At 50.9% G+C, this 282,359-nt stretch overlaps 5 protein-coding genes across 21 annotated transcripts; 4 read left to right on the top strand and 1 right to left on the bottom strand.

Annotated features, from left to right (window-relative positions):
* The first annotated feature begins 1,180 nt into the window (after positions 1-1,180).
* SF1 (splicing factor 1) lies at positions 1,181-15,403 on the top strand. 15 transcript variants are annotated; one of them, XM_043969922.1, is made up of 14 exons: positions 1,187-1,319; positions 2,661-2,789; positions 5,423-5,498; positions 8,567-8,719; positions 8,917-9,006; positions 9,341-9,524; positions 10,116-10,231; positions 10,329-10,436; positions 11,896-12,076; positions 12,323-12,600; positions 12,982-13,041; positions 13,165-13,341; positions 14,027-14,231; positions 14,685-15,403. In XM_043969922.1, the coding sequence occupies exons 1-14, from the start codon at positions 1,289-1,291 to the stop codon at positions 14,721-14,723; spliced, it is 1,827 nt and encodes a 608-aa protein (XP_043825857.1). In that variant the 5' UTR covers positions 1,187-1,288; the 3' UTR covers positions 14,724-15,403. The 15 variants fall into 15 exon arrangements, with proteins under 15 accessions (XP_043825859.1, XP_043825867.1, XP_043825866.1 ...); XM_043969918.1 differs by having other exon boundaries at positions 12,323-12,596; XM_043969921.1 differs by having other exon boundaries at positions 14,027-15,403.
* Positions 15,404-20,542: 5,139 nt separating this feature from the next.
* PYGM (glycogen phosphorylase, muscle associated) lies at positions 20,543-37,825 on the top strand. Its single transcript, XM_043972540.1, has 20 exons — positions 20,543-20,930; positions 21,820-21,921; positions 22,146-22,224; positions 22,355-22,458; positions 22,666-22,797; positions 27,526-27,637; positions 28,150-28,232; positions 28,514-28,657; positions 28,938-29,030; positions 29,266-29,412; positions 29,521-29,684; positions 29,919-30,033; positions 30,405-30,506; positions 30,852-30,999; positions 33,175-33,233; positions 33,460-33,601; positions 35,419-35,626; positions 36,656-36,790; positions 37,128-37,194; positions 37,391-37,825. The coding sequence occupies exons 1-20, from the start codon at positions 20,688-20,690 to the stop codon at positions 37,538-37,540; spliced, it is 2,529 nt and encodes an 842-aa protein (XP_043828475.1). The 5' UTR covers positions 20,543-20,687; the 3' UTR covers positions 37,541-37,825.
* A 1,459-nt stretch (positions 37,826-39,284) lies between these two features.
* On the top strand, positions 39,285-51,121 carry RASGRP2 (RAS guanyl releasing protein 2). 3 transcript variants are annotated; one of them, XM_043972605.1, is made up of 17 exons: positions 39,285-39,428; positions 42,178-42,314; positions 43,071-43,173; positions 44,116-44,178; positions 44,440-44,571; positions 44,670-44,820; positions 45,230-45,403; positions 46,343-46,459; positions 46,680-46,961; positions 47,115-47,192; positions 47,320-47,442; positions 48,265-48,380; positions 49,019-49,160; positions 49,482-49,518; positions 49,688-49,861; positions 50,359-50,426; positions 50,705-51,121. In XM_043972605.1, exons 2-16 carry the CDS (start codon positions 42,242-42,244, stop codon positions 50,421-50,423), a joined length of 1,830 nt encoding a protein of 609 aa, XP_043828540.1. In that variant the 5' UTR covers positions 39,285-39,428; positions 42,178-42,241; the 3' UTR covers positions 50,424-50,426; positions 50,705-51,121. The 3 variants fall into 3 exon arrangements, with proteins under 3 accessions (XP_043828540.1, XP_043828539.1, XP_043828538.1); XM_043972604.1 differs by lacking the exon at positions 39,285-39,428 and adding an exon at positions 39,534-39,636; XM_043972603.1 differs by lacking the exon at positions 39,285-39,428 and adding an exon at positions 39,536-39,899.
* Positions 51,122-71,024: 19,903 nt separating this feature from the next.
* Positions 71,025-234,183, top strand: NRXN2 (neurexin 2). The gene is given in 29 exon segments (XM_043969653.1): positions 71,025-71,832; positions 87,277-87,294; positions 93,632-93,661; positions 95,921-95,992; positions 103,045-103,346; positions 110,786-110,830; positions 123,283-123,332; positions 123,334-123,407; positions 123,410-123,441; positions 124,582-124,596; positions 124,598-124,630; positions 124,632-124,670; positions 124,672-124,699; positions 124,702-124,934; positions 124,936-125,020; positions 135,656-136,042; positions 136,617-136,820; positions 143,522-143,548; positions 145,290-145,409; positions 146,570-146,951; positions 149,315-149,505; positions 159,790-159,963; positions 160,515-160,634; positions 179,678-179,859; positions 187,254-187,425; positions 192,493-192,582; positions 196,825-197,150; positions 205,142-205,220; positions 233,147-234,183. Coding segments are annotated over 29 exon segments (5,205 nt in total). The 5' UTR covers positions 71,025-71,045; the 3' UTR covers positions 234,055-234,183.
* Positions 234,184-243,508: 9,325 nt separating this feature from the next.
* Positions 243,509-255,794, bottom strand: LOC122730513 (solute carrier family 22 member 12-like). The gene is made up of 12 exons (XM_043969654.1): positions 255,516-255,794; positions 255,132-255,385; positions 254,418-255,040; positions 253,903-254,006; positions 253,602-253,756; positions 250,940-251,108; positions 250,270-250,393; positions 247,976-248,091; positions 247,156-247,370; positions 245,734-245,842; positions 244,694-244,897; positions 243,509-243,623 (listed from the first exon to the last, which is right to left on the bottom strand). The coding sequence occupies exons 3-12, from the start codon at positions 254,817-254,819 to the stop codon at positions 243,563-243,565; spliced, it is 1,659 nt and encodes a 552-aa protein (XP_043825589.1). The 5' UTR covers positions 254,820-255,040; positions 255,132-255,385; positions 255,516-255,794; the 3' UTR covers positions 243,509-243,562.
* Between the last annotated feature and the right edge of the window lie 26,565 nt (positions 255,795-282,359).

Raw genomic sequence — 282,359 nt, forward strand, 5'->3', positions numbered from 1 at the left:
GTATCTGATTGCTTACCACACCAGGGAGAGGGGAGGGGAGGGGAGGGGAGGGGAGGGAGGGATGGAATTGGGAACTCAAAACTTGAAATAAAAATGTTTATTAAAAATTTAAAAAGGTTTGGCAGGTGGGGGTGTGTGGGGGCAAATGACACCATCGCCCCCTGACCCCGAGGCAGTGAACCCGGAACCCCCGGAGGGAGACGCCAGGGCCGGGCGCTGACCTGCTGACCACAGGGGTTCCCACAGATACTGAGGGGCCAAGAGGGACAACACTGCGGAAAAGGAACAATTAAGCGCCTGTGCTGCCCAGGCATTGGCCCGGGATGTCGTGGTCGGGCTGAGCAGCTGGCCTCCTCCGGGCCTCAGTTTTCCCGTCTGGACAAGGTCGGGCTCCTAGGTCCCTGGCGTTTAGACCAGAGGGGGTTGGGGAGTGTGGATGGAGCGGGGGAGGGGCTAAGATCACGTGGCAAAGCAGTACGTCAAGGTCGGTGAGCATCCTTACCCTCGGCCAGAAAGGGGGGGTCACCATCGCAACCCGAACCAACCCAGCTCCCAGCCACGGGCCTTCGTGCGCACGCGCGTCCACACGCCGGCCGCCCAGGTCTCGCGCCGACTCCGAGGCCATGACCTCTTCTCCAATCAGGGGGAAACTGCTCCCCTGGGCGAAGGCGGGAGCGAGAGGCGAGAACTCGGCGCGGCCAATCCCGACCCATTTCTGAGCTTGATAGACTGTACTCGGCTCGGCCAATGAGCGGACCGCTACTCCTTGACGTCATAGAGTTCGCCTCCATCCCCCACACGCACCCAGATAGCCTAGAACTGTTCGCGCAGTAACAAATGGAGAGCGCACCGCGCCCCCTCCCAACCCCGCCGCCATTTCCTCTCGCCTCCTAACGGCCCGGGCCAATCCCGGCTCACCCAGCGCCCGGCCGCAGCTCCGCCAATCGCAGCGCTCCCATCCCCGGCCCTCCGCCAATCGGCGGCGGGCGCCCCGCCTCCCGGCCCGCCCCCCCCGGCCGCGGTGCCCCCCTCCTCCCTCTTTGTGCGTCTCGCGCCGCCCGCCTGCCGTCGTCGTCGCCGCCGCGCCCGCCGCGTGAGAGGAAGGAGCTCGCGCTCGTTCCGCGGTGCGGTGCGGTCCGGTCTGGTCCGATCTGGTCCGATCCGCTCGGAGAAGGCTCGCCGCCCGCGCCGCGGCCCCGCGAAGGTTCACGAAGCCCAAGCCCGAGTCGCCGCCGCGGAGCCGCCTTCGCCGCCCCAGCCACCGCCGGCGCCGGTCCCCGGGGGCGCCATGGCGACCGGAGCGAACGCCACGCCGCTGGGTAAGCTGCACCCGCCGGCCGCGGCCCCGCCCGGCCTCCCCCCGGGGCCCGGGCTCCCCGCGGGGCCCGGCCTCCCCCCGGGGCCCGGGCCCAAGCGGGCTTTCGAGCCGCCGCCGCCGCCGCCGCCGCCGGGGGGGAGCGGGCCGGGGCCCGGGGCGGGGCTGCCGCTGGGGCCCGTGGGCCCGGGGTTGATGGCGGCGCCGCTGGCCGCGGCCTTCCCCTTCGCGGCGCTGCCGCCGCCGCCGCCCCCCCCGCCGCCCCCCGCCGCCGGCGCCCCCGGCCCGGCCGCCGGGCCCCCGCCGCCGCCCCCGCCGGGCCCCGCGTACCCGCAGCCGCAGTCCCAGCCGCCCCCTCCGCCGCCGCCTCCTCCGCCGCAGCCGCCCCAGCCGCCGCCGCCGCCGCTCTTCCAGCACGTGTCTCCGCCGCAGCCGCCGCCGCAGCCGCTCCAGGACCCGCAGCCGGGCCCGGCCGGCGGGGGAGGAGGTGAGTCGGACGCTGAGAGCGAGCGAGAGAGAGGCCGGCGGCGCGCGGACGGGCCGGCCGCCCGAGGGGCGCGCGACACCACGGCGGCGGCACGCGGCGGCAGGGGGCGCGCGCGGCGGGGGGCGGCGGGGGGGGGTGCCCGGGCTGACCCGGGCCGGCCCGGCGGGTGGGGGGGGAGACGCTGCTGCCGCCGCCGCCGCCGCCGCCTGCGCGCGCAGCTCGAGCCGGGGGAGCGGCTGGCGCGCACGCGCCGTCCTCTGCGGATCGGGAGGGGGCAGGGCAGGGGCGGAAGCGCTACGCGCACGCGCGGGCCGCTTGGCTGGCCGCGCCGTGGCTTTTTGGTGCGCCTGCGCGCTTTTGAAAGCAAATCGAAGGGGGGCAGGGGGGCCCGAGCGAGGGCAGGTTAAACTGCGGGCGCCTCCTGGCGGACGGGTGGAGAGGGAGGGGGCCGGGGTGCCCCCGCCTCGTATGGGGCGAGCCAGGCTTGTGAGCAAGGAGGGTTGGCCGCCCAAGGAGGAGCGGGGCCATGCTGGGCCGCCCGGGCGGTGAGAGCGAGGCTCCGGGGGGGGGGGCGCTGTATGGGGTCCCCCTCCCCGCACCAGCTCGGTTTGGGGGCGGGGCTCGGGGTGAGCGGGAACCCAGCTGAACCTGTGGCCCCGAGTCTGCTCCCTGGCCAGGTCCCGCGGTCACTCCGAGGGCTGGGACTGTGTGGTGACCCTGTGGTTAAAGTAGCGGGTCCCCCCCTTCCTCGAAGGTCCGTCCGGCCTGGCCTCGGTGTCCGGGCCGGGATCGGGCCTTCCTTGGCTCTAGTGTCAGACCCTTGCAGGCCTGGGTCTAATGGCCAGTGTTTGCCCCCAGATTTTCCCAATAAGAAGCGGAAGAGGAGCCGATGGAACCAGGATACCATGGAACAGAAGACGGTGATCCCGGGAATGCCGACTGTCATCCCTCCTGGACTTACAAGGGAACAAGAAAGAGCTTACATAGGTAAATACACGTTCTGTACACAGATTTACAGGGTCGTGTATGTCACTGACTGCCGGTTGAGATGTTAAAAATTCTAAAAATTTACATTTTCAAAGTTTTTAAAACTTGGGCTACTGTCAGGTTTGACTGCTTAACATTTTAATTTACCAGTTTTTACCTGAGTACTGCATCTGCTCTGTTCATGACAGCAATGTTCTTCCTGGGGGCCAGGGAGGTGTGTGTGTGTGTATGTGTGTGTTGGGGGGTGGGGACAGAGAATGAGATTAGTCCTGCCTGCATTTTCCCTCAAAACAGCTGATTATTCACCCTAGTGATGTGGGGTCGAGGAGGGGAACCAGGCCTCGTTAAGTCAGAGTTTGGAGGGAACCTGATGAGCAGGCACATGTGGAAGCAGTGGCCTTCCTTTCCCCAAGAAGTATGGCTTCTTCCACAGTGGTACGGTGATGTGGCCTGAGAGGGGCGGAAAAAGCTGGAACAGCTGAATTTTAATGTCAAAAGTGTCTGAGAGAAAACTTGGTGATGGTTTATCTTTGCTCGCACATTTGGTTCCAGAAATTTAACCTTCCCTTCAGCATCTGTTCTGGCTCTTGTATTCGATCACAAAGAACTTTGCTGGGAAGGGGATACTGCTTGGGAATAGAGCCAGGGGAGGGGAGCTGAAAAAACCTAATGCTGCATGGCCAGACAGGACATTTCAAGTGTTAAAGGTTTTTAACCTCTGTATTGGGAGTAACTACCACTTTGCAGTTGAGTTAACCTCAAAGTGACCTGTCTTTTTTCAATATAAGGCTTTTATGCAGGAATTTACCTTTATTTGCAAACTTGTGCAGGTGTCTAAAAAAGTCAATTTAAACAATTCATTTTCCGTTAAGGAGGCTGTGTAAATTCCTCCTCCAGCTCCTGAGGCTGTGGCCTTAAACAAATCCAGAGGCCTCTTCGAGACAGACAGCAAAGGTGTTTTCCTGGGTCTGGGCCATGGATTTCTTTTTCTGCCTTTGTGAACCTGAGAGCTTTGGCCTCTTTTTCTGGGCTGCTGTGAGGTGCAGGCAGGCCTCCTGATTGGCCTTCCTTACCCTGGAAAGCCTGCCCTCTAGTGGAGGGTTGCTCTGGGAAACTAACAAACTTAGCAAAGGAGAGAGACCCTTATCCCTTGGAAAGCAGCCCAGCGCTATCGACTGCTCCGTACCCAGGTCTCTGTGTTAATGGACAAAGCCCCAGGGTTATTTACAGCAGCAATCAGTGTTGAGTCAAAGGGCAACCCGGAGTATAATTTAGCTAACCTCAAACCACAGAACTTCAGACACAACCAACCACTGGGAGAGGGAAGTGCATTAAAGTCATTAGTGTGTTGGGCTTTATCCAGAAGACCAAGGGAAACTGTGTCTCTTAAGTCTCCCATCCCCACGTTTTAGTAAGTAAATGGTTTTCATGAAGGTGAATCTCACCTTGGGCTGCTGAACCGGGGCTGTTTTGACATCAAGATTTTTTTATATGGCATAAAGAAGAAATAGACACCTTTAGCTGAAAGTACATTCATTCCCATTCAGTTAAAAGCTTGGTAGGCCATTGCCCTTGGTTGTAGCTTTGCCGAACAATCAGAACTCTCGGTTGGTATAAAGGTAAGAAGGAGGTTATTATTCAGACACCTTTGGGGAAAATGGTCGTGTCCCTGGGTGCCACCGGTCTCATTATTTCTGAAATCAAGTAATGTTGCTCAGGGACACTGGTAGATTATCATCATTATCATTATTACGATTGTGAAACCCTCACCTTCCTTTCTTCTATACAGCCTCAAATGTCGAGAACCAAGGTGGGGGGTCACATGTTACTCCCTTTTGCCCTTTGTGCCTGTCCCCCTAAAACCTATGTGGTCCAAACCAAACCACACCAAAAACAATTCTTGCATCTGTGACTACTGGTTTATTTATGTATATTGCTTGTAATCTAACACTTGAATAGCAGGTATATTGGCAGCTATACCTGGTAATGTGAAATAGGATGTCTGTGAATTTCTGTACTGTAAGGTGTTGAAGTGATAAACCAGATTATCTTAAGGGGATTTGGAAGGAGAGTCAGTATTCCCAGTAGCGGGATCCACAGATCCACATTGGAAAGGAAATTATCTTTGCTCAACTGGTAGCACTTCCATATTATTGATCCTCAGCACAGACCGCATTAACTTGCTTGTTTTAATGGGGGGGGGGGAAAGAAAAAGACTTTTGCCCTAAAGAGATTAATTTGGTGGGGCCAGGGGTATTGCTGACATCCATGATTTATTTGTTACCAGTTGTAGCAAGCTTTTATCACTGGGCCAGGTAGAGCAGAAACATCTCACGTCCCCCTGAATTGTTGTGTTGTCAGCCATAGTAGTTTGGCAGCCTTTATTGCTAACCCCTCTTCCAACAAGCCGTCTGCTTCCCAATTGATAACCTCCTCTGAAGAGAGAAATAGCTAGAGATATAAATGGCCTCCTGCTGAAGTATGTGAGTGGTAGGTGGTTGGGGGTTTTCCTCAGTTTGTTCCCTTTCAAAGTCTCCAAGTTCTTCATGCTTTGATGTTGAGATTTGAGATGTTTTTTGGTAACATTGTCTTTTTTCCATCCTTTTTTTCTTTCCTAACCTGGTTTCTTCCAGTGCAACTGCAGATAGAAGACCTGACTCGTAAACTGCGCACAGGAGACCTGGGCATCCCCCCTAACCCTGAGGACAGGTTGGGAAACAGTTTTAACCAGCTGACAGTAACGCTTTTACCTTTTTCTCAATACGTTTTTGGTGGCAACATAATGTGTCAGTTCAATGAAATCCTGATAAGATCTTGCCTTTGGTACTTTGACTCTTTGGGGAACTAAGATTGAAACACAATTCTATATCAATATATTTGAACAGTTAACAGTTAGAAATTTGGAATGAAACTTAATTTTTAGCAAACCCAAAAGTCACAGGAAATGGACAACTGGTTTCCAATTGGTAAGCGTGTAGTTTTGAACCTGGTACTGGTGCAGGGCAAGTCAGGTGGCCAGTTAACTGACCTTTTAGAGCCTGCTTTGGCCATGAGCCCATGTAGCATCTTCCTCACAGGTACACACGGTGCAGGATTAAGAACACATTTTTTTGTGCATCGTTGAGGTTGAAGCAGCCCAGAAATTCAGTCTGGGTAGCTGATCCTGCCAGTTTTCTGCTCATGGTTTTCAAGTCAGATGAGATTTCTAACCAACTTCCTTCACTGCCAGCTAATAATATTGCAGCTTTGGCCAATGCCTGGGGGTGTTGGGAGGAGGGCCTAGGGTCTCTCATCTGTTTGGGGTTGAAATGCAGCCCTAAAACGTTTTTTGAAGGGGGTGATGGGGCCCTCCCAAACCAGCTGTGGTCACATTGGTCTTTCAGTTCACAGTCTCGGACCGTTGCTCTGAGGGGACTTCACTTTTTTAACCAGTTGTTTTATTGGCTTGTTGATCTTGGAATAGCTGCGATCTGGTTGTCTAAGAGGAGGGCAAGAATCCCTCCCGTTTATTTACATTCGATTTTCGGTTAGAGCATGCAGCACAATTGAACTCATTTTGCTTTAAAACTCAAGTTTTGTGTCTAATTTGTTTTTGGCTTTCATTACCCAATTAATGGTGCATTAAATCAGGAAGATGACGTAATGGGCCGCAGGCCACTCACTCATGCATCTTTCTGCTGCCCCTTGTTTGCCAGGAAACAAATTAACTTCCTTCCTTTTCCACATTGACCCCTTAGTTTTACTTATCCCATTACATTTCATTAATTTTTCACTTGCAGTGTTTTGTCGTGGGTTGGGCTCTTTTTTCCTTTTTTCCTTTTTTATTTGTTTCTTTATTTTTTGGAGGGTTACGTATTCTAGGTTACAGACCACAACTGTAGAGTGCCCTTTTGGCTTTTTTCCCTTTAACTATGTGTTTACAGGTTACTAAACCAGTCTCTAAAAGGTGAATTTTTAACAAACCCTTTGCTCCCTGGAGGAATTGGGATTAGAGTTTAGTTTGATCTAATTTGCTATTATGGAGGTGAATAAGTTAAAATTAATCTAACCACTAGAAAACTAGCTTTTTTTCCATGCTCATGGGAAGGGAGGGGGGAAATTGTTGTGAGGCACCGAAATAGCCAGTATGGTGAAAGGACTGGAAACCCAGACTTTGTCCACAAATGAGTCAGCCAGAAATACCCATTCCCTGATAACAGCACAGGTCCAGGTGGGAGCAGAGTTGTTCCTTCCCCTCCTATTCATTTGGAGAGTCCTTAGGGCCAAGGTTGGAGGCAAATGCCTGAATCTGTTTCCTAGCTTACTAAATGATTGCTTAAGAAGGTATGACCTTGAAATTAAGCCACATAATGCAATTTCATTGCTGCTTAACTTGCACAGTTTAAACTGTTAATGAACCTCATGTAGCTTAAATGTGTAAGATGGGGGAGTAGAATGACAATGGGAGAGTCTTGTTTCCGACTGTTGACTTCCTGGATTGTGCCAACAGTTTATCCAGATGCTAGAAACGGAGGTGTCCTTAGTCGTCATTAGTAATGAACAAACCTGACCTTTTATTCTACCGTGTGTCTAACAAACATGTGGCGTGACATGGTTCCTTTAGGCTGAGAAGACAGTGGGAGCAGCCGCTCTCAGTCCTTGCTCTCCAGCTAGGCAAGGCAAGGGCCTCTCAACTCAAATCCAAGGCTACTTCCAGGATGGTTTTTGATAACCTGATCCATATGCTCTCTCCCTTCTTGCAGCTGCTACTAAATTGTCATTCACAATGTCAAGCTCTGGTCCTTTTTATAACCATACTCAAAATTCTAGGAGTGTAACCTCTTTTTTATCACCGCAAAAACAGCTGTGGTAAACTGACCTTTTTATAATTGGTATTTTTTTTACTTGTAGCAACAGCATTTTACTCTTTAAAAAAGAGCACGAATCTGCTTTGCTTTCTGGGCTTGTAAACCTTAGGGGAGAATGAGACGGGCTTTCCCCAACCTTGCTGTTTGCAGGCTCAGACCCTAGGCAGGTGTTTGACCAAATCTGCATTGGCAGCCTCTTCTAGAAGCTGCGTTACCCTTTTAACGATTTTCTCTACTCAGACTCCCCAACCTCTAACCCTTAAACAGCCAGAAAACAGGTTGACTCGTGGGCCTTTGGTGCAGCCTGCCAGGACATTGATGGAAAAGCAGACGCGAAGCCTTGAACCATCTCTCTCCATTGTGGCAGCCACGTAGCTGCGGTAGCCTTGAGTCCCAGTTAGACTGGATCAAAGATTTAATAATAATAATGATAGCTGACATTATTGAATAATAAATAGTTGTGCTGTTTGGGGGGTACAGGCATTCTCCCTAGTAGAGCACAGGGTCTCTAAGAATATTTAAATTTTGGCTTCATGGCTTACTGCGTTGTATGGAACATTCATGCCAATTTAAGTTTTTTCTCAATTAAACAACACAATTTATATCCCCTGCCCTGCCCCCAGGGTGAGAGTGTGGTTGTGACCCACAATTATTATTGCCCCCAGCATCCACACCAAGGATAGAACCATTTTTTCCTCTTGTCCCCTTTCCTCTTCTCTCATTCACCCCCCCCCCTCCTCCCCCTCAGTGTTGTAAGCCAGCTTACGCCTCCCCATCAAACACTATTGAATAGCACACGTTATGGTCGGTTCCTCCGAAGAGAGTGGCATTTAGGGTCTGAGAGGTAGGGGGGTCCAGGGAAAGACTTATTGTAGTCCTGATGGGACGGGCAGAGGGGTGGAGAGTTTGACGCTATGTTGTTTCCCACAGGTCCCCTTCCCCTGAGCCCATTTACAATAGCGAGGGGAAGCGACTCAACACGAGGGAATTTCGGACCCGGAAGAAGCTGGAGGAAGAAAGACACAACCTCATCACTGAGATGGTGGCGCTCAACCCTGACTTCAAACCACCTGCAGATTACAAGTGAGGGGGGCTGCTTAGAACCTCTGAAATGGAATAGCTTGGGACTGAAGCTAATTGGTCCCGTTGCCTTTGGGTTTCCTGTCTATCTAAAACGAGAGGATTGTAGGCAGGCTTATATTTGGTGGTATCTTAGGGCAGCTGATTGAGGGCATCGGGGGAGAGGTGTTGGGGTCCTGAGAATGTGTTGTCTTGTGTAGACCTCCAGCAACCCGGGTAAGCGACAAGGTGATGATACCACAAGATGAGTATCCAGAAATCAACTTTGTGGGACTTCTCATTGGGCCCAGGTGAGTACTGCCTCGGGGAGAGAAGCTGTGCCAGCACTTTGGGGGCTCTTCAGATGCTACCTTTCCTTCTAGGGTTTTTTTGTTTGTTTTTTGATGTAGAGAAACGCTCTTGAGCTGGTCTGTAGCTTCCCCATTTTACCACAGAAACCGAATCCTCCAGAACTGGCTGCGTGACCAGAGGTCACGTGGGGGGAGGGGAGCTGTTCTGGATTTTCAGTTGCTCGTTAGCACTGCCTGAACCCATTCTTTGGTACCCACCCTGTTTCAGGGGCTTTGTTTGCTGGCATTAGTCTTATAATGACTAATCCTTTCTCGCTTTGCATGTACTTCATAGGGGCAACACCTTGAAAAATATTGAGAAGGAATGCAATGCCAAGATTATGATCCGGGGGAAGGGGTCTGTGAAGGAAGGCAAGGTTGGGCGCAAGGATGGTCAGATGCTGCCAGGGGAGGATGAACCCCTCCATGCCTTAGTTACTGCCAATACCATGGAAAATGTCAAAAAGGCAGTAGAGCAGGTAAGTGAGTATTAGCAAGGTTTTACTGGCTTGTTTCTGGCTTGTTTTCACAACTGCCTTCATTTTCTGGTACTTCTGCCCAGAGAATCATCTCTTCTAACAAGCAAGTTGGGGTGGGCAGTGAGAAACTTGTTTAGCAAACTTGGCCAATAGTACATAGAGCAGAGAGGGGAGGAGGGAGTAAGCAATTTTCATATCTTCGGGGCAGGGTCAGGTTGCCCATCTTGGTTGGGTGTGCTTGTCCATGCCCCCCCCCCACCCCAAAAAACAAACAAAAAAACTATACATTTATGGTATAGTCATGTTTCCTTTGCCTGAGTTCACAGAAGTCACTTTTCCTGCTTCTCTGTATTACTCTCTTCTTAAAGCTTAATAATATTCCCAGACGTTGGTATTAAAACTGCAGTTTATTTGGCTGGTCTCCACTTAATGAGTATCTTTTCCCCATTCTTAGTATAAAAAGTGATGGTATAGATAAGTTTGGCATATACGGCCCTTCATTTGGCCATATGTGGGGATCTAGGAGTTCACATGAAATTCATTCTTCATTCTGACCTATCCCATTTACCCTTTGACCCCTGTAACTTCTAGATCCGAAACATCCTGAAGCAGGGCATTGAAACCCCAGAGGATCAGAATGACTTACGGAAGATGCAGCTTCGAGAGTTAGCCCGATTGAACGGCACTCTCCGGGAGGACGACAACAGGTATTTGGGGACCTTCTTTTCAGAGGTATCCTGGAGGAGGAGAACCAGGGTGGCAGAGGTGGGGAGGCTCTTGTGTTGACGCTTACTTTCTTGGCAGGATTTTAAGACCATGGCAGAGTTCTGAGACCCGCAGCATCACCAACACCACCGTCTGCACCAAATGTGGAGGGGCTGGCCACATTGCTTCAGATTGCAAATTCCAAAGGTAGGGTCTTGCTGAGGGTGCATTGGTTAACTGGACTAGGATAGTAATGAGAGTGATTACCTAGCCACCTGCTCAGTGCCAGGTACTGTTCTAAGCACCGGACAAATACAGTCTCACCTGATCCTCCCAACAGCCTGGGAGGCAGGTGCTTCGGTGTCACCGCCATTTTACAGACTGGACAAACAGGTTGAATGACTTGCCTAGGGTCACATGGCTAGTAAGGCTGCACTGGAATGCAGGTCTTCCTGTGATTGCCTTGCGTTGTGCCCCCAGGTGTACTTGATCAGCTGAGCAAAGCAGGCCTTCATATATTAGTCTGCTGGGTCCTGGTTTGAAAGTTCTTGAGCAATGGGAATGCCCAGAGATGGGGGAAAGTCACATGCCTTTTATTCTAGTCACTTCTGTGGACCCAAGACTTGGGCCTTTCTGTAGATTGGGTATTTGCTGCTAGAGACAGGTGTGTGATGACCAGATGTATTATATCAATGGGAAATGCACCAAATGCAAAATACTCTTGAATTTGGGAGTTCTTCTCAAGACTAGAAATATTTACTTTCTAAGTTTTCTCTTCTGGCAATTCTGAATTCTGGGGGGCCCCTTTCCCAAAATACCCTAGCCTGTATGCTTTTTCTTTTTTTTTTTTTTTAGTGAGGCAATTGGGGTTAAGTGACTTGCCCAGGGTCACATAGCTAGTAAGTGTGAAGTGCCTGAGGCTGGATTTGAACTCAGGTCCTCCTGACTCCAGGGCCAGTGCTCTATCCACTACGCCACCTAGCTGCCCAGCCCATGTGCTCTTGCAATCCCACCCCCACCCCATTGGGCAATGAGGGTTAAGTGACGTGCCCAGAGTCATACAGCTAGTAAGCGTCAAGTGTCTGAGGGCAGATTTGAACTTGGGTCCTCTTGAATCCAGGGCCTGCTGTTTTATCCACTGTACTACCTAGCTGCCCCTAGTCCTTGTACTCTTAGCGCCCTCTGTTGGTAAGGGATGTCAGAGTTTGCATAACTTTTGTAAATAGACAAACATGCAAAGTCTGTGGGATGTGGGATGTGGAGTTTGGTAACAAGGCAGGTTTGGACTGTGGCAATCCTTTTTTATATTGTTAATCGAGAGACAAAGGTGACTGGATTTCAAGTCAGGATCTTGGTTTGCACACTGGCTCTTAGCATCTGTGAGACTTGGGATGAGTCACCTTTCTTACAGGAGCCTCTTTTGTAAAAACGAGAGGTTATGATCTCCTGTGAATTTTTGAAGCGGTCGATGGGCTCATTTGCCTTACAGTAGGATTGTCCCACCAGTGAAAAGGACATGGAGCCCATCGCCTCAACCCACGGGCTGGGCCTGGGTGCCGTTTGAGCCCCTCACCCTTCTCTGATGGCCTTGGTATATCTGTCCTGACTTGTGGGCTCCAAAGCCCTCAGTCTTTGGCGTGTTGAAGAAGGTTCTGTTTGCCTCTAGGCCTGGTGACCCACAGTCAGCCCAGGACAAAGCGCGGATGGATAAAGAATACCTGTCCCTCATGGCAGAGTTGGGTGAAGCTCCTGTCCCAGCTTCGGCTGGCTCTGCCTCTGGGCCTGCCGCCACACCCTTGGCCAGTGCGCCTCGACCTGCTGCCCCTGCCAACAACCCGCCACCGCCGGTGAGTACCAGTGCCAAGCTCATTTTACTGCCTGGGTTTGGCGGCAAGAAAAGCCAGGCTTCCAGGTCGACAGGGAATACGGTTGCTTGGGCAACATTGTTCTCCCAGGTTGTCAGGTCATTCATTGTAAAGCATCTTGGGAGGTTCCCTCACCCTTCATTTTGGGTCCGGCTACACAGCCTGAGAGAACAATGTTGCCGTCAGCAAGTGCAGACTAGAGTGCTGACGGGAAATGCTCTCACATAGTCTCTCATGTCCACTACTCAGAGCCGCCCACCGTGGATGAACTCAGGACCTTCAGAGAATCGTCCATACCATGGAATGCATGGTGGAGGACCCGGGGGCCCTGGAGGTGGACCTCACAACTTTCCCCATCCACTGCCCAGCCTGACGGGTGGGCATGGTGGTCATCCTATGCAGCACAACCCTAATGGGCCCCCACCCCCTTGGATGCAGCCGCCACCGCCACCGATGAACCAGGGGCCCCACCCACCTGGGCATCACGGCCCTCCTCCAATGGGTAAGTAAGTGTCAGACCAGAAACCTTGGGGATTTGGGGTAGGCTGGGGGGGGTCGTGCCAGGCCACTGTGAGGGTCGAGAGCAGCTCTCGAAGTGACTGGACTAGTAGACAGCTGGGGCGTGCCCTTGGCATTCCATGGGCCTGGCTCTGGGCAGGAGGAGCACGGCTCCCATTTGGTCATGGAGAGCTGATCCCTGGGTCGGGAGGGGAAGGGATCAGCTCTTCTAGCAGGCCAGACATGGGGGTTTCTCTTGGGTCTCTGGGACCCTCTTCCCTGGAATCACTGAAATCCTGGGCTTCAGCTGTGGCGGTAGAAGTGGGGGTGGGAGGCTTCTCTGGCCAGTTCAAATGTCCTGCTAAGTCCCTGCTCTTCCTTCCATCAAGATCAGTACCTGGGAAGTACGCCTGTGGGCTCTGGGGTCTATCGCCTACATCAAGGAAAAGGTAATGGAGCTGGGTGTCCGGCATGGGGGGATACCCCCCTCATGTGGCACTCGCCTCCCCTGCCTCGGGAAGTTTGAACGATGACTGTGCCCTGGGGTCTCATCCTCTCTTCTTGCCTTGCAGGTATGATGCCGCCTCCGCCTATGGGCATGATGCCACCGCCGCCGCCTCCCAGTGGGCAGCCCCCACCCCCTCCCTCTGGCCCTCTTCCCCCATGGCAGCAGCAGCAGCAGCAGCCTCCGCCTCCCCCGCCGCCCAGCAGCAGTATGGCTTCCAGTACCCCCTTGCCATGGCAGCAAAGTGAGTAGAAGATTCCTGGATGTGGGGCCATGGGGGAGGAGGGAAGGGGCGACATTAGCCATGGAGATGATCTCATCTGGGTGGGTACAGCTGAGGGGTGGGTGTGGCAGCCGGGTGGGCTTAGCAGTAAGGCTCTGTGATGTCTGGTGCGGTGTGATTCTGGCATGGCAGGTGTGGAGGTCTCATCGGGGCCTCTTGGGGTGGCAGGCCTCATTTTCCTTCCTGCTGGCCCTCCAGCGGGGTCTCTGGGGGTGGCTAGGATGGCTCTGGTTGCACGGACTGTGGAAAGGGAAGTGATTGGGGGCTGAGAGACTGAAGGCACTGGTGGTGGGGGTCGGGGGGGGGGGCATCAGATTGACTGGTCTCAAGGTAGAAGGTGCCATTGGTGCTGGCGATGGGCTGGAAAGGGTGTCAGGGCTGGTTCTCGTGTGTTCCCCTCAGCCCGTACTGGGGCCTTGGTGACAAGGGGCTTTTTCTGTGAAGCCCCAGAGACCTGTAGGCTGACCCCAGGGTACATCCTGCCCACCCCCACCACTCCCCTTCCCCAGGACAGCCTCCACCCCCATTTAACGCATGCCGAGCAAGGAGCAGGCGCCCCCTGGCCCCCAAATCCCAAGCCAGCAGCCGCAGAGAGCCGCGGTGTGCCCCCCCGCGCGTGTGACCTTGGGCTTCTTTACCACCCCAGATACGACGACTACCACCACGAGCGCTGGCACAGGGTCCATCCCGCCATGGCAACAGCAGCAGGCGGCTGCCGCAGCTTCTCCAGGAGCCCCTCAGATGCAAGGCAACCCCACTATGGTGCCCCTGCCCCCCGGGGTCCAGCCGCCTCTGCCGCCCGGGGCCCCCCCCCCTCCGCCGCCTCCGCCACCTGGTTCCGCCGGCATGATGTACGCCCCGCCCCCTCCTCCTCCGCCTCCCATGGACCCTTCTAACTTTGTCACCATGATGGGCATGGGGGTGGCGGGCATGCCACCCTTCGGGATGCCTCCAGCTCCCCCACCACCTCCACCACAGAACTAGACTTGATTTTTTTTTTTTTAAGAAAATATATATATATTATATATATATTATATATATAATTGGTCTCGTTAAAACACACGCCGAACCTCACCATATGGAGCCAGACATTGGGACGCACGCATGTTGTGTGTGTGTGCACGCACAGGGCTGGGCTGTGCCAGGGGGCCTGTCCCGGGCGACTGAGGACTCGCTTGGGAGCAGGCAGGCGTTAGTAGGGGCGCCAGCTTGGGCTCTCCTGGCGCCCCGTAGCATCGAGTCTCTTCTTTGTCTTCTCTCTCCTCACCCAACTCCCCTTGCCCCTCCCCAAATGGGGCCGCCAGGATCCGTCCCCGAGGCGGTGGCCCGCGCCATGCGAGTGAGGACTTTCCGCGCCCATTGGTGACCCTTCCGGGGAGACAGCCTCAGCAGCGCCCCTGGTGGACGGGATGGTTCGGCAAAGCAGCCTGACTTATTTTTGTGGACGGAATCGGAACACGCTGGCTCCATATCGTGAATTTTTTATTAATTTGTTTTTCTTTTCCTTTGTATTTCCTTTTCTCTTCCTTTCCTCAGACTCCGTCCAAGGAGATGCTGTCCCCGTCTTCCGCTGCAATTAGCCCCCTTTTCCTTCTTCCCAGGCCTAGATTGTTGGCTTTCTGTAGCGGAGGGAGCAAATGGAGATTCCCCATCGTGGGCTGGTAGCGAGGGCATCAGGGGCCCAGTGCCAGGCTCCTCGCTGCTTGGCTCGTGGGGGTTTTAGAGAGCGCCTGAAGAAGTTGTGTCCAGCCCCTCACGGCCCCCGCCCTTTGACCCCATTTGCTCCTCCTGCTCACAGAACGTCTTTCTTCATTTTATTTTAGTCCCAAATGTCTGAATGTTTTGTGGTGGCGGGGGGGTCCCTGCTCTGCTCCCTCCCCCTCCCCTCTTCATGGAGTGATTATGTGGACAATGATGTGTCAAGCGCTCTCGCTCTTCTCACCGCTTTCTCTGCAGAGATTTCTTTTGGCCTTTTATTTGGTGTACAATAAAACACTGCATTAAAAGGGGGATGTTCCATGGAGTCCGGGAGCAGCGTGCCTTTCTGGGTCTGGTCTTTTTGACTCACCTTTGCCTTTGCATATTGCTCTGCCCCCAGGTAGAGGGGCTTTCTCCCTTAGACCTCTGTCCCTTTAAAGGCCCTCCCCTGGGAGTGGCACCATGGCTTTGGGCTTCATGTCTGCAGGCAGGCAGCCACCCACCTCACCAGCCCCGGGACTGGGGAGACATGAGCCGAAAGGTCAGGCTGGCTGACGCACAGAGCAGCTAAAATTAACACCGCCGAGTGGCTTTTTGCTTCTCCAGAGCCTGGGTGGAATGGGGAGGCAGCTGAGCTCCGCTTACCTGGCCCTGCCACCTGGGGAGCATCTTCCAGCTCCTAGAAGCCACCTACTCAAGTCCTGTACCCACAGGGAACAGCCCTGAAAACCATGGGCCTGGGGTCCCACTGCACACCCACCCTCCCTCTGGGACACGGTCCTTGGATGTTCTGCTGATACTCCATGGATACACTGCTACTGTTGTCCTCCCCTTGGGGCAGGTTGTGTCCCCAGGGGCCCCAGGCACTGGGAGAGTGCTATGCAGGGGGCACGGCTTAGGGCTGGGTCACTGCCTCTTCTGGGAGCTTGTTCCCCCCTAGCTTTCCATTGGAAGGGGAGGGACAATATCCAGAATCCCAAATGGTCCCTTAGACTTGGATCAGGCCTGGGAATACTGTCCCCATAGAATTTAACCTTTAAAGGAAAGAGGTGGAGGGGGGAGTGATCCCAAAGCTTCCTGCCTTGGTTTCCCTGGTGAACTCATCGGGTGGTTAATTAGCCCTTTGAATCTCTCTAAGAGGCTGAGCAGTGCTCCTGTGGGTTTTGGAAACAATCGATCCGATGACTTCACCACAGCCCAGCTCTGTGCTGTTTTTTTCCCCTGGGGACAGCTACCCTCCTGGGTTCACTCCCTCTGCTTCCAGCTTTCAGCCTTCCATGAAGGATTTGGTGAATAAGTAGCCAATCAATGGGGAAATTGAGGCAGCAGGGAGATGCTGACCCTCCCAGAGTTACCCAGTCTGTTCTCAAGTAAAGGCAGTGCCAGGAATAGATTGAGGCTTATTCTCCCAGACCAGTCCTTCCTGAAATAGCAAAAGCAGGCGATAAAAGAGGGGTGCCCCCCCCCCCAACTAGTTAGAGGTAGAGGAGGAGCTTTGAAGTCTGGTCTGGAAAGGGAGCAGTGAACTGATAGCACTTGGGAAAGGTCACAACACATCTGATAGTCTGCTAGAGCTCCTTTTCCCGAGTTGGCCAAGGCTTGGGAAGAAGCCAAAGATGTTACAGGGAGGTGCCTTGTTTCCTGGGTACAGACATTTGCCTCCCTCAGAAGATGGCTAACCTGAGTGCCTGAGGGCAGCTCCATGCCTGGAAGGGGACCTGGGTGCCCGCGGGGTCAGCTTAGGGGGAGAACCTAGGGAAGGTGCAAGGGTGTGTATAGGAACGGGGAAAACCATTTCAGGAGCTGAGCGAGCTAAAGCAAGTGCACCAGTGATAGAATGGGGCAGCTGGGAGAGGGCACTTGAGCTGGAATCTGCCCAGTGCCAAAACCAGGTTTTCTTGGAAAAGGGAGCAGAGCATGGGCAAGATTAAATGTGCCCCATAACTCATTGAGAATACTAGGTGGCGAGGTGGATAAAGCACTGGCCTTGGATTCAGGAGGACCTGAGTTCAAATTCGGCCTCAGACACTTGACACTTGCCAGCTGGGTGACCTTGGGCAAGTCACTTAACCCTCATTGCCCCACAAAAAAAAAAAAAAAAAGATAGGCCTTAGACTACCTTGCCTAGCCTGGGGGTGTTATGTATGGAAAGCAATATGTAAAAGAATATTGGGGGGCAAGTTGGGCATTTGGGGCAGGGAATGCCCTGTAGACTATCCTTCATGGAGGATGTGGGGAGGCCAACAGGGCTCTCTTACCTTTAATGGAAAGGACTTCCTTAATCCATGGTACTTGGGAGAGATGGAATGGTCCTGTCAACTCCCTGCACCTCAGTTTCCTCATCAGGAAAAAGACCTGGAACCTCTGGTATCCAAGAGTCCTTCCTCAACTGAGCCCTTGGATCCATGGGGGAGGCTGGGTTTTGGTTGGCCGCAAAGCCACAAGTTCAGGTGTTTAAACTTTGGTCCATGTACACTAGCTGATAATTAATTTTTGTCAGAAAGCTCAGATAAGGCTGCATTGCTTTCTGCATGTCCTGCATTTAGTCCAGTGTTCTCATTTTAGAGATGGAAAAGCTGAGACCCGGCTAGGGGGAAGAGAACTGCATGAGAAATACATGTTAACTGAAGGCTTCCCTCCGGGTCTCTTCCATATGTCCTCCAAAAAATCTAAGTGTCCTTGGCCTGCTTCAAAAGTAAGGGGTGCTTACTGCCTGCTAGATAAGCTGCGGCCCCCACCCACCCAGCCTCTTCCGGTGTGCTCTACGTGGAAGCAGATTAGACAGCTAGCTAGACGTGTCATTTCCTGCCATGTCTTGGTCAGCACACAAGCCGTCCTCTGTGTGCCCAGAAGGAGCTCTGCTTATCGTCACCCCAACCGTGCTGCTTGGGTGTCCCACCCTACGTGAGGTCCCTGCTGGATAGACCCGCAGATTTAGAACTAACAGGTGATAGCATGCACCTCTCTCCCTCCCCCAGGGATCCCAGCCCCATAGCCCTTTAAGGTTTATAAGTGAGCCTCAGAGCATTCCTATGAAGCCGAAGTACCCAGGTCTTGTCCTGATTTTTATTGTTTATTTAACATAACAAAGCCAGGGTCACACATCTTAGGAATGCCAGAGGCGGCAGCAGGTATCCCATTCACCTGTGCCCTTCCCCCTCCAGAAGACCACAAGCCCCTCAGTGCCCAGGGTTGTTTGTTGACTTTCTGTTGTCTCTGTACCCCTGGGGCCCTAGCCTGTGCTCACTACCTTTGCTGAATCAGGGAGTTCAGGTACCGGGTCTGCCACTAAGTAATGCCACGTGACAAGCAGTCACTTCTGGAACACCGTTTCTTTGTCTCGAAAATGGAAAGTGGGGTCCTGCCAACTCCAAAGTTACATGATTCTGCAGTTGCTTTGGGAAGATGGTGCTGGCAGAGGGGCTCGAGTCAGCAGTGAAAGGTTTCTTGGGTGCCCAGTTGGGGAGGCAGGAGAGATGGTCAGAGGGGATGTGGAACAGGAGCATCAGGCTGGATGCCCCCCGAGGAGGGCCTTGAATGGGAGACCCAGAGTGGCTTCCATCCCATCTCTGCTACTAGGACTTAAAAGTGCAAACGGCCTGAGGGATTGGTAAAGGTAAAGGTTTCTTCAGTCTGCCCATTTTGCAGATGAGAAAACTGAGGCCAAGTCTTCCGGCCTTTACCTGCTCAGAACTGCAGAACTTTACTGCAGAAGAATCCTCGGAGGCCCAGAGCAGAAGGAACTTAGCCAAGGCCACACCTGCCCATCCCATCCTCCAGTTTTAAATTCCCCACCATAAAGACCAAATGTCCTCCCAAAATAACAGCAAAAGGCCTATGGCCTTTTGTCACAGAGAGGAGGCCGTGACAGCTGCTTCAAAGTAGCCCTTGCCTGCCTGGCCCTAACGGGACGTGGAGGCATGGGAGGCCCACTTGCTAGAAAGGTCACAGGCTTCAGGACCTGACATTTGGGGAGAGGAACAGCCAGGTGGGCCCAGGGCACAGGACAGGCTGGCACAGAACGTGTGGGACTGGGGACCTGCCCTGGCTTGGGGTAGCACTGGGCCAGCAGGAAGGATGCTCCGTGCTGTCCCCGCTTGGGGAGGGCAGGACTACGTTTCCCAGAGATCACTGCTTTTGGATGCCTGGAGGGGAGGCTTGCTGGGGACAGCTGGCTGTGGCCCGGGAACTGTAATCTGGTCTCTCCTCTCTGAAGGTCACTGTATTTAAGGCCTTGAGGGACAGCGACAGGGGCTGGTGGAAGGGATCGGGTTCGGGGTTGGGGGGAAGGGGCTAAGGGGTGGGGGTGCTCTCTTTTCAAAACATGTTTTCCGGCAGGCAGAGCGATGGACTCTCGCCCTAAGACTCCTGCCCCACCCTCTCCCGCCATGGCCCAGAACACACCACCTTTCAGAGATTCTGCTTCCCACATACACCCTGAAAAACAGCCACCTTTTTTTCCCTGGAACCCTCTGGCACCCTGGGCTCCAAATTTTATGACTCGTTTAGCCCCCTCCTCATTTGAAGCCTCAGTTTGCTGGAAAATGGGAATGATAATTCCCAAACCACCTGCTTCAGGGGTGTTGGGGAAAATGAGCTAAGTGGAGTCTTCTCATGGCATCAGTGGTTTAATTCCCTTTCTAGGCAAGATGGGCTGAGGAGTAAGGAGGGAACTCAGTTTCAAACTGACTCTAACAAGCGCTGGGGTGGGTGACCCTGGGCAAGTCACAACTCTGAGCCTCAGTTTCTTCATCTATGAAATGGGGATAAAGTCCCAGTAGGAATTCCTCAGGGTGTCTGGGTCTCAATCCCACAACTCCACTGTTTCCCTGACCATTCTGGACCATAATTAACCCAGGCAGCTTGTCCCCTCCCCCGTTCCCTCTCCACCTCTGTCAGGCTAGTGCAAAATGGAGAGAAGTAAGTGGAGCATCTGGGGTCTGTGGCCCATGCTTTTCCCTTGGCAGGAGGAGAGCTCCAGGACACACCGGTTTAGGCAGCTGGCCCCTTGGTGGCCAGGAAACTGGTCAGAGCCCCACAAACTCAAATGGGAAGATCATCTGTTTCCTTCTCCAGAAGGAATCGCACGCATTCCTCCTCCCTTCAATGGCTCTTTGTTCACCACCGCTCCACTTCCCTGGGAAGGAGATGGGGAACAGAGACCCTGGCCCTCCCAGCACCTTCCCCAACTTTGGGGGTAGGACAGGAGAGGGACCCACCGGGCATGGTGTTCAAGGCCTGGAAGAAGTGGGTCACTGCGGCTAAGGAACGGTACTGGGCCCCGACAGCTAGGCCCTGCTTGGGTGGAGTCAACAGCCAGCAATCCTTGCTCATCCCCAAAATAACACTTGGGAGGAGGGCCCAACACCCACACATTATGCATTCATAAGGGGTGGGGAAGCTTCCTGAGCCGGTTATGCATAATGCATCAGGCCAGGCCTTAAAACCTGGCCCTGGTGGGGGCCACTGTCCACTCTCTGGCTTGGAGGCCTCAGGCAGATTCCACCTGTTCCTGCCTGTAAGGCTTGCCAGCCCCTGAGCCTAGCTGCGTCAGCTCTCTGCCTGCCCCGGCCCCTTTTTGGCCTCTGCCAAGCCCACCAAGGTCCACCATGTCTCGGCCCCTGTCAGACCATGACAAGCGCAAACAGATCAGCGTGAGAGGCCTCGCTGGTGTGGAGAACGTATCTGACCTGAAGAAGAACTTCAACCGGCACCTGCACTTCACCCTGGTCAAGGACCGCAATGTGGCCACCCCCCGAGACTACTACTTCGCCTTGGCGCACACGGTGCGGGACCACCTGGTGGGCCGCTGGATCCGCACCCAGCAACATTACTATGAGAAGGACCCCAAGGTGACCGGGGACCCCAGGGGCCAGACTGGGAGGATGGAGGGATGGGGGGCCCCCTGGGCTCCCAAATGGGTGAGAGCAGAGGCTTGGGGGAGCCCTAGCCTGTCAGAGAGATTCCAAGGGGGTCTTGGGGAGCCTCAGGGCCAGTGGAAGTGCAGAAAGCAGAGAGACTTGCCCTAGCTCACACAACGGGGGCTTTTCTCTGAGCCTCAGTTTCCTCCTATGTGGAAATGAGTGAGCTGTCCCAGATGGTGTCCAGGGTCTTTCTCAGCTGTGACCCACACCAGCCCCTCCAAGAGCCTCAGTTTCCCTTCTATGGAATGAGGGGGTCGGACTCTGAGGCCGCTCCAGCTCCAGCATTCCACAGTTCTCTCAGCCTATGGGGGCTATGGGTGGCCCAGGGCACTGAGCTGGGGCAGGAGGCGGGGAGCCTCGGACCATGAGGGACCCGGGCTCTCATTGGGACAGCACTAAAGCAGCAGAGACTGGGGGGGGTGGCAGACGAGTTTGCAGAGAGAGGGACCCCGGGAGGCTGGCCTCCCGTCAGGCCGGGCCAGCTGCCCCTGCTTTGGTCCTGAGCCGAAGGGACACATGGGCGGAGTCCCTGTCTCGGGAAGCAGCTGCTTCACCCCCGGGGATGCCGGGATCAGGTAGCAGGGGTCACTGGCAAAGGTCAGAGACACAACCCTCCTCAGGAGGAGGAGGGATGAGGGAGTCAGAGGAGGAGCGTCCTCTGGGCGGGCCCTGGGAGGGGCAGGGGCAGGACGGGATGGGCACCTGCACAGGAACAAGAGCTGGGCCAGATGTGGGCAGGGACAGTTAGGCCCAGGCCGTGCTGACCTGGGGGGCAGGGAAAGGCTGGGGGAGACCAAGCTTCCTTCCTTGCCCCCAGCGGATCTACTATCTCTCCTTGGAGTTCTACATGGGCCGAACCCTGCAGAACACAATGGTGAACCTGGGCCTGGAGAATGCTTGCGACGAGGCCACGTACCAGGTATCCTGGGAGGACGGGGAAGCTGGGATAGGGGTGGCGGGCAGCTGAGGAGGCACCTCAGGGGGCCTGAGGGAAGCCCTGGGGGCACGCCAAGGGGACCGGCCCCGGGGTGAGGGAATGCTCCCAGGGCCCAGGGGGACCGAGGTGGGCTAAGGAGGTTACCTTTGACCCTCACCACCCTAATTTCCTCCTCCACCTCCATTCCCCACTTCTGTCTCCCCCAGCTGGGCTTGGACATGGAAGAACTGGAGGAGATTGAAGAAGATGCAGGCCTGGGGAATGGAGGCCTGGGGCGTCTGGCTGGTGAGCAGCCACAGGGGCTGGGCCCGAGGGCCACGTTGGGGGAGTGAGCCTGGAGTTGGAGGTGGGGGTGGTTCTGGTGGTCCGGGCAGCAGCCCGCTGGGCTCACCCCGAGGCCGTGGCTCTCTTGTAGCTTGCTTCCTAGACTCCATGGCCACCCTGGGCCTGGCTGCCTATGGCTATGGCATTCGGTACGAGTTTGGAATTTTCAACCAGAAGATCAGTGGGGGCTGGCAGGTGAGGGCCCCTCCCTGTGTGGACTCTTGGCCTGGGCACCCCTCACCCGGTCTGAGCCTCCCTCCCACACTTGCTTGCCCGGCCCTTTAGCTTTGGCAGGAATGGCTGGCACTGGGTGTGTGTGTGGGGGGTGTGTGTGTGGGGGCAGCATCCCATTCCCCTCCTCTGACCTCATTCCTTGGGGGCTCTGCCCCATTTCTGGCTCAGATGGAGGAGGCAGACGACTGGCTGCGTTACGGCAACCCTTGGGAGAAAGCCCGGCCCGAGTTCACGCTGCCCGTCCACTTCTATGGTCGTGTGGAGCACACCAACCAGGGGGCCAAGTGGGTGGACACCCAGGTAAGGCCCAGGGGATAGAAATCAGGGCGAGAACAGAATGGAGACCACCCACCCACCAGCCTGGGCATTTTGTTTTAATGAGGAGGTACCCGATTTATGAGAAATGATTGAACTAATAATCATCATTTTAATAATCACTTTTTAAACTTTAATTTTTTTCCCTGTTGACCAAATTCTATTTCAGGTTCCTCCTCCCCCTCCCCACCCCCACTCTCCACCACCTGGAAAAAAGAAAAAGGAAAGCCTAGTAAGAAATATGCCTAATCCAGCAAAACAAATTCTCGTTTTGGCCCCCACCAAAACATAGCAAGCTTTCTCCTCTGGACTTGGGTTTGTCCTTGGGTCCACCTGAGTTTTTGAGCCTTTCAAGCTATCCTGTGTTTGACCAAGGAGGCCTTCTGCAGCTTGAAGACCTCTAGTGGCAGGGCTCTCACTACCTCCCAAGGTAACCCATTCCCCCTGGGGAAACAACAATAATCAACACAACTTTTCTTTTTTTTTTTTAAACACAGTCTTTTGTTTTCATGTCACCTTTTACTTCCCAAAATATCCCTCTGCTCTTTCCCTTCCAGAGAATTGGGATTGGTCTAATTTATGCTGGACTTGGAGTCAAGAAGACCTGAGTTCAGATCCCTCCTCTGAATGTAGCCATGTGACAAGTTACTTCCCCCTTTTGGTGCCTCAGTTTCCCCCTCTGTAAAACAAAAGGGTTGGACTTGGTCTCTCAGGTCCCTTCCAGCTGCAAATCTATGAGGCTTTGATAAGTTTTTCCTTCTTCTTCTTTTTTTTTTGGGCGGGGCAAGGGGGTTAAGTGACTTGCCCAGGGTCCCACAGCTAGCAAGTGTCAAGCCTCTGAGGCTGGATTTGAACTCAGGTCCTCCTGAATCCAGGGCCGGTGCTTTAACCACTGCGCCATCTAACTGCCCCCCATTCCCTTCTTTAGCTCATTTGACAGATGAGGAAACTGAGGCAAACAGAGCTAAGTGACTTGCCCAGGGTCCCACAGCTAGCAAGTGTCAAGCGTCTGAGGCTGGATTTGAACTCAGGTCCTCCTGAATCCAGGGCTGGTGTTTTATCCACTGCGCCATCTAGCTGCCCCCTAATAAGTTTTTCCCTCTATCACATGGAAATCCTCTCCCACATGTCTGTGCCTTCATTGTCCCTCATCGTGCAATGGGTAGGACTAGGCTCCGGCTGTCCTGGAGTGGTGAGAACGAGGAGTTCCTTGTACTGACTGGTCAGTCCTTCTGAAAAGGCTTGGCCTCACTGGCCAGCTGGCAAACAGCGGCTCTTAACACCCGAGCATTCGGACTTGCTTCTCAGAGAAGGCTGCTGTTGTGCAGCCAGGGATGAGGCCTGGCTTTCAGTTGGTGCGAATGGCTCATGGTCTTTTAGGTATTAATGGATCATTAGGGATCTCTGTTGGCCCACGGTGAGGCCTGGGCACCCTAAACAGGCTGCCTATTAGGTATTGATGCTTCCATCCTTTCTGATTAACTGCTGGGTGTAACTCCCGTTCTCCAGCTGTCTGCCACCCATTCATCACGAGCCTGGGAGAATTGATCACTACTAGCTGTGGTCAGTCACTGAAGGCTTCAACCAGCCCCCTGTGGGTGCTAATCCCAGCAGGGAGACATCTGGGAGCAAGAGAAAGGACATGGATATGGGGTCAGAGAACCTCGTCCCCTGGGTCAGTCCCTTCCCTGCCCAGGGCCTCAGGAGGGAGGAGAGGACTTCTGTCCCGGATCTGGCAACCCCAAACCGACAGTCACCATCACAGCTGAAGGATGTGGAGGGTGTTGGTGTAGGAGGGCACCCTGGCGGTCTTGCCAGGGGGTTCTTAACCTGCGAAGTCTATGAACTTCTTTTTCTTTTTTTCTTTTCTTTTCTTTTTTTTTTTGTGAGGCAATTGGGGTTAAGTGACTTGCCCAGGGTCACACAGCTAGTAAGTATTACCTAGCTGCCCCTGTGAACTTCCTAAAAGGGACTTTGAGCCCTGCACAATGGGTAGGATTGATTTCTTTTGTAATCCTGTATCTTATTCTCTGCCTATTTTTTTTTTTTTTTGCAGGGCAATGAGGGTTAAGTGATTTGCCCAGGGTCACACAGCTAAGTGTTAAGTGTCTGAGGCCACATTTTGAACTCAGGTCCTCCTGAATCCAGGGCCAGTGCTCTATCCACTGTACCACCTAGCTGCCCCGTTCTCTGCCTTTTAAAACAATCCAAGGAAAGGGGTCAGTCGGCCTCACTGGCCCCAGGGGCCCTGGACATGGCCACCCACAAGGCAGCTTGCCCTGCCCTGTCTGAATATTAATGGGGGTGCTTCTGGGCCCGCTAGACCCTTGTTAGTTGGCAGTACTTCCAGGGCGGAAAGACCTCACGATAATCCTAGGAGGGAGGGGTTATTCTTGCCCCCCCTTTTGAAGATGAGGTCCAAAGATTTGTCCAGGGTCACTCAGTCAAGCATTTATTAATTGCCTACTGTGTGCCAGGCACTGAGGTAAGCACCAGGGAGGCCAAGAAAGGCAAAAGACAGCCCTTGTCCTCAAGGAGTGCCCAGTTTGATTGGGGAGACAACATGACAACAAATAAGAGTTTTATGGGGTGGCCCCCACACTGTTTGTTGTTGTTGTTGTTTTTTTAGTGAGGCGACTGGGGTTAAGTGACTGGCCCAGGGTCACACAGCTAGTAAGTGTTAAGTGTCTGAGGCCGGATTTGAACTCAGGTACTCCTGACTCCAAGGCCGGTACTCTGTCCACTGTGCCACCTAGCTGCCCCTGCCCCCACACTGTTAAAGTGAAAAATGTGCTGACTTTGGAGATGCCCCCTACATCATTTAAATGGGAGGTGCCCTTAGAGGGAAGGAAGCAGCCCACTTGGGGGAGGGCGCGTCTTGGGAAAGGATGATTGCACAAGGTAGCGTTAGCCAAGAAGTGTATAAAGCAGGATCGGGGGGCCAGCTTCAGCTGACCCCAAGCCCAGAGCTCTAGTCACCTCCTCTCTAACCGGAGAAGTCCAGGGAGGGGCTATGACTTAGAGTCATGGAATGTCAGAGCTGGGAAGGGCTGCAGATGATCTAACTGTCCCCATTGTACAGAGGGGAAAACAGTCTCAGAGATTTTATTTTTTTTTTAAGCTTGACCCATGATTCTGTTGCTGAAGAAGTCACTATGAGTGAGGTCAGCCCCTGCTCTTAGAGACTGATAGACTTAGAAACTCACTGGGGGGCCCTGAAAGGTTAAGTGACTGGCCCATGATCACTTAGGATGGGTAGGAGTGAGACTCAAACCTAGAACTTGCTGGCTCTCGGGTCCCTTTGTAGCCACTCTGCCTGTCTAGGGAGAAAGAGCCTTGGCTTTGGAGTTAGGGGCCTACCTTCTACCTGTGGGACCCTGGACCAGTTACTCCCCCAAGGGGGGCCTCGGCTTCCTTGGATGCTCCCAGGATGTGGAGATGGGGCTGGGCTAGGCTGCTCAGCCCGAGAACCCAGGTGTCCTATTCAGCAGGTATTTATTTCACACCTGCTGGATGCCTCCTTTCCTTGATGTGACTGTGTCCTGTGGTCACCTCACATGGACCAGGGAGTGAGCACTCTCCCGGCCCCAGAGCAGCTGTCTCAGCCTTCAGCCCTGGGGCATTCTGGGAGGGCACGCCTGCACCTGGCTGTTGAGGGGCCATCTTCATGTGCTTCCAGGATCTATGATAGACTAATTAGCAGCCCACACTGAAGCTCAGTTCACAGCCTCTCTCAGCCTCCAGAGCTGCTCACGACCGACCAGCATAATTGGCTATTGATTGCCCACAAGTGGGAATGGATTGTTAATGGCTTCTGTGTTAGGAGAGAGAGGTTCTGAACCTGTGACTTCTTAGTCTAGGGAACTCCCGGGCAAGGAAACTCTCTCCACCGATTCAGGTCTGTATCCTCACACCCTCTACCAATGTACAGGCTTTGTGAGTTGGCTGGGGCTCTCAGCAGAGGTTCAGTGACCTGTCCAGGGTACCTAGTCAGGGGGGATTAGAACCCAGCTCCTCCTGGATCTAAGGCCAGCTACCTGCTTTGGATTACTGACTGAGCAAAATCACAGCCTCTGATCTCAGTGTGTTCAAGGTGCTTTGTGGGGGAGTGAGCTGCGGAGCCTGGGGTCTCTAACCCAGTTTACCAGAAGTCCTCCAGTGAGGGAGGCACTTAAAGCACCAGGCATCCTTATCAGTATTTTATAGGTGGGCCAGCTGAGGCCCTGAGATGGGAAGTGACTCAGAACCTAGAATGTCAAAGCTGGGGCAGGGGGGTCTTAGAACTTAGAACATAGGAAGTACAAGTTGGGAGGAGGCTTAGAGGCTAGAACATGAAATGTCAGGGGTGGGAGGGACTGAAGAACATAGAACATGGAATGCCAGAGGTGGGAGGGACCTCAGAACATTAGAACATTGGATGTCAGAGCTAGAAGGGGCCTAAGAACATGAAATGTGGAACATGGAATGTCGGGGGAAGGAAGGACCTTCAAGATTGTTTAAAGTAATACCTTCATTTTTTGAGTGAAGAGAATGAGGCCCAGTAGTAGGAGATGTGTTCTATCTTATGCACAGTGAGATAGTGGCAGAGTCAGGCCAGGACTCATGAGTCTCTTCCATGTCTGGGTGGAGTTTTGCTCGGGGCCCTGGGCACTCTGTGCTCCCAGGGGCTCCCTTAGTCCTTGCTAGGCCCCTGACATGCTCTCCCGCCTCCAGGTGGTGCTGGCCATGCCCTATGACACCCCCGTGCCTGGCTATCGCAACAACACTGTGAACACCATGCGCTTGTGGTCTGCCAAAGCCCCTAACGACTTCAACCTCAAAGACTGTGAGTTCCCCGAGGTCCCCCTTCTCCCTGTCCTCTTCCTCTGGAGTCTAGGTCCTCCTGGGAGGAAGCTGGGCAGCCCCACCCAATGCCCTCCTTTGCTGGTCCCCACCCACCCTGTTTCCTAGTGGTGCCCCACAGAGCTGGAGACCTGGGCACGGGAGAGAGGAATTAGCCCTCTCTACCGGCTGTTGTTTGGCCTGTCTCCCGCCTTTCTGTTTTTTTGTTTTTTGGTGAGGCAGTTGGGGTTAAGTGACTTGCCCAGGGTCACACAGCTAGTAAGTGTCAAGTGTCTGAGGCCAGATTTGAACTCAGGTACTCCTGAATCCAGGGCTGGTGTTCTATCCACTGCGCCACCTAGCTGCCCCCATTTCCTGCCTTTCTGATATGTACACTAACAAGCCAGTTGCAAAAGCATAAAAGCAGCTGCAGGAAGTTGGGGAGGGTGCGGTTGGTGTGTGTGTGGGGGGTGCTGTCTTCAGCAGGACATCTCTATTCTCTCATGCTTCCTGTAGTCAATGTTGGGGGGTACATCCAGGCTGTGTTGGACAGGAATCTGGCAGAGAACATCTCCCGGGTCCTGTACCCCAATGACAACGTGAGTACTGGTACCACCATGGCCAACAGCTTGTTCCGTAGAGGGAGATGGTGGTGATGGGCAGTAGGTAGAAAGAAAAGAGGAGGAGGACCAAGGGCCTGAGGCTCTGGGGGCTAAGCAGGGAGTGGGCACTGGGACCCTGGGTCACTGAGGGAAGGGAGGACTGAGAAAGGCTTAGCTTGAGAAGGTGAGAGTGGCCCCAGCCTGTGTGGGGTGTGCTCCGGGTGCCTGCGCCGGCCCCACCCCTGGCTCCGTCCGGACTCCACTGACTCCTCTCCTAGTTCTTCGAAGGCAAGGAGCTGCGGCTAAAGCAGGAATACTTTGTGGTGGCGGCCACGCTTCAGGACATCATCCGCCGCTTCAAATCCTCCAAGTTTGGCTCCCGGGACCCCGTGCGCACCAGCTTTGACGCGTTCCCAGACAAGGTAGAGCCCCCCGCTCCAGCTGCACCCCTTCTCCCAACTCTGTGATCCTCCAGGTCCCCAGTCTCCTTCAGGGCACACTCAGCCTCCTACATGGGGGCTCTTCTGACCCCCCTCACGGGCACGCACACACTTGTGTGCCTGCTACACCCCTGCCTAGTAGAAGGGAATCTCCCTGAGCACAGGGATCGCTTAATTTCTGTACCAGCTCAGCACGTGCACGGGCTAAGTGGGTGTAGAGGGAGCTCCGGACTGACTGCCTGCTCCTTGGCATTTGCTCCAGGTGGCCATCCAGCTCAATGACACCCACCCGTCCTTGGCCATCCCTGAGCTGATGCGTATTCTGGTCGACCTGGAGAAACTGGACTGGGACAAGGTAACGTTGGTGCCCTGCCCCTTTTCCCATTGCCTTTTGCCTGTTTCCCCAGGGGTGGGCGCACTCAGGGTCATGGGCACGCTCCATTTTTAGTGGGAGGACTCCAATGTCATGGAGCCCTGCAGCCAAGTGAGGGCGTCACACAGGGGTCCCCGCTATCCCCTTCCCTCTGGATCCCACCCTGCACCTGAGGGGTGTGGCGCAGGGGGTGACGCTCTCTCCGGCTTTGCCCCAGGCCTGGGATGTGACCGTGAGGACCTGCGCCTATACCAACCACACTGTGCTGCCCGAGGCCCTGGAGCGCTGGCCCGTCCACCTCATGGAGACCCTGCTGCCCCGGCACCTGCAGATCATCTATGAGATCAACCAGAGGTTTCTCAATGTGAGGGCCACAGCTGGGGAGCTGGGGGGGGGGGCCTCGGCTGGGGGGCCAGGCCAGGGGGGGTCTAGGCTGGGGGTCTCATGGCTGAGTCCCTGTGTCCCTTGGCAGCGGGTGGCAGCAGCATATCCGGGGGACATGGACAGACTGAGGCGCATGTCACTTGTGGAGGAGGGTGGTGTAAAGAGGATCAACATGGCCCATCTGTGCATTGCCGGCTCCCACGCTGTCAACGGGGTAGCCCGGATCCACTCCGAGATCCTCAAGAAAACCATGTAAGCCCCCCCCTTCCCCCCAGCTCCCAACCCCCCAGGGGCCTGGACCCTGACTGGTGATGGGGCGGGCCAGGCTCTGACCACTGGGCCACCCCATCTTCCAGGGCACGCCTAGCAGGGCCTCTGGGCGGGTGCCCGGGCCTGGCAGGCAGCTTCCAGCCCCATGATCTCTGAGGAGCCCTTTCTTCTGGGCCCAGCCCATCCTCTTCTTTCTTTCCTTCCTGGTCTCTGCAGCTTTAAGGATTTCTATGAATTGGAACCCCACAAGTTCCAGAACAAAACCAATGGGATCACACCGAGGCGTTGGCTGGTGCTTTGTAACCCAGGCCTGGCGGAGGTCATTGCAGAGGTGAGGGGGGCAACCAGCAGGGTGGTGGTGTGGAGGAGCTGGGGAGCCAGGCCTGTGCACAGAGCAGGGCTTCCTGACCCAAGGGAACAGGTAGCTGGCAGGGGACACAGTCACCCACAGCCACAGGCCAGGCAGAGCGGGGGGGCCCCTTAGAATAGGGGATGTTAGGGCTGGGGGGGGCCTTAGAACAGGGGATGTCAGGGCTGGGCGGGTGGGGCTTAGATAAATGGGAAGCTCTTTGAGGGCAGATGCTGCTTCTGTCTTTGTCTTTGCATCCTCATGCCCAGCCCAGTTCCCAGCACACAGTAGGTGCTTCCTAATAGTTTGTTGATTGACAATGGGGTGCACTTTCCTCCTCTGCTCCCACACAGAGGATTGGGGAGGACTACATCTCCGACCTGGACCAGCTCCGAAAGCTGCTGTCCTTTGTGGACGACGAGGCCTTCATCCGAGACGTGGCCAAGGTCAAGCAGGTGAGCTGGTCGAGGGACACTAGGAGGAGGGGCCTCCTGGGGCCCGTGGACCTGGGCAGGGGTGGGGTAGGAAAGAAGGGGACTTTCCAGTTCCTTTTCTAAGGCCCTGATGTCCAAATGGCCAACAGCAGAGGCCCTGCCCTCAAGAGCTTACATTCTAATCGAGTGTCGTCCAAAGCAGAAGCTGATGGGCCACAGGAGGGATCCCCATCCCATGGGGGTGCAGGGCCAGATGAGGAAGAGAAAACCCTGGAAGACTTCCCTGGGGAGGGGGCTCTCTCCTGGCGAGTATGGCAGGCCAAGGGGCCTGAGCTGAGCGCCTGAGCCCTCTGATCTTCCGGACAGGAGAACAAGCTGAAGTTTGCTGCCTATCTGGAGCGAGAGTACCGTGTACACATCAACCCCAACTCGCTGTTTGACGTCCAGGTGAAACGGATCCACGAATACAAGCGGCAGCTTCTCAACTGTCTTCACATCATCACCCTGTACAACCGTGAGCGCCCCCCCTCTCCCCCCCCCCAGGGCTGCCCTCCCTCCCCCTCCTTCCTGCCTCCTCTCCACCCCAGCCTTCCCTGGCTCTGGGAGGAGGGAGGTGCTATGGGTCAATTAGTCATTCAACAAGCATCTGAGCTAGGTGCCAGCCAGAGATGCCAAAGTAGAAATGAGTGCCTACTGCCCTCAGACAGGAGGCAATATATAGGGACGCTGCTATCTAAAAAACTACATATGAAGACATTTTTGAGGGGAGACATGAGGAGCTGGGGGTGGGAAGAGGATGAGGTAAGGGCAGCTAGGTGGTGCAGTGGATAGAGCACCAGCCCTGGATTCAGGAGGACCTGAATTCAAATCCAGCCTCAGACACTTGACACTTATTAGCTGTGACTCTGGGCAAGTCACTTAACCCTCATTGCCCTGCCCCGCCCCCCCCAAAAAGATATAGCATAAAATCAGGAAAGATAGATTGGAACCAGACTGTGAAGGATTTTTAAACTGGAGTGTTTTGTATGAGAGCCACTATTACCCCATTTTACAGAGGAGGAAACTGAGGTTTCAGAGAAGTCCATGATCACACGGCGATTGAGTGTCAAGGGGCAGGCCTCAGGTCCCATCCTCCTTCTGACTCCCCATTCAACCCTCCCTCCGCTAGACCATAAAACCTTCGCAAATGGTAATAATGGCTGACATTTACATAGTTTCAAGTGCTGGCCTTTTTGGAGTAAGGAAGAGTAAGTTCCAATCCTACCTCTGACCCATTTGCTTAGATTTTATTTATTTATTTATTCATTCATTCATTTGTTTGTTTATTTATTTATTTTACGGGGCAATGGGGTTAAGTGACTTGCCCAGGGTCACACAGCTAGTAAGTGTCAAGTGTCTGAGGCCGGATTTGAACTCAGGAACTCCTGAATTCAGGGCTGGTGCTTTATCCACTGCACCACCCAGCCACGCCCCCCCCCCCATTTGCTAACTGTGATATAAGCAGGAGATTTTTACTTCTTCAAGACTCAGTTTCCTTCTCTGGAAAAAATGAGGCTAACAATCCCGGTATCCAGACTCCCTCTCAGGGCTGGTGTGAAAAATCCCTGATGGATCTAGAAAGAGCTGGCTGGCATTACTGGTCATTGATAAGGATAGGGATGAAGTTCTCCTTGGGGATGACACGGGTCGGGGGTGGAATTGGGACTAGCCAGGCATGGCTGTATGGCCCCATTTGCACTGAGTCTGGGGCCTGAAGAGAGAGCTTGGGTCGGGAGAAGACAATGGTACTTGGAGTCTGAAGCCCTGGGTTCGAGGGCTGCTGATGTTTCTCTGAGCCCCAGTTTATCTTCTATAAAATGGGTATGGGGTGGCCTTGGCATGGCCAACCTCACTGAAGTGTTGTTGAGCTGGGGCTCGGTGGGGAAAGGCTGGATGAGGCAGAGTGTGGGTGGGGCCGGAGCTGGGGACACACAGCCCCCAGCAGCAGGGCCTTGGGCCATTGGGAAGGAAAGGGTGGGCAGCCTCCTGAGGGCTTCACTGGCCTCTAGCTGGGCCTCAGAAGCCGTGGGAGCCACAGAAGGGAGGGCGCAGCAGGGGCAGGCAGACACCTAGAGCTCCCACTGTGGGCAGCATCATTAGTGGGGAGATGACTCATGATCCACTGGGGGCAAGTCCCAGGGACTCCCTCTAGCCATGACTCTCCAGGGACGTGCTCTACCCGCATCTCCTGGGAGGGTCCCCGGAGAGAGGGAGGCCAAGAAGGCCAGAAGGCAGATATTGTGAGTGGTCCTGGGCAGAAGAACAGAGGTGAAGGGAGGGACCCAGGCTGCACCTATTGGAGCAGACGACTCCATCTCCCCTTCAGCCTCAGGGCTGGGAAACCAACAGAGCCTGAGCTGTCACTGGGTAATTGTCATTAAGGGTCCTCTCCTCGGACCTTATGACAAATAGGGAAACCGAGGCACTGCATGGTGCCCACACTAGGCAGCAGAATCAGTTCTGATGGACATTTTTGACTCTAAGACTTGGTGTCTTTCCACTGTGTCTCTGAGCCCTTTGATAGGCCTGACTAGAGGAGGGGTGAGCTTCAGGGGGTGACCCCCTTCCTCGCTTGGGGCTGTTCAGGACCTGAAGTAAGGGCCGGCTGGGAGAATCTGATCCCTGGCTGTCTCCTGTTCTTTCTCCCTAGGTATTAAGAAGGAGCCCAACAAATACTTCGTCCCCCGGACAGTGATGATTGGGGGGAAGGTGAGCCCCTCACTCTGGAGGGAAGGAGCGGCTCTGAAAGTGGGGGGTGCAGTTCCTTTGAGCCTGCCATGTAGGACAACTTTGGAGCCCATGGGGGGCTGGGGCCTTGGAAGGGGGTGAGAAAAGCTGACAGGAGCCTCTGGGAATGCTGTTCTGGGGGCTGGGAAGGGGGTAAAGAGGGGGCAGGACACAAGAGACTCTGACGCCAAGGTCTCCCCACCCACAGGCAGCCCCTGGCTATCACATGGCTAAAATGATCATTAAACTCATCACGTCCATTGGTGATGTGGTCAACAATGACCCCGTGGTTGGGGACCGCCTCAAAGTCATCTTCCTGGAGAATTACCGGGTTTCCTTGGCTGAGAAAGGTCTGTGCCAGGGAAGGGGCGAGGGGGTGCTTTCCATCCGGGTCTAGATGGGGAGAGAGCTCAGGAGGCCCGCCTCAGACACCTGGCACAGGGCACCGACATCGCCCAAGATTTAGAATGAATCAGCACCATGCTCCCCATCGCCCAGGCTGGCAAACTTGGTGCCCACCTCACCTCCTGGGTCTCCCTCACCCCATAGATCTCACCCCTTGTCGTTTCTACTTTCTTTTAAAAAATTTAAAAATTTTTTTCGTTTCTACTTTCAAAGCAACTTTTGTCTGTAAATGTACCCTTCCCTACACACACAGCCCCCACCCTGGTGCAGGTCCCGCCCCCTCTTGCCTGTATTTCTACAATAAGCTGCTGGTGGGTCTTGCTGCCTCTAGTCTCCCCCCTTCCCCACCCCCCACTAGCCCATCCTCCACCAAAGTGACTTACTTAAAGGGAGGGTATGACCATGTCACCCTCTCACTCCTTAAACTCCAGTGGCTCCCCACTACCCCCAGGATCAAATTCAAACTCCTCTGGCTTTTAAAGTCCTTCACAGCCTGGCTCCCTCCCTCCCTCCCTCTCACACATTATACTCTTGCCCCCTCCCCCCACCATTATGCTCTCCAGTCCAGCTTCACTGGCTGTGTGAACTCCCCAGGCCAGGGGTGCTCAGGGCTTAGCTCTGAGCCCATCTTTTCTGAGAGGCCTTTCTCCAGCCTCCCTCAAGCCTATGCCCTCCTCAGATCTGCCTTCCATCTGCCCCGGACACAGCCTGGATGTGTGCGTACATGTGTGCACATGTGTGTACGTGCAAATATTCGCATATGCTTGGCCCCATTAGACTGGGAGCTTCTTGAGGGCATCGACTGGTTTTTGCTTTTCTTTGTCTCCTTAGCACTTAGCACAGCCACACACAGACACAGACAGACAGACACGGAGACAGAGACAGACAAACACAGACACACAAAAACACTAAAGACACATACACAAACACAGATAGACACCGACACACACATAGACACAGGCATACAGACACAAACACATGCAGTCACAGACACACACACAGACAAGGACAGACAGACACACAGACACACACAAAAACACTACAGACACACACAAACACACATAGACACAGACACATACATAGACACAAACATACACAGTCACAGACAAACACACATAGACACAGACATACAGACACAAACACATGCAGTCACAGACACACACACAGACAAGGACAGACATAGACACACAGACACATACATACAGACACACACAAAAACACTACAGATACACACAAACACACATAGACACAGACACACACATAGACAGAAACATAGACACAAACACATGCAGTCACTGACACACAGACATACACAGAGACACCAATACACAGACAAGGACAGACATAGACACACAGACAGACAGAAAGACAAAGACAGACAGACAGACAGACAGACACACACACACACACACACACACACACACACACAGAGGTCCAGCCCTCGCTGGCAGACCTTAGAGGGTCTTAAAGCCGGAAGGGACCTGAGAGATCATTGGGTCCAATCCCCTCATTTCACAGATGAGGAAATGAAGCCCAGAGACTTCCCATGACTTGGCCAAGGTCACAGACTATCACCCAGTGAGTTAGCGACCCTTCCCAGCTTTGTGTCATTGGTCACTCAAGTCACTGATAGGCCACATGAGGAAAATCTCCCTAGCAGTGCAGGTCATCAGCTCTTCTGCAGAGCTGCAGGTCTGAGGGCAGACCCTGGGCAGGAGCTGACATCCTGTGACTGGTCCCCCCCTCCTTCCCCCTTCCCCAGTGATCCCCGCATCAGACCTTTCTGAGCAGATCTCCACGGCGGGCACCGAGGCATCGGGCACGGGCAACATGAAGTTCATGCTTAATGGGGCACTGACCATTGGCACTATGGATGGAGCTAATGTGGAGATGGCTGAGGAGGCCGGCGAGGAGAACTTCTTCATTTTTGGAATGAGGGTTGAGGATGTGGACCGGCTCGACCAGAGAGGGTATGGGCCTCTGGAGGGGCCAGAGATCTGGCACCAAATAGAGATCTGGCAGGCCTTGGATGGCAGCATTAGGCGTTGGGGCTCCAATCAGGGTCGGGGAGTCATTGTTGGAGCACATGGATGAGTGGGGCCTGGGCGTCGGCAAGATTCCATCAGCACTCCGTATGGGATGAATGGGAGGCAGGAAGGCCAGACAAGAGGGGACCAGGGCTGGCAGAGGGGCAGGGAGGGATACGTGGAAGTGAAGTGGCCAGACTTGGCTCTGATTGCACATGGGGGTGGGGGAGTGAAGGAGAGGGAAGAAACAAAGATAACCCCGAGGTTTGCCGGGGACGAGGTTGGTGCCCTTGACAGAAATGAGGAAATTGGGAGGAGGGGCAGGATTGGGGGAAGGGGGAGGGGAAATCCCATCTTGGGATGCAAGTTTGAGAGGCCAGTAGGCTTCTCAGGTGCAGACATGGCCCTAGAACTCTGGAGAGAGATGTGCCAGGCCTGGGAAGGCACAGGCTGGCCAAGGAAGAGAGTGTGGAGAGAGAAGCTCCACTGGGGAGGGGCACAGGGGCCCCGGTTGGAAGGGGGAGAGACTCAGACTAACGGAGGAAGTTGAGGTGGAGAAGCCGGGAAGAGACTCAGGCTTTGGAAATGAAATGGGCTCAGGGGCAGCTAGGGGGCGCAGTGGTCAGAGCACCGGCCCTGGAGTCAGGAGGACCTGAGTTCAAAATGTTTGTTGAAATGAAATGGGCTCATAACCCTCTATCTGTACTGTCTCCCTGAACTTGCTGCTGGTATGCCTAGAAATACAGGACCCAGGTCCTGCCCTCGGAGAGCTCCCACTCTGCACACTAGAAAAAGGAGGAAAGGAAGAGCCACTGAAGTCAGCTGGGCAGGCTTCCTGGAAGAAGGGCGACAGTGTCTCTTGGGCCTGACTTGGAGGGCCCCGGGGGATCGGGGAGGGGAGGCTTTGGGTTACTGGAGTGGGTAGTCAAGGAGGCCCCAGTCGCCCCTGAGCAGATGGACCCTCCCCAATAGGTACAACGCCCAGGAATACTATGACCGTATCCCCGAGCTCCGGCAGATCATCGAGCAGCTTAGCGGTGGCTTCTTCTCTCCCAAACAGCCTGACCTGTTCAAGGATATTGTCAACATGCTCATGCACCATGACCGGTTAGCAGGCCCTGCACATGGACATAGATGGGGGGGGTGGGGGGAGTGTGCATGTGTGGGTGAGATCACCAGGGTCCTGGGCTACACCTGGGAACTCAATTGGGGCTGGGAAAAGGTGGGGTTGGACTTCAGACTCCTAGATGGGGTTTGTGTACGTGGTGTGGGGCCCAGATTTGAGTCTCGGACAAATCATTGACCTGCTGTTTGTTACTGGAGATATGCTCCCCTTAGTGCCTCAGTTTTTCCAAACAGATCTGAAAAATTGTCTCTCTCTTCTTCTCTCCTTCACCCAACACCCTATTTCCTGTCCCAATCCCGGCTTCCTCTCCCTCCCCAGTTTTAAGGTCTTTGCTGACTACGAAGCCTATATCCAGTGCCAGGAGAAAGTCAGCGACTTGTACAAGGTGAGGCAAGGCCTGGGCTCCTGAGTGCCCCGCCAGGAGTGTGGGGTGGGTGTGGAGGGAGAGTCCCCTGAGGCTCCTGCCTCAGGCTCCCGAGGTTCTGCAATTGAATTGAGAGGCCGGAATGCCTGGGTTCTCCCCCCCCACTTCAGTGGCCTGGATGTTGGGGTTCCAGAGCTGTGCTCTTTGTCTTTCCTAGAACCCTCGGGAATGGACTCGAATGGTGATCAAGAACATTGCCACATCGGGGAAGTTCTCCAGCGACCGAACGATTGCACAGTACGCCAGGGAAATCTGGGGGGTGGAGCCCACCCGTCAGCGCCTGGCTGCCCCCGATGAAGTGATCTGAGCAGTGGGCCCCGGGACCCACGCTCACCAAGATTCCTGGCTCTGCCTCCCGACTCTCCGCACCCTGATCTGGTGGCATCTTTCTGGGCCCCCAAGTCCCCACTTCACTTGATTGCTCCCCAAGGTTCTCCTCCCTAGCGCCCTCCCCGCTGTTATTTATGGTGTGTGTGTTGGGGGCGGGGGGCTGTGCCTGGGCCCTCCAGCCCTAGGGAGGTTCTCGGCCCACAGCTCTTCCCCACCTTCTTGGGCAAAACCTTAACCCATTAAAAGTGTCACCAAACCGCGACCTGGCCTGAATCCTTTTGTTCCTACGCCAGTGTCTGAGCGTGTGTGGGGGCTGGGCCTGGGGCTGGGTGGGAGGGAAGCAGGCCCTGGGGGAGGGGGTATTTTTAGCTCCTGGGTGGGGGGAGAGCAGCTGCAGGGGCGCGCCCCACCTCTAGCCCCACCTCCGAAGCTAACAGGTGCTCCCCAGTTGAGCTCAGTTGGGAGGCCCCAGGGCCCGCCCTCCCCGATCTGGCTTTCAGTCTCACGGCCCTGCTCCCCATCTCTCGGCCTCTAGTTGCCTGGGTCCCAGCACTGTGCCCATACTAGGTCCTGATCCAGGATCTTGGGCTTGGGGAAGGAGGGGGGGGACTGGCCTTGCCTCCGCCCCCTCCCCTGGGACTGGCTCGCCCTCCCGGCCTATTTCCTCTCGGCTTGGGGCGGGGCTGCACAGGGTCTGGGGTGGGAGGGGTCATGACGGGGTGAGGAATCGCCCCCCGCCCAGCCTTAGGTCTCTCAGTCCAAACCTCCGCAACCCTGGGGGCTGGGGCTGAGGGGCAAGTCCAGCCCAGGCGCCGCCTCCTGGAGGGCCAATAGGAGGAAGCCCGGCCCCCCCTTAGCCCACTCGTGGGGAGGGGCGGGTCCTGGGCCAGGGGAGCCCCGGGAGCGGTTCTGAGCTCCCGCAGCCGGAGCAGGCGGCCGAGCTGGGCGCGCCCTCAGGGGCCGGGGAAGAAGGAGGAGACGCGGTGGGGAAAGGGAGGTTTGGGGCAGGTGGTTTCGTTGTGAGTACGTTGGAACCCCAAACGGCCGGAAGCCATTTAACGGTTTCCCCAGCCCCCAACCTCCCAACCTCCCAACCTGCAGCCCTTCTCCTCCAGGCGCCCCCCTCCCCCATGGCCACCCGCTTTCCCCCGGACCCAGGCGTCCGGGGCTTCCTTATCGATGCCCTCTTCCTCTTACTGCTGGTCTTCCCCAGAGGGGACCCAGTCTTCCCTCATCACCATCCCATGGATGACTCCCCCGGGGGTGTCAGCCAGTCTGGGTCTCCAATTCTCTCATCAGTGTCCACACCATCTCCAAGCTTTCCTCTCATTGATGGGCTCGGATCGGAGCCCCCAGTGCCCCCACCAGTGCCCTACAATCACCTCCAGTCGAGCATCCCTTCGTGGACCAAGAAGCCCAGGTCCCCACTCCCCCGTCAACCAACAGTCCCCTTCTCTCCAGGGATCCAGGCATCAGGGTCCCCAGGCCACCCTCAATAGCCCCCCTCCCTGCAGGAAGCCAGAGCCAGGGCGCGGTGAGGGGGAGCCCCGTGGGAACTGTGTTTGTTTCGAGAACAGGAACCGGGGCCGGTCCGGGGTGTGGTGCCCCCCCTCACCGCAGCCTCTTCCTGTCCCTCCCCCAGTTTCCTCCCGCTCAACCCCCAGGCCGGTGGGGGGAAATGGGGGGGCTTCTCCAGCCTCAGCAAGGGTACAGACCCCTGTTCCCACCCCAAGGGTGCAACCTTGGAGCTTGGCAGTCCCAGGCTGCCTCTGTGACCCCACCCCCCACCGCCCCCTGTGGGGGTCCCAAGCCTCTCGGCAGGGGATGGGTTAAGTATCCTGCAGCGCCCCGCGTGTGCCAGGCGGGTGAGTGGCATCGGGCACAGGCGGCAAGGCCGGGGGAGGACGGGGGGGGGGGAGCCAGAGGGGGAGGGATTGAGGGGAGGAGGCGGCAAAGGGAGGGGGCGGGGAGGAGGAGATGCCGGGGAGAGGGAGCGCATTGGGGAAGGATCCAGGGACGTCGGTGGTCCAGAGGCTGAGGCACAGGCCGGGAGAGACTGGGAAATCTACGGTGGTGCGTGGGAAGGGGACAGAAGGAGGGGAACCCCCGAACCGCTGGAGAAGGGGAGGTGGGGCAGGAGGGCTAGAGAAGGTGCAGCAGAGCAGAGGAGAGGAGAGGCCGAGGACGCAAGCAAGAGCGAGAGGAGGAGGAGGAGGAGGAGTGGGACTGGGGGGGAGAGGAGAAGAGGAGGAAGAGGAGGAAGGCTCCGCCGTTCTAGCCCCCCCTGGGAGCAGAAGCCTGCAGGGGGCAGTCACTGGACCCCAGCAGAGCCCAGGGTAAGTGGTCGATCTTCCACCAGGGGGCACTGGAGGTGGGGGTGGGGGGGGTTGCAGGTGGGCTGCTGTAGGATTCCCCTTCCCACCTGGGAACCGTTGGGCCAGCCCGTGGGCGGGCAGAAGACAAGGAGCATTAAAGGAGAAAGCTTAGGGAGGAGGGGCCGTGGTTTCTTGGGGTGGGTCAGGGGGCAGGAAGGGATCTTAAGCGCTTGTCTAGTTCCCCTGCTGCCATTCACCTTAGGGACACAGAGCTGAAATCCCAGGGAAAGGTACTGGGAGGGAATATCCCAAGGAGAGAGAAGAGCACATGGAGGAGCTGCGTCTTGGGAGGGGGAAGAAGGGGCAAGGTTTTCAAGGGCAGGCAGGGGCACCGCCGGAGTGCCGCCTCACCTGAAAAGCAGTGGGCAGGGGTCTGGGTCCTTGGCCGGGTCGGTTGGGAGGGTTCTTTGAAGCTAAGGAGATGAGTCCGCGGAGCGGGGCCCACAGCCCATGCTCCTGTAGGTGTGAGAATGTGACAGTGGATGTGGAGTGGCCAGTCGTGTGTCCGTGAGGACCTACGTGGTGTTCACATAGTGCCCTGGCCTAGTGTCTGTGGGCCTGTCCAGGCCAAGGCGTGTGCACAGGTGTCCTGAAACATGCCAGAGTGACTGTGGGCCTCCGGCACTTGCTCCCTGCTGAGGCCATGGGGCTGGGACAGCTACTAGGGCAGTTCTTCTGCGGGGGGGGGGGGGGGGGGGGGGGCAGGCCTGCTCCTTAACAGCTGCCAGGGCCTGGAGAAAGAGAGATCATAAGATCCTAGATGGAGATCTGGGAAGGAGCTAGGAGGCCACTTAGATCCACACCCCTTGTTTAACAGCAAACGGAGGTAGAGATAGAAGAGAGTCTGACCCAAGGTCACAAAGACAGTAAGGAGTTGGGATGAGATTCGAACCCAGGACCTCGGGCTCCAAGTTCATTGTACTTGCCTCCTCAGGTGAAGGCAAGAGGGGCTGGCCCAGTCTGAGGGCCTGGTCTCACTCTAGAACCCTCATCCAGAACATCTACCCACTTCCCCTCCCCTCCTTTGGCTTCGTTCTGGGCTCTGCCTTAGCTCTGAGGTCTCCTGCAGCTCAGGACATTGGTCTTTGCTCTCCTGGGGCCTCAGTTTCTTTTCTCCATAAAATAAGGAGGTGGGCTTAGGTGGTATCAAGTTGCTTGCATCTTCTCATCCTAGGACTGGATGCCTGAATTTTGAGGGGAGGTGGAATGCTGGGGCTTGGGAGAGCCAGCTGAGGACTGGAGGGGAAGGGGGAGAATTGGGGAGCCCCGGGCTCTGGCTCATTTTCACCTGATCACCCTTTTCCTCTGCTTGTGTGCTGGACCAGGGGGAGCAGGGATCCCTCAGAGCCTGGCTACTCCAGGGTTCTTGAGTGTATATGGCTGGGATGGGAGGCAGCAACACTTCTACTCCTCTGGGATACATGGGGATGGGAGGGGGGCTCCAGAGAGCTTCGTGGCACAAGCCCTTAAGGGTACAGTGGGCTTGGGATCAGACTCCCAGGCTCTGGGCCTTCCTCCCACTGACTCATCTGTCCCAGGCCCAGGAATGTGTCTCTCTCCACTCCCTCAGCAGGGCAGGCCCCTGGGGGGCTCTCTCCAATCCAGAGGCTCCAGGCTTCAGGCCTGGGGAGGCCTGGGTTCCTTTTCTCCCTCTTTCTCTACCCCCCCTCCCCTCCGCCTCTGGCTCTGTCCTCCCACCCACTGGGGAGAAATTCCTCTAAGGTTCCTTCAGGCTCCCAGTTCCCAAAATAACCCTGCGGGGGCAGGGAGACTGAGGAGCTTCAGAAGCCTGGGGGGGAGGGGGAGGGGCTGTGCTGGGGCTGGGGGAGGCTGCAGGTGCCTTCTGGGGATAGGAGACCCTGACCCTTCCCCCTGATGCCCAGGGCTCTACTCAGACCCAAAGATCGGAGAGTATTAGTCCTGCTTTCTGGGGCCTCTGTGGTCAGCTCCTCCATCCCCATTCCCAGTCCCAGCCTCTTGGGCCCATGGCCCCCCATCCCCCTGCTCCTGGCCCGGAAGCCTCAGTAGGGAACATTTCTCCAGCAGAGGGTTACACAATCCCTGGGTTACAGACCGTTCAGCAGAATTGCCCAAAGGAGGGGGGATCCTGGTCCCCTCAGCTGGGGAGGGTGAGATAGCAGGGGGCGGGTCCTCTCTTCCCACCCGTTCCTGCGTGCAGGGAAGCTCTTCCCTAGAGGGGCCTGCCTGCTCAGAGTTTTTCTGTCTTCTGGAGGTGCAGGGGCACTGGGTCTGAGCCAAAGTGTGCAAGTGTCCCTGGGGACGCAGCCGCCCGGGGATTCGACATGTCGGGGACACTGGACCTCGAGAAGGGCTGCACTGTGGAGGAGTTGCTGCAGGGTTGTATCGAGGCCTTCGGTGAGTTGGCAGACACGGGCACCCCGGGCCTCCATCCTTCCCCGTTCCCCTCTTTCTTGTAGCTACCCCTGCTACTCTCCAGAGCCAACAGATTCCGAAAAGTGACACTGGCCCAGAGCCCTTGGGATGGGGACAGATGAGTGACGAGGGGAATAGGCAGGACTTGGAGCCTCGGGGCCTGCGCTCAAAACCGGTCCTGCCACTGGCTCGCTATGTGGCCCTTTTAGGATTGTTCAATTTCCCTGGGCCTCAGTTTCTCCATCTTGTCAAGTGAGGGTGTTAGCTGCAATGATCTCCCAAACCCCTCATAGCCCCGGCAGTCTATGAGCCTAAATTTTCTGGGGGATCCCCTCTCCCCAGCGGGGTTGCTTGGAGGACAGTATCTGTGCTCTCGGGGCTCCAGGAAGTCTCTGTCTCCGCTCCCGGGGGCTGTTTCCGGCTGATGGGGACCGCTTATCTGGGGGGAGTAAAAGGGGGGTAGCCTCCCTCGTCCCTCCTCCTTCTTCGCCCTCAGGAAATGGCCTCTGGATTCCTGACCCCGCTGGAACCCAGGCTCCTTCCGCTCCAGCTGGGGCTCTACCTTCCCGCCTCGGATCCCAAACCCTGGAGGTCCTGGGTGGAGGCTGGGCCCGGCCAGCCCAAAGATGGGGCGTGGCCATTGAGCCACACCCACGGGGCGGGGCCAGACTGGATCCCCGAGGGGCTCCGAGTGAGGTGGCACTGAGCCAAATCACCACCACTACACCCCCTCCCTAGATGACTCCGGGAAGGTTCGCGATCCCCAGCTGGTGCGAATGTTTCTTATGATGCATCCGTGGTACATTCCGTCCTCTCAACTGGCTGCTAAGCTGCTCCACATATATCCTTCCCTCGGACCCTGGTCCCCCAAGTTCCCTCCCACCCCTGGAGGCCCTTAGCGTCTGCCCCGAAGCCCGTCTCTCGCTCTTTCTCCAGATTTCCGGGCCGGTCTCTGGCCTTGCGAGAGGCAGCTGAACAGCCGACTGGGAGACCGAGGGCTTGGGTTCCATTTCTGGCTCTGTTGAGAGCAGCCCTGGGAAAGCCCCTTCCCTTCGGCTTGACTGTTTCCTCTTCTGTCCAATGAGTGTAGGAGGAGGTTCTCCTCCTCCCCTTTCTCTGACGTTCCAAGGTCCTTCCCAGCCCTGACATTCCCCGTTCTCTGCTCTAAGGTCCCGAACAGCTCTAAATCCTAGGATCCCACAATCGCCCTAGATCCCAGGAGTCTGGTCCCCATCCTCCCCCTCCATTTAGAACCCAGCTCTCTTGTCCCGAGCCTCCTAGGATCCTGGAGCTCTGTCGTTCATTGTCAGCCAGCACTTTTATTTTTTTTGGCGGGGCAATGAGAGTTAAGTGACTTGCCCAGGGTCACACAGAACGAGTAAGTGTTAAGTGTCTGTGGCTGCATTTGAGCTCAGGTCCTCCTGAATCCAGGGCCGGCGCTTTATCCACTGCGCCACCTAGCTGCCCTATTACCTATTACCTATTACCAAGCGTCTACCATACTGTACCAGGAACATGGCTGGGAGCCAGAGATACAGAAACAAACGGGAAGACTGCCCCTCACAGAGCTTGCACTCTCTTGGACCTTCTCAGCTCGAAATCCTCTGAGCCTTCGATTTCTCACAGAAACTCATTTCACCTCTGCCGGCCTCCGTTTCCTCATTTGTAAAATAAGGGCCTCTGAAATCCCTTCCTATCCTAGAGCTTTGATTCCGGGAACTCAGGCGTCCTGTCCCCAGCCTTCCCCTCCAGTCCCTCGGTTTTCCTTGACCTCTCCTTTTACCTACCAACAATCCCGGAAGGACAATTCCAACTCCCTGCAGGTGAAGACCTGCCACCTCGTCCGGTGAGTGCATCCCCCGGGGCCTCTCTTCCTAGAGCCTCCTTTCTTTTTCAACCCATACCTCTCGATAGCCTGGCAAGCGCCACGACACTGCAGACTACAACTCCCATCAACCCCCGACACAACCGCCACCCAGAGTAAGGGCCCCTTTGTCTTGAGGATGACGGGAATTGTAGTTCTCTGAGGTCTTGCTGGCGGGAGCGCATCAGACGGACCTACCTGGGAGGGGAAGGGACAGTTAAGGCGGCCCTTGCTCTGTCCCAGGTACTGGATCTCGGCCTTCCCCGCCGAGTTTGACTTGAACCCAGAGCTGGCGGAGCAGATCAAGGAACTGAAGTCCCTGCTGGACCGCGAGGGGAACCGACGGCACAGCAGCCTCATTGACATCGAGAGCGTGTAGGAGAGCTAGGATGTGGGGGGTGTGTGTGGGGAGTGTCTCACGCCTGCGAGCCGGGGTCTGTGCTTATAACCCGCCTCTGCTCACTGCCCCTCAGTCCCACGTACAAATGGAAACGCCAGGTGACCCAGCGGAACCCAGTGGGTCAGAAGAAACGGAAGATGTCCCTGCTATTTGACCACTTGGAGCCCCTGGAACTGGCGGAGCACCTCACGTACTTGGAGTATCGCTCCTTCCGCAAGATCCTGGTGCGGCCTAGGGAGGGGCCTGGATCTGGATCTGGGATGGAGGGGGGGGGCGCAGCAGAGGTGGGGAACTGGGCCGAGGACGGTCAGCAATAAGGAGGCTCTGGGTCAGAGGTTAGGGCCGAGCGAGGGGGCAGGTAACAGGGGCAGAAGTCACACCAGACAGGGTGTGGGTGAGCCACTACTAGGGCCGTAGGGCTGGGAGGTCCTGCGGCTGGACCATGTGAGAGGGCACGGGTGGCACCTGGTCTAAGCTGAGTGGCCCCAGCACCAGGCACCAGCTTGATGACCTTCATGTGGACAGCTGCCATTGGGGCAGGGAGTTCTGACCAGGCCAAGGAAGGAAGGAGAAATGGAGTGAGACCAGGCCTGATGGGAGAAGTCTCAGCCAGGCCCCTTCCTCATTCCCCAGTTCCAGGACTACCACAGCTTTGTGACCCATGGTTGCACGGTGGACAATCCTGTCCTGGAGCGATTCATCTCTCTCTTCAATAGCGTCTCCCAGTGGGTGCAGCTCATGGTGCTGAGCAAGCCCACAGCCCCGCAGCGGGCCCAGGTCATCACCCACTTCATCCACGTGGCCGAGGTGCAGACCTACATCCTCCTATTCACTATTTCCCTTCCTTTGATTTCCTTTTCTCCCAACCCCTCCACCCCCAGCCCCTTGGGCTGACACATAAGCTTCTGGGAAGTGCATCAGGGTTGGGGGGGGGACCAGCAGCTCTACACCACCCCTGTCTCCTTCCAATCCCTTCCCTTCCCTCTCCTGAGTGAGTTTGGAGGGTCCTCTGGATCATGCGCAAGGCTCACTCTACACTTTCTTCTGTGTACTCTATTTTTTCCATTCTTCTTTCTATCTGCCTTCTTGTCTTTCTGCCCCATTTTCTCCTTCTGTCTATGTCCATGCATCCTTCTAATCTGTCCATGTATCTTTCTATTTATCCTGCCATCCCTTTGTCTTTCTGTTTATGCATCCTTCTGTCCATCTGTCTATCCCTTCTTCTGTTTGTCCATTCATTGATATTATTTGCTTGTCTGCTCTTTTTGTCTCATCTGTCTGCCTATTTATCTACATGTTCTGCCCATCTCTGTCCATCCATCTGTCTCTCCATCCATCCAAACATCCATCCATCTCTCCATTTGTCCATCTGTCCATCCGTCTCTCCACCCACCCATTGGTCCAAATGTCCATCCACCCATCTGTTTCTCCATCTGTCTATCTGTCCATCCATCAATCTGTCTCTCCATCGGTCCATCCTCCCATCCATTCACCCATCCATCCATCCATCTATCCATCCATCCATCCATCCATCCATCCATCCATCCATCCATCCATCCATCCATCCATCCATCCATCCATCCATCCATCCATCCATCCATCCATCCGTCTGTCTTTTTGACTGTCTGTCTTTCTGGCCATTTGTCCATCCATCCTTTTGTCTTTCTATCCCAACCTTCCCTTTTGCCTTCCTGCCTCCTGGTCCTCTCTCTCACCTGCTCACCTGTCCTGGCCTGTGGCCCACAGAAGCTGCTCCAGCTGCAGAACTTCAACACACTCATGGCTGTGGTTGGGGGCCTGAGCCACAGCTCCATCTCCCGGCTCAAGGAGACCCACAGCCACGTCAGCCCAGACACTGTCAAGGTATGGGGGGGGGCAGACTCTTATCGGACTCATCCCTCTGTCCTCTCTGCCTGGGGACCCCGGGGGGTTTAGCCCTCCTTGCAGGCCACCTTTAGGGGCTGTTGGAGGCAGACAGAGGGTGCGGTGAGGCTCTAAACAGACTGGCTCTGCTGGTGATGAGCTGCTGTCTAGGGCTTGAGTCTTCTGGTGCTGTGACTTCTGGCCCTTGACCCTTCCCCAGCTCTGGGAAGGCCTGACTGAGCTGGTAACAGCCACTGGCAACTACAGCAACTATCGCCGGCGGCTGGCAGCCTGTGTGGGCTTCCGATTCCCCATCCTGGGTGTGCACCTCAAGGACTTGGTGGCCATACAGCTGGCCCTTCCCGACTGGCTGGATGCTGCTCACACTCGGCTCAACGGGGCCAAGATGCGCCAACTCTTTACCATCCTGGAGGAGCTGGCCATGGTGACCAGCCTTCGACCGCCCATACAAGCCAACCCAGACCTGTTGAGCTTGCTCACGGTGAGTGCCTGCTGGGACTTGGGGAGCACTCAGGACTTCACTCTGGGCTGGTCTCTGAGCCAGACCGACCACTGGATTCAGCTGGACCCTGTTCTGGATCGGGCTGAGGGCCCCAGCTGGTCCCAGGAATGTGACCAGTCTAATGCCTTCCAGGTGTCTCTGGATCAGTACCAGACTGAGGATGAGCTCTACCAGCTGTCCCTGCAGCGGGAGCCACGCTCAAAGTCCTCGGTGAGCCAGGCCCTGATCCTGCAGCAGTGACCCCCTGCCATCCCTGCTCCCCCATCCCAGCCCTGTGCTTTCTGACCCCTTGGCTCTCTAGAGGCAGCCCTCAAGCCCTTTAAAACTGTTCCTGCAGCCGACTAGCCCGACAACCTGCACTCCGCCCCCACGGCCCCCTGTCCTGGAGGAATGGACTGCAGCTGCCAAGCCCAAACTGGACCAGGCCCTGGTGGTGGAGCACATTGAAAAGATGGTGGAGGTGAGGCCCCTTCCCTGCCTGTATCCCTCGTGTCCAGTGGAGAGGCTGGGGAAGCCGTCCATAACAAGAATCTGAAAGATTCTTCCTGAGACTGAGACGGGGAGGGGTTAGATGTAGTGGGCTTGGCCCCAAGGGCAGATCTTGGAGCAGTGGGAGACGATGCAGAAAGGCACATTTCTTTCCTTCTTTTATTTTTTCCAATGAACAAAAATCTATTTTCTCTTCCTCCCACCTCCCCCACTGCCCCACCCCCGCCTGGGGGAAAAGAGAAAAACAAAACCCTTGTAAGAAATGTGCATAATCCAGAAAAACAAATTCCTGACTTGGCCTCAGCCAAGAAAGATTCATCCGCATCCCCATCGGGTGCATCACCTGGAAAGTCAAACTGAGACCCTATAAGGAAGCACTTCCGGATAATTAGGACTGCCCAAAAGAGGAGCAGGCTGCCGAGGGAGGTAGTGAGTCCCCCTTCCCTAGAAGTCTGCAAACAGGAACTGGATGACTACTTGTTGGGGATATTTTATGGGAGATATTGACCTCAGTCCTTTCCAACTCTGGGCTTCCCTGTCCTTGAGTGTGGACCCTTGGAGGACAGGGGCATGGCGCAGACCCAGCATCCTCTGCCACATTGATCTATCTGGGCTCTGCCCTGGCTTGAAAGTCCTGCCATCAGGGTCACAGGGGTTGTGGGGGACTGGGGGAGGACGTTGGGCCCTCTCACACTAGCATAGATGGCTGAGTCCTCCAGGCGCTAGAGGGTCTGGTTGGAAAGAGGAGGCTGACTCTGACCCTATCCTCTATGTCTCCCTGGGCACCCATCAGTCTGTGTTCCGGAACTTTGATGTGGACGGTGATGGCCACATCTCCCAGGAGGAATTCCAGATCATTCGAGGGAATTTCCCTTATCTCATCGCCTTCGGGGACCTCGACCAGAACCAGTGAGGTTGGGGCAGGGGCTGGGGAGGGGGCTGGGAGCCTTCGGTCTCCAGCCTCACATTGCCTCCCCTCTCTTCATCTGTGAAATGGGCAGAACTCTGCTTACTCACAGGGTTGGGGCGACGACGGAAGGTTCCAGAAGTGTGAGCAATAGTTATCACATAGTGATGTGGTGATCATTTCCAGGGGGCCAGGGAGCCCCTGCTTTGTTGGGAACAGAAGAGGCTGATCCTTCCTAATTTGGACTGGTGCGGGAGGTGGAGGAAGCAGCTGAGTTAGCTGTGGAATATCATTAGACATCTCCTTGTTCCTGGAGCTCACAGCCAACAAAGTGTTGGCAAATGGCCTTCTTGTAGGCCTTGCCTTGGGATAAGAATGGCCTGTAATTAGCAGCATTCCTCTGCCTACTGAAACCCTTGAGAACCAGTCGGTCCTCTTAAGTAGGTTAAACATCCCCCTTGTATTAGCGTTCATAGGATCCGACTGTGAAGCAGAGCCTTTTGTCCGAGGGGAGCAAAGGGAAGCCCAGCTTTCCCAAGTTCTGAGCTGGGCACTGGGGGAGCAGAATAGGAACAGAGATGTTTGCCCGTGGGGCGGAGGGCTTCCCAGGGCTCTGACTCCGCCTGGTCCTGTGCTGCAGGGATGGTTGTATCAGCCGGGAGGAGATGGTCTCCTATTTTCTGCGATCCAGTTCTGTGCTGGGGGGCCGTATGGGTTTCGTCCACAATTTCCAGGAGAGTAGCTCCCTGAGGCCAGTTGCCTGCAGGCACTGCAAGGCCCTGGTGAGCCCCCTCTTCTTCCCCTGCCTCCCTCCCACTGGTAGCTCCCTCCTCAATCCCAAGCTCAGCCCACCTGACCCTGTCCTTGGAAATTTGGCCCCGGAGGGCAGACTCCGGAGCAGGGGTGGGTGGGGCAGATGGAGGTCGGATGTCCGGAAGACTGCTCCGAAGCGGACCAGCTGCCTGAGGGAGCCGGTTCCCTTTCACTGGCGACCCTCAAATGTCGGGGTGCAGGGTGCTTTCTGGGGACACAGTCAGCCCGAGTTTGGAAGCAGAGAGAATCCGGGCTGGTGCTGGACTAATGACTTGGACCTTCCCTTTCAGATCCTGGGCATCTACAAACAGGGGCTGAAGTGTCGAGGTGAGGAGAGGCCTGGGGGGTGTCGGGTTGGGAGGAGGTGAGGCCTTCTGTGGTTGGAGGAGAGGACCCGCATTTTGGGGGGTGCGACCAGGAGCAGGGTGGAGGGCAGACTTGACATCTGAGGGCATTGAACCTGTCCTGTGCACCCTCTCCCCACCCCGACTTCCAGCTTGTGGAGTGAGCTGCCACAAACAGTGTCGAGATCGGCTATCGGTGGAGTGCCGGCGCAGGGCCCAGAGCATGAGCTTGGAGGGCCCTCCTGCGCCCTCACCCACACATACTCACCTTCGAGCCTTTAGCTTTTCTTTGCCTCGCCCCGGCAGGCGAGGATCCCGGCCGCCAGGTAGGAGGGGGCTCTGCTTTTGTCTGGATCTTGGGTGTCAAAGGAAGCCATAGGGGGCATTGATTCAGGACTCGTATTTTGTTTGGGAGGTGTTTCAGTAGAGCAGGGTCTCTTATTTTGGTGGGGAAATGCATGATGAAAAGACCTGCTTCCAAACCACCTTTTGGGGTTGGAGGGAGGGAGCAATGGAAGACACAGGTTTCAGGGTGAGTGTGGAGGGGGATGGGGGAGCTCTTAATTTGTAAGGGTACATGGGAGTAGGAGCTGGTTGGCACTGCCACTAGCCTGCAGATCCCTAAGCTCTCAGGGGAAGTCCCTGTCCCTGTCTGATAAGACTCCTGGCCTCAGCCCACTGCCCTAGCCTGGGCCCCATCCTGTTTGCCTCAGTGCTGGGAAGGATCTGGAAGGCCTCTCGGTGGGCAGGGGGAGGTACCTCAGTGTCAGCCAGACTCGGGCATCCCTGACCCTCTTCTCTCCTCTCTGGGCACTGCCCTCAGCGCCAGAGATCCAAGAAGAGGGGGTCCAGGCTGTGGAAGATGGGGTGTTTGATATTCACTTGTAACAGGTATGCCCTAGGCCCCTACAAGTAGGCCCTTGGAGGCAGGGGGAGGCCATCGTTGGGACCGAGGGCAGCAGGGAGTGGAGACTGTGACTCCCTTGGGAGGGGTCAGGGCTTCCCAGAATCACAGACTCTCAGCGGTTCCCACCTGAGCTCTGCCAACACCCTCTCCTCCCAAGAAGGGGCCATCTGGCCTTTGCTTGAGAGTCTCAGGTGGGAGGGGGCAGTGTCCCCCTTCCCAGGCAGCCCCTCCTGTTCTGAAGCCTCCGCTTGCACTTTTGCAGGTCTCCCCTCGATTCTCCTTTCTGCAGCAGCTGTCTCTGGAGCATGGACCCACCCCTGCTACTGGAGGGGCCTGACCACAGTCATGGCCCTGGGAGAGCTGGGGCTGCCTCAGGGGCTGCTGGAGTGGGGCTGAAGGGGTGTCAGGAGAGGGGCACAGGGCCGCGGGGAGCAGGGTGTACAAACTCTTGTGAATATTTGTATTTTCCAGATGGAATTAAAAAAAAGGCTGATGGGATCAGGTGTTTTACAGCTTAAGGTCTTGGACTCTTTGAAGTAGAAACCTGTAGCATCTTAGGACCGGACTCTTAGAACCTGCTTCCTATGGACCCATAGCATCTCAGAACCTTCCAGTCAGGGAGCCCTTTGTAACGTTTCAGAGATCACAAAAAGGAAAGCTTAGGAGCTATGTAGACCAACCTCCCACTCATAGCGGGAATTCCCTGTACAGTGTCCCAGACTGGGGCCACCCAGCCACATGGGAGGAGGGGGGGAGAGAGAGAGAGAAGAAGAAGAAGAAAGAAGAAGGAGGAGGAGGAGGAGGAGGAGGAAAGGGGAGAGAGAGATGAGAGAGAAGAAGAAGGAGAAGAAGAAGGAGAAGAAGAAGAAGAAGAAGAAGAAGAAAGAAGGAGGAGGAGGAGGAGGAGGAAAGGGGAGAGAGAGATGAGAGAGAAGAAGAAGGAGAAGAAGAAGGAGAAGAAGAAGAAGAAGAAGAAGAAGAAGAAGAAGAAGAAGAAAGAAGGAGGAGGAGGAGGAGGAGGAAAGGGGAGAGAGAGATGAGAGAGAAGAAGGAGAAGAAGAAGGAGGAGGGGGGGGAAGGGGAGAGAGAGATGAGAGAGAAGAAGGAGGAGGAGGGGGGGGGAAGGGGAGAGAGAGATGAGAGAGGAGAAGAAGAAGGAGAAGAAGAAGAAGAATAAGGAGGAGGAGGGGGGGGGAAGGGGAGAGAGAGATGAGAGAGGGAGCTCCCTAGGGTGGGAGGGGGAGGATAAGCAGGCTCATACCCTTGTATACTCCAATACTCCACCAGGTGCTGGTGCTACCTGAGGGAAACAGACTGCTCACGGTCTCCAATCCCCTGGTTCTCCCTACCCTGTTTACTCACACACACACACCCCCTCCCTGGCCTTCATCTCCCAGTGAGACCCAAGTGTCCTGTCCCCTGCCCTACAAGCCAGAATGATTTCTACAGGAAATGTGCATCGATCCAGGCCTCCGGCTGGCCCCTGCCTCCCCCTGGCTGCCCTGGGCAAAGATTCCAAAGGTTCAAGGGCTGGGATGTGAGGGTGCCTGGTGGAACCCTCGGGGATGGGGAGCTCACAGTAGACGGGGTGAAGGGTGCTTCCGAACCTAGGCTGCCTCTCAGCAGAAGAGAGGGGGATACCCTCTTCTGTACATTAGGATCCCCCATTGCCCAGCCCCTGGATGGGCAGTTGGGGGCAGGGCTCCTCTCCTGGGCTGCACCTGCACACATGTCAGGCTTCTTCCCGAGTCAGGGGGTGATGGGGAAGGACCCCAAACACCGCCTCCCCAACCAGGATTCTCCAAGATGGGGGCAGAGGAAGTTCCTCCTCCGAATGAGCTGTGTCCTTGGCTTTCTCCCCAGGCTCCCCATCCCTGGCTCTGCCCCCACCCTGGGGCCCTGTCTCCTCTGCATCCCGCCCCCCAGCTCTCCCCTCCCCCCTCGAGGCTGTAATATCCGTTTCACGATTTGGGGGCCCGAGTTGCTATAACAACAGACGGTGATTGTGTTGTGAAGCCGTTCCCACTCCTGCTCCCCCTGCCTGGCAGTTCTCCCTCTCTGCCTCCTTTCCCCCGCCTGAGCTAGCTGCTTCTCTTTCCCACTGGGACCCTTATCGTCCCTTCTTTCAGACCCCTCAACACCCCTGCCCCAGGCTCTCCACCTACCTGTGTATATGTGTCGGGGGCCTGGGCTTTGGGAAGTGTCTGGAGCGTTGGGTTATTTTAAGGGAAGGGGCCAGTGTGACCCTCCCCCTACATAACCTTGGGTGGTGCCTGGCCTGGGACCTTTGGGGCTAGGGGCAGGGGCAGGGGCAGGCCAGCTTCTGGGCCTGTGGGGACAGGCAGAAGGGATGAGGGAGGGGCTGCAGCTCCGACCTTTCTTGCCCTTGATGGTTAAGATCAGCTCCTGGAGATGGGGAGTGGGGGGTGGGGGAGGCCAAAGGAGGAAGACATGAATGGCCACAGAGACAAGGAGAGGAGAGACAAATGAGAGGGGGCGGGGGAGGCTGAGGTTGAGAGGAAGGAGAGAGCAGCAGTGAGCCTGGCCTCAGCCTGTCTTCCCACATCTCTCAGGGCTCAGCCCTGGCCTAGCTAGGCATCGGATCCTTGACCAGGGCCAGGGGTCTTGTGTGTGTGTATGTGTGTGTGCATGTGCATGTGTGTTCATGTGCGTGTGCATGTGTGTGTGTGCGTGTGTGCATGTGTGTGTGTATTTGTTAGGAGGAGGAGACTGGGGGACACTGAGAGGCTTCAGGGTTCCTTCAGAACCTTCCAAAGGGATTGCCATATAGCAGGGGATAAGGAAGCTTGGGGTGCAGGGCCCAGGGCCTATGGCCACTGGAAGGGGGACTCTTACAAGGCCCAAGACTCAGGCTTGCTCTCTCAGCCCCCCTGACTCAGCACCCTTACTGCTGCACTCCCCTCAGGCTGCTCCGTGGGAAGGGGAGGGCTCTCCCCAAGGTCATGGGCTGCTCAAAGCCCAGGGACGGGCCTAGAGAAATACTCCCTGACTTGTTACTCCAGGACCTGCAGGGGAATGAAGCAAGTAGAGACCGAGGGGGAGATGGGGCTGGGTTCTTGGAAACCCACTAAGTGTCAGGCCAGGCATTGCACTGGGCTCTAGGCTCCTTTTTTAGAGGTCAGGGGCCTGGGTAAACCCTTTGCCCTTTGCCCACTATGGAGAATGAACGACCAACCAGTTGAAGCTTAAAGGAGTCCCGGGACCCTGAGGGAAAATCAGTGCAAATCCTCTCCCTGCCCCTAGATTGCTATGGTCAGAGTATCATACCCCCTTAGCATGAAACTGAGCCCCATCACTGCAGCTACTCAAACACACACACACAGTGTAGACAGACATACACCAATGCAGACACATACTCCAATGCAGATACACACATGCAGATTCCTACCCTCTCCCCATGCTCACTCCCCCACCCCATCCAGCAGGACCCAGAGCAGACACACTCACTCATACACACTCACTCATACACTCATTCACTCACATGCTCACACACACACTCACGAGATCTCTCTCTCTCTCTCTCTCTCTCTCTCTCACACACACACACACACACACACACACACACACACACCTGCTGTCCATTCTGGCCCCTGACTGCTGGGGCTGGGGGAGAAGGAGGCAGAAGGAAGATGCTCCCCTTTCCCCTCCCGGCCCTTTTTGGGGAATCCCTGCTCCTGAACAGAGAGCATTTCCTGGCCAGAGGCAAGGAGAGGGAACCCCCAGATACACACTCCTTCCCTCCCAGAACATCTCCTCCTATTCTGAGTCGGGGCCTCAGGGCCTCAAAGCCCTTTCTGCCAGGATCCCCACCCCAGGGGCCGCTCCACCGCACCTCTGCCTTGGCCCCTAGGCAGGAGGAGACAGAGAGAGGCCCTTCAGGTCGGCTCCAGGAAGGCCTTCCTGGCTGTGTTTGGGAGAGGCAGGGGTGCAGGTGGGACAGTGCGGCCCACTCAGGGGCTCCCATGCTCTGTGTCCTCAGCACATGCAGCCCTGACTAGGCTCTTCAGCCCAGAGGCTGGGATGTGGGGGCCGTCCAGGGTGGGGAGAGCTCCCTGCCCTAGCCCCCTCTCTCCATCCTTCGTCCTGGTCGGGGGTCCGGAGCCTCGGGCTTTCCCCGGAGAGGCGGGGTGGGGGGCAGTATCTGCCACGCCACCTCCGCGTACGCCACTTTTCCGGGCTCAGGGTCGCTGGAGGGGTCGCGGGCCCCAAGGGGCACGGGGGCAAGGAGGGGGTGGGGGCCAAGACATCGGGGTTCCAGCACTAGGCAGGGGGGCCCAATGCCTCCCGCTTCCCGGTTTACGAAGGGGAGACAGCAGGGAGTGCCTCTCCAACACAGGAGCGCGGGGAGCTGGGTGCCCAGGACGCCTGGCTTCGGTGAGCACGCAAGTGGCTGAGGGGTTAGAGGAGTGAATAAGGGGTGGGGGGAGCGAACGTCGCTGCTTGCAGCCGCCCATTGGCCCCGCGCCGCGTCCGTCCGCGCCGCGTGGCCCAATGAGCCGGCGCGGGGGGCGGGGGCGCGGGCGCTGGTACTGATGCTGCCGTCAGTCGCTGTTGCAGGGATGCGGCGGCGGGAGCAGCCGCCCTGACTCCCTCCCTGACGGAGCATCCTCTGAGCAGCACCGCGGCGGGACCGGAGAGGGAGAGAGGGAGGAAGCACGCGCCAGTTCCCGGCTCCAGGCTCTCCCTACCCCCCCCCCCCGCCAGCTAGCCAGCCCGCCCGGGACGGGGCGGCCCCAGGGCCTCAGGCACCCCCAGAGCCAGGTATGGGGGGGGCTGCGGCGGAGAGGGGCGGGGGCCCGAGAGGGGGAGGGGGAGGGGAGGCGCGAGAGCACGGAGGGCGGGAGGGGTGGTGGTGGTGGTGGTGGGAGAGACCAGGGTCTGGCAGTGGGGGGCGGGGGAGCATCGGCGGAGGGGGGGAGGTTTGTGAGAGGGGGTGGGGCTGAGAGGGTCAGGAAGGTTGGAGATGGGGAGAAGGCTGGGAGGGGGAATGCCTGGATGGGAGGGGCTGGGTTTGAGGTGGATGGGGGGGGGGTCCGTGTGCTGGGGCGGGTGGATTGGGTGCGTTGAGAGAGGCTGCTTTATTGAGAGTCGGTGGATGGGGAGCCGGATGGGGGTGCCGGATGTTTGAGCCATAGAGGACTCCCCCAATCTTCGCCCCCTCCCAGATTGTGGCAGTGCCTGGAGGGGGAGGGGAGGAGGGGGCTGTTGTCTTCTGAAGGGTCTGCAGAGGAGAAGCTGGAGAGGACTGGGATTAGTAACAAGGAAGGAAAGACTGTAATGGAGGGGAGGGGAAAGATTCAGGGGAGAAGGGAGATGGGGTAATCAGTGCCTTCAGACCAGTGTGGACGGGGAATAACTGGGGAGGAGAGCAAAGGGGTGGGGGAGGAGAAGGATATATGGAGTCAGGGAGAGGGGGGCTTATCAGGGAGTTGGGGGGGTCTCCCAGGCAGGGATGGGGGATGGACCGAGGTTGAGACCAGGCAAGACTGGGGTGACTGAGAGAAAGGAAGGAAGCCTGTGGTCTGGGGAAGGATGCAAGGGGGGGAGGAGGAGGAGGAGGAGGAGGAGGAGGAGGAAGATTGGGAGCAGGGTGACTGGGAGGGACAGGACCATGAGGGTTGGGGGAAGTGGGGAGCTCTGGATGAGCTGGTATAGAGGAGAAAGGCTGGGGGTGGCAGGGAGGAGAAGGTTATGGTCAGAGGAGGCTGCAGGGGGAGAGGAGGAAACAGCACCTCACTGTGCTCCCTCCTTGGGGAGAGGAGAAGGAGGAAGGGTCCTTGGGAGCCAGGGAGAGCAGATCTGGGTGTTTGATCAGGGATAAGACTGGGCAGGGACATATTAAGAGAGGGTAGGAGAAGGTCTCCTTCCTGGGGGTGGGCTGGGCTAGGGTAGGAACAGAGGCCAAGACCCTGAGAGGGCATTGTGGGCCGGGGCTGCCTGGGCCTGATGGGACCTTGAGTCACAGCATCCTAATGTATCATGAGTTTTGAGGACCTGTCCACCCGAAATCTTCCCAGGGTGTGAGGGCCACCCACTGAATGGCCCTGGGAAGGGGAGAAGTCCAGGGCCTGTGCCTCGTTCCCCCCAGCTCAGCTTATCCTGCCCGTGCCTCTTCCCCCTCCGTGTGCCTCTCCTCCATGCCCCTTGCCCTTGCCTTCCCCACATTATTGCCTAGAGGGATTGCTTTGCTTTTTTGTTGTTGGGAGGGGGACTGGCTTCCTGTTTCATTCACCCCCATTTTCTACAGATCAGGAGCTGTGTGTGTGTGTGTTTATTATGTGAGAGAGAGACAGAGACAGCAAGACAGAGACAGCAAGAGAGAGAGAGAGAGAGAGAGAAGGAAGAGGGAGACAGGAGAGCAAAAGAGAAAGAGGTGTCAGTGGTGATTTGCCCAATTCCCAGCCCCCTCCTGCCTCTTCTAGGGGAAGGGGTTCTTTCCAGGAGCCCTGGAGTCTGAGCTTAGATGGGGTGTGGAACACGGAATTGGAAGGGCTGAGGGTTAAGGCTAGCCCAGCTTCTATGCCTGGGAAAGGGGGAAGGGGAGGCAATCAGAGTTGGGGGGGGTTGCTCACTTTCTGGCTGAAGGTATTCCTGAGTAAGACATAGACAGACAGACAGACAGACAGACAGACAGACAGACAGACAGACAGACAGACAGGGGATTAGGGCTGAGAGCTGACTCCTGGCTTTCCTGGAGGCTTGTTCTTGGGGGCTGAAGCCACTGAGAAATTTACTCCTGTCTGAATGCAAGCACTGCCCCCCCCCTTCCTGCCCCCAGCGGTAGTCTGGCCCTAGGGTCCAACAAGGAACTCAGCCGACCCCTTCCGCCATCTTTCCCTTTGGGCTGTGTGGGATCTCCGGGGCCTGGAGCTGTTTTTCAGGGCTGGAAGCCCCTTCCTCCCCAGCTGCTTGAATCCCCACATCCAGTGACACAGACACTGTGACACTGATCCAGCCTCACACCCAGACACACACCTACATGATCCCTTTCTTCTCTTGTTCTCTCTCTCACACACCTGTGTATACAATCTTCATCATGCGCACCACCCACACTCACCCAGACACACACCTCACTCTGCCTGCCACGCACACAGACCTCCCACGGGTGCTTGGCTCCCCAACACACACACACACACACACACACACACACACACACACACACACACACCCCTAGGTGCACTTTTGATTGAACACCTGTGTGCTGGTCTCTGTCCCCTAGACATTCATGCCCACATTCACCAGCCCCCCCCAAACCCCTTCATAGTCCTAGGCTTCTCCTCTTCCCCTCATACTCACTTGTTGGGGGAGGGGAAGCTGGGGGCACAGTGGCTAAAGAGTTGGGACCAGAGTCATTGAGACCTGAGTTCAAATGTGGCTTCAAACACTTACTAGCTGTGTGACCCTTGGCAAGGACTTAACCTCTGACTGCCTCAGTTTCCATAACTATAAAATGGTGATAATTATAGCATCTGTCTCCCAGAGTTGTAAGGATCAAATAAGATATTTGTACAGTGTTTACTACCGTTCCTGGCACATAGGTGTTTAATAAGTGCTTGTTCCTTTCTTTTTCCTTTCCCCTGTCCCACCCTCCCCAATACCCCCATACCTCTGCACACCTATATGGACCCCAGGAAATGAAAATCCACTGTTTACATCTCAGGTGCTTCTGTCAGGCTACTGCCAATTCACAACTAGCTAACTCCGCCCCCCCCTCCTGTCCTGTCTTGTCCCTTCCCCTCCCCCCCCTCCTGTCCTGTCTTGTCCCCTCCCCTCCCCCCTCCCCTCCCTTCCTCTTTATTCTCTTCTCTGTTTCTTCATTTTGTAAAACAAGCTCATGGGATCATAGATTTAGAGCTGTAAGATATCTCAGCAGTTATCGAGTCCACCCTTCTTATTTTACTAAGTGGGGAAACTGAGTCTCAGAGAGGTCAAATGACCTATCCAGGGTCACACAGCTAGTGTCTGAAGGATGCTTGGACCCTTGTAGCATTGACATTCTATGTTGTTGCTTTCCAGGTACCCCACATACATGCCTTACACATTCACAGACACATATCCTTGGTGTACACACATGCTCACACTCCCTGAGTCAGCTGCACACATGCCAGCAACACTTTACTCCAGTCAAATGCATGCAGTTACGGGGTACATTCACAAACAGCCTGTGTTTCTCAACACGTCTTTCCTGAGAACCTAGCCCCAACACGGACAGGCTGATTCCTTCCTCCCCCTCCAGTTCTCTCTTTCTCTGGTTCTCTCTCTCTCCCTTTTTCTCCCTTTCTCATTCCCTCTCTCTCAATCTCTCTCTCCCTTTTTCATTCTCCCTCTCTCCCATTCTCTTTTTCTCTCTCTTGTTCTCCCCATTTCTGTTCTTTCTCTCCCATTCTTTCTTCTATTTTCTCTCTCTGTCTCTCTCCCTTTCTCATTCTCCCTCTTGTTCTCCCTTATTCTCACTCTCTTATTCACTCTCTCCCATTCTTTCTTTCTCTCTTGCTCTTTCATTCTCTCCCTCCTTTCTTGTTCTTTCTCTTGCTCTCTTTTTCTTGTTCTCTCTCTCTCCCTTTCTCCTTTGCTCTCTCTCTTTGTCATTCTCTCTTGTTCTCATTCTCTCCTATTCTCTCTCTTGATCTCTCCCTTTCTCATTTTTCCTTTCTCTCTCTCCCTCTCTCCCTCTCTCTCTCATACACACACACAGACACAGACACACACACACACCCATGTCCACTTGCCCAATCATAGGTTCCACTGACCTAGAAATGGAAGGGACCTTAGAGACAATCTGGTCCATTCCACCCCACTTCATTTTATGAGTGGGGAAACTAAGGCCCACAGAAGTCCAACATGTTTCTTGCTCAAGTTCCTCCTGGCAGTAGGAGGCAGGCAGATAGAGCCCTGGCCTTGGAATGACAAAGACCTGCCTCAGACACTTATTAGCTGAGTGACCCTGGGCAAGTCTCCCTGAGCCTCAGTTTTCTTTTCTGTAAAATGGGGTTCATCCCATCCTTCACAGAGTTGAGGCCAAGTAGGTAAAGGGCTTTGCAGACTCTAAGATGATGGAGAAGTCATCCTTGCCAGACGATGTTGACGTCTCTTTCCTGCTCTCCCCACCCCCTCACATTTCTCTCCATTCACTCTCCATGTCCGTTTCATAATTCCCCCCTAGTTCAGATCTCATACCGCCCCACACACTTCTGAGCCCCTCACACAGTCACAGGGGAACGCCCCCAGGCCCTCTCATTGGTCACTCACAATCTCCACACCTTCGAACACCCAGGTGGTGCCCATGAACAGCTAGCCACTCTTTGGAGGTGCTCGGAGACCCCTGTGCTCAGCCTCCCTCCTGGGCCTTGTCATTCACACCTCCCCACATTCTCCTGCCTCTCTAGACCTACCGGTGAAGCACACAGACCTGTCATCCTGTGTGTGGACCAACTTCTTCCCCACTCCCACTCCCACTCCACCCTTAATCCTTCTACTTTCCATATGCAACACACCACCATCGCTTATTCATTCAACAAACCTCTATGAAGTGCCTCATTAAGTACAGGGCACATACCCAATGACTAAGCCCTGGCCCTACCCTCAGAGAACTTGTAGTCTACCAGGGGGCACAGGGCAGAGACTCCACCCCGAGGCAGAAGGAGGTATTCCAGAAGAGTCCTCTGAGTTAAATCGAGGAGGGCTGTTAGGATGTGACAGATTGTAGGGTCCCAGGTCCAGAGCTGGCAGGGAGGCCCCCTCTTTGTATAGAAGAGAAAATGGATTTGCCCAAGATCACATGGGCAGGAATCAGAACTGGAGTATTTGTGGAGCACACACCCTGTGCCAAGCACTGTGCTAGGTGCTTCTACAAATATGATTTCACCCAATCTTCATCAGGGAGGGGGGGGTGCTGTCATTATCCCCCCTTTATGGCTCAAGAAACTGAAGCAAACATACTTCAAGTGACTTCCCCAGGTTCACACAACTATTAAGTGTCAGAGGCTGGATTTGAACTCAGGTTTTCCTGACTCTAGGCTTTGAGTTCAACTGAATATGCCACCATAAAATTCCAGAAAGAGAAAAGATCTCAGCCTGTATGGCTGAACCCTTTTGTTCTACAGAGGAAGCAAGGCTCAAGGATGGGATTTGCCCACAGTTGGACAGGTGGCAAATAGTGAAGTCAAGACTTCAACTCAAACCCTTTGACTCCAGCCTTGGTGGAGTCTGGGCCTGGGTCTCTCCTCACTGTGGTTGTTTCTAGACTTGAGATTGGAAGGCTCCCTCCTTCCCCCTCCTCTGCTAGTGCTCCCTGGTGGGTCCAGCTATTGCCAGGGGTTCCTCTCTTTGGGGGAGCAGGGTCGATGGAGACAAGTGAGGGGAGCCAGGGATGCTGCTCATTCGGCTGGACTGACCTGAGGGTTCTGGAAGGCATGACAGAAAACCCAGCTTTCTCCTGGGCTCCCAACTGGAGTTAATGAGAGGTCTCCTTGCTCCCATCTGGGCTGGAAGGTCCTCTGGGGAAGCCTGGTATTGCCAGGTAAAGGGGATGGGCTGCTGGCTGTCAGGAGTGAGCTTGGGAACTGAGCCCCGTCTGGGACAGCAGCAGGAGCTCTGGGAATGCCCAGGGGGCATCGCCCTGCCGACTGGGGGGGTGGATTGGAGCCCTGCAGAGTGTGTGGCCCAAGGGTAGAGCAGAGAGATCAGGGTGGGGGGGCAGGGAGATGGGAGGGCAAGGAGATCAGGGTTGGGGGGGCAGGGAAATCAGGGTCAGGGGGCAGGGAGATGGGAGGGCAAGGGGATCAGGGTTGGGGGGCAGGGAGATCAGGGTGAGGGGGCAGGGAAATGGGGGGAGGAGACCAGGGTTGGGGGGCAGGACATGTGAGAGGATTTGGGCCCTCTTCCCCACTCTGTCTAGGTGACCTCAGGCTAGTCAGTTCTCTGGACAATAATGAAGTTGGATTGTGTGACCTCTCATTAGGGTCCCTCTCAGTCAGGACACTCTGGTTGTGGGGTTACTGGATTTTCAGGAGAGGTGGGTGAGAGAGAGAAATGAAACCCCAGGTCCTCAGAACCATTTGGAACCATTTGGCCCTGGTCACTGGACCCAGGATGGCCACAGGCCAGAGGTGTAGCCTCAGTCTAGCATCTGCTTTGACTTGGCAGCCTCTGCTCTGGGCACGGTGGGACCTGTAAATAAGGGGGTAACTGAATTTGATCATTCCAGACGGGGTCATAGACTCTTCCTGTTCTCTAGAGTGCCCCCCCAGCAGAGCTTACCTGGAGAATATACCAAGTCAGGAGGAGGATGTAGACGGTTCTAGAGGCTAGTGTGAAAGGGGGTGCGTCCTTGAAGTCTTTGGCCTCAGAAGGGGACATGCCATGGGCCTGGCCCTGCCTTTGGGGCAGCCTCTGGCAGCCTGCTGCACTTGGGCTAGAGAGCCATCCTGGGCTTCTGTGTTCCTCGGTCCGTACTGTGGCCTCAGGACATGAAGGCTATCTGGGGCACTGGAAAGAGAGTGGGGCTTTCAGGTAGAGGTCCTGGGTTCCAATTCCACTCTATCACTGAGATAACCTTAGGAAAGTTATCGCCTTGGGGCAGCTAGGGGGCGCAGTGGATAAAGCACCGGCCCTGGAGTCAGGAGGATCTGAGTTCAAAGACAGCCTCAGACACTTCATACTAGCTGTGTGACCCTGGGCAAGTCACTTAACCCCAATTGCCCAGCAAAAAAATAAGAATAAATAAATAAATAAAAGAAAGTTATTGCCTCTCTGGGCCTCCATTTCCTTCTCTGAACAAGCAGCAGGTTGGTCTAGCTTCTCTGAGACTCCCTCCAGAACCACCTGCCTGAGGAGACTGGACCCTCTTTCTGGGGCAGAACGGGGAGCCTTCTGACGGGCTCCCTGCTAAGTCAGGTGGTGTGCAGAGCTGGCTGTCCCAGGATGGCAGAGTGCCCCCACTGCATTTCCCTTGGAAGGCACCACAGGGCCTGAGCCCAAGCCCAGATCACAACGGGCTGGGCTAGCCAGTGGCAAGGCAGGAACCTGGAGTGCATGGCTTCAGCCATCTGGCACTAGGAACTCATGCCCCAGTTTGGCCGGGGATGTGCAGTGGGGACCGTCTCTGCTTCAGCCGCAGGTTCCTGGACCCTGCAGGAGAGTCAGGTGGAAGCCCAGGGGAGCAGCCAGGCCCCAAGAGTCAGCCCCCAGGGCCCTGGCAGTGCCCAAGGTGGGGCTGAGCCACTGAGCCTGGGCAGGCTCCCAGTGTTGGGAGGGCAGGACATGTGGGCAGGATCTCTAGCTTGGGGGGAGCCGGGGTCTACCCTCTAGAGGAAGGGCTCCCTCTGGGAGGGTGATGGGCCACTCACTGCCCCCCACTTTGGGGCCCTACCTGTCTTTCCTTTTGTCTTCGGACATCCTTCTCAGTCTCCTGTGGGGGGCTTCATCCGCGCCCTCTTCTTGCCTCCATGCTTCTGGTGGTGATGTCATCCACTCTCAGGAGATCAGTTATCTCAAGAAGGTCCCCAGATTTCTATATCCAGCTTCATCTCTCTACTGAGCTCCAGCCTTGTGCCTCCAGCTGCCTCTGGACACTCCTCCTGAGTGGCCTCCAGGCACCTCATGCTTAACAAATCTAAAACAGAGTTCATCTGGTTTTTCTCTAAGCTCACTCCTCTTTCTAACCTGTCTAGTTCTGACCAAGGCATTGACAAACTTCAAACCACCCAGGTTCACAACCTTGGTGTTACTCTTGGGGTCTTCTCCTTTACCCTCCCCACCCCCACCCCACCCCACCCCAATCTAATCACTTGATAAAGATTTCTTTTCTTTCTTTTCTTTCTTTCTTTTTTTCCAGGGCAATTGGGGTTAAGTGACTTGCTCAGGGTCACACAGCTAGTAAGTGTCAAGTGTCTGAGCCCGGATCTGAACTCAGGTCCTCCTGAATCCAGGGCCGGTGCTCTATCCACTGCACCACCTAGCTGCCCCTAAAGCTTTCTTTTAAAAAGAGATTTTCACTAATATCTTTTACATTGCCCAGATTCACCAGCCCTCCCCGCTCCATTCCTGAGAGCTATTTCTTAAAAAGAAGTTTTTTTTTTTAAAGAAAAGAAAAAAGTGGAAGAAGAGAAAACAGGTTCAACAAACGATTGCCACATCCTCCAAATCTGACACTGCATGCAATGCTCCATACCCATAGACCCCCACTTCTGAAAATGAGTAGTCAGGGGAGGCGTCTTCTTTTATCTCTTCTTTGGGGCCAAGCCTGTTCTTTGGAACTTTGCCACAGACAATTCATGTTCCTCTCATTTAGGTTGCTGTAGTGATTGCATCTCTTTTTTTCTCTCCCTCGGCCTCAGTTCCTGCATTTCCAGGCTTCTCTGTAGTCACCATCTTTGTCATTCCTTACAGACCAATCCCATTCTCTCATTACCTCTGGCCTGGACCATTCCAGTGGCCACCTGATGGTCTTGTAGCTTCCAGCCTCTTCTCTCTCCAACTTCGTTTCCCAAACCAGCAGCCGCCCAAGTGTGTGTGTGTGTGTGTGTGTGTGTGTGTGTGTGTGTGTGTGTGTGTGTGTGTTTTGTTGTTGTTTGTTTGTTTTTGTGGGGCAGTGAGGGTTAAGTGACTTGCACAGGGTCACACAGCTAAGTAAGTGTCAAGTGTCTGTGGCTGGATTTGAACTCAGGTCCTCCTGAACCCAAGGCCAGTGCTTTATCCACTGCACCACCTAGCTGCCCCCCCAAGTGGTTTTCTTAAAGCATAAGTTTAACCCCATGTTTCTCCTGCCTTTTAGCAGCTGCCTGTTGGCCCTAGGAAGAAGGACCAACTCCTCTGTTTGGTTCTTACTTGTCTTTGTAGGAGGACTTCACATTACTCTTCATCACTCATTCTGTGTGTTCCATTCAAACTGGTGTCCTTGACTTCATCTCTTGAAATCCCGCCCCCCCCCCCCATTCAAGGCTCAGCTGAAGGGCTACCTCCTGGGAAAGGTCTCTGTCTCCCACCTCCCTCCAAGTTGTTAATGCTTCCCCCCAGGAAATTCTCTTCCAAGTGCTTTGTATATTGTCCATCCTTCTCTGTGTACACATTGTATTCTTCCAGTGGAGTGTGAGTTCCTTGAGGGCAGGTTTGTCTAGTTCTTGTCTTTCACAATCCCTGGCACCAGGCAGACACTTATGACTCAAATTGATTCCCTTCCACCTCCTGCTTCCAGTTCTGCTCTGGGGTCAAGCAGCCCCGTAAGGAGTTGAAGTTGCTCAGCATTCTCTCGTTCAGGTTAAACACCCCAGTTCCTTCAGTGGAACATCATAAGACACGGTACACAGTCATTGCCATCTTGACTGCCTCCTCTGAACACCCTCTGCCTTGTCAATGCCCTTCTCCAAATGTGGTGCCTGGAAGGGAGCATCTCTCTAACCAGCGTCAGGAGTAGCTGAAGTCACTGGGTCAGAGATGGGAGAATGGAGAGAGCCAGAGTCTGTCAAGAGTGGGACTTTCTAGTCTGGGAGGTAGACAGGCACCTTGGGTTGGTAAGGTGAGAAAGAAGAGGGGAGTGTCGGAAATAAAAATACTGGTGAATCTATGAAAGCTTTATTACATTCTTGCAAGAATGGGCACACACTCTAGAAGAGTGGTGCACTTTGCCACAGCAAACTACTCTTTTTAATCCCTGATCCTATTACAAAGGTCCCTCCCCTCTTTGCCTCATTGGTTGAGGACTAAGAGGTGTACAATCTTCCCATAACGCTTCTACATATTTCCCCTTAACATGGTCCCCCCTCCCATAACATACATCGCATGTTTGAAAATGGCAGCAGTCTCCGCCTTTGGGGTGTTGGCAGTTAATATGCATGAGCTAATTAAGCAAGCACAGTACAAACTAGCTTTAACCTTTGGCACACTTGGACTAGCTAGACTACTGGCCTCTTCTATATCTACTTTTAGGCGCCTGCAAGACTGTCTTTTAGCCTTGAGGTCCCCCTTTCTTACCCAGACTCCCTCCCTGTTTCCTTTTCTGAGATAACAGCATTTTTCTGGTGGGAGACTTTATTTCATTTCTTTCAAGAAGAACTAGGGACAGGGTGAAGCCTGAAGGAGACCCAGAGCCTGAGTAGGCAGGACCCCTGGGCCCACAGAAAGGAGCAGGTGCTGCTGGGAAGATGAACCACAAAGGAAGCACTGGGTACTGCTTCTGACTCCAGCATATTCTCCAGGGGGCAGGACAGAGGGAACCCAGGTGTTCAGGTACAGTTTGTCACTGGCTCCCTTCCCTCCTGGGGAAATATCTAGGCTTGGCTCATAGGCTTCTGGGTTGGGGACCCCAGGAATGACAAGGGCTCAGAGGTCTCACCTCCTTGCCCCTGTACCTCACTGGTGCAGGTTTTAGACTGTCCATCATGTGGACAAAGAACCCTGATGGGCTGGATGTAGTGAACAAGTCCTAGACTCTGTCTCATCTCTGGTGCTTCCTAATCAAACATGGAAAACAGCCATGTCTTTCAGTGTGCAGGCACGCCTGACCTGTGTGTGTGTGTGTGTGTGTGTGTGTGTGTGTGTGTGTGTGTATCCAGACCTGCTGAGTCATACCTTCTTCATTCAAGCTGGACTCCTTCCTACTTGGGAGGCACGCAGGTGCCCCCACCAGCTATCCCTTCTATCCCCCCTCCCATGCCCGTAAACCACATGCCTAGCACTGGAGGCTGGAGCCTGGAGTAGAGGATGAGGGGTCAGCTCCAGTCTTGCCTCAGAGCTCCTTCAAACCTCTACCCCTCGAGAGAATCCAAGGCCTCAACCCACTCTCACTGGAGATGGGAGCATTGCTCAGCCCGGGCATTCCTCCCTCTCAAATGGAATCAAGATTGTCTTTGCTCCAAGGGCCCTTGGACAATTGAATAGAGAATGTCCGAGCTGGGAGGGACCTTAGAATACAGAACATCAGAACTGGGAGGAAAACCAGAAAATATGAAGCATCCGAGCTGGGAGGGACTTGACTCCCCTCATCTCTCAGATGGAGAATAGAGCCCAAAGAAAGGGAATGGCTTACCCCAAGCATCTTGGCCTCCCAACTGCCTTGTCTCACATCTACTGCCCTAGAGGACCCTTAAAGGGTTATGACATTTCCAGAACCCAGGTGTCCTGGGGCCCAGCTCTCATCCTATATGCCAAATGCTTCAATATTTGGTGACTTCCCTTATATCCTGCACGGGTACCATAATTCTGCTTCCCTCCTCTTGTGCTCTGTTCTTGGTCCTGATTGTTGTGGTCTTTCTGTTTTAGGGCAACTCCCAGCTCTGCACAGGGGCTGTGAGCACAAGTGTTGGACTATGCCACAAGTGTGTGTGTGTGTGTGTGTGTGTGTGTGTGTGTGTGTGTGTGTGAAAGAGAGAGAGACAGAGACAGAGAGACAGAGACAGACAGAGAGACAGAGACAGAGAGAGAGACAGAGACAGACAGAGAGAAAGAGAGAGAGAGAGAAAGAGAAAGAGGGCTTCGTGGGTTTGGTGCTGACACTCTTGTTGAGTGGGTCCTCTTGTCCTGTCCAGCCCCCACCCCCCCCACCCCGCAACCCCTTACTGAGCTGGGGCGTGTGGACAGCAACACGAAATCCCATTCCCTCAGCCAGTGGAAATCAATAGCTAATTAATTCCCTCCCTAAAATAGAGTCCAGAGAAGGGGATGTCAGGTGTAGTGGGGGTGGAGGGAAGCAGACAGACAGAGACAGAGGGAAAGAGATAGAAACCCAGAAAGGCATCTGGTGGTGTTGTGATGAGCCTGGAGTCAGGAAGACCTGAGTTCAAATCTGGCCCCAGATGCTTAATAGCTGTGTGACCCTGGGCAAGTACTTAACCTTTGTCTGCCTCAGTTTCCTCAACTATAAAATGGGAATGATAATGTCACGTACCTCGAAGGGTTGTTGTGAGGGTCAAATGAGATACTATTTGTAAAGCACTTAGCAAGTGCCTGACACATAGTAGGTGCTATATAAATACTTATTTCCTCCTTTCACTCCCCAGAGATAGGAGAGCAGGGGAGCTAAATCGTTCTCTGAGGCCTCACTGACAAGCATCAGCTCCTTGCCAGGACAGGGAGGGGGACTTCTCTTCTTTCCTAGATCCCATCTTACACTCTTCTTCCGCCGTCCCTGGAGTGGGGGAGGGGGGAGGGAAGGGCATCAATCAGCTTGGGAGCAGGTGCTGCATTTAATTTGATTGGCTAATTAGACGGAGCATGTTAATTATCCCCCATTACCCAATGAGGAGGCGAAAAACGAAGTGGCTATATATAACCCCTTGCCAGCCGTCTGGGGGAGTGGGGGCTTGGAGGCCTAGGTCCTGGGTGGCCCCTTGGGGATGGAGGAGGAGGAAGATGATGAAGAGGGGGGGAGATGAGAGATTAAGGGGAGGAGGATGAAGAGAGAAGAGGATGAAGATGAGGAAGACAGGTAGAAGAAGGGAACAAGAGAGGGAGAAAGGAGTGGAGGATGAAGGAGAGAGGAAGAAGAGAAATGGAGGAGGATGAAGAAAAGAGGAAGAAGGAGAAGAAAGGGAGATGGTGTAAGGAGAGGAAAGCCAGCCAGAAAGGGGCTTGAGGGGGAAGGCATGCCTAGGTCAGGAGACCTGGGTCCCAGGGAACCCCAACAGTGAGGGTGGAGGGCTGAAGGGGGAGCCTGGCTGGGGTGTGAGCAGTAGAGGAGGAGGCCCTGGGCCTGAGGGGTTATGCTTCTGTCTACCCAAGGGTCATCTCCCTTCTCTATTTCACCTTCCTCTTGCCCTCTCCTCCCACCATCACTTCATTTCTTTCCTCTCTCCTACATCTCTTGGGGGCTTGGGGAGGGGCACAGGGGAGAGTAACACTGCATTTGGAGGTAGGAGACCTGGGTTTGAATCTTCCTCCCCAATTTAAACATTTTTTCCTCCACCCCAATGTTTAACCATCACGCTCCCTCCTCCTCTCCCAGGGTCTCCATTTCCTCCTGTGTAAAATGAAGGGAGTACACTCAATGTGTTCCCTTCCAGCTCTAAATTCCCTCTCCCTGTCCCCATCTTTCCATTTCCATCACTCTTCTCCCACGTCTGTTTTCTGCCTCTCCCATTTTCTCCCTTTCTCCATCTTCCTTTTCCCATGTCATCCCTTCTTTGTCCGTCTCTTCTTGGGTTCCTCATGCCACTGCTCTCTCCTGACATGGCCCATCCAGCATCCCATTCTCCTCACCACTACACCTCTCTCTTCTCTTTTACTTACCTCTCTCCCTTCCCCATTGGCTCCTTTCCTCTACCATCTCTTCTCCCATCAGCTCTCACCTATAGTTACTTCATTCTAGATTTGCTTTCCCTTTGTCTCCCCTCATGTTCCTCTTTTCTCTGTCCATCTCTCTCCCCTTTGCTCTTCCCTTCTCCCTCCTTCCAGCTTGCTTTCTCTAGCTTCCTCGCCTCTCCTCCCTCTCCCCTCCTCTCTCCCCAATCTCTGTCTCCTCCCTGAGTCTCTCCTTTTCCTTCCTTCCTCCCTCCCTCCCCAAAATAAAATCGATGCAATATTCAGGAGGGTTGTTGGATATAAATAATTACGACTCAGGAGTTTAACGAGATGCAAATTCCCCTCCCTGGCGGTGCGCGGGGTATAAATTGCTCTCTGACAGCCCGTTACAAGGGTAATCATTTCAGAAAGGCAATTTTATGCAAATGAACCTACTTGCCTAATGGTTGGTGGCTCCCCAGTGCTGAGGGGACTGGGAAAGTGGGTGGGGGAAAGCTTCTGCTACAGGGGTCAGCCCAGGCCCCAGAGTGCGAGGGTGCTGGAGGGAAGCCGAAGACTCCCTCCAAGTTGGGTTCTTGGAGGGGTGGGACTTTGGGACTAGGAAATGGGAGTGGGGGGGTGGATCACCTATCCAGGGCAGCTGAGTGTAGCTGGGGGGGGGGGGAAGGGATGGTGGGAGGGCTGGAACCATGGAGTTATAATGCTCCTAGCTCTTGGGAGGCTGGGGCAAGGGTGGGGGGAGAGGAGGAGAGACTGGAGGATGAGAGGCTGGGGAGCTGGATACCTGGGTTCTTATTTGCTTCCCTTCCCCCTTTTCCTGGCCCCAGGTTACCCGTTGAGCATTGACGAATCGGCATTTAATTAATCCCAATGAATTATTTAGCGGCTTCATTATCCAGCATCAGGGGTTGATGAGAGCTGGTGGTTGGGGAGTGGGGGTGGCTGGGAGTCTGAGATGTCAGGAAAAGTAGAGGAGGGGATACAACTCCACGGACTTTGAGTTGGCCGTCCCTCTGCTTGTCCCATCTCCCTCTCAGTTGTTCCCCAGGTTATTCAAAGGTTATCTTCCTCTATCTTGGCTCTACTTCTTGGGTCCTATGGGACGTTGGCTGGAGGGTCCACATCTGGAGAGCTGAGTTGGGTTCTCAGTGGCCTCTAAGGTGGGACTCATGCCCTCCTCTATCCTTGGGTTGGGCTTCTGTCTACTTTCGTCCTGCTTTCACACCCCTCACACCCCACAACTCCTTGTGTCTGCCCTCTGTTCACTGGGTCCTGCCGGAATACCATCTTGGGTGTTTCTTCTCTATCTTCCCAAGACTGTCCAGTTGGCTCCCATCTGCTTGTCCAGTTTTGGTTGTTCATGTCCCCACGTCTGTTTCCTCTGCTCAGCCTGTCTTCTCTCTGCGATTCTCGCCTTATTCAATCCTGGACCATCTGGGTATCTCTTGTCCCTTTTCCTTTCTGGGTTTCTTCAGGCTGTTTTCATATATCCTCTGCCTTTGTCACTCTCCTTGTTTTATCTCTGGTTCCCCCAGACTGCCTGTCCTTTCTCTTTTGTTCTTGGGAGGGTTCTCCCCAAGCTGTTGGGAGTGGTCAGCCTGTCTCTCCAGACTACCCAAGTGACTATCCAGTTCTCCTGCCTGGGTCTCTCACTAGACTGACTGTTAAGTGTATGCCTCCTTTCTCACTCCTTTACTGAGCTCACATCCCTATGGAGCTGTCTTCTTCAGACTGTGTGATTGATGCCCTGTCCCTAGAATCCACCCCTGGCTCCATGTCTTCTTCCTGAGTGTCAACTTTCCCGTGCATGCGCCTCCAAATACGTGTTCTTTCTATGATGGCCTGGTCTCTATCACCTCACCTGTCCCTATGGCCTGTCCACTCTCCTCAAACTGAGGCCCAGGATCATCCCAAATACCAAAGGATAAAGCTAGAGTGGGAACTGTCAGTCTCTCAGGTCCAGAGCTTAAGCATTGAGGTGTTCTAGCCTAGGTTACATGGTTAACACTCTCCTCCCGTCTGTTTTCTCGCAGGCCCAGGCACCGTCCCCGTCCCCCAAACAAGCCTGAGGACAAAGGCCCCTTCCCCTGGAGTCCGGCGGGGGAGGCCCCCCAGCAACCACCGATACCACCTAGTTCTCTTCTTCCCTGCCCCCCCTCCAGGGGGCTGGGGCTATGGCGCAGTGAGCCTTCGGGCAGGAGCCCGAGGGCGCTGGAGGACGCCCGGGGGAGGCCGCCCCCATCCTGGCCCCATGCACCTCCGACTGTGAAGCCTTAGGGCGGGGCGGGGCGGGGCGGGGCTGGGCCGCCAGGGCCTAGGCTGGGGGCGGGCCCAGAGCCAGAGCCTCCATGGTGAGCCGGGCGCCCGGGGCGCTGGCCCTGGTGCTGGCGCTCAGGCGTAGGCTGTTGAGGCGGGGGCCCCGCCTGGGGCCTCCCGGAGCGCTGGCGCTGGCCTTGGTGCTGACGCTTGCCCTGGCACAGGGCGCAGCGGGCCTGGAGTTTGGCGGTGGCCCTGGCCAGTGGGCGCGCTACGGGCGCTGGGCGGGTGCGGCGAGCAGCGGCGAGCTCAGCTTCAGCCTGCGCACCAACGCCACGCGAGCCCTGCTGCTCTACCTGGACGACGGCGGTAACTGCGACTTCCTGGAGCTGTTGCTGGTGGACGGGCGCCTGCGACTGCGCTTCGCCCTGTCGTGCGCTGAGCCCGCCACGCTGCATCTAGACACGCCAGTGGCCGACGACCGGTGGCACATGGTGCTGCTGACTCGCGACGCGCGGCGCACTGCTCTGGCGGTGGACGGCGAAGCTCGCGCTGCCGAGGTGCGCTCCAAGAGGCGCCACATGGAGGTGGCCAGCGACCTGTTCGTGGGTGGCATCCCGCCCGACGTGCGGCTATCGGCGCTCACGCTCAGCACCGTCAAGTACGAGCCGCCCTTCCGCGGGCTGCTGGCTAACCTGAAGCTGGGAGAGCGGCCACCTGCCCTGCTGAGCAGCCAGGGCCTCCGCGGGGGAGCCGCGGACCCACTCTGCGCGGCCCGCAACCCGTGCGCCAACGGCGGCCTGTGCACCGTGCTCGCCCCGGGCGAGGTGGGTTGCGACTGCAGCCACACGGGCTTCGGCGGCAAGTTCTGCAGCGAAGGTGAGGTGGGGCGACCCGGGACCTGGGCTGGGGTGGGGGGGGAACATTTCCCCCCCATTTTGTTTTGCCCTTTCCTTATCTCCTACTCTCTAGGCCTAGGCCCCAGTCCCCTTGTCTTTCAGGCCTCCCCTCGCCTATCACACCTGCCCCTGCCCCTCACCCCCAGCCTTTCCTCCCTTCACACCTGACCCAGCCATTCCCTATCTTTAAGTGATAGATCTTAGGGTACCCGCTCTACAGAACCCCAGACCCAGTCTTTCCCTGATCACATCTATCCTTTGCGCTCCCACCAGGAGTGCCCCTCTCCCCAAATACTCTTCTTCACCCACTGGCCTAGTCAACAGGACCCCCCTCTTCCCCTGACCCCCAACCCTGGCCGAAGCTTGTGTCACATCTTTGGATGGATAGGTGCCAGACAGGCCCCTTTCTTGCTTCTCACTCTCCCTCTTTTTGCTTCTCTTCCCCTCATTGCCACCTGAACCTCATGCCATTCCTCTAACCCCTGTACCGATGTTTCCTACCTCAAATGGGGGAGGGGAGAAGGAGGCCATTGGTGGTATGTTTTCTTCTGATGTCCAGGGCTTAGGCCCCCCCCCCCCGTTCCCCCTTTTGTTCCTTCCAGACCTTTCAGGCCAAGCTCCCTACTTGGAATCAGTGGGTGCCATAAGTGTCTCTTTTGCTGTTGCCCTCCATTGGCCAAGATCATTCCCTCCCCAATTTTTCTTCTTTCAGAACCCCCAATCTCTTATGACCTTCCCTTCCTCGAAGCCCTGGCCCAGACCTTCACCAGATCTTCCTGTGAGGAATGAGTCCACTGCCCCCTTTCTTTTTGTCTCCTGCTTGTCCAAATAACACATTCCCACTTCCATTTGCTCCTGTTTCTCTTCCTCCCCTCAGGCACTCACAAGTCTTTCTCCATTTGAGCTCTGGGTGAGGGGTGGGATTGGATGAGGATCTTCCTGGCCAATACCCCCTACAAAGTAGCTTTCAGGGCTGATGATTGAAAAATATATTTTTTATTTATTTATGTTTGTTTTGCGGGGTGATGATGGTTAAGTGACTTGCCCAGGGTCACACAGCTAGTAAGTGTCAAGTGTCTGAGGCTGGATTTGAACTCAGGTCCTCCTGAATCCAGGGCTGGTGCTCTATCCACTGCACCACCTAGCTGCCCCTCTGAAAAATATATTCTTGTAGTGGGAGATATGTACCAGTAAATGTGTGCATGTCTGTGTGAACCTGTGAGTGTACAAAGGAGAAACCATGAGTTAGGCAAGACTATTCCTCAATCTGGGCCTCGGTTTCCTGAGCTGGTTTGGTATATGGGGGTTCAGAATGGGTGAATGTGCAAGTCAGTCCATGTGATTGAGCTTCAGTGTTGACGTTCTAAGCTTGATGTTGTGGGATGGACAATGTTGGAGAGGGGTTGGAGTGTCTTGGAGATGGCAGGGAGCATTATAGTTTTGAAAAGGATGCACCCTTTTTGTGAAAGCTGGTAGATTTTTGAGGGGAATGTAAAGAAGTGGGGAGTCTGGTCCAGGGAGTGAATTTAGAGGCTGCAGATTGTATGTTAGTTAGAAGACCAAGGTGGTGTTGTCTGGTGGACAGGTGGATTCCTGGAGGGAGGGTGAGGGTGAGGATAAGAAAGGCAGCTACCCAGCTTGGTTTAGTCTCTTCTATAGTAAGTGTACTTTTAAAGGAATGGGGCTTTTGGGGGGAGGAGAAAGAGTGGTTTGAACTAATCTAGTCTCTGTCTACTGGGTACTGCCAAAGGTAGACTAGGTGGGGGGCCCTGAACCCCGCACTTCAGTGTATCCTCTAGAGGAGGGGGGGCAGAGAAGTGACCCTTTCCCACCTGTTTAGGAAGGGCCCTTAGTCAGCTTCCTCCTCCTTTGTTCTCAGTGGCAGCTGTTATATAGCAGGTGTGAGAGGAGAAGTGTGTGTGTGTGTGTGTGTGTGTGTGTGTGTGTGTGTGCCCTTCTGGGCATGCCCATCTGAGTGGAACCCACTCATGCCCCTGGTGGAACCCACAGTGCATCTGTGTGTGTGTGTATGTGACTGTGTAAGTGCCCCAAGAGGGCTCTTTTCTTGGGGAGGGGCCTCTGCCTTCATTGTTTGTTTCCGGAGATGTATAAGTGTGCACCTGCTTTGTTGAACAGAGATGAGTGTGTGGAGCTGGGCCACCTCAGAAGCTGTGTGCACACAGAGGGCTGTGGGCGGTAGTGTGTGTCTGCAAACATAGCCCTGGGTCTGTGTTGTGTGTGTAAGCTAAGGGCTCTGGATGATTGTGTGTAGCTGTGTGTAGTTGTGGAGGCGGGGTGTGTGTGTGTGTGTGTGTGTGGTGTCTGAAGAACTGGCAAGGCTGCTGTGTGTGTATTCAGTTGTGATGTAGGGGATACAAGGGCTGTGTGTATTAAGTTAATCTGACACCTTCACACCTTTCCTCCCAGGAGTTCAGGTGTTCTGTAAACTGTGAAATTGTGTGTGTGTGCACACCCAGGAGTCTGCCTCTGTGTGTGTGTGTGTGTGTGTGTGGTTGTATTGATTGAATAGGTGTGTGTTTATGTGTAAAAACCCCTAAGTGGATTACAAGGGGGGAGAATTACACAAATGTGTGTGGGGTGTGTGTGTGTGCACCCATGTTATCCCATAGCTGTAGATGCATATTGATGGGTATAATCAGTCTGTAGGAACACCTGGCAGCTACAAGAACTACCTCTTCCAAGGAGTTCAGCCTGCCCTTCCTATTGCTCAGAGCTGCCCTTCACCCTGGGGCTAGGGTCAATCCTGAACAAGGCTATCCATTTGTGTGATATGGCTACCCCCTAGAACCAGATGCCTCTGTGATGCTCTCAACGAAAGCCCTCTCTGGACCACAGGCTTCAGAACTAGAAGGGAGATCAGAAGCCGGTTAGTCCAAATACCTCCTCTTGTAGATGAAGAAACTGTAGTCCAGGGAGGGAAAGGGATCTCTGTTCAGGGTTCCAAAGCTGGTAAATATCAGAGCTGAAACTGAAACCCAAATGTCCTGATTCCCAGTTCAAGACTCTGTCTATTATCCATCCCTGTCTTCCTTGCTGGTGGAGTGGAAGAAGGGAAATGGAGACCCAGAGGAGAGCAAGATTCCTACATGGTCTTGGATAGGCCAGGCATTCTTAGGTCCTTCTCCGTAATGTAGGGAGGCCCACAGAAGTAGGTCCCTCTAAGAGAGGAAGAATTTGCCCCAAATGGGAGCTGTCCAGCACAGGCATCGCCTATTCTTGCAGGTGGTGAGCTGTCCCTTACTAGGGCTCACAGCTGCATATGGATTAGAGATGGCATGAACCACAGGGATCATCTCCTCCAACTCCTTCATTTTAGAGATGAGGAAGCTAAGACCTAGAGGGGGAAAGGATTTGCTGAAGGTCACAAGGGTAGTACATTGTTAGGCTGGGATTCAAACTCTCTCTCTGGGGCTGGTAACTCTCTGTGTGGGATGCTGTGTGTGTGTGTGTGCGCGCGCGCACACGCGCGCTCCATCATAGCCTGAGTGATTAGATCCAGTAAAGAGTAAGCCCCTTCTGCCTTGGAGGGTCTGGACTGTTGGGTTGTTGTGCCTCTGTGTGGGGAAACATCGATGGTTATATCACAGAGTGGTTCTGAGGGTTGTATTTATAAAACTTCAAGTGATTAAATAGAAATGGGGCCGAATTTCTGCTCTAATGGTCAGAGGGTCAAATATCTAGAATTGTAATAACCCACAGAGGCCCTCTGGTCCAGCTCCCTCATTATACAGGTGAGAAAACAGGTCCAGATTGGGGGAAAGGACTCAACCAATGTCACACAAGTAGTAAATGGTACGGGTGGGTTTTGAACCCAGCACCTTGGCCTCCAAAGCCAATGTTCATTTTACTATAATGCCACATATGATGGTGGTTGAAGATCAAAGGAGGACGGAAGTTGTGTTTGTGTCTGTAGTTCAGTGTGGGCCAGTGTGCATATCTGTTCCGGATTTCTCAGTCTCTATCTGTCTCTGCCTCTGCCTCTGCCTCTGTCTCTGTCTCTGCCTCTCTGTCTCCATCTGCGCGGTAGCTAATTTTTTTATACATTTTCTCCCTCAAGTAAAGTGTGAGCTCTTTAAGAGCAGGGACTGTAACATGTTTTTCTATTTATATCTCCATCACTTAGCACAGTGCTTGGCACATAGTAAGCACTTAATAAGTGCTTTTAAAAATTCATTCATCCATCCATCCATCCACTCATTCATTCCCAGGCTTCATCTTTGTTTCTTTCTCTTCATTTTCTCCCTTTCAGTCTGTGTTTCTAGCTTTCATTCTCTCTCTCTCTCTCTCTCTCTCTCTCTCTCTCTCTCTCTCTCTCTCTCTCCCTCTCCCTCTCTCTCCCTCCCTCCCTCCTTCCCTGCCTCTCTTTCTGTCTCTGTTTCTGTCTCTCTCCCTCTTCTTACCTCCTCGAGAGAAAAATAGAAGCTTGTCATAATGAGGCAGGGTGGGTCCTGTGTGTGTGGTTGGCATGGTCACGGTGAGGGTGACGTCCTTCAGTTCAGTTAGACAAAGGTCTATGTCCTTCTTTTGGTAGGGCTTTCAGTCTTCCAAAGGACAGGTCTCACTGTGCTTCTCCCTTGCCCAAGAAGCTTCACTAGCCCTCTTTGGCCTCCAGGAGCAAATCTAAACACCTCTGGTGTTTAAAACGCTTGGAAATCTGGCCGCAGCCTAGCCTTCCAGACTGAGCTCATGTTACTCCCCCTTAGGCATTCTGTGTTCCAGACGAACTGGCTTCCTTGCAGCTTCTTATCCACAGCACTCCATCTCTGGCCCCACCACTTATGCACAGGCAGCCTGCCCTCCCTAGCTGGAATCCTCTCCCTCTCCTCCTGTATCTTCTGGAAGCCTTAACTCCCAGCTCAAGGCCACTTCCTGCACGAGTCCTTTCCTGAGCCTGTCCCCTACCCCCACCCCGTTATCAGTGCTTCCTCTTGCAGTCATTTGTCTTTATTCTGGATATAATTTGTATTGGCTTATTAATGTCAACATTGTATCTCCCCAAGTAAAATGGTAGCTTTTTGAGGACAGCGGCTATTGGGTCTTTTGAGCTCCCAGCAAGGGCACCTGATTCATGCTTATGGAATTGAGTTGGTTTGAACTGAATATGTTTTCCTCGAAACCACTTTGGAAAGTGTATTAGGGCAGACGTTTTCATAGCATGTCTAGGGGGAAGTATGCTTGTCCCCATTTGAGAGATGAGCAAACTGAGGCTTAGGGAAATGAAATGACTTGCTCCAGGATGTGACCCTGGGTAGGATATATTCTAGGAAAGGAAGGAGATCAGCCTGGCTGGAACAGAAGGTTCATGGGCTGGAGTAGTGAGAAGCAAGTGGGTCTGACTTAGGGCATGGAAAGATTTGAATGCTATGAGGAGGCCACCCAGAAGGAGGAGAATGTCCCGAATGCCTGAGAATGAGAACCTCAGAAAGGAGCAGAAGCAAGTGATCAGAGGCAGGCTTTAGGAAGACATTTCTGGCAGCCTGTGCAGGAGGGATGGGGCCGGCCACTCGGAGCACGAGCCTCCCCTATTCTCACTGCCCTGCACTGGGTTTCTTGTATGAGAGCCCACAAGGGAGACAGAGAAGAAGAGAAGCCACTCCCTGCCCTCAAGGAGCTTATGAGATAGTCAGAGAGGGACCAGGTGCACACAGATTACTCTGATGCAGTGTTAGGGGAATAATAACAGTAATAGCTCACAAGCCTATATATAGCTCTTCAAGGTTTGCAGGCACCCATTATTTCAGCCTAGACTCACAATTACCACGTGAGGGAGGTATTATGATCACCCCCCATTTTAGAGATGAGGGAACCGAGACTCAGAGACATTGCCATTGCTCAGGGTCATACATCGAATGAACGTCAAAGACAGGATTCAAACACAGGTCTTCTTGACTCCAGGTCCAGGGCTCTCTCCACTAACCCTGCTGCTTCTTGCAGTCCAGAGGAGTGAGAGAGGTTATGAATTGGGGAGTCTGTCCAAGGGAGAAGGCTTCCAGTCAATCCTACATTCAGGCTTGTCTGCAGCCAATTTTCGTATTTCAATATTTAGAATTTTATTTTCCCAAATTACATGTAAAATAAACATTTTGACATCAAGTATTTTAAAACTTTGTGTTCCAAATTCTGTTCCTTCCTCCCCACCCCCTGCAAGAACTCAAATAATTCAATATAAGCTCTCCGTGAGCAGTCATGCAAAACATTTCCACATTAGCCAGGTTGTGAAAGCAAACAGACAAAAACAAAACTTCAGATAAAGGAACTAACAAAAAAATTGTGCTTCAATCCTGCAGCCAATTTTCATTCCAGGTTGGGTCACCTCTCTCCTGTCCCTCCTTCCTCCAGCTCTCTACAGAATATTCTCAGAGCTAAGCCCTGCCCATCCCCTCCTTCTCTTCTCTAGGCAGTTCGTGGTTAGGGAACTTACTCCTAAAGTCTTAGCTTGTAAAAGTTAACAAGGACCCTAGGCCAAGCCCTTAATTGTACAGATGGGAAACTGATGCCCAAAGAGGGGAAGCCTCTTGCCTTATTCATTCCTTCTGTAAATAAGTACTGAGGGGCAGCTAGGTGGTGCAGTGGATAAAACACTGGCCCTGGATTCAGGAGGACCTGAGTTAAAATCTGACCTCAGATACTTGACACTTACTAGCTGTGTGACCCTGGGCAAGTCACTTCACCCTCATGACCCCACCAAAAAAAATAATAAAATAAATAAAAAAAATAAGTACTGAGCTCTGCTTTGGGCCCATCCCTGGGCTGTGCTCTGTAGGGGAGGCAGAAGTATGATGAAACTCATTAATCCTTGCAGAATGAGCTGTTCCACAGAGGTGAAATTTCCAGACTACTGAGAGCTTACTCCATTAAGCACCAACCGTTAGTCAACAAGCATTTATTAAGCACCTACTATGTGCTAGGCACTGGGGTAAGTTCTGGGGATACAAAGAAAGGCAGAAGACAGTCCCTGCCTTCTAGTAGCTCCCAAGCTAATGGAAGAGATCACATGTACATATTCATGCATCTATAAGGCAGGTACAGGGTAAAGGGAAGGTCATCTTAGAGAGATGGCACTAGCAGCTGAGGGGACTAAACGCTGTTTGAAAATTGTTAACCATTTGGGAAGGAAATCTTTTGGAGAGTCCCGCACAATTCTCTGCCTTTTAAAAGTGAACTCTGAACTAATTGTGATTCAACTTCTCCTTGAAAAGGTGGTTCAGAGTAATTTCTCACTATAAATGCCAATGGCTACCTTAGGGTCTCACAGTGATGCCCTCAGAGACTAACTGAGAAGGAAGCATCAGTCTGTCCCAACACGGAAAGGTCCCACATTGCTGGGGATTCTTGGGTCTCCCTTTCATACTTTTCCTGTCTCCTCCTGCACTGACTCTGAGTTCCAACTTCTGTCTTTGTGCTTGTTTCTAGTAATCGCTTCCCATTTTTAATTTGCTCATCTTTTAGGAAATCAGACAAGTCTGGAAGGGGGCTAGAATTGTGTGTAAACGATGAGTTACTAGGAGACTGAGTAAGCAAGGGCCCCAGAGGCTGTTCTGAGGGTGAGAGCTGGTGAAGCTTGTCATGTCTGAGCCTTGTGACATCTAGTTGAGCCTCTCTTTGCTTCCTTCTTGGTTCTTGGCTGAGTTCAGGAGAGGTGAATTGTAACATGACTCCAGCCTCTGAGAAGTTTTATAAGCTGGTTGGGAAGATGACATATGCAGACAAAGCAGGTAAGTAACAGTATATGGCAGTCTGTGATTAAGTGCCCAAATGAGGGGCGCAGACAGCTAACTTCATTGGACTGCATAGAACAGAATAGTCATGTCTAGCTCACATGGTTGGTGTAGACATCTTGGAGGAAGTGAGGGCTGGGCCTTGAAAGATGAGTAAGCCTGGATAGGAAGGGATAGGCATGTCAGGCTGGGGGAAGTGTCAGGCAAAGTTGTGGAGGCGGGAATGGTACTTGGTTTTTTTTGGGGACAGTGAGGAAGCTGGCCTGGCTGGAGTAAAGGGTTCATATAATGGGGCATTGGGAAGAAGGTCATGAAGAGCCTCTGATGCCAAGGAGAGGGCATCCAGGAGGGGGATCGGCATGCAAGCACGGGTAATACTGATGCATGTATGTCACAAGAACTCTGACCCCAGGGCTCAGACCAGAGCTGTGGCAGCCTCTACAAGAGGGGCCAGAGATGAGATGCAGAAAGGCTGCTCAGCATCAGAGACGGAGAAAGGACAGAGCACCTCCAGAGTCCTGGGTTTGTGTCCCTGCTTGTTTCCCACCTCAGGCCCTCCGTTTTCCTGTCTATCCAATGGGGCTTTTGGACAAAATGGCCCCTCCAGATCCAACATTTTGGGATAATTGGAGGAGAATTATTCTGTTCTGGATAAGGCATCGAAGGTGTGGATTAGAGGGTGGACATGGGATTAGAAGGGAAGTAGTGATGGCAATAGAAAGGAATTTTAAAGCGAGACTCAGTAGTATTTTGTGACAACCCATATATGGGCCAGGAAAGAGAGATGGTGAGCTTCAGAGGGACACCTTTGTATTGCCCCCATTCCTGGTAGTGGGCCAGCACTCTGTATAGAGCGGATGTTTAATCAGTGCTGGCATTGTCTTTACTTAGGGGAGGGAAGGGTAGAGAGGACCTATGAAGAACTGTGAGGAGCCGTTTGAGCCCCCGAGGATGGAAAGGGGAAGAGGGGAGGCTGGCGCACTTAGAGACAGAGACACTGAACACGGAGCCAGTAACTCTGCCACTTACCAGCTTCGGGACTATAGGAAAGTCGCTTATGTACCCCGAGACTCAGTTTCGTTTCCTCGTCTGGAAAATGAGATGGGACTAGACAGTCTTTGGGAGTTAGGGTCTAGCCCTGGCGTTCTTAATCCATGGCCCATGAACTTGGATGGAAAATAATTGTTGATCGCTGTATTTCAGTGGAGTTACTTTCTTTTGTATTTCTGTGCATTTTATGTTATACATTTAAGGGCATGATTCTGGGACAAGGTTCTTGACTTCACCAGACTGACTGCCCAAGGAGTTCAGATCATCAGAAAGACCCCTGGACTTGGGGGTTAGGAAGACTTGGGTTCAAATCTCACCTCCCTCTGCCAAATCACTTACCCTCACCAGACCTCAGTTTTCTCATCTGAAGATTGGGGATAATAATACCTCTACAAGTCCCTTCCCAGGGTTTTTGAAAGCTTTCCATGAGAAAATGTCTTTAAGGCATTTGGCAAACTGTAATGCGTGACCTGAATGGGAGTCACTCATTATTATTCTCTCTGAAGTCCCCCTAGCTCCCAGTCCGCCTGTGACTGGAAGCCAGAAGCTGGCTGTTTGACCAGTATGGTTTGGGAGGACTTCTTGTTTGGGATTCTTGGGATGCCCTCTGCCCCTTGGGCAGTAGAAATGCTCATCACATCCCTGGGACTCACTTCAGGCAGACCTGATCGGGGAAAGCCCAGTTCCCTCCCAGAGAGGCCTCTCTCAACAAAGGAGGTCCTGGAGGATTTCCATGCGGGGGCTGGTTTCCCTGATGTGTTCAGGATGAGACTTCGTTTTAGAAAAATGTAAGTTACACAACACGAGTCCAGGACACGACTGTTGTGGGAGGCTAGGGTCCCTCTGTGTGTGCTAGGGCCTGTGTGTCACTGCGTGCAGTGTAGGCAGGGGAGAGAAGCAGGTGTGTCTGGCCAGGCATGGAGGCATCTCCAGCCAGTGTGGGGAAAGGGAGGAGGGTGTGTTTAGAGCTGAACAGAGGGAGCTGTGTCAGTGAGTGTCTGTCTCATGGGGGTGGATACGGTGGTGATGACGTGTCCCTGTGTGTTTTAGGGGGGAGCAGATGGAAACAGAGCAGGAAGAGGGTGTGTGTGTGTGTGTGTGTGTGAGTGATCAGAGTTGGGATTATGAACTACTTCTCCTCTTGTGACCTTTACCTGATGCCCTAGTCCCTGGCATAGCAACAGAGCAAGAAGCTCAAAGTAAGAAGCTGCTGAACTAGGGATGGGGGTGCAGGGGCAAGCCCCCAGGATCCCAGAGACCTCTAATGTTTAGGTCCCCTAAGGGCCTATCCCAGAGGTCAGGTTTGCCAGGTGTGATTCTTCACCTTCCTGAGCTTGGAGAAAGGCTCTCCCATTTCCCCACAACCATGCTTGAAAGTTCCTCCCTGACTTCTTCCCTCCCATGTATTTCATGCCCAGTCAGTCACCAGGTCTTATCCCTTCTGTCTTGTAATGTTTCGCACCTTCAGTGGTGTGCTGATCAATGTTTAACAACCAACTCTCTGGGGAGGGAAGTACCCATCTCATATTTTTTTTTGGTGAGGCAATTGGGGTTAAGTGACTTGCCCAGGGTCACACAGCTAGTAAGTCTTAAGTGTCTGAGGTTGGATTTGAACTCAGGTCTTCCTGAATCCAGGGCCGGTGCTCTATCCACTGCACCACCTAGATGCCCCATACCATTACTTTTTTAAATCTAGAAAACAACAAAACAATAATTTAAGCCCCAGTTTGTAGCATTGGCTGATTCCTGAGATACAAATGTTCACTCTGAAAATTTAACACCTGGCTCTCTCAAGACAGTAGGGGCTGGGGGCAGCTAGATGGCACAGTGGATAAAGCACTGGCCCTGGAGTCAGGAGCACCTGAGTTCAAGTCTGATCTGAGACACTTGACACTTACTAGCTGTGTGACTCTGGGCAAGTCACTTAACCCCCATTGCCCTGCAAAAAAAAAAAGACAGTAGGAGCTGGGTCCAGCCCACCCCCCAAGTCACCTACATCCCTTTTTTCCCATGTCCATGGTCACTGCTCAGACCCTCATCACCTCTTGCCTGGACCATTGCAATAGCCTTCTAACGGATCTCTTACCCCTGGTCTCTTCATTGTCTGCCCACTCTATTGCTAGAATAATCTTTGTTGCTCTCACCTCCTTGCCCAAGGACCATCAGTGACTCCCTATTGCCACTGAATAAATTCAGCATGCTGTAGTGGAACCACCACACATCCTGAAGTCAAGGGGACTTGGGCTTTGAGGCTCAGCTGTGGCACTAGTTGTGTGTCTCTGAGCAGGAATCCCTTCATCTCTCTGCACCTCCGTTTCCTCATTTGTAAAATGGGAAAATAATTACAGTGCCTACCCCATAGGGCCATTATGAGGGAGGAAGTTTGTACATCTTTGGATTTGTGTGTGTGTGTGTGTGTGTGTATGAGGCAATTGGGGTTAAGTGACTTGCCCAGGGTCACATAGCTAATAAGTGTTAAGTGTCTGAGGTTGGTTTTGAACTCAGGTCTTCCTGACTCCAGGGCCAGTGCTCTATCCACTGCACCATCTAGCTGCCCCAAAGTTTGTACATCTTAAAGTGTTTTTAACTCGACAAGGATTCTTTCAGTTGCTCTAGGTGCCAGGCCCTCTGCAGGAGAATGTCATCTTTTTGAAGGCAGGGACAGTTCCAATGTTGCCTTTGTTCCCACAGTACCTGGAGCAGTGCCTGACACGTAGTAGACACCTTTTTGATTGATCAATGGGGGGGGGGGAGGGATTCAAACAGAAAAATTAACTGTTCCTGCCCTCAAGAAGCTTATATTCTTCTTTGAAGCTGCTGATGGAAATCCTAGATTTCTTTTTAATTTTTTGGGGGGGAGGCGGGCAATGAGGGTTAAGTGACTTGCTCAGGGTCACACAGCTAGTAAGTGTCAAGTGTGTGAGGCTGGATTTGAACTCAGGTCCTCCTCAATCCAGGGCCGGTGCTCTATCCACTGCGCCACCTAGCTGCCCCTAATCCTAGATTTCTTGGTATTGGAAGGGACCTTAGAGACCATTTAGACCAACTCCCTGGCCAGGCAGGCATCCCTTCAATAGCTACCCTTGGTGATGGCTGTACTACCTCAGCTCAATTACTTCCAGTGAGGGGGCACTTACTGTGTAACAAGGGAGCATGGGCCAGTATTTGATAGCTCTTACTATTTTTTCTAACATTGAGAATAGATTTGAACTCCTGGGCTTTGACTCCAACATGTTTTCCAAACTTACCTCCCATAGTTCCCAGAATATACAACCAAATTGGGTTATCCACCAACCCCCTTAGGGGCTCTACTGCCTCTGAACATTTGCTCCCATGATTATTTCCATGTGGGACGCCTTCTCCCCATCTTTACCTGGTGAAAAGCCAAGCCTTGCACCTACTATAGGGCTTACTAATAGCTCAGGCCTCAGTTCTTAGTTCTGGAAGCAGGAGACATATGATGCAGGAGAAAAGGAGAAGGAGAGAAAGACAGAGACAGAGAAAGAGGAAGAGAGAGAGAAAGAGAGAGGAGAGAGAAACAGAGAGACAGAGGCAGAGAGAAACAGAGACAGAAATACAGACAGAGAAAGGGAGAGAGAGAAAGAGGGAGGGAAGGAAGGAGAGAGAGAGAGAGAGAGAGAGAGAGAGAGAGAGAGAGAGAGAGAGAGAGAGAGAGAGAGAGAGAGAGCGCGAGCTGATTTTACAAAAGGGAAAAGGACAGGGACTATAGGCCAGTGAGTTTGACGTCAGTTCCTGGCAAAATTTTAGAAAGGATCATCACAAAATGAATGAATGAATGAATGAAAAAATTAGTTATTAAGTGTTTACTATGTAAAGAGATAGTAAAGGAAATGATCACCAAAAGCCAATATGATTTTATTGAGGCCAGGTCAGGTCAGTTTGCAGGGAAAAAATGTTGTTAAATTTTGGACACATTGAGTTTTGATATTGACCAAATATATCCATTGGCATCTTGTGATATGGGACAGAAGTTCAGGAGAGACAAGAGCTGTCTTTTGCTTAAACACTTTGAAAAAAAACTGCAATGCTGAGAGGGCACCTGGGCTCTACTAGCCCATGAGCATGAACTAGTTTAGCTAGCCTATCGTGAAGTCAGATACTAACTTTGTCAAACTAAGTTTGCTTCTTTTCCTTTTAAAAATAAGTTTGTTGCTATTTTTTACATTACTTGGTTTTTCTTCTGCATCCCCTACCCCAGAAAGCCAAACCTTATAACAAAGGATTTTTTAAAAAGAGAAAGAAAAAGAAAAAGAAAAAAATGAGTAAAGCTGATGAAAACCTACAAAAGCAAACTGATATTATCCCCAGCATTCTGTCCTTGTGAGCCTCTGCAGAGGATGGAGGAGAAAGGGAAAGAGATCTTTGCTCTCTTCTTTGGGGTCAAGTTTGTCTTTGATAATTTTCCAACATTCGGTCTTAATTGTTTAATTCCACTGACATTGCTATAATCATTGTGTATATTGTTTTCTTGGCTCTGCTTACTCTGCATCAGAGCATGTAAATTTTTTCATGCTTCTCTGTGTTCATCACATTCATCATTTATTATGGTGCAGGGATATTCCTTAACATTGTTGGACCGAGACTTCTTTAGCCATTCACCAATCGATGAGCATCCACTCAGTTTCCAATTCTTTGCAACCACAAAAACAATATTGTTAGAAATAGTTTCTTGTATATGGAATCTTTCTTTTTATCACTGACCTCCTTGGAGGTATATGTCTAACCTGTGGAATCTTTGAGGCAAAGAGATTTTTAAAAGTTTAAAGGAATTTTAGTTACTTCATTTGCATAAATTCCAAATCACTTTCCAGAATGACTTTACCAAATCACAGCTCCACAAACATTTGTATGTTACAAACCCTCTAACATATGATAGATATAGTTCCGTGAGTTTTAGTCAAGTGTCTAATAAAGTATCTTGTGCTATTCCTGTGGAAGTGATGGGGGGATGTGAAAGATAATGGAGCAGCTAGATGGATTTGGAAACAGTTGAATGGATCCAAAGAACAGTTATTAATGGTCAGATGGCAACCAGGACACAGGTCTCCAGGGTAGTGCCCTGGGGATCTATGCATCTCCCTGCATTGTTTAATATTTTCACCAGACTCTTGTACAGACACATAAATTGTCTGATTATCAAGCTTGCAGATGACACCAAGGCAGGAGGGTTTGCTGACCCATTGAATCAGGATGCAAAAAGATTTTAACACATGAGGGCATGGGGCTAGATCTCAAAAGATGCAACTTACTGGGAATTAATGTAGAGTTTTACACTGGATTAAAATGTGAATGACTTCACAGGTACAACAGGTGAGTGTGAGTATAGCCCAGGCATCCTAGCACTGTTGATGTTGTTGTTTCAAAGTGTTTAAGCATGAAGCAGACTTTCTCCTGTTCTATATCCCCAGTTACCAATTGGATGTTTCAAATTGGATCTCAACTCAACATGTCCAAAATGGGACTTAATATTTTCCCTGCAAGCCCTCCCTTTCCTTATTACAGTTGAGGGCACCACCCAGTTCCTCAGGCTCACAACCTGACTCCACGCTCACTCTCAACACCTCCCCCCAACCCCCCTACCCCCGCTCACCATATCCAATCTGGTGTCAAACATTATTGTTCTGGGGTAGCTAGGTGGTGCTATAGTGGATAAAGTACTGGCTGTAGTCAGGAGGACCTGAATTCAAATCTGGCCTCACACATTTACTAGCCGTGTAACCCTAGGCAAGTCACTGATTACCTCAAGGGTCTCCCCCTTATTATGATTGTTTCTATCTCCACCACCCATTTCCTGCATATGTCACCTCTCCACTCAGGCAGCTACTACTCCATCCAGGCCCTCCCCACCTCTGGCCTTAATTATTTTGATGTCCTCTTCACCAGTCTCCCTGCCTCACGTCCCTACTGACTCTAATCTATCCTTCACTCAGCTTCCAAAGTGCTTACCCTAAAGCACAGTCTGAGCATGTCATCTCCCTATTGACAATACATTCCAGTGACTATTCCTTTCAGGATCAAATACAAATTCTATGTTTAAAACTCTTCGCAACCTGCCCCCTTTCCAACCTTACTGCAAATTGTTCCCCTTCATGCACCTGGTCAACATGGCTTCTTGTTCTTCATATACAGCACCATCTCCCATCTCCATGCCTTTGCACTGGCTCTCCTTTATACCTGTCTTGCCCTTCCTTGTCACCTTTATCCCTCAGAATCCTTCATTTCATTTAAGATTTAGGTCATAGATGACCATAGTAGGCACTTATTGTGGATTGAGTGACAGTCTCCCTTTACCCCATATCCACAGTGTCCCAGAACTGTCCTCACTTTCTACACCTTCTCCCCTTTCCACCAAACTCCAGGTTGGTTCCTAGTGGTAACAGCCAAGGGTGTGTGGGTTGTTTGTAAGGCAGGTGTTGGTAAAGTGGAGGTAGTACTTGGATGTGTGAATGCCACAGATGGTGTGTATTGAGCCCCCCTTTAGTCCCTTGTAACCCTTCTCTAGTTGCCCCCACCCCAACCCTGTCCCATCTCTCGGGGGACCCGTTTCTAGTTCTAACCTTTGTTTTTCTCTTTCTTATTTCTCCCACTCTTCTATGAACCTTGTCTTCCTGCAGAGGAGCAGCCCATGGAAGGTGAGTGAGGCTTCAAGACTTCCTGAAAACTTCTCCCTCAGGTTCTTGGTGTCTGTGACAGGATTTTGGGAGGGGGTAGGCATTGGCCATCCAGGCCCATCCTCCTGATCCATCTGGGAAGGAACCAAACCGGTGAAGGACTGAGGTTGGGGAAGCCGGATGCCTGGGTTCCCTGTTCCTGGCAAATGTGGCCCCAACCCTACCTTGTACTCTCAGGGGCCCTTTTCCTCATGGGTAGTGGAAAGGGGAAGAAGGAAAAGGCAGAATTGGGGACCAATGAATGGACTGGGAGCATCATTTGCCAGTCTCTTCCATCTATTCTTCTAGTCTGAATCACAAAAGAGAAGGAGATGGTAGTGGGGGATGAGAGGAGCTAAAGAGGGGGAATTGGGGAATGGGGAAGGAGAGATGGTGGGCAAGGAGGAAGATAGGAAAGGGTGAGCTGTCCAGTGCTGGAGAGGTGAGTCAGGGAGAGCAGTAGGAGCCCCAGCCCGCCCTGCCCTGCTCTTCTCAGGTAGGCTGTTTGGGGTCCCGAGCCTCTGGTTTTCAGTAGATGGGAGCTCTGGTGGCAGGTGGAGGACTCAGGGGAGTGTTGGGTCAGGGGGCTTCAGGGCTGGGGCAGGGCCTCTGAGTTCATGGTGGGCAGGATGAGAGGCTCAGCACTTACTTCCCTTCCCCTATGGGAAGCTTAGTTTTAGGGGCAGGAAAGGGGTCCTGGAGTCCTGGGGGTAGGTGTGGTCAGGAGCCTGAGGCTTGCCTTTTTCTGTTGGGGGGATCTCTTGTCAATCTCCTATCTCTGCTTTCTACTTTGCCTCTGTCTGTCTTCTGCTCTCTGTCTCTGGGTCTCTTTTTCTCTGTCATTCTCTATTCTCTCTCTTTCCCCTACAACTTTGTTTATGGACCTCTCCTGGCCTCTGCTATTCTGCCTCTCCCTCTTCCTGTTTCTGTTTCTGATTCTCTTCTTTCTCCTGGGGTAGAATAGGAAAGAAAGGGAGCTGGAGGGGGTATTGCCAAGAATCTTGGGGAGGGGGATGCAACTGATATCCCCTGCTGGACAGGGCCTGAGGGAAAGGGTTAGTAACAGGGTAGATGGCAGCGGGGGGGGGGGGGTTAGGGGGCCTTGGGTGGTGGTGGTGGTGTGTGGAATACATGGTTCAGCCGAGCCAACACCTCAAGGGTTGCTTCAGGGGGTGGATGCTTTGGGTTCCTGGGTGTCCTCAGGAGCAGGGTTTATGGAGGGAGCTAGGAGAAGAGGGGCAGAAGATTGGGCTGGACTAGCTGGGGTCTGTCCAGGAGGCTGCTGGCCCTGATATGTCCAGCTACCATCCACAGACACATGACAGGGCACGAGCTAAGTATCTGGTGACTGAGTGTGCAGTTTTGTACACTTCTGTGCACATGAATCTCTTGTGTAAGTGTGTCCATGTGTGTCTTGTAGTGGGCATGTTTGCACATATGTGTGTGTCTACACACTTACATTAATGTCTGTGCATCTGTGTACAAGTATGAGATTGTGAATGCTTGTGAGGTATGTATGAGTGTGTATCTGCATGTCTGCAGAATTGTGTGTGTGTTTATGACTGTACACATCTCTATTAAATGTTCAAATCTCTGGTGTTTGTGTTCATGTTTCTGGGGTTGTGTGTGAACATCTTTGTGTGAGTATCCCTGTGTGTCTCTGTGAATCTGGATTTATGCTGCAGTATGTGTCTGGGTGTGCACATCTGGCTGATTGTGTGGTTGCATTTGTGTGTGTGTGTGTGTGTGTGTGTGTGTGTGTGTGTGTGTGAGAGAGAGAGAGAGAGAAGAGGAAGAGAGGGAGGGGGTGAGAGAGGGAGAGAGACAGAGAGAGGAGAAAGAGAGAAGGTAAGAGAGAAGGAGAGAGAGAGACTGAGAAAGAGAGGGGGTGAGAGAGAGGACAATTTCTGTGTGCAGGTGTGTGTGTGTGTGTGTGTGTGTGTGTGTGCACTCGAGCATGCGTGCGTGTTCGGCATGCATCTCTATGTGTGAGTGTCTGGGTGGGTCTGGGTGGACAGAGCCTTCTGAGTCCTGGAGATAAGATTTAGTGTTGGTATGACTTTTACTTGCTCTTGGTGTCATGTCTCCTCCAGAACAAAGGAGAGATGGCAAAAGGAAGGGAGGGAGGGAGAGAGGAAGGGAAGGAGGGGGAGAGAGACCAGAGAGGAAAAGGGGACCAGGGCTATGGGGGGAGGAGATGAAAGGAGAAGGAGGAAAGGATTTGGAGAGAGGTGGAAGGAAAGTGGGCAGATGGGGAGGAGTGAGGAGGAGCTGCAAGAGTTTCTAGGGGGCCAGTGATGGATGAATGGGGGGAGAGACAGAGACAGACAGAAAAAGGCAGAGGGAGGCAGAGAAAAATAAAAAAGAGGGTGAGAGGGGAAAGAAGGGAAGGATAGAGGAGTAGAGAGGAAGAAACAGAAACAAAGAGAGAGACAGAGAGAAAGAGAGGAGGGATGGGGAGAGGAGAGAAAGACAGAGAGAAAGAGAGAGGGAGGGAGAAGAGAGGAAGAGAGAGGGGGGCGAGAGAGGGAGAGAGACAGAGGAGAAAGACAGAGATAGAAGGAAGAGGAAGAAGGAAGAAGAGGGAGAAGGGAGAGGAGAGAGAGAGAGAAGACAGATTGAGCCAGAGAGTGGAGAGGGGGATGGGAGGAGGCTGAAGGTTTTCTGAGTCATTTCAGTCCTTCTCACCTGGGGGAAGAGGAAAGGAGAAGATGGGCATGTCATGCTCTGAGAAGGACGAAGGATGTCCGGGTATTGGTGGCAGTTCTTGTATGTGCTCCCAGGGTGTGCATTTCCTGGTGCCTGTGCTTTTGTCCACAAGCACTGGCTCGTGCACTCCTCCCTAGGTCCCACAGTCTGCATTTATGGTGTTTCTCTGGGGTTGCTGCAATGTGGTAGCATACCTTTGGGGTGTCCATGTGCCGTGTGTGTGTGTGTGTGTGTGTGTGTGTGTGTGTGTGTGTGAGAGAGAGAGAGAGAGACACACACACACACACACACACAGAGACAGAAAGACAGAGAGAGAGAGAGAGAGAGAGAGAGAGAGAGAGAGAGAATATGTGTGTGTGCGTGCCTACACTCAGTGCTGGAAGGAGTTTGTATCTACACCTGTGTGTCTCTAGTGTGTCTCTCTAGCCCCCTAGCTGCCTGCTTCACCTCCTGATCCCTCTTTCTCTGCCCAGAGAACTATCTACACTCTGAAACCTTCTCGGATACCCAGTGGGTGTGACTAAGGGGAGCACCCCTTCTGTGCTCCATGCTCCAGGGTCTGAAGGGCTGAGGGGGGGTGTCCAATAAGAACAAACCATATTGAGGAACCCCTTTATTACAGCTGCTTTCTGCTCCCAGGCCAAGCTCGCTGCCCAGGAACCCCAAGAATTTTGTCACATATACCCTCTCCAACCCCCCAGTCCTGGCTGAGCTCTGATCTCTTCAGGGATATGGGCATGCTCTCCTCTCTCCCAGCTCCCTCCTCCATCTCCCCCTTTCCACACTGAGGGTGACAGAGACACAGCCAGTAGCACCTTATCTGCCTGCTTCAGGCAAGACCCCTGGTAATGCCATCCATCATTGCCAGCTGCCTGGGTGAGAGTAGTGAAGGCGGAGATGAGGAGAGGCAGAGTAACGGACTCCAGGAAGGGGAAGGAAAAAGGGGATGCTTGGGAATGGTGTGACGACATGTGTGTGTGGTGGGGGAAGGGTTGGAAGGGACTGGGGACTTCTGGGTAAAGGTCATAGGATCTGAAAAGGGAGCGGTGACCCCACTTTGGGGTTGCTTCTGGGGAGCAAGCCCTGGGTTAGGGCAGGACGGCATCTAGAGAAGGATGGAGGCTGGGGATGGGATTGGGTCGGTCAAAACTGAGGGGCTGGGGGAAGACGGGACTCGGTCCCCTCTTCACCAAGATGGCTGGTGCCGTCACGCCTGAGGGAGCTGAGCAGCCAGTTGCCTTGGCGACGGGAAGAGAGTACCGCATGCTAATGAGACTGTGGAGGAGCTGGGCAGCAGCGGGGTCCAGGGAGGGGGAAGGGGTGTTAGCTCTAGCCCAAACACCCTGCAGGTCCACTACCTGCCACTGCTGCTGCTGTCCGAGGGAAGAGGACCTGAGGCTCCCGACCTGGGAAACTGGACGCCTGGGTTCTGGGCAGATGGCTGGGAGGAGTGGATATCAGGACTTGGTAGCAGGGAACTGGAGGGGAGGGAGGCCAGCTAGATGTTGGGGTCAGAGCTGGGCCAGGACACCCCAGTCTCCTGCTTTGCAGGTCAAACTTCTGTCCTCTTTCTTCCCCATTCACCCTCACTGGATGGGGGCCCTGGGGGTGCTAGGCTTCTGGGAAGCCACGAAAAGTTCCCCTGCCCTTGTGGTGGGAATACCCAGAGGAGCCAGTAAATAAGACTGGGGGATGCCTGGCTCACCCAGCAGTCCTAAGGCCCAGGAAGGGCAAAGCCAGAGCTACCCCAGAGACAGGGGGAGGGGTGGGGTAGAGGACCCTCCTGAGCTAGCCTGCTGGCCTGGTGTCTAGCTCACCTCCTGGCTTCTCATCCCCAACCCTGCAGGAACCCAGGCATCTTGGTCCTCAGCTCCATCTTGGAAACCCTTGAGGCTCTGTAACCTTGACAAGCTCTGTCCTGGCCCTAGCTCCCTCCCCCCCCCCCTTCGGGCGGACGGCTCATTGCCACAGCAACCGGGATGGTTTCCAAGGGCAACACGGTGCTGCCGGCGAAGTCCCCTCCCACATCTCCCGCCCAGACGCCGGGGTGGCTGGGGGTGGGGCTGAATGGGGGGAGGAAGAGTGGGAAAGGGGGATGGGGCACCTGCTCAGGAAAGGTAGGAGCAAGTGAGGGGAGGGGGTCCATATTCCCATTTGGCAAGGCCTGGGGGTGCTGCTTGCCTTCCGGGAGCTTTGCTTTCCTGGCTAACCTTTGTCTCTTTGGGGTCTGTGTGTTCTGGGGTCAGTGGGCTGAGCTGTTCTCCCCCGGATTTGCTGATGCCCCACTTTAGAAGGATGTTGGAATGTCCTCCTTGCCCATCCCTAGGTTGGAAGCATCCATTTCCTCCTCCACAGCCAGGGTATCACTTTTGGGGTCTCCCCAGAGAGGATCTTGGCAGGAGGAAAGGGGCTAGAGGCTGGAGTCTGACCAGATCACACAGCCCTTTCCCCCTTTTGTCCCCACAGTTGGTTGTCTCCAAATCCTTGCAGAGGGGCCCAGGCCTTCTGCCTCCCTAGGCCTGAGCTCTCCTCGTGGCCAATGCCACCCCCTCTAGGTCACCCTGGCCAGCCTCCTCCCCGGTCTTCTTAGAACCCAGGCCTCCAGGCCCCTGGCATCTGGGGAGTCTCAGTGCCCACCACCATCAGCCCTGCGGGGCCTCCCCAGGGCTCCACACCCCAGGCCTCCACAGAAGCAGGGCCAAGCGAGGGGGGACCGCCTCAGCTGCCCGGCCTGCTCTGCGGAGGGGACGACGCACTCTCTCTCCAGGTGGCTTTTGATCTCTCTGTGTGTTTTATTTTCTCCTCCATTCGAATCGTTTTTTCTCGTTGACCATTTTTTTTTTTCTGTCCGACTCTCGGAAGAAAAAAAAAAAGAAAAAAAAGAAAAAGGAAAAAAGCATCTTCCCCGCCCATGCTTCTCCTCCTTTTCCTTTTTTTTTTCTCCCCTCGGCAAGAAGAAATAAAGAAACCAAACCCTCCTGTCTCCCCTCACTCCCGCAATAAGCCCGGCCCCATTGATCCTCTGGTCGCTCCTGGCCCCTTCTCAGCCCTCGGCTGCCTCTTTCTATGTTTCTCTCTCTGATTTTCTCCGTCTCCCTGGCTTTTTGTCTCTTCACCTCTCCATCTCTGTCTGTCTCTGACTCTCTGACCTGTGTCTGTGAATCTCCCTCTCCCTCTGAGTGTCTCTGACTCTCTCTCCGACCTTTGTAAATCTCTCTCCTTCTCTGACTTCCCCTCTCAGTCTCCTTGCCTTTCTGTCTCTGATTCCATCTGTGACTCTCTCTCCTTAATTCTCTTTCTCTCACTCCCTCTTCCTTGGCTTTGGGGCCTCTCTCTGCCTCTCTTTGTGTCTCTCCCATTCCTTTACCCTTGCCCTTGGCATCGGGCACCCCCTCCCCGGCTCCCGGGCTGGGGGCCTCTCCCCCGATGCCTGTCACAAGTTAAAAAGGGTTTTAAATTGTGGCAGCAAAAGCTTACCCCCTTCTCTCTGGCCGATTTTGATGACTTGTGTTTTCTGTTTCTTCTTCTCTCTTTTTTTCCCTTTTCTTTCTTATTTTTGTTTTTGTTTTTTTTTCTCCTCTTTCTTTCTCTCTCCTTCCCCTTTTCCAAGGTCCGGCTCACCTGACGTTAAACAGTGAAGGTATGAAGTTTTGGTTTGGTTTGGATCTGTCCCCCTCCCCCAAGCTCCCTGGATTTGGTTTTGCCCTCTCCTTCCCCTTCCCTCCCTTCTCCCTGTCTGTCCGTCCGACCGTCTGTCTGTCTGTCCCTTTCTTTGTTTTGGGGGGCTGGGCTGGGGGTGGGGGCTTGTCTCTGTCTGTGCTCCTCCTCCCTCCTTGCTGCCCACCCCCCAGCCCTGCCCTCACCTCATCCCACCTTGGTTTCTGACATCAGCAGATGTTCAAACTCCTGCCGCTGTCTCCAATCACCCCCTCCTCGAGTTTTCCTGGTGGCATTTCTTTGTTTCTCTTTTTGGGTTTTTTGGTGGTTTCTTCTCCCTGCCAATCCTTATCCCTTCCCTCCCCTGCCCCATCCTTTACCCTTTGTGATGGTGATTTATTTTCCTTTCCCACCTTTTCTGTTCATTCTTTTGTTTCTCAACCTGACTGAAGAGAGAAAGGCATGTATTGGAGAAGAAGAGGGCTGAAGTCCAGCCTGGCTCATGACCTTCCTCCTGCAGGCCCCGGGGGTGGGCCAGGGGGCCGAGCAGTCCATCCAGGGGCCTTCGATAGTGGGCTAAGCCCTTCCACCAAACAGTGATTTTGACCCTGCTCTAGATAACTGGGGGGAGATGGGGGCCGGACAAGATGGCCCCCAAAGTCCATGCCGGCTCTCAGCTTTGGGCTTTGTCCCCTGAAGCAGGGGGACAGGGTTGGTGATCCTTATCTGGCACATGAAGAAAGGGAGGGCCCGTCCCATCAGGGAAGCCACAAGACTCTGCCCTGGGTCCCAGAGCTCTGGAGGCTCCTACCCAGGACTCCTGAGTCCTTATCCCCTACTAGTCTCTAACTTCAGGGAAGACTGAACTGGGTACAGGTCAGAGGTCAGCTGGGTCCCTGGCCTTTTTGAGGATAGAGGAGGAGCAGGGAGAAGGAAACCCAGCCGTGATCCCTGGCCAACCTGTTCTCCTGGGAACCTCCACTATCCCAGAAAGCCTGGTATCCAAGTGGCTCCTCCCAGTCGGCGTCCCAGACCCTCAGCGCCACAGTGTCTGTGCCCCAGGGGGGCCGGGGGGGCCAATCCCCACCGGCCATGACTGTTCCCCAAAGGGGCTGGGGGCAAATCGATCCGGAGGTGAAAAGGGGGAGCGCTGGCCTCCAGCGATGACTGGAGCTGTGGCAGGAGCCTTTCCTTGAGGGTGGCTCTTTTTATTGACAAATGGGGCGACTCGTTAGCATTCGAGGGGTAGAGGAGCTTAAGCCCCTGGGGAGATTAGGAGTCCTCTGGGGGGCTGGGCAGGTGAGCACATGCCTGAAGGGGCAGCACAGGTGGCTTCCAGCCCTTACCTGGGATCTTTAGCTGTGCCGTTCACTATCAATCGACATTTATGAAGCACCTCCTATGTACCAGGTGCTGCTAAGCACTGAGAATTCTAGAAGAGGCAAAAGACGGTCCCTGCCCTCAGTGAGCTTCCGTGGAATAGGGGAGACGACATGGAGACAAATAGATAGGAAGCGAGCTACTCACAAGACAAAGAGGGAATAATTAAGATGCCAGAATTAAGAGGGGTGGGGGAGGCTTCCTTTGGGCTGTCCCCTTCCCCTCTTTCGGCCCCAGAGTCCCCCTTTGTACAATGAGGGATTTGGGCCAGGGCTCAGTCCGTGCCACGAGGGCCCACTAGGGAGGCCTCTGGGAGAAGCCAGAGGAGAGCCCATGATTTAACCACATCCGTGTGGATCACTACCAGCCACGAGCCAGCTTATGCCACAAGAGAGAAAATGTGGGCCTTGTTCTCATTGAGTGGTGAGGCAGGATGGCCCCAGATGAAAGGAATTGGGAACCCCCAGGTGAATGTAGGGGGAAGAAGTGTGGAGGGATGGAGATGGCAGGGATGATGGCTGGCTGAAGCCATCCAGGGTTCTGAAGGAGCTGGGGACAGAGGGTGTGGGAGGTGGGGGCCCCGAGCCTGCCACACAGTTAGTGGCGGTGCCCAGATCACCGCCCCCCACCCCGGCTTCTCTTGACACAGCCCCTTCCTCTCCCCATGGGCAGCTCCTTTCCGGCACTGAGGTCACATGGGCAAGGGGCATCTGCTCCCAGGTGCCCTTGAGCATATGAGGTTGCGCAGCCATCCTAAGGGCCAGCCCTTCCTGCCCTGTCCCCCCAAGGCTGGGGCTGCTCCCAAGGGAATAAGAACGGCCAGGGAGCCTCCAGTGCCTGACTACCCATTTTGCTTCTCCAGTAGGGTCCTTACTGTTCTCCGAGGGGGGGGCCGGTCGTGGAGGAGCCAGCGATGTGCACCAGCCGACGAAAGGTCAGTGACCCCTCCATCTCCGGGAACCACACAGGGCTCCTGGTCACCAAGGGGGCTCCTTCCCTCCTCTCAGGGCTGCTGATCCCAGCTCTCGGTGGGACCCATCCCATCCTTCTCTTCAAACCCCAAAGGCATGTCCCCTGTGCTAGAGAATTTGGGAGACCAAGTGGCAGCACCTGCTATGTGCCAGGTGTGGAAAGGGAGGTTGAGGAAAGGAGAGGAATGTTCCAGGAAGCTGGGGCTGCCTTACTGAGGGCACTTTTGGTCAGGGATAGGTTGGAGAGCCATTCCTTCCAGCTCTGGGATGCTGTGTGCAGAGTCTGGTGCTAGGCACAGGATACAGGGAAGAGGTAGGAATGGGGAGGCGGAGGCTTTAAGGAAGCCACAGGCGTTGTTCTCTTGGGCTGGGAGTGGGAAAGAAGGGCTGTGTGGAATAGAGAAGACCTGAGTTCAAATTCTGCCTTAGACATTTTCTGGCTTTGTGATCCTGGGCAAGTGAGAACGTCTCTCTGCCTCAGTCTACTAATCTTTATAACGGCCCCTTTCCACTCAAAATCTGTGACTAGAGGATCAGCTAGATGGCGCAGTGGATAGAGCACTGGCCCTGGATTCAGGAGGACCTGAGTTCAAATCCAGCCTCAGACACTTACTAGCTGTGTGACCCTGGGCAAGTCACTTAACCCCCATTGCCTGCAAAAAAAAAAAAAATCTGTGACCAACAGCGCAGAAAATGATACTGAGTGATGTGGTATTTTCCATCCCACATATATCATATAATGAGCACATCGGAAAGGTCCCAATACTTTTAGGGCCAAGGGCCAAGGGGAGGTGCAGGGCTCAGCTGTCCTGGAGGAAGTTGTGTTTCAAAGATGAACTGGTACCTAACAGGGAAAGAGGGGCAGGGAGGTCATCCCAGGCCTAGGGAACAGAGTGAGCAAAAGCCCCCGAGGTGGGATAGTAGAGGCTGTCTCTTCACTTAGGCTGGGCTATCAGGGCGTGGCTAGGGAAGGGGGCAGCAGATTCAATAGTACAGAATTAAAAAGAATCTGTCACAAGATGAAGGACCAAGCGCTGGGTTCAGGTCCTGCCTGGACCACACTCACCAGCCCTGGGCTCAGTGTTGGTGGAGGGAATTTCCACGATGCCAGGATGGAACCATAGCCCTCTGGGCAGACATTATCTCCCTGGAGACACACCCCTCCGTGAGCTGGGTGGGACAGGCGCAGAGCCAGGGTCGGGGAGCTCAGAGATCTGGACAGAGCTTGGAGATCTGCTGTGACTGTTAGGTCACCTTGGCTGAGTCCCTTAGTCATCAGCACCTGGTCAGCCTGAAATCTCTGTCATCGGTGGCAGTTGTAACCGTCCACACTTCCCCCTGGGGACTTGGAAGCTCCGAGAAGTTAAGTAGTATGATCATGGGCACACAGCCAGTTAATGACAGAACAGAGCTCTGGGCCCAGGCTCGAATGGAGAGAGCACTGCCTTTAGACTGGGGGCTCTTTGAGGTCAGGGACTGTCTTCTGCCTTTCTTTTTATTGCCAGAATTCAGACCTGGTGCACAGTACACTCTTTTTTTTTTAAATTTTTTTTTAGTGAGGCAATTGGGGTTAAGTGACTTGCCCAGGGTCACACAGCTAGTAAGTGTTAAGTGTCTGAGGTCGGATTTGAACTCAGGTCCTCCTGACTCCAGGGCCAGTGCTTTATCCACTGCACCATCTAGCTGCCCCTATAGTACACTCTTAATAAATGCTTATGGACTGTCTGGCTCTGGAGTTCTAGGTCTTGGGTTCGATTGCTGCCTCTGATGCTTGCTATCAGTGTGACCTCCTCCTCCAGCCTTGGTTTCCTTATCTGTAAAATGAACTGTTTGGCCTCTGAGGTCCTTCCATTTCTCCATCTACGATCCTGTGATCTGTGGTATAAAAGGTGATCTTAGTCTGATCCAATCAGCACGCACGAAACACCGACTGTGTTGGAGTTGGTGGGCATACTAAGACAGAATGAAAACCATTCAATCAATCAATCAACATTTGTTATTTTGTCACAGAAAAAGAAACTGAGGTCCAGAGACATTTAACAACTTACATAAAGTCCCACAACTGGTTAATGGGCAGAACTAGGATTTGAATCCAGGTCCCCTGACTCAAAATCTTGTGTTCTTTCTAATGTTCTCAGTTCGGGGATCTTTCCTTCATGCCTAGATAGCACTCCCAAGGTATGATCTCTGGGGGACCTTGGGGGTGGGGGAAGATGGTGTTCATGGTTCCTTAGTGAGTGATTTGGAGGATGACAACTCCCATCATCCCCTGGGACAAGGACTGGCTAGAGTTCCCTTGGTCTCCTGCTCTAGGCTCACTTTTTTGGGGGCAGCAAGTCCCCTCACTCCATGCCTCACTCAGAGAAGCCAATGGGAGCTGGAGTCTTGACCCTCCCTCCCCTGACCGCCCTAAGATCTAATGGCTGGCTACACAAGTGGGGGAAGGGGCAGCAGCCTCGGCCACCTCAGGCACCTCGTGCCACTGTCACATCAATGTGACACCCTCAATTCTCCTCTCTCTCTCGGTCACTGAATGAGGCCACCCCTCCCCCACCTCCCGGACCCAGCCCTCTTTCCTTGTCCACTTCCCTCCCTCCCCCATCTGCTGCCCATCACATTCACATCCTGTTTCTCTCTGGCCTTCATTCTTCCCCTCATAGCTCAGAGAGCTCAGTGCTTCCTTTTCCTGACTTCCCCCTTGGGGTTCCAGCGGTCAGCCCTTTCCCCCCAAGACCCGACTCAGAGTCCAGCTGTTGGTCTTTGCTTTTTTTAATGTGTTCCTAAGTGACTCTGGGGTCAGCCCGGTGTAGTGGGTTTAAAGTCAAAGGAGTCATTTCCCCTCTCTTGGCCTCAGTTTCCCTTAGGTGGTCCCTAAGTCTCTGCCAGTTCAGCCCCTTTTCCTGTCACATGCTCAGTCTTGTGTTCAGTCTGGATCTGCGGTGACAAACGAGAAGGGAGAGTGTGCAGATCTGGACCCCGGTACGGTAGCTGTATTTCAGCTTGGGGGTCCCTGGGCCGAGAAAGCAGATTCCCAGTTTGTGATCAGAATCGTTGGGCCAGCTTTCTGGGCACGGTGCCCTGGCCATCCTTCTTCTCCTGACCTCAGAGGCTCATCCTCTCTGTCTCCCTCGTCTGTCATCCTCATCTTCCTGTCCCATTTTCTCTTTCTTTCCTGCCCCCCCTTCCCTCCCCTGCTTCCCTTTCTAACTTGCCCCCCTCTGCAGGCAGAGGCTTGGGCTCCGGAAGGGCTCTGTGGGGCTTCCCTCAGGGCATTCCTATTTCATCCTCATACCCCTCAGCCCCCGCTAGGAGCAGGCACCCTGGTTGCTATGGAAACCGCGAGGCCTTGAGGGATGCTCAGACCTTCTTTCCCTGAGGGCCCTTGTCCCCCTTCCCGTCCAATCCTCTTTCCCCCCCTCCCTTTCTGGCCTCCTTTCTCCGCCTTCTCCTTCTCACACTTGCTGTCTTCCATTCTGCGTTCCTCTGTTTCTCTCCATGGGTCCCCTCCCTTCCTGTCTTCTCCTTTTCTTCTCATTACCGGCCTCCCTCCCCTGGGCCTGTCTCCTTTCCTCTTTGTCCTGGATCTCTACCATAGCCCTGGGCTTGCAGTGGAAAACCAGAGCCCCACCTGCCTCACCCCCAAGAGCCCTGGGGAACCAGGCCCTGCCAGCTGCAGTGGGTCTCCCTGCCAGCCCTTGGGGTGGCAGCTGGCGCCTTGGCATCCGGGAGGCAAGGAGGACAGAGGCCATGGGCAGCTTGCCCAGCAGCAGGGGGGGGGGGGAGGGGGGAGGGAGGATCGGGGAAAGAACAGCAAGGTCGGTCAGGTGGGTGGGTGGGGGAGGAAAACCAAAGGAACATAGAATCCTAGATATAGAGCCAGATGCCATCAACCCCCCCCCCCCACCGTTTTACAGTGGAGGAAACTGAGACCTGCCAACAGACTCACATTTACGACTAGAGCTGTCCACTTGGTGGCAACTCATACCCAGGCCAGGTAGCCTCACATGCAGCATGACTGCTGACCCCTGCCCAAAGCTCTCTGGGTCTGCCTCTTGGGATCCAGTGATTCTGTGCTCTTGGAAATTTGGGCGGGAGGAAGGTCGTTCTTTGTCAAGAAGCCTCCACACGAGGAATTCCCCATTGGTAACCTTTATACCTGTGACATGTGCTGTGCCCACGGTGCATACCTGACAATGACAGCTGTGACACCTTCCGTCTCTGAGTCTGGGGGCGTTCCCTCCCCAGCCTTGGAATTTGCCTGCTGTCTTTACAACTTAGCTCGGATGCCTTCTCTGATTCCCCCAGAGGCCAGTGCCTATTCTATTCTTTGTATGTGTGTGTGTGTGTGTGTGTGTGTGTGTGTGTGTGTGTGTGAGAGAGGCAATTAGGGTTAAGTGACTTGCCTAGGGTCACACAGCTAGTACATGTCAAGTGTCTGAGACAGGACTTGAACTCAGGTCTTCCTGACTCCAGGGCCGGTGCTTTATCCACTGCGCCACCTAGCTGCCCCGTGCCTATTCAGTTCTAACTCTTCTATTGACTTTGTATTTATTCTGCTAGGCGGTGCAGTGGGTAGGGTCTGCTTAGGACTTCCAGTCAGGAAGACCTGAGTTCAAGTCCTGTCTCAGACACTCCCTAGCTGTGTGACTCATAGAGAGCCACTCAAAGTCTCTGTGCTTGGCTTTCTCTTTGGTAAAATGGGGATAATGACAGCACCTACCTCCCAGGGGCTTGTGAGAATCAAATGAGTTAACATAGAGAAAATACTTTGCAAACCCTAACACCCTTTAAATGCTGTTGCTGTTGCTCAATCAGTCATTTTTGGTCGTCTGACTTTTCATGATTCCATATGTGTGTGTATGTGTATGTGTGTGTATAAAATATATATCTTGCCATTGCACTCTGGAAGAGTGGGGGCTCTGGAAGAGAGACTGAGGTTGTGACCTTGCACAGCCCTCCCTCACTTAAATCCAATTCACTGAAAATCATCAGGGTGATGTCATGGTCCTCTTTGAGAATGAAGGGCAAACAACAACAAATGAGGAAACTGAGGCAAAGAAGGTTAAGTGACTTGTCTAGGATCACACAGATAGGAATCCTCAGAGGCCAGATTTGAACTCAGGAAGATGAGTTTTCCTGACTCCCAGCCCAGTGCTCTAACCACTGTGCCTCCCAGCTACCTCTATGAATTAGCTATTATTTTTTTAGAGGGGCAATGAGGGTTAAGTAACTTGCTCAGGGTCACACAGCTAGTAAGTGTCAAGTGTCTGAGGTTAGATTTGAACTCAGGTCCTCCTGAATCCAGGGCCAGTGTTCTATCCACTGAACCACTTAGCTGCCCCCATTAGCTATTATTTTTATTGCTTATGTGTGTGCATGTTGTATCCCCAACGGATTGTAAGCTCTTTGAGGGCAGGGACTGATTGATTTTTGGGGTCTTTTTGCTGCCAGCACCTAGCACAGTGCTTGGTACATAGAGGGGGCTTAAACTCTTACTGATCGATGGTGTGGTGACTTAAGCTTTGCAAAGTGCCTTGTTCCATCTCTATCTCATTTAGATCATCCTTTCCACAACTCCCGAGGGGAGGTGGTCTGAGAATGCTGGTCTCATTCCACAGATGAGCAGACCGAAGCACAGAGAGGCTCAGCCACTCACCGAGGACCCCCCAGCTAAGAGCAGTCACTTGCTCCGGGTCCCATAGCTAGTCAGTGGCCAGACTCCTTGCCCAGGCTCTATCTACTGTGCCACACTGCCTCCTCATGGATGCTCCTTGCTCGTGCGCTCTTCCTCCCTATCTGTCCCTCCCCCAGGGAGCTACCTAGTGAAGGTCCTGCCAACTGTGTCCTCCTGAGCGTCCACAGGCCCTCTCCCTGTCCCTCCTCAGACGTGATGCTCCCCTTGTGCACACACCCTTGCTCATATGCTCTCGTCGTCCCCACTTTGCACCCAGACGTCTGCATCTGTGTCTGCATGACGAGGAGGGGAACGAAGGGCCCTTGGAGAGTCTGCCCTGGTAAAGGGTGCCCCAGGGCCCGGGAATTGGTCTCAGCCTTGCTTTGTCCACACGCCCTTCCTTGTGCCTCGACTTCTCTCTTGTGTCTGCCGCCTGGCTCTTGGCACCTCTCTCTGGACCTCTGCTCTTTTAAATGAGGGGACTGAACTAGGGGTCCTCCCAGCTCTGATATTCCACATTCCATGTTCTAGGGTCTCTCCCATGTCTATGTTCTAAGGCCTCTTCTAGCTCTGGCATTGGGAGAGTCTATGGTGCCCCAGTGCAGAATGCAGACGGGCATGGGGCAGGATGGCTCAGGGTTTTCCTGGGGCACTCTGTTGATGCGTAGGGGAGCCCAGCTGAGGGGAGAGGAGGTACAGGACAGTAGCAGTGCATGAGGGGCAGAGTCAGGCAGAGCCACTCACATGTTGGAAAGAAGGGAGGCAGCCACTGAGTGTGTGGGGGCAAGGCCTGGGGCTGGGGGCTGCTCTTCTCTTCTGGCCAGGGTGGGGCTCCCTCCCTCCCTCCTAGGGCTTCATCTCTTCTTCCTCTCAACGACTGCACTTAGCAACACCTGGGGGAGGGAAGGGGGAAGAGCGGGCAACTCTTGGCAGCCCTGAGCTCTGGGGATAGGCAGGAAGCTTGGAGGAGGGGGACGTCAGATGGCATGGATGCCTGGGTCCACAGGCCTGCTCCCGGAGTTGTAGGTAGAAGTCAGGACGCATGGGCCCCTGGAGGAAATGCTGAGGCCCAGACTTGGAGCAATGAAAGTTCCAGAGTGGATGAATATAGGGAAATACAAGGAAAAGCTTTGTAGCAACTAGAGTTGTCCAATAGTAGAATGGACTGGTAATGAGCTCCCCGTCATTAGCTAGGTCACTGCCTCCATCACTGGAAGTCTTCTCCAGGACACTTGTCAGGGATAGCGGAGGAGATTCTGGACCACACATCTTAATTGGCTTGAGGGTGGGCTCGGGGGAGCTTGGCCCCTCTAACTAAGCCATGGCCCCCACTCTCTGTAGGGAAGGAGGAGTTTGTGGCTACCTTCAAAGGGAACGAGTTCTTCTGCTACGACCTGTCTCACAACCCGATCCAGAGCAGCACGGATGAGATCACATTGGCCTTCCGGACCTTGCAACGGAACGGCCTCATGCTGCACACGGGCAAGTCGGCCGACTACGTCAACCTGTCCCTCAAGTCCGGCGCCGTCTGGCTCGTCATCAACCTCGGATCCGGCGCCTTTGAGGCCCTGGTGGAGCCTGTCAACGGCAAGTTCAACGACAACGCCTGGCATGACGTCCGGGTCACACGAAACCTGCGCCAGGTAGGGGGGCGCAGGGGAGGCGGCCTGGGGGTGGGAGAGGGTGGCCAGCAGGGGAGCAGGGGAGCAGGGGAAGGGCTTAGGGAGCCAGGGGAGCAGGGCAGAGGATAGGGCCAGGGAAGAGGGAGCCAATCGAGGCAGTGAACGGGAAGGAGTCTGGGGTCTCGGCTGTGCTAGGGAGCTAAGGACAGGTGAGCCCGAGATTTGGGTTGGGTGGGATGCCCAGAGGGGAAGGGGAGAGGGAGAGAAAGGAAGAGTGAAGAGCAGCACCAGTGGGAGGTGGGGGGGCAGTCAGGTAGGGCAGGGAGAGGGCCTGGCTGTCTGGGAAAGGAAAGGACTGGCAGCGGTCTGGTGGCGCCAGGCAGGGGGTGGGGGAGGGGATGGGGATGGAAGGGACGAGGCTGGCACTTGGGCCAGGGCTGGAGAGGCAGCACAGGGAAGACTCAGAATGGGGAGAAGGTCCCCTGGAAAGCACATCCCCTTATCAGCTCGGCTCCATCCTAGCCCCCTGCCCAGAAAGGTGGGCTTTCAGGAGGCTGACTCAGAGGCTTAGTTTTCTATGGCAGTATGGGGAGGAGATGGGCCTGCTGATCCATCCATTGTTATCACTGATTCCTCTTCCTCGGACAAAGCATCACTGACCCTTCTTGCTCTTCAGATGCCCCACAAGCTGCCCCCCACTCCCACACGTCTTCTCTATCTGAGGCTCAGGTTCTGTGTCTGTCTGCACTCAGGGACATTTAGCCCCGCACCTTTCCCAGCCTTGCTCATGCACAATACCATTCCTATGCCACCTGGTCTAACCCTGGGCAGAAGTCCTGGGGGCCTATCAACCCATAGGTTTGTTTGCTCCAGAGCCGAGGAGCACCACCTTCATGGATGCCTTCCATCCATCTCTGCCCCACTCCTCTCCCTCTTCCTCAGCATCCTCCCGGCCGACTCTGGAACTCTGTCCCTGGGCCTAGGCTGCTTGACCACCATTCACGAATGGGCTAACTCAGGGTGGGGAGGGGGATGCTCACTTAGTGCCTCTTGCATTGACTTGCAGCTAGAAGAGATGAATCGAACTTCTCTTTTCTGAGACTGTCAGCTACCTGTTGGATTCAGGGTATGGTAGCACCTCCTGCTCCAATATTCTCTGTTACTGGGGGAGGGTCATACCTGGGGGGACCATCATGTACTCAGCTTCTGTCCCTGCCCCATCCTGAGGACACCCACCTTTCTCTGACCCAATTAGCAGGCAGGGTAGGGCATTGCTGCTCCCTTTCACTACTTGTAAGTGGGGCTCCCTGTCTTACCTGGAGGCCCCCTTTGGGGTCTTGTTCTTCATGGGCTACTGCTTCCTGGCTTTCCCCTGAGCCTTGAGACCCCCATGATGTTCCTCTGCCACCTGGTACTTTGGCCCCACTGCAGAAAGAACTTGATCATTCTGTCTGCCAACGTCTGTTGAGTTTCAATGACTAGACAGCTCAATCAGATTTGGCGATGAAGGGGGCATTAGAGACAAACCAGGGTCTGCAACCTAGACTTGGAAGAGGTTCCTGAGGTCCTAGAAGGGACATGGGGGCCCTTCGAATTTTACAGATCAGGGAGCAGAGGCAGAGAGGCGAAGGTCACACAGGGAGTAAGAGGCAGAGTTGGATTCGAATACAGATCCCAGGCTGCTTGCCCCCAGTTTGACAAAGGAGGACAGGGAGGCCCATAGAGAGATGGGTCTGGCCCAGCCAAAATGGACACAGACCCCTTGACTTCACGTGCAGTGCTCTTTCCTCCATATTCCTGCCATTTCCTGTGGAATTGAGAGCTGGGAAGGCCTTCTTAGAGAGAGGAGCTGGTGTAAACCCGGATGATAGCCCAGGATTGGGGAAAGGGGAGAACCTGGGCGGGGGGAGAGGAGTCTCAAAATAGCAGAGGGAGGGGTTCAGCTCCGCGTCCCCAGCTCAGGGGTCATGGGACCAGGTTCCCTCTGGGGCCAGGCGAGAAGAGAGTGACGCAGTGTGATGAACGGCACCAGCTGCTGGCCTGGTTGAGTGGGTGGCTGGGGGCCAAGGACACTTTGTCGAGTGAATTCCAAGTTTTTTTCCCCCCAAGTGCTTGGCACAGCCAATGGGGTGAGAGCTGGCCCTGGCCTCAGCAGCATCAACAACAAGCCAGAGACACTCTCTCCTGCTCCTGGAGGAGGTGGCCAGGGAGCCGTGGAGAGGCCAGAAGGCCAGCCAGCAGGAGGGAGGAGAGGGGGAAACCACGACCTTGGGAGAACTGGGAGGGACAGGATGGTCAGCCCTGGAATCATAAAGAGGCTGTGAGAAAATAAGCCCTGAGCGCCAGGGGACGCTCCCCCTCCTCCCCACAGACTGGGGAGACTGAAGCCCCCTCCGTCTATCCGCGAGCTAATTATCGCCGGGGTGGATTCTTGGAGGCCTATTTTTATTCCTCTGCCGCCCAGTGGGCTCCTGCCATGGCCCAGCTCAGCGAGTGCGGGCTCTTTTGACGCTAGCCAGAGAGTTTGCTTTAACGTTCGCCAGAGAGCTAATTTTAACATTAGCCAGAGAGCTCATTTTAATGCTAGCCAGAGCCAAATTAGGAAGGCAATTCAACTACCGAAATATACCCCCATTCATTAGCATCACGTGACAGTTTCTGGGGCACAATTTGGGGGGGGGAGTGCAGAGAACTGAGGGTCCCTCCTTTCATCAGGATCTAGCCTCCATGATGAAGGCCAGGTCGAGGCTCCATCCTGTCCAATTCAGCAAAGTGGAGATTTGAGCCGGTCCCTGCCCTGGGGGAGCTAACAGTCCAATAGGGGGATAAGAGCTGGAGACAAATGGCTGTGGTTTAAAGTGGGTGAAGAGGGGGACAGAGAAGAGCCCGGTAGAGTGGAGAGCAGAACTGGCCTCGACCCAGGAAGACCTGGGCTCCAGCTCCCTTCTGATGCCTCCTGACTGCGCCACGCCTCTCATCCTCTGGCTCCCCTTCCACTCACACTCTACCCACCTTGTATCCACCTGGCTCTTTGCTTGTTGTCTCCCCCATCAGAGTATGGGCTTCTTGAGGGCAGGGACCCTGCGTTTGCCTCCGTAGCCTAGCACAGTGTCTAGCCCATAATAAGTGACTAGAATGTAACAGAGGGAGGTCAGGTATCTACTGCATTGGGCAGAGTGTTGGACGTGGAGCCAGGGAGGCCCGAGTTAAAATCCTGCCTCAGACACTTAACTTCTCCATTTTAGTCTCTTCATCTGAGACCTCTACGTGGCACAATGGGTAGTGAGCTGGACCTGGAGTCAGACCTGAGTTCGAATCAGGCCTCAGACCCTTACTAGCTGTGTTACCCTGGACAAGTCACTTAACTTCTGTCTGCTTTGGGCATAATAATAGCACCTACCTTAGAGGGTTGTGGGGGTTAAATGTGTAAAATGTGACCCCATTTGGGATTCTCTTGCCAGAGATCCTGGAGCCGTTTGCCATTTCCTTATTCAGTTGGTTTTACAGATGAGGAAACTGAGGCAAACAGGGTGAAGTGACTTGCCCAGGGTCACCCAGCTTGGAAGTGTCTGAGGCCAGATTTGAACTCAGGGAGAGGAGTCAGCCCGACTCTGTGCACTATGGCGCCCCCTAGCTGACCATACTAGCTATTATTATTCAAGGGAGAGGGCGTTCACACCTGCAAGAGTGCCCTAAACCGGTGAAATCACAGTCTCTAAGCCTCCTCCCTCACAAGAACCTTGTAAGCCTTAAGAGCCATAGAGAAACTCTTCCTTTGACCCCTCCTTTCTATAGTTCAGCCACCACATATAAATAATAAAGATTAAGTTTATCTGTGTTGGGCACAGGGCAAGGCAGAGACACCTTTCTGATAAGATCAGGCCCATTTCCTGCCCTCGAGGAACTTCCAGTCTAGCACAGAGATGGAAACCAACCAGAGTGTGTCCCCTTGGCCCCCAGGATGGGGGCTGCCTCATCGAGTCCCGAGATCAGAGGGTTGGAAAAAGGCAGGAAGGGTCTTTGGAAGTCCAGCTCCATTTCCAGATTTCATTTCTCCAGCAGAGGGTCTGGTGGGAAAATTAGCTCACTCTAAGGTCACAAGGCTTTCTCCTCTGTGCAAAGAGGGGGCTGAGCTAGATGATGCCTAAGATCTCTTTGAACTTCACATCTATAACATAATCCTAAAATCCTCATGTCCGGTGTTGGGGCCTTGAAGTCCTTCCCTAGAATGGGGCCAGTGACTGCCAAGTTATACCAATACGCCTTTGTAATCAGTCATTCAGTCAGTCAGCAAGCATTCAGGAAGCCAGGTGCAGGCACTCTGTAGGCCACTGGGTATATGGAGACTGCTCAAAGGCATGGGGCTGGATTGGTCCAGCCTGGTAAATCCTGGTCAGTGGAAATCCTAGGAGATGTGCCCTGCCTGGGAGGGGGACCATGCTTGCCCACCTGGACATTAGTCTGTAAGGTTAGGTCCAGCCCAGCTTTTTGGAGGGCTCTTTATCCCTTCGCCCATCACTCTTGTCCTGGCATGGTCAGCCTCTCAGGAATCAAGACCATTCAGATGCCTTATGGTGCCTCCCCCTGCCAGAGTGTGGAATCTGGGCTGGGAGGGGGTTGTTCACAGCCTTCCCAAAGGAATTTCAATCCTCAGAAGCCCTGAGAGGATATTGTGGAAACTCCTCAGTCTCACCTCCCACCTGGTGCTGCAGCTCAGACCACAAACACAGGCTTATCAATGATGCTCCCCTTGGCAACAGGGCCTTGTGCTAAGACAACTTCTCATCCCTCCTCCCTCGGTTAGGATTAGAGTCCGATGCCCAGAATGTCACAGCTATGAAGGTCCTTTAGAAGAGAGGATAGCAGCTGCTTGGGGCCTTAGAGATCCATGCCCTTTTTTACAGATGGGGAAACTGAGATTCAAAGACTGGAAGCAAGTCACTCACGATGAACTAGAAGCAAATTGGCAGCAGCATCAACCTCAGTCCCTAAATTTCTGGCTCTGGCACCATCTTTCTTCTTGTTCTCTTTCTTAGTCTTGGACCCTCCTTGGGCAAGCTGCTCAAACCTGTTCTCCACCCCCATGTTATTCCGATATTAACATAACTGGTCTTGGTCATTACCGCGGGCCAGATTTTTAGCCAGTGTCCATCGAGTGGGACTGGGATGACAGACCTCTGGCTCAACATTGTGTGGTCATCCTTAGGAGCAGCTCAAGGGTCTTCATGCTCTCTCTTCATGCCCCTTCACTTAGGGCCTTGCTTCCCCCATAGCTCCCCCATAGCACTCACTTCCTCTTGCCAGGTCCCATGTTGCCCTGAACACCGAGTTTCCCATCTCTTTGCCTGTAGAAGGTATTTGAATAATTACTTGTTGAATTGTATTGCCTGGAGTGGAGTCTTCTCCCTTATTTAGGGATGCTCAGAGCACTTATGTGCTTCTTGCTGATTAATATGGGTGATTTAGAACTCCTCCCTGCTGCTAAATATGGAATCATATTACTGGTCATTTCACGGGGGCCTAAGCCATTGTCTTCCTGAATTAGTGCTGCGTCTGTTAGTTTTGCCAACACCCTTCCTAATGGGCCTGCCCCATTAATGCCACCCCTCATTATCACTGCCTTACCAACGAAGGTTCCTCACATTGTTTAGTGTCTGGTCAGTCATCTCTGCTGCCCTGTTGCTGCCTCCTCCTTATGCCCTTGGCTCCCAAGTCCAGGGTCATCCTCTAAAGGGATCGTGGAGAGAAAAGGATTCATGACCTACCCGAAGCCAAGGGGTAGGAGGATGTGATTTGACTAATCCTTGTTGCTAAGGGATCCAGAGAGAGAAAGGCATATTTGTGGAAGGCAGCCAGGCCTACGGGGCGGGGGTGGGGGGTTATTAATAGGGTATGGGGGCTAGGGAGAATGAATTTCCCAAGTTGGCCGTGGGAAGAGGCATTTGGGGTCTGTAGGTGTAGATGGGAGCAGGGAGCTTGGACAATGGGGTAAATTAGGTGGTTTTCTCCCCCTGGGGATGGTGGGGAAGGGTCATTTTCAAGAAAGTCACTGTCCAGAAAGATGAGAGGGTGTAGGATTGGTGGAAAGAACCTTTGGGAAATTGTGGGGTTCTGAACAAGTGAATGAGGGCAGGGAATATGGTGGACCAGAGTGGGAGGGGAGGGCACAGAATGGGAGGGGGAGGGCTTGGGACAAGTGGGAATTATTGGGAGAATGGCCCGTTCCAACTGTACTTGGAGAACATGGCTTCCTTCTAATTCTCACAATGATTCACTCTTCCTCTTCCATTCTTGGTGAAGAGAAGGGACCAAAGTGAGAGGAGCTGGGGGTCCCTCGTGCCTCCTTGAGTTCTTAGCCCCAGGCCTTGCCCACAACACAAGCAGACACCCCTTTCCCCACTATGTTGCTTTGGAACATTCTCTAGGGCCCCAAATAAAGCAGTTTCTTGCCCCTACCAGCCGGTTGGTTTTCAATGAGCCATTGACTGCCAGCCCACAGCCAATCAGCTAGCTGGATGGTCACCAACCAGACAACTTATTGTCCAAGACCCCAGCAGGCCACTGGTCAACTAATTGGCCAACCTCAACCAGCTCTTTGAATCTGGAAGCCATCAGGCTGACCGCTGAGCCCATAAGCCCACCAATCAACTGCCCAACCCAACAGATCATCCCTCTCTCACATCCCTCTCCTCTCCCCTCCCTTCCCCCAACCCTTAACCCCAACCCCGTGACATTTCAGCTGATGGGATTTACTAATACTGCATAGTTAGGTTGCTTTTTAACCGCCCTGCCTCCCCCCTCACCCACCTCAACCCTCTCTGTTGGACAACCCCGTTACTGACTTGTGTGTGTTACTAACACGCTTACAACCTGGTATGGGGGGTGGGGGTGGGGGTGGGGCAGGGGCTGGGTGGCTGGGGTTGGAGGGGGTGGGGGGATGGGGGCGGAAAACCGAACTAACCTTTTCTGTCTCATCTATGGAATGTTGACCATTTTTTAGTCTTTGGTTTCTCAGTCCTGATTCTTTTCTTGTTTCTTTCTCTACTAACCAAGATCTCTACCTATTCCCCCTTCTCTGCAGACGGCTCTCCGGGGAAGGGGATTGAGGGCATGAAAAAGGGGAATCCATGGATGGGGAGGGGGGTGTGGAGGGAGGAAGAAAGGAAGAAACACACACGGGACACGAGGGGGTCAAGTTCCTCCTTGTTTTCTTTTTGCCCCCATCAGAACTTTGCTTTTTTCCTAAATCTTAAGAGTTTTCAGCTGAACCCCAGGGTGGGCGGGCCTGAGCGAACAATCAAATATATAGAGATATATATTTCTCCTCCTTTCTTGAGTTTCACAGTTGGTCATTTTATTTTTCTTTTCTTTCGTTTTTTTTTGTTGTTTTGTTTTGTTCTTTTTTTGTTTTGTTTTGTTTGTGACCCCTCCCTCCCCCCACTCCCATACCTCCGGTGCAGCACGCAGGGATTGGACACGCTATGGTAAACAAACTGCATTACCTGGTAGATATCACTCTAATTGTCTTATCGTTTGGTTTGCCGTGGGTTTTTTTTTAACTGTTCGATTCTCCTTTCCGTTCCTTTGGCCTCTTTGGTTTCTGTTCTGCTCTTCCAATTGGTTCTGGACGACCTTTGGATTTCGCTTTTCTCTCCTTTCTGTTGTCCCCTCTCCTTCTTTTTCCCTTTTCTTTTCCTTCTTGATCCAAAGTCAAATGGAAATTGAGAAATTTGGCCATTTCCTCCCCACCCTAAATTCAGGCCACCAGCCAGAGAGAACTGGGGGCAGGGCCTCTGCCAGCATCAGCTCTGGTGAGGCCAGTCCCAATGCCAACCCCTTATTTCTGTTGCTGTATTTCATTGGTTTCTTCCTTCTCTTTTATTTTTCCTTCTTTGATTTATTTATTTTTCCTTCTTTGATTTGGTTTCTTTCTTGGTCTCCGGAAAATCCATGGAAAACGCCATCCCATGACATGCTGTGCCTTCGCTCACTGTCAGCTCCCAAGGACGGGCCCCCTGGGGTTGGGATGGGGAGGGCACCATGGCAGCCAGCAGGGTGGGATTTCTAGAGGTGTGTGTGTGTAGGGGTGAAGCAGGGACATCAAGGAGATGACAGATCTCCCTGGGGACCAGTGAAGAAGTCTATTTTGTTTTCTACCTCCCCAGATATACCTCTGGGGGCTGGTCTCATGTTTCCAGGGGTTGAGGTTGGCTGCCAGGGGAAAGGTGGCCTCCTTGCTCTGCCTTAGGGGTGCCCGGCCCTTCCCCTCTACATACTGCATGGCATGAAGGGTCTTCCTCTGCCCCCCAACCAGGGACAGTGTCCTGTTCTCCCCCAGACCGCTCTGCAGCTCTGACTAACACTGTGTGTCACACTGTCTTCCCTTCTCCATCCATCCCTCCTTTCTCTCCTTCCGGTCCCTGTCCTGCATGACCCCTGGGGAAGAGGATGATTTCCTTCCTCTTTGAGGGGGGTAGTGAGAAAAAAGACTTGGGGGGGGCTGGGTGCTGTTGCTGAGCTCAGCGGTGGAAAGATTTGGTCTGTGTGTGGCTGTTGATGTGGGCAGACTTACAGTGGTGTCTGTTGATACACTTGTGCAGGTGGAGTGAGTTATACCAGGGATGGGAGTGTGATCACATGTGTGTAACCTGAGATGTTGTTGTGTGACCATGTATGGATGTGTGTTGAACACATGTGTTAGTGCACGTGCTGATGGGGTTCCTACCTGGATGTGAGGAGGTGGCCAGGGGCAGGTTAGCACCATGCCCATTTCAGCCTCTGTGGGCCAGTGGGCATCCCCCTCTACACCCTGACGTGTGAACCCTTGGGTTCTGTGGTGGGTGGAGTCACCCATCTAGAATTCTTTGATATACAGGTATCTAGCTCTCACCTGGCTGCATCTGCACCTAGTTGAGGGTTCAGAGAGCTGGGCCTCTGATGACCAGTGGGAGGGCAGTGGAGCACAGGATAGGCTCCTCTCCTTTTTTTTTTTTTCCCCATGGCCCAAGGATCTGCTCAGGCTGTTTCCAACTTTAGCCTTAACCCATTTTGTTGTTGTTCAGACATTTTTCAGTTATGTTGGATTCTCCATGACCTCATTTCGGGTTTTCTTGGCAGAGATACCAGAGCAGTTGGCCATTTCCTTCTCTCGCTTATTTTACAGATGAGGAAACTGAGGCAAACAGGGTGAAGTGACTTGCTCAGGGTCACACAGCTAGTAAATGTCTGAGGGCACATTTGAACTCAGGAAGAGAAGTCTCCCTGACTCCAGGCTGGGCACTTTATTCCTAGCTACCCCAAACCCATAGTCTGCTTCACTAAGTCTTTCCCCATGAGCCCTAGCTCCCCCAAGGGACATAGCCCCCATAGAATAACTTCTATCTAAGGTTTTCCCTTTACTGCCCCATTAAGAAACATCATTGCAATGTCATTATATTCATTTTAAAGATGGAAAAAATGAGACTAAGGGAAGCAGAGTCAGCAGTTGAACAAGAGATTCACAACCAAGTGCAGTTGTCTCACTGCCCCAGACTGCTCCTCCTGCCCCAAGCTTCCTCTCCTGGCCTATGACACAGTCTAAATGGGGGATACCCTCTGCACAGCGCTCCTTTGCTAGCTCAAGTTCCTCAGAGTCCCACAGAGAGGTGGGTGAGAATGTAGCAAGGAGGGTGCAGTGGATAGAGCACCAGCCCTGGAGTCAGGAGGACCCGAGTTCAAATCTGGTCTCAGACACTTAACATTTACTAGCTGTGTGACCCTAGGCGAGTCACTTAACCCTAATTGCCTCACAAAAACAAAACAAAAGAATGTAGCAAGGAGCCTCCTCTCTATCTATAACATAGTCCCTTTCCCCAGGGAGTTTCCACTCTAAAACAGCCTGGCCAATAGCCCCTTCCTCATCTACCCTGGTAATAATAGGAGGAGGCTGGGTGAATATTTACAATGGACTGGTTATATTTGGTATTTATTTGTAAGTCTCTCCTAATAGTGTCTAGGTCATAATTTAAGGGACCAGTTGGACCCAAGGTCAAGGGAAAGGTGACAGACTAAAGACAGGAGGAGCCATAGCACCATGTTGGTTAGGTGCTGGAAAGCACCAGCATTGATGGTTTGGAGTCTGGAGGACATCCATTCACATTTAGCTTGTGGTAATAGCTGAGAGACCCTGCAAGCCATCTCAGTTCACTCACCTGTAAAAAAGAACCTACTGAGAGCACCTACTTGATAGGGTTATTATGAGGGTCAAATGAAATAACTCCCACAGAATGTTTGTCAAGCCTTTAAGCACCCCAGCAATGGGAGCTGTTGGCATTATTGTGGCCATTAGTGCTGAGGCTTGTGTTCTGGTCCATCACCGATTGCTCTGTGTGATTTGGGGCAAGTGTCTCAGCTCTTCTGAGATTCATCTTTCTCACCTGCCCGATGGAGACACATGCCCTACCCTCATCACTGGGACATTGAGAAAAGCCATAGAATAATGTGAAAGTCCTTCATAACTAGTGTCATGCAATAGGGACTTGTCAGCTTCTCCAGGAGAGGGGGTTAGCAGCTCCCCTCCAGCTTTATCCTTTTGAAAAGCTGCTAGTCTCTCTAAAAGACTAGACCTTGAGAATAAGTTATCACATTGGAGAGCCCTGTGCTCTCCTTGGCTTCTCATGAACTGCTCTTCAACTAGAACAGCAGATCTGGAAAGGATCTTAGAACATAGAACAAGGAATGTTCAATCTGGGAGGGACCTTAGAACATAGAACAAGGAATATAAAATTTGGAAGGGACCTTAGAAATAGAGCAAGGAATGTCAGAGCTGGAAGGGACCTATTTAAAATAGAAAAGGGGCAGCTAGATGGCTCAGTGGATAAAGCACCCACCCTGGATTCAGGAGGACCTGAGTTCAAATCCGCCCTCAGATACTTGACACTCACTAGCTGTGTGACACTGGGCAAGTCACTTAATGCCCATTGCCCCATAAAAATAAAATAAAATAAAATAGAAAAGGAAACAGGTGCATAGAGGTGTGAAATGAATTATCCATGGTCACATTGTCAATAAGTGGCATAAATTGAAACTTAAACCAAAGTTTCTAGATTAAAATCAATTTCCCTTCTATTGTACTGTAGTGACAGGACAGAAGTGGTTAACAGGGAGTTGAAATTCTGTATAGAGAAATGGTGAGCACTTCTAGCTGCTTTTGATCAGCCACCAGATCCAGATGAATGACATTTCAGAATACTAAAGAAACGGCAGATGTTATGGAAAAGCATCTGTCAAAGATCTTTGAAGGATCCTTGAGGATGGGAGAGGCACCACGCATGGCACTGGAGAGACAAATGCCCTGCCTTCCAAAAATGGGAAGAGAGTAAGTTTGTAAACCAGAAACTGGCGATCTTTAACATCAGTTCCAGGAAAAAATATCAAAACATCAAATAAAGGGATGGTTAGTTATCTTTTAGAAAAGGCAGTGGTGATCAAAAGCAAGTTTTGGCAGACAAGCCTTGGTGTTTTTTTGTTTTTTTTTTGACAGGGTTTCAAGGTTGGGAAATCCAGGGAATATTTTAAACACAACTTATTTGGATTGTAGCAAAACATTTGGCAAAGCCTCTCCTGCTATTTTTGTTGACAAAATGGAGAGCTGTGGGATAGACAGTAGCACAGTCAGCTGATTCAGAACTGGGTTTTGCTCCAGATAGAGTGCCTAGCACACAGCAGGCACTTAATAAATGTTTGCCTGTTGGTTGATTGAGAGGTAGCAAAGTAGTGTAAAAAAGTGCTGCATTTGTAGTTAGAGGCCCTGCTGTTGCCACTAAGTACTTGTGGGGCATAGGCAAGTCTCAGCTTTAGGGCATTAGCATCAACCTCTTTGAGCCTCAGTTTTCTCATTTGTAAAATGAGAGAATTGAGGGGAAGTGACTTGTGCAAGGTCATATGCTTATTAAGTGGTATAAAAGGGATTTGAACCCAGGTCCTGTGAGATCCCTATAATAGGTACCTTCTAACTCTAAATCTGGGATCTGTCTCATCTGTGAATGACTGAACCCAAAGAATGATCATTAATGCTAGTTAGGAAGGTCTCTGATGGGATACTTTAGAGTTTTGTCCTTGGCTCTGAGCTATTCCAGACCTTTATTAATTACGTGGATGAAGGCATGGATAGCATGTTTATCATAATTGCAGCACCACAATCCTAGAGCATAGGATGTCAGAGTCAGGATCCTCAAAGCCCTCAACAGACTCTAATGTTGGGCTGCATGTAACGAGGGGGGTAGCTAGATGGTGTAGTTGAAAGATAAATGGACCTGGAGTCAATGCATCTGAGTTCAAATCTGGCCTCAGAGTGCACTAACTGTGGGATCCTGGGTAAATCACTTGATTCTGATTACCTGAGTTCCTTATCTGTAAAAATGAGCTGGAGAAAGAAATGACAAATCACTCCAGTATCTTTGCCAAGAAAACTCCAAATGGAGTCATGAAGAATCAGACATGACTGAACAACAACAAATAGTGTCCAGGAATAGGAGATGATGGTCCTGCTGTTCTCTCCTCTGGTCAGACAGCATTTGGAATATTGTGCTGGGTCCTGGACACTAGTTTTTAGGAAGGACATCCCCAAGTTTGTCAGGTGACCACGATGGGGAATGACCTTGAGATCACACCGTATGAGGGTTGGTAGAAGGAACTAAGGGTGTTAGCTTGTAGAAGAGAAGTCTTTGGGATATGGGAGGATTTCTCTGTTGAAGTTTTGAAGGGTCATCACATGGAAGAGAGATTTGACTTATTTTTCTTGGTCCCAGAGAACAGAAGGGGGAGCTGTGGAGGGAAATGGCAAAAAGGCTGATGTAGACTTGAAAAACTTCCCAACAACTAGGGTTGTTCCAGAACGATATGGATTGTCTTGGTGGTAAATTCGTCATCACATAAAGGCTTGTTGTGGATGTTGTAGAGGTTAGACCAGATGCCTCTGATGTTTCCTTTTCAGCTTTGAGATTCTGTGATGGCTAGTAGATCCCCAGACCACCCCAATGCAGGGCAGGGGGCTTTGGATGCAGTGAATTTCCTGGTTAATTGGGGATGAAGGAGGAGCAAATTCTTTTTAAAATTTCAGCCCATGGGGATTTTGGACCTCTGAGCTGGAAGGGACCTCAGAGGCATCAAGTACAGCCTGAATTTGAACGAGAATCTCCTTATGAGAGTCTCAACAAGTCAAATTCACAAGCATTTATTAAACTCCTACTATGTGCCAGGCACTGGGCCATGCACATGTACATGTGGCTACCTGGTCTCCTCTTAAAGAACTTCAGTGAAGGGGAACCCACCACTTCACACAGTAGTCCCTTTCCCTTTCAAATGGTCAGTATCATGTGGTAGATGGGGAACTAGATTGGAATCCGAGGACCTGGGTTTGAATTCCCTTTTTGATACATAGTAGGCATCTAACCTTGGTCTAATCACTTCCCCTATGGGCAGCAGATTCCCACTTTTTTGTTGTTGTTTTGTTTTGTTATTTTTTAGTGAGGCAATTGGGGTTAAGTGACTTGCCCAGGGTCACACAGCTAGTAAGTGTTAAGTGTCTGAGGCCGGATTTGAACTCAGGTACTCCTGACTCCAGGGCCGGTGCTCTATCCACTGCGCCATCTAGCTGCCCCCAGATTCCCACTTTTGATGATTTCTAACATTGGGCGAGACTGCATATTCTCAGTGCTTCGTGTCTGAGGCTGCCCCTCTACATCCAAGAAGGATGCTCGAGCAGGGCTTTCTTAAACTTTTTCCTCTTGCAATTCCTTTTTTGTTTTTGTTTTTTGGTGAGGCAATTGGGGTTAAGTGACTTGCCCAGGGTCACACAGCTAGTAAGTGTAAAGTGTCTGAGGCTGTATTTGAACTCAGGTCATCCTGAATCCAAGGCCAGTGCTCTATCCTCTGCGCCACCTAGCTGCCCCTGCAATCTCTTTTTCACCTGAGAATTTTTTACATGACCCCGGGTATATAGGCATATCAAATAGGTATACATAACTGTTTATTGTTGCCATTTTTTTGCAACCCCCACATTCAGTTATACAACCCCACAGTCTAAGAAGCTTTGGTCTAGAGAACTTCTTTGCTGTCCAAGGTCCTTTTGGGATTTTGAAAATCAGTTCTCCCTGGGCCAGGTTGAAGATGGAAATAAAGAAGGTATGGATGATTGAGACTGGGCAGGGAGGACCCTGTGATCTCCTTTGGGAGTCTGGGCTTTGGTGAGGATGCTCCAGTTGTTTGACCTTTTGTCTGAGTAGCGATAATAAATCTTTGACTTTGTAGAGTAGTTCTCTAAACTACTTCCATGTATTTTTTATTCCTATAAATCCCTCCCATTTTTTTTGTAGGTAAGCATTGAGGTTTACAAAGTGCTTTCCCTACAATAACTTTGAGAGGGGTGCCATAATGTATATATTCTTCCATAGGAGGTTAGAGATAAGCTATCCATTGATGATGATGGAAAACAGAAGTGGGGCAGATAAGGCTTAATGGATTTTCTCCCCTCTTCTAATTTTGTCGAAGGTATTCCTGAGCCCTGCACATTCATCGCTATTGTTCTCATACTAAAAACTGACTTGTAATTAGTACTATACACAACACATGTTGTTTCACTTGAGCCCCACAAGCATCCTTTAATGTAGATAGGTGCCACAGCTGTTATCATCTCTGAAGATGGGGAAACTGAGGCTCAGAGAGATTACACAGCCAGTAAGCATTTGAGGCTGGATTTGAACTGAGGTCTTCCTGAATCCAAGTCCAGTGCTCTATCCACAATGCTGCACTTCCTAGCCGACACAGCACAGATCTAAAATCACAAACCCAAGAGATGGAAGGCATCTTAGAACTCATTGAATCCAGCACTCTTATTTTGAAGTTGAGGGTGCTGAGGCCCAGAGAGGGAAGGGGCTTGCCAAGGTTATCCAGCTGACAAACAAAAGTTGGTTGTTGGTTTTTGACTCTTGTGCCAACATTTTTTCCTTTCAATTTTCCACACTGATTTTTTTTGGAGGGGTGGTGGTGAGGCAATTGGGGTTAAGTGACTTGCCCAGGGTCACATAGCTAGTAAGTGTCAAGTATCTGAGGCTGAATTTGAAATCAGGTCCTCCTGAATCCAGGGCTGGTGCTTTATCCACTGCACCACCTAGCTGTGATCCAAAGTGAAATGGAACCTGCAATGTCTGGCTGCAACCTGCTTGATTGTATGGGAAGAATAGAGAAAGAAATTTTCTAAGTGCTGGTGCTGTCCATGGTGCTAAGGGCTCCCCTGTGAGGGGAGAGAGACAGAGACAGAGAGAGAGAGAGAGAGAGAGAGAGAGAGAGAGAGAGAGAGAGAGACATAGAGACACAGAGACAGACAGACAGACAGAGACAGACAGAGACAGAGACAGACAGAGACATAGAAAAACAGAGACAGACAGAGACAGAGAGAGAGAGAGAGAGAGAGAGAGAGAGAGAGAGAGAGAGAGAGAGCTCCTGAGCCCACTGTGTTTTTGACTGGTTGTGTGCAATTGCCTTGTGGGTGGGATAGGTGATGAAGCTCAGGATCCTGAGACCGTTTCCTTTGAACACCCCAGTTTCTCAATGTCTCCTCTCCATCGCCCTCCGCTTTTTTGGAAGGAACCCTCTCTCCTCCCTCAACTCTTTTGGCTCCATCTCTTGGCTCTCTTCTACACCTTCCCCCCTGCATGCCCTGGGTCCATGGCTGCAGCCCTTGGCTTCCTTAGCGTGGCCTGGCTCCTTCATCCAGCCCCACTAACCTGCATTGTATCCTCCTGGCTCTGGCTGTTGCTGCTAATGGCATGCTGTCCCCCTACCCTCCCTCCTCTTTCCTCCCCCAGCCGGCCCCTGCCCCTCCAGAAGCCGGGCGGGGGGGTTAGGGGAGCTGGGGGTCATGGCCCAGGGGGTGGGGGGGGGTGAGGGGTTTGCACTCCTGTTTCCTGCTTCTACTAACGAGCCGCCATTTTTGTGTCTGGACTTTATGATTTTGTCTGAGGGAACAGTAGGGTTTTACTAATCCAATTCATCTACCCCTTCCCCCCAAAGACCTGTTCTCAACTCTTCCTACTGACCCTTTCCTCCTCTTCTCCACACTCTCCACCCCCAGTCTGTACCTTCTCTGACCCTCTCCCATTGTTCTGAACCCCCCACTCTGTTCCCTTCCATTCCTCTGCTTTGTAATCAGAGACCATGGGGACCTAAGAAGGTTAAAGTGAGGGTTAGGGCAGGATTGACCATCGGGAAGGAATTCCTTGCCTCCTCCCCCTGGAGATCAGACTTGAGGAGGAGCCAAAGACAGCCACAGAGAGGATGAGCCGGGGTGGTGACCCACCTAGACTGAGTGGAGGGTGGTTAGGAAAGACCAGAGGAGGAGGATGCCAAGTCGGCTAAGAGAGATCACTGCAGTAAAGAGCTTTAGGTTAGAGAGAAGAGAGAATGCTTGGAGTTACCAGAACAGATGACCTGGAGAAGTTGCTAGTTTCATTTTCTGGAGGTTTTGGAGATTAGGAGAGACCCTGTCCTCACCTTCATTCAGACACCTACAGTGTTATAACTTAGGAGCCATCCTACCTCGAGGCAGGGTTGATGACAAAAGGGGCCTTTTATGAAAGAGCCTGGACCTTGTGGGAAGATGGAGGAAGGGGTGGGGGTGGGGTGAGGAGCTATCAGTCACCAAGCACTGAATTTTGCTATGTTTTCAACCTTGGGTCTCTGTACCCTCCATGGGCTCACAGCCTGACTGGGTAAACAAGATTCGCACACAGGGGAGTGACACTAGACAGAAAAGCATTGTGTGTTATATTGGCAGTGGAGGAGAGGAGGCAGACTGTCTGTCAGTGACATCCTGGAGAGAAGTGGAAAGGTTTGGGAGCAAGAGGAAAGGAGCAGGCTGGGTTGGGATCAGTGAAAAGAGGCTGCCTCAGCTTCCCCCATTGACCTTTCTCCAGCCTCATTCCTTTACCCTAACCCCCAGCCTCTGTCCCCTACTGCTATAAAAACTCCTAAACCTCCAATTCTGGCCTCTACTTCTACTCCCACTTTCAACTCTTTACCCAAACCTTTGCCCCAGTGTCCCTTCCCCTGATTCTTCCTCATTTCTGCTCCCATTGACCTTCATTCTGGTTCCTACCTCAACCTCTGACCCTCTTGCCCTCCCCCAATCCCCAGCTTCCATGAACCCCATCCATCCCTGTTCCCTTCCTTGACTATTCTAACCTCATTTGCATGTGTTCGTGACTCATACTAATGAGCCCTTTCCTCCCCTTCCCCAATCCCCCCAACTCCTCAGGGGGGAAGAGGAAATAAACTCTCCAACACTACCTCCTCCCCAATTAAAAAAAAAACAAGAAACAAACAAACAAAAAAACTAACAATACAGACACCAAAAACCGAAAACAACCCCCGAATCCCTTTCAAACTGTCAGCTCAGCCTCCCTCCCATGGCAGCTGCACCCCCATGCCCTTTCTTGCCTCTAAATCCAGGCATCCCTCCTTCAGCACAAGGTTTGATGGTTCCCAGGTGGTAGCCCCTCAGCACTCCTGGCCCCTCAGCACTCCTGGTCCCTCAGCACTCCAGCTCACAGATCATTCTCTGGGTGAGCCTAGAGAGAGCTGAAGGCCCGGAGAGTTGAGAAGAGGGTCCTTTGCTCCCTTCCAATCTGCTTCAATACCTTGCCCTGAACCCACATCCCCTCGACCTCCACGGACAGTGGGGCCCAAGAGGCCAGGCGGATGGAAGATGGCTGATGGCATGTGCGTATGGAATGGAGGGGAGGGGTCTTGTAGGCCACCCTCCCCCAAACTCTACCTGCATCCTGGGCTGTTTCAAAGAGGGGAAACCAAAATAGGAACTGGGTGTATATATGGGTGGGGTGATCAGTGGGTGAGGGAGAGGAGTGGTCTGTCCAAACAGAGGCAGGACGGACTACGGAACCCAGGGATCCTGTGCCCTTACTTCAGTGCCATGAATTGCTGGCCCAGGCCCTTCCTCAACCTCCTCAAGTTATTTTGGACTAGATGCGAAATATCATTAACATGGAAAACTTCCAGAGAAGAGATTTCCTCCCTGAATGTATCTCAGAATCTGCTAGTATTAGAGACTAGTCAAGCATTGAGAGGCTATGTGATTTGCCCAGGGCCTCACAGCCACTAGGAGTCGGGTTTTAGTGACTCGGAAGCCCTTTTCTATCCATTGTGCCACAGGGTATCTTCCTTAAACATTCTCTTTCCCAAAGTCCAAGCCCCCTGCCCCCAGCTCTCTACCCATGAACCCTGCATACAGTCCGGCCCAATGCAGCAAGCATGTGGCAGCGCTGGGATTTGGCATTTAGGCCAGACACTCCCCCCCCCCAATCCTGGCATCATGGAGCTGAGGGCAGGACACCTGTACGGAGGCCGGGAGCCCCTAGATCCCGGCTTCAGCTGGCAAGTCTGCCTTGGGTGGAAGGTAGAGACTAGCCGCATGTCTGGGGTTACCCTCGTCATTCTGTCTTGAGGCCACGTTGCTGTTGTGCTCTCCAGTCCAGTCTGGGTGGTAGAGCAGGAGCTGTCCTACCCTTGGGGAGCCCCTGATGGAGCCTCAAGGTCCACAACTAGGGCCTCTCAAAGCTTGAAGGAATGTCCGAGGTCACCCAGTCCAACCCCCACCTAAAGCCTGGAGCTGGAGCTGGAAGGGACCCTTGAGATCATCCAGCCATCCTACCCCCATTATACAGATTGGCACAGTGAGGCCCAGAGAGAAGGGAACCCGCTGTGTGTGCCTCCAAGTCCGACTGAAATGTCACCTGAGCTAAGGGCTGCGGTGGAGTCTTGGGGTCAGGGGTGCTTAGATGGGGGGACCATAAGATTTAGAGCTAAATCACATAGGGTGACCCCTTATTTTAAAGAGGGGCTTCCGAGGCCAGGGAGGGAAAGGGATTTGCCTCCGGTCCCAGAGCTCATAGCTAACAAAACCCATATTTGAACCCAGGTTCTTCCTCTCCATCCTTCAAGGGGGGAGCCAGGAAGTCATTTCTGTGAAGTCAGCTCCTGGGAGCTCTGGGCCCTCAGAGAAGGAGAGGGAAGGGGGGAGCAGCCAAGAAGAGACCAGTGTGTCCTCTGTGGGCAATCCAAAGGAAGAACTTTGTCCCATTGAATTGAGAATCTGAGGCCTTGGACCTGAATCCTAGCTTTGCTGGGTTCTCTGTGACCTTGGCAAAGTCCCATCCCCTGGCTGGCCTCAGCTTCTCCCTCTTATTAATAAGGACGTGGGGTCTGAGGTCCCATCTTGCTCGCAGCTCTTGTGGTTTTGAGAGTCAGGGTGCCCGGGTTGTGCCCTGTCACATCTCCTTGCTAAGCTAGTCAAAGTGTCCCTCACTCAGCCTGGGAAGGGAAACTTTAAGAGGGGTCCAAAGGTTCAAAAAAGAGCAGTGATGCTCACCCACCTCCATTGCTTCCAAGAGAAGTCCTGAGCATGAAGTGTGGGCCCAGAAAATACTCCCCCAAGAAGAGACAAGGGATACCGTGTGTCTGTCTCAGCTCCATCAGAGGTGCTAGCTCGAAGGTCCCCTTCTTCCTCAGGTTCACTGGTCTGTATTGGGCTCTGCCCCTTCCCCTCTCCTGATTAGGGGGACTTTTGGGGTGTTCGGTTCAGCCTTCGCCTTGGAGAGTTGCTGTGTGTTTTTCTGGTACCTCTTTTAACCCTCCCCCTCCAACATGATGGCCATTGCCTAGTACTCAATCCCAACCTGAAACCATCAAATCTTGTGCCTCCCCCCCACCCTACCTTCCCTCCTTCCCTGTCCCTCCCCACTGTTCCCCCTCTGAGACAAGCAGACATAAAAAATGGGGCCCCCCTCCCCCAGCACCCCCACCGGCCCCTCTCCCCGGCCCAGCCCCGGCCTCCCCCTCAGGAGGTTGATGCCTGTTGTCTCCTTGTCTCTCCCCTTCCTCCATCCCGTCCCGGGCTGGACAGGTGACCATCTCAGTGGACGGGATCCTGACCACCCAGGCTACACCCAGGAAGATACACCATGTTGGGCTCTGATGACTTCTTCTACATCGGGGGCAGCCCCAACACGGCAGACTTGCCGGGTTCTCCGTCAGCAACAACTTTATGGGCTGCCTAAAAGATGTGAGTGGGGCCCAGTAGGGCCAGAATCTCCCGTGATCGGTCAGTCAGTGGACAGGAAAGCTTCCTATGTGCCAGGACAGTGTTTGCCTTCTGCTCTCCCCAGGTGCTCCACTCCCTTGGCCAACCCAACCCCTGTCTTCAGAATCATAGAATAACTGTCTCCCACCCCAACCCCCTTGAGGCAGCTGGTACAGTACAAGAGTTCTTGGGCCTGATTTACAGATAGGGAAAAAAGCGAGAGGAAATGCCTGGGTCTCTCCAGTCAGGGCGGTAGAGGTCCTGCTGACCCGTGCTGGGATCTCCCAAATCCCAGGCTCCGGGATGTTCACCAAGAATTAAACTATCTTCATGTTGGAAGAGGCCTCAGAGGCCATATGGGTATCCTTCATCTGTAAAGGGAGGAGTTGGCCCAGATTGGAGTTCTTCACCTTTTTTTGCATCCAGAAGAGGGTTTTAATTAAGAATAAAACAAAACATGGCAGGATTACAGAAGAAACCAATTATGTTAAAATACAGTGATCGAAATATTAAAAGGCATATCCATGCACTCCGGGTTTAAGATACGTGAAGAGGCGAACTTTAAGGACTTTTCCGGCTCTAAATTCCTGTGACCGGGATCTAATCCTCATGACTTCACTTGACAGATGGGGAAACTGAGGCCCATGAGAGCAGTTTGCCCAAGGCCACCCACATGGGAGCAGAACTAAGATTGGATTGTAAATCTCAAACCCTTTCTGTGATGACACACTGCAACCCTCCAGCAGACTGGGCAGGCACTTGGGATAGCAGGTCCCTGAGCCTCTTTCCAGTACCTGGCCCAGTGGAGCAATGGGCAGAGTAGAAGTCTGAGGGCCTGGGTTCAAATCCTGACTGCTTCTTATTGCCCATGTAACCAAGGACAAGTCGTTCCATCTCTCTAAGTCTCAGTTTGCTCAGCGGCACAATGACCAGTAAGGGCGGGGGGGGCGGCGGAATTAAACTGAAAGATCTCTGAAGGCCCTGCCAATTCAGAGCCCCTAAAGCGTGGGGAAGCCCGTTTTCAGGCCAGAGGGAAATTACCTCTTGGGGGAAGGTGGGTGGGGTGGTGAAAGGGAGGGTCCAGCTTGCCCCTTATATCTGACTCTATGGTGCCCCCTGCAGGTGGTCTATAAGAACAAACGACTTTAAGCTGGAGCTGTCCAGGCTGGCCACGGGAAGGGGACCCCAAGATGAAACTTCAGGGCGATCTGTTCTTTCCGCTGTGAGGATGTGGCCGCCCTGGACCTGTGACCTTTGAGAGCCCTGAGGCCTTTGTGGCTCTGCCCCGCTGGAGCGCCAAGCGCACGGGCTCTGTGTCCCTGGACTTCCGCACCACGGAGCCCAATGGACTTCTGCTCTTCAGCCAGGGCCGGAGGGCAGGTGGCGGGCAAGGAGGCCATGGAGCCGCCCGGGCCGACTACTTTGCCATGGAACTGTTGGATGGATACCTGTACCTGCTCCTGGACATGGGCTCCGGGGGGTATCAAGCTTCGGGCATCCAACCGGAAGGTCAATGATGGGGAATGGTGCCACGTGGACTTCCAGAGGGACGGGCGCAAAGGTCAGGGGGCCCTCAGGAGGGAGAACCCTGCGGCTATCTTTCCTTCCCATCCTCCCTCCCTTCTCTCCATCTATTTATTACCCTCTTGTTTCTCCCTTTGAAAACATCAAGCCCTCATCTCTCTTCCCTTCAAACATCCTGACCTTCCCCTCCCTATGCTTGCTTCCATCACACCAACCCAATGAACAAGCACTTATTAAGAACCTGCCTGTATACAAGGGACTGTGCAAAAGATGTCGAGGATCATGGGATCATAGATTTAGATCTAAAAGGGAACTTAGAGGTCTTCTAGTGAAGCCTCTTCATCTTCCAGATGAGGAACTACTGGTCAAGGGAACCTACGTGTCTTGCCAAAAGTCACACTGATAATAATGGAAAAGCAGAGATCCAAACTCAGGTCCTCTGACTCAAAATCTACCCTTTCCCTGAATTCAACCAGAACCATCCCCTGCCCGATAGCACCTTGTATTCCATTAGGAGGATGTTCTGTGTACACAGATGTGTAAATAGCAAGGACTCAAAGGGGATCGATGGAGGGGGTGACATGTCAACCAACCTGGAGTCATCACTGGCCTGGATCAAAGCTGGAGATTCTAAGAGGGAGAAGGGAGGAGGGGTATTCCTAGCATCTGGGATGGCCTGTGTGAAACAGCGGAGGCTGGAAATGAAAACGCCAAGATGAACAGCAAGTGGGAAAATGAAACAGTGCTAGACTCAGGCTGGAAAAGGACTTGGGGAGCCCTTCCCTCCCCCATTCCATTGCCTCTCTTTCATCTCTTCCCTCTAATTAGGGGGGGCATGCTGTGGAATGGAAAGAGCCTTGTACACACAATAGGAGATTTTATATTTATATAGTCAGTTAACAAGCATTTATTTATTAAGCACCCACGATGGGACAGGCAGTGGGGATACAAAGAAAAGTAAAAGAACCCCTGCTCTTAAGGAGCTTATATAGTGCATTAAGACATGCAGAACATCTTGTGAACCAGATATCATTTGATCCTCCCAACAACCCTTTGAGGTTTGTACTCCAAGGATTATTAGCTCAATTTTACAAATGAGGAAATGGAGGCAGATAGAAGTTAAGGGATCTATTCAGGGTCACACAGTTATCTAGGGTGGGGTTTGAGCCAAAGTTGCTCCTCACCTTTGCTTAAAGATCCAGGTTCCAGTCTTGATGCCTGCAGGGAAATCACTGTTTTTCTGAGCCTCAGTTTCCTAACTTGTCAAATGGAGCATTACATACCTTAACAATCTAGAGGCCATTCAGTCCAACCCCCTCATTTTACAGAGGGGGGAAACTGAGATCCGGCATAGTGAAGTGACTTTGCCCAGTGTCACACAGGTAGTAAGTGGAAGATGTGGGTTTGGAACTCAGGCCCCCTGATGCAAAATTCCATACTCCACACTGTTTCTCTTATAGGATTTCAGTGAAGAAAGTGCTTCACAAATATTTTTTGTTTGTTTGTTTGTTTGTTTGTTTGTTTGTTTTTCTTTTTGCGGGGCAATGGGGGTTAAGTGACTTGCCCAGGGTCACACAGCTAGTAAGTGTCAAGTGTCTGAGGCCAGATCTGAACTCAGGTCCTCCTGAATCCAGGGCCGGTGCTCTATCCACTGCGCCACCTAGCTGCCCCTTCACAAATCTTAAAACCCTCTGGGATATGGGAGCTGGGACTGTTCTTAGTCAGGGGCAGCTAGGTGTCGCAGGGGATAGAATACTGAACCTGGGGTTAGGAAGACCTGAGTTACAGTCCAGTCTCAGACCCTGACTGGCTCTGTGATCCTGGGCAAATCACTTTCCCCTCTTGGTCTTAGTCTGTTTATCTGAACAATGGGTGTAAACATAGCATCACCTACCTCCGAGGGCTGTGGTGAGGATCCGTTGAGATAATCTGTGTAAAGCACTTCGCAAACCTAATGTAATCTGTAGCTGTTAACAATGACCTCTCCTTTCTCATTCTTTTCTTCCCCCCCAAGGCTTCTTTTAAGGCTCAATCTGAGGCCTTGGGGCTTTTGCCTTTGACTCGATTAGAAATCACTCTTCTTTCCTTCCTTGATCCTTAACAAGAATAATCACTCTCACTGCTAGAGCTTGGGAAAATTCACAAAATGCATTTTTAGGATGGGTTTTAAAACACATAAAAACACATTTGTTTTTATGTCAATTTTATAGATGAGAATACTGAGGCTTAGGGAGGGTCCTATAGGTAGTGCCCAGGGTCCTATAGGTAGTGTAAAATATGGAACTGAGATCCAGGTCTCTTACCACCTTCTTCACAAAAGCCTATTTGATCCCCTAGCAGTTCCTGTCCTATCTTTCAAAGCGACTTTGTATTCACTTTGTCTGGGCAGCTAGAGGGTGCCACAGTGCACAGAGTGCTGGAACTGGAATCAGGAAGACTCATCTGAGTTCGAATCCAGCCTCAGACACTTACTAGCTGGGTGACTCTGCCCAAGTCACTTCACTCAGTTTGCCTCAGTTTCCTCATCTGTAAAATGAGCTGGAGAAGGAAATGGCAAACCAGTCCAGGAGCTTTGCCAAGAAAACCCCCAAATGGGGTCACGGAGAGTCAGATACGACTGAAATGACTGAACAACAAATTCACTTTGTATATGTGCTTATGTAATACCCCTTCTGGAGCTACACCCTCCCCCCCCCACACTCCCACTAACACTAGTGGTTGGATCTCTAGAAGATGACCCACTATTTCTGACCTCAGGGTTCTAGGGGTAACCCTGAGGGGTTGAGAGTTTTCTCCAGTAATGTTGCTCATAAAACCCATTGGCATGGTCCCCACTGATAATCAATTTACCAGCCAGAGATTTATTAAATTAATAATGTATATAATTATAACATAATTTATATAATAATTATCAATTTGCTGGCCTTTAGACATATAGGTATTGAGTCGGTGGTATGTCAAGAGCAATGATAAAAACACACCCCCAAACCAGGGACACAGTCTCCCACAAGCCCATTTAATGTGCTCAAACTTAGGGAGCACAGATGGCCAAAGGGTCATTTGAGGCTTTATTGGAAATCCTTCTCTCCACTTGTGGAGTCCTTATCCAATGGTGCTTTAGTGAGTGTAGTTCTTGTTGGGTTCTGAGACTTGGGGTCCTTGGAGAGTCCCAAAGCTTCAATTCCCAGCATCTAGAAGGGACAGACTTTTCTCCCATTTCTCAGTGTCCATCTGGATTCATTGCTTGTTATTTCTCTGGTTTCCCCAATGACATGGCCAGTGGAGAAGAGTAGAGGGTGTGAATCAGGTGCAAGGGGCTAGTTCCTCAAAGTACTCCCATAGCTTAATTCTGGAAGCAGTTGCTGGAACGTTCCTGTTGGAATCTCCTTCTCTGATACACTGAGGCCTAGAGATGTGTCTCCTTCTTTTGACCAGTCCCCAAACATTACATCACCTGATGTCATCCAATGCTAGACAGATTTCATTCTTCCCCAACTTGATTAACTAAATAGTTTGCACCCAGTTTGTTGTTTAAGCAGAGGTCTCACACCCAATTACCACATTTGATTAATTCTTTGACTCCATCAAGGAAGTGTTCTCACCTGATAAAGGTATTAGGACCTAGATCTTATTAATTACACTAACTGGTGCTGGGGGAGTGTGAAGTACTCCTCTTACACTTGTATATGTATATGTCGTCTCCCCTTTGTACCCCAAACTCTGAGAACACACTGGAGGTGCTTATTAATTCATGGATTGTTTCCCACGAGGCTCAAAGGATCACTCAGGGTTCCTCTAGCCCCACTGGAGAGTTCTAGGAACACTGGAGAGTAGTGATTAGGGAAGTCTTTTCGGGGAGGTAGTTTGTATCTGAGCTGTGTCCTGAAGGAAGAGAAGGATCCTTAAAGGCAAAGCTCAATCAATCAATAGTTATTTCTCCAACCCCTGCATTTTGCGGGCCCTTCACTAGGCTGATCAGTTGTCCTTCATGCTCGAAGAGGACCAAAATGACATCACTATGTTGGGATCACGGTGCAGTGTGTCTGACTGTCGCTGATCAGACCAACCGGAGCAGAGAAGGCTCTAGGGATACAAAGACAAAACGATTCCCGCTCTCAGGAAAGAAGCTTTCATTTCTATCCGGGGAGATAATGGGCATAAAACAAGAATATGCAAACGAGATCTGAAATGAATACGAAATCATCCGGGGGCAGGAAGAATAGGAGAGGTCTCTCCTAGGAAGGAGCTGGCCCATGGACTGAGCCTTGAAGAGGTCTAGGGATCCCAAGAGGCAGAAATGAGGAGGGATGGCATTCTGTGCTGGGCTCAGAGACAGCCAATACAAAGACAAAGGCAGGAGAAGGGGCTCTGCATATGAGGAGTGCTAATTTGGTCAGTTTGGCAAGAGTGTAGAACGTGCAAGAGTGAGGATGTGTTTGCAGGCCAGAAGGACTGGCTGAAGTCCATTTGTGAAGTTTTCAATGCCAAACAAAGGTATTTGCATTTGACATTTTTTTTTTTTTTGGTGAGGCAATTGGGGTTAAGTGATTTGCCCAGGGTCACACAGCTAGTAATTGTTAAGTGTCTGAGGTTGGATTTGAACTAAGGTCCTCCTGAATCCAGGGCTGGTGCTCTATCCACTGCGCCACCTAGCTGCCCCTGCATTTGACTTTAGAGGGAGGTGCTGAATTCTCTCGAGCAGGAGAGCGTCCCAGTCAGATCTATGCTCGAGGAATACCATCTTGGCATGGATGGATTGGAGAGAGGAGAGACAAAACAAAAGGGAGACCGATTAGGAAGTGATTGAATAGTCCAGGAGAAAGGCATTAGCCTGAAGTAGAACTGGGGCTGTGTGAGTGGAGGGAAGGGGGACGGATGGGAGGGGTGATGCTGTGGAGGTGAAATTGCCAATACTTGGCAATAGATTAGATGTGAAGGAGGAGGAAAAAAGGCAGAGTCAGGGCTGAGGAGGTGCCAAGCCTGGGCAATAAGGAGGATCGTGTTGCTCTAAAAAGATATTAGGAAGGGAAGAGAGGAGCAGGTTTAGAAGAGATGATGGCTTCTGTTGAGTCTGGGATGCTGGCAGCAGGTCTAGGTAGAGATGTCCAATAGGAAGTTAATGAGGAAGGATGGGAGTTAAAACTAAATAGAGAGATTTGGAAGGTGTCTCTAGATAGGATTATTGAATGCATGGAACAATTGATTGCTGAGGGATGTGAGATATAAAATGGAGAAGGGGGCTTAGGACAGAGCCCATAATGAGAATGGAGAATCTACTTAGGGGGAAGGAGGAAAACTATGTTCAGGAAAGGAGATCAAGAAGTTGTCAGATGAGGCAGAGAGAGACCCAGGAACATGAATGAAAATTTTTTAAGCATTTGTTTAGCACAGTGCTTGGCATACAGGAATAGAGAGAAGGACTGGACATTTTCATGTATAAAGATGAAGAAACTCCTGCCAATCAATCCAGGACAGCACCTTCCTTTCAATTCATAGCTTTAGAGAGTTACCTAGAGCACTTAAAGCAAGGGTTCTTAACTTGGGACTGATGAATTTGTTTAAAAAATATTTGATAAAGGGGCAGCTAGGTGGCGCAGTGGATAAAGCAGTGGATAAAGCATGACCCTAGGCAAGTCACTTAACCCCAACGGCTTCACCCAAAACATAAATAAACAAACAAACAAACAAACAAATAAATAAATAAACATTGATAGGGCAGCTAGGTGACACAGTGGACAAAGCACTGGCCCTGGATTCAGGAGGACCTGAGTTCAAATCCAGCCTCAGACACTTTAACACTTACTAGCCTTGTGACCTTGGGCAAGTCACTTAACCCTCATTGCCCTGCAAAAAAAGAAAAATGAAAGAAAAAAATCTTCGATAACTGTATTTCAGTATAATTAGTTTCCTCTGTGATACTATAAATTGTATATTGAAAAACATTATTCTGGGGCAGCTAGATGGCGCAGTGGTTAAAGCACCAGCCCTGGATTCAGGAGTACCTGAGTTCAAATCTGGCCTCAGACACTTAACACTTACTAGCTGTGTGACCCTGGGCAAGTCACTTAACCCCCATTGCCCCGCAAAAAAAAAAGAAAAAAAAGAAAAAAAAAAAGAAAAACATTATTCTGAGAAGGGGCTCATAAGCTTTACCAGATTGCAAGATGCATCCATGACACAAAGAAGGTTAAGAAATCCTGACTTGGAAGTTAAATGATTTGCCCAGGATCACACAGCCAGAATGTGTTTCGCAGAACTTGAATCCAGGTTTTCCTGGTCAAGCATTAACTAACTACTCACTCACCCATCCATTAGTTTCATTTGATTAGTTTCTACTCACTGCTCTCTAAGTTCCAGTCAGACTGTTCCCACCCACCCATCCATCCATCCATCCATCCATCCAGTTATCCATCCACCCATCCACCCATCCATCCACCCACCCACCCATTCATCTATGCATTCATCCATCCACACTATGTGCTAAGCTCTGAGGACAACTAAATGAAAAACAGACACAGTCCTTCCCATCAAGGATCTTCCTGGCAGAGACAATACATGTAGGGGAGTGGTGGTCAGGCCGGCCTGCTTTTGTCTTGGCAGTTACTGGGATGGTGAATGGAACCAGAGGGAAGTTGTTTGGTGTGCCCTTAGCAGAAGCAATGGTAGCTATTCCCAGAGAAGGAGGTACAAAGTGAGGCGTAGGTGGCAGGGTGGATACCCAGAAGATGGCTGAGGTGAAGTATGTTTGGGTTTGGAGACAACAAGACAGTGGACTCCCACTGAGCTGGACAGCTCAGCCTCAGGACTTGTGTTTCAAAGCCAAGTGTCAACTTTCCCAAGGCTGGTCAATCTTTGGAGGTATGATTGAGAGGGTATGGCAGGGTGAATGGTATCTGGCCAGGCCAGGGTGAAGGAGAGAGTTCTTTTGTGGAAGCCATTGGGAGAGTGTTCAGCAAGAGGGGTCATTGGCAGCGTCCCACAGAACCACAGAATGCCCAGTTCAAGAGGAATTACTAAAAAGCCATCGAGGGCATCTTGTATCTCAACAAGGATAAATGACCATGAGCCCTTTGCTTGGAGGTCTCTACTTTGAGGGGATACCACCATGACCTCCAAAGCAGCCCTGTCCTCTGTTGGAGTGCTCAATTTTCTTTTCAGAGAGCTGAAATCTCTGTATGAAACTTTCTCCCATTGCTTCAAGTTCTGCCCTTGGGTCCCAACAGAGTAGGTTAGCCCTTTAGATAATCACAGCAAGCTCCCTCCCCGAGTCCTCTCTTCTCCAGGTTAAGCATTCCCAATTCCTTCCAACAGTTTTCACTAGGTGAGGACTTCTGGCTATTTGCCACCTGCTTGTGTCTTCTGAATGCTCTTGGGCTTGTCATTGTTCCTCCTAAAATGGACTCCAGAGGGGGTTTGACCAGAGTAGAGGACTTTGGAATCGTCACCTCACTGGTCCTGGAAACTTCGCTCCTCTTAAGGCAGCTTACTATCACATCGAGTATTTCAGCCTGAAATGCATTAAGACCCCACGATCTTTTTTTTTTTTTTTTAGTGAGGCAATTGGGGTTAAGTGACTTGCCCAGGGTCACACAGTGTTAAGTGTCTGAGGCCGGATTTGACTCAGGTACTCCTGACTCCAGGGCCGGTGCTCTATCCACTGGGCCACCTAGCTGCCCCTCCCACGATCTTTTGTCAGACAGACTTCTCTGCTTCCCTGAGCTCAAATTTGGGAAATTGGGGTTTTTTTTTTAGCCTAGGTGTAAGATTTTCTACATTTATCCTTACTCAGTTTCATTTGATTAGCTTCTACTCACGCTAAGTTCCAGTCAGAATGTTCTCTGTACATGACATGCCATCTACCACCTCTGTGCTTTTGCCCAGACTGTTGCCTGTGCTTGGAATGCTTTCCTTCTTTACTATCCCCTTTGGAACCCCAGATCCTTTCAGTGCTTATAAGGCCCAAGGGCCACATTTTTCAAGGGACCTTTTCTGAGTCCCCTAGTTGTTAGCACCTCCTCCACCACTGTGCATTTCTTTTGTTTGTAGCCTGTTTTTACTTTATTTGGGAATATATTGTCCACTCCCAGTAGAATGTGAGCTTTCTGAGGGCAGGGACTGTCTCCTTTTCTCCTTTGTATTCCCATTGCCCAACACAATGTTTGGCACATAGTAGGTCCTTAATAAATGCTTGTTAAGTGATTGATTCGAGCTTGCTGAGGTCTTTTTGGACCTTGCCTGTGTTATCCAAAGTGTTGACTATTCCTCCCAGCTTTGTGTTATCCAAATAATGAATAAAAATGTTTAAAGTCATAGGACTGAAGATAGATCTCTGAGGCACTGCCCTAGAGACTTCTTCTCAAATGATTCATTAATGAAGACTCTTGGCTCTGGACTTTCAAACTGTTCTCACTCCACCAATCCGTATTATTGGGCTCCGCTATGTCTCCATTTTGTCCACAAGAATAGCCTGGAAAACTCTGCCAAAAGCAGCAGAGACCGCCTAGGATGAGGACTGGGTAAAGGCCATCAGATTTAGCATTTCAGAGGTCATTAGCGACCTTTGAAAGAGCAGCTTCAGGAGAGTGGTGGGGTCAGAAGTTAGATGCAAGGAGTTAAGGGAGCATGGGTGATACAGAAAGTGGGGGGAGAAGACAGAGACAGAAAAGAGAAGGGAGAGAAGGAGGGAGGGGGAGACAGAGGGAGAAGAGAGGAGTGAGGAAAAGAGGGGGAGAGAGGGGGGAGACAGAGAGAAGAGAGGAGTGAAGAAAAGAGGGGGGAGAGGGGGAAGGAAGGAAGGGGGTAGAAGGGAGAGAGGGAGGGAAGGAGAGACAGAGACAGACAGAGACAGAGAGAGATTATTGGAAAAGGGTCTCAAAGGAGATGGGAAAGGACAAGTGGTGAGATGATTAATCTGGATGAAAAAAGGGACCCCTCTTTCCAGGGTTCTGGAATTCAAGAAGATAATGTATGATGATTGAAAATGGCTTTGAGGTGTTGAAGGGCACTTCAGAAGAATTCAATTGGATTAGCCATCATTAAGACCCTGTCCTAGGTGCTGAGGATAAAACCAAAAACAAAACAGCCTGTCTCTTGTGACGTCAGGTGGGAGGTCATTTGCCTCTAAGAGAAAAGGGCCTGGGGTGGACTCTGGGGCTTGTGAGGAGAGGAGAATGTTGGGAGCGGCTGATGTGGTGAGTGTGATAAGAGTCAGTCATGGGAGTACGACAGAAGGACTGCAGGATTGAGGGCCCACTGGAGCTTGGATATGAATTTGTAGTGCACTCAGGGCACCCTCTTCGGTGACTTCTTCCAACAGAGTTGGAAAGGAGAAGGTGGATGATGGCGGTGACCCAGAGTCCGGGATTAAGCAGGCTGTGAGCAGTGCAGGGAGAAGGCAGCAAGGGATGCGCCTTGTTGAACCAGTTACCTTTTTTTTATGTTTTTATTTTATTTTATTTTTGAGGCAATTGGGGTTAAGTGACTTGCCCAGGGTCACACAGATAGTTAAGTGTTAAGTGTCTGAGGCTGGATTTGAACTCAGGTCCTCCTGAATCCAGGGCTGGTGTTTTATCCACTGCGCCACCTAGCTGCCCCGAACCGGTTACCTTTGGCGGTCGGATTTTGGAGGAAGGAAAGTGAGACTAGAGCAGGGTTGATGGACTGGAGAATGATGATCGCAGGTCTGGGAGTGGTGGGGAAGGGGAAGGGCCAGTTTAGCAGTATGGAGGCATTGGGAGAGGGGGTTGTGATCTGAGGGGAACGTTAAGATCTCAGAGGGGGCATGTTTGGGTAATGGTGAGGTCCTAGGTGTGGTCACCCCTGTGAGTGGCTGAGATTATCTGCCTCGTTATCCAAGTGAGGATAAAGGCCATAGGAATAGAGGATGTTGACAAACTGGGAGACTTGCCTGTGGAAGTCAGTAAGGATGAGGGCAAGGAGTGGGGTAGAGAGGAGGCCTGGGCCCCAGAGGCTGGACTCTCTGAGGAAGATGGGAGAGAGACCTAGAGGGAGATGGGTGGCAACACCCGGGGAGCTGGGTAGGGGGTGTAAAAACAGAACAAGCCTGAGAATGAGTGTCCCCACCATGTTGTACCCTGCTTAGATCACACCCGGATGACTGTGTTTGCTTCTGGGTGCAGTTTTAGCAAAGACATTGATGGGATGGAGGCAGACCAAGATGGTGACCAAGAAGGGTCTGCACTGTCTTCAAGTATCTGAAGGGTTGTCATTCAGAAGGAGGATTTGACTTGTTCTAAATCCTCGGTTTCCTCATCTGTAAAATGGACTTGGAGTCAGAAAGACCTGAGTTTGAGTCCAGCTTCAGACACTTCCTAGCTGTGAGACCCTGGGCAAGTCATTTAACCTTGTTTGTCAAATCCTATGCTCCCAAGGGACACCCCCCCCCCGCCCCTGTGCATTTTCTTGCATCCTTCCCATGGCATCATCTGTTCGCAGCTCTCTTCTGTCCTCCTGTCTCTCATCCTTTTCTCGCCCCTGTCCTCCATCCATCCTCCCCTCTAGCTTGCTTTTCCCTGTCTCTTTCTTATTGCTCCTTCCATGCCTCTCCATTTGCTCTGGCTCCATCTCTCTGTCTACTTTCCCCACCCCTCGCCACCTGCCCAAACCCCCACTTATGCCCCGCTTTCCTTCCCTCTTTCCCTTGGTCCTTCAGGCTCCATTTCAGTGAACAGCAGAAGCACACCCTTTTTGGCCAGTGGGGAGAGTGAGATCCTGGACTTGGAGAGTGAGCTGTATTTGGGGGGCCTCCCTGAAGGGGGGCGGGCAGACCTGCCCCTACCCCCTGAAGTGTGGACGGCAGCACTTCGGGCTGGATACGTGGGCTGTGTTCGGGACCTCTTCATCGACGGGCGCAGTCGAGACCTTCGGAGTTTGGCTGAAGCCCAAGGGGCTGTGGGGGTTGCCCCCTTCTGTTCACGAGAAACGCTGAAGCAGTGTGGGACAGCCCCCTGCAGAAATGGGGGAGTCTGCCGAGAAGGCTGGAACCGCTTTGTCTGTGACTGTGTTGGGACAGGCTTCTTGGGCCGGGTCTGTGAAAGAGGTGAGTACCTCTTTCCTGGCCCCCCTCATCCCATCTCACTCTCTGCTTCACAATGTCCCCTCTGCTCTGTCCCTAGTCTCTCCCACCTGAGAATCCTCAAACCTCCTCCCTAGTCTCTATTCCCTTAACATTGTTCCCCCAAACAGTCTAGTCTCTTTCCCACTAGTATGGCCACACTCTCCCTCTCAGGATCCACAATACCCTGATCTTCCTCCCCATCAGGGTCCCTCACCCCGGTCCTGTTATTTTCTATCTAAATGCCCCCACACCTCATTCCAGTTCTCTCTTTCCTTTGGTGTCCCCCACAACCTGGTTTCATTCTCTCACCTGTCTCTGTACGCTCCCCCCCCACACACACACACTTCATCCCTGTTCTCCCTCCCACCTTGGGGTTGCCCACATCACATTTCTCTAGTGGCCTCGTTCTCCCCCCTCCCACAATCTTGCCTGTTCTATCATTGCCCGAGTTACCTTGGACACCCTGCCTTGTCCTGGTCCCCTCTCCAGCCTCCCTCCTCCCCCAGGTTTATCCCCCTGTAATTGCTCTCTCTCTCTCCCTCCCTCTCTGGGGCAGAGGCCACAGTTCTGAGCTATGACGGCTCCATGTACATGAAGATCATGCTCCCCACGGCCATGCACACCGAAGCTGAGGACGTGTCCTTGCGGTTCATGTCCCAGCGTGCCTATGGTCTCATGATGGCCACCACCTCCAAGGAGTCTGCGGACACCCTGCGCCTTGAACTGGATGGGGGGCAGATGAAGCTCACCGTCAACCTTGGTAACCCCCCCTCCCACTCCAGTCATGATCCTGACCTTGACCTTGACTCCATTTCCCCCCCCCTTCCTCTGGAGAAGCCAGGAGGGTTGTCAAGGGTGGGGGAGGGTGGCACAAAGCCAACCATGGGAGGAGACCCACCCTGTGTGGACACAGCCAGAGAGAGAGAGAGAGAGAGGCAGACTCGGACACGGCCTGGGGGTGAGGCCTTCGAATGCGATGACACCCTCTGAGCATGCGGTGACACCATCTGCCTGCGTGTGTCTGGGGCGTGATAACGTTCCCTGCCCAGGACACACAGAGTCCCAGCAGCATCTGTCCCCAGTCTCCCCAGTGGGGGGATGTCGGGGAACTCCAGAGCCATCAGTCAGCCCTGCTAGACACTGATTCATCTGGTACTCCTCTGGGCAGGAGCCTGAGCTGGTCACTGAGGGTTCTGGGAGACGCAGAGGGGAGCCAGCCCTGGCTCCGGTGGGTAATTCGTGCGCCTGAGCTGTCACTCCAGGCCTAACAGTCTGATTGCCCCCGTGCCCTCCCCTACTCCGAGCCCCCACCCACAGACACGTGTGAGTACACATTAGGTAACAGACAATAGGAGGCATTCACAAGGTGGACAAGGATAGAGGAGTGAAGAAAACCCAGCCCAGCATGCCTGCATGGAAGCCTGTCTGCTCCCGTGGCTACCCCCACTGGCCTCAGTGGGCCAGGAAACAGGATGCCAATAGTGGCTCCCAGGTCTCTGAGACAGGTCAAGACTCATTAGCCCCATTTTACAGATGTGGAAATGAAGTCTCAGAGAACTGCAGGGGCTGGCCCAAGGTCACACAGCTGGACAGGGTCAGAGGTGGGATTCAAACCTGGGTCTTTGCTGACTTCAAGTCCTTAATCAGATTCCACAGTGACCTGGAACTGGGTGTGGGGGTGAGATGGGAAGAGATGGAGATGATGACAAAAGACTGGAGAAAGTACCTTCTTCTTTCTATGGGGTGGTATCAAAGAGGGATGGACTAGGGTTCACCTGCCTGGCTGCTTACAACCTGGGCAGGCCACTTTCCCTCTCTATGCCTCAGCTTACTTATCTATTAAAAAGAAAAGGGAGTTGGACTCACTGATCTCTCAGGTCCCTTCTGTCTCTTAGTTCTCAGCTCCACTTGAGACAGCTCGTGTCCAACAACCCCATTCTTCCTTCCCCCTCATTCAGTGGGCACCTACGAGGTTGGGTCACCCTTACTGGTAACAGGTCTCCCATTTGTGGAGCAGGAAGTAATGTGGGCCTCAGGTGGAATGAAGCTCAGTATGTCCTATCCTACACATGATGGAGAATAAGTCACATGCATATAGGCTCCTTTGGACTAATCGGGAGAAGTGTCGGTCTGCAGATCAATGAGCATTTATTAAATGCCTACTGTGTGCTAAGCACTGGCGATACAAAGAAGGGATAAACAGCCCTTGCTCTCAGGGAGCTCCAGGTCTAATGGGGGACACAATGTGCCAACAACTGGGTGAGATAGACTGGAAATAATCAGCAGAGGGAAGGTGCCTGAATGTGACAAGAGGCCTTCATTGGGAGGCAAGGACCCAGGTTTGAATTCTGGCTCACCCCCACTTCCTCTGTGACTTTGGACAAGTTCATTCCCTTCTCTGGGTCATAGTTTTCTCCTTTATAAAATGAGGTGGTTCAGGAGGCAGCTTGGTGGTGCAGTGGATAAAGCACTGGCCCTGGATTCAGGAGGACCCGAGTTCAAATCTGGCCTCAGACCCTTGACACTTACTAGCAGTGTGACCCTGGGCAAGTCACTTAACCCTCATTGCCCTGCAAAAAATAAAATAAAATGAGGGGGTTCGACTAGTTCATAACCAAGGTTCCTCCCCACCAAATCTTCCAGTTATGTAAGTAAGGAACTCTTCTTCCATTTCCTCCTCTTCTTCCTCTCCCCTATCTCCTCTTCTCCTTCCTCCTATTTTTCCTCCTTTTCCTTTCTCTTCCTCCTCCTTTTTCCTCCTCTTCCTCTTCTTTCTTTTCCTCCTTTTCTTCCTCTTCCTTCTCCTTTCCACCTGATCACTCCCTCTTCCTTGTCTTCCTCCTCCTCTTCCTCATTTTCTCCTCTTCCTCCTCCTTTCCTCCCCTTCCTTCTCTTCCCCTTCCTCCCCTTCTTCTTCCTCCTTTGGGGCATTTGGGGCATAGGGAGTGGAAGGGCAGCTGAGATGAGGCCACTGCTCTCCTCCAATGGGAGATCTCTGGGAAGGGTGTGAAGCCAAGGGCTTTGAGGCAGCTCAGCCTTCGCCTCCTCCCCAGCTCTGTTCCACTCCCACCGGGCTGACAGCCTGGAGCTAAGCCAGAACTTCACTTTCCCCATCAGTCACTCCCGACCTCTCTGGATACATTGTCAAGTGTGGCTAGAGATCAGATGGCATCCGGGGTCGTGGATCTAGGCATTGGTGGGGGAAGGTGACCGAGCACAGAACCATTGTTTGGGCATCTGTGAGGGAGGGGGAGCATTAGCACTGGTGGGAGGGGGAGGGGGGTGTCTGGAGCTGAGGTGGAGGGGTCCAAGGCCTTAAGGAAACTGGGCTTGTAAAAGGTGAGAGGAGAGGTAGAGACCCTGACCAGCAAAGTGTGTTTGGAAACCGCCTGGAGGTAGGTCCCCAACCAACCAACCAACGAATGAATCAATCAACAAGCATTTATTAATCGCCTGTCAGATGACAAGTATTTTGCCAGGCTCTGGGGACTTAAAACTTAAAGGAACCTTAGAGATCTCTACTTTAACCTCATTTTAGTAGACCAACCAGTCAAGCATTTATAAAATGCCTACTATGTGGTGGGCACTGTGTTAAGGTGCTAGGGATACAAAGGCAGAATGGGCTTGTCCCCAAAGAGCTTCCATTCTACCAGTCACACCCTCTCACCCTGCCCAGCCCCCCCCCCCACTTAAGGAAATCAGGCTAGAGAAGACTGACGGTGTTTGAAGTCTGCAGTGACCTCACAGCGTTGACCCTCAGACAGAATGGGGTGCTGCTAAGGCCCTAGGTCTTCTAGAAGTGATGAATTTAGAACTGGAGGACCTGAGACCTGGCGATCTGTGAGACCTTGGGCAAGTCACTCCCCAGCTCTGGGCCTCAGTTTCCCCCTGTGTAAAATAATAATAATAACAATGGAAAAGCTCATATTTCTGAATAAGGAGGAAGGCTTCTGCCTCAGGCAGGACCCCTTCACACCTAATTGTACCACACACAGGACCTAGTATGGGGCCGTGGGAGGTTCAGAGTCAGAGGAACCAGGGGCAACTGCCGAGGCTGTGGCAGGATGCTGGGTTTGGAGTCAGGGACCTGGGTTGGGATCCCATCTCTGCCACATTTTACCAACATGGCCTTAGGTGGAGCGCCCTCTCCTGTCTGTGCCTCAACTTCCTCATCTGTAAAATGGGTTGGTCCGGTTTGAATCTAAGGGCTCATTCAGCTCCTACATCTGGGATCTTAGGACAGACTCTAATAAGATCACTCACTCCTGCTTACTTACTTAATCCTTGGGGGAATCTCAGGAACACTCTTTTCCCTTTCTGAGCCTCAGTTTCCCCATCTGAAAAGCAAGTGGCCTCTCAACTCAGATGCTTGGTGATCCTAGGAAGATACATACACCAACACATTTGCTCACTGTGCAGCTGGCCCCGGGCTAGGCACACTGGGGGGAGACAGGGGAAGTCTCACCCCCACTCATGCTGTTAAATAGCAGATCCCAAGAGCAGAGAACCCAGTGCCTGTCAGGAGCTAAGTCCCCGTGGGTTGCTGTGGTCTGGAGGGATCTTCATGGAGGAGAAGGATTCTGATCTCAGCCTTGGAGGACAGATGGTCTTTGGCTCAGTGGGGAGGCTTTTGGTGAGGAAGGAGGCAGTGGCCCTTGACTCCCTGTCTCTTCCTTGGATGCTGAGGGTACTGGGGGAAAATGCCTCTGCGGAGCTTCCTGCCCTGCCCTCCCCCCCCCCCAACTAGCTGAGCCTGAGCTGGTTTACAGATGACCTGTCATGGGGGAGGGTGGCTCTGCCCTTTGAATCCCCTGGGCTAAGCGTCAGGGGATTCTGGGGAAGGGAATCCAGAGCTGGATTCCTCCTGTGAGGTAGACAATGTGTCGGCTGATATAGAGGGGGGATGCTAGGCTGGAGCCCAAGGGCCTGGGAACCCTGCCCTCTGAGGGTCATCCCAGGCTGGCTCTGCCCGCAAGGCCCACTAGGGGCCCCGCCCCTTTCCTTTAGTTCTCATCATGTGTCCAGACAGCCCCTCCCCCCCAGCCCACCGAGGGACACAAGGAAGGTCCGATGTGTCTGAGCCTTATGCCGGCCCCAGTATCTGATGACTCTCTGGCGGCCAGGCTTCCGGTCACTGGGGGGAAGCGGCGTCCTTGTCCGCTTTCCCGTATTTGGCCGATAGGGGGCTCTCCATTCGGCCTGTGACCCCTGTGTGTGTTGGGGCAGTATTAGAGGTAATGGGGCCCTTCTCTGTGGGGGCTTGGCTGTGCCTGTGATCTCCTTCCCATGGGCTCTCCCTCCAGCCCAGCACCTTTGAGCCTCCTCATCCTCCTTACGTTGTCCTTGTCCTCTGGCAGCGCTTCAAAGAGGACCCACTGGTCACCTAGCAAGCCCGCCTTTCTGGGGGTCTCTCCCGTGGCTCCCGTTGGCCTTCCTTGGGGGCCTTCGGCCGGGCATCTCCGTGCCCAGCCTGGCCAGGGTGCCCTGCAGGGATGGTGTCTTTTTGCTTTTGTTGTGTGGGTGTGGAGCTGTCCGCTCCTTCCCTCTCGGGCTGTGTGCGCTCTGTCTGCTTCCCGCAGGCTGGTCATCTTTGAGGGCCCGGCTGATCTCTCTGGCCCATCGATCAGTCCAGGAAGCCCACATTGCTTCCTTCTCCAGACGAAGAGGCTCCCTCCCCTCATCCTTGTCCTTGTTCCCCGTGTGGGAGAGGAAGGGGTCAAAGCTCCCATCCTGGGACCTCCTTTCCGCTCCCTGATGGGGGGCACACTGCCCTCACTCCCTTTTTCTTTTTTGGACCCTTCATTGGTGAAGACTCTGCTGGCCCCGAGAGAGCCCCCGGAGACCCCACCCCAGAGCCTGGCACCCTTTCCCGCCCTACTGTCGTCTTCCCTCCTGGTCTGTGCTGGCTGACCCCTGTCTCCTTCACTTCATGCCTCTTCTCTTTGATCCTCATCCAACTCTCCCCCTCCTTCTTAACTCACTTTATCCAGACCCTTCCCTTGCCCTGATCTCAACCTTTCCAGCTGCTCCCCCCTCCCACCCCTTCCTGCTTGTCTTTCTGGGTCCTAATCACCCTTCCCAATTTCCTGCTCGGTCCTTCCCTTGGACCTCTAATTGCCCTGCCTGACTCCTTCTGGCCCTCGGACCTGGCCACTGGCTCACCTTGGGCTCCCCTCTGCTTGGCCTCTCCCCGCTCCCCGCCCACCTGCGTCAGTGCCGGGCCGTGGGCTGGGGTCCCGGCTGCTCCCCCCACTCTTCTGCTGCGGTTGACCGAGTCGTGTGGAGCTCAGCTATACGGCCCGAGGGGTCTCGACCCCCCAGAGCCACAGGGCCATGATGGGAACCCCCCACCCCGGGAACCTTCTTGGGGCCAGGGGGGAACGCCAGCCACGCCCTCACCCAGTTTAGGCTTATACAGGAATTGGAGTCTGTTTGGCCTTGGCCTCAGAGGCTGGGCCCGAGGAGGAGTCACCTTTGAGCCTCCTCAAGGGCAGGAGCCTCGTTGTATTTACCTTTATATCACAGGGCCCTGCTCCGAGGAGCTGCTTAATAAATGTCTGAGGCATTGAGCGCCCTTTAACTTCTCTTACTCTGAATTGAGCAGACACTCCCGTGGGGGCCGCCTTCAGAACCTGATGGTCCATTAACATCTCCTTGGTCTGCACGGCCCTGGGCACCTTCAGGCAGAGAACTGGCTGGAGGCAAGGCCCTCGGGAGGCCTCAGTGCCCCTGTCTATAACACAGACTGGACCGTCCATACCCCTCCTCAGGGGAAAGAGGCAGGGCAGCCAGAGTGCCCCCCCCAAGGGAGAGTCATTTGGAATTCAAACTTTCCCCTAGTTCCCAGTGAAAGCCTGGTGTTCCCCAGGGTGGCAGGGGGAGAAAGAAGGTTGCCAGGGAGGGTGAGGGACCAGACCCCTGGGACTCTGGTGAGCCGTGGCCACGGGGTGGGCGCCTGGGATGGAGCCTTTGACTTAGCTTAGAGCCTGGGGTGGGGACAGGAAAAGTCACCCCAGGTCTCTAAGTGGGCATCGCCCATGGCTGGAGGCCCAGGAGCCCTGATTTCCTCCTGCTTTTCCTCCCATCGAAGTTGGGGAGACTGCAGAGGATGTCAGGATCCCTACCTCCTCATGCCCCCACTGTATGACTGGGATTCACAAGGTGCCCCTCTCCCCCAGATGTGGGAGCCTGGGCTTCTCTGAAGAAGGGAGGGCACTGGCCTTCCCTCTACAGAAGCCTGGTCACCCTATCACACCAACAACCCTGACCCCCAGCTCTGAGGGCCTAGAGCCCTTTGGGGGACAGGCGGGGAGAGGACGCCTGGGCACGCATGGTCCCCGGAAAGTGGCCCCGGGGGGACCCCCGCCCGCAGATCCCCCTCCCTGTGAAGGATGTAAAAAACATTTCTTTTGCCTTTTTGTCTCCCCTCCCCCTCCTCTGCCCGCCCCATGGGCCCCCCAGACTGCCTGCGCGTCGGCTGCGCACCCAGTAAGTGGTTTCCCTCTTCTTCTACTGAAAGCCAGGGTTGGGGAGCAAGATGTTGGGGTGCAGAGCCCCCAAGTGGGCTCTTAAGGGAGGGAGATGATGGAAGTGGGGGAAGAGAATAAGTCTAGGATGTGTGTGTGTGTGTTGTGGGGGGGGCAAGATTATGACCCCAAGAAGGAAATAGGAGCAGAGTGGTGCAGATCAAAGAAAAGAGGGAGCCAGAATGCTAAATGGCTGGGGTGGGAGGTGGGAAGCAGAACTCAAGAAAGAGTAACAGACGGTTACATTGGGAAGGTAGGGCAGGTCTCGGGGTGGGGCCTGAGGCTTCAGGTAGGAAGATGGAGAGTGGTGGTATGGAGAAAGCATCCTAGCCCCTACCCCCATCCTCCGACCTTCTGTGGGGAGCAGGCCAGGCTAGCCAGCTGCAGTTCCAGAAATGACCACAGAGGGGAAGGCAAGATGCGTGGAGAGAGCTCAGAGATAGGGCAGGGCTGGGACTGAGGACCAGACACTTAAGATCTAGAAATCTCTGACCTCCAGGGTCAGCGATGGTGGGCTCTGTGGGAAGCAGGCAATGGGGATTCCGGGAGAGGCGGGTCCAAGGGAGTAAGATGTTTGCTGATATCAGTGAATAGGATCAGCGTGTGTCTCTGTGTGTGTCTGCTCAGGTGTGCCCCCCATCCCGAAGTGGCTGCCTCCCGTGGTATGAGTGTCTTTACTGAGGCTGTGTGTGTGTGTGCGCATGCGCGCGCAGCTCTAGAACTGTGTGTGGCTCTAGAACTGTGTGTAGCTCTGTGACTGTCTGGAGAATCTATGCTGATACACATGTGAATGCCTCTGGGGTGCACCCCTTCCTCTTTGTGTAGTAAACGGTCCTGGATGTCCCCACCACAGGCTCCACAGTGAGAGCTGTGGTCTAAGGTATTGGCCAGAGACACCATAGCTCTGGAAGTGTCTTCTGACTCATCAAAGACCAATTCAATTAAACTTAGGGCTGTTTAACTGTAAAGCGTATTTGATTGTCTTTTAACCCTTCAAAAATTGGCCATCTGGGCCTGGTCTAGATGGCAGCCCTTGCTGACTGAACGGAACACACTGCTCCAGTCACATTGGAGAACGGTCGTGTGTGTGTGTGTGTGTGTGTGTGTGTGTGTGTGTGTGTGTGTGTGTGTGTGTGTGTGTCTCGGGGGTTTAGTTCCTGCAGGTCAGCCTAGGGGTGCTGGGATTTGTCAGAAGGATTTTGTATGCGTGTGATGACTTTATAAGGAAAAGCTGTGTTTGTGGAAACTGGGAAACAGGGTGGGATGAAGGGGCGTGTGTGTACGTGTGACTGTGTGCTGAGGTTGGGTGGATGGGATCAGGTTTTTGTGCGGGTGAAGGTAGTATGGTTGTACGAATGCTGGGTCCAGGAGGTGAAAGTCACACGTGGAGCATGGATCAGGAGTGTGTGGTGAAGTTGTACCTGGTGTATGAGTTACCAGTGTGTGATGAGGCTTTGTGTGCACTGGGGGGGGGGGCAGTAGAGCTGTGTGTTATGTGTGTTAGGTGGGCAATGGCGTTGTCCACATATACACGTGTTTTGTGTGTGAGTGTGCATGTTGGATGTCCATGGTGAGGCCGTGTCTACGCACACATTTCGTGTGTGTGTGTGTGTGTGTGTGTGTGTGCGTGTGCGCGCGCGAGCACGCGTGTGTTAGGGCTGTGCCTCACAGGTGCCCCGCTCACCCCCCCCTCGGTGCCGCAGGTAAAGGCCCCGAGACACTCTTTGCTGGACACAAACTCAATGACAACGAGTGGCACACGGTCCGAGTGGTACGACGTGGCAAGAGTCTGCAGCTGTCCGTGGACAATGTGACTGTGGAGGGTAGGTGGTCACTCGACCTTTTTTCATTAGCTTCCCCTGTGCTCCTTATCCCACTGATGCTCTAGCTCTGGGAAGTGTACTTCCCCAGGTGCCCCACCTGGCACTTCTGCCCCAACCCCAGTTTTCGTGATTCGTAAGCATCACTTCACCTCTTTCTCCCGTGGACACTCTCTTATCACCGGGTACTCTGGACCCCAGGGTCCCTTTTTTTTTTAACATATAAGGTATTTTATTTTTTCCGTTACATGTAAAGATAGTTCTCAACTTTTGTTTATACAAGCTTTACAATTTCAGATTTTTCTCCCTCCCTCCCCCCTCCCCTAGACAGCAGGTAATCTGATATAGGTTATATCTATATACATATACATATACATATAGATATATACACACACACATATATATACACATAATAACATTAATCCTATTTCTGCATTAGTCCTGTTATAAGAGAAAAAATCAGAGCAATGATGAAAAACCTCAAAATAGAAAAAAAAAAACAACAGCACCAGGGTCCCTTCTTAATGTCTGTGGGACTCATGGCCTCAGGAAAGGCAGTGTGGTGCAATGGGCAGAGTGCAGAGGACCTGCATTCAAATCCCAGCTCTGTTACTTATTGAGTCTCTCTGTGCCCAAATGTTCTCATTGGTAAACTGAGGTAAGATGACCTCAGAGTTGCTTCCAGCTCTAAATTTATAATCCTCTGAGTCTGCTTGCCTTCCACTCCACCTGCATCTTCCTATATTTGGGACATGGGTCACACGGGTGAACTGATGGGCACTGTGCCAAGAGTTAGTGTGACATGTGGAAAGGATGAGATTTGTAACCAGAGGACCTGTGTTGAAATCCAGACTGCTACCTACAACCTTTGTGGCCTTCAGCAAGGCAGCCCCATTCTCTGTGCCTCAGTTTCCCGCTCTGTAAGATGAGCATCGTTGGACTAGGTCAGGGGTTCTTAACCTGGAGTCCTTCAATTGGTTTATAAAATATATTAATCCCTGTATTTCAATATAGTTGGTTTCCTTTGTCATCTTCCATATTTTATTTTATGCATTTGAAAATATGACCCTGAGAAGGGGCCCAGAGTGGCCTTCCTTGCTTGCCCTTCCTTGGGCCTTCTCTTAACCAAGCCCTCCCTCCCTACACTCTGTGTTCCCGAGCAGGGCAGATGGCTGGCGCCCATACGAGGCTGGAGTTCCATAACATCGAGACGGGCATCATGACTGAGCGGCGCTTCATCTCTGTGGTGCCCTCGAACTTCATCGGGCACCTGAGTGGGCTGTTGTTCAATGGGCAGCCCTACATGGATCAATGCAAAGATGGCGACATCACCTACTGTGAGCTCAATGCCCGCTTCGGCCTGCGGGCCATAGTGGCCGATCCTGTCACCTTCAAGAGTCGAGCCAGTTACCTGGCACTCGCCACGCTCCAAGCCTATGCCTCCATGCATCTCTTTTTTCAATTCAAGACCACGGCTCCCGACGGGCTTCTCCTCTTCAACTCAGGCAATGGCAACGATTTCATCGTTATTGAGCTGGTCAAGGGGTGAGCCACTTGACTCTCCCACCCTGGGATATCCCCTCCAGGCCTCATGGCCTCCTTGCCTTGCATCCCCATGGGAGTGTCCCTCTGCCTTGGTTAGCTTCCCTTTTGGTGGCAAAAAGACATGACATGGATGCCAAACTAGGTGCTCACTGTCCCAGCTCCAGTTTATTGCTTATTGGTTTGCTCCATTTTTTTCCTTCAGTGAGTTTTCTGTATCCAAGATGTAGTGCAGGGTTTCCCCAACTATGGGCTTACATGGTGCAGGTCTAATCTGAGGACTGACCCCAAAAGGTCAGTTTCTTTGACTCATTATGCCACATTACTCCACCCACAAACTCCGAGGAAATCTCCAAAATAAATAATAAGTCTAGCTCATGTTCAGGATGCCCCAACTATAACAGGGTCCCCAACTCCTATACAAGCACTCAAGATAATAATGCATGTGGGGGGCAGCTAGATGGCGCAGTGGATAGGGCACTAGCCCTGGATTCAGGAGTACCTGAGTTCGGGTCCGGCCTCAGACACTTAATACTTACTGGCTGTGTGACCCTGGGCAAGTCACTTAACCCCAATTGCCTCACCAAAATAAATAAATAAATAAATAAAAAACAATGCATGTGGACAGGGACAGCCTTTCACCTCATAAAAATTCAGAAGATAAAAAGGACTCAATCAGATACAAAAACATGCACAAAACACTCACAATGGTTTGTAAGAGAAGGACTTGAAGCCAACCTATGAGCACAGATACACCACCACCGTTCACTCTAATTCAACTCTATTCACCTCAACATTTGTTAAATGCCTAATGTCTGTTAGGCACCATGCTAAGAACACTGAGGACACAAAAGTAAAAATGAGTTACCTTGCTCTCCTTTTTAGCTCACATTTCAATTTGACGCTCATTTATTGGGCACTAGCTCTGCCAGACCCTGTGCTGGGGACTGGGGTAAAATAAGATACAAGTATTTCCTTTAAGAAGTTTATAATCTAAAGACGTGTTCAAGTAAGTATGATGCAAGGGACTCTGGAATAGATGCAGAGGAGAGATCCTTTCCTTCTGGGAGAGTCAGGGAGGGCTTCCTGGGTGAAGCCTCTACTCTAAGGGATGGAGACAGCAGGGAAGGATGGAGATGAAGAGGAAAGGATGAGAACTGGGTTTCCTGGACCATGGAGAGTAGGATTAGATGTCAGGGCATAAAGAGAGGTTGGAACCAGGTATTTGCTTGGACTGATGTCCCTCGGAGTCTCCTGCAATGCTTTCAGATCCTCTTGGGAACCATCCTTCCTAACTGAAGTCTTCAGACTTTTCCAGGTTAAAGCACCTGGGGCTTGGGGAGTGATGTACCTCCTCTCCTCCCCAGCCAGCCCCATGCTAACAGCACAAGTTAAGTACTTGGTTAGTGCCCGCTTTCTGCTCTCATGCCCCCCACCTTGGTGCTAAGTGCTGCTGACAGCTCAGCAGGAAATCCCCAAAGTGTCCGTGTTCCTAGCTCCCCTGCCCACAGCTTCCTTCTGTGCTTACCCCACCATGGTAGACCTCTGCATCCAATGGTTGGGTCTCCAGAAGTGGAAGTGAGAGAAAGGAGTGGAAAGAACCAGCCAAGACCTGAGTCTGGTGTCAAGATTATCTTTGAAGCCTGGCTCTGTTCCCTGGGTGACCTTGGGGACTTCCTTCTCTGAACTGTGGCTCCCTTTTCTGTAAGAAGTGGGAAAGCTGGATGTCTTTGAGCACCTTCCTAGCTCCCAGTCTAGTGAATATCCTGGCCCCATGCCTTCCCCTGAGATGTCACTTGCTCCTACTCTGATGGAGGAGATATCGGATGCTGCAGCATCCTGGGTCCTGACCCTTGAGTACCTTTGCTGACTCCATCTCTCCAGCACACACTGCCCTGCTTTGCTGAATGTTTCACAGCTCTCTCTTTACTCGTAGCCCTGCCAGGGTTTTCAGCAGTTCCCTACCTTTATAGCCTCCTGTGACTTCCCTGAGTCGAAGGCCCTTCCCCTTCTAGGTCCCTCCTCTGGGGCTTAGGAGCCAGTCCTCTTGGGTCCACTCTCCCAGGAAAGATCCTTTTGCCCTGGGATGGGAGATCCACCCCAAACGCCTGTTTGCTGGGGTCCTTGTTCCCTTGGTCTGCAGTTTTCTTTCCACCAGTCACACTCCCCCAAGAGATCCTTCCATTATCTTTCATCCTTGCCTGCCTGTAGCTTCTGTCCCTTCTGTGCTGTTGGCCCTGACCCACCATCTTCCCCACATCCCTCTCAGGTCTCTGACCATGACTGCCCCAAGTTTCCCTTGTGTTCTTCCCTCTCCCCCTGTCTCCTTAATTTGAGCCCATGTCTTCTCTCCCCACCTTGATCAGGTACATCCACTATGTGTTTGATCTGGGGAATGGCCCATCTCTGATGAAGGGGAACTCAGACAAGCCTGTCAATGACAACCAATGGCATAATGTCGTGGTATCAAGGGACCCAGGCAATGTGCACACGCTCAAGATTGACTCACGCACAGTCACACAGCACTCCAATGGTGCCCGGAACCTGGACCTCAAAGGTAAGAGGGCTCTCCATCATCCATCCTTGTTATTCTCCCATCATTACCTTTGTGACCCCCATCACTCTCAAGACCTCTCAGAATTCCTTTTCTGACTCACACATAATCCCTCTCTCTGACTCCCAATGTCCCTTCTGTAGCCCCACCCCCATCACCCTTTCTGTGACCTACCCCAGACATCTTTCCTTGTCACCTTCTGGTTATCCCTCTGTGATTCTTCCATTGTCTCCTCCATGACCCACCATCATGCCCCTACCCTCATCTTATCCTCCCCTGTAACCCCCACTACCCCAATATCACCTTCCATTGGTACTTATTATGAAGCCCCAAATCCCTCCCTGTAATCTCTTCTATAATTACCCAATGGCTTTCCCTTGACCCCAGTTATCCCTTCCATGACTCCCCTTTTCTTTCTTTCTTGTAATATTAGCTCATCGTCTCCTCTTTGATGCTTTATTGCCCTCTCTGTAACTTACCATCATCTCCCCCATGACCCTTTCTACTATCCTTCCACTGACCCCTCATCAATGCTCTGTGATGCCCCATCACTCTCTTTGTGGGGATCTCCATCATCTTTCTCATTACCGTATCTGTCTCCTGTGACCTCCAATCACCCTAACCCATAAAATTCCTTTAGCCATCTTTGTGATGTTTTGTTATTTCCTCCTTATAACCCCCCATCATATTTCACAAAGACTCCCATATCATTTGTTCCTCCTATGATGCCTCCATTGTCCCTTTTTGTGATTTCCCTCATCTCTCCCTATGGCACCTTATGTTATCCTTCCCATAGACTCTTATTATTCCCTCTTTTGTTTTCTCTCCAAAATCTCCTCCCTGCATTCCCCAGGATTTCTTCCATGATCCCCTGTTGTTCTTCTTTTGTGGCTGAATGATGGGGACTTTAGGTGGAAGTGAACACTCTACTTTAGAACCTGGGATAGAGGAGGAGAAAGCTGGGCATAGTCCCTAAGATTTGAGAACAGATTTCAAAGGGTTCAGAGGAAGGATAGTTAGAATGCCACAGGAGAGGGGGGCAGCTAGGTGGCACAGTGGATAAAGTACCATCCCTGGAATCAGGAGGACCCGAGTTCAAATCCGGCCTCAGTTACTTGACCCTTACTAGCTGTGTGACCCTCGGCAAGTCACTTAACCCTTATTGCCCCACCAAAAAAAGAAAAAAAGAATGCCACAGGAGAAGTCAGATGTTCAGGGGGAATGGGAAGTTCCCAGGGATGGAATTCTGAGGACACAAAGGGAAATCATTCCAACAAGGAGGGAAAGAGGTCTTGGTCTAATAAAACATGTGGCTGCATAGTGAGCTCATCACCCAACTTAAAGTTTTAAAAAACAAATGTATAGGTAGGCATGGAAAAAAGGATAGCTAGCAAAGGGTTTACCCAAAAGTGACACAGTAAGAAGTTCTGGCTCTGAATGCACTGAGGCTGACTAGAAAAGCTGAGGACCACGGAAATGGACTTGGTTTGTTTCCTTTGCTCATTAATTTAATTGAGGAAAAGAGAAAGATCACAGAAGGATAAGAATGTTACTCAGGGTGGATGGGACAGTGATACTTGAGGACAGAGGGAAGACAAAGCTACCCAACACTTATCTTGTTTTCGTTTTCTCTGCCAAGAAGAATGCTCTTTGGACTGGAAAAGGCAGAACAAAAATGGCTGATAGGGGATTGATACCCAAGATAAGAAGGAAGATCACAAGGAAGCCCCTGGCTGCCCTTGATGAGTATAAGTCACCAGGCCCAAACTATAATTGTGGCATGGTCTTCAAAGACCTTGGGGAGGTGGTGTCTGAAGCCACTGTCGATGATTTTTGTGTGTGTGTGAGGCAATTGGGGTTAAGTGACTTGTCCAGGGTCACACAGCTAGTAAGTGTCAAGTGTCTGAGACTGGGATTGAACTCAGGTCCTCCTGACTCCAGGGCCAGTGCTCTATCCACTGCGCCACCTTGCTGCCCCCACTGTCAATGATTTTTGTATGACAATGCAGAACAAGAGAGGTGCTATAGGACTGGCAAAGAGAAAAAGAGAAGAGAATGAAATCTGTAGGATAGAGGCCAGTGAGATTCACATCAAATCCTGGCAAAATTCTAGAGTGTATCATTAAAGTTAACGTGTAGGGAGAGTCACAGAGACCAGTGCCTCTGACTCACCTGTGTGACCCTAGATAAATTACCTTACCTCTCAATGTTCCAGGCAACTCTCTAAGACTTTAAATTGTAGAACAATTTGTATGCATAGACAGGGTTTCTTCTTTGGGAATTTCCTCTTCGGGGGTTTCCTCTTTGAGAGGTTCTTACACCAATGATTGGGTCCAGTCAACAAGCAAGTAACATATACTGTATCCCAGGCATTGTGTTAAGTGCTAAGAATGAAAAACAAAAAGGCAAAAACAACCCCTCCTCTGGTCCAATTAAATGATTAAAATAGTAGTGAATACTTAGCCAAGAAATGATGATCACAAAAAGCCAGCATGGCTTCATCAAGGACAAGGCAAAGTGGATGAGACTCATCCTCTTTTGATAGCATTACTAACCAAGTAGATTGGGTAATGCTGGAGGTATTGTTTACCTAGATTAAAAGAGCATTTGGCAGTGTCTCTTATATTCTTCTTTTGGAAGAGATGGAGAGATGTGAGTTAGTACAGTTTGATGGGTTGATTGATAACTGATAGACCAGCCTGCCCTGGGGAATAGTCACTAATGGGTTTGATGGGAGGTCTCTGGTGGATGCTCCAGGAATCGATACTTGGTCTTATGCTTTCATAGGAAATGTAATAGGGATAAAAGTGAAGGTTACATATGGATTTTAAGTAAACCAGCTTCACAAGTACAAGCTGAGGGAGACTTGGCAAAGCACCAACTTGTCCAAAGAAGTTCTGGAGGCTTTAGTGAACAGCAAACTCAATGGAAGTCAGTTAGCAGTGTGATATGGCCACCAAAAGGGTGAGTTAGGCCACACTGAGAGAGACCTAATGTTTATGACCCCAGAGGTGAAAGTCTCCTCATCCTCTGCCCTGGTCAGATCACATGTCTCAAGTTTTGTGTTCAGTTTTGAGTGATACAGCCTAGGAAATACATTGCTAAACTGTATAGAGTCCACATGAGAGCAAACAGGATCACAAGAGACCTTGAGAATCATGCATATGGAGGCAGCTAGGTGGTGCAGTGGATAGAGAACCTGCCCTGGAGTCAGGAGGACCTGAGTTCAAATCCGACCTCAGACACTTGATAATTACTAGCTGTGTGACCCTGGGCAAGTAACTTAACCCCAATCACCTTACCAAAAAAAATTAAAAAAAAAAGAGAATAATGCATATGAAGAATAATTTTTTTGGAAGCATTTTTTTTAGTTTATTTTTCTTGAGTTTTTTTGAATGTTTTCTTTCAAAACCTAGTATGGAAATGCTTTCCATGACTACATACATATGTATAGCATATTGAATAGTTTTATTTCTTTTTTTTCTTATTTCACAATTGCTTTTGCCTTTAAAACACTTTTATTGGAGTCTTTTTAAAACATAACCTATATTTCTTTTTTTCCCTTGCAATTTTTTTTAATTTTAGTTTTCAACATTTGTTTAGATAAGATTTCCAGTTTCAAATTTTTCTCCCTCCCTCCCCTCCCTCCACCCTCCTCTATACAGCAGGTAATTTGATGTAGGTTATATATATATTAACATTAAACATATTTCTGCATTAGTCATGTTATATGAGAAGAATCAGAGCAAAAAGGAAAAACCTCAAAAAAGAAAAACAACAGCACCAAAAACAAAAGAAATAGTATGGTCCAATCAGCATCCATATTCCACAGTCCCTTTTTTCTTCTGGATTTGGTGAGCCTTTTCCATCATGAGTCCTTTGGAATTTTCTTGTACTGTTGGATTGGTGAGAAGAATCTAGTCGATCACAGTTGATCAACACACAATGTTGATGATGATACTGTGCACAATGTTCTCCTGGTTCTGCTCATCATCAGTCCATGCAAGTCCATCCAGGTTTCTATGAACTCCTCGTGCTCATCATTTCTTTCAGCACAATGGTATTCCATTACATTCATATACCACAATTTGTCCAGCCATTCCCCAATTGATGGGCAATATGAAGACTGATTGAAGAACCTTGGGATATTTACTATAGAGAAGGGAAGACTCAGGGGAAATATGGGAGGTGTCTTCGAGTATGTGAAGGTCTGTCACGTGGAAAAGGAGTTGTTCTGCATGGCCCTTGAGACAAAACTGGGATCAATAGGGAGACGCTGCAGAGAGGCAGGTTTGGGCTCGATATCAGGAAAATCTTCCCAGCAGTCAGTGCTACACTAAAGCTAAATGGGTTGCCTCCAGAGGTGATGAGCTCTTCCTCATAGGAAGTCTTTGAGCAAAGGTTGGACATTCACGTGTTGAGTCAGTTGTATGTGGATTCTTATTCAGTTAGGGGGTGGACTAGCTTCCTCTCATGTTCATTCTAGGTCTGAGATTCTGCTATTTTGTGTGAAGGGAGAGATGGACACAAAGGGTATGGAGGAGGGAGGATTTACAAGAATGAGCAACTGGTTGGATTTTGGAGGTTGAGGAAGAGTTGGAATAGTTCAGAATGATCTTGAGGTGGTTGGTGATTGATTTTGAGGGAGTGGAAAGATAGCAGTGCTCTTAGCAGATAAAGGAGAGTTGGGAGTAGTGGTGTCCTTAGATGGAAAGATAATGAGTTCTGATTTGGATATGCTGGATTTTATTTTTATTCATTTCTTCATTTATCTATTTATCTATTAATTCATTCACTTGTTCATTTATTTATTTATTTAGCGGGGCAATGGGGGTTAAGTGGCTTGCCCAGGGTCACACAGCTAGTAAGAGTCAAGTGTCTGAGGCCAGATTTGAACTCAGGTCCTCCTGAATCCAGGGCCAATGCTTTATCTACTGTGCCACCTAGCTGCCCGATATGTTGAATTTGAGAGCCAATGGGAGGGATATCCAGGTGGAGATATCTATCAGGTACTTAGTTTGTGATTTGGGCTAGAATTCAAGACCAGGCAGTTCATACATGATCACTGTACCCATGGGAGCTAATGGGATCACCTAAAGAGAAGGTACAGAAGATGACTCAGCACTGAACCTTGGGTGGGCACCTATACTTATGGGGCAGGAGATGGATGATGACCCAGCAGGAGCCTGAGTAGTCAGAGAAGTAGGGCGAGAACCAGGGAAGCAGATTCAGGAAATTCAATGAAGGAAAAAGTATCCAGGAGGACTGGTGACTGCCAGTGTCAGAAGTTATAGAAGGAGGATGAGAACTAAGAAGAGACCATTGGATTTGGTAGTTGAGACATCTGGTAACTTTTGAGAATGCTGTTTTAGTCAAGAGCTGGGGCCAGAAGCTACTTGGTAAGGGGTTGGAGATTTTGAGTCTGTGGCAGAGGAAGTGGGAGCAGTAAGTCTAGATATTTCAAGGAGTTTGGCATTGAAGGGGAGGAAGGGTGTAGGACCATAGCTCAAGGGTGTGTCAGAGTCAAAGGTTTGGCTTTTTTTTTTTGGTGAGGCAATTGGGGTTAAGTGACTTGCCCAGGGTCACACAGCTTGTAAGTGTTAAGTGTCTGAGGCCAGATTTGAACTCAGGTCCTTCTGAATCCAGGGCCAGGGCTCTATCCACTGCACCACCTACTTGCCCCAAGGTTTGGCTTTTTAAAGTATGGGAATGAGGTGGCCATGTTTGTAAGTATCAGAAAAGGAGCCAGGAGAAAGGGAGAGAGTCAAAATGAGACAAAATGAGCTGTAGGGCAAGCTTCTATTGTCTATTGTCTATTGGAGACAAAGGAATGGCACTGGATGTACAAATATAAAAGAATTAGAGAATCTCAGAGCTAGAAGAGAACAGAGTCCTATAGTCTAACCCCCACCTCCCCTTACAGCAGACCCAACAAGAGGCCCTTCAGCCTCTACTCAAAGTAACTTGAGAGAGAGAGAGAGAGAGAGAGAGAGAGAGAGAGAGAGAGAGAGAGAGAGAGAGAGAGAGAGAGAGACTCTACCTCCCAAGTCAGTCCATTCTGCTCTGGGACAATTCTCATTGCTCAGTTTTTCCTTATACAGAGGCAATGTAGGCACTCACTACCCATATAACCTTTTTTCTTTCTTTTTTTTTTTTTAAAGAATTTTATTATTTTCCAGTTACATATAAGGATAGTTTTCAACATTTGTTTTCACAGGATTTTTAGTTTCAATTTTTTTTTCTCCCACCTCCCTTTCCTCCCTCCTCCCCAAGACAAAAAGCAGTCTGATATAGGTTGTATATGTACAATCACATTAAACATATTTCTATATTAGTCATCTTGTGAAAGAATAATCAGAGCACAAGGGGAAAACCTCAAAAACAGTCCAAAAGTAGAAACAGACTATCCATATAATCTTGAGCAAGTCTCTTCTCTCTGTACCTCAGTTTCCTCAGCTGTAAAATGGACTTGATGACCTCCAGGTCCTTTCTGGCTCAGAATCCAAGATTTTTCCGATGCTCATGAAGTGGGAAAGAGCTTTGGATTTGGAATCTGAGGACATGGGTTCAAATCCCAGCTCTGGCACTGGTCAATGGGGTGATCTTGGGCAAAGACCTTGCCTGTTCTGGCCTTCATTTTTTCATCCATAAATTGAGGCAGTTGCAGGAGGTGACTTCAAAGGTCTTCTCTTCCACCATTGCATTATATGAACCTAAACCTAGTCTCTTTGCAGATTTTAGCCCAGGAGTTGGACAAATAGAAAAGCTTTCTCTTTCAGGGTCCAGAGCAGAGGAGAAGAGGATGGGTGGAGATGTGGGGGTGAAATGGATTCGAGAAGGGGAGATCAGGGAACTCATGATCAGTGTCTCTAATGTTCTTGGTAAAGCAGGAGGTAGGTAAAATGCTCTGAGGGCATAAAACTCCCAAGTGCTGGTCTTTGTTTATTTCCATTAGCAGCCATGTGGCCTTGATGGAGAAAACCATCTTCTTCCCCCGACCTCTTCCAGCTAGTCTGTATCACTGTCAATTGCTCCCCAGTGGCCTTTCCACCCCTTCCTGTTGCAAAGCCCCAGCCCCAGCCCCACCCCCTTCTGGACTATCTATGAAATTGCTGTTTCTAATCTAAGAGAAGCCCGTCCGCAGATCATTCCCCAAAGATGATTGACATGCCCTGAGCTCAGTGAGCAATGAGGCCCCTCTGAGCTCAAGTTACCAGCTCTGCCCACTTCCACCTCCCCTTTTTGCATGACTGGGCATCACTCAGCCGCTCGTCCGGGAGTGTTCTTCCAGAATTCTATTACTATCGTTTTCCAATATCAAAAATACTTTGCACAGACAGTAAAAAGAATAGACCTCAAGGAAGACAAACGACTCCCTCTCATAACCCCCTTCCTTCCTTTAGGTCTCCCATTACTTCAGTGCCCCCCCCCCGCCCCATCTTCAGATTTGCATTTCTCTGCCCCATATACCTACCCATAACCCTCTTGGGATGTCAGAGGACATGAGTTTGAATCCCATCTTCAATGCTTACTACTTGTGTGGTATTGGGAAAATCACACACAGGAATCACTTAGAAATACTTAATTTTTTTCTGTCTACCGTATCTCCTTGCCCTTCAGTTTCCTTATCTGTAAAACGAAGAGACTGGACTGATTGTCCTCTGAGACCAGGGATAGGAGATGTCCATGGTCCTGAGGGATATGGAGACCAAAGAGGGTTTAAGGTACTTGGTGACTCTCTCCCCCTAGGGGGAGCTCTGGTGCCTATAGAGCCATACCTATCTGGAGGCTCCTGGACCTTATGCGGTTCCAGGGGGCTGTGTAGGCTAGCTCTGTGATCTCATCCCCGTGACAGGAGCCAAGGTCTGCCCCAGGCCTCAGTTTCCTGGTCAGCTGGATGGAGGTGGTGAGGGTCCCAGGATCACCAGGCATGAGGCAGCCTCGGAGTGAGGGCTTTGGACCTCCAGAAAACATTTGGGAGTTTGGACTTTGAGCAGTCCCTAGGGTGAGGCAGCACGGATGGTCAGGGCCCTGCCCAACATGCTAGCATCCTTATCTAGCATTGTGGGAAGGTTGTCTGGGTCCAGGTCTCCAACAGTGGGCTCAGGGTTAGGTCAAAGCCCTGCTCCCTCATGAAATGATGAGAGGTCCCACTGCAGGCATGATTATCCCTATTTTATAGATGAGAACACTGAGGTTTAAAGAGTCAAGGTCTTGGCCCAGAGTCACATAGCCAGGAAGTGTCATGGGCTGATTCAAACCCATCTCTTCCTGATGAGGGCCCTTCATGCCTTACATCTGGGATCTTATGGTCCCCTGACTCCAAGCCCAGTACTGTGTCTAGAGCAGCAGCCCCCTTGGTTTGGGCAGAGAGGGGAGTGAAGAGCATGCACGCACAGGAGTGGGGAACCCAAAGAGGGGGCTGAACGCTACCCCCCTGCCTGGGCCCAGAACAGCCTCGAGCTTGGCTCGTATCCTAATCAATGAGTCAATGACAACCGCCGCTGTTTCCAAGAGCACTGTGAACATTTCCCCCACAACAGCTTCTCGAGGGATGTAGTCCAAATCTCCTTAGCCTCTTTTTGTGGAGGAGGAAACAGAGGCTGGAAAGTTGAAGGGAGTTGCCTAAGGCCAAACGGCCTGGAGCAGAGGTGGAATTCAAACCCAACACCCCTGAGGCCACAGCCCTGGCTCCCTCTGTCCTCCGAGGTCCCTTCTAGCTTTGAGCCCAGCCTCCTGTGGTCGCCTCCGCCACACTGAGTCAGCTCCCTGTTATCCATGCAAATGTGGGGGCCGTGGTGGTGGGCAGTGGTGTGGGCTGGCTGAGCTGCACAGGAATGAAAATAGCATCGTCAGCTTGTCTTTGGGAGGAAGGGATCTCATGGGCCTTGGGGCAGTGGGACCATTCTCCTGGTGACATGTGAGTGAGGGGCTCGAGGGGCCACGTAGTAGCATTCAATTCACAGAGCCTCAGGATCAAAAGGGACCTCTGCAGTCATCTTGTCCCGTCTGCCCTCTAGTGGGAATCTCTACCCATCCCTCACAAGTGGCCCTCAGCTTCCCCTTTTTTAAAAAAGAGGCACTCGGTTAGACTGAGCGATCCTTATGGATTCCGGCAATGACTGTGGTCACCCAGCTTCTTCCCAAAGACGTCCAGTGATGGGGAGCTCATTACTTCCCAAGATGGCTCATCTTATTTAGGAACTGCTCTTATCATTAGGAAGTTTTTCCCGATATCCAGCCTCAGTGGACCTCTTGACAACTTCTGTACTATTTCTGCTCTCTGGAACAAGCAGGGCAAGTCTGATCCTCCTTCCAATTCAGCACAATACAGGGTGTCTCTTGACTAAGGAGGGGTGGGAACATCGAGGCAGAAATGAGTCCTTTAGAGACAACTCGTGGCTCAGTGGATAGAGCACTGAGCCCGGAATCAGGAATGGGAGTTCAAATCTGGCCTCAGAGACGTCCTAGCTGTGTGACCCTGGGCAAGTCACTTAACCCCTGTTCCCCTCAGTTTCCTCATCTGGAAAATGGGGATAGTAATAGAACTGACCTGCCAGGGTTGTTGTGAGGATCAAAAGAAATAATAATTGTAAAGTGAGTAATGCAGGACTTGGCACATAGTAGGTGAGCATAGAAATGCTTATTCCATTCCATTCCCTTGCTCGCCTTTACCACAGATGGTTGATGGGTTAGTGATGGCGAAGTGAATGTCCATAGGGCCCCAGCCCCTCCCTTTTTCTGGAGCTTTTCAGGAATATTGGATAAGGCAGTGCTTTGGAGGGGGCAAGGGAGCCTCAGTTATAACCTGGGGAAGAGATGGATGGGGAAGGAGTGGGGGGAATAGGAGAGAGATGGGAAGAGCGGGGATGGGGGTGGAGGGGAGAGGGGCCCTTTTGAAAGGCTCTGATTACCAGCGGAACTGGAAGCGGGGTGGGAGAAAGCGCAGAGCTGGTTCCCCCAGCTGCTTCCCCTCCCTCTTGGGACCCAGGCACCTGGGCTCCTCTGGGACGGGAGGGGGAGCAGGCAGATGGTAAAGCGGAGAAGGAAAGAAGGAGGGGGGACAGAACAGCAGGCTCTTGGGAAGGGAATGAGGACTAGGAGGCAGGCTGCCTGGGTCCTGGGTGTGTGGAAAGAAAGGGGAGCAGGAAGAAGGATACTTGGGATCTGGAAGGGTATGGGGGCTGGGAGGAAGCTGCTGGGGTTGGGGAGGAGAATGGGAGGGGGAGGCACGACGCCTGGGCCCTGGGGCCCCATGTTCCAGTCCTGGCCCCTGCTGCCCCATAGGAGAGCTGTACATCGGTGGTCTGAGCAAGAACATGTTCAACAATCTGCCGAAGCTGGTGGCCTCTCGGGATGGCTTCCAGGGCTGCCTGGCCTCGGTGGACCTCAATGGCCGCCTCCCAGACCTCATCGCTGACGCCCTGCACCGGATCGGGCAGGTGGAGAGGGGCTGTGATGGTGAGCATGGGCAGGGTCCAGGCAGCGGGACCCTACCCCAGAGCCCGCCTGACAGAGGGCTCCCCTAGCCTTGGGCATGGTGGGACAGGGGCGGCCTGGCCCTCCCTGATGGGAGTCCCTGGGGGTGGGGGGAAGGCCAGACAAGCAACGGGATGGACGGATGCCTCCTTTAGTCAGGACCCTTGGCTTTGAGGCCCTTTGGGCCCTGCTCGTGCTGCTCATGTGACACCCCCCTCTCTGGGCCTCAGCTTCCTCCTATCTAAAAGGAAGGGGTCAGACCAAGTGCTCTCATGGCTCTGTCCCAGATTTAAGTTCCTGATCCTCTGATTTAAGAAGCCTCAGGCTTCCTTAGCCCAAACCCATACTAGTGGCTGTGGCCCAAAGGTAGGTTTTTCCTCTCTGCCCCCAGGGCAGGTGGAGCAGAGCTGGGGGGGGCCCTCTGTGAAGATGCCATGCAGGACAAGGCTGCCTGGGAGTTTGGGGTGGGCTGCTCCCCAATGAGCTGAGCCCTGCTCGGGGTGTGTCCCTCCCTCCCTCTTTGCTGCCCCTAGGCCCCAGCACCACCTGCACCGAGGACTCCTGTGCCAACCAGGGCGTATGCCTGCAGCAATGGGACGGCTTCACCTGTGACTGCACCATGACCTCCTACGGGGGCCCCATCTGCAATGACCGTAAGTTGGTTGGGGGTTGGGCAGCCAGTAAAGTCGCTGCTCATGCCTAGCTCTAGGGAAGAGGACAGGGGGTGGGGGTGTCCTGGTCCCCCCCTTAGGCCCCCTCTGCTCCACAGGGTGGCAGTCTGAGCTTGCTGCTGCTACCTGCCACCTCTGTTGGGAGAGGACAGGCTGAGCCTCCAGGGGCACTTCGCCGACATGCTGCTTCTTGTCATCCCCAAACCCACAAGACCAACATCTGCGTGGGGGAATCCACGCATTGGAGAATTCCCTGAAATTCTAGCAACCGTGAAACAGGACCAGGCTACTTCTTGTATAGGCATGCACACCCAAGCACACATGTCCACACACACATACATAGGCATGCACACATGTGCACGCAAGACACATACACTCATGTCCAAGTGTCAGTCAATCAACAAGCACTTATTAAGTGCCTACTGTATGCTAGTCACTATGCTAGATGCTGGAGATGCAAAGACAGTCCCTGCCTTTAGGGTGCTTATAGTCTATCAATACATGCAATATATTCATATACAAAATACCTACTAATTAAATAAAAGGACTTTTTTGGGGGGGTAGGGAGAGGAGAGTAAGAGACCAGCATCTGGGGAAATTAGGGAGGGCTTCATGTAGGAGGCAGCCTTCAGGCTGAGCTTTGAAGGAAGGTGAGGATTCTAGGTGGAGGCATGGGGGACAGCCTGGAGGTAGGAGTTACTACATCATGTGACTGGATAGTAGAGTGAATGAATAGGGATAATGTGATGTAAGGCAATTCAGGGCTTTAAATGCCAAACAGACGGATCTTTTATCCCAGTGGCACTAGAGAGCCAGTGGAGGTTTTTGAGCAGGGCAGTGACACAGTCAGATCTAAACTTTAGAAATCTCCATCTGGCCTTGGTGTGGGAAGAGATCAGTAACTTCAAAGACCAATCAGGGGCTGCCATAACAGTCCAGACAAGAAGTGATGAGGGCTCAGGGAGGGCAGGGGCTGTGTGAGGGGCAAGGAGAGAAGTGGTGGCAGAATGGGCAAGACTTGGCAGTTGGCAGGATTGATTGGGATGAAGGAGAATGAATCAAGTCAAGTCAAGTCAAGAAGCCTGCTATTACGTGCCTGCTATGGGCTAGGAACACATATGGAAGAAAAAGAGAGAGAATGAGAAAGGGAGAGAGAGAGAGGGAGGGAGGAAGTCCCTGCCTCAAAAAAGATTACATTCTAAAGGAGGAAGACAACCCATAAAAGGGAGCTGAAAGGATGGAGGGTGGTGGAGGGAAGGGGAAAGTACCCACTTGGAAACACGATAGAGAAAGTCTAGAGAGGAATGAGGACATGGCTGGCTGAGCTGGAGGCTCTGCCCCACCTCAGCAGAAATAGAAAAGATCAGAAGAGGGGAGGGTTCTGTGGGAAAGATATAAGGAGTTCATTTGGGATATGTTGAGTTTGAGACGCCTATTAGATATCTAGTTCAAAATGCCCAGTTATCGAATAGTCATTGAAGCTCAGGAGAGAGTCTGGTGAATCCATGGGAGCTGATGAGATCAAGAGAGAGTGAGTGTAGTGAAAGAAGAGGAGAGGGCCCATGGCAGCAATGGAGTAGAACCCATAGTTATCAGGGCAAGAAATGGACAATGATCCCACAAAAGGAGACAGAGAAGGGCTGTCCTGACACACTTGTACATGTGTAAATCCTTGGATCCCACACATCCTTTCACTGGCACACTCATCCACACTCACGCTTGCACTCGCGCTCGCGCGCGCACGCACACACACACACACACACACACACACACCCGATGCATACATGCACATGGATGATCATCTATATGTATTCATTTGCCCTGGCCACTCACAGGGTCAGAAGCTGCATTTCATCAATGCTGCCACCAGCCAAGCTATGCAGGATAAACTGGCTACTTCTTGTCCCCTCCAGAGCAACCCAGGCAAATTCTCTACAAGCCAAACTGTCACTGCTCCCTCTTGGTTCAATTCAGCTAAATCCAGAGGGCATTAAGTAAGCACCTACTGCATGCACTAGGTGCTGAGGATACAGAGACATGAACAAAATGGATCTTGCTCTCAAAGTGCTTCCATCCTCCTCTGAACCCCCCACAAAGAACTCTAAACTGCAGAATACCCCCAGGCTATGTCCCCATGGCACACTTGTATCTTCCAGCCAGCACCTTGTCTCCTTGGCCCTTCCTTAGCTGGCTTCTCCCCTGGCAAGGTCAACTTGAGCAGCTGTTTTCCCACAGCCAACAGCTGGTAGGGACACAGGGAGGCAGCTGTGTTCCTCTGTACCTCTTTCCATCCCTTTGCTGGGGCGAGTTCCCCCAAAGGTCCCAACTCTCATTCTTGCAATGTCATTGATCTTTCTCATGGCTGGGATGTGGGCGGTGGGGACAGAGGCTGCAGCCTATGCAGAGAAGGGCTGGGGAGGGAACCATTTTCTTTGTCTTTCTTGGGATAGGACTGGAGGAGGTTACACGCAGAGTCAGGGGAATCTAGTCAGGGTGGAGGGGTGTACATGAACATGCAAAAGCACACACCAAGCACTGTATCTGGAACCAGAAGGTCTGGAACCCCGGCTCCGCTGCTAGCAGTCTGACTTCAGTCATATCCATTGTAGCACCATGTTGTCCTCTGTAAAATGAGGTGGTTGGCATAGGTGGTTGCTAAAGTCTCTTTGTCCAAAGATCCTTTCTATGGATCAATCTGTCCTGGAGCAGGGATTCCTGACCCAGGGGAGGCTGGACCAGATGGACCTCAGAGGGTCAAACTGGAGAGTTTGACCTTCCCCGATTGGGGTAGAAGGAGGCAGAAGGCTTGGGTGTTAGTCCCAGCTCTAACACTAACCCATAGTATGACCTTGGGCAAGGCATCCCTTCTCTCTGGGCTCCATTTTCCTCATCTGGGAAACTGGATTAAATGATACTTGGCAAATGGGAGGTCCTGGGTTCATATCCCAATGAACCCTCAATGGGGAGGGGAGGCAGATGGGTTGAACTAAATGGCTGCTGAGGTTCTTTCCCGCCTCCGAAATTCTAAATCTGGGGCCTCCAAGGTCTCTCTCAGGCAGGCAGCCTGTGCCCATCCAGAGCCTACAAACCTGTACCAGGTCACAACTACCCAGCCTGCTATCCCAACACTTGATGTGGGAATAGTGGGAGGAGGCAGGAAAGACTGCCTTCAATTAGGGCTTCTCCTTCCTTCGAGTGCAGGTACATTATCTTGTCCAAGTGACTCTCATGGTTGGCATTTTTAAGTGAAGTGGAAGTGGGAAAAGGTAAAGTCTTGATCCAGCCCATTGTCTTGTAGTTTTTTTTAGTTACACTGGAATGAGGTATAGAGATGGATCTTATGGGTGGGTTACCTTCAAGATATGTATGAAATAAGAGAAAACTTGGATTTGTAGCTGAAAGATCTGGATTCAAATCCTGAATACTACTTACTAGCTGCATGACCTTGGGCAAGTTATTTTACCTCTGTTTGCCTCAGTTTCCTTAACTGTAAATGAGGGGATTGAAAACTTCCAGGCATCTTCCAGATCTAACTTATATGATCTCACATCTTACCCTCTTGCTAAGAGTAAGAGATAGGAGGGGAAGACAACCATTGGCTGGAGGGGCAGGCTGCCTGGGTTCTTGGGAGGATGGAACTTGGCATCTAGGATATGGGAGGAGAGGACCTCACCAGCACAGTGGTCACCAAAGTACTGGAGCGAATGCTTGGCTGTTTGTTGTCTTGTGCCTGTGTGTGTGTGTGTGTGTGTGTGTGTGTGTGTGTGTGTGTGTGTGTGTGTATGAAGGGAACTAACAAGAAGATAGGTCTCAGCCTATACAGGGTAAGCTTGCTGCTTGTCGGGCCTCCAATCCAAAATAGGGTATTGATATCTGTTCTCTTGGAGAGGTGCAGATTGGCATCTTGGGACATGAGGCAGTATTTTTTTCCAACAACCTCCCTTGGTCTTCCCGGTTCTTCAGTCTCCTCTCCACCCCACAGATCTCAAGCCCCTCACCCTCCATTTCTCCTGTGGGCTTGTATTTTGGCTTTTGGCATTTTCCCTTGACATTGTGGGAAGAATCCTGAATATGGATGGAGTGAGAAGACCAGGGTTCAAAGTCTGCTTCTGATGTTGAGTACTTTTGTGCCTTTGGGCAAATTCCCTCCTGTGGGCCTCAGTTTCCTCATCTGTAAGATGAAGGAATTAGACTTGATGGTGTATGAGGTCCCTTTCAGCTCCAGAGTTGGGATCTATGATCCTAACTCCTACAGTCACTTCGGGCAAAAACTCGCTTCATAGCTTGGGCTCAATTTCTCCATCTATAAGATAAAAGGGTCAGATAAGAAGACCCAGTGGGTCCCATCCACCTCTATATGAATGACCCTTTCCAACCAAAGTTATGGAAGCCTGGGAACCAGCATGAGGACCCCAGAGGCCCAAGAAGAGATTTTGTCAGATGCAAAGGCGGCAGGACAGAATGGAAAGAGCACCCTGCCCTGACAGTCAATGGACCTGAGTTCAAATCCTGACTCTCATTTGGGGACCACTTGGGTATCTTGGGGCAAGCCTTCTCCTCTCCACTTCAGTTTCCACGTCTGTAAAATGGATGGATTGGCCCAGATGATTTCTGAGGCCCCTTCCAGCTCTGAATCTTAAGACCATCAAATCACAGAAGAGTAGGGGGGACACCCACACCAATCCTGCTCTGGGCTCTGGACTCACTTGGCCCTGGGGATCACGTGGGAGGGATGGAGGACATTAGGCATAATAGTTGGGGAGGGACTAAATAAAGAGCCCAGTGCAACCCTAACTAGGAGGAGGATTTGTGGGTAGGGGTTTGGGGATCCTGACCTTGCTGGAACATCGGTAGGAGTGGTTTCTATCTTTACAGGCCTTTGAGGAGTCAATTTTCAAGTGGCCAAGCTGTAAGGAAATGAGGAAGGAGACCAAAGGCATGGGAAAAGTTTATTGGAGGGGAGACCAAGAGATGGGGCTTATGGAAGGGAATCCAACATTTTTAGCAATGTGTATAAAGAGAAGTCTTCCTTCCCCCTCACTTCTCAGCGAATGGGGACAGGTGGGCATGAAGAGAGATCTGAAGGTTAGGACTCCTGGATCCTTTTGATCAGGTAGGATTTGTAGGAACACTTCAAAATCAAGCCCTTCTCAGTTTATTACCTCAGTTTCCCCACCAGTAACCTAAAAGGCACTGGGAGGCATTGTGGCATAATCAATGAACCAAGAAACATTTATTAGTTGGCAGCACTGTGCTAGTCATGATGAGGGTACAGATTAAAATGGAATAAATAATCCTGCCATTAAGAGTTCACATTCGACCCAGACAAGTAATATGCACTTAACTATACAATTATTTTTCTTTTGACTGGATCTGACTTGTTACTTCATCAGCTCCAGGTGAAGAGGTTTCTCTAGCACCAACTCTGCAGTTTTTAGTCTTGGAAAGCTGCCTGGGACATTGGCAAGTTAAGTGACTTGTCCAAGGCGGGAGGTATGGGGGGGTGTGGAACCAGAACTCAGGTCTTCCTAAATTTGAAGCCAGAGTTCTACCCCCTCTACACCAACACATTCCCCTTCCTACAAGTGCATGCCAGACTAAATGTAAATTAAATGCAAGGTCGTTTTAGGAGGGAGGGTAGGATGGAAAGGCTTCCGCTGATAATGGCATTTGAGATGAGTCTTGAAGGGATTAAGGGCTTCTGATAGAGGAGGAAGGGAGGTACACTCCAGACTTGGGGGACAACCAGTACAAACACATGGAGATAGGAAATGGTGGGTCATGTGGGAGGAACAGTTAAGGAAAAAGAACTGGTCTTGGACACCAAATCTGATTATAAGTACCATCTAGCCCACTTGCTAGCCTTGTGACCTGGGCCATTTGAGGTCAAATCTGAACTCAGACACTTATGTGTCCCTGGGACACTTATGTGTCCCTGGGCAAGTCACTTAACCCTGTTTGCCTCAGATGCTAATTTGTAAATTGGGGCCACATTGGAGAAAGAAATGGCAAACCACTCCAGTGTCTTTGCCAAAACAAACAAACAAACACACCAACAAATAAGGTCAGGAAGAGTTGAACATGACTGAACAAGAAGTCCAATTTCCCCATTTTACAGATAAGGAAACAGAAGTGAAATGATTTGTCCAAGGTCACACTTAGGGACATAGCTCCAGAGCTGGAAGGCACTTACCTAGTTTAAATCCCTCATTTTACAGATTAGGAAACTGAGGGTTTTTAAGGTTTTGCAAAATGCTTTTATATGCAGTATATCATTTGACCTCACAACAACCCTGGGAGGTAGGGGCTACCTGAAGTATCATCTCATTTTACAGATGAAGAAACTGAGGTTCAGTGAGGAGTGGTGACACACAGCCCAGGATGGAGAGGTGGGATTCGAGCCTTGGCGTCTCTTGTACTATCCCACTCACTAAGTTGTCGTAAGGGAAGGGGGTGGGGGTGGGGGTGGGAGAGATGTGTTGGCTGAAAGCAGCTCTGGGCTCCTCTGGGACCTGGCCAGGCAGGAAGCTCCCAGTGCAGGATGGAGGTTGGGGCTGGGGCTCGGCTGGCACGGAAGCACACATTTCTCCCCAGGGAGAGAGAAACTGAGGCAGCCAGAGAGGAAGGGGAGAACAAGAGTGAGAAAAAGCAAGACCTGGTATCAGGAGCTGCCATCCCTAAACTGGGCTTAGGGCTGAGTTACAGTCCCCTCCCCCACCCTCTCCTGCTCTCACACACATCTGGGCATGCTCGGTGCCTCTTCCTCTCGGTCTCCATCCTCCTGCAGGCGCTCAGGCTCTTTGGGTGCCTGTCTAGCTCTTTCTCCTTCTCTGACCTCCTGTATGGTCTCCCCTTATCCTCTCTCTGGGTCTCTGTCTCTGCAATTCTCAGTGTCTCTGAATCTGCGCCCTCGACGTCTCTTCCCCCTGTCCCCCATCAGGAGCTCTTCCCCACCCCCTTCCGTCTCTCTCCCTCTCTTCCTCTCCCTCCCCCCACCCCAGTCTCTCTCCTCCGGTTCCCACTCGCTGGTATTGATTGGCCTCCAGGCGGTTCCCCTTCCTCTGCTCTCACCACCGGCTCCTCCCTCCCTCCCTCCGGGGCCATAAATTTGCTGGCGGCTCCTCCGAGCTGTGTCAGTCAATATTCCAGAACCCAAGGCTTTGGGGATGAGGAAGGGGCGGGGGGGTGGGATTGGGAAGAGGACCGGGCCAGATCGTGGTCTCCCCTTGCCCTTCTCCCCACCCCTGGGGGCTCATCCTCCTCCATCCAGTACTGGAGGGGGAGGGGTAGGGGTAGCCTGGGACTCCCTTCCTCTCCCCTCCCCTCCACCCACAGAGCTTTTTTTTTTTTTAAACCTCTCAGGGTACCAGCTCTCGAAGGCTGAGGACCCAGAAGTCCTAGGGCTTTCTGAGCCCTGGGTGCCGAGGCTCCCCCTCTCCCACTGAGGAAAGGGGTAGGGGAGAGTGCTCCGCGTCGGACTCTTTTTGTCTTCTCTCTCTCTCTCTCTCTCTCTCAAAATGAATTTGAAATCGATAAAAAAGAAACCAACCCCTACAGCCTCTTCTTCATCCCTTCCACCCTCCTCTCTCCTTTTTCTCCCTTCCTCTCTCCATCCCCTTTTCTCCCTCCCTCCATCCTGTCCCTTCCCTCTTTTCTGAACTCTTCATCTGTCTCTGTTTTTCTGTTTTTCTCTCTGTTCCTGTCTCTTTCTCTTTGTGTGTCTCTGTCTCCATTTCTGTCTCTGTTTGTTCCCCCTCTCTCTGTCTCTGTCTTCATCTCTTTCTGTCTCCTTGCCTCTCTCTGTCCTTCCTCTCTCTGTCTCTGTCTCCATCTCTTTCTGTCTCTGTTATCTCTGTTCTTCTCTGTGTCTCTGCCTGTCTTCTCTTCCACTTTGGGTATTCTCCTTTTTCTCCTGCTCCACTCACTTCCCCCTTCTCCTCCCTCGGTCAAGGTGGGGTTCAGGAGCTGCCCACTAGCCCTCAGTGATAGTGGGGGAATGGATAGCAGCCTCTCTCCTCAGACGTCTCCCCCCCCACCCACCCACTCCTGTGATCCAGAGCCAGATTCACATTCCCTCCTTACCAGCTGTGTGATTGTGGGCAAGTCACTTCATGCAGTTGGACCTCAGTTTCCTCAACTGTACACAGCTGGTGGAGGGCTTGATGATTCCACAGGTTTGTGATTCTATGACTTCTTTATGTCGAGGAGAAGAGGGCAGAGCTGAAGGCATAGTATCAATGTATGGGAAGAGGAAGGGACTTTGGAGAGGAACTGAGGTGGGCAGGGGAAGAGGACGCACTCTGAATAGGAAAATACTCCAGGTGGACAGACTTCCTAACTGAGGCACTGTCTTTAAGCAGTGGTGGTGGTGGTGGAATGGATGGCTATGAGGCAGAGTGAGTTGGTAAGGGTCAACCAAATGAGGCCGAAAACCGAGCTGTCAAAAAATGCTGCTCCAGTGACAGCACAGAGCTTGCCCCAAAGATGGAGGTAGGTGGGGTTGTTAGGGCTACTTTAGGGTCTAAGGAGGAGAAGGACTCAGAGAGCGGCAGATGATGCCAGTGCAGAAGAGAACTGTGGCAGCAGCACCACCCCCAGGTGAACCCCTACCTGTAGAATGTTTGCACCCCCCTCACACACAACCATGTATGTCAAGGTGTGATGACTGGGGGAGCATATGTGCATGCCTAGAACCAGGAGGAGGGCTGCCCGGTCTGGAGTGCAGGGCCACGCCTGGGTGTGCGGGTCTGCACGTGGGTCCCCCGTGTGCCTCCTAGTGGGGGTGCACGCGGGTGCATACAGCCCTCACCTCTACATGTGTGCACGTCAGCTTGTGCCCACAGTCCAGGGTTTGTGTACGTGTGCATGGTGGAGGCTGAGTTGCTGCACACGTGTGGCCAGGCATGGGAGGTGTCGTGGGGAGGTGTGTTCTGATGTGCCTGTAGCCTGTGGTGAGGGGAGGGGAGGAATAGAGGGAGTCTTGGGGTATGGTCAGATTTGGAGGGAGAGGAAGAGGAGGAGGAGGACCAGGGGCAGGAGCTGGGCAGCATCATCCCTGTTCAATTATTCAGTAGGGCCCCTGATCAGTAGAAGGGGAAAAGAGGGAGAAAGCGCTATAGAGGGACCCCGAGAGGAAGGGGGGCTGAGAGGAGAGGAGAGGAAAAGACAGGGGAGGGGAGGAGAGGAGAGGAGAGGAGAGGAGAGGAGAGGAGAGGAGAGGAGAGGAGAGGAGAGGAGAGGAGAGGAGAGGAGAGGAGAGGAGAGGAGCGGAGCGGAGAGGAGCGGAGCAGCTAGCAACCAGAGGAGCTGCCCAGCGCCGCCAGGAGATTGGGAGCCGCGCAGTCCCTCCTCCGCCCTGCCCCCTCCCTCCCGCGCTCCCCCCTCCCTCTCGCTCTCCCCCTCCCTCCCGCGCTCCCTGGCTCTCTCGCTCGCTCCCTCTCCCTCTCTCTCCCCTTCCAGCCGTCTCTGCCTCTGCAGCAACACTCCGCTGCCTCCAGCCCTCCGCCGGAATCTCTTTCGCGCTCCCTTTCTCCTTTTCGCTCGCACCTTCCTCTCCCTCCCTAATCTCTGGGTTTGCCCTCCCCCTCCTTTTCCTCCTTCCCTCTGTCCCTGGTCCCTGCCCCCCCTCCTCCCTCGGGGAGGGGGCCGCTCCCTCCTCTCGCCCCTTCCTCTCCTTCTGTCCCCGGCGGGCGGCCCCAGCCCCAGCATCAGGCGGGTTCGTAACCCTCCTTGCTCCGCTGCTTCTTCCCTTTGGTGGGGCTCTTTTCACGCGGCCTGGGAGCGGGGGCGCCTCCGGGTGCCCTCCCTTTCTTGCTCCTCTTCTCCTCTCCTGCCGCTCCTCCCCATCCCCCTTTCCCCTTCTCTCCTCCGGGTTCTGCTTTTCCGCAGGATCCCCCCCCCACACTCCGCCCGCTCTTCCTCTCCCCCCTCCTGTCTCTCCACCCCCGGCACCATGCCCCCTCCCCCGGGCGCTCCCCCTGGCTTTTGACGACCCCTCCTCCCTCCGCCAGAAGGAAATGCGGGGAGACCCCTAGCTCCCCCCGCGATGGACCCAGGCGTCCTGGACCTTGACGTTGCCGCCGCCCCGCGGAGCCTGGAGGGATCCAGTTGATTCCGTTGGTTCCAGCTCAAGGATCGGGATCTGGTCCCCCTCACCGTCTCCCCTCCCTCCCCCCTGTCGGGGCTCGGAGCGGGAGGGGGGTTTCCCGGGGCCTGGAGGCCCCCCCCTCGCCTGCCCCCGGCCATGGGGCTGTGAGGTGGCGGCGGCCGAGATGCCCCCCGGGGGCCCAGGGCCCGGGGGGTGCCCGCCCTGTCCCCCCGCCCTGGCGCTACTGCTGCTGCTACTACTGCTGCTGCTGGGGGCGGGCGAGGGCGACGGGGCCCGGGTCTCCTCCAGCCTCAGCACCACCCACCACGTCCACCACTTCCACAGCAAGCACGGCACCGTGCCCATCGCCATCAACCGCATGCCCTTCCTCACCCGAGGCGGGCACGGTAAGTGGCCCTCTCCTCCCTCAGACCCTTCTCCGGCCTCGCCCCTGCGCGGCTTTCGGTTCTCCCCGTCCCCCTCTCAGCCCCATTCCTCCCTCCCTCTGAGCCGCATCTTTCTGCCTCACACCCCCATGTCACTCCCTCGCCCCATCTTTGCCTCCCTTACCCTCAGCTGAGTCTTATTTCTCAACTCTCGGCACCTTCACACCCCTCTACCTGCTCCCAACCTCCCTCACCTCCTTTCTCCCGATCTCCCCATCTCCTGTCTCCCCACTTCCCCACCTCCATCTCCTTACCTCCCTTACCCCATCCCCCTACCTCCCTTACCCCATCTCCCGATCTCCCCACCTCCTGTCTCCCCACTTCCCCACCTCCATCTCCCTACCTCCTTTAGCCCATCTCCCCACCGCCTGTCTCCCTACCTTCCCCACCTCTATCTTTCTCTCTTACCCTCCCATCTCTCCCATCCCCTCCCATCCTCATGACTGACCCCCTCATGCCCCCTATTTCTTGACTCCTTCACATCCCCATTTTTCTTGACCCTCCTCCCTTGCTCTGCTTTACAGCCTCATTTCCCTGCCTTTCCTATTCACACTCTCTCTGTCCCTTCATATCCCCATCTCTGCTTCCTCACACCCACATCTTTGTCTCCTGTATTCCCCCATCTCTCTACTTCAACCCCCCAATCTCGATCTTGGCCTTTGCCTGTTATACACCCATTTCTCTGATCCTCCCATCCTCTTCTCTGACCCCCATGGCCTTTTTCTGACCTCCCTCGCAGGGACCTCTGTCCCTGCTCCCTTATGCCATCTCCCAGGCCCCTAACATCTCCATCCCTGCCTGTATTTTACCTCATCGCTCTGCCTCTTATCCTTCCTCTCTCTGGCCCCCTCACAATTCCAGTATATCTCTAACCCAGCTCACACCTCTCTGTCTCTGACCTCCTCCATGGCTCCATCTTTCTGATCCCCCTTGAGCCGCTCTCTGACCACCTCCTCCCTCCATTCTGGGCTGCTTCCACCCCATCTCCATCCCTGCCTCCTTTATGCTCCATTTCCCTGCCTCTCACTCCATCTCCCTGTCTCCCCCATATGTCTGTCTCTGACCTCATGCACCCTTCTCTGAATTCTTTTACCCACATCTCGGAACTCTTTCCCCTTCACCCTCTTCCCCCTTCTCAGTATCACTTTTCTCCCCAATTTCTGTCTCCTTTCACGCCCTTGCCTCAGACCCCTCCCACTCATGGTGAATGGCCCTCAGCCCAGGTGTCCTGAGAGCCTTCACCCCAATGTTGTGCCACCCGGGCCTCTTACAGCTCCTCCCTGTGCTATTGCTGTTTTCTCCCTGATATATTCTCTCCTCTCTCTCCATTACTCTAACCACCCCCATCTCTCGATTCTACTTGCTCCCTCATTTCTTCCCCATCCCAGACTTTCCTAGAGCATGTGTCTCAAGAAGCCTCACCCCAGCTCTGTCCCTCCTGGACTCTCACTTCTACTTTGCTGTCTGTCCCCTTTCTTTTCCCTTCATCCTTCATTCTCCCCACATCCCTATTAATGACTTCTTTGCAATCCCATCCCTGAACCCATCTCTCTGCTTCCTGATACCCCCATTTTCGGCTCTTACTTTGGTCTTCTCATAGTTCCATCTCCATCCCATCCTCACACCCATTGTCTCTGTTCTCCTCACATCCCCAACCATCCTATCTGCATCTTCATGTCCACTTGCACCATTATCCTTGGCCTCTTCTCACTTGCCACATCTCTGCCCTCTCTCCCTTTCTTCATCTCCATCCCTCACAGCCCTAGCTCTGTCCCTCTCTCCTCCACCTCTGCCCTCTCTTCCATTTCAGCCCCCTTTCTTCCCCATCTCAGTCCCCTTTCCTCTCTCTCTGCCTCTCTCTCCTCCATCTTTGCCCTCTCAATCCTTTATCTGCTCCCTCACATTCCCATCTCTTTCCATTCTCTCCTATGCCTCTCTCTCTGTCCTCCACCATGGCTCCTTCTTGCCTCCATTTCTTCCCTCTCTCTCCTTCTTCATCTCTGCCCCTCACACCCCCATCTCTGACCTCTCACACTTCTATTTCTGCCCCACCTATTGAGCAGAACAGTTCTCATCTCTGCTCCTTCTCACACTTCTGCCCATCTCTTGGTCTCCTCCCAATTCCCATCTCACTGTCTTCTCACCCCGTCTGCCTTTTCTCTCCTCTGTCCCCTTGCCTCCATCTCTGTGACTTCAGCCCTCATTTGCCACCTCTCAACTCTCTGCTCCTTACTCCCGTCCCTGCCCTCTCTAATTTCTCTATCCCTTCTTACTTCATTTCTCTGCCCCTCACACCTCCCCATAGCTCTATCCCCTTCTCCATGTCTGCCATCTCTGTCCTATCACAATACCCATCTCTTGTTCCACTCATCTCTCACCTCTGCCTTATGTCACCTTTCCTATAGTATTGTCTCCTCTCATACCATCTCACTGTGCCTCTTCACCCCCATCTCCTTGACCTCTCTCACTCCCACCCCATCTCTCTGCTTCCTCTCATAACCTTCTCCTCTCTGGTTCCTCTTGACCCCATCTGGATGCATCCACTTTCTCACCAAATCTACCCTTCCATCATCCAATACCCCCACTTCTGTGGCTCTCACCTCAACTGTCTTTATAACGTTGCCACCTCCTTGTCTGTTCTTCTTGCCCTTCTCTTTACTTTCCTCTTTATTCTTCTATTTATTGTTTCTGCTGCTCTCCATTTTCAGTCCCCCCACCTTGATCATTCCTCCATCATCTCCTTCTCTCAGTCCATATACACAATCCTTCATCATTGTCTCCTTTCTGTCTCATATCTGCTGTTTCCACCAATTTCCTGCCAGGTTCTTGTCAGGTGTCTTGTTCCCTTTACCTTCTTAAATTTTCATCTGCACCCACATTCTTTCCTTTCCATCTCCTTTCCCCCTTTCTTTTCTCCAAACTCTTAACCCAATTCCCCTTCCTTGGTAGAAGCTTTGTTCCTTTCATGACCATTTATGGCCTCCAGAGTTGCCAAGTATCAGGCCTAGGTTCCTTGGGTTGGAGAAGTATTGGAGAAGGAAGAGCCTAAGTGGAGGAAGTAGCATGGAACAGTAGGGAGGGGAGAAGTTGGAAGCAGAGAAGCCAGACATTTGAGGATGGAGCCCAAGGATCTGGGAAGGAAGAAGACTAGGCAGAGGCAATTCTGGATGGGAAGTAGAGGTGATGGGGTAGGATGAATGAGCAAGACAAGGGAAGTGAGGGCAAGGGTACAATGAGCTGGAAGAGCCAAAGAGGATAAAGAATCAGAACATCAGGGCTTAGAGATCATCATTTTAGGGGCTGAGGAGACTGAGGCTCAATGAAGGGAAGGGACTTGCTCCCTCTCCCCAAATCACTTAGTAAATAGCAGAAGAGACAGAAGAGAGATGGTGAGGGAGAAGTAAGACAGGCAAGAGATGAAAAAAAAAGACTAGAGAAAATGGAGGGTGCTGGGATACAGAACAGAGAACTCTAGAGGAAGAAGGCCCTGGAGGAGATGAAGGAATCCTGGAAGGGAAGACAGAGTAGGGAGGAGGAGAGAACTGGGGGCATGAAAGTCAAGGCTTCCACTCTGGCTTGAGCCTTAAGTGAGTTAACTCATTTCAGTTGAGACTCCACCCCAATGGATGAAAGGATGAGCTGGTCTGGGAGGCCGTTACCCAAAATAGGTCAGGCTTCCCTTCTGTCCTAGCCCTTCCTGGGATGAACCAGAGGGTATCACATTACAGTGTGGGAACTCTTCATGCATGTGCTTCTTGTTGAAGCTTCTCTTTCTTCTCCTCTCATCTCCTCCTTTGCATCTCCACCCATTCTTTCTTTTCCACTATTCTCTCCCCCCCTTTCTCCCTTCCTCCCCACCCTTTTCTCCAGTTACATAACACCTGTATTGACCTGCTAGACACTCACTGGCAGCTGCCTCATGTGCTTGATGCTGACTTGGAGGAGAGAGAGGTCCAGATTACCTGGGTCCTGAGAATGGGATGAGGATGGGTGCCAGTGGAGGAAGGGCGCCTCGTCTCTGCAAGGGTCTTCCTTCCTCCCCCTCCTCCTGCAGTCCCAATTCTCCCCCTTCCTCATTCAAGTCTTAGGATGCTGTGTCCAGAGGAGAGGGGCTAGCATCCCCTGGGTTCTGATTCTGTGACATTCAGAGGTCCTGGATTTGGGAGTCTGTCCCAAGCAGCAAATGATTTATCCTGGTTTGGGATATGGGGCCTTTACCTTGGAGGTGGAGTCCGGAGGGCGAAAGATTTAAATGATTATTTGGATTTGGGATTGAGGGGACCATAGAATTCCTTCTGTGTTTAATGCTCAAGGATTTAGCTTGGGGTAACAGCAGGTATGGGGAGGGACCCTGCCTTCTGCCACCTGAGAGTTGGGGAGGTAATGCTGGGCTGTCTGCCTTCTCAAAACCTTCCAGGGCTTCTGCATGGACAAGAGGGCTTTGCATTGCTTTGGGAGGCATTTGGGGAGGTGGTTCTGGATGGGGTGGGGCTACTGCTGTCTGGATGACTTTTGATGTAGAAAGGATATGGTCATTGCATCCCAGCCACCAAAGATCTTCTTGTCTTGTTATCAGCAGGCAGGTTCCTAGGTGGCTGTTGTGGATGGATTCAGTATGGGGATGGTGGGGCAGAGAGTCAAGAAAATTCGTGAATTAATGAGGGCTGCTGCCTTTCCTTGTCCTGGGATCTCTAGGTCAAGGAGGTATCAAGGGTGTGTTGGGTATTTGGCAAGGAACTCTGAAGAGACACTGATGATGGGGGCTTTTGGCCTGTGAGTTGCTTGGGCCACTCAGCACGTCCACGGTACATACAATATTCCTCTTGGCCACCCTTGGTCACCATTTTGAGGAATGGGATGGCTGTATCCTGTGGGTCACTGAAATCCAGGGGGCTCTAGGCCAGTTGGTCTGATGTAAGGACACACCCTGCAACACACTCTCCCTGCTTTTAAGCTCAGGGGACATCCCCTAGGGGTGAGGCCAGAACCTGAGCTGGTCCCCAAGCCGGCACAAGGGTGTAGATGGGAAATTGTACTGACTTTGTTTCTTCCTACTCCTTGGCTGTGAAAGCCGCCAAGCCTTTGGGTAATATGGCGGCTGATGGTGTGATCAATGGCTCCCCAGGGTAATAACCACCCTCCTTGGCCCAATAAACCATCCATCTTTCATCTCTTCTTCCCAAGAAATATCTTCCCCCCACAATGTAATAAACGCCCCTCAGGCTTTAACGAGCCCCGCCCTGGCATAATCAAGCAGCTGCAGCTTGAGCACGCTGGGCTAATAAATTGTCTTGGAGGCTTGACTGGTGCTGATGAGGAATGGGGGTGATCTCAGGACCCCCAGGCAAGGACGTAGGTAGGAGAGGCTGAGGGAGCCTGGGCCTCTGAGCATGGTAGAGAGCATGGGTGGGGTGTCGGCCGAAGCACAAAAAGACTGGAAGTGCGGATGGGGCTGTGTGCAGGCGAATCCATGGTGGTGTATGTGTGTATTTGCACACAAGTATGTGCACGTGTGTGTGTCTGGGGGCATCTCCCTCTGTGGCTTTGTGTGTGTATCTGTCTGTGGGTTTGTGCATGTCATTTCCAAATGCATTACTGTGTCTACATGCAGCATTGTCTGCGAGCGCGTGTGTGTATATATGTGTGTGTGTGTGTGTATTGCTGTCTTCCTCTGTGCATTGGCCTGGGTGTGTGGGTGTGAGCTCCTCCTAGGGTCTTTCTTTGTGTGTAGCTGGGTGTGTCCAGTTCTCTGAGCATCCCAGGAGATGGGCTGGGGGCTCTCTCTCTGGGTCTGTGTATGCCTTAGGGTCAGCATCATGGTGGTGCTGGTGGGAGGCCAGAATGGAGGTCCGGGTTCATGTCAAGGCCTGGGTGGACTTGCTTGTATGTCGGATAGACCTTGTGCACCTCCAGTGCCCTCAGACTCCCCTCTCTTGCTGAGCTGAAGGATTGTGAGCTGAAGGGTTCCGGGGCCCAGAGAGGAGCTGGACAGTTCTTGGGCCTTCACTGAGAGACAAACTTGTTTCAAGGCCATGAGGAAGGTCTTGGGACATGGGCCCTCTCCCAGAGGAGAGTCCTGATTCCCAAGGGTGCCTCAAGATGACAGGGAAAAGGGACGTTTCTCCCAAAGTTTGGGGAATTCTTGGAGGACTAGAGGAGAAGGGGGGATCTTCCATCTCCACTGTAGAGACCACAGAATTCGGGGTCACAGAGGAGGCCTAAGAAAGGCTTCTGGGCCGTCCACCGTGAGAAAGATGGACACCAAGACTCTTGGAGGGGGCCCCAGATCTCCCCTTCATACCTTGTCCTCTCTATTGGACTTGCAGTGTGAGTGGAGGGAGAGGAGAGGGAGGGCTCTGGATATTAAGGTTGCCATGGAAACAGCCGATTTTCCATGGTGCTGCAGTGGTAGGAGCTGAGGGGCTTGTTCCAGCTGAGGCCTCCTCTCTCAGGGCTCCTGCCCCACACCTCTGTGGGGTCTTCAGCCTGCCTTCTCCATCTCCCCGGACCCCATGCTTTCTGAACTGGTCCTCACGGCTTCCATGCCAGTGGTAGTAGCACTGAGGGCCCAGGGTCATGGGGCTGGGAGCAGGTCTTCTCTTACCTGGGGATGATGAGTGTCTGGGCTTTGCTGGGGTGGGAGTGCAGATGGGGGGGATAGGGACCCTCTGATGGCTCCTCCCCAGACCCCCAGAGCAGACAGACACTTGCTTCCTCTCCAGGGGTTCTGGCTCTGCCTCTCAAAGTGTCCCTTTCTGCTCTACAAATGGGGCACCCGCATGTCCTCATCATCAGGAGACAGGAAGTCCTGAGAGCAGAGCCTTTCGGCCTCTCCTTCACCTGGAGAACTGGAGCTGGCTGGTGCCCGGGTCCTCGAGGTGCAAGTCAACTCCGGTGTTCTCCAGGGGCAGTTTGTGGCTATCACTGGGGCAGCTGCTGGTCTGGTCTGGTCTTTTCTTTCCTGCAGTTCTCCCCCTTAGTTATCCCAGAACCCAGGTAACCCAGCCTCCAGTCCCATCCTCCCCCTCCCGAGTGTGGGTCTCCTATTGTTCTTTCCCCCTGGCCCCGACCTAGCAATAGTAGGTGTTTAATAGATGCCTGTTGGGTTGGAATGGATTGAATTGAATCCTCCTCCCCTGATCCATCCCTCGAAGAATCTGCTTCCCCTGTAGGGCCCTGAATATCTCTCCCTGTGCCCTAGGCTGCCCTTCCCCACCCCCACCCCAGAAGTGCCCTGAAGAGACCCATCAACGACTAATTATTTAATTAAACATTTGATGACTCTCATCTGCTCCCATTATGGTCCATAGGATCAAAGATGGTTCCCTTTGCCCAGGCCCACCCCAGAGCCTGGGGCTAGTTACCCCTGGCCTAGTTTGGACTCTCTTCCTGCAACCAGGGACCCCCCCCCAATCCAGCTTCACCCACCCCAGAGAGCCCAGGCAGCCTCAGGAGGGAGCATGGCAACTAATGGGGTTTATTTTGGGGCTTGATCGTTAGGGACCTCACACCCGCCCCCGGCAGCCGGATGGTGCAGAGGAGAGAGAGAGGGAGAGGAGGAGGAGAGGTGGGGTGGGGGTGGGGAGCCTGAGCCTGCCAAGTCTGGTCCCTTTCTCCCCCACTCTCTCGGGTCCCCCTCTTTGTCCAGGGGAGGGGGCTCCCTGTCTGCCTCCCTGTATTGTCTGTGCCTCTGTCCCTCCATTCCTCCTGGTGTCCGTCTCTCCCAGGCCTGTCCCGGGGCTGGCAGCCTCCAACGGCATAGAATCCTGAAGTACTGTCCCATGGGGAGTGGGGAGCTAGAGGGCTCCTGAGATCAGGAGGAGACAAAGAGCCCCGTTGGCTGGGGAGGGGGGCTCAGCCAGGTGTCCTGGCACAGGGTGGGTAAAGTATAGGGGAGAGCGAGTGAGCAGGGAGGGGGTGGACAGAGCTGGCCAAGCTGGGGAAGGAGGCTGGCTGTGTGGCCTATGAGTCAGAGTAGAACAAAGCCCCCCACCGCCCTGCAGCTGGCTGGGTCTCTGGGGATCTCACACACCTGCATCACTTGACTCCTCCTGGGCTTCACACCCCTGTTGTCAATGTCACCTTGGCTAGCACCCAGGGGAAGGGAGGGGAAGCAGACCCCTCAGGAGCTGGGCAGCCCCAAGCTTGGCTCCCTGGGGCAGCTGTTCTCCCCCACTCCCACCCTAGAGAATCTCCCCCTTCATAATGTCCTTCTCTGTCTCTCCTTAGCTGTAATTAAAATGAGAATTCTTAAGTAGCTACATGGGTCTGTCCACACACACACACACACACACACACACACACACACACACACACACACCTCCCTTAGGGGCAGCTGTGTGTGGCGGCTGCTCTCCGAGTACTGTACATTCCAGGACAAAACCTGGACTCAGGTGTCCTGAGCCCCCAGAGCTCAAGGCAGGCCCCCTTGGCCCCTGCTGTGCTGACCCTGTCTCCTTCACACCCCTCCCCTTCCTCTTTTCTCTCTACAGCTGGGACGACCTACATCTTTGGGAAGGGCGGGGCACTCATCACCTACACGTGGCCCCCCAATGACAGGCCCAGCACGAGGATGGACCGCCTGGCCGTGGGCTTCAGCACCCACCAGCGCAGTGCTGTCCTGGTGCGGGTGGACAGCGCCTCCGGCCTCGGGGATTATTTGCAGCTGCACATCGTAAGGACCCTGGGGCCCAGTCCCCCTCCCCACCCCTCCTTTCTCTTCCTTCCTCCTCACAACCCCCTCCAAGCCTGAAGACCCCATCCCCCCTGAGAAATGCCAAGACCCAGTCTCCTTTCCCTCCCACCCCTTACATCATGTCCCCCTCCAAGCATCTGCATCTGTCTGGTTTTGCCCACATGGACACCTGGACTGGCCCAGCCCATGGGTATAGGGACCATGGGACTTGGTGACATATTGAATCCTGCCTCTGTTACCCATGTGACCTCCTGAGGTGTGGTGGTCCAGTGGATAGAGCACTGGTCCTGGAGTAAAGGAGACCTGGATTCAAATCCTGCCACATACACTTGCTGGCAGTGTGCTCTCATTCTTAGTATCCTCCTTTGCAAAATAGGGGTGGGGTGGGGTGAGGAGCTGATCAGGGACCTTCAAGGTCCCTCCAGCTAAACCAATGTTCCCAGGAGTCACCAAACCTTTCTGTGCCTCGATTAGCTCCTTCGTTAAAGTGAGGGACTTAGGGGAGATGATCTCTGAAGCTGAGCTCTAGCACCAGCTCATAATCGATTTAGAGTCTGCGACCCTGGCTCTGGGGCCAACTTGCTCCCTGTGCAGCCTTCTCTGGGCCTCACTCTTCTCTTCTGTGAAATGGGTGGCTTGGACTCACAATGGTCACCTCCAGCTTTAAGTTCCATCATCTCATAAGACCCTTAACCCCTACTGACCTCCAGAGGCCTCCAGCCAGCCCCTTGGAAACGATCCCAGTGCCACTGCTGGTCCAGCCCCCCCCATGCACACACGCATGCACACATGCACGCACACATGTTCTTTCAGCACCCCCTGTTTGGACAGCTCACTGAAATCCCCTAGGCTTTCTCCCACCCCCCAAATTAGGACCTCCTCTGGCTTCTGCTGTATGACTCCAGGGAGACCACTTTACCCTTCTAAGCCTCTCTTTTCTCATCTGCAAAATGGATTCTGAGCCCGTCCTGATCTCATATTCCTCTTCTGGCTTCACACCCACCCCCTGCCTTGCCTTTCTCTCATAGCAGACTCCTGGCCAAGGCCTCTGTGCTTGGACGGGAAGTGAGTGGGTCAAAAGACGGGCTATGTAGGCTCCCAGGGAGGCAGAAGGCCCATGGGGACTACTGGGGAACCTGGAGGCAGGTGGAGCAATGGGTCTGGAGTTAGGGGACTTTTAGGGAGTCCTTTTGCCTCACCTGCAGAAAAAGGGGCTTAGACTAGGTTTTCTAGAAAGCTCCTTGGAGTTGACCTCAGGACTCCTAGATTCTCAAAAGGGGCCCTCTGTCCGTGCTCCCGGTGGCCCCATCCTGCCCCCAGGCACCTTCGGGATAAGATTCAATTGACACAGTCTCACCAGAGCCCGCTGACACCAGTAGATTGGGTGGTATCACTCCCATTTTACAGATCAGGAAACTGAGGCTCAGATGAAATGCCAAGGGTCATGAAGCTTGTATGAAACCAGAGCCATGATTTGAACCTTACTTACTCCATGTCCATCATTCTTTCTCTCACACTGGCTTGCCTCACAGATGAATCCAATGTCCTCACCAGTGCAGTGTAGGGAAGGAAAAGGAAGAGAAGATGGTCCTGTGGTCAGAGTGGAGCTGGGCAGACAGTGGCAGCTGATACTCACTGGGTCAGGAGCTGGCAGGGCAGGGGGAGGAGGATACAGGTGAAGAGTCGAGTTAAGAGTGAGGAATGAGGAGTGAGGCAAACCGAGGGATGCTGGGAGAAAACACAGGTGTGGGTGTGGATGTGGGTTTGTGCATATATGTGTGTGTGAGAGGGGGAGGGAGAGAGAATCTGTGAAGGACTCTGTGTGTGTGTGCGTGTGTGTGTGTGTGTGTGTGTGTGTGTGTGAGAGAGAGAGAGAGAGAGAGAGAGAGAGAGAGAGAGAGAGAGAGAGAGAGAGAGGAGTGGGGCAGGCCTTTACCAGGGGCACATCCTCACTGCAGGTGCGGTCCTTGGTGATAGATGACCGAACCAGTCATGGTGTGTGCATGTGCGCCCACGTGTGTCTCTGTGTGTGTGCTCGCTCACATGTGTGTGCATGCGTGTACCCACGTGTGTACCTTCCTGAGCGTGGGCATGGGACAGCTCCAGGACATAGCTTTGGGAGCCCAGAGGGGCTACTAGGGCTGGACTGTGTGGCTTTCTGCAGAAATGGGAGGGCTAGATTCCCCTGGCCCTGAAGGAGAAAGTGATTTCTCTCATCCATCCCCATAGGTCAGTCAGTCGGTCCACAAGCATTCCCGGGTGATTCTTCAGCCTTCCTGCAAGGGCCTGGGGGAAGCTGCTGATTGGGAGGATAGGGTTGGGGATAGATGGGAAGGGAAGGGGCTGGGGCCTAGGAGATTTGGAAGTGGGGGTGGGGTGGGAAAGCACAGGGGAGATATCCTAGAAAAGAGGAGAGCCTGGGGGAGACAGAATGGCTACCTACCCCCCACTCCGGGGGTAGCTAAAGGGACCCCACCCACCCTCAGTGACACATCAGCTCCCACAACGGCTTCATTAGCAGCTCTGGGAGAGCAGGGAGGCGGCAGCGAAATCAGAGGAAAGCAATTTGACGTCTCTAATAAAGCGTCGCTCCACTTTGCCAAATTAATTTTGACTCCCATAATTATTTGCTGTAGGAGCCGCCCGCTCTCCCCACCGCCGCCTAATGAGGTAATTGGGGAATTAGGAATTAATGACTTTAACAGAAGTGACAACTGACTCCGAGTCAGGAGCCGCGCAGGGAACTGTCTCCCCCAGAGCTCCCGGCTGGGAACCCAGGAATCCGGTCTCTCCCCTCCCCAGATAGCGATGAACGCTTGCCGGCTCTGGGACCCTGGGCAAGGAGAGCCTCACTTTGGGGGACCGCCCACCCAGCCATGTGAGGGACTAGGACCCCAAGGGTCAGGGGCCCAGGGTTTGGCAAACCTTCCAAGGTTCTAGAAGGGCCAGTGGTTATAACTATTGCCCTCCCAGATCCAAGGCCTTGCTGAGCCAGCCCAACTCAACCCAACCAGATTCAATAAGCATTTATTAAGTACCACCTGTATGCCAGACACTGAGCTAAATTCTGGGAACTCAAGGAAAGTACCAAGAAGCCAGTCGTGCCAAAGCTGTAGTTGGGCATTTGATACATGGAACAGCATTAGCTGAAGTGTAAAGGTGGGTCCTGGGAGGATGGACAATCAGACTGCTCCAACAGGTGTGACCATGCCTACGGAGGGGCAGCCTGCCCCTGGCTCCTCCTCATCCTCTGCCAGGGCCCACCTTCTTCCTGACCCCAGCAGAGGATTGTGAGGCATGGGCCAGTGGTCTCCACTGGAGGAGAAAGAGCGCCCCCCCCCCCGCAGGTCAGCAAATGGAACAATGCCCTGGCTACCCCACCGTAGTTACAGCTCTGATTCTTGCCCTCAGGAAGTTTATGTTCTGCTAGGGCCTTACAGCTCAACCCCTGGGGGAAGGTGCCATGCTTTTTTGTTTGGCATCTCTGTTTAGATTTGTCATAATGATGAAGAAGCTAGAAAGCACTTGATAAATTCCCAAGACTGTGTGTTATTTTCTCTCTCTCCCTCTCTCTCTCTTTGTGGGGCAATGAAGGTTAAGTGACTTGCCTAGGGTCACACAGATATTAAGTGTTAAGTGTCTGAGGCCGGATTTGAATTCAGGTCCTCCTGAATCCAGGGCTAGTGCTTTATCTAGTTGCTCCGCCACCCCCCCTCCCTGCGTGTTATTCTCATGATGAGAACAAGAGCTGATATTTCTATGATGATTTAAGATTTGCAAAGCTCTCTACTGACATGGTCACATTTGACCCTCCTCATAGGCCTGTGGAATTGTGACCCATTTTACAGGCTAGGAAACTGAGCCTGAGTGAGTTGAAGCAAGTTGCCCAGGGTGAGAAAGCTGTTAAGTAGCAGAGGCAAGATTTGAATTCAGGTCTTCCTGACCGAAGGCCAATGCTCTGGCTCAGTTTTTCCTGGAACATTGAGCGCCAGGCAGAAGTGCAAGAGGGTCAGTTTTTTGTTTTTGTTTGTTTTTTTGGGGTGGGGCAGTGAGTGTTAAGTAACTTGCCCAGGGTCATACAGCTAGTAAGTGTCAAGTGTGTGAGGTCGGATTTGAACTCAGGTCCTCCTGAATCCAGGGCCAGTGCTCTATTCACTGTGCCACCTAGCTGCCCCCAGAGTCACAGTTTTTAGAGCTGGAAGAGATGCTGGGGGTGATCTAGTCCAATCTCGATCCTTTTATAGATGGGGAAATTGAGGCCCAGAGAGGAGATAGCAACTTGTCCAAAGTCACAGGGGTAGTAAGGAGCAGAACTAGAATTCAAACCCAGATCTTTTGACTTCAAGTCAAGGGCTTTTCCCACTAGGATCCATGGTTTTTATAGATGTCCTTATACATCCCTAGTCTTAATGAATCTGTGAGGAAAGACACTAACCCAGAGAGGACAGTCTAGCTCCTGGGGCTGACTAGTGAAGGGTCTAAAGACCAGAGAGGGTGAGAGACTAGTGGAGGGTCTCAGAACAAGTCAGAGTTGGGGCTTAGAACCTCCCTATGTCCCCTTAAAACTTTATCCATGGTGCTTTCCCCCCTCCCTCATGCAGAAAGGGGGCAGGAGCCAAAGTAATGTGGGTGGGAGAAAGAAACAGACAGTGATAGATGTTCTGTGTTAGGATGCTCTTGTGGTTGACGGGTGTGCATGAATGCCTAGAGTGTGCTGCTAGGAGTCTGTGCTGTGTGCACCCCTCAGGAGACCTTGTCAGTGGAGAACTCTTTGTGTTAGTGCCTCAGCCAGGGCAGGAGAATCAGTCAGCCAATCAACAAGTATTTATGAAGCACCTACTGCATGTCAGGCACTGTGATAAGTGCTGGAGAAAGAGGAAAAGAAAGAGAGAGAGAAAGAAAGAGAAAAAGGAAGGAGAAAAAAGAAAAGAGAAAAAATAAAGAGAGAAGGAAAAAAGAAAAGAGAGAAAGAGAAAGAGAAAGAAAAAAGAAATGAGAGAAAGAAAAAGAAACAGAAAAAACAAAGAGAGAGAAATAAAGGAAAAGGTCCAAGGAGCTCCCAGTGTAATTAATGGGGTGACAACATGCAAGCAGCTATGTACAAACAGGGAGTTCACCCACATACAGGAGAAACTAGAGACAGCCTCAGAGAGAAGCTGAGGAGAGCCAGGGAAGGTTTGTAGAAGGTGAGATTGAACAATGAAGCTGGTATGGGAGGATGAAGAGGGGGGAAACTTGCAGGAGTGGGAATGGAGGCAGCCTGAGAAAATGCCCAGTCAGGAGGTCAGTGCTAGTCATCCTATGCTAGGCATAGAAGAGGAGCCCAGTTGTCACTGGATTCTGGAGGACCTAGAAGGGAGGTTGGAAAGGGAGGAGGGTCTAGGACTATCAGAGTCGCTCCTGGAGGTGAGAGGGAGCCTCTGGCATGTGTTGACTAGGAAGGTGGCATGAAGATCACTCTGGTGGCAGTGGAAGATGTGCAGGAGTGGGGAGAGCCCGGAGGCAGGTGGACCCTGGCTGGGGAGTAGCCATTGCAGTAGTCCAGGTGGGAGGTGATGGAGCCTGCACTACAGTGATGACTGAGGAGGGTCCCCGGGAGATGAAGGGTCAGGAAGGAGAAAAGGAAGGAGGGTGCAGAGGGAGGCAGAAAGGGGAGGAGATAAAGGGTCAAGCTCTAGGCAAGCAGGTAGTTTTGATTAATCACCAGGGCTAGGCTCAACTTAGACTGGGTTTAAATTTAGGAAGCTGGTTTAGGAGCCTCTCCAGGCTTTGGTAGCTTATAACTCTCCTATGCTGGAGCCTGCTATGGCTCCTGCTGTCCTCCCCCGCCCCCCACGCCTCTCAAGTCCAGGTAGTGTCCCCTTCCCTTCTCTCTGCCCTATCATCCCCCTTATCCTGAGAAGTGAGTGGGACCTTGCCCGTCTCCTGCTTATTCTCCGAACCTCTGTTTGTCCATCCCAGACATCCCCCAGCCCCCACCAAATGCACACACAGGTCCACCCACAGTCCACGCTCCCACGGGAATGGAGGAGCCCACATGCAGCTTCCCTACCTTCCCCTCTCCCTCCCTCTCCTGTAGAGCAGTGACCTAGTTAGGGGACTGGAAGCTGGCAGGAGAATGAAGTTGTTCAGGTGGAAGCCTTGCCCCGACACCCGACACCCGCACCCCCAGGGCTCTCTTCTCTATATGAGAGCAGGGGGAAGGGTGGGAGAAGCCCCCATGAGGCTCAGGGGGACAGGGCTGAGGGCAGAGGAGGGGGCTTTCATCGCCTCAGCCAGCTGGCCCTCCCAGAGCTAGCGCACCTAGAAAACAAACCCAGCAAAACTTTACTAAGTATCTGCAGGATGTAGAGCCCAATGCTGGGGGTGGGGGTGGGGCCCTGAGATAAAGATCCTTCCCATAAAGACTTTCCAGTCTAGCAGCAGGCCTTCACTAAATGTTTGTGGAAATGAATAGGTCTGCCTCCCACCTATTTTTAAAAAGTGTTTTATTGGGGACTTTCTTACATTGCTGTCATGTCAGGAAATACCCATTCTCCTCCATCCCTTCAGCTTGAACCTTTTCTTGTAATAAAGAAAAACAATTAAATTGGCATCTGCTAGCATGTGACAATCAATCAATAAGTATTTATGATTATTTTGATGGTGTATATACCATGTTATCCCAGTAGGCCCCCCCCATCTGCCTCTTAGGAGGGATAATTCCCTTTTGCCCTATAGCTTTTACATTTACAAGGCACTTTCCTTGTGGTGGACAGGTTGGGGGCTGGGGACACAAGTTAATATTATGGTCATTGTCTGTTGGCTCTTAAAGGTTAAGGAGATTGCCCACAGTCACACAGGTAGTGAGTGCCAGAGCCAGGAGGACTTGTACTCAGGACTTGACTCTTTCTATTAAATTGTGAGTGGCTGCTGCTGCTGAATGCCTGGTTGGATGGCTGGATGAATGGGTTGGGTGGGTGGGTGGATGGATGGACGGACGGACGGACGGACGGACGGACGGATGGATGGATGGATGGATGGATGGATGGATGGATGGATGGGTGAGTGGATAGATGGGTGGATGGATGGATGTACAGATGGACAAATGGATGGACGGACGAATGGATGGGTGGACATTTGGTTGGACGGATGGGTGGGTGGGTGGATGGATGGATCGGTAGATGGATGGATGGATGTATCAGTAGATGGATGAATGGATGTAAGGATGGACAAACAGAAAGATGGATGGACAGATAGATGGATGGAAGGATGGATGGAGAAATGCTTGTTTGAATAGATGGGAAGATGAGTGGACGGATGACTGGTTTGACCCTCCCCCTCATGTCCGGATACCTGTCCTGGGTGCTGACCCCCTGCCTTCTGGCCACCAGGACCAGGGCACCGTGGGGGTGATCTTTAATGTGGGTACTGATGACATCGCCATTGATGAGCCCAACGCCATCGTGAGCGACGGCAAGTACCACGTGGTGCGCTTCACCCGGAGTGGTGGCAATGCCACCCTGCAAGTGGACAGCTGGCCAGTGAACGAGCGCTATCCAGCAGGTAGGTGGAGCCAGGGAGCGAATGTGTGGGGCATAGAGGAGGAGGAGGGGCAAGGCGGGGCTAGGGCAAGGGAGTGAAGAAAATGAAGCTGAAGGGTTTGGGGGTTGGGGTGCTGTGGAGGTTGGGAAATGCCTGGCATGGTGGAGTGAGTCAGGAGAGACCTGAGTTCAGAATCTGCCTCTGATACTTACCAGCTCTGTGGACCATGTGCAAATCACTTAACCTCTCCAAGCTTCAGTTTCCTCATCTGGAAAATGGGAGTAACAGTATATTTAGTCCCTCCACTTCAGGGCTGTTGTGAGGCTCAGATGGAATTACTTACAGACCTTGAAGCCAGGCTTCTTATGATTGACATGGAGAAGCAGAGGGGTAGAGACGGGTACTGGAGTTGGGGGTGGGAAAGGCCAGAGAAAGAGAGAGAGGATGGGTGGAGTGATAGACAAGCCAGCAGAAAGCTGGAGTCTGTTCCACTGGCAAACTGATCCTTGGCACTACCCTTAGAGAGGGACAGACAGAGGTGGGGAGAGACAGATACACAGTTACAGGGCTGGTCTAAGACAGAGAGACAGGGGGAAGAGAGAGTGACACAGAGAGAGGAGAGAGACAGAGACACGGAGACAGAAGAGAGGGAGACAGAGAGGGAGACAATAAGGGGGAGAGGGGAGGGGAAGAGAACCAGGCACAGAGAAAGACATACCCCACAGTAAGGTTCAGAAATTGGAAAGAACGTCCCTAGAAGATAAATGAGAGAAGACAGGAGAATAAATTACATGACACAGGGGAAAGAGAGGAGGAATTTGGAGGCAGAAGATTTGGGTTCAAATTCTGACCCTGCCTCCTGTATGTCACGGGGCCCCACTTTAGGGTTCAGTTTCCACTACTGCAAAATGAGAGGGTTGAGTTAAATTACCTCTGAGGTTCCTTCCTGCTTTAAATCTATGGTGCCGATATCTGGAAAAGAAGAGAGATAATAAACCCAAGGACAGGTATCTGGAGGTTCAGAAACAGAGAGAAAAGGGAGTGTGTGAGAAGAGGAAAGAAGAGGCCAAGCAGAGATGGAGAGATATGGAAATAGACATTGAGACACCTGGGGAGAGAGAGGGAAGAGATAAAGAGAGACATTGATACAGAGACCTGGGGAGAGAGCCATGGAAACACCCTCAAGGAGAGAGATGAAGAGATGGAGAGAGAGAGAGAGAGAGAGAGAGAGAGAGAGAGAGAGAGAGAGAGAGAGAGAGAGAGAGATGAAGTGATATGGGGTAGGGGGAGAGCTGCAGGGACTCACAGAGACAGAGTGGAGGTGCAGGGTAAGACACACACGTACACAGAGATGCTGAGGCAGCTACAGCTGCAGTGGGAGACTTGGTGCCTTAGAGACAAGGAAACGCATAAAAAGCTGCAGTCACGGAATCAGAGAGGGATGGAAACTCGCAGACACATTCACAGATTGAGACCGCTCCTGCAGACGGGCCCCAGATAAGCGCACACACCCGGGAGCCCAGACTAGCTCACACATGGGGAACAGAAGAGGCAGACGCACATAGATGCTGGGACACTCAAGTGTTCCCCCTCCCCCAACCCCAACATACCGATCAAGATAGAAATATTCACTGGGGGAGGGGGACAGGTAAACAGAGACTGACACCTCTGCAGGAGCGGAGTGATCCAAGCACGTGAGCGTGTAGGCAAAGACCTGCCAACGCTCATGGAGCCCAGAAAACCACAGACTAGCAGAGAATCCAGACCCTTGTGATGCTGAGGAGAGACGGCTAGACTTAGAATCCTGAGAGGCCTGGGTTCAAATGCTGCCTCAGACACTTCACTAATTGTGTGCTCCTGGGCAAGACTTGTAAACACTCTGAGCCTCATCTGCAAAATGGGACTAATGATACCTGTAATGCTCATCTCCCAAGATTGTTGTGAAGCCCCAACGAGAGAACTCAGTGAGAAGTCAGCAAGCATTTATTAAGCACCCATTTTTTCTTCAGACCCATTTGCCTACTCCAGCAGTCCCCCCAAAAGCACACAGAGACTCAACCACAGCCCATACCCTGAAGGAATACAGAGAGCCAAACCACCAGGCCCTGCCTTAAAGGGGATCAGAAGTGTTAGGAAAGGGTTCTTGTAGCTGTAGCTCAGTACTGAGCCTGCCCACAACAGTCTCGTTATTGACACACACAGATCCACATTCTCAACCCACAGAGGCCTTCACTGAGCCAGTGTAGACTGCTGGCAGAACACAGGTGTCCCCAGGCTGGACCGTGGAGGTGTAAGCATCCTGGGAGATTCAGGCTTCTATCAATTCAACAGGAAATTATCAAATGACTATTACATGTGCATATATGTGTGCACCATGCATACAGATATACATATAGGTGATTGTGTATGTGTGTATATATGCACATGTGTGTACATTATCGGAAGCGGCTCAGTAGTACCACTGAGCCTGGAGTGAGGGAGACCTGAGTTCAAATCTAGCCTCAAATGCTTACTAGCTGTGTCACCTTGGACAAGTCCCTTCGCTTCTGTCTGCCTCCACTGCTTCAACCATAAAATGGGGATAATGAAAGCACCTGCCTCCCAGGGATATTGTGAGGATCAAAAGAGATATTTAGAAAAAGCACTGAAGGGCGGGCCAGGTGATCTTTGGGGCCCCCTCGGAGGCTCTTGAGCCTGGTTGGAGACCCCACCCCCCCCACCCCGCCACCCCGGCTCAGCCATCCCAGCCTGTGCCACCTACCTGGCCCCAGGAAGGGGATGTTCTGTGACCTTCGTCCTTTCCCAGGCCCAGCGCTCCTTCCTGAGGCCAGGTGAAGAGCAACCACTTCCCTCTCCCTGTACACCCAGAGGCCAGTCTCTCTGTCCTCACTGTTACTCCATTCTGCCTCCTCCTGCAAAAGCCAGATGCCACCCAAGGCTGTTTATCCATCCCTATAGATAGGAGTCACGCTTCCCCCTGCCACTGGGCACATGGACACACATGTGGGCAATGCATAATAGTTATGCACAAGTGAGCCAGGAATTTGAGCTCGTGCATGCACGCACACACACACACACACACACACACACACACACAGCATTGTTGCCAACCGATCGACCCAGTCTCCAGAAGAGCTAGGAAGCATAAGAGAAGGCCAGGGAGCAGTGATTGGGGTGGGGGTGGGGGTTCCACCTTGCCCTCCCCAATGCAGCCTTGGAGATTTAAAAGGCAGACCCCCAGGAGCCTCAAGGAAGCCACCTTCACTTCTGGCACGGCAGCCTGGGAGCCTCCTGCACCCTCCAGTAGCAGGGAGGGACACAGGGGAGATGGGGGGAGGGCTGTGCACTCAGGTAGGTACTGATGAACTCCTTGAGACACATACTTGCTTGCTGACAAATGCCCTTGGACACACATGCACGCAGACAAACGCCTTCAGACACATGCCTACACCCTGACAAATGTCCTTAGACACATAATTGACAAATACCTCAGACATGCACACACACTCACGCTCCTTCAGGGCAGAGAGTGTTTTTCCTTTCTTTGTATCCCCAGGCTTATTGACTGATTGACATTCACTGACCCAAACCCCTGAGGTTAGCCCACTGACCACTCTTCTGTGAATCTCTCTCCTTCCCAAGGGGAACCCCTCCCCCTTCCCATCCGCTTGAGGGGGAGGTAGGAGAGAAAGACAGACAGAGACAGAGAGAGGCAGAGAGAGGCAGAGAAACAGAGATAGACAGAGACAGAGACAGAGAGAAAGACAGAGACAGACAGAGAGACAGAGACTGAGAGAGACGGAGAGGGAGGAAGAGATGGGAATAGGAAGAGAGGAGTGAATAACAGGTGTGCTATGCAGATGGAGAGCTGAGTCTTGCGAATCCGCAAGGGGCAGGGCTATGAGTGGGGTGAGAGCTTGGGAAATTAGGGGAGGAGACAGACAGAGAGATGTTGGGGAGAGAGAGGTAAAGCGAGGCTGGGGAGAACTGAGGTGGGGAAAGGAAGCAAGAAGCAGTCACGTCAGGAGGGGAGCTGGGGAACTCAGCAGGTGTTAGGAGGCAGGGAGGGAGGAGAAGGAGAGATGAGGAATCAGGGGAGATTAAGACGGGAAAGTGAAGTGCGATTCAGAAAGAGGAATCGAACTGGGGAGCTGGGAGTAGGGAAGGCTGGAGAGCGGTTGGAGAGGAGAGGAGAGATTGAGGGAAAGGCATGGGGCACGTGGAGGGGCTAGGAGGTGGTGCTGGATGCTTGGGAATGAAGTAACTTAGACCACATATAATTGCCTGGGGGAGAGAGCCTGGTCCCGGTCTGAGGGGAGGTGGGGTAATGAGGAAACAAAAGGAAAAGGGAGGGAGGCTGGAGAAAGGGGCTGAGTGCATTGTGGATGAAGGGGAGGGAAGGGAAAGTGATGTGAGGAGAGCAGGCTCAGGGGACCCAGGGGAAGCTGGGCCTTGGGCTGGCCTGCAAGGGGATGCAAAGGAACTTTGGGATGTGGGAAGGAAATAAAATCCCCACTGCAAACTTGTGTACTGGTGCCCCTCTAAATGCCGCATAAACCTTGCTTAACCCTCCCCCCAACTAAACCACCCTCTAAACGCAGTAACCAGCCAGGACCAGGGCTGCCTGCCACCCCTGCCCCCAACCTAAAGCCGCTAAATACCCCCACCCCTGCCCCAGATCCCCACTCTGGTGGGGGCAGTGCCTGGACCCAAAGGGCTGAGCACCCTCTAAATCTGTTTAACCTCTGACTTTTGACCTTCCGGCTACGTTCTCCTTGGGGTTTCTTGGCTTTCTTTCCTTCCAAATGTCCGGTTCGGGTTGTGTGCCCAGGGTCCTGGGAGGGCCTTGGAGGGGAGATCCAGGGAGGTGGCTGGGAGGTGAGGGATACAGAGCCCCAGCCTCTTGCTTTGTTGTGGGGTCTTTTCCCCCAACCTCCCCTTTTGGTTGGATGCCACCACCACCACCACCACCACGCCGCCAGCCACCGCCGCTTATTCTGAGTCTCCTGAGTTCTGAATAATTTACTTTTAATTCATTGGGACTTCGTCGTGTCTGAGAAAACTACTGTCTCTCTAAACTTTTCCAAGGAAACTTTGATAACGAACGCCTGGCGATTGCTAGACAGAGAATCCCCTACCGGCTTGGTCGAGTAGTAGATGAGTGGCTGCTCGACAAAGGTAATTAACCAGAATTAATTAATTAACTTAAAAACACACTCTTAATGGTGCAGAGCTCTCTCTTTCCCCACCTCCTTTCCCGAGTGAAGGACAGATTGGCTGATGACCCCACTGGGCTTCCTCCCTGGCTGTGGAGAGTTTGCTCCCTGAGCTAGTGTTGGGCATGGGGACGGTCCTTCTGGGCCAGGGAGGGTCCGCCCACGCCATCCATGCGATGCTCAGCGTAGAACCTCGCTGTGTTTCCACAGCTGGGCCGAGCACAGGGAGTGGTCCGTGGATTTCCTTACTGATGCAGGAGCTTCATACACTCGCTTATTCATTCTTGCATTCATTCAACAAACCTTCGTTCCCAAGGTTCTCCTTGCCCCAGAATGGGACGCCAAAGCCTAGAGAAGTCCATGTCCCTGGACATGAAGCTTGTGGAAGGGAAGGTGGGGCATGTGAAGCAGGATTCCTCTAGAAGGGACAGAGAAGATTTTGGTGGAAGAGGTGATGGGCAGAGAGATGCTTAGAAACCAAACTGAAATGAGAGTGCAGCCAGGGGAGGGGATGGGGTAAGAGTAGAGGCAAAGGAGCTGAGAGGGGTAGAACAGGAGGGAAGGAGAATGAACAGAGAAAGAACAGAGATAGAACAGGGGTAGAACAGAGAAAGGAGAATGATGGGGGGGGCGGCCCAGTTTCTCGCACATAGAAGGTGCTTGTCAAGTACCTGGGGGCTCCGGCTCCCAGAGGAGAGTTCTGTGTCCCTTCCAAGGCAGACTCACTGGGCTGGTGCCTTTGCATCCCATGGTCTGGGCCAGCCCTGGACCACTTGGTCACCTCAGAAATAGGGTGAGGAGAAAAGATAGAGCAGACTTTGCAGGAGGGAGGGGTCACTTCCAGGGCCGGGAGGGAGAAGGCTTCCAGCCTCGGATAGAACCTTGGGGGACCCAGGGCGGAGTCAGGCCATTCTGTGATTCCCCAGAGAGAAGTCCCCTCTGGAGGGGCAGGGCGAGCTCTGTACCTTTAAGGCTAAACTCAAGGGGGCTGTAGACCTGCTAAAAGTCCACTTAACCAGCTGATAACTCTGCTTTTAAATGTTCACTGGGGATTTCCCCCCAACTAAACCCCGTCACCTCCTGACCCCCAGGTGGGGACTAAATATGCCGATAATCAGACGTGATAAACCCACAGCAGGACCAAAAGTTAAAGGGACTGTAATGAGATCGCTAAAAACGACCAACCCAGAGCCCAAATTGGGCCGCTTTTCTTTCCAGCTGGGCAAGCTTTAACCCTTTGAGGAGTGTGCCAGTGGGGTGAGTGAGACAGAGCGGGATGGCTGGGGCCCCAGGGCAGCTTTGCCCAGGCCCCCAGGGACCCCTCTCCATCAGCCACCCCTTATCCTGGAATCAGAGAGGCCAAGAGAGAGAGCCCAGGCTGAGGCTGGGACAGCTTGTGACTTGAGGGGGTGGGCTGGGATCACCTGGGTAGCCCATGGGGAGAAGACAGGCTGCATCCCAGCAAGCTGGGAGGGGAGGAATGGAAGTCTGGAGAGCCAGAGGTCAGTGGTGTGAGGGTGAGATTCCCTGCTGTGAAAAGCCAGGTTTGGGAATGGGTGGAGCACGGGATGTGGATTCAGAAAGAAGTGGGTGTGAATCCTGCCTCATACTTGCTGGCTGTGCAGGCCTGGGCAAATTACTTAACTTATCTGGGTCTCGGTTTCCTCACCTGTTAAATGAAGAGGTGATGGTCACTAAGGTCCCCCCTGATCTGCCTAGTAGCCAATAGAGGCAGAGATGATAATACGGGCCCTCCTCCCCAATCTGGGAATACTAGGCAGTTAGCAGGCTTGGGCTCAAATCCCAGCGCTGACTTGTCTGAATATCAGTGTTCCCATCTGTTAAAAGGGGTCTTGCACTGGGAGTTTCTGGGGAAAGTGCTTTACTGACCTATAGGAATGAACCTCATTCCCCGAGGGGCATGATTAACAGGCATGCAACTGGAGAGACTGACTTAGCCCCTCCAGGCCTCATTTTCCCCAAAGATAAAAGGTGGGGTAAATAGAGGTGCTTTAAAGTCCCATCCAAATGTGACATTCTGTGTTAGAGAAATGAACACATTTAGGGCATTAGGGGAAAGTGATTTGTGAAAACATTAAAAAGTCAGTTATTATTCTGATTAGAATCACTTGTGCTTTCCCAAGCACACCAAGGGCAGGTGGGAGTCGGTAGAGGAGCCAGCAAGGAGCTAAGCCCCTGGACCTCTGCCCACTGGCCTGGCACTTGCGCCAGGGATGGCAGTGAGAGGGGTTTTCTACCCTGGCTGGGTAAAGGAATGAGTGTGCATGATGACTGAGGAAGGCTGGGGAGACAGAGACCACTGAGGGATGAGGAGTGAGTGAGCAGTGAGGACCAGGAGCCACGTCACAAGTTGGCCCATCCTCAGCCCAGGGACCCCAGGGGGCGGGGTGGGCCAGCAGACACCCTAACACTAAACCAGATCTTTAACGAGGAGCTAAACCAGAGGCTAACGAGGGCTAAGCCAGAACTTAAACTGCCCCCAGTTCGAGGAGCCGAAGGACTGGAGGAGAAGGGGGCAAGAAAATCCGCCCCACCTCCAGCGCCACCCCTTCAAACCACTCCCCAAACCAGAGTTAAACCTAACCCTAAACACAATTAAAACGATTTTCTAAAAACCAAATGACAAACGCAGCAAACTCAGAGGGTTAAACCGGCCCCCAGATCAGTTAAAAACCCAAACCAACCAAAACAGCTGGCCCCTGGCCGGAACTCCGAGGTGTGCCCGGCCAGCCGCTGGGCACAGGGCCAGAGCGGAGCGTTTTGGCTACCAGCAAAGTGAGGTCCCTTTAACGTTTATCCATGTCGGTGCTTGGCTTCCATCTGGGGGGCGGAGGCCCTGCTCCCCTGGTCCTGGGGCCCTGGGTGAGGGAGGCAGCCTAGTGCCCTCCTCCCAGCACCACGGGCAAAGGAGGGAGCAAGAGGTGGAGAGAAGGTTCAGAGGAGACGGGATTGGAGGGAGGGGGCGGCCTCTCACTCCCCTTGACCATCTGTCTGCCTGCCTGTCTCTCTATCTCTGTGTCTCTGTGACTGTCTCTGTGTCTCACTGTCTCTCTCTATCTCTCCAACTCTCCTTGTCTCTGTCTCTGTCTCTCTGACTCTGTCTCTCTCATTGTCTCTGTTTCTGTCTCACTGTCTCTCTGACTCTCATTCTATCTCTGTCTCTCATTGTCTCTCTGTGTCTCTCACTCTCTCTGACTCTGTTTCTCTCAGTCTCTATCTCTCCAACTCTCATTGTCTCTGTCTCTCTGACTGTCTCTCTCATTGTCTCTCTCTGTTTCTGTCTCACTGTCTCTCTCTCTCTCTGTCTCACTCTTCTTTCCTTCCCTTCCTTCTTGTGCTCTCATTTCCATGTTTTGTCTCTTTCTGATTTGCTCTTGCTCCCTCTCTGCCTCTCCTGGTTCTACTCTTTGGGAGGCTTCCCAGGGCCCAGGGCCTGGCACGATGTTTGGGGTGGCCAGAGGAGAGACCTGGGCAAAGTCCCTTCATTTCCCTGGGCCTCAGTTCTCTCATTTGTAAAACAAGGGGGTTGGATTAAGTGTCTCTGAGATGCCTTCCAGCCCTTCCTCTCTGCCCTGTGATCCTGAGGTGGGTGCAGACTGCACTAGGCTTAGGAAGAAGGAGGTGATGAGCTGGAGAGGCCATCGGCAGAGGAGAGAGAAGAGATGGGGGTGGAGGGAGGGAAAGGCATGAGATGAAGAGTGAACAGAAGAGAAAAGGGAGGAGCCTGGGGGGTCAGAGTCCGCCTCAGAGTCCAGGCTGTGTGTGTGCTGGGGGCTCCCCGCCCCCCGGACCCCCTGCTGGCTCAGCTAGGGTGGGGGCAGGGGCTGGAGCTGACGAGGATTTTCCCTTTGGTTGTTTGTCCTTGGCCCTCTCCCTGGTCTCCCCCCCACCCCTTGCTTCTCCGTCTCTGCCTCTTCTCGGTGCCCTTCCATCTCCCCTGCCCTCACGTCTCTCCTGGCTCACCTGCCATCCGCTCCTTACTTCCTGCTACACTTTCTCTCTAACTCCTCACTTCCCCCCCTCTCCCCCCATCCCATCTTTCTCACTCCCCGTCTCTTCCCCCATGGCTTTGCCTCATCCACTCCTGCCCCTGCACCTGGTCCGCTCCTTCCCCGGCCTGTTCCCTGTCTTACCTCTCCTGCCCACCCCCTCCTTTGATTCCCCCTCTCCCCGCTCCCCCCAGGCCGTCAGCTGACCATCTTCAACAGCCAGGCTGCCATCAAGATTGGGGGCCGGGACCAGGGCCGCCCCTTCCAAGGCCAGGTGTCTGGCCTCTACTACAATGGGCTCAAGGTGCTGGCCCTGGCCGCTGAGAGCGACCCCAATGTGCGGACTGAGGGCCACCTGCGCCTGGTGGGGGAGGGGCCGTCCGTGCTGCTGAGTGCGGAGACCACAGCCACCACCCTGCTGGCCGACATGGCCACCACCATCATGGAGACCACCACCACCATGGCCACCACCACCACGAGGAGGGGCCGCTCCCCCACCCTTCGGGACAGCACCACCCAGGTCAGTTTGAGCCGGGGGTACGGGTGGGCAGTGGGCAGGGAGGGAGAGAAACTGGGAAGTCTCTGACCATCAGAACGGCTGCCTCAACACCAAGGTACTTTGGGGGCAGGGGATAGAGTGGAACAGTACATGATGTCATTGTTGTGACCATCCTTCCCCCGACTTTGGGGGTGAGTGAGGGGCAGTGGGATGGGGAAGGAGAGGCAACTCTGGTACTGTAGAAAAGGCAGGACGTTCTGCTCCTTACCGCCTAGCGGTGTGATCCTGGGCAAGTCACTGAACCATGCTGGGTCTCAGCTTCTCCACCTGTAACAATACTAGCTGACTTTACAGAGAGGTCTACATCATTTTACCCAAGTGGGGCAGGAGGTTGAATCTCTTAGCCACTGGGATCAAGGGCATGTTCACACACACCACCTCATTTGACTGAGAACTAGACAAGTCTCAACAGTCCTATTTTACAGATGAGGAAACTGGGCTTTAGAGATGAAAAGTGACTTTCCCACCCAAGGTCGTGCAGGTCCAGGCAATGACAAAGAGGCAATCTTTCTTCTTGCCTTGGCCAACCCCTCATGTCCTTGATTCCATCCCTTCCTATCTCCTGGGAGCTCACTCCTATGATTGTTCTCTCTCTCTTACTTTCAGTCTCTCATTATCTACTGGCTTTTATTTGGGGTCTACAAACATACCCACAGCCCTCCACTTAACCTTGTCATTCCTTCAAGCCTTTCTTCTCCAGCCTCCTCCCATTCACTGCCCACCTCTTAGAAAGAGTCATCTCACGTTGCCTCCACTTTCTCACCCCCACTCTTACTTCTCAAGCCTTGTGATCAGTATCCAATACCAGAGGGGAATGACTTTGGCCAAGGTTCCTGGTCATGTCTCCCCTGTCCGATCTGACTGTGCTTTCTCTGTCCTCATCCTTGTTGGTCGCTCCACATCAGTCCGTATCATTGACCATGCCCACTTTTTCCTCTGTACTTTCCTTTTCCTTGGCCTCCATGACACTTTTCTCTCTTGGTTTTCCTCATGTCCACTTGACCAATCCTCCTTGGGCTCCTTTGCTCTGCCCCCTAAGCATGGATGCTCCCCCTGGGCTCTTTCCTCCCTTTTCAGGGCTTGGTGACCCAACTGCTCTGTAGTTATCTTGTAAGTTCCCATTTAGATATGTCACTTCCTCCAATAGACAATTTTTGTTTTTTCTTTATATTCTTGCTCTACTCAGCACAGCACTTGTCACATGGTCAGTGCTTCATAAAGGCTTATCCACTGACCCCACTGTCGCCCATAGGTTCTGTTATTACATCCACAAAGCTGATTACCCCATCAGCTCAATCCTATTTTCTTTCCTTAGCTCCAGCCCCATGACTTCTGCTCCCTACTTGACACCTTAACCTTGGTGCCTCATTGGCATCTCTAACTCACCGTGTGCACAGCAGAGCTCATTGACTTCCCCCCTGAGCCTGTCCCTCCTCTAAATCTCCCCGTTTTACTGAGGACACCATTGCTTTTCTAGTAACTGAGTTTTGTCAATTCGGACTCATCCTGGATGCTTCCTCTTCTTCACTCTCCATCTCCCATCATCCTTTCTCCACAATATCTTTCACCTTTGTCCCCTTCTCTCTCCTCCTCACACAACCACTGCCCTAGTTCAGATCCATATCATCTCTTGCCTCAGTTATTGCAGTTACTTCTTAGCTGGTTGGTACCCTTTCTTCTAGTGTCTACCCCGTTCTAATCTGTTCTCATCAGAGCCACCAAAGCAATCTTCACAGAGGTGACTGTGCCACTCTCTTGCTCAAAAATCTTCAATGGCTCCCTACGGCCTCTACCATAAAATATCATTTAGCCCCTCACCATCAGGCTATCCCTTCTTCCCAGACTGATCTCACAGTAGTTATTTTCATGGACATTTCAATCTAGCCAAAGCAACCTATTTGCTGTTCTCCAGATTCGGCATTCTGTCCCCCAATGAGAAGTGCCTTCTGCAGGCTGATGTCTGCTCCTGCCTCGCTGGTACCTCTTCTAATGCTTTGTTTCTCTTAAGGGGGAACTGGAGTTCAGAGATGAAGTGAGGCCCCCGGTATTACACAGCTAGGAAGTAACAAATAGCACCAGAACACAGGCCTTGTCACTCAGTCCACATGTCTCATTGCCTGTACATACCCCCTGGGGTTGGGGAGGAGGACCTCCTGGATGTGCCTGGCTCAGCCTGGTTCTCCAATGAGGTTGTTCATCATGCAGCCAATCCAGGGTCTACAGAGCAGGTTCTAGAGAAGTTGGTTCATTGTCCTTGGGCCTTATGCCTGCAATTCAGGGATAAGGGAGGGATTCTTAACCAGTTCAGTGTCCTGTGCTTCCGCCTCCAGTGAAGCCTGTGAGCCCCTCCTCAGAATTATGTTTGTAGATGTATAAATTAATAAGGAAAATTATCATGGTGAAATACAGCGATAAAAATTCTCTTTTGAAAAAATGAGTTCTTGTACTCTAGGTTTGGAATCCCTGCACTAGATGGAGGCCCAGAGCCACAGGCCACTTAAGCTAGGAGGCCCCTTAGAACACAGAATGTCAACTGGGTTGAGGAGAAACCTTAGAACATAAAATAGTAGAGCTGGCAGGGGGTGGGGTGGGACTTTAGAACACAGAATGTCTGAACCAGGAGAGCCCTTAGAACACAGAATGTCAGCGCTGAGAACCTCAGAACATGGAGTCTTAGAGCCAGGATGGATCTTGTATGCCTGAAAAGGTGCAGCAGGGGCTGGGGGTGGGGAATAGGAAATAAGTATTTATATAGCACCTACTAGATGCCAAGTACTGTGGTAAGTGCTTTACACTTTTTATTTCATTTGAAAAGCAAGATTAACAGACATCCTAATGCAAATTTTATCTCATAAGCATTGCTGAGACTTGGTGACTAAGGACCTTATTTGAGGTATAGTGCTAGAAGGGTACATACCTTATTGGAAAAAAAACCAGAGTAGGTAAAATTTGGGATAAGGAGAAGGGAAGGCCAGCTAGCATGGACTATTCATGTTGGGAAAAGTAGGAGATGGCTGGGCAGTAGAGCTGGAGAAGCACAGTGGAGAGAATTTGGGTGAAGATAGAGGTAGAATTGTCATTGTTACTGGAGCATGTGCTAGAGGAAAGGGATGGAAAAAGGAAATGGGTGAGTTTAGGGAATCGATCAGAAGCCCAGCATAGAGACATGACATGGCAGCAAGGATGCACTCAATTATCTGGACATCTGTTGGAACTTCCTTTCTACCCAATGAAGAGCAACCAATTTTTTTTTCTTGACTTAATGACAATTTTCTCCTTCAAAAGGTGGAGGAAACAACAAGACTACATTCTATTCTAAACTGGTTCTCACCAAAAAGGAGGAATTGGTTGCTGGGGTAGAAAAGTTGAAACTTTGAAGGCAAGAAATCACTGTATCTTGGATGTGATAAAGAAAAATTATTTGTTTGACATCCCCTTATATTTGGTAAGAGCAGATGTCAAAGGGTTCCAAGGTGGTAAGATGCCTTGGTCTATATTATAATTAGTCCCAGAAGCTCTAAAGGATGAAATTTCAGACTCCAAAGGCAACAATTATGATAAGGAAAAAAAAAGAGTTCTCTAAAGAGGTCCATGTGTATACACGGGGCACCTCCAATCAGTTATAGATATGTGTAGATGTATACACACATATGTGTGTATATGTAGGAACACCAGAAAGGTGTGCTTTTTTAAAAGCTATTTTGAAGGGAAGGAAGTTGGTCAGAGAAATGGCAGGACTCCTGCTCAGGGGGGATGGGATGATGATAATGAATGGAAGGGAGAAGGCAAAACTGTTCAGTTCTCATTTTGCTTGTTTCCTCTGCCAAGTAAATGACATTTTTTGGATTGGAAAAGACAGACAAGTAGGGTTGATAGGGACTTCACGCCCAAAATAAATAAAGCTATGGTATCAGAACCTGTGGGTGCCCTTCGATTAGTTCAAGTTCCTCAGGCCAAGTGAACAACATTCCTCGGTTCTTGACAAAACAAACAGATATAATTGCCTAATTGCCGTCAGTGACCCCTGAAAGATTACTAAGGACAGAAGAGGTCTTGATGGACCAGAGAAGGGTGCATGTTCCCATTTTATAACTCAGTGGGAAGAGAATGAAATTTGAAAGACGACAGGCCAGTGGGTTTGCCTTGGATTCCTGGCAAAATTCTAGGATGTCTTATTAAAGGGATTGTTAGTGACCATCCAGAAAGGGCAGCTGTAATCATGAAGAGCCAGCATGATCAAGCAGACCGATAGTAGTCCTTTTCATCGGGTGACAAAACTGGTAGAGCAAGACCATGCTTTAGGTATTGTTTCTTTGGAATTTAGCAAAGCATTTGATTCCATGTCTGAATTTCTGATGCTATTCTTATGGGGGAGAGAGAGAGCGAGAGAGATGGAGGGAGAGACAGAGGGAGGAGGGAGGGATGGATGGGGAGGGGGGGGGGAGAGAGAGAGAGAGAGAGAGAGAGAGAGAGAGAGAGAGAGAGAGAGAGAGAGAGAGAGAGAGAGATCTAAGCTAGACAATTATATAAATAGATGGATTTGGAGCTGATTGAATGGCTGGATATCAGGTTGGAAGAAAATCTCTAATCAAGTGCACCAGAGATCTGTACTTCCCTTTTTCAGATTCTATTTTTTATAATTTTGACCAATGATTAAGATGAAGACATAAGTGGCATGCTTATCATGCCCCACACACAAATATAATATATAATACATATCTTATATTTTAATATATAATATATTAAATATAATACATATATATAGCTTATATTTGAATAGCTTATAGCTATTCAAAAGTAGCCAAGGATGCTTCTGGAGATGGTGGGTTGCCTTTCCCTGGGGGTCTTCAGACATAGGCTGGATGACCACTTTTAGATAATTCAAATCTGGGAGGGATAACCTACCCACTGGATGACAGAGTCGGGATTCAAACCCATCTCAATCAGCTAGAATTTGGACTGAATTGAATCTGACAAATTCGAATAGGGATAAATGTCAAGTCTCACACTTGGGTTCAAAAAATCAATCTCACAAGGTCAAAATGGAGGAGACTCAAGTGGATGGGAGTGGTGCGGTTTTTTCAAAAAGATCCTGGGTTTTTATGGAGAAGCCTTGTATCAATACAGATTGGTTTATATGACCTCCTAAATACTTCCAACTCTGAGATCCATTGATTCTGTGACTGCAGGTTTGACATAAGTCAGCGGTGGGATGTGGTCAGCAAAAGAGCATTGAAAGCCACAGAGTCTATGACTAAGGAGGGAATAGGTGGTGCTTTGGTCCTCTGCACTATTCAGGTCTCCTCTGACCAAAGGACCTGGGAATGTTTTAGAAATATTTGGAGAGTGTCCAGAGAATGATAACCAGAATGACGAAGGAAGGACCTTCAGTCCATCCCCAGTAACGATCTATTGAAGAAGCAGGAGTTTGGGGATGGGGTAGAGGATGAAAGTTCTCTTCAGCTATTTGTAGGGGAATAGCCTTGGTCTGTGTGCCTCAGAGGGCAGAACTGGGAGCAGATTTAAAAGCGAATTTAAGCTGGAGGTAGGGAGGAAATTATCCAACAGCTATTCAAAGTAGCCAAGGATGCGTCTACCGATGGTGGGTTGCCTTTTTGAGGATGTAACAGAATGATTTTTTTTCAGGTTGGAACTAGATGGTCTCTGGGGTGCCATGAAACTCTAAAACTCTATGATGTTGCTGCCCTTGAGGGACCCCATAATATAGAATGTCAACCCCAGAAGTGGACTCAGAAAATAGAAAGTCAGAGTTGGGAGCTGGAAAATGTTTAACAATGGTCTCTCCAGGAAAAAAAAATAGTCATGATACACTCCTTAAAGTTTAATCTGCATTATTATCTCTTTCTTGAGTCTATTCCATCAATAAAATAGTGAATAAAGCCCTGGTTTGTAGGGTTTGCCAATTTCTGAGGTGTAAACACACACACTGGAAATTTAACAATCAGCTCTCTAGGTTGGAGTTGGCTGGGAACCCCTGCACACCCCTGGCTGGGAATGGAATGGCAGAACTGGAAGGGACTTTAGGGAATAGAACGCCAGAGCTGGGAGGGCCCTCAGCAGCCATCTCCTCTGGTTGAATCATTTTGAAGAGGCAGAAACTGAGATGAATAGTGACTCTGTCGATCACTCAGCATGTGTCCAGTGCAGAGGCTCTTCCCGGCACACTCAATCATGTCTGAGCCTTTGGGGTTTGTCCCTCTTGTCTCCCCTCTCTCATCTGCCCGAAGTTTCAAGACCAGCCTGTAACTCACCCTCTCTGATCTCCAGCTCAGAGGGTGTGAGTGTGAGAGAGGTGGAGGAGAGGTTGCTAGGTGAGGACGGATGGAGCAGGTCTACAGCGGGCCTGCCTTCTTCCAGGGCCAGCCCTGGATGGTGTCTGACTGGAGGGCTGGCCTAGGGCCATTTTTCTCCAGGAAGCAAAGGTAGTTACAGTGGACAGATGGTCGCACTTAGGTTGGAGCAGTGGGGGAGGGACAACAGTTCCGCAGCCACCTGAAAGAGGGAGGGAGGGAAGAACCGTTGCCATTTTCCTCCCCAGATAAGTAGTGCCTCAATCTTGCACCTAAGAGAAGGAAAGGGGTCCAGGTTGGGCCCACCCGTGAGGTGAAAAGAGGGTGGGAAATCCCCTGGAGATGAGGGGGGATGCACAGCACCATCTAAGGGGGTGGGAGGGCAGATGCACAGTAGTGTTCAGATGGGAAAGGGCTCGGGGGTCACCGATTTCTCCAAAGATGGGAAGGACATGTGCTCAGGTGAGCTGGTTGGAGGGATGTGGGCAGAGGAGCCTGGGTGTGGAGCGGACTAGGTGATGGAGACCAGGTAATGGACTTGACCTTGGAGGACAGCAGAGCAAGGGCATTTAGAGGTCGTGGGCTTGAGGGAGGGGCAGGACTGGGCTGCTCTGCCTTATACCCTCTGTTCTCCATCTGCGCCCCCTGACCAGTGCCCGGTCCTCCCCATCTGCTCTTTTCCTCCCTCCACGTGTTCCCACTCACCTCTCTCTGGCTTCCCCTCTCCACATCCCCGCATTCCCATCCTGGGATGCGGGGTGCTTGATATTCGGGTCCTGGTCTCCCTCAAGCTGCTGCCTCCCCACCTCTTCCCTCAAACACACACATGCGCTGGGGTTTCGATTACTCTGGGATCCTACATGAAGGAGAGAAAATGCTGACAAAGTCGGCTCCGGTTGTCACGGCAACCACAGCCCTAATTAGTGTGTGCGGCCTGGTTCTCTCCAGCTTGGAGAGGGGGAAGGGGAAAAGGGGAATGGAGGGGGAGGGGAAAGAGCCAAGGATGGGAGGGAGGGGGGCTGGCAGAGGTGGGGCACAGAGCTGGAAAATGCTACACCCTTCGACCTGCTCTGCCCCCTCCCAACTCTCCTCAGTGACAGGGGAGGTGAGCCCTCCTCTAGATAGGACACCCCGGCCCACTGCAGGTCCCCGAGGTCACACTCAAGGACCCCCTATTTTCTGGCTCCCTTCTCCATGGCTGCTTCATCTTCCAGAGGGAGGCGTGGCCCAGGGGCTCTCCCACCTTCCCCAGCTCCCAGGTTCATAGACTGTCAGGGAGGGAAGAGACTTGAGAACACGTGGAATGTGGAACGCCAGAGCAGGGAGGTAATTTACGACACAAGCCAAAACCTCCAAGCAAGATGGACATTTGGACACCATCTCATGGAAACTCCTCCTTTTACAGGGGCACATCCTGTGGCCCAGCAGAGGAAGGCCGTGCCCCAAGTCAGGCCTCGACTCTTCCCTTGGGCCAGGCTATCTCATCAGGGTCTGACATCCTTCCCGGCCCCCTCACCCCAGGGTTACAAGACAGGAAGCTGCCTCCCTCCCCTGACTTAAGCCCACCCAGAGTTGGCCTGGGAATCGCTAACCTGTTCTGGGGCCCCTTGTCTCCCTGCTTCCCCCATTCTTGTCCCCCAGAACACAGATGACCTCCTGGTAGCATCGGCGGAATGCCCCAGTGATGATGAAGACCTGGAGGAGTGTGAGCCTAGTACTGGTGAGTGTCTCTCCCCCCTCCCCCGGGGACCCCTGTCTGCTGACTCATCTGGGAGGAGGGGGCGACCATCCCTGTACCACCCCAGCCCCCCCCAAGATCTGGGACCCCACCCAAAGGGATGACTGCTAGGTCTTAGTTCTCTCTGACATCCCCAGCCCATTTTCCTTTTATGACAAGGACTCAAATCCAGCCCCTCCTTGGACGGCCCCACCCCCCTCAAGCACCACCCCCAAACAGGTGGCAAGCAGGTCCCTAACAGAGCAAGGGCTCCAGCCCCTGTTGGAGCATGTGGGGTTTGCTCTCCCATCTCCGGGGTCTGCAGCTTGTGCTAGGCCAAAGCTTAGGTAGATTGGGAGGGGAGAAGGGAGAAATCTCCAGAGAGATGCTGAACTACAACTCCCATGAGCCCTTGTGTGAAGGAGGGTTGTGAGGGCTGGGACCTTAACTTTCATCATTCCCTGAGAGGACATCTCCTATGAGCCTTTGAGGATGTGGGGTATCCGAGGTCCCTGGTGTCCAGGATGGTTGTTGGGGGGACAGAAGGGCCTCTGAGACAGCCGGCGTTGTCTGTGGCCTCTAGGACCGGCAGAGGCAGAGGGGTCGGGGCGGCCAGGACTGGCTTCCCCTGGCTTACCTGCCTGCTCTCTCCTCTGCCCCCAAAGGTTCTCTTAGTCACTTGAGACAAAGCTCAGATTAGAGAGAACAAACTCACCCACAGCCACCCAGGCGTGTCCCCGAGGGCCAGGCCAAATCTGGTCCACTGTGCACTCTGCCCTGGACTGTGTACTGGACAAGCAAAAGATAGGGTCTGTGCCCTCAGGGGGCTTACCTGCCAGCTATGCAGAAACCTACCTGGCAACATTAAAATGACAGTATAGAACAGAGTAGGGGGTCAACAACGGCAGCAACCATTTATCAAGCACCTACTATGTGCAAATGGAGAAGAGACAGAGTTTTGGTAAGACATTCTGCCTTAGATTACTGGACTGTGTGGAAACTTCATAGTATGGGGCTAAGAGTAAAAATGGCAATAAATAACCACCAAATACGTGGTGCTTTGAAGCTAGTACTTTATAGGCATGATCTTATTTGAAGTCTGAATTCTCTCAGGAATTCAGAAGAGGGAAAGATCATGGAAACCTCCCTGGAGATGGAGGGCCTGCAGCTGGTCCTCAAAGCAGTCAAGAAGCACTTATTGAGAGATTATGTTCCAGGGGCTATGCTGGTCTGTGCATAGGCAGGGAGGAGAGACCATTACAAGAGTAGGGAATGGCATGAACAAAGATACAGCTGGTGAATGTGTCATGTGTGGAAGGGGTGAATGGTTTGTGGAGGGAAAGAATGGCATTGTCTAGGAAAGATCGAGCCAAAATACCAGCCTGGTTTAGACTTGATCCTTGAGGTAATGGGGAGCCACTGAAGATTCTAAGGAGGGGAGGGATGCCATTAAAAGGTAGTGTCTTAGGAAGACTAGTCTGGTGGTATGGGCAGGACATTATTTGGGGTAAAGGAGAGAGACTAGAGGCAAGGAAACCAGTAAGGAAGTGATTACGGTAGCCCGGGACTGAGTAATGAGGCCCTGAACCAGAGTGGGGTGAGTGGGCACTGGAAAAGAGAAGACAACTAGAGACATTCCTAAGGAAGAATGCCAGGAAGCCTTGGTTCTGGTAAAATGTAAGCTCTCTGAGGGCTGGGACTTTCTGTCTTCTTGTCCTTGGTGCCTTTGTTTCAGCCTACTGAGGATGGACGGTTCTGGGTTTAGCTAGTCTGGTCCTCAGAAATCAGCCTTCATCTGTTGCCAGGACCACACTCGAAGCCATTTCAGTGTGGTGGGACCTGCCAGGGCTGATGTTCCGCTGACAAAGCTTTGGGGAAACCAGTGCTTCCTCAGCCCTGCAGTGCAACATGGGGATAAGATATATAGCACTCAGCACAGTTCCTGGTTCATAGTAGGTGTCTAATAAGTATCGAACTGAGCTGAGTTGAAAGGAAGACTAGATAGGGCTTGGTGACTGACTGGACTTGAGGGAGAAAGGCAAGAAAGAGATAAAGATGACTGGGAATTCCAGCCTGCGTAATATGGAGAATTTTAATATCAAGTATTCAAGCTTAGCAAACATTTATTAAACACCAACATGTGCGGAGCATGGTTGTTGATGATACGAAGTTTAGATAAGACCATTTCCATGTGGAACTCACAAGTTGATAAGGGATTCAAAGTGAAGAATTCAACAGTTTTGTATTGAGTTCCTCCTCTGCACATGGAGCACTGATTGACGTTGGGTGGGGTAGCCAGTTCTGGGGAAGGATACTCCCTGTTGAACTTGGGACAATGGTGCTATGTCTGGGTCTAACAATCCAGGTGGCAGTAGGAGACACAGGAATGGAAATATTGGACCAGGAATGTTGGGGTCCTCTACATTGAAGGGAAACATCACAAGGTCAAAGGATCATAGACTGACAGGTCATCTAATTCACCCCCCCCCCCTATTTTGGAGGGGGTGGGGCAATGAGGGTTATGTGACTTGCCCAAGGTCATACAGCTAGTGCCAAGTGTCTGAGGTCAAATTTGAACTCATGTCCTCCTGAATCCAGGGCCAGTGTTTTATCCACTGTGCCACCTAGCTGCCCCCCCTTATTTTAAAAAGGAGTAAAATGAGGCCCAGAAGGGTTAGGTGACCTGCCTAAAGTCATACATGTCAGAAATGGCAAAGCCGGAACTTGATTCCCAATGCTCTGGCTCCAAAGTCAGCTCCTGCCCCAGTTATCTAGAGGTGGGTTTCCAGTGATTTCAGTCTTTTACCTTTTAAAGGTCTTTTAAACTGCTGGAATGGCCAGAAGAACCGCAGGCTTTGTTTTGTAAGAGAGTGTGTTTATCCTGATTTTATCCCCACTTCTAACGAGCCTGAAGAGCCAGTTTCCACAATAGATGAGAAGCCGTAAATCAGAAGTGAGTGAGGAGAGCCTGATGCGGGCTAATGTTGAGAAGGCTGAACTGGCAGGCAGACAGGGAGAAGAAATGAATTAACTGGAGAAAAGTGCAACAGTCAGGGAGACAAACAATCCTACTCATCATGATAAGCCTAAGGGCTTCGCCGTATTTCAGCACAATATCAATGATAATTGATGCTCAAAGCCATGAATGAGAGTGTGTGAGCTTTTCATAGCGAGAGAACAGAGGGCTGACATTGACAATGAACATTGAAGAAAGTTGATCAGTTAGCCGTGGGAGGAGGGAGAGAGAGCAGAAAGGGAAACCCAGAGGTGGCAGAAGACTCGGGGTGTTGGTGGGTCATCAGGCTCCTCCTCGGACTATGGGGTGTTGTTGTTCATCCTTCATTCTCAAAGAGGACCAATGACATCAGAAAGGCAGTGTCTAGACTTGCAAGTGAATTGGATTTAAGTGAGGCATAGGGTCTGATGACTAAATGTGGTCCAGCCTTCAGGGTCATTTCTGCTGTTCTTGGTCTAGAGCCATCTCTTGTGCATATGGGGATGGCATGGCATCTCTGTCTCTTTGCCTTCAAAATGCGCCTTCTCCAGGAATCTGGCCAAGCCATGTTCTTTGACTTGAAAGGGGAGGATGGGGGAAGGTTGGGTAAAGGGGAGAGAGGGGCCAGAGAGACTTCCCTTCAAGGGTCTCTGCAGGAAATATAACTTCCCCACCCAAAGTGGCATCTCTCCCAGGAGCAGTTGGCTCACATAGATTATTGGCATCACAGAGGGTGGGGCTCCAATGTGGGGGGAGGCATTGATGTCTTCTCAGTTCTTAAAGCTCAATAACACCCCCTCACACTCAGTCTTATAGGTCTTTTGTAGAAGAGAGGATTAGAAAGGAGCCTAGGAGGAGAGTAGGAAAATCTCCACTCAGCAGTGGGTTGGATGGGATAAGATTCTCTCCAATTGTAAGATTCTCTTATCCTGTGATGGACTTATCACCCCCTCCCCCACTGTGGAGAAATCCCTGGAAGGAGGGAGGGAGGGAAGCTTGTACTAGAGGGATGAGGAGGGATTCTATGGCGCACAAAGGCCTGCATCTTCCCTCCTCCTATCTGGTACATCCTCAGAGACTGAGCGCCACAACTCCAGCTTTGAATCTGGGAGCTCCTGGCTTACTACAGACTCCAACCCAGGTCTTCCCAGCTCCATTCAGCTAGACTAGGGGTCCCTCTCAGCAGAAGCATTTACTCAGCTGAAGCATTGAGAGTGCACTGGGTGATTGGGGCTCATCAGAGATAAGGAGCACAGGGAAGGGGCTTGTTCAGGGTCACATAGCCAAAAAATAACAGGACCAAGACCCAGGTCCCAAATCTTCGTGCACATGTGCACAGACACACACAGACACACACACACAGAGGGTACGTGTACATGGAGCTGGGCATCGTGCCAAACATCTGGGGTGAAGGGCATTCTCCATGGGCACACGCAGCACACCAGGACTCTCACACCCTTTCCATCCCTTCCTGGAACCAGTGAAGGCTTCACACAGTGAAGGCAGCGCCCCCCCCTCCCCTCCCCCCAAGGTCTGCACCCAAATGTAACACCATGTGGATTTAACCCTTTAAATCAATGTCTCTGCCCCATCAGAGTTTTCCTATCTCTTTGGTGCTGAAGTAAGTGATGTCAGTGGTTGCCAGGCAGATTGTCTTCTGGAAGGATTCTCTCTGTGCCCAGCTTATGTGCAGTCACTGCCTGTCGCTGCTGGTTGTCTGGGCAGTAGGGATAAAGGGAGTGAAGAGCCACAGAATGTCAGTGCTTGAAGGGCCTTTTTGGAGTTCATGATGCCTCCATTTTGCATCTGAGAAAACTGAAGGCCCAGAGAGGGGAAAGGCATTGCCCAAGACCACCCACTGAATTAAGGGCAGGTTCAGGTCTGCAGCCCACCTCCCAGGTCGGCGGTTCTTCCCCTCCCACATACTTGAAGAGAAAGGCAGAGATGGGGAGACTTGGAGCTAAAGGAGAAGTGAGAGGAGCCAAGTCAACCAATCAACAAGCATTTGTTAAGCACTGACCCTGGGCTATGCATTGGGATGCAAAGAAAAAGTGAAACCCGGCCGGTCCTTAAGAAGCTTACGGGGTCGTTGTTGTTGTTGTTATTTTTTGGGTGGGGCAATGAGGGTTAAGTGAGAGTTAAGTGACTTGCCCAGAGTCACACAGCTAATAAGTGTCGTGTCTGAGGCCAAATTTGAACTCAGGTCCTCCTGAATCCAGGGCCGTGCCTTATCCACTGCGCCACCTAGCTGCCCCCAAGAAGCTTACATTTTAATGAGGGAGACAACCCACACACAGTTATATGCAGAAGGAGGCAAGTAACCTTAAACAAGAAGGGACTGGGATCTGTGGGGACTCAAAAAGGCCTCCTGCAAGAAAACGGTAGCAGCACTGAGTCTTTTCATTTCCTATTCGGACTCTGTGACATCTTTGTTGTTGTTGTTGTTGTTGTTGTTGCTGTTGTTAGGCAATTGGGGTTAAGTGACTTGCCCAGGGTCACACAGCTAGTAAGTGTCAAGTGTCTGAGGTCATATTTGAACTCAGATTCTCCTGACTCCAGGGCCGGTGCTCTATCCACTGCGCCACCTAGCTGCCCCTCTGTGACATTTTTTTTTAGGGCGAGGGGCAGCTTACCTGCTTGAGAAGGATTTTTTGAGCCTCCAGGTGAAATGGGAGTAGGAGAATCCCCCAAGTCAGGTTCTTGCTTCTCACCCAGTCTCAGGGCAGCATCAGCCCAGGAGTATAAGATGTCCATTGGCAAAAGTCAGTTTGCTTTAGCCCCATCTAGTAACAAAGCTGAGCAGATGTGAGACCTCTTGGGAGCCCATCACAGGTTCCTGTGAAAGTTCCCTCTTCCCCCCAAAGACTGGCCTCGGAGGGAGACAAACACTTGCATGCTATGGTGGGGGTTTCCTTTCATGTATGGGTTTGACCATATTGCTATTGAATTCTCCTTCCTAATGTCTGGCTTCTGTGGAGGAAGATGGAGAGACAACAAAGAATTTGATCCTTTCCCAATTTCATCTTGGATGCTGGGTGGTTGTTTGACCTGTTCGTCTACCAGTCAGCCCTTCTGGTTCCAACAAAGCACAGTGTTTTGCATTTAATAGGCACTTCATAAATGCTTGTTGGATTATATTGAATCGAGGAAAGGAAGAATCACATCTACATTTCAAAGAGTGCCGTCTCTTTCACTCCTAGGGTCCAGCTAGAGGCTGCCCAATAAATGAGGACTTGGCTTTTTGCTACCCAAGAGGCTGTGGCAATGGTGCAGAGTGTTTTCAAAGGCCACATCCATTGCTCAGATCTTTAATTGTAGAATTGCCTGAAGGCCTTATTATATCTATTTCCCTTCTAAGGGAAAGAGTACAGATTCGGAGCCAGAGAACTCAGATTCTAATCCCAGTTTTGCTACTACTTGTATGGCTTTAGAGAAGTCAATTCCCATCTCTGGGATTCATTTTCCTCATCTGCTGTTTCCATCAGGCTTTAATCTTTGCTTTGCTTTGCTTTGTATGCCTTATCATAGTTGATAAAATGAGGGGTTAGACTGAATGACCTCTAAGGTTCCTTCCAGATCTAAAACCTATGAGGTTTTGAGCCTGATTCTGTTCCTGGACATCCCCCAGATCCCCAAAGCAGGATAGAGTCTCAGGGCACCTATAACCGTTATCTGTTCTGTACCTAAACAGAAAATCCTTCCAAGTCTCTGGGAAAATCACACAAAGGGCTAGGAGGGATGTGAGCAGAGAGAGAAAGAGAGAGCCCTTTCACTTGGACAGGAAAAGAATCAAAGATGGCTTGTTGGATCAGGTGTCACTTCAACTGGACCTTAAAGAGGTGGGAAGTGCTTCTAAAATATAGCGATGGATGGGATGGGGAACCTATTCCCTGAACACACTTTAGAACATGCCCAGGACCATGGAAGTGTACCATGATCAGACACATTCTCACACCCTTCCCCAACAGACACTCACCATCCTGCTTATTATCTCCTTCATCATTGTCATGGTGTAAAAGGCATCTAGCATGCTGGCCCCCTGAGAGGGGACTGAGCCTGGTGGGCCTGGAGCCTAAAGACCTGTATTTGAATCTTGGCTCTACTATATGTGTGACCTTGAGCTAGTCACTTCTCTAACCTTTAGTTTCAACAGAATCACAGAATTTGAGAGTTAGAAGAAAACTCAACCAACCATATCTGAAATTAATCCCGAGTATAACATACCCAACTAGGGATCATTCAGCTTCTGCTGAAAGGCACCCCGGGAAGGGGAACCCTCCACCAGTCTCTAGGGAGCCCATTACACTTCTGGACAGTTCTCATTGTTAGGAACTTCTTCGTTTAAGACTAAATTAATCTCTTTGCCATTTTTCTGATCTGTAAAATGAGAGGATGGGGCTAGATGATTACTAAGGTCTCTGAGCTATAAGTCTACATGACAAGGCTGGACGACACCCCCACCCCCCGCCCTAAACTGGGGAAACATTCCCTGCTTGGGATGTGCTTGGCTTGGGGACCATCTGGCCTTTGCTCATGGACACAGGCATTTTCAGCCCACGTAGGAGGCTAACGAGAGCCCACATGCAGACACATGGGACTGGGGCCATTGGGACAGATTTATTCTTATCCAGTGGTGCTATAGAGTCCAGAGGGAGTCCACAGACTCCTTAATTGGATCTGTAATAAGCCAGTAATTCCCCCTACGGCACTCAGAAATCACTCGGTCATCTGCATAGCCACAGGGGATTGTTCACTAGGAAGTGTAGCTGATGCTTTACTAGCTGCTCTCCTACCTCCCCAGATGTGTGTGAGGCTAGAAGCGCGCGCGCGCGCACACACACACACACACACACACACACACACACAGCCCCTAGGGAAAAGGGAGAAGGAAAGGTGATGCCCTGAATGGGCACAAATTCGGGGGGGTGGGCTGGAGGAGATGACTAATGGGATAGTCATCCAAGACAGTGGAACTTGGGCAACTGTCAATGATTCTAGTTACAACTGTGTGCAAGGGCTTGAAGCACTGAGTCAGGAGAGACCTTATGGGCTAACTGTCTGGCTTTACAGAGGAGGAGATCAAGTCACAATGGCAATAGCAAGGTCAGGTCTGGAAGCAGGAAGCCCTCTGTGCCTGTGCTACACAGCCCTCCTAGGAGCAGGACCTGTGTCAAATGAGGAAGAGGAAAGCTATCATTCTTATAGCACTTGAAACTCACCACCACCATATGAGAGAGGCGCTATTATTATTCCAATTTTACAGATGAAGAAACAGGCTCCGAAAGGTGAAGTGACTAGCCTAGGATGACATAAGCTAGTCGGTGTAGTATAGTAGATTATATAAAGGATCTGGAGTCAAGAAGGCCTGAGTTGGAAACCCACCTCAGACACGCCCTAGCTGTGTGACCCTGGGTAAGTCGTTTAACCTCTCCCCACTTTAGTTTCCTCATCTGTAAAATGAGAATAAGAATAGTGCCCATCTCCCATGGTGCAACGCAAACCTCAAAGCACTCTGCACTAAGTTTTGGGGCAGGATTTGACCCCAAGTCTTCTTGGCTCTGGCGTCTAGGCATCATGCCACCTGCTGGTAATGCCCAGGGAGTCTGGCAAGGCAACGCAGCATCTACTATGTGCCAGGAACTTTGATAAGCCCTGGAGATACATAGAAAGGCAAAAGACAGATCTTGCCCTCAAGGAGCTTACAATCTAACGGGGAAGACAATGCAAACAGGGTGATACAGGATACAGTGTAGACAGGCACTAAAGGTTTCTTGTAGAAGGGGTCAGGGTTAGCTGGGACTTAAAGGAAGCCTGGAAGCAGAGTTGGGGAGGGAGATTATTCAAGGCTTGGGACACAGCCAATGCAATTGCATGGAGGTAGGAGATGGACTGTCTGATGCTAGGAACAGCAAAGGCCAGGGTCACTGGATCTCGGAACAGAAGGGTGGGAGAGGGGGGAGTAAGGTGTAAGAAGACTGGAAAAGTAAGAGGGGGCCAGTTTATGAGGGGCTTAGAATGCCAAACAGCATTTGATCCTGGAGATGATAGGGAGCTACTGGCATTAATCAAGGAAGGTCATGGCCTGGACAGACGTGTACTTTAGGAAGTACATTTGACAACTGAGTGGAGAATGGCTCGGAAAAAACCCCTAAAACTAAAACTAAAAAAAGGGGGGCAGCTAGGTGGCGCAGTGGATAAAACACCAGCCCTGGAGTCAGGAGGACCTGAGTTCAAATCCAGTCTCGGACACTTGACACTTACTAGCTGTGTGACCCTGGGCAAGTCACTTAACCCCAATTGCCTCACAAAAAACAAAACAAAAAACAAAAACAACAACAACAAAAGAGAATGGCTTGCACTGGAAAAAGACTTGAGACAGGGAGACTGACAAAAAGTCTTACAATAATTCAAGTATGAAGTGATGAGGGCCTGCACCAGGCTGGTGTCAGTATCACCAGAGAGAAGGAGTAGATGAGAGATCAAGGTAAAATTGACAGGATTTGGCAACATATTGGATATGGAGAATGAGAGAGAGGAAAGGGTCAAGGGTGACTCCTAGATTTGGAGTTTGGGTGACTGGGAGAATGGTAGTGCCCCCACAATAATAAGGACATTAAGAAGAGAAGAAGGTGGGGCGGCTAGGTGGCACAGTGGATTCCGGAGGACCTGAGTCCAAATCCAGCCTCAGACACTTGACACTTACTAGCTGTGTGACCCTGGGCAAGTCACTTAACCCCAATTGCCTCACACCAAAAAAAAAAAAAAGAAGAAGAAGAAGAGAAGAAGGTTTGGGGGAGGGGAAGAACGACTTCAGTTTTTGACAAGTTGAGTTTAAGATGATAGTTTATACAGTTTAAGTTTATTTAGTTAAAGATGTCCAATAGGCACTTGGAGATGCCAAGCTGGAGATCAGGAAAGAGGTTAGGACTGGATAAGTAGATCTGAGAGTCATCAGCCTAGATATGATCATTAAATTCATGGAAGCTGATGAAATCAACAAGTGAAACAGTTGAGAGAGAGAAGGGGGCTCAGGAAGGAGTCCTGGGCAACACCCATCATTAGCCAGTGTGACCTGGATAAAGACGAAGAAGTTGCAAAGGATACTAAAAAGGAATAGGAGGAAAGCCAGAATAGGTTAGCATCATGAAAATGCAAAGAGAAGTGGACAGCAATGGAGAGAGTGTTGGACAGCTGCAAAGGCTGCAGAGAGGTCAAGAAGGGTGAGGATTGAGAAAAGGCCACTGGATCTGGCGATTAAGAGATAATTGGTAACTGTTGAGAGAATGATTTCAGTTGATCAATGAGGTGGAAAGCCAGACTTTAGAGTCAAGAAGAGAGTGAGAAAAGAGGAAGCGGAGGCACCCACTGTAGATGACCTTCTCAAGGAGTTCAGTCACAAAAGGGAGGAAAGATCTAGAGTAATCAGTAGAAGTGATGGATGGCTCAAGTGAGGGTTGGGTTTTTTTTTTTGAGGATGGGCAAGATATGGGTGTGTCTGTAAGAAGCCACTAGACAGGGAGAGTTTGATGGTTAGGGAGGGAGTGGGGATGATGGGAAGGGGGACAATCTGCTGGAATACAGATAGAGGGGTCCGCCTTGGCAAGGAGAAGGGATATGAGGCAGGTATGAAGGAGGAGATAGTGGTGGAAAGCAGCTGAGTGATCTGAATGATAAGGAGGGGAGAAGGGGCAGCTCTTGGTGAACAACCTCCATTTTTTCAGTGAAATATGAGGCAAAGAAGGTTTGAAGAGGGATGAAAAGACTTGGAAGAGTCTCTGTGGAGAGTGGCAAAGGGAGCTGCTTAGTCAGGTGTACAAGATTCGGCTTGTCGCAGCCAGGGCTCGGTGGAGATTATGGAACATAAATGTGTAGTGGACCCAGGCAGGGCAGCCTCACCATTGTCTCCAGCTTCATTCAGTAGCACAAGAGGAGGAACAAGGGCAGGAGATGATGGGAGTAATCCAGGGCTGAGACTTGTCCAGGGAAGTTTAGATAAGGGGACCAGAGACTGGAGGGAAAAGGATGATAGGGAGCTGAACTAACTCACCAAGGGACCCGAGGTACCCCAGGTGGTCAGGAGCAGGGTCAGAGCTGGAGAATCCGGGTTTTCTGACTCCAGATACAAGGCTCCGTCTGCTCTCGCCACGTCTACTTGACACCTTCTTTGAAACCCAGGTCAACAATTCAATTTGAGAAGTATTAACACTTACTGTGTGCCAGACACTGGGGAGAAACACACACCAACAAGACAATTCTCCAAGGGGCAACGTGCTAACAAAAATGGCGCCACCTGCAGAGTGCTGGACAGTTTGCTTCCAGACCTTTCCTCCTTTCAGCTTCCCACTGACCCCATGAGGAAGTTCTTCCAGGCATTTTTGGTCCAGACTAGTGTAGAAGGCATCTGGTAAGGAAACTGTCCTCTGCAGATTGGCAGCAAGTCTACAGTTTATAGGGTTGCCAAGACTTGCCCAGCGTCAAAGAACCAGCATGTGTTACAGGCAGGTCTTTGTAGAAGAAAGGCTGGTACTCTAACCACTGGTCCATGCTGCCTCAATACAATTAATATTATCCTCTTTTTCCAAATGAAGAGACCAAGGTTCAGATGGGTTTTCCCTTGTACACTGTCACACAGCTGTTCAATGTCCAAAGTGAGATTTGAATCCAGGTCTTCCATATCCAGCATTATCCATTAGATTACACTGCCTCTCACAAGTATCATTTAGGGGAATGGGCTTTCTCAGGAACTGGGGAGCTTGGGAACTGGGGAACCCCTTGTTGGCTATGCTATATCAGGTATTCCTAGAAGATGCCAGTTGCATCAAGTGGATTCAGTTCCCCTTGAACTCAAGATTCTGTTATTCTGGGTGCCCTTACATGTTTTTACTTGATTCCCATGTTTGTAGGGGAAAGGGGGCTATCCATGTAGCCTTTAATGTTGGACTGAGGATCTTCTGAGCACAGCCCTGGCTTCAGCTATGCTAAGGAAGAAACATGGGGGGTACACGCAGGTATCATGAGGTAGTGGAAAGAACACTCACTGCCTTTAGAGACTGGCATTGGGGTTCAAATTATGGCTCTGCATCTAGTCATCTGTGTGATCTTAGCCAGCTCACTTCTCTCTTCTGGGCCTCAGTTTCCTCTTCTGTAAAATGGGAGAGGGGGAACCCTTGTATCCCATTCTCAAAAGACTCCTATGAGTGGTGGTCAAGTGACATAGAGGGTGTGGAAATGCTTTATAATTTGTAAAGCACCAAAGGAATGTAAAAGGTTATTCTTAATACCAACCACCCCCAAAAGATCATCTGCTCTTCTCTAGGCATGGGCAGTTTTACTACTGAGTCAAGCTCATCATGTGACTGTGGCAAATTGTGTGGTCCAGACTGTAAGTGCCAAGGGAATTAGAGAAAGGGACCACTGGGATCTGTGGTAGTCAGAGAGGGCTTCCTGGAGGAGATGAGCCCTGAGCTTAGGGCTTGAAGAATGAGTAAAAATTGGATGAGGGGAAGAGAAGGCAGAGACACAGTTTGAGCATAAGTACAGAGCTATGAATGAGTATGGGGCATTCCCAGGGAAGAATTGGTCAGCCTAAGAAAAATGTGGGATAGATGAAAGAGGTGAGTTGGAGATAAGGCTAAAAAGTTAGTCTGGGGCCAGATTGCGAAGGGCCTTGGGTAGCACACTTAGAGCATTTCTGCTCTTTCACATAAATCCTGTTGGCAATTGGGAGCCATTGATGGTTATCTAGCAAAGGTGTGATCAGAGCTGTGTGTTTAGGAGTCAACACTGAGTTCAAGAGGGATTGGAAGGAGAAGAGTCTGGAGGCTTTGCTAGTAGTAAACCCAAGACGAGAAGTGATATTCACAGGGCATGGAAATAGTCTTGCCCTGGGGAATCAGAAGACTTGGATTCTAGCCCAGCTGCACCACAAGAACACTGGGCAACCTTGGGAAGATCCCTTCCCCTCTCTAAGCCTCAGTTTCCCATTTAAGATGAGAAGGCTGAGCTAACTGATATCTTCACAGCTCCAACACTTTGTAAACTGAGGAATACCCACAGACAGGTAGGGAGACAGAGAGAGACAGAGATGTTGGAAAAGAGAATATGATGGGTGGTTAGGGTTGGGAGCTAACAGAAAAAAGGACCCTGGGATCCAGTTCATTCAACAGAATTAGGTGCCTACTATGTGCAGGGGCTTGTGCTGGATACTGGGCATCTGCCTCTGGATCTTCCATTAACATGGACATCTCCAATGAGGCAGATTGCAGCCCGTCCATATCTGCCTGGGCTGTGCCCCTCTCATCTATGTCCTTCCATCAGTTCCCCACACAGGGTCCAGCCAACATACCGAGAGCCTTGTTTGGGTTTTCTTGACATCTTGAGGACACCAACAGAGCATGGAGGCTGTCTGTTAATTGTCCCTCACACTCCTCATACATTTCTCTGATGAAAACCTTTATACCAGGAGGAAGTGAAGGAGCTGGCAGGCTTTGAAAGACCTCACAATTCTTTTGATGACCCCAAGCTTCTCCTGAAACAAATGCCCACCTTTTTTAAATACCAATTTTCTTTGAGCTATGGGATCTGGTTGTGAGTCATGAAACATTGTAGTGTCTGAATAATTAAAATTGAGGATGACCCAGAGACAAAGGAGAAGCACAGGGTGGGGATAAGACCAAAGCATATTATTAACTAGGAATTCAGAGGTATAAAGATTTCCATCAAGGAAATGTGTGATCAGAAAAGACAGCAGGGCAAGGACAAAGACTGAAGAGTTTCTCCCCTCAAAGAACTTACATCCTCTTTGGGGAGAGGGGATACAAACCCTATGCAAATAAGTAAATACCAGGTGATTGGGGGAGAGGAAGAGTGCTAATAATGGAGGCGATCAAGGAAAACTTCATGGACGAGGCGACCCTTGAATCTAGCCAACCTTGCCCAAAGCTCCAGCTAGGGGAAGCAGAGATGCGGATGGAGTGCATTTCAGCAAATAGAATGAGGAGAGGAGTTTGGGGAATAGCAAATAGGCCAGTGTGGCTGGGCAATGATAGAATGGGGGAGGTGGGAAGAAGGGAAGGGAATAAGCATTGCTATAGAGCCTACTGTGCGCCAGACACTACAAAGTGCTTTTACACATATTATCTCATTTGATCCTCATAACAACCTCATGAGGTAGATGCTATTATGACACCCCACCATTTTATAGTGGAGGAAACCGAGGCAAAGTGACTTGTCCAGGGTCACACAGCTAGTAAACATCTAAAGTCAAATTTTAACTGAGAATTTCCTGATTCCAGGCCTAGTCATTGTACCCTCTACATCATTGGTTGCCTCAGGAAACTGGTCCATCAATAAATATTGATTAAGCACTTACTATGCACCAAGCTAGGGGCTGCAAGCAAAAAGAAAGATAGCATCAAGCTTACAGTCTAGTGGGGAAAAGCAGCACACGAAAGGAAGTTGAAAAGGGCTAAGGTATCCAGCCTGGGGCTGTGATGACGTCCAAAGCAGTGCACCCCTCTGGAAGATGAAGAGATGATTGGCTTGGGTGCCCTCCTTAAATGAAAGTTCTTAGAGGAGCTAAAGGGGGATCCCAGGGGCAGACAATACTAAGGAGGTGTGAGTTCGAAGGCAGATATTATCTTGCAGGATGCAAAAGTTCCTGGATAAGTAAGGATAAGCAATAGGAGTCCAGGTACCCAGGTGCTCCAAGTGATGGAAAGGTCCACAGGAGGACAACCTGGTGGGGAGAATGCAGGGACTGGTGTGGTCTGCATTATGCCTTAGGCAAATTATTTTGGCAGCTCTGCTGAGGATGACTTGGAGAGGGGAGAGACTAGAGGTCGGGAGACTAATTAGGAATCCACTATGAGATTGACAAGGGCCTGAGCAAGAGAGGTGGTAACATGAGGGGAGAGAAGGGGATGACTATGAGGGATTTTGTAAAGGTTGAACAGACATGACTTGGCAGCTTATTGTAGCTGGAGAACAAGGGAAAAGGATGAGTCAGTGATGACTCCAAGGTTGTGAACCTGGATGACTGGAAGGATGGTGGTGTCCTCAAGAGAAATAGGCAAAGAGAGAGAGAGAGAGAGAGAGAGAGAGAGAGAGAGAGAGAGAGAGAGAGAGAGAGAGAGAGAGAGAGAGAGAGAGAGAAATAGGCAAGTGTGGAAGAGAAGCATGTTTAAAAGGAAAAATTGTGAGCTCATGGTTTCATTTTGGACATGTTGAATGTGAGGTGCAGATGAAAAGTCCAGGTGGAAATGACAGACGAAGATCACATGGGGTTTTGAAGTGTGAAATTGGGAAGAAGAGAGACCTCAGGACAGATGGCTTCAGTTTCTTAAGTAAAGTAGGAGGCAAGGCCATCTATCTGCCAAGAAAAGGTGTAGGAGTGAAGGAGTCATAGGGCACTTAATGAGAGATGTGAATAGCTACTATAGAGGGTATTATAGAGAGCAAATTGGGGAAGGAAAAAAGGCTTGCCATTCAGCAGTGAGGGCCCAGCAGAGATTAGGTAACATGAGTTTCTGGGACCCAGTTGGTAAAATTTACTGATTGTTTTTGGTGGTGTTCAACTCAGGAGGAGAAAAGATGTATGGCAGGGGAATCGTGAGTGGGAAGGAATGGTTAGGGGACCTAAAGGTTGAGAATTGTCAGGGCATGGATAGACAAGCAGGCAAGAGATTCTAGGAAAGAAGAGAATGATCAGTGACTTGGTCAACCATAAGATCCAGACTGTGGGGAGCAGCTAGGTGGTGCAGTGGATAGAGCACCGGCCCTGGATTCAGGAGGATCCGAGTTTAAATCCTGCTTCAGACACCTGACACTGACTAGCTATGTGACCCTGGGCAAGTCACTTAACCCTCATTGCTCAACAAAACAAAACCAAAAAAAAGGGAAATCAGCACAAAGATGGTGAATTGGCAAGTCATAGAAGGATGGAGAGACTGAGGGCCACAGTGCACATAGGGTTAGGAGGAAAGGGGAAAATGGAAGGATAGGAGATGATAATTAGGGGAAAAGATGGCAAGAGTTTGGGATCGTTGAAGTGAGTTATGGGTGACTGTGATATCTAAGAGGGACCCAATCTATCAATTGATAAACATTTATCAGGCATGTACTATGTGACCAGTACCTTGATCACACTTGTGAGGTGACTGTGGTAGAATTCAGTGGAGGTCTTAGGTGTTGCCATTGGTAAACTGGGAGTCTAGGGTATTTAAAGGGGAGCATAAACCAGTATATTGAAGTCCCCAAATCTGAAAGCAGAGATTGGGGTTGAGAGAAAAAGTGTAAGCCTAAAGCTAAAATCCTTGAGAAAGGATGGAGAGTGACCTGGAGGTTGGCACATTTTGGCCGCAAGAATCAATGTGGTGCAGGGGAAAAGTGCTGAATGAGAAGGTGTGGGTCTAAATCTGGACTTGGACACTTAGTGTAAAAGTGACCTTGGGCATGTCACTTCCCTCCAAACTCAGTTTCCTTATATGTGAAATGAAGGGTTTCGGTTAGATGACCTCCAGGGTCCCTCCCAGCCCTAAATATGTGCTCCCATGATCTGCATGGGGTCAGTTGGAGTAAGCATTGTAAACCTCAAGGGAGCAGAGGTTGAAAAGTGATTGCTACAGAGGAGGGAAAGGCTGGATGTGGCAGTGGGAGTGAGGCTGATGCCTCCTCCTGGATCAGTGATAAAAGGAGCAGTCTAAACTGGAGAGGGAGCTGGGAGCTGGGAGGGCAGGGGCTATCTCCTGCAGAGCCAGGTGTCTGTTGGAACCAGGAGGTGGGAAGGATGTGAAATTCAATTCAATTCAGTAAGCTTTATGAAGCCCCAACTATGTGCCTAATGGGCAGCTGGATGGGACAGTGGAGTCCAGAAGATCTGAGTTCAAATCTGGCCTTGGTCACTTACTAGCTGTGTGATCCTGGGCGAGTCACTTTACCCTGTTTGCCTCAGTATCCTCACCTATAAAATGAGCTGGAGAAGGAAATGGCCAACTGCTCCAGTATCTCTGCCAAAAAAAAACCCAAATGGTGTCATGGAGAGTCAAATGAGACTGAAACAACTGAAGAACAACAACCACCGCTAGGCACCAGGGATCCAGAGCAGAGTCCACAGTGGGAAAGACTTGGCTCAGCAGACAGTAACTCTGAATACAGGAGCGGGGAATGCTCAGGCAAGCCTTTCCCCTCTCTAGTCTGTCTTCTACTCAGCTGTCAAAATGATCTCCCTAAAGCTCAGGTCTGACCATCTCTTCTCTCCCTCTCTCCTCCTCCTCCTCCTCCTCCTCCTCCTCCTCCTCCTCTTCCTCTTCCTCTTCCTCTTCCTCTTCTTCTTCTTCTTCTTCTTCTTCTTCTTCTTCTTCTTCTTCTTCTTCTTCTTCTTCTTCTTCTTCTTCTTCTTCTTCTTCTTCTTCTTCTTCCTCTTCTTCCCCATTCTCTCCTTTCTCTCCCTCTCTCCCACCTCTCCATTCTCCCAGGGCCAACCATCTGTTTGCCTTCTAAAGTCCTCCATAACCTGGCCTCTCCTACCTTTGCAGCCTTCTCACCCGTTGGGCCCCTCCACATACTCTAGGGTTCAGTGACAGTGGCCTCCTGGTGGTTGTTTGCATGCAGCACCCGACTTCCCATCTTTCTGCCCAGAATCCTCTTCTTCCCCTTCTCAACCTCCTGCCTTCTTCCAAGTCTCACCTTCGAGGAGAAGCCTTTCCCAATCCTCATGAATCTTAGTGTCTCCCTCTGTTGATGATTTCCAATTTATACTGTGTATTTCTTGTTTGTACATAGGTGTTTGCATGTGATTTCCCCCATAAGACGGCAAGCTCTTCTGGAGCAGGGACTGTCTTTTGCCTTTCTTTGTATCCTCAGTCCTTAGCACTGAGCCTGACACGTAGTAGGTACTTCAATGCTTGTTGACGAATGAGTCCATCAGAAAACATTTACCAAGCTTCTACTAGTGTCCCAAGAACATGCTAGGCTCTGAGTATACAGAGACAACAGCAAAAGCAATCCTTGCCTGTAAGAAGGGGAAACAACATGAACACAGAATTAAACACAAAATGATTCTGTGGGGCAGCACCAACTGGGGGATCCAGAAATGTTTCATGGAGGTGGGGCATTGGAGCTGATCTTTGAAGGAAGCTAGGGATTCTAACTCAGAGACTGAAATGAGTATGGAGAGCATTCCAAGCAGGAGAGACTGAATGTGCCAAGGCATGGAGGGGGATACACAATGTTATGTATGGGAAACAGTTGGTGGCCCATTTTTTCTTCCTTTTGTTTTTTGGGGGCAGGGAAATGAGGGTTAAGTGACTTGCCCAGGGTCACACAGCTAGTGTCAAGTGTCTGAGGCCGGATTTGAACTCAGGTCCTCCTGAATCCAGGGCCAGTGCTTTATCCACTGTGCCACCTAGCTGCCCCTAGGTGGCCCATTTTGGCTGGAACACAGAGAGGAAGGGAATATGTTATATGTCTGGAAAGTCAGGCCTGACTGAGCCAGCTTGTGAAGGGCTCTACATGCCAAGCAGAAGAACTAGTGTCTCCTACAAGCATTGGGGAGCCATTGGACCTTTGGGAGCAGGGAGTAGCATGTTCAAACCTGAACTTTAGAAATGTCCATTTGGCTGCTGTAGGGAGCTTGGTTTGGAGAAGAGACAAGGCTGGAAGACCAACTCTTCAGCAGGTTGCTCCCACCTGCCAGAGTCCTGGGCTGCCTATGGATGGTGATGCTCTGTGTATGAGAGCATGCTGGGAATGGGCTTGGGGGCATCAGTTTCTGTGGCTCTCGAGGAGTGGGGATGGCAAGGAGTCCTGGTCAGGTGTCTGGGCTGGCCACTCACATTCAGCATGTCCAGTTTCTCCTCATCCCAAAATGGCACAAGGGAAGGCTTGCCCAGAAGATGTCTGGCAATTGGAGGAGTTAAGCAGAGAAGATGATGAGCTCAGTTTGGGAAGAACTGGGTTTGAATCGCTAGTGGGACATCCAGATGGAGAATCCCTGCAGGCTGTTAGAGTTGTGGGTTTGGAGCTCAGAGAAGCCAAGTCTGGGGATCTCCATGGAAGCTTGTGGAAATGCTTGTTGGGATCCACTCTGGGGAGTCATCTTCCCTGAGGTGGTGGTGGGGAAAAAAAGGATTGTCAAGGGAGCATAGAATCAATGCTGTAGAGCTAGAAGTGACCTCAAAGACCCTCTGGTCCAATCCCTTCATTTCTATAGAAGGAAACTGAAGCCCAGGCTAGCCAAATGACTTATCCAAGGTCACAGAGGTGGGAAGTTACACCAGTGGAGTTGAAGTTCAAATCTTCCAACTCCAGAGCCAGTATGGGAGACAGTATATAGATAGAAGACAGTCAGGGATGGTTTGGACAGCTTGAGCTGTTATGTCCTGCCTAACATCAAACCTGAAGCTACCTCCTAACTCCCCCCCCCCCCCCGACAACCCCCACACACACACACACACGCAGTCTCTCTCTCTCTCTCTCACACACACACACACACACACACACACTCTCCCATACATGCATGTACACTCACACATACATACACACATGCACACACTCACACTGGAGCAGCTATGTAGAATCAATGTAATCCCTCTTCTACATGATAACCCTTTAGGTTTTGGAGAGAGCTGCCATGTCTTCTCTAAATCCCATCACTTGATCCTTTCATGTTGTGTGGTTTCGAATTTCCTCACCGTCTTGGTCTCCCTCCCTTGGATACACTCCAGCTTGTCCACATTCTCCCTAAAATGGACTAGTCCAGATGGAACACAATACACCAGATGGAATATGGCCAGAGTGGAGGACGCTGGGAGAGTTACCTCCCTCCTCCTGAAGGCCAGTCTTCTATTAATGTAGTCTGAGATCAAACTGCATTTGGGCTGCTAACTTGTCATGCTGTTCATTCCCATCAAGCTTGCAGCACACTCACAGCCCTAGGTCTTTTTCACATGGACTTCTGTCCAGCCACATCTCTTCCTCCATCCTGTGCTTCTGTATTTAACTTCTTAAAAGTCAAGTGTATATCTTTGCACCTTTCCTATTAAAATGCATCTCATTAGCTATGGTCATCATTCTAGCTTTGGGGTATCTCTGGGGATCTCAATTCTGTCATCCAGGGTGTTGGCTATTCCTCCCAGCTCTGGGTCATCCATGATTTTGACGAGCATACCACCAATCCCTTCATTCAAGTCAGTGACAAAAGTGTCTTAAGCGGGGTTTCCTAGATCAAAAACAAGAGTAGAATTCGTTATGGAGTCCTCCAGAGGAGCTTTCTTCACTCATGGTTGCCCTGTCCATCCTTCTCTTGAGAAGCTGTAGTGAGGAGGGGGAGACAGAAGTCATTCCCTTGCTCTGTTAGTTGCCTAGAGGGGGAGTTGATTTGTGGAAGGAGATAAGCTCATTTTCCAGCCAATGGACCCAGGTAAGACCTCACTCCAGCCTGACTTTGGGCCCAGTTGTTCCACTGGTAATTAATCCACCTAACTGCATTATCACCCAGCCTACATCTTTCCATCTGATCCACATGGATATTGTGAGAGACTTTGTCCTTGTTGAAATCCAGGAATTCTATGTCTATGGAATTTCCCCGTCAATCTTGTCATAAAAAGGAAATAAGATTCATTTGGCATCTGTAATGGTTAGGTGCTGGAATTGAAATCTAGAAGACCTGAGTTCAAATCTAGCCTCAGACACATTCTAGCTGTGTGACTGTGGCCAAGTGACTGAACCTCTGTCTACCTCAGTTTCCTCAGCTGTGAAATGAAGACTCAGTGGCTTCCAAGATCCATTCCAGTTCTAACCTATGACCCCCGCCCTCTCCCCAGGACTGTCTGAACCATACTGGTTTTTTGTGACCCGTTTCCCTTTCTCAGTACCCACAATGCATCCTTTTACCAGTACCTTCTGGAATTTTGCCAGACATTAGAACTCATGCTCATGGCCTTTCCCCCTTTCCCTGTCACTCCTGTAGCATCTCCACATTCTCCACAATCTCTCAGGGCTCTGTTGCAGTGGCTCAGAGGCCCATCTACTGGCTCCTGCACAGCCCCAGAGGCCTGGGCACTCCCTTACCATCTATTCCTTCCGTTCTCTGTTGGCTATCTTGATTCTTCTTTCCTAGACCAACGACCATTCTCCCTGGTAGGAGAAGGGGAAAAACCACTGAAACAAAACAGGATTTGAGCAATTCTGCCTTTTGTCTTGCTCCATTCTCGTTATCCCATCTGCCCTGAGCAGTGCTTCCATTACTTCTTTCATCCCCTCCCTCACTCCCAGCAAAACTAAAAAGCCTCCGGAGTTTTCTTTGGCACTTCTCCCCAGCCTCAGCTCCTCCCAAGCTATACCATGACTGCCACAATTCCTCTGGGCTTTGGTCTCCTTTGCAGGCATCCTCAGCTCTCTGCCCCTCCTCTGTACATGTCTTTAAAATGAGGATTCGTTAGCATTAGCACATCCACAGTGGTTGCTTCCTCCCTCACAGCTCCCATTTTTCTTTCTCATCAGAGGATTTTTTATAAAGTTTTTGGAATGTTGTTCTTCAGAATCTCCCCTCTCCAGTTTCCGTTGTGAATTCTCAACTCATGAAATCCTACCTACCTTCCTCTGAACTCTTTGAAATCCACTCTCCCCAAGTTTACCCTATTCAAAAGACTGGTCTTGGGATCTCCTGCCACATTTATCCCTGCATTGAAGGTGCTGACATTACTTTCTCCAAGAATTGGGTCTGGGGCCACCACTTACATTGGGCCCAGCCTGGGCTCCTAGAGAGAGGTTTTTCAAGCCTGAACTCAGAGACTGGCATCTCACTCAGGCTCCCAATGTAGGTTAGCATTGACCTGTACCTGGCTGACATAGAGCGAAGCCAGAGGAGCAGTGGAGAAGGGAGGGGGAATGGATCTATTCAAGAACAATTTCTCAGGTGCTGCCTGCCCCTTTAAGAGGCAATAATGGCTAGCATATGGTGCTTTAAGGTTTATGAAGTTCTGTGACTTGCCCAGGGTCATACAGCTGGGAAGTGCTTCAGTCTAAATTTGAACTCAGTTTTCCTGAATCCAGGTCCAGTGCTCTATCCACTGAGCCATCTCTTCAGCTTATCAACGTCCTTCCTAGAATCTGGCACCCAGAATTCCACCGACAATGCATAGATCTGACCCAGGGCAGGATGACAGCGGGACCACAACTTCTGGGGTCTCTCTTGAGGCACCTGAGAGCACATCTGCTTCCTTGATTGCCTTGGCCCCCACTGTTAGTTCACATGGAGCTTGAGCTAAACCCCCCATAACTTTTTCAGACCAGCTTCTCTCTAGTCATATCTTCCCCATCTTGTTCTTAAGAAGTTGATCTTTGCAAAACAAATACAGACTTTATATTTGTCCATATCACATTTCATCCTTAAAATGAAAAAGTCTTTTAGTCCAATCCCATCGTTTTTGCAAAGCAGGAAACTGAAGCTTGAAAGGGGAGTGATTTTGCCCAAAGATACCCAGGGAGTAATATTAGGTGTGGGTTTTGAACCCAGGTCTCCCGACACCAGATATGGTGCTCTTTCTATGGTACCACACTGCCTTTAGGGGACGGGAAACTAATACATCAAAGTCTAGAACACAAGGTATGTGGTTATTTGCTCATTCAGCCACGTCAACTATTTGTGACCCCGTGGACTATTTTTCTCCCTGGAGTTTTCTTGGCATATATACTGGAATGGTGTGCCTTTTCATTCTCCAGTGGATCACCTCTTTTTGTCAGAGTTCTCCACTGTGACCTGCCGTAGGGAAGCCTACATGGCACAGCCACACAAGCCCTTCTGCCATAACAAGGCAGCAGTGACTTGATTGAGTGACTTGCCCACAGTCACACAGCTACATATCAGAGGCTGAATTTGAACTCAGGTCTTCCTGTCTTCAGAACCAGCACTCTATCCACTTCAGGACCTAGTTGCCTCAGAATACAAGGCATTCTGTGGTAAATGCTATATGAGAGGCATGGCTTAGGTGCTGAGGAGAAAGAGATTGTTTTCAGCTGTAAGGGTTAGGACAGTCTCATGGAACAGGTGGTGTCTGAACTGGAGCTAGAAGGATGGGTAGTGTTTCCATAAGACAGAGATGGGAAAGAAGGCATTATAGGTAAAGGGAATGATACAAGCAAAGGCGTGGAGATGGGGAAATTCCCTGAGTATGGCTGGGAGCAACGAATTGTCCAGATGAGTTGGGGGAAGGGGTTGGAGGCAGATAGAATGTTTAGGAATGAGTAGAATTTTCTATAGGGAATTTTGGGGAGGGGCCAGTTGTTACCCACCCCTATCAGGGCTACTAGATGAACTAGAAATAGAGACTTGGGATCTGAACCTTCTAGTCCCTGCAGCAAACTATACTCTCACCCTCCAGGGCTTTGCCAGGACGGAGCCAAATTCCATTGTCCATCCCCAGGCTTCCAGCTGGCTAAGACCCCTGAGACCAACTCAGTCTGCAACTCTAGGACTGTGATAGCCCATGCTGAGTAGGGACCAATTCTGCCCCTCAGCTGGTACCATGAGGGAGTGCCAAGATTAGCCATATTTTCTTCTCTTCAATATTAGCTGGAAGACCCTAGATGCATCAAAACTGCTTACTCCATGTAGCCATTGTTTTCTATATCAAAATCAACTGGATTTCTTAGAATTGCATATTTTAAGCTGGGAGGCATCTTATAGGTCATCCAATCTGAACCCTCCCATTTCACAGATCACAGATCTGAATCTCAGATTCAGAGCTGGAAGGAAACTCATTGGTCTTCATTATTGTTCAGTTGTGGCTAACTCTCTGTGACCCCATTTGGTGTTTTTTTGGCAGAGATACTGGAGTGATTTGCCATTTCCTTCTCCGGTTCATTTGACAGATGAGGAAACTGAGGCAAACAGAGTGAAATGACTTGCCCAGGGTCACACAGCTAGTAAGTGGCCTCTAGTCCAACCTGAAAGGAATTCCCACTAGAACATGCCTGAAAAGTGGTCCTCTAGTTTCTGCTTAGAGACCTCCAAGGAGAGGGAACCTATCACCTGCTAAGGCATCGTCCACAACCTTTGCTCCTGGTGCTGCCCTCTACGGTCAAGAACTATTTTAATCCTACCTTCACATCTCAGCTCTTTATTACACAAGAGGGTTCTATTGTCTCTGAGGTCCAGAGAAGTGAGAGAGTCCTTGCCCGGCATCATACAGGCAGTGAACAGCCAACGCAAAATTTGAACCCAGGGCCTCAGATTCTAAACCCGAATGCATCACATTTCCTCCCCTCTTTTATGTCCCCTCCCCCTCCCCATGGCCCTCCCCTTTTTATCCTAGGGAGATTTCATTCTTTCAGCTCCCCTGACCCAGTCCATCATTCATAGGTTCTCACCAAAACATCCTGCAGCCAATAAGTTTAGCTCCTATTGACCTTGCCCTTGACGCGTCTACCTATTCCAAACTGCACTTTTTAGATTAAGCTTGTGCTGCATAGCCAGCCTTCTTCTGGTACTTCATATGAGGACACAAATATAAGGCATGGCCCTTGCCCTCAAGGGAATCTAGCTAGGAGAAAGACGTGGAGCCCTTCCACATGAAAGATGACTAAGGCTGCCAGGCCCTGCACTGAGTGCCCCTCACCAAGTGGGTGACGCTGATAATATCTTCTCTCACACTACTTCTGCAGCAGGAGAGGTTGGGGTGATCTGGGCAGGCTGCATGGAGGAGGCTGGTGGTGTATTTCAGCACCAGGAAATGACAGGATTTAGAGGTGGATGGAAGCTTATTGATCCAATCTATCTCTGTCCCTGTTTGGGGGGAGGGGCAGTGATCTAATGAGATAAGGGGCTTAAAGTGAGTTGAGCAAACATAGACAACATTTAGAGGGGCACTGATTTGCCAACTCTTACAGCTAGTAAGTAGCAGACAATTCCACAATTGGAACTTAGATCCCAGAAACAGAATTTCTGAACTGGAAAAGACCCCACTGGCCCACTCATAAATGGCCAAGAATTTTATCTACCACCTGCTTTATGTGTGATCATTTAGTCTCTACTTGAAGACCTCAAATGAGCAAGAGTCCCCTAGCTCCTCACCAGCCCATTCTGCTTTGAGATAATCAGCTCTGATGGTAAGGAAGCATTTCCTCATGTCAAGCCTAATTTTACCCTACCCCCTACAACCTTCCCTTAGTCTTCAGCATTTGGTCCTTCAAGGCCACATAGAATGAGCCTGACTTCTCTTCTAGCCCTTTGTATGTCTGAAGATGTCCGCAAGTCTCCCCTCCTCACCCCCAGTCTTCTCCTCTCCATTCCAAATCCTCTGACTCAATCCAATGCCCTTTCCTGTGTCTCTTGAAGGATTGGGTAAGGCATTTCCTCTGTAAAGCCTGTTTCCTTATCTGTAGAATGAAGGCATCAAGCCTCTTGGTCTTCAATGTCCTTTCTAGCTCTACAGTCCTATGGCCCTATAACAGCTAAATATGATCTGTGTGGAAGTAAATGATTTCTCAGGAGTGGGAGGAAGACGGCATTTACCAGGAGCAAAGACCCCAAACCAGAAGGCAGCCTCACTCACAAGGAGCCTTGTGTTGGAGTGGAGATGTTCTCAATATCAGAGGTCCCTGAACGTCAGGCTAATATGGGGAGTTTAGAACCCATTCCCGGACATTCCAGGGCTCCCTCCCACCATGCTAGCCAGTCTTCATGCATGCCCGTGATCTGGGCTCCCAGTTCTCCTGGTCATTCCAGGGCTTGGCAAGGGGAAAAATGGTTATGATTGGCTAAACCATTTTAAGAACAGAATGGGAAGTCAGAGGTCATTGTCTTTGGAGGGTGGCAGCCTGTGGAGGATAAATCCAGACAGGCTTCCTGGAGGAGGCCCAAGCTCCCTACAGCTATATGGAAAGTAAGTCCCAAGAATCACTAGAGTTGATCTGGAGAGAAAACGGTCAAAGAGGAAATGATGGCTGGGAGAATTCAAATGCCTCTCCCTAGCAAGCAAGGAGATCTCAGCTCCTCATGGCCTCTGGGGCCAAAGCTCTGGAATCTAGACAGAGCAAAGGGAAAGCTGGCTATTCTGGGCTAATGAAAGCTGTACCTTAACCTGAAAGATGATGGGAAATGTAGTCCTTAAATCCAGAGGAGATCATAGGAAATGTAGCCTTCTATCCACCTAGGGCATAGTGAAAAATGTAGTCTCCAACCTAGAGGGGGCTAGAAGATGTCCTGCCTAGGGGGTAATGAGAGTTTATAGGTCTCATCCTAGGGAATGATGGGAGATGTAACCTTCTCTCATTCTAGGTGATGAAAGAAGAGACAGTCTTCACCCAGGGATGATGGGAGTTGTGGTTCTCATCCTAGGGGATGATGGGAGATGTAGCACTCTCACTCCAGGGGATGCAGGGAGTTTTAATTCCTCTGAGGATTATAGCAAATAGCTCCTTCTTCCACTCCTACACCCATTCATGGGTTTTCAGCCCTAGGAAGGGGTGGGGGGAGAAAACCCTCCCTCCAGTGACCTCCCCTGGGTCCCCACCTCCCAGCAGGAGCCTCCCCTAGACGGCTGTGTGTATATATATATATTTCCTTTCCTTTTTTTGCTTTCTTCTTCTTTCTGTTGGTTTGTTATTGTTTTTCCTAAAAGGGCCTGAGGCAGCCAAGCCCTGGGGCAGCCCTGTAGCTGCTGGGGCTCTGGGGAGGGGTTGGGAAGGGGGGGAGGCCAGAGGGGCAGAGGGAGTGGGTGGAGAGGAGGTTGGCTAGTCAGGGTCAGCTCAGGCATAGTTTCTCACCTCACCTCACCTGCTCCTGACCTTGACCCTCCAGGCTCACCTCACCCTCAGATACACCTTCACCTTCACACATGACCTTGGACCATTCCCTCTTCTCAGTAATACCCCCTCCCATGACTGCCCTTGGGGCCTCATCCCTACTAGCCCCCATTCTCTCCCCATATTCTCCAAGTACAAGTGCCCAGACACCCCAGCTGTCCCAGCTGACCTACCTCTCCCTGCTATCTTATTCCCCATCCCTAGCCCCTTGTGCCCGGGGTACCAGGCAGTTCCCAGCCCTCTGGTGCCTCTATGTCCACACCTCCCCTCTCATTAGACCCACAATTTCATCCCAATCCAGTGCCTCTTAGACTGTGGCCCCAACCCCTTAGGTCTGACCTCAGGTCCAGCTCTGCTTAGAGTGAGGAGAGAGGGAGAGAGTCAGGGAGAGGAGAGAAGAGGTGAATAAGGGAGGTGCCAGGGCCGGAGACCAGCTAGACAGACAGACAGACAGAAAGAAAGAGTTGTACGGAAAAGAAAAAGCAAAGCAAAGAAAAAAAGTTGTCTTTATTTTCATCCGGGAGAACCCTCTCACACAGCTCTGTTTTGTAATTTTTTTCTTCATGCTAAAATCACTGGGCCTATTTGTTGCTGTAAGTTACCTGAATTCCGTGGTATGCTCTCTTCTTTTTTCAAAACCAAACCGATCACAAACACCCTCCCCCCAAAAGAGAAACTAGCCAGTGCCCCCGCCCTTGCCGGTAGCCTTGTGTCAATGCTGCTGTTGACCTATTTAAAGCTGTTTGAAAAAACAAACCAAAAAAAAAAAAAAGACAAAAAACCAAAATAACCAGACCAGTAGACTTTGTTTCTTTTCGTTTTTTTCGTTCCTTTTCCATTTGCTTTTCTTGTTTTTTCCTTTTGGTTTCTGAAAAACGAACCAAAAATTAAAAGCGAACAAAAGAGAACCGAGAACCCACAGCGCAGTCCCTCCCGTGGGCAGGCCCGCTGCCTCGTAACGCCCCCTGGGCTGGCGCGGGTCGAAGCCCTAGGTAGCCTTTTCGGACAAGCTAATTGGAACCGATTTGCGGTTTTTGTAAAAGGCCTGTTGTTTCTCTCTCTGTGCCCAGGCCGAGCCCCGCCGGCTGCCCCTGATGCCCTCTCTTTTCTCTTCTCTCTCTTCTTCTAGGAGGCGAGTTAATTTTGCCTATTATTACGGAGGACTCCCTAGACCCCCCTCCTGTGGCCACCCGCTCCCCCTTCGTGCCCCCGCCCCCGACTTTCTACCCCTTCCTCACGGGCATGGGGGCCACCCAAGACACCCTGCCCCCGCCCGGGGCCCGGCGGCCCCCAGCAGGGCCGCCCCCGTGCCAGGGCGGGGAGCAGGATGACAGCGACTGCGAAGAGCCCATAGAGGCGTCGGGCTTCGCCTCGGGGGAGGTCTTTGACTCCAGTTTGCCCCCCACGGACGACGAAGACTTTTACACCACCTTCCCCTTGGTCACGGACCGTACCACCCTCTTGTCCCCCCGCAAGCCTCCTCCCCCCCGGCCCAACCTCAGGACAGACGGGGCCACGGGTGCGCCGGGGGTCCTTCTCGCCCCCTCTGCCCTGCCCCCCAATCTGCCGGCGGGCAAAATGAACCACCGCGACCCGCTGCAGCCGCTGCTGGAGAACCCGCCGGTGGCGGCGGCCGGGGGCCCCGGGGCGCCCACGTCCTTCGAGCCCCGGCGGCCGCCCCCCGCCCTGGCCCCCGGCGTGACGGCAGCCCCCGGCTTCCCCCGTGTGCCCACAGCCAACCCCACGGGCTCCGAGCGGAGCCCGCCCGGCGCCGTCGAGGTGATTCGCGAGTCCAGCAGCACCACGGGCATGGTGGTGGGCATCGTGGCGGCGGCGGCCCTGTGCATTCTCATCCTCCTCTACGCCATGTACAAGTATCGCAACCGTGACGAGGGCTCCTACCAGGTGGACCAGAGCCGTAACTACATCAGCAACTCGGCCCAGAGCAATGGCGCCGTGGTGAAGGAGAAGGCCCCCGCCGCGCCCAAGGCGCCCGGCAAGGCCAAGAAGAACAAAGACAAGGAATACTACGTGTGACCGCCCCGGGCCGACGGGGCCCCCCTGCCAGCCGAGCGAGCAGCGGCAGCCCCCGGGGCCAAGGGCCAAGGGCCGCCTCGGACTTCTCTCGCCAAGAGGAAACGCAAAAAAGGAAAAAAATAGAAAAAGGAAAAAAAATGCGTGCCCCCTCCTCGGTTTTCCTCCCTGTCCACCATGATGAGCTGCCTCCCCTGGGCCGAGGGAGACCGTAGAGTGAGGCCTTGGCGCTCCCACTCCCAGCCCTGGATTGATTTATTTTTTTAAAGGGGGGTGATTTTATTTAGGGGGGGTCGTGGGGGCGGGAAGGCAAGCAGGGGTTTTGTAAAGTGTTCGCTTCTCGTCCGGTTTGTTTCCTCAATTCCCCTTCTTTCCTTCCCTCCCCAACGCCTTGCCTTTCCTTTCCTTCCTCTCTCTCCCCCCTCTCTTTTTTTCTTCCTACCTTCCTTCCCTCCCTCTATTCCTTCCTTCTTTTCTCCCTCCCTCTCTTCCTTCCTTCCCTCCCTCAATTCCTTCCTTTTCTCCCTCCCTCTATTCCTTCCTTCCATCCCTTCCTCTCTTTTTTCCTTTCTTCCTTCTTCCCCCTCCCTTTCACTGGCTATGCCTGTTCCTTTCCGTCTCTTCCTCCTTTTTGCTCCCCATTCTTCCTGCCCTCTCCCTTTTCTAGTATTTTCCCTTCCTTTCCTGCCCTCCCCCTCCAATGTTTTCTGGGAGCAGCAGCAGCAGCTGGCAGTACCAAGTGGGAAGGGTTGGGCTTCGCTGGGGTTTGGGTTGTGGTGGGGGGAAGGTGGGCACAGTGTGTTGGGGTGGGTTTCAGGGTATAGGGAGTCCTTAGGGCCAGGGCTCTAGGCAGAGAGGGAAACCTCAACCCCAGGGGCCATGCTCCCTAGACAGACAGTGGTGCCCTGCCCTGCCCTGCCCTGCCCAGGGGGGATTTGGGGGTCTCTTGACAAGCTGAGTTTTCGGGCGACGTGCATTTGGGATTTGGCCAAGAAGAGCTTCTGTGCGTGTGTGTTGGGTTGGGGGGCGGGGGGCGGGGGGTGGGGGGAAAGGAAAATGCAGATATATATTAAAGACAATTATCTAGATATCAATAACCTGTGGCATCCCGGGCGAGAGGGAGCCGGGAGGAACGGCCCCACGGACTTGCTGGGGGGACAGTTCTCTGCCGAAGGGGCTCCCGTCCCCCATTGTTATTTTTTCTTTCTCTCTCTTTGTTAACAAATGTGTCTGAGTCTTGGAAAACACCCAAATTCCGGAAATGTGTGGGAGAAACAAAAGAAACTTTCCAAACTCCATTGGCCCTGTGCGGTTTGTTCAGGGAGGGATGCGCTCGGTTGGCAGAGCCCCTCCTTCCCTCCCTCCCAGCCTCCTCTGCCTCAATTCCCAGGCTGAGGCAGGAAGGACCAACAGGCAGCCAGCTGTCTTGGCTCCCCAAGCTGTCGCTCTAACTAGCTGCTGGGACCCCCAATTTGGGCACAACCCAACCCCAATGTGCCACTCCCCCCTCACCCCTAGGCTCAAGGGAAGCACAAGGATTCCACACAGTGAGGCTGGGGTTCTCATCCTGGCATGCCCACTGCGCCTCACTCTTCCAACCTGTTCAAAGGGAAGAACTCAAGGGAGATGGTTCTGTGGTCAGTCTCCAGGGAAGAGCCAGGGCACCCATCTGACCCACTGTGTGCTTGAGCTTGGGACATTCAAGAGAGGGCCAAGGATGACCAGAATGTCTCAGGTCTAAACCGTGGTCCTGCTTCAAGGAGTCAGGCCGCCAGTGGGCATTGACTCAAGGCCCACTGCAGAGGCGGCGGTGCCTGCCCTCCAATGGGTTTAGATTTTGTTCCCTGTATCCATTGTGCCGTAATTCCTGCTTCAGTAATTCTCATTTCTTTGGCATTTATAATTACATGGTGCTTTCCACCTCATTTGCTCCTCACAATGACTTTGTGAGACAGACAGGGCAGGGATCATTATCTGCATGTCATGGATATGAAGAGAAGGGCCCTGTGGTTTGTTGTAGAGAGACCTGGCCTTGGGTTCCAGTGCTGTCTCTGACATAGATGGGCTACATGTGACCCTGGGTAAATCACTTGCCCTCTCAGGCAGCTCTCATATCTAGCACATTTGGTGCATGAAATAAGTGCTTATGGGTTGGCCGGTAAAGGACAGATGCTGCTTTGGCGCAGACCCCAAGTGGATGAAGAGACAGGAGGTGACTTGGGCAAAGACACAGCTCCTAAGGGGGACTCCTAAGTCCACAGCCAGGCCCCTTCCCTCGGTCCCATTGTCTCTGATGAAGATCTCCAGTGACACTGCCCCTGGTGGCTTCTGCCTTGACTCTCTCAAGATAAAGAAGAGGCTCCCAGAGGAGGGAAGAACTCCAGGATCCCCGACAGTGAAACCAATGGAGATGCCCAGCCCAGCAGCCCAGTGGGCAGGGATGAACACTGGACATGGCCAAGGACACAGGCTTCTCAAGGTTTCTCTACTGGTCTGTCCTGTCACTTCAGGAGAGAGATAGAGAGAGAGAATGAGAATGGAGCTGGGTCCTTCCCCCAAGGAGCTGACAGTGTGTCAAAGGCCCAGTGGGGGCCTGGAGGATCCTGACCCTGGTACTGCTGGACCTTGACATCTCGCACTTCTACATGGCCCAACCTTCTCTTTGCTCCAGCTTGCCTTACTGCCCTCCCCCTTCCATAGAGGGATCTCAGAGCTGGAAGGCACCAAGGGACCACCCAGTCCAGTCCAGCCCATAGCCCAAAGGAATCCTTTGACAACCCACCCACCAAGTGGTCCTCTAACCTCTCCTTGAAGACCATGAAGGGGCTTCCATGGCCAGAAAAGGAGGGAGGAAAGGAGGGAGAAAGATAAAGAGGGGTGGCCCCCTGTAGGGACCGCCAGGAAGAACCCTACACTGTGTTAGACTAAGGCTGGTGAGGCCACACGGAGTCAGTGGCTACCAGGGTCATTTTAGATGCTGGCCCAGCTCCCTTCTCTGGGCCTTGGTTAGTGGCTCTGATGTCCTGGGAGTGCCAGGTGGGGCTCACAGTGACAGTCTTCCAGAATAGAGGTCACCCCCCAGAAGGGGCAAACAAAGGGGAAGGGCCCCTTTCTGAGTCTCCCCTCAAGTCCTGGGGCTTCATGGCCAGCTTACCTGGGCTCCCTTCCTGGGGCTGGGGCAGGGAGGTAGTCCACTGTCTACTTCACAGATCTCGCCTGCTCCTCCTGGGGATTTTGCCACTGAACAGCCGCCCCCCCCCCCCCCCCCGAGAATGATGACTTTACACTTGCAGGCAAATCCTGCCCTGCCCCCCCCCCCACCTTGAGGAAATGGAGTCCTTCATTCTCTTCCCTGGTCTGTCAACAGGGCTGGGTCTAGTGGGACTCACAGTACAGAGAATCCTTATCATCACCAGATCATAGACTTTAGAACTGGGGGGGGGGCTTAAAGATGGCCTAGTTCAACACTCCCCCATCCATTTGAGAGGTAGATAAACTGAGACCCATGAGTTGGCAGAATCACAGAATCTCCCAGAAGCACCTTAGAGCCATCCCACCTAATTGATAATGAATCCCCTTCACAGCATCCATTCCCAGCAAGTGATCATCCAACCTCTGTTTAAAGGCTTCCAATGATGAGGCAGCCCATCCCACTGTCAGCTCTGCTTGTTGAGATTTTCCCAAACATTTGGGCTAAAATCTGGCCCTTGTTCTGTCTGACTCTGAGCAGAACAAGGTCAGTCCCTCTTCTAAGACAAGCAAGGGTTCTAACCTGGGGTCCAGGGGTCTGTGGACACTTAGGGCATCTTTGAACATGGATGGGGAGAAACGACATTTTTATTTCTATATAATTGGTCTCCTTTGTCATCCTGGGGCTTCTACTGAATGCCTTGAAACCCCTAATTCTGAGAAGGAGTCTCTGGGCTTCAGCAGATTGCCACCAAAAGAGCCCAGGGTAAGTCAACAAGCCAACCAGCATTTACAAAGTGATTTCCATGTGCTAGGCGCTGTGCAAAGCACTGGGGGGTCTATTACAAGTGAAAAAGAATGACGGTCCCTGCCTTCAACAGGCTTACACTCTAATGGGAGAAGACAACACATAAAACAGTGCGCCAGGGAAGGTTAAGAGCCCCTGGTCTAAGGTCACCCAAGTAATGAGAGGCTGAGGTAGGATTCCAGCCCAGGTCCAGTGGCCCCAAATCTAGGGTCCCGCATTCTACACCAGAGAACCAGAAAACCTCAGGGTTAGAAGAGATCTCGGTTTAATCCATCCCACACCTGCTCTGTTCACCATCCCAGTCTCCACAGAGAGATGTTCAGTGATGGGGAATTCACTGCTTCTTGAGGAAGCCCATTGTACTCTCCAATAGCTTTCACTCATAGGTAGGCAGCCTTTCCTTAAATGGAAGAATAAGAATGGGAATATTTATACTTCCAACCACCCTGAAGAGTAATTGGACCCCCTGTGGAAGCCAGCAGGAGGTAGGTGCCATTATTGTCCCCATTTTACAGATGAGGAAACCAAGATAGTGGTGAATTGACTTGCCCAGGATCATACAGCAATAAATAGCTGAGGCTGGATTTGAACTCAGATCTTGCTGACTCCAGGCTCAGTGCTCTTATCTACTATAGTGCCACCTCAATCTGCTTTATTGTGTGGTCTCAGCCAAGTCACTCACTACTTTCTGGGCCTCAGTTTCTCCATCTGTAAGTGTTGTACTACAGTGAACTCTAAGGCTTCTTCTGGCTCTGAAAGTCTATGAAACCTCTGCATGCTATTGGGAGGAGGCTGGGCAGCAGCCACTGCATTGGAGAGGTTCCAGGCAAGGTTTGGGGATCAACTCTGAGATCCCAAGTCATATGTTGGGGATCTACCAGCTTCAGCAGGCTTGGGTGACCCAGGGTTCCTTCAGTCATTCACTGGACATCGATTGAGTGCCTATGGTATGCAGGTTCCAGTGGGGCCAGAGGAACAACATGCACACAGATGCTCACATGTGAAACACACAGGGGAAATACTGTAACAAGAGATGGGGGGAGTAGCAGGAGACCCAGATGGGAAGGGCTCAGGATAGGGCTCCTGAGAATAGAGAAGCCTGGGCTAAACCTAAAGGGGGTCTAGGGACCCTAAAAGGCAGAGGGAAGGAAGGATTAGGGCAACAAGGACCCTGGACCTGAAGCCAGGAAGGCCTGAGTTCAAATCCTTCCTCAGATACCAGGGTGACCCTGGGCAAGTCAATTCACCCCATTTGCCTCAGTTTCCTCATCTGTAACATGAGCTGGAAAAGGAAATGACCAACCCCTCCAGGGGCTCTGTCAAGAAAACCCCAAATGGGGTCATGGAGAATCAGATCCGACTGAATGACTGGACAACAATGAGGAAAGGCTGCGTTCCAGGCATGTCGGATCTCCTGGGCAAAGACACTGATGTGAGAAGGGGGTTTCCTGTAGCAGGCCAGGCTGGTTGCCCCATAGAACATGTGAAGGAGGGTCAAGTGAAGTTATCCCCAAGTCATAGGATCATAGATTTAAAGCTAGAAAAGACCTTGGGGGCCCATCAAGTCAAACACTTTATTTTACAAATGGGGAAACTGAGGCTGAAAAGGTTAATTGACTTGCCCAGGGTCCCACAGCTAATGAGTGTCTGAGGCCAGATTTGAATTCAGGTCTTCCTGACTCTCGCGATTGTACTCTCTTCCCTGGGTCACTTGGTGACCTCTCCTGAGCCAGATTATACAAGGCGTTCGATGCCAAACAGAAGAGCTGCTGACGCTTTTTGCACGGGAGAATGACGTGTAGGTTGGAAGCAGGTCACAGAAGCCACAGGCATCAAGACCCCCAAGGAGGGGGTAACAGCAGAGATGCAGGATGGAGCTGCACACTGGGAGCCAGATTCATCCAAGAAAAATAATAGCTCTCGCATTTATATAACCTCTTTAAGGTTTGCAAAGCGCTTACCAAATGAGATTATCTCATCATTACAACAACTCTTGGAGGTGCTGTTAGCCCCAAAGACGTTGAGGCAGGCAGAGGTGAAGTGACTTGTCCAGGATCACACAGCTAGGAAGTGTCTGTGGCTGGATTTGAACTCAGGCCTTCCCCAGGACCAGCTCTCTACCCACTGCACCAGCTGGAGCAGGCAGGAGAATAAGGGCACCAGGGGGGACCAAGGAGTAACCAGAGATGTAGGGGGAGAGAGCCAGAGCAGCAAAACTTCAGAGAGGGGCAGAGGAAGATGGGGCTTTCGGATTTGGCTCATGAGTGACCTTAAAGAGAGACAGTGCCCCTCTTTTTATGAACTACTGTGAGTGGGGGAGCCCCCTCTCAGTGGCTTCCAGACCAAGGCCCTGCCCCATCTGATTCTCTGGCATCCCCCTCAGGTAGCCAGTATCTCCCTAGCCTAAATAACTCTCCCAGATTGATTTGTCCCTGCTTTCTGAAAATCCACCATTAGACATTAATTCCTTGGGGGTTTGGCTTCTATTCAAATGTGAACCCCCCATGGGAGGGGAATTACATTAAGGGCCTGTGAGCTCTAGATAAATGCATTAGATAATTAGGAGTCCCTCCTCTTTTCCCCTCCCCAGTCCCAGCTCTGCCCTAACCAGCCCTGTGGCCTTGGGCAAATTCCTAGGACAGGGGTTTGGAGCTGAGAGAGACTGATCCAGTCCCTTAATCACAACAGCGCTTGCTTTCCTTTGTAAGGAGGGGAGAAGGGGTGTTTGGGGAGGGGGATCCCTGACAGCTGTAAGATGCTTCTTCCCCCCTTTCAGAGAAGCACCATGGGCACCGGGCACCGGGAGGAGGGAGAAGGGGAGCACCCAGGGACAAGCTGAGCTGGCCTACCAGTTAATCTGCCTAAGGCCAATGCTGGAGGCAGCTCCTCGGCCCCCCACAGTACCCTCCATATGGTGATCCAGGGCCCAGGCCTGGTGGGACAGCGGGGAGTGGGCAGGGAGCCTGGTCCTCCCTTTCTGAGGTCGACTTCACCATCAGAGATGTGATTTACCCAGAGGCCTCCATGCCCCACCTTCACCTCCCAGGCAGAGGTCATGGGGGGCGACCAGATGGGATCTGGTGAGAGAGAGAGAGAGACTGACCTCCCTTAAGTTCCTGGTAGAGGAGAGCTGGGGAGAATAGAGAATCCAAGGGGACCTTAAAGGTCATTTTACAAATGAAGAAACAGAGTCCCAGAGCCAGCAATAGACTGGGCCAAGGCGACAAAGTCAAACAGAATTCAAATTCAGATCTGATACTACCAAGCCTGGTTAGTCCAGGGGGAATAGGGGCCCAGGGAAGAAGGCCAGAGAAACAAGGAATCTTGGGATTCAGGATTTCTGAAGATGCTTCTCACCCCAGAGTCTCCCTTCCACATGCAGAGGGAAAGGAGATGCCAGATTCTGGCTCCTGGGTTTTCCCAGGGCAGGGTCTTCTGTGAACTCTGTCCACCAGTCCCTGGGCCCCCTCCTCCCTTCTCTGCCTCAACCTTTTGCCCATCTTCCAGACAGGGAAGTGGGCCCTAAAATCCCCCTCGTCCTTGGCTTGCTGGATTCAGCAAGCTCCTACTTTTAGGTGATGGGGATGCAGAGACCAAAATGCCATGGGCTCTGCCCTCAGGGAGCCTACACTCCCCTTGCCTTGTGTGTGCCTGTGGACACAGTGTGGAGCGTAAAATGTACGCAGATAAATAAAGACAGTGATTTGAGGTGGGAGAAGATGCTGGCTGCTGAGGGAATCAGAGAAGGCTTCCTGGGGGAGGTGATGCCTCAGCTGAGCCTTGAAAGAAGACATAGATTCTGAGATGTAAAGATGAGAAGGGGCTCCCTCCCAGGCCCGGGCACAGCATCCTCATCAGCCCTTTCACACAATCTGTGTCCCACCAAGCCAGGCCAAATCATCTCCACCATCTTCTCCCATCTGTGGAGTCAGAGCTACCCCTAAAGTTTCCAGCTTGCTCCCATTACCATTTACTGAGAGCCTGCACTTCCTTCCAGGCCTTTCCCCCAGGAAACCTCCACTTCTCCAGGGGAGAGTCCTGTCCTTTCTTCAATCTTCCCACAGCCTCGGCCTGGGTCTTGGAAGATGCTCCCCTGTGTATGAGTCACGCCTCTCTACCTCTCCCCCAAACTCCATGTGGGTACACACACATCTACCTATACACACATCCATACATATATATGTTTACTAATCCAAATCTTTTGGTCCACTTTGGAGACAGGGAGAACTATTGAGGTTTTTTTTTTTTGGTTTTTGGTTTGTTTGTTTGGTTTGTTTGTTTTTGCGGGGCAATGAGGGTTAAGTGACTTGCCCAAGGTCACACAGCTAGTAAGTGTCAAGTGTCTGAGGCCAGATTTGAACTCTGGTCCTCCTGAATCCAGGGCCAGTGCTTTATCCACTGTGCCACCTAGCTGCCCTCAGGGACAACTTTTAAACTTAGTATCACCAGGGTCCAGCATGGGGCCTCTCACACAGTGAGATACATGTATCAATCATTCAGTCAATCAGCAAGCATTTATTAAGCACCTACTAGATGCCAGGCACTTGCTAGGAACTAAGCAAAACATTTCTTTCCCTTGAGAGCTTACATTTTACTGGGAAGGAATAGAATATATCCATTCAGCAAATGTTTGCTGAATTGCATGTGGACTGGGTCTATTGAAGGCCCATACAAGACAGAACCAGGAGACCAGTTAGCAGAGAAGAAAGAAAAGCCAAGAGGTGCCTCCTTTTGGGGGAGAGGAAGGATGCTTAACTCTAGGTCTTAGGAAAGCCCCAACACCAGAAGAAAAAAATAGCAGCCCATGCCCTGCTCCCCTCCCCCATCCTCCATACCCAGAAGTGCATAGGACTGGAGGGGGCAGGGAGAATCCTAAGCCCTCTTGGGACCCTGGCCAGGGCAGTCATGCCTGCCAGACCTAGGCCCAAGCTCTACTGTGGCAGGGCCTCCCCTGAAGGGCAACAAGAGAAAGTGGCAGGCCATACATGAAAGACAGAGAGCTGGAAAAGAGCCAAGAGTAATCTTGTCCAAATAGTCAGGGGGGATAAGTGACTTGTCCAAGGTCACGCAGGAAGGATGTGGGAAGGGTCAGGATTTGAACTCAGATCCTCTTACTCCAATTCCACAGTCTCCGCTGCCACAGCAAAGGCAGAGGAAATCCAGGGCTGGGGAGGAGAGAAAGTGAGGAGGCCCTTGGGACTGGAGATGTGGTGTCAGTGTTTGGAATCAGGGCTCAGAAGGAAACCTCTGTGGCTGTGTTCAGGCCCGAGGCGTCTTGGACAGCTTTTGGACAGCAGAAGGAGGGGGCTAATGGGAGAATGTGGATCAAGGAGAAAGGGGGGAGCAGGGAGAGGACGGCCCTGGGGGAGTGCCCCAAGTGCTCACATCAGACCCAAGATACTGTCCCCGCACTATGGCTGCCTATGAGGGGCAGAACGTCACCCTTTCAGAGCCTAGAGAAGGGACAGCCTTCATGCTTGGCTCTGCCCTGGCCTGTGGCCTCTCAGTACTGTCCTACAACCTCGTCAGCTTCACAGCACTCTCTCCTGGCTTAGCACCTTTTGTTCTGGGGCTCCTGCAAGAGAAAGAAAGAGAAACTAGTACCCATAAATTTAGAGCTGGAAGGAATAGTAACAATCACATTTGGACATCACTTTATCTAAAGAGATTGGAGGTTTTAGGAAGGGAGGGAGGGAAGGAGGAAGGGAGGGAGAAAGGAAAGAAGGAAGGAAGAAAAGAAGGAAGGAAGGAAGGAAGGAAGGAAGGAAGGAAGGAAGGAAGGAAGGAAGGAAGGAAGGAAGAAAAAGAAAGAAAAAGAGAGAAGGAAGGAAGGAAAAGAAAAAAGAAGAGAGAGAAATGAAAGAAGGCAGGAAAGAAGGAAGGAAAAAAGAAAAAGAGAAGGAAGGAAGGAAAAGAAAGAAAAAGGAAGTTGAAGTCAGGAGGACCTGAGTTCAAATCCTGCCTCAACCACTTGCCACTTACTAGCTGTGTGACCCTGGGCAGGTCACTTAACCCCAAGTGCCTCACCAAAAAAAAAAAAAAAAAAAAAAAAGGAAGGAAAAGAAAGAAAAGGGGGGAGGGAAGGAGGAAGTCCTCTAGTCCTCTAGGAAACAGTGGATGATAATGGGAAAGAACATGGGTTTTGCACTCCAAAGACCTGAGTTTGAGTCCCAGCCCTGACATTTTTGAGCTGGTTGAGCCTTGGTTCATTGTAGAGGTAAAGGTCTCTGAACCCCGTCTTCTTTGTAAAATGGGAATACCAATGCCTACACTGCCTACCTCATAGGGCTGGGGGACGTGCAGGAAGGTGTCTTTATGTCTTCATGTCTCCAGCACAAAGCATAGTAGGCTCTTTAGAGGAGATTGTTGACTAACTGACAGCTACTTCCTATATTATATAGGGCTCACCTCCCCAGTCAGCACGTATGCTCCATAGGGGCAGGAGCTGCCTCTTTGTGCTGCCAGTGTCTGCCCTCAGAACAAGATAAGGACCGCAGCCTCCCTAGCATCTCACCCCTGTAGGAAGATGTTCTTTTGGGAGGCTGCTCCCAGCGGGTCTATGGAGAGCCCTGCCCCCATTGCAGGGTGGCTCAGTGGCCCCCTCTCTCCCAGCCAGGCCCTCCTGCCCAGGCAGGGCCCACTCACCCACTCTCGACATCCTGGATAGTGTCTGGTAGCGGCAGGTTGAGGGTTTCAGGCAAGAGGAGGGAAATGAGGCCCGTGATGACCGGAACACCTCCGTAGATGAACAGGGGCAGCAAAGGGTTGAACTGGCCCAGAAGCCTCACCAGAGGCCCCAGGATAGAGCCCAGACGTGCGACCATCTGCCCCCCACCTGTTGCAGTCATTCTGTGGAGGACAGGATGGTCATGGGGAAGCAGGATGGGGCAGTATGTGCAGCCCTGCTCAGCCCCGCCAGGACACTGTCCTGAGTGCCCACGCGCTGCTTACACAGGGCACTGTCCCTGCCTTTACTGTCTGCTCCAGGGAGGCCCCTGAGTGTCAGGAGATGGGACAGGACAGAGCTGGGAGGCCAAACTCCCTCTAGAAGGTCCAAGCACAGGAGCAAACCAAGAGGGGAGGGAGAGAGGGAAGCCCTTCCACTTCCTCAGGGACATTCAGGGGTGTCCGGGTCAGGGAAAACTACAGGTATGCAAAGGGTGGAAGAGACAAATGGCTACTGCTCTTGGGGAATGAGAGTCATGAGGGAAGATGTGCTACCAGACAGGGAGGGAGTGTTTGGTCTGTTCAGAGAAGGAATGGAGACTACAGAAGCTGAGAGGTATGGGCAGCAAAGCCTTGGCACCATTGTGTGTGTGTGCGTGTGTGTGCGTGTGTGTGTGTGTGTGTGTGTGTGCGTGTGTGTGTGTGTGTGTGTGTGTGTGTGTGTGTGTGAGAGAGAGAGAGAGAGAGAGAGAGAGAGAGAGAGAGAGAGAGAGAGCAAGCGCCTGTGGAGAGGGCAATTAATAGACCCTGGCACTGGCCTGGGTCACGCCTCACATCCTGCATGAGCCCACACAACATGCCACAAGAGCAGATCCAGCCAAGTGCATCCTGGTTGAGTAGCAGCAGCTCTGCCCAGCTCCCAGATCCCATCCCCAGATCAGAAAGGTACAAGGTAGCCCTGCACATTCGTGGCACTGGACACGGAGCTCAGCATCCCCCAGGCCCTCACCTGTCCTTACCTGAGCACTGTGGGGAAGAGCTCACTGCAGTAGACAATAAGAGTGGTATAGGTCGAGCCCAGGAACCCTATTCCCAGCACAGCCAGGGTCACCCGCAGGGTCTGCAGCTCTACGGGAAATGATGGGGAGGGAGAGAGGAAGGTGGGGGCATGGGGCAGAGGGGGGAAAAGAGGAGGGTTAGGGGATGTGTGATAGGGCAGGGGAAACCCAGCCAGAGGGGATCAAAGCCCCTTGCTCAGCCAGCCAGCTGCTTCCCAGACAACAGAAAGAATATTTTGTATCTATCTGTATATTGTATCTCCATAGATTGTCTCCCTTATAGAACATTTATATTTTGTGTATTTGCTTATGTGTGTCCATATTCTCCCTGAGAGAACATCAGCTCCTTGAGGGTAGACACCGTTTCATTTATGGTTTCGTATCTCCAGTCCCTGGCACAGTGCTTAGCACACAGAAAGCACCTAATAACAGATCGTTGATTAATAGGAGGCCCAAATCCTTCCTCTTCTGCTTACTATCTGTGTGACCTTGGCCAAGTCATCGAACCTCTTTTGACCTCAGTTTTCTCAAAGTTTCCTTCCAATTTTAAATCTATCTTCTTATGACAGGAGGTGCGGCATTGCAACCTCAGAGTCAGTAAGACCTGGGTTTGAATTCCATGGATCCCGTGAGATCATGTTTGTAGATCACTCTGCAAGTCTTAGAGCCCTATGTCAATGCTAGCTATTATTATTACTATTGGCCTCAGTTTTCTTGCCTGTAAAATGGGATGATGAGAGAATCTGTGCTAGGGTTATTGTCAGGCTCAAATGGAATAGTGTGGGTAAGACTCCATCAGAGCTAATTGTCATTATTGCTGCTGCTGAGGACTAGAGCCATCGGGGACAATGGGTGAGGTTGCCTTGGTCAGTCATTCACAGAGTCGCCTGTATCAGAGGGCTGAGCTGAGGTACTGTATCCACCATCCAGATGCTCTTGAGACTGGTCACTAAAACCACAGGAAGATTCCTTGACACCCTAACCCCCAAAAGATTAGGGGAACCTAGTCCTTGGGCATTAAAGAGCAGAGACATGAGATTTTGCGTTTTAACAGTAGACTGTAGAGGGGCGGCTGGGTGGTGCAGTGGATAGAGCACCGGCCCTGGATTCAGGAGGACCTGAGTTCAAATCCGGCCTCAGACACTTGACACTTACTAGCTGTGTGACCCTGGGCAAGTCACTTAACCCTCATTGCCCCACAAAAAAATAAATAAATAAATAAATAAATAAACACTAGATTGTGAGCTCTTGGAGGGCAGCAACTTTGATGTTTGTCTTTGTACTTCCAGGACCTTGCTTAGTGCCTGGCACGTACCGGGTGTTTACAAGTGCTTGGGGAACTGAGCAAAGGGACCAAACGGCTCCTAGTCATCCCTGACTCACCCTGGGATACCACCGTGTTGGCCAAAATGCAGAGACCAGCCAGGATCAAGGAGCCTGCTTGGGTGAGGCGCCGACCCAGGTGGTTCATGGTGAAGAAGGCACCCATCTTGTTTGGGATATCGATGGCCCCAAAGAGTACCTGGAGCAAGAAAATATTGCTCCCGAGGCTCTGCAGGTCCAGGGCTACACCATAGAAGGTGAAACCAAAGGCGAACCTTAGGAGAGAGGGCAGCAGAAAGAGGCAGGGGGTGAGGGCACTCTCCCCCTGCCCACCATGGTTATCTGGGGTCTTTCCAGCTTTCCCCTGGGGGCCAGCATGTTCCTGATGGAGACATTCCACATCTGATATTTTGTGTTCTAAGGTTCCTTGCCTCCCCCCACACCTCCCAATCAGATTGGTTTTCTAATCTAAGGTCCTTCCCAGCTCTGACGTTCTCTGTCCTCAGGTCCCTACCCTTACCCTTGGCTCTGATGTTCAGTGATTCTGTGGTTTCCTTTAGTAGAGGCTGCTTGTGCTTCCCAGGACAGGCACACCTCATGGGGGAATGCTGAGCACATTATCTTCCTGAGCTGAGGCTCACCAGTGGGCACACAATACTTATTGCTAGATGACTCTAGGGAGGCTGGCCTAGCTTTGCTGAGTTTTATTCCCTCTCCTGCCAGGCTGGATGGGAAGGGGATGATGGGAGGGGTTAGAGTGGACCTTCATCCCTCCCCACTTTCCTGAGCCAGCCTCTGGCTCCTTCCATTCTATGAAGCCGGGAATGGCCCCCATGGTCCCCAGACTGGGACTCAGCTTGCCACAGGCAGAAGAACCCACCACACAGAAAGCATGCAACAAAACCGCTTGCGCAGCTCAGGGGTTCGGAAGAGATCCACTGTTGAGTGCTGGGCCTTGGTCACTGTTAATTCTTCCTGCATGGTGGATATCACAATCTGGGAAGGGAGACACAAGGAGAGAAAGAACTGGGAGTCATACATGTCCTGAATTCTCTCTGCCCATGACTGTCACCAGGAAAGATCTTTCTCTAGAAATCTTTCTGGACCATGGACTTCTATGCCCTGATCTACTCTGTTTACATTGTTTTGGCCACTGGCATCCCTTGGATGAGGGCTAAAGGAAAGGACCCTGGCCCAGGAATCAAAATAACTAGTTCTGTCCCAACCTGCTTTGGGACCCTCCCTGGTAAGTCCCTTCCCTTCTCTGGATCTCAGTTTCTTCATCCGTAAAATGGGGGGTGAAATGACCCCTCCCACTTCTGACAACCTATGATCAGACTCAGCTATTCAATGGCTACTAGGACTTTCTGATCGGCCAGAGTGTCTCCCACCTCCCCGTGGATTCCCCCTTGTCCTAGACCGACAGGCTTAGGAGTCAGGAAGACTTGGGTTCAGATAACTCCTCCAATACTGACTTCCTATATGACCCTGGGCAAGTTGCCACACTTGTATAGATAAATGTCAGTTTCCTCATCTGTAAAATGAGGCAATTAGACAAGATGACCTGACTGAGCCTAAGATGCCTGACCACCAGGGGGCGCCCTGTGCAAAGAACACCAAGTTCTACTATCTTGGGGAACCTGGTTGAGAAGGTGGAGGGACAGGTAGGAAAGAGTTAGGAATAGGCTGAGCTGAAGGCACAGATTCTGGCTGCCCGAGGCCCTGGCCCTGGCACTGCCACCTCCACGAGAGGGCCAGAGAGCACTGAATTTAGACCCAGGATGCTTGGGTTCCAATCACAACTGCTATACTATCTACCACTCAGGGCAGGTAGGGTTAGTGTTAGTGTTAGCTGCCTAACTTGGGGCGGCTAGATGGCACAGTGGATAGTTCACTCCAGATCCAGCCTTGGACACTTACTAGCTGTGTGACCCTGGGCTAGTCACTTAACCCCTGTTTGTCTTAATCCACTGGAGAAGGAACTGACAAACCGATCCAGTATCATGTACCAAGAAAATCCCACGGACAGTATTGACGTGCTATGGGTCCATGGAGTCAAGAAGAATTGGACACAACTGAACAACGCTGTCTGAGCCTCAGTTTCCCCACATATAAAGTAAGGGTAGCATAGTAGCCCTGTCTTCCAGCTTTACTGTGAGGAAAGTGCTTTATAAACCTAAAGATGTGATCTATGATTGCAGTTGCTTAAGATTGTAGGTGTCAGTCCTCAAAGAGACCTGAATAAAGACTTTCTCCCACTCCACAAAGAGTGGACTGGGGCAGCTAGGTGCTGTAGTGGATAGAGCATCGGCCCTGGATTCAGGAGTCCCTGAGTTCAAATCCGGCCTCAGACACTTGACACTTACTAGCTGTGTGACCCTGGGCAAGTCACTTAACCCCTATTGCCCCGCAAAAAAAAAAAAAAATGCATGCTGATTGGCTGCCAAGCTGGAGTGCATCATCTGGAGGAGGCTGGCCAGGATATTTAAGGGGCTTGAGTCCATTGGGGGAAGGGGAGGGTGTTTATCCCAGAGAAGAGAAGGTGTAGGGGGGATGCGATGGCTTTCTTTGCATACTGAAAAGGTTTTCATAGGGAGGAGAGGGTTAATATTCACTTTGCACCAGAGACCAGAACTGGGAGCAGTGAGAGAAACTGAAAAGAGGCAGATTTCGGTTAGAAGAAAAAACTTGTGGAGAATTTGATCTGTTTGAAATGGGAATGGACTGGCTGGGGGGGGTGATGAACCCTTCCTCCTTAAAGAGAGGTCTTCATGCAGAACCTGGGTGACCTCGTGTTTATATACACATTTATACATACATAAATACTCTATTCATGTACATATACATACACATGTGTATGTATTAGAAAGTCAGGAATTCTTTGGCTCAGATGCCTCTGAAGTCCCTTCCAACTCAGATCCTTTGAGGAAACTAAGGCTCAGGGGCAGTAAGAAACTTGCTCAAAGTTTCTCAGCCAGTCCCCTGGCTCCAGATCTCGTGCTCCTTCCTGAACTTTTACTTGGAGGTGGAGGCTTACCAGGAGCCCCGGGGCTCCAGGGCAGAGCTTCTCTACTCCCAGCCCTGCCCAAGGCTGCCTTGTGGACAGGAAAAGGGGCCAATGGGACACGTCCAACCCCATTCCTCAGTTCCCTGAAGGAGCCCAACCCTTCTTACCTCGATGGTCAAGGTGTCTCTAGCACCCTTCTTTCCATTCATCCCTGCCACCTTCCTGAGTGCCTGGAGCCCTCGATCTATTTTTCCTGTGATGATGAGCCAACGGGCAGACTCTGCCAGCCACCTGTTTAACAAATAGGATCCACCTGCCCTGCTGATTCTGAAGGGGAGAACCACATGGCCCGCCCCCCCATCCTGGAATCTTGCCGCCTTTCTGGCTTATGTGTTCTCCAAGCAAAGCGCCTCAGTGGGTACTAGAAAAGCATCCTGGTTGTGCCAGATGGGATGGGGAAGCAATGAGGTATGGCAGGATGAGCCTTGGACTGGGATCTGGTGACCTGTGCTCTAGCCTTGGCTCTGCCTCTATCTTGAACACAAACTCTGGGCCTCGGTCCCATCCCCCTCACCCCCAAACTCCCCCCCCCACTCCCCTCATCCTTCCACCCACCTTGGTAGGATAGCATGAATCTCTCCTAGGTATTCTAACTGATTAATGGCAAAACAACAACCTGTTTTGGCTGTAGTGGCTGAACAATACATAGACATCAGTCCTGGTCTTCAAGGGGTGGCAGTGGCCAGCCTCACTGCTCCCCAAGTGTGAAAAATTCCCCACTCATGTAACCTTGGCCACAAGAAATCCATCCCAAGTGGAGCCCCTAGTGGCACTGACCATGAAGACAGAAAGAAGAGGAAGAAGGGCACAGACATGATCAGTTGGAGGATGCACCAGTCTCGGATGGCATAGGCGACCCCTGCCAGCAAGGCCTGGCCAAAGCTAAACCCAAGGGCATTTATTGTCATCACCCTGGCCCGAGCCTGGGTTTTTGTCCACTCCATCACTGAAAGGAAATCCAGACACAAGAGTGACTTGACTCAGTTATTCATCATTCATCCACTCATCCATGCAGCCATCCTTTCATCTGTTCAGTCATCCATCCATTCAATTCAATTCAGTTTGGCAAACATTTATCAAGCATGTTCTATATACAAAGTACTGGGTGTACTCAGACAGAAACAAAACCTACTTTATCTTCAAGGAATTTAGAGTATCTTGGGGGGTGGTTTACAACATTTACCCAGGGGAGTAAATATGAAGTATGTCCAACACACTTTCAAGAAGGAGAGAGTGCTTATAACTGGGGGAAGGGGAGATAAGCACAAGGGGGCTCCTGAGCTAGATCCAGAACTGAGTCACAAGATGGAGTCAGTGTGGTTCATTCCATTTCACAATTCTCTTACTAAGACTAAGGAGATTGGTGGAAACCAAATAGTGAAGGGGTTTACAATGAAAATCAGAGGCATATGTATTTTTTCCTAGAGGCAGCAGGGAAGATTTTTGAGCATAAAGAGTGAATTGGTCAAACCTGTGCATTTTAGGAATGTCACTGGTGGCTGTGGAGTTGCAGGGGGAGGGGGCATGCTAAAGACAGCTGCACCCATTAGAAGACCATTGCAATAGTCCAAGTGAGAGCTGATGAGGCCCTGAGCTAGGGTGGTGGCCATAAGGAGTGGAGAGTGGAAAGAGGAAAGAACAAGACCATGGAGGGATATTGTGGGGATCCAAGGCACAAAAAATGGATATGAGAGCTGAGGGAGAAACGTGAGTAATGACTGAACTTGTACACCTCAGAGAGTAGGATGCTGGTGCCTGCAATAGAAGTGAAGGAATTCTGGATAAAAGGTTGTTCGGGGGCGGGGCGGGGGCGGGGGGGGGGGGGGGAGGTAATGAGTTGTGTTTTGGATATGTCTGTGGGAGACATCAGGTGGAGCTGTCCAGCAGAAGGTTGGTGATCCTGGGAGAGAGATTAGGACTGACTATATAGATATGGAGGATAGTCGAACTTGTGAGAATCAATGGTTTCATCAAATGAGAGAGTGCAGAGGAATAAAAGGAGAGGGCTTTAGGAAACATCTGCAGTTATTGGGTAATAATAGTCCGCAGTTAGATAGCACTTTGAAGTTCACAAAGTGCTGTGCTTATGTTCTCATTTGATCCCCACAACAATCCTTGGAAGGTAGATGATATTATTATCCCTGTTTTACAGATGAGGAAATTGAGGCAGAAAGAGGTTAAGTGACTTGCCCAGGGTCACATAGCTAGTAGGTGTCTGAGGTCAGATTTTAACTCAGGTCTTCCAAACTTCAGGTCCAATGTTCTATCCATTGCACCACCTAGCTGCCTCAGTAAATGAAAGAAGATGAAGATCTGGTAATAGAGACTAAGGAATAATCAAATACACAGAAAGAGAACCAAGATAAGTGCAGGGGAAGGGGGAAGTGGATGTGATAGAGATAGTGTTAAACACTTTAGAGAGATCAGGAGGAAAGAGAACTGAGAAAAGGCCATTCAATTTGAATAATTAAGAAATCCTTGATCATCTTGGAGTCAGTCAAGTGGTGGGGTCTTGAGCCAGACTGCAAAGAACTGAGAAGGGAGTGGGAAGGGAGGAAACAAAGACACCAAGGGAAGAGTTTCTTGGGGTTTGACTCCAAGTGAAAGGAAGAACAATTTGGGGTTACTGGGTTAAGAGTAGGGCTAGGATTAAAGTTGGGATAATTGGAGATGACAGCGTCCAAGGATGGTAAGGGACTTTTCAGAATTAGGAAAGTGTGGACACATTTATAGGTTGTAGAGAAGAAGTCAGCGTATAAGGATAGATTAAAGATGAAAGGAAGAAAGGGATGATTGAGGAGGCAAAGCCCTAGATGAGATGAAAGATGAAATCAAGGGCACAATTTTGTCAAGGGTAAAGGGTAACTAAGAGGGGCTTTGAGATATGGAGTGGGAGAGAAGAGGAGGCTAAAGACAGATGGCCTCTATTTTCCCAGTAGAATAGGAGTTAAGGTTCTATGCCAGGAGGAAGTGGGAAGGAGGAAGGAGGAGAGAGGGAAGAGGTTGGACAAGTATCCATAGGGAGTAGACTATCACAGAAGAATAAAAGTATTACCATGCAGTAGTGAAGACCCAGTTGAAATTACATATCATAAATTTGCAGTAAAAACACTCAACACGAGTTACTTTCTCCTGTAATGTTCAGCAGCATGTAATATATCTGTCTATAAATTTATCCATGCATCTATGAATCCATCTTTCCATCCATCCATATATCCAGTCATTAATTCATCCTGCCATCTATTCATTCACTCATCCACTCATCCATTCAGTCTTCCATTCATTCATCAAGCAAGCATCCCTCTAGTCTTTCAGTAATTCAACAAACATTTATTAGGCACCTGCTATATGCCTGGCCTTGGGCTAGATTCTAAGAGGAGAGAGGAGGTCTCTGGGCGTGATTTCAGGGTTTGGGATAGGATCATGGGGCCATACTTACAGAGTGTCCCAGTGTTCATCATGATGCCAGCCACAGCAAAGGCTGATAGGAAACGCAGGCAGCAGTAAATGGTGAACTTTGGGACAACAGCAGAACAGGTACCAGTGATGGCCATCTGCAGGTAGCAACAGCTCAGTACCAGCCTCCGCCCAAACCTGTGACACAGGAAGTGAATCTGGTGTGACCCGGTGGGACAAAGATGCCGGATGGCCAGGGGTCCCCCAAGAGCTCTGTCCCCAGTGCTGATGGATCTGTATGGAGCTGGGGGAATGAGAGTAGCTTAAAACAGAAAAACACTCACCTGTCAGAGACAGGACCACATATAATGGCTCCAACCATAATGCCAAGCATGTATATAGACTGAGCCATGGGCTTCAGGAACTGCCAGTCACACACCATATTCCACTACATCAGAAGGGAAGCCAACAGCAGAGGTTGAGAGAAGCTGCTTCCTATACTGTCAGGGCTGGGAGGGGCCTTGGAACATGGAACATCAGGCCTGAGAAGCCCCTTAGAACCTGGGATGTCAGCTGGCACACAGAGAGGGAAGGGCTTCCCCAAGATCACACAGATCATGAGCAGCAGTGCTGGTACTCGAACCCAAGGCCTCAACCTCCTTAGGCTTTCTATACTCAAAGTAGAAGGGGGCAGGAGGAGGGTGACAGGAAGAAAAGTTTTTCAATGCTAAACAAGCCATCTGGTATGTGCCCAGCTATGTGAGTGTTAGGTGGATCTCCGAAGAGCTACAAATGGAGATGGGGAGGGGGAGAGGAGTTAGAGGGAGGAAGCAGGGAAGATGGGGAGGGAGCCCCTGACCTCAGACACAATGGTGGAGGTGAAGTCGCTGTGGTCATAGATCCAGCCATCCAGACAAGGCTCTGTGTCCGCCTCGCTCGCGTTTGGGGTTGATGCATTGAGTTCCAACAGCTGCCACTGTGGACGGAGGAAGCGACGGCATCTCTCTGGCTTCCGGTGTCTGTCCAGGGGGATGAAGACTCTCAGGAGGGCATCAGATTCCAGGCCCCTGGTAACGTTGGTGGAGGCAGCGGCGCTGTCCAGCAAGGGGACCCAGCAGCGATGGTTGGGAATGGCTGCTGTGAAGTTATCCAGCAGATTGTGAGTGGTGAGACATACAATGGGTAAGACCAGAAAGACGATCTGAAAGATCTGAAACCTCCCCAGGCTGCCAACACGTTCCAGGAGTTCTGCAAAGGCCATGGGGGCCCCGTTGGAGATGCCGCAGAGACACAAGGACCAGGCGGGCCCAGCCTGAGGTAAGCTTATGCAGACACCAGCCCCGAGAGGCAAACGTGATGTAGCCACTAGAAGGCTCTGCACGCCAGGGCCAGAAGCCCTCAGTCCCAGTCTTACCTCTGCCACTCACTCTCTGTGTGGCCTTGGGCAAATCATTCCCCCTGTGTGGCACTTAGTCTCCACATCTGTAAAAGAAGGGGGAGAGACAAGATGATTAGCCCTAAATCTTATCATGAGATGATTGACCCCTGGTTCCCCACCTTCACAGCCACCTACCTGCTGGCCTTGCATGGAACCTGGACTTCAGTTTGTCTACAGGAGATCTTCTGGGGAAGGGGTCAGCCCTCTCTCAGAGGGTCTGTTTACCTGGGTGGGTGCTCCCCAAGGCCGGCTCTGTGAGGATCCCGGCAGTTTCCGGCCCAAACCAAGACAGAGACAGTCTGGAGGAAATGCTGGACTTCAGAATCCGTGGGAAAAGGTAAGATCCAAGCAGAAGAGATTTTGCCAAACTGCCTCCGTCTCAGTTCACCCTGTTATAAATTACATCAGTGCAACAGGGGTTAGTCTTGTTCCTGTCCCGGTTAACCTTGGGGTTAACCTTACCCCTGGCACAAAGCATTATGTAAATGAGCATTCGCCCACAGCCTTTCAGTCACCTACCAGTGGGGAGGTGGGCGTCTGTCCAAAGATTCCAAATCTCTAGGCCATGACGATCCAGAACAGTCATCTGCAATCGGATCCGGTGACTCAGAATCTCGGGGCCGTGGAGTTCTTTTTACTGTCTAGCCCCAATCCCTCTTGCTGCAATTAAAGCCCATTTCTCCTTATCCAACTTTTGGCACTGTAGAAAAAGAACAGGATTTGGAGGCTGGAGACCTGGGTTTGAATCCTCACATTGACTACTATTTGTGATGCCTTGGGCAAGACATTTTTCCTAACCAGGCCTCAGTTTCCTCATATGGAAAATACAAAACTCTTAGCATTTTGTGTGTCATAGACCCCTGTGGCTGTTTGGTAGAGCCTATGGATACCTTCTCAAAATCATGTTTTTGTTTGTTTGCTTTGGGGTTTTTTTTGGTTTTTTTTTAGTGAGGCAATGGGGGTTAAGTGACTTGCCCAGGGTCACACAGCTATTAAGTGTTAAATGTCTGAGGCCGGATTTGAACTCAGGTACTCCTGACTCCAGGGCCGGTGCTCTATCCACTGCGCCACCTAGCTGCCCCTCAAAATCATGTTTTTAAATAACAGGGAAATGTTGTTGATGGTGGAAATAAAGATGGCATTTTTCCTACCCAAGTCTAGGGACTCACCAAGGATCCCAGGTGTCTTATATTAGCTCACTGCAGTTCTAATCCCTGTGATCCAATGAACCACAAATCCGCTGTTCACCAGCTGTGTGATACTTCATCTCTGAGTCTCAGTTTCCTTCCTTGGGGGCAATAAGATCTGAATTACTCCCTCACTGAATGGTTGTAGAATGAAAGAGCAAAGGTGGGCAAAAACTCTTTGTATCCATGAAGTCTGGCTGCTTTTAGATTTAAGAAACTCATACATAGGTTAACTCACCTGACACAACAGCCCCATGAGGGAAGTGTGATTACACCCCCATTTTACAGATAAGGAAACTGAGGCACAGACAAGTTAAGTGACTTGCCCAGGGTCAGTGTCTGAGGCAGGATTTGAATTCAGGTCTTCCTGATTCTGAATGCCACACTCCAGCCACTGCACTGAGCTAGATAGAATGTTACCAGTATGAGAATGTTACCAACAGGGAAAAGTCAGTGGGCCAACATAACTTAAAGGTGGATAGCACAAGCAGAAGTAAGCTGATATGTCTAGAAGGAAAGTCAGATTGTGAAGGATTTTAAATGCCAAACAGAAGTATTTTACCCTAAAGCCCAGAGTCAGAACTGGAAGGTTCTTGACCAGGGAGATGACCTGGTCTGACCTGTGCCTTGACAACATTGGCTATGGATAAAGGATCAGAGAGAGGAAGAGCCTTGAGGCTGAGAAACCAATTAGGAGGCTGCTGGGGTTGTGGAGGTGATGAGGGCCTTAACTAGGGAGGTGACTGTGGATAGATAGGACAGATGTGAGAGTTGCTTATAGGATGCTGCCTTCCGAAGGAAGAAATGAATAAAAAAATTCATTTGTTAAGCACCTACCATGTGCCAAGCACTATGCTAAGGGCTAGAGATACAAACATAAAGATATAAAGACAATCCTTTCCCTCAAGGAGCTCACATTGTAACCATACACATAGGTCACTGCTGGCCAGGGATGGAAAACTTTGGTCCAGGAAGTTACAGGGTGAGTGAGGACCCTAGGTGAGTCAATTGGCACATCCCATCCAGGAACAATGGTAGCATTGACTTGATTATGGTTCATGATTCTAGAACTTAAGGAGATGGGCAGGGAGGAGAGGGCACATAGGATGGGGGTGAGATGTCCAGCAACGAGGCTGTGAAGGAAGTGACCGAAAAGGAAGGAGGGAAGGGAAGCACAGCTAGGGCTTTCCTGAAATACAACTCCATAATGGCAATCATCTCTTATGGCTCAATGCCTAGGGCACAAGTTCTTTCTGGTCATGAAGTCAGGTGTGGGATGCTGTGGGAGGTGCCCAGAGAAGGGAGTGATCTCTCTGTTCCAGGTCATACTCAATGCTCCATACAGCATGCTCCAGCTCTCGACTCCAGGCAATCTTCGCTGATACATCACTTCCCTCTACAAAGCACTTTACGTATACAGTCTCTCATGTAATCCTCACAAGGACACTGTGAGGTTCATAGTCCATGTATTGTTATTATTCTCTTTTAAAAGAAGAGAAAACTGAGAACTAGAACAGGGAAGTGACTTGCTCAGGGTCATATAGCTAAGCAAGTAAAAGGGGAAGGGGCCTAAGACTTAAAAATCCCAGCGTCTACATTAAATTAAAAAGGTTTTGTACAAACAGAAGCAATGCATCCAAAATTAGAAGGGAGGCAGAAAGTTGGAAAACAGTTTTTATAGTCAGTATTTCTCATAAAGGCCTCATTTCCAAAATATATAGGGAACTAAATAAAATTTATAAGAATATAAGTCATTTCCCAATTGAGAAATGGTCAAAGGATATATGAACAGACAGTTTTCAGATGAAGAAATCAAAGCTATCTATTGCCATATGAAAAATGCTGTAAATCACTACTTATTAGAGAAAAGTAAATTAAAACAACTCTGAGGTACCACCTGACACCTATCAGATTGGCTAATATGACAAAAAAGGGAAAATAATAAATGTTGGAGAAGCTGTGGAAAAATTGGAACACTAATGCATTGTTGGTGGAGCTGTGAACTAATCCAACCATTGTGGAGAGCAATTTGGAACTATGCCCAAAGGGCTATAAAACAGTGCATACCCTTTCACCACTATTAGGTCTTTATCCCGGAAAGATCATTAAAAGGGGGAAAGGACCCATATGTACAAAAATATTTATAGCTGCTCTTTTTGTGGAGGCAAAGAATTGGAAATTGAGGGGATGCCCATCAATTGGGGAATGCCTAAACAATTTGTGGTATATGAATGTAAGAAATGATGAGCAGGCAGATTTCAGAAATACCTGGACACATTTACATGAACTGATGCTGAGTGAAATGAGCAGAACCAGGAGAACATTGTGTGAAGATCAACTGTGATAGACTTAACTCTTCTCAACAATACAATGATCCAAGATAATTCCAAAGGACTCATGATGGAAAATGTTCTCCATATCCAGAAAAAAAGAACAGTGGAATCTGGATGTAGATTGAATAATACCGTTTCCACTTTTTTGTTTTCCTTTTTTTCTTTTTTGAGGTTTTTCCCTTTTGTTCTGAGTCTTCTTTCACAACATGACTAATGCAGAAATATGTTTAATGTGATTATACATATATAACCTATATCAGATTGCTTGCTGTCTTGGGAAGAGGGAGGGAGAAAAATTTGGAACTAGAAATCTTATGGGGGCAGCTAGGTGGTGCAGTGGATAAAGAATTGGCCCTGGATTCAGGAGGGCCTGAGTTAAAATCCAGCCTCAGACACTTGCCACTAGCTGTGTGACCCTGGGCAAGTCATTTAACCCTCATTGTCCCGCAAAAAAGAAAGAGAGAAAGAAAAAGAAAGGAAGGAAGGAAGGAGGGAAGGAAGAAATATTATAAAAACAAATGTTGAAAATTATCTCTACATGTAACTAGAAAATAATAAAATACTTTATGATTTTTTAAAAATCCCAATCAAGGGAATGTCCATCAGTTGAGGAATGAAGAAAGAAGCTGTGGTATATGATTGTAGTGGAATGGTATTGTGCTAATAGGAAATGACAAACAGGATGATCCCAGAAAAACCTGGAAAGATTCATATGAACTGATGTATAGTGAAGTGAGCAGAACTGGGAGGACATTGTGCATAGTGACAGCAGCATTGTTCGATGAACAATTGTGAATGACTTGACTACTCTCAGCAATACAAGGATCCAAGACAATCCCCAGGGACTAATGATGAAGCTTACTATCTACCCCCATAGAAAGAACTGATATAAAGAGCACCTGTGGATTGTTCATATATAATCTATATCAGATTGGCTGCTGTTTTATGGAGGGGGCAGGAAAGGAAGGGAGGGAGGGAGAAAAATTTGGAACTCTAAATCTTATGAAAATGGATGTTGAAAACTACCCTTACGTGTAACTGGAAAAAATAAAATAAATGTTTGTTGCAAAAAAAATTTTTTTTAATTTTTTTAAATCCCAATGTCTCCAAAGTCCAGAGCTCTTTCTGTTGTACCACACTGCCTCTCTAAGATATTTGTTATCTGTTTCACTCAAGGATTCTCACAGACTGCATTGTAAATTCTCTGCCTTTCAAGATCTGGCCATGGAGCTGGAGAGACCATGGAGACACATATACAGATCTCTATAGGAGGCAACTGGGAGGTGACACCAATAGCGAGAGGAATCAGGAAAGGGTTCACAGAGACAGTGATGCTTAAAGAAAGTCAGGGATTGTAAGAGTGAGAGGTGAAGGAGGAGAGCCCTCCAGGCCCAAGCACAGAGATGGGATCACCAACAAGTAATGAAGCCCCTCAGCCATTCCACTTCGGGGTGGCTAAATGGCTGGGGGGAAATGTGCCTTCGTAGAAACAGAATCTTTAGCAAGCCCCCGTTGCTCCTGGATCTGGCCTCTGGGGCCATGTCTAACTCCTCCCCCATAGACTTTCAGGTCACTGAAAACAGCTCTCCAGTTCTCCACAGATCTTCTCTTCTCCAATCTAAAACTCCTCAGTTCCTTCAGTCCCATTTTGTAGAGTAAGGTCTCCAGACTAGGTCTCTAGGTTGGCTTGAATCCAGTTGGATAAACGCTTGTTGACTTGAATTATCAAATTTTAACAATTGCTCCATTGCCAAAGGTCACATGGGGATAGTTGACTTCCCCATTTTTTTAAGAGCCAGAAGAAAAGGAATTAGAGAAAAACCCTTACTGCCCAGTGACTCAGCATCCAAGAGGGGAAACACATAGATGGAATTATCTGAAATGACTAGTGAGTTTATTAAACATTGCCCCAGCATCAAAGGCATTGGGCCAACCCTTGGTCTATCCTTATCTGAATTACTCATGATGGATGCACTCAGAAGTGATTGGGCTTTGCTTACCCTGGACTGAAGCACATTTGTTTTTGGTTTTCTTTTTGTGAGGCAATTGGGGTTAAGTGACTTGCCCAGGGTCACACAGCTAGTAAGTGTTAAGTGTCTGAGGCCAGATTTGAACTCAGGTCCTCCTGAATCCAGGGCTGGTGCTCAATCCACTGCGCCACCTAGCTGCCCCTGAAGCACATTTGTAAAGGGCTCCAGCTCTCTTTGTTCTCCTGAGCATCAGACCTTTGATTACCCTAACCCCCCTCTGGGCCCTGTGGACTCTGCAAGTCATGTTCTGGACAGGTTCTCAGAACCAGAACCAACACTGGACCCCCAGTGGTGAAAAGTCAGTTTGGATACATACATCCTCATTTTCCTTTGTCTGTTTAATCAGTATGTAGTAAATACAATAAATCCTGTAGCTAGATGAACAGAGTCCAAAACCTTCCATGTGACTTGAAATCCAGGACTATCCTGGTGAAACCCATTTCTTTCATTCCAATTTGTTCCATTTCACAAACACACATGCATGTGTCTTCCCTACTCCTGCCATACCTGTGCTATTAGATTCTTTGGGGTAGGTAGAAACCATGGCTAGCACCTTCATATATTTCTTTTGCTCTGAGTATTGCAGGGACTGAGTGAAAAGGACAGAAATGTATTCACTCAATCATCTAACAAAGTTTTGACAAAGGAACAGAGAAAGCTAGGAGTAAGGGACACAGAGAGGGCAGCAGACTGGTCTTTTATTAAGTCTCAACATCAAGCGATTTTTAAAGGGAACGTTTGGTTCTGAGACAAGGGAAAGCTGCAGACAGGTGAGAAAGCCTGCAGACAATAGGCTGTTAAGCTGAAGCTCCTTAAGGCGTGGACCAGCCTCTTTCCTGAGGTACGGTGGGAAGTACTGATTGATTACTGACCAACATGGGGCAGAAGCATGAAGGTATGTGGCACTGCCTCGGCAGCATGCCCACAGCACTTGGGGTGGGGCTTAAGGGGAGCACAGCAGAAGTAGGGACAGTAAAGCATCTGTCACCTGGCCACTATCTTGGCAAGGAAATCCAGCCTGTGGGCCAACAAGTCAACAAGCATTGATTAACCTCCTACTCTGGGACAAGCACTGTGCTAAGCTTTATCTATTGTGGTTGACAAAGACATCCCCAAAAAGGGGAAAAGACCTATTTGTACAACAGTATTTCTAGCAGCTCTTTTTGTGGTGGCTAAGAATTGGGAATCAAAGGAATGCCCATCAATTGGGGAATGGCTAAACAAGCTCTGGTGTGTAATGGGGATGAAATATTATTGTGCTCTAAGAAATGACAAGCAGGACGATTTCAGAAAGGCCTGGAAAGACTTGCATGAAATGATATATAGTGAAGTGAGCAGAATCAAGAGAAAAGTTTGCACAAAGATAGCAATATCGTTTGATGACTTAACTATTCTCAGCCATACAATGATCCAAGACAATCCCAAATGACTAATGATGAAGCAGACTTTCCACCTTCAGAGAAAGAACTGATATTGATGGAACACAGACTGAAGCATGCTATTTTTCACTTTCTTCCATTTTTTTCTTTTCTTTTCAATTTTTCTTTTTTTAAATTTTTTAAATTTTTTATTATTTTTTTCTTTTATTTTAAATTTTTCTTATACAAAATGATTAATATGGAAATGTTTTACATAATTGTATATGTATAACCCATATCTGATTGCTTATTGCTTTAGGGAGGGTTGAGGGGAAGGAGGGAAGGAGGGCTAGAATTTGGAACTCAAAACTTTAAATAAAAACGTTTATTATTAAATATCTATTGTGGTTGAGCTGCTTTAGGCTGACCAAACATCCCATGGTTCCCATATTGAATCCCTACCTATGTTTGCCCCAAATTAACCACCTTCCCCCAATCTGCAAATGTCATTTTCCCCATTTAACGATGTACCAGGGGAAGGGGAACAGTTTACCAAGGACTTAGTATCATAAGACCCTATCTGTTCTCCATTCATTGCACAGGCACTGGTTGCAAGCTCTCTGAACTAGGTTCGCCAAAGGGACTTTGTTCCCTTCACTACGTCCAAAAGGTATTTCTTGTTAAAATTCAACAGTCATGTTAACCAGCCAGGTCACAATTCAAATAGTTTGAACTCTGACCTGAGCTGTTGACAATCTCATTTGTGAATATTCACATTGGAAGGATGGCTGCATTTTAACAAAGCTGAGTCATCATGATATACTCTGTCTACAGTTAATGAAAGCATTTCCCCATCCCGCTGGTCTTCTCACTTTGCCCTGCCTCCTCCAGGAAGCCTTCCAGAATTGCACCAGTCCATATTGATTTCCTCTCCCCCTGAACTCTGTCTCACTCATTAGGGTATAATGATTAATAGTAGGAAACCCCTTCACATCTCTGTTCAGAAACCCTGTCGTGCTCTATTTAAATTTGTTTTAAAAGTTATGCTCAGGGGTAGCTAGGTGGCGCAGTGGATAAAGCACTGGCCCTGGATTCAGGAGGACCTGAGTTCAAATCCGACCTCAGACACTTGACACTTACTAGTTGTGTGACCCTGGGCAAGTTGCTTAACACTCATTTTCCCCACAAAAACCAAAAACCAAAACAAAACAAAATAAAGATTCATAAAAAAAAAAAAACACGTTATGCTCTACTATTCCCCAATTGATAAATCGTCAAAGGGGGCAGCTAGGTGGCACAGGGGATAAAGCACCGGCCCTGGATTCAGGAGGACCTGAGTTCAAATCCAACCTCAGACACTTGACACTTACTAGCTGTGTGACCCTGGGCAAGTCACTTAACCCTCATTGCCCCGCCCCCCCAAAAAAGATAAATCATCAAAGGATATGAACAGGCAGTTTTCAGAGGCAACCAAAGCTATCAATAGTCACATGGGAAAATGTTCTATATTACTATTGATTAGAGATATGCAAATTAAAATAACTCAAGGTACCCCTTCATGCCCATCAGACTGGCTAATACATAAGAAAGGAGAATGACAAATGCTACAGAGAATGTGGAAAAATAGGGACACTAATTCACTGTTGGTGGAGTTGTGGGCTAGTCCAATCATTTTGGAGAACACTTTTTGGGACTACGCCCAAAGAGGTTTTTTTTTTTTTGTTTTGTGTTTTTAGGTAGGGCAATGAGGGTTAAGTGACTTGCCCAGGGTCACACAGCTGGCAAATGTCAAGTGTCTGAGGTCGGATTTGAACTCAGGTCCTCCTGAATCCAGGGCTGGTGCTTTATCCCCTGTGCCACCTAGCTGCCCCCACGCCCAAAGAGTTTTAAAACTGTGCACCTTATGATGGCTCTGGTGAGGAGATAAAGCCTGAGGCCCCTCAAAGACTCAGTCCTCACCTCCTCACTTGAACATGTCAGGAAGAAGCCAGACCCAGGCACAGATCTTTGGAATACAACTCAGTTCTAGCTCCATCATTGATCAAAGTGACTTCTTCTCGCCACATGCTTAATAGACCAGAACCAATTACAGAATGTCTGTACAAGCCCCAGTGTCTAGCATGAAAGTGTGTTGCCTGGTCATTCTGTACACACTCATGAGAGCTGGGCTCATTGGCCCTATCACACACATACACACACACACACACACACACACACACACACACACGATCACTAATCACCTATTGAATATTTCCACCCGGATGTCCCAGAGACATCTCAAACTCAATGTGTCCTAGAATGAGCTTGTTATTTTTCTCTCCAAGTTCTCCTCTCTTCTAAACTTTGCTATTTTTGTCAAATGTATCACTATCCTCTCAGCATTCCAGGTTTGTAACCTGAACATTCTCTTGGGCTCTTCACCCAACACATCCAATTAATTTCCAAAGTTTGCCGCTTCTGCTTTGACAAGGGCACTCTCATCTGATCTCTACTCTCCACTCACACAGCTCCCAGCTGAGTTCAGGCCCTCATCACCTCTTGCCTAGATGATCTTGGTCACCTCCTTCCTAATTGGTCTCTTTGCCTCAAGTCTCTTCTGAGTCCAGTCCACTCTACTTCTGCCAAGAGAATTTTCCTTAAATGCAGATCTTACTATGTCACTCCCTTACTCAACTCCAAGGGCTTCCTGTTGCCTCTGGGGTAAACCATAAACTCCTCTGTTTAGCTTCTTTTTTTTTTTTTTTGCGGGGCAATGAGGGTTAAGTGACTTGCCCAGGGTCACACAGCTAGTAAGTGTCAAGTGTCTGAGGCCAGATTTGAACTCAGGTCCTCCTGAATCCAGGGCTGGTGCTCTATCCACTGCACCACCTAGCTGCCCCTCTGTTTAGCTTTTAATGCCCTTCCCAGCCTGGCCTCCCAACCTGCCTTTCTAGCCTCATTGGACCTTATTCTCCCTCCCACACTTTGTGATCCAGCCAACCTGTCCTTTTCTGGGTTCCTCGAGCACAACATTCCATCTCTGACTGTCCCACATGTCTAGGATGCGCTCCTTTCTTCCCTCCACTTCCCTAAAGAAACCCCCTCTTTCTTACAGGCTCACCTCAAGCAGCATCTTCTGCAAGAAGCCTTCCTTTATCCCCTCACTTGCTCCCTCCCAAGCTACCTTGGCCATAGCTGCTTGTATATCTCTATATTTCTTATCTGTCCTTGTGGGTCTCTCCTTTAGAATGTCAGCTCCCTGTAAGTAGGGGCCGTTTACTTCTTGTACTTGTATCCCCACGCCTAAAACCATGCCTGCCATGCAGCAGGAACTTCATAAGTGATTGTTGATTAACACAAAGAAATTAATAAAAATTCATTTGTAAACGCTGTGCTCTGCAGCGGCAACCTTTTTAGTAAGTCTGTCCCTTTAATAGAAAACAGTTTCTTTCTAATCAACAACTTCAGTTGTTTGATCAAAGGATTATAGTATTTAAGTCAAAGGTGAATACTCAATGGGATGGAGCAGAATAAGTGAGCAGGTGGAGAGATGGGGAAATTATTCCCTTCTAATTAGATGAAGGTCATCACAGGGATCCATGCTGCTGATGGACAGACTCATTGGGCACTTCTCATCTTCTGCCTATGTGTAAAGAAGCACGGCAGAATAGGAAGAAAGAAAGAAAGAAAGTAATGGAGGAGCCAGAGTACAGAGTAAGGTTATTCTTTTAATTAGCACCACCAGCAAAGCAAGGTTAAAAATCTCACTTGTGGCTGGAACAGACGGAAGCTTCTGATAAGTGAGGAAAAGTTGCCTGGAAGAACTTTGATACCAAGCTCCCCGATGCTGCCTGAGCCACAGAACGGTGCCGGGGAGATCTAACGCCAAGAAAGTTTCAGGGCGAGTTACTGACTACTGCTCCAGCCTGGAAGATTCAGAACCGGGATCCAATTAAGCAGGGATGCATAATAATTGAAGATTAATGAGAAGGGAAGCTAATTGTACCCAGATGTTTGTGCTAGTTTAACATTTTCTCTAAAATATGTATCATTTTAAATGAGTTAATAATTTTGCTGAGTAGTTCCAACAGTTTTAACTTTATAGAAAAGATGTATAGGGGGAAGCTAGGTGGCGCACTAGATAAAGCACTGGCCCTAGATTCAGAAGGATCTGCATTCAAATCCAACCTCAGACACTTGACACTTACTAGCTGTGTGACTCTGGCAAGTCACTTAACCCTCATTGCCCTGAAAAAAAAAGTGTATTAGAACTCAAATTTTTTTAAATAGTTGTTAAAAATTCCTTTACATGTAATTGGGAAATATTTAGTGAAATTTTAAAAAAAAGAAAATATGTACTTGAGTAGAAAAGCATCTCTTTCTGTCTCTGTCTCTCCCTCTGTCTCTCTCTGTCTCTGTCTGTATCTCTCTCCCACACTTGTGGGGACCCTGGCTATTAGGACCATAAGGAGACAATCAAAGCCCAACCATTGTCTTCATTGTAAACAAAATGACCAAGAGTCAATCAAGGCATCTCAGAGATGAGAGGAACCTTAGAAATCCTCTATTTCAACCCATATCTGAACAACAGTCACGCCACAGAGGGGTGGCTGGAGCGTCTCTGACAAGAGACTATCCAATTTCTACCTGAAGGCCCCAACTGAGAAAGAACCCACCACCCTCGGAGGCAATCCGTGACGTTTTTAGATATCTCGAATTCCCAGGAAGCTCCCCCTCTGTATCTAGCCACAGCGTGCCTCTCTGAAACTGCTATCCATTGTGCCTGATTCTGGGCAAGAAGAATAAAAACAAGTCTAACCCCCCTTCATGGGCTAAGCCTTCAAATCACCTTGATGCACGATAAAGAATAAGACACGGCCCTTGTCCAGAAAAGATAAGTTTGCAACATTGTGAACTTTACTTTTCATCTATTATCCACTACTGTCCCCACCCCTAACAGTTTCCCATTAACCGTTACTCTCCCTAACCTTCTATTAGTCAATCGCTGGTCATGTGGGAGAAATTTATCCCAAACTCCTACCTTGGTTCTTTCATCTTCAATCTGATTCCACTCATGTCCCATTCTAAACCCACCCACCCCATCCACTGTGCTCTCTGGGATTACTGTTCCATAGTGAGCAAATTTCCCTTCCTTATAGACCTCCTCTCACTCTCCTTCCATCTTTTACGCCTTGCTTCCCCCAGACAATACTATATTACTGTCTTCTCCAGTACTTGCTATGCCTTCATCCATAGCATTCCCTCCCTTCTTCTTCTTCTTCTTCCACAAAGTTCTAGGAGAGTTAGCATACTCCTTGATTGCTGCTACCATTTTTAGGCTATCCTTTACAACTAACACTCAGCAACTTCTCTTTGAACTTCATAATGTCAAAATTTGTCAACCCAATCCAGATTGTGGTGACTGTTGTATACTGGGCCCCAGCTCATTCTCTCTGTTTTTTGAGTTCAGCACCTGTATCACCATCTTCTCCTCTGGAACTCTTGCCCTTTTATAAAGAGACATCAGTATCCCCGTGGATACCCCCCTGAGGCTCCCTGAACTCCCATTTCCTCAGTCTCCTTAAATCCCATGACTTACTCCTTTACCCCACCTTAGCCACACATAGGGATGGTCAACCACTGTATGCCACCATAACCCCCAAGTGTTCTACTTCTCTCATTAAAAACTCTGACATTCTTCTGTCTGACCCTATCATCCCACCAATCCATCTTTCCCTGTGCCTCATCCCTGCTAAACCCAATCTCCACCCTCATAAAGACCTATAATCAATCCCTCCTTCCCTCTTAGATCATTATCCCTATTCTGATTTGCAGATTACAACTTCTATTATCCCCCCCCTCTAATCTTCAATCTCTCCCTAGCTACTGATTCCTTCCCTACCATCCAAGCCTACTGCTTTCCCCATTCTTAAAAGCCTTCACTAGACACTATTATTCCTTCAAACTATCGTACCACATCTCTTCTCCATTTCTTGGCCAAATTCCTGGAAAAAAATTGAGTCTATTCAATGTTTCCACTTCTTTTCCTCTCACTTATTCAATGCTTTACAATCTGGCTTCTGACCTCATCATTTGACTAAAACTGCTCTCAACAAAGTTGCCAGTGATTTCCTTTTTTAAGAAATATTTTAAGTGAGTTTTATTTGTCTTTTTTATATAGCTGTAATTTCCCTTGGCATTCCTCCTCTTTCCCCTCCAAGAGAGTCATCCCATATGACAAATAGTGTTTTTAAATAGCAGGGGGAAAAAAGACCACAAGCAGCAAGGAAGAAATAATTCAAATATTGTGGAACCACAGTCAGAATAACACAAGACTTAGCAGCTTCTACAATTTTTTTGGCTGGGCAATGAGGGTTAAGTGACTTGCCCAAGGTCACACAGCTAGTAAGTGTCAAGTGTCTGAGGCCAGATTTGAACTCAGGTACTCCTGAATCCAGGGCCTGTGCTTTATCCACTGTGCCACCTAGCTGGCCCCTAGCTTCTACATTTTTAATAAACATTTTTATTTACAGTTTTTAGTTCCAAATTTTATCCCTCCTTCCCTTCCTCCCCTCTCCCCATCCTAAGGCAATAAACAATAAGATATAGGTTATACATGTGCAATTATGTAAAACATTTCCATAGTCATTTTGTATAAGAAGACTCAAAGAAAAAAAATGAAAGTGAAAAATAGCCTGCTTCAGTCTGTGTTCCATGAATATCAGTTCTTTCTCTGGAGGTGGTTAGTATGCTTCCTCATTAGTCCTTTGAGATTATCTTGGATCATTATATTGCTGAGAATAGCTAAGTCATTCAGTTATTTTTCTTTTTTTCTTGTTTTTTTTTTCACAATTATTTTTCCTTTTTTTTTTTCTGGAGGGCAACGAGGGTTAAGTGACTTGCCCAGGGTCACACAGCTAGTGTCAAGTGTCTGAGGCTGGATTTGAACTCAGGTACTCCTGAATCCAAGGCCAGTGCTTTATTCACTGTGCCACCTAGCTGCCCCCCACAGTTATTTTTCAAACAATATGGCTGTCTCTGCGGTTCTGCTCACTTCACTATACATCAGTTCATACAAGTCTTTCCAGGCCTTTCTGAAATCATCCTGCTTGTCATTTCTTATAGCACAATAAGAGTCCATTAAAATCACATACCACAGTTTGTTTAGCCATTCCCCAATGGATAAGCATTCCTTTGATTTCCAATTCTTAGCTAGCACGATAATTTTTTGTACAAAGAATACAAAGATGTCTGTGGGATATAAACCTAGCAGTGGTATTGCTGGATCAAAGGGTATGCACACTTATAGCTCTTTGAGCATAGTTCCAAATTGCTCTCTAGAATTGTTGGATCTTTTCACAACTCCACCAACAATGCATTAGTGTTCTAATTTTTCCACAGCTTCTCCAACATTTATTAATTTAGTTTTTTGTTATATTTGCCACTCTTATAGGTGTGAGGGGGTACCTCAGAGTTGTTTTCATTTATACTTCTCTGATCAATAGTGATTTAACACATTTTTCATATAACTATAGCTTTGATTTCTTTGTCTGAAAACTGCCTGTTCATATCCTTTAATATTATCCATTTATCAACTGGGGAATGATTTGTGTTTCTAAAAATTTGGCTCAGTTCTGTATGTATCTGAGAAATGAGTCCTTTTTCTTTTTTTTTAATTAATAAAGTATTTTATTTTTTCCCATTACATGTAAAGATAGTTCTCAACTTTTGTTTATACAGGCTTTCCAATTTCAGATTTTTCTCCCTCCCTCCCCTCTCTCCCCCCCTCCGCTAGACAGCAGGTAATCTGATATAGGTTATATATATATATATACACATAATAACATTAATCCTATTTCTGCATTAGTCATGTTATAAGAGAAGAATCAGAGCAATGATGAAAAACCTCAAAATAGAAAAAACAACAGCACCAAAAACAAAAGAAATAGTATGGTTCATTCAGCATCTATACTCCACAGTTCTTTTTTTTTTTTCTTGGATTTGGAGATCCTCTTCTATCATGAGTTCCCTGGAACTCTTCTGTACCATTGCATTGGTGAGAAGAATATAGTCCATCACAGTAGATCAACACTCAATGTTGATGATACTGTGTACAATGTTCTTCTGGTTCTGCTCATCTCACTCATCATCAGCCCACGCAAGACCCTCCAGGGTTCTCTGAACTCCTCCTGCTCATCGTTTCTTACAGCACAATAGTATTCCATTGCAAAATGAGGCCTTTTTCAAAGATACTTATTGCAAAAATTCTTTCCCAGTTTTCTCCTTTCCTTATAATTTTGCTTTCATTAGTTTTGTTTGTGCAAAAGCTTTTTAACTTTATATAATCAAAATTATCTGTTTTATATTTTGCAGTGCTCCCTATATCTTCTTTATTCCTAAATTCTTCCCCTGTACATAAATCCAACAGGTAAACGATTCCATACTCTCTTAATTTAGCAGCTTCTACATTAAAGGATCAGATGGCTGGGAATATGATATTCCAGAGGTCAAAGGAGCTAGGATTACAACCAAGAATCACCTGCTCAGAAAAACTGTGTGTAATCCTTATGGGGAGAAAATGGATATTCAATGAAATGGAGGACTTTCAAGCATTTCTGATGAAAAGACTGGTCTGAACAGAAAATTTGACTTCCAAATATAATACTCAAGAGAAGCATATAACAAATAAACAGCAAAGAGGAATCATAATGGATTCAATATGGTTAAGTTGTTTAAATTCCTACATGGGAAGGGGCAGCTAGGTGGCACAGTGGATAGAGCACTGGCCCTGGAGTCAAAGGGACCTGAGTTCAAATCCGACCTCAGACACTTGACACTTACTAGCTGTGTGACCCTAGGCAAGTCACTTAATCCTCATTGCCCTGTAAAATAAAAATTTTTTTAAAAGGCATTAATGAAGGCGTGCTTACATTTGGGGTAGCTAGATGGTGCAGTGGATAGAGCACCTGCCCTGGAGTCAGGAGTACCTGAGTTCAAATCCAGCCTCAGACACTTAACACTTACTAGCCGTGTGACCCTGGGCAAGTCACTTAACCCCAACTGCCTCACTAAAAAAAACAAACAAACAAACAAAAAACAATAAAAAAAATTCCTACATGGGAAGATGATACTTGGAACTCCTGAGTTACTTTCTCATTATCAGGGTAGTTAAAGGTAGTGTACATAGATAGATATGGGGAGAGCACTTGAACCTTATTCTCATCTCAATTGGCTCAAAGAGGGAATAACACACACACTCAGTTGAGTATAGAAATCTATTTTAACCTATAGGAAAGTAGGATCTTGGCTGATATAACAGAAAAAGAAAATGACAAGTGTTGGATGCAATGTGGGAAAATTGAGACACTAATACACTATTGGTGGAGTTATGAACTAATTAATTCAATCCTTCTGGAGAGCAATCTGGAACTATGCCCAAAGGGCTATAAAAACCATGTATATAATTTGACCCAGTAATACCATTACTAAGTCTGTATCCCAAAGAGATTTTTTTAAAAGGATGAGGATCTATATATACACAAAAATATTTATAGCTGCTCTTTTTGTGGTGGCAAAGAATTGGAAATTGAAAAGATGCCCATCAGTCGGAGAATAGCTTAAAAAGTTGTAGTATATGATTGCGATAAAATACTATTGGACTATAAGAAATGACAAGCAGGATGCTTTCAGAAAAACCTTACATGAACTGATCCAAAATGAAGTGAACAGAGCCAGGAGAACATTGTACACACTAACAGCAATATTGTACAACGATCAGCTGTGAATGACTTAGCTATTCCCAACAATACAACGATCTGAGACAATTCCAAAGGACTTATGAAAAATTCTATCCACCTCCAGAGAAAGAACTGATAGAATCTGAATGCAGACTGAAGCATTTTTTTTACTTTCTTCATTTTTCTTGATTTTGTTTTTTCAGTCTGTGTTTTCTTTCACAAAGCAACTAATATGGAAATATGTCTTGCATGACTGCACATGTATAACCTATATCAAATTGCTTAAGAAGGAGGAAAAAGAGGGAGGGGAAGAATTTGGAACCAAAATGTTTAAAATTAATCTTTTAAATTGTTTTTACCTATAATAAGGGGAAATAAATTATTAAATATATATTTTAAAAAAATTTTTAGGGACAGCTAGGTAGCACAGTGAATAAAGCACCAGCCCTGGATTCAGGAGAACCTGAGTTCAAATCCGACCTCAGACACTTGACACTTACTAGCTGTGCGACCCTGGGCAAGTTGCTTAACCCTCATTTGCCCCACAAAAAATTAAAAAATTTAAAAATAAAGATTTTTTAAAAGAGAAGGAAAATCAGCATAACTGGTCAATACATCAAACAAGTCTGAAAATACGTGCAATGCACATAGGGATATCCAGATTTTTTCCTTTGAGCCATGGTTGCAACATTCACTTGTGACTTTATTTCCATGGTTGTTCTTTCCATTTGCATTACAGTCATGTGTATATTGGGGGTTTTTTTGTTCTGCCTACTTCCCTCTGCATGTAGATCTTTCCATGATTCTCTGTATTTATCACATTCACTGTTTGTTGCAGGACAGTAATATTCCATTACATTTACGTACTACAATTTGTTTAACTATCCCCCAATCCATGAGCATTAACTTCATTTCCAATTCTCTGCTATCACAAAAAGTGCTGCTGTAAATATTTTAGTGTATATGGGGATTTTCTTCTTATCAATGGCCTCCTTAGAGTATATCTAGTAGTGAATCTCTGGTTCAAAGGTTCAGACATTTTAGTAATTTTATTTGCATAATTCTAAATTGTTTTCTAAAATGGTTATATTGATTCAAAGCTCCACTAACCATGTACTAGTGTGCCTATCTTCCCACAATCCTTCCAGCATTAATTTTGTCATTTTTGCTAATGTGAACCAAGTGAGGTGAAACCTCAGGGTTGTTTTAATTTGCATTTCTTTTACTAGTGATTTGGAGCATTAATAGTCTGCAATTCTTCTTTTGAGAAATGTTTGTTCATATCCTTTGACCACTTATCCAATGGAGAATGACTTTTGGTGTGTGTGTGTATATATATATATATATATATATATATATATATATATATATACATGTAGATATGTATATATTTGGTATATATATATAATTTATATATCTTGCATCCCAAATCAATATCAGAGAAATTTTATACAAAGATTTTTCCCATTCTACCACTTGCCTTCTTATCTTCAGTGCATTAATTTTGTTTGTCCAGAAATCTTTCCATTTCATGCAGTTATCTATTTTATTTTCAGTAATTGAATCTATCTCTTGTTTGTTTAAGAATACATCTCCTGGGGCAGCTAGGCAGCGCAGTGGATAGAACACTGGCCCTGGAGTCAGGAGTACCTGAGTTCAAATCTGGCCTCAGACACATAACACTTACTAGTTGTGTGACCCTGGGCAAGTCACTTAACCCCAACTGCCTCACTAAAAATTAAAAAAAAAAAAAGAATACATCTCCTTAAAAAAAAAAAGGAATACATCTCCTACCCATAGTTGTAAAGGTATGTGATCTGTTTCTCTTCTAATTTTATACTACAATCTTTAATATTAAGGAGGTCACATATCTACAACCATTAAAGTCATGTATCATAGAATATGGTATAAAGAATTTCTCTAAGCCTAATTTCTGCCAGATTGCTATCTAGTTTTCCAAGCAGATTTTGTCTAATCAGACAGGGAGTTCTTTCCTAAATAATGTGTGTCTTCTGGTTTATCAAACATTAGGTTATTAAGTTCCATATTTTCTGATTCTCCCTTGTTTAGTTTGTTAGGTTGATCTACCTGTCTATTTCTTTCACCTGATGGTTTTGATTTTTACTACTTTATCATGGAGTTTGAAATCCAGAAGTATGATTCCTCCTTTATCCCTAACTCTTTTTTTTCTTGGTGGTATTTTATTTTATTTTTTAATTACATGTAAAGATTCTTTTCAACATTCATTTTTGTAAGATTTTGAGTTCCAAATTTTTCTCCCCCCTCCAATCCCCACATATATATGTGTGTACACGCACACACGTGCATACATACATGTATATGTATATATACAGATGTGTTTATACCTATGTGTGTACATGTATGTATATTTACACAATCATGTGTGTATATATATATTTCCATATTAGTCATGTTGTAAAAGAAGAATCAGAACACAAGGGGAAAACTACAAGAAAGAAAAAACAACAAATAAAGTGAAAACACTATACTTTTGATCTGCATTCAGACTGCATAGTTGTTTTTCTGGATATGGAGAGCATTTTCCAGCATAAATCTTTTGTAATTGCCTTTGATCAACGTATTGCTGAGAAGAGCTAAGTCTTTCACAGTTGATCATTACACAATGTTGCTGTAACTGTGTACAATGTTCTCCTGGTTCTGCTCACTTCACTCAGCACCAGTTCATGTAAGTGTGTCCAGGTTTTTCTGAAATCTGCCTGCTTCTCATTTCTTATAACACAATAGTATTCCATCACATTCATATATCTTAATTTGCCCAGCCATTCCCCGATTGATGGGCATCCCCTCAGTTTCCAATTCTTTGCCACCACAAAAAGTTGCTATAAACATTTTTGTACATGTGGGTCCTTTTCCTTTTTTATGATCTCTTTGGGATACAGACCTAGTAGTGGTATTTCTGGGTTATCCCTCCTTACATTTTTCCTCTTATTAGTCTATATCTTTTTCCCCAAATGAATTTTGTTATTATTTTTCTTGTGGTTCAGTCATTTCAGTCATGTCTGACTCTTCTGTAATCCCATTTGGGTTTTAGTTTTTTTTGGCAAAGATACTGAAATAGTTTGCCATTTCCTTCTCCAGAACATTTTACAGAGGAGGAAACTGAGGAAAACAGGGTGAAGTGACTTGCCTAGGGTGACATAGCTAGTAAGTATCTGAGGTCAGATTTGAATTCAGGTCTTCCTGACTCCAGGCCTGGCACTCTATCCACTGTGCCACCTAGATGCACTACAAATCCTATAAAGTGTACCTTTGATAATTTTTTTTGTGGGGCAATGAGGGTTAAGTGATTTGCCCAGGGTCACACAACTAGCAAGTGTTAAATGTCTGAGGCTGGATTTGAACTGAGGTCCTCCTGAATCCAGGGTCAGTGCTTTATCCACTGCACCAACTAGCTGCTCACACCTTTGATAATTTGATTGATATATTAATCACCTACTATGTTCCAACTAAGCACTGAGGATAGCAAGAAAGGTAAAAGACAGTTCCTATTGTCAAGGAGTTTATGGTCTGATGAAGGACAGAACATGCAAACAACTATGTACAAATAATTAATAAAGAAGGAACTACTAACTTTGGTAGTATTGTAATTTTATTATATTGACACAGCCTGGTCATGAACACTGAATATTCCTCAGCTATTTAAAATGTTCTTTAAGTAGCACATTGTAATTTAGTCTATACAAGTATTTTAGATGTTTTATAGTCATTTAGAACAAAACTTCTTAAACTGTAGGTTAAGACCCCAAATGGGACCTTATAACTGAATTTGGGGGTCATGAAAAGTTTGGCAACAGTAAAAGGCTATGTATACCTATTTTATCCACAACTATGTAAAATTTCTCTGGTGAAAAGGAGTCACAAGTAGAAAGATTTTAAGCCCTGATTTAGAATAAGATTCCCCTTTCTATTATTGCTTCTTAGATTTTGTTATTATTATATAGAAATGCTATTGATTTCTTTGCTGGGGGGGGGGGTGCAATTGGGGTTAAGTGACTTGCCCAGGGTCACTCGGCTAATAAGTGGCTATGGTCGGATTTGAACTCAAATCCTCCTGAGTCCTGGGCCTGTGCTCAATTTACTGTGCCACTTAGCTGGCCCAATGCTATTGATTTTTGAGGATTTATTTTACAACCTCCAAAACTATTAGCTATCGCAATCAGTATCTTTTCTGATTCCTCAGGATTTTCCAAGTAAATCATCATCTCATCTACTGATACGGGTAGTTTTATCTCCTCTTTACCTATATTTATGCTTGTAATTATTTTTCTTGTCTTATTATTTCTAGCACTTCCAGAACTGTGTTAAATAATAGTGAAGAGATTGGGTATCTTTGTTTTACTTCTGTGTTTGCTGAGAAAGCTTCCAGAGTATCTCTGTTGCATATGATGCCTGCTTTTGCTTTTAGATAGATATTTTTATGATATTAAAAAAGACCCCTCTATGGCTCTGTTTGTAGAGCTCTTGGAAGAAATGAGTGTTGTGCTTTGCCAGTGACTTTTACTGTATCTGTTGAGATAATTTTGTGGTTTTGGAAGTTTTTGCTTTTAACATGATTAATTATGTTGATTGTTTTCCTAACACTGAACCTTCCCTGCATCCCCAGTATAAGTCCAACTTGGCCATTATGAATGATTTCTTAGATATCTCTGACAAAATTTTATTTTGAAATTTTGAATTGATATTAATTAAAGATATTGGTCTATGACTATACTTCTCTTTCTTTCTTTTTTTTTGTTTTTTGTTTTTGTTTTTTGCAGGGCAATGGGGGTTAAGTGACTTGCCCAGGGTCACACAGCTAGTAAGTGTCAAGTGTCTGAGGCCAGATTTGAACTCAGGTACTCCTGAATCCAGGGCTGGTGCTTTATCCACTGGGCCACCTAGCTGCCCCCTATACTTCTGTTTTATCCTTCCCCAGTTTAGGTATTAGGAGTATATTTTATCAAAGGAGTCTGGTAGCATGTTATCTCTTAATTGCCAAATTTAGTGGTCTTGTTCTGGTCCTCATCCTTCTCGATCCATCTGATGCATTAGATACTGTTGGCCACCTTTCCTTTTGGATAGCCTGTCTTCTCTGGGTTTTGTGACTCTACTCTCGGTCCTCTTCCTGTCTGTGTAACCACTCCTCAGCTGCTTGTTCACAACCCTTCCTCGTAGCTATTCCCAGAACTCTGCCCTATCCTTCCCCCTCCTCCGCCCCTACTCTCCTCTCTCTACACTCGTCCTCTATGGACCCTTCAGTAACTATGGACTTAATTATTATCCCTATGCCAGTGAATTATTAGCTGCCATGTGGCAGCTTTAGAAACTAAAGATCCTTCCCCTAGTCTTCTGTATCCTTATGTGTGGAGGCAAAAGCAAGTACGTGCAGCTCGTTGACAGGCTGCCCTCCAGTGTCTTGGCTACCCTCCTTGTCCACATCCCTCCCAAAATGTAACTCCTGGAGCTGCATGCAATGCCACAGATGGCTTAAAAGATGTTCAGATGACAGGCGGCTGGGATGGAGCCCTGATATACCAGGTAATCACCTTCTTGGCTTTGAGCTTCACAAACCAAACCTGTGCATTATCATCTGTATTGTTTTCCCGTTTGTGTACAGGTTGTCTCTCCATGTAAGAGTAAAAACCATCCTGTCCCTTTGTCCAGAACATCCACTCCTCAAAGTACTTTCTGGTTTGTGCACTGTGTTGCATTTGGTCCTTTGCCAGGCTGACAGAGGGAATTTAAGGGAACCTTGACTCAAAAGAGCTCTGGGCCTTGGCACAAGAGATCTGGATTCATGCCCCAACATGTCCAAGATTAAGTTGCTTCCCCTTTCTTGGTCTTAGTTTCCTCAATGGTACCATGAGAACAATTGTGCTCAAACAACCCCCTTCCCAAAGTTGCTGTGCATAGAGTTAGCTGTTATTATCAGGACTTGGAAATGGGGGAAGTCCCATTCCCAGCCAGAGATTTTGGGATGATGCGGATGGACCTTGGTGTTCTGCACTCACTACCTTGGGCACTGCAAGAATGACTCTGAAAAAAAAATTTAAAAAGAAAAGAATTACTCTGAAGGGATCTGGGAATCGAAGCCTTGCCTCTGTGGTTCAAGAGCTCTCCTCCATCATTCCCCATGACTCCTGCCTCCAGCCCATCTCGGCTACTCCCAAAGCTGTGTCATCATTTCCATGTTCATGAACTCTGAAATTCCCTTACCTGGTGACAACCACTCCAACTCTTCCATTGTCTTGCATCCTCTCATCCTATTCTTCATCTTCCCTGTGACCTCCAATCCGTCCACTGCTCAGTTCTTTCTCAGGCTATCCCCCTTCACTGGGGACACTCTCGTCCTTTCCTCATCTTTATCCTCAGGGAACCAATTCAACTCTACACTGTCTTCTACACTCTCAAGCTCCTTGCCTCCTAATCCTATAACGGATCTTGCCCTCCCAAGACTCAACTTCATTCCTACAAATATGCTGCTGAATGAGACTGGAGAAAATCACAAAGTCCCAACAAGGTCCACTAAAAATTCCTGTTTTGTAATCTCAGCTGGGCCTTCACTGCAGCAAGGCAACTCCTTTATACTTCCCCAGCCAATTCATTAGCCCACTCGTGGTGACTACCAAACTTCGTCTCTCTCCATGGTTCCCCCTCTCTTCACCCTCTCAGCTAAGAACTTTGCTTCATATTTCACTGAAAAAATCAAGGCCATTCACATTATGAGTTCCTTTTTCTCTCCTCCTCATCTCACATGACTCTGGGTGCTTTCCACTATCTCCTCTTTCACCCCTGTCTCCTGTGAAGAGGTGGCCTTTCTCCTTACCAAGGCAGACCACCCAAGGGTGGAGTCAGAGTCTCCAACAAGATGGAGATGGTCATGGTGTAAGCTCCCTGGAGGCAGAGGTTCTTCATTTTTGTTCTAGTATCCCTAGCAGTTAGCACACGGTAGGTGCCTAATAAAAGCTTATTGATTGACCTAATTGGGAGCCAGCTCTACCACTTACTAGCTGGGCAACCTTGAGCCACTGCTAACATTGGAAGAAAAGAAATGTCATGCTCTTGTAATACTTTTGAACTGAGAGCTCTTGCCCCTCAGGACCCACTCCTTCTCAGGTATCCATCTTATATATAAATGAGGAAGTTAAGGCTCAGAAATGTTAGCTCAACAAAAATATTTCTAGCAGCTCTTTTTATGGTGGCAAAGAATTGGAAATTGAGGGGATGCCCATCAATTGTGGCATGGCTGCACAAGTTGTGGTGCATGATTATAATGGGATATTATTGTGCTATGAGAAATGACAAGGGGGGATAGTTTCAGAAAATCGTGGAAAGATCTCTATGAACTGATGCAAAGTGTAGTGAACAGAACTGGGAGATCAGAGCGCACAGTAACAGCAGTATTGTAGTGATGATCAACTGTGAAAGACTTGGCTACTCTGATCAGTACAATGGTCCAAGACAATTCCAAAGGACTAATGATAAAAGAAATGCTGTCTGTCCAACTCCAGAGGAAAAAAACTGAACTGATGAACTCTAAGTACAAATTGAAGTAGAAGTTTCTCATTTTCTTTTCTCCTTTTTTTTTTTTTTTTGGAAATGTGGCTAATATGTTTTTCGTGATTTCACATGTATAATTGATATCATACTGCTTGCCTTCTCAGGGCTGGGGGAGGAGGTGGAAGGAAGGGAGAGAGTTTAGAATTCAATTTTATTTTTTATATAATAAACATTTTTATTTATAGTTTTAAGTTTCAATTTTTATCCCTCCTTCCTTCCCTCCCCTCCCCTCTCTCTGAGGTGGTAAGCAATCAGATATGGGCTATACATGTGAAATTATGTAAAACATTACCATATTAGTCATTTTGTACAAAAAAAAACTTGAATAAAAGAAAAAATGAAAGAAACTGGGGAAATAGCATGCTTTAGTCTGTGTTCAACAGATATCAGGTTTTTTTTGGAGGTGGATAGTATCTTTCATCAATAGTCCTTTGGGATTATCTTGGATCATTGAATTGCTGACAATAGTTAAGTCATTCACAGTTCATCAAACAATATTGCTGTCTCTGTGCACAATGTTCTCTTGGTTCTGCTCACTTCACTATACATCAGTTCATACAAGTTTTTCCAGGCCTTTCTAAAATCATCCTGCTTGTCATTTCTTTTAGCACGATAATATTCCATCACCATCATATACCACAGCTTGTTCAGTCATTCCTCAATTGATGGCATTCCTTTGATTTCCAATTCTTAGCCACCACAGAAATAGCTGCTATAAGTATTTTTGTACAAATAGGTCTTTTTCTCTTCTGGCGGATGTCTTTGGGATATAGACCTAGTAGTGGTATAGCTGGATCCAAGGGTATGCACAGTTCTATAGCCTTTGGGGCATAGTGGAACTCAATTTTCAAGGGTAAGAATGTTAAAAAGTAAATAAACAATAAAGTAAGATGTAAAAAATTTTTAAATTTTTAAAAAAAGAAATGTTAACTCACTTGTAGATGATCATATACCTAATAAGCGTCAGAGTCAGGATTTGAGTCTATGTCTCTCCTGATGCAAAATTCGGAGCTCTTTCCACTAAGACACATGGACTTTTCTCTTCCTGGTGCTCAAAGAGAATAGCAAGGGAAAGATGCACGAAGGACCGTGGAGGAGGGGAGGGAGGGGAGGGATGTTGCCTAGAGAGTGCTATGGAAACGGGGGTCTAGTCTTGCCTTATTGGTTAAGCTTCAAAGAGTTTGACGTTGCTGAAAGGGACAATAGGTAAATTAGACGTTGCTACCCTGAAGGAATATAAAGAAATCATCTCTTCCCTGGAAAACCTGGCTGCCTCTAGGCAGAACAATGGAAGCACCTGCTCAACTTGCTATCTCCCATACACCCCCTTCTCTCCTCTGACACTGACACTACCCATGCCCTTATTACCTCACACCTTGAGTAATGAAAGAGCTGCTGGTGGGTCTGCCTGCCTCAAGTCTCTCCCCACTCCAATCCATCCCTCAGTCAGCCTCTAAAGTGATTTTCTTAAAGCACAGTTTCGATCATGCCACACTCGCACATTCCCATTCAATAAACTCTAGTGGTTCCTTATCACCTCTAGATTAAAATACAAAATTGTTTGGCATTCAAAGCCCTCCATGGCCTGGCCCCCTCCTGCCTTTCCAGTTTTCTTCTACCTGACTCCATTTACTCTTCAGTGACACTGGCCTCCTTGCTGGTCCTCAAACAAGATGCTCCATCTCTTGACTCCGGGCATTTTCACTGGCTGTCCCTAGGCCTGGTGTTTCCCCCTCCTCATCTCTTCCTTCTCCTTCAACAGGAAGCCTTTCCTGATGCCCTTTAATTCTAATGTTTTCTCTCTGTTCTTTCCACTTTATCCTATATAGGGCTTGTTTGTACATAGTTATTTGCATGTTGTTGCCACCATTAGACTGTGAGCTCCTTGAGAGCAAGGACTTTCTCTTATCCTTTTTCTTCTCTGAAGCACTTATTTAGCCCAGTACCAGGCACATGGTAGGTGCTTAATAGATGCTTATTGACTCACTGTTGACCATCATCATTTATTTATTCATATAAAACCTTTGCCTCTAAATATTCCAAGAAAGCTGCTGACTCTCACTAATTTGTATCTCTATTTTAAATGTGCCCACTTTCTATCTCTCCATCAGTTTCCTAACTTTGTACCACTCTCATTTGATTTTTTGTCTTAAAAATTATGAAAGCTTCCACCTTGCTCTAATTGAAGGAATAGCTTCTTGTTTTTAAGAGAGGCAATTGGGGTTAAGTGACTTTCCCAGGGTCACACAGCTAATAAGTGTTGACTGTCTGAGGCTGGATTTGAACTCGGGTCCTCCTGACTCCAGGGCTGGTGCTCTATCCACTGCACCACCTGGCTGCCCCTTGGGAATAGCTTCTTTATGGCAGTAAGACTCCACATCTGTTGGTAGGAATAAATTTAGACAGAGGGCACAGGTGGGAATTGATTATGAAGGGAAGGGTGAAAGAAGGGAGGGCAGAGTGGGGGAGGGGCAGTCAGAAGCAAAACACTTTTGAGGAGGGATAGGGTGAAATAAGATAGAAAATAGAGTAAATATCATGGGGAGGTAATAGGATGGATGGAAACAGCAATAGTAACTGTGGAAAAAAATTTGAAGCACAGGCAAGAGTAATGTAAGGTGAGGAAGAGAAGGAGGAGGATTAGGATAATTGATTGATGGATTGATGGATTGATGATGATTGGAGAAAGATGAGGATAGATTGATGAAAGGACTGATTGAGGAGGAGGAGGACTGATTAAGAATGATGATGAGGATTGATTGGTGATGATGACAAAATATGGCACTTTGCTGGGCTATTGTGAAAAAAATTCTTTGTCAGGTATAAGGTACTGTATAAATGTTATCTATTATTATTAAACCTCATGGGTTTATTATAAGGAAATATCTCTTTAAATTACTATATAAATGTAGTTTTCTATTTAAAATGATGAGCAGGATGCTATCAAAAAAACCTGGAAAGACCTACATGAGCTGGTGCAAAGTGAAATGTACTGTATACAAAATAACAGCAATATTGTAAGATGATCTGCTGTGAATGACTTGGTTATTTTCAGCAATGCAATGATCCAAGACAACTCTGAAGGTCTTACAAAAAATGTAATCCATCTACAGAGAGAGAACTGACGATATCTGAATACAGATTGAAGCATAACTTTT

This window comes from Dromiciops gliroides, chromosome 6, assembly GCF_019393635.1.
Source record: "Dromiciops gliroides isolate mDroGli1 chromosome 6, mDroGli1.pri, whole genome shotgun sequence".
Taxonomy (NCBI): Eukaryota; Metazoa; Chordata; class Mammalia; order Microbiotheria; family Microbiotheriidae; genus Dromiciops; species Dromiciops gliroides.

Excerpts from the sequence above, each read along its gene's own strand:
- SF1 (XM_043969916.1), top strand. The coding sequence starts at position 1,289 with ATGGCGACCGGAGCGAACGCCACGCCGCTGG. Across the intron at positions 12,597-12,981 it reads TCACGGCCCTCCTCCAATGG|ATCAGTACCTGGGAAGTACG; the intron begins GTAAGTAAGTGT and ends CCTTCCATCAAG. Across the intron at positions 13,342-14,026 it reads CCCCTTGCCATGGCAGCAAA|ATACGACGACTACCACCACG; the intron begins GTGAGTAGAAGA and ends TTACCACCCCAG.
- PYGM (XM_043972540.1), top strand. The coding sequence starts at position 20,688 with ATGTCTCGGCCCCTGTCAGACCATGACAAGCGCAAACAGATCAGCGTG. Across the intron at positions 28,233-28,513 it reads TCCTGTACCCCAATGACAAC|TTCTTCGAAGGCAAGGAGCT; the intron begins GTGAGTACTGGT and ends CTCCTCTCCTAG. Across the intron at positions 29,031-29,265 it reads AGAAACTGGACTGGGACAAG|GCCTGGGATGTGACCGTGAG; the intron begins GTAACGTTGGTG and ends GCTTTGCCCCAG.
- LOC122730513 (XM_043969654.1), bottom strand. The coding sequence starts at position 254,819 with ATGGCCTTTGCAGAACTCCTGGAACGTGTTGGCAGCCTGGGGAGGTTT. Across the intron at positions 254,007-254,417 it reads CCTCCACCATTGTGTCTGAG|TGGAATATGGTGTGTGACTG; the intron begins GTCAGGGGCTCC and ends CTTCTGATGTAG. Across the intron at positions 251,109-253,601 it reads GATGAACACTGGGACACTCT|TGATGGAGTGGACAAAAACC; the intron begins GTAAGTATGGCC and ends ATTTCCTTTCAG.
- RASGRP2 (XM_043972603.1), top strand. The coding sequence starts at position 39,541 with ATGCCGGGGAGAGGGAGCGCATTGGGGAAGGATCCAGGGACGTCGGTG. Across the intron at positions 46,962-47,114 it reads ACCTGTTGAGCTTGCTCACG|GTGTCTCTGGATCAGTACCA; the intron begins GTGAGTGCCTGC and ends AATGCCTTCCAG. Across the intron at positions 49,519-49,687 it reads ACAGGGGCTGAAGTGTCGAG|CTTGTGGAGTGAGCTGCCAC; the intron begins GTGAGGAGAGGC and ends CCCGACTTCCAG.